General features: G+C 40.6%; 1 pseudogene across 2 annotated transcripts; it reads left to right on the top strand.

The window, feature by feature from the left end:
- The first annotated feature begins 25,611 nt into the window (after window positions 1-25,611).
- Window positions 25,612-30,784, top strand: LOC148010820 (lysine decarboxylase 2 pseudogene; annotated as a pseudogene). Of its 2 annotated transcripts, XR_015689438.1 has the most exons (4): window positions 25,612-25,744; window positions 25,840-25,935; window positions 27,639-27,781; window positions 27,900-30,784. The product of XR_015689438.1 is annotated as a lysine decarboxylase 2 pseudogene, transcript variant X1 (transcript). The 2 variants fall into 2 exon arrangements; XR_015689439.1 differs by lacking the exons at window positions 25,612-25,744; window positions 25,840-25,935 and adding an exon at window positions 25,976-26,760.
- The last annotated feature ends 257,574 nt before the right edge of the window (window positions 30,785-288,358 follow it).

The following is a 288,358-nucleotide window of genomic DNA, read 5'->3' as shown; positions in this document are numbered from 1 at the left end:
TATGAAGCAACTTAATGTTCTTGTACTCATAATGGAAACCAACATGAATTAATGTTGCCAACCTAGAGCTATTCTTGTATTTACCTTGTGTGAAAACAAAGAATGGTTATTGCCAAAAGTTGATACTAGTCTCAATCCTTGAACTTTGTTTGCCCTTTATACTTGGTTGATGTTTCAGTAATGTTGACTAGCATTTCCCATGCGTGTTGCATGCACGAAGGAATGTTATTGCCAAAAGTTGATGCCAATCTCAATCTTTGAACTTTGTTTGCCCTTTATACTTGGTTGGTGTTTCAGCAATGTTGACTAGCATTTCCCACGCACTTTGCATGTGTGAAGGAATGCTAGGCCACTTCGCGGTAGCTTTACTTCCACAAAGTGGCAAGCAAAGTTACTACACAACTACTTCGCTTGACAATGCCTTTCTCCTCTTTTCCCCTTTGTTTCTAATTTTATTTTTTTCTTCTCTCTCCCTCTTTCCTCCCAATTCCTATATCTAAGTTTTTTTCTCTCTTTCTCTATTTGCCTTCTATTTTAGTTTAGTTTCTCTCATATCCTTGCTCTCTCTCTCTCTCTCTCTCTCTCTCTCTCTCTCTCTCTCTCTCTCTCTCTCTCTCTCTCTCTCTCTCTCTCTCTCTCTCTCTCTCTTTAATTTTTTTCCTTTCTCTCTCTTTTTCACTTTTAAATTTTATATTTTCTCTCTATAATGCTCTCTCTTTATGTTCACATTCTCTCTCTTCTTCTTCTCTCTCTCCTTTTCTTCTCTCTTATCTTTCTTCTCTCACTCTCTCTCCCTTTTTCTTCTCCCCCCCTCTCCTCTTCTTTTTTTTCTTTTTTCTCTCTCTTTTAAATTTTATATTCTCTCTCTCTCTCTCTAAATTCTTTATTTTCTCTCTATAATCTTCTCTCTCTCTCTCCCTTTTTTCTCCTCCCCTCTCCTCTCTTTTCCTTCTTTCTCTCTCTCCTAATTTTTTATTTGTTATTCTCTCTCTTTTAAATTTATATTTTCTCTCTCTTTCTTTGTCTCCCCTTTTTCTCTCTCGCTCTTCATTCTTTCTCCTCTTTTTTTCTTTACTCTCTTTGCTTTTCTTCGCTTGGCCCTGCTTTTCTTCTCTCTCCTCCCTTTTCTTCTCTCCTTTCTTCTCTCCTTTCTTCTCTCTTTTCCTTCTCTCTCTCTCTCTCTCTCTCTCTCTCTCTCTCTCCCTCTTTTTTTCTTTTTTATTTTCTTTCTCTCTTTTAAATTTTATCTTTTCTCTCTCTCTGTTTCTCTCCTCTCTCTCTTTCTTTCTCCTTTTTCTTCTCTCTATCCTCCCTCCCTCTCTCTCAAAGTATGGCTTTTAAAAGGGAAATAAAATGTTAAAAAAGCTTTTTAAAATATTTAAGTAAAAGAGGAGAAAAAAGAATTTAAATTTTATCTTTTCTCTCCCTATAATTCTCTCTCTTTCTCTCTCTCTCTCTCTCTCTCTCTCTCTCTCTCTCTCTCTCTCTCTCTCTCTCTCTCTCTCTCTTCTCTTCCTCTCCCTTCACTCTTTCTCCCCTTTTTTCTTTTCTCTCTCTCTCTCTCTTTCTCTGAAACTTTATCTTTCCTCTCTCTCTCTCCCCTTTTCTTCTCTCCCCACTTTTCTTTTCTCTTTGTCTCTCTCTCTCCCTGTTTCTTCTCCCCCTCTCTCCTCTCCTCTCCTCTCCTTTCTCTCACTCTCCGTTTTTCCCTTTTTATTCTCTATCTCTCTTTTAACTTTTATATATCTCCCTCTATTCCCCCTCTCTTTTAAATTTTATTCTCTTTCTCTCTGTTTCTCCCCTCTCTCTCCCTCTCTCTAATCCCCTCCCCCCTCTCTCTTTCAAAATATGGCTCCCTTTTCTCCCTCTCACAAAAAAAGTTTAAATTTAAAAAAAGACTTTTCTTTCCCTCGTCTCACCCTCTTTTTCACTTCCTCCTCCTCCTCCTCCTCCTCCTCCTCTCTCTCTCTCTCTCTCTCTCTCTCTCTCTCTCTCTCTCTCTCTCTCTCTCCTTCTTCTCTCTCTCTCTCTCTTCATTCTCTCTTTAAATTTTTATTTTCTCTCTATTAAATTTTATATTTCTTCTCTCTATAATTTTTTTCTCTCTGTGTATATATTCTCTCTTTTCTCTTCTCTCTCTCCTTTTCTTCTCTCCCTCTCTCTCTTCCCTTTTCTTCCCTCTCTCTCTCTCTCTCTCTCTCTCTCTCTCTCTCTCTCTCTCTCTCTCTGTGTCTCCCCCCTTTTTCTTGCCAAGTGGCACCTAAACGAGGGGATGAGCGCCTTCAATGGTTCTCCTTTGTGTGCATGTTGATGGGATGAGTGCCATGAATGGTTCTCCATTAGCACAAGGCATGTTCCTAAGAGCGAAGTACTTTTCATCTTAGACGGAAGGTTGATGGAGATCCCTATCCTTTCCGGGCATGAGACTTGTAGGTGTGAATATAGGTGAAGCCGTACGTGAGTGATGCCACAATATTCATATCTCAAGTGCTAACATATACATGATTTGATTGTTTAATGAAATTCCAATGATTATTTGATTTATTATGGCTAGATGCATTTGTTTAGTTAATTATTTTTCTAATGTGATTTTCTAAAATTTTTTGCTTATGTGTAAAGTAAGATCAACTAGATATATGTGGCAACAAGCATAATTTATTCCATAGACTTCTTCATTGAATTATTTAAATAGACACACCACCATTTATTCTAGAACGTGTGCACATCCTCCTTGTAAATATTTGTTAATAATTGAGATTTTAGGAGATATATTGAAGATATTTTAGAAATATTTTATGGCTCTCAACAATTGTGATTTGTGCAACTAATTGCAACCATTTATTTAGTGAACTCAAACTCTTTTATAAAAAGAGTGATTGTAAAGGGCCTATCTTTGGACAAAGCAAGATTCATTTTAATATTATAAATACGGCATGGAGGAGATGCCCACTCCATGTACGGGGGGAGATTGCACCCAATAGTGTGTCGCTTAATTTTGCTTTACTCTTCTTTAAGTCTATTTTGAGTTATATGAGTCGTACTTTCATTTTTATGAGTAAAAGAGAGTGAGAGAGGGCTTATTATGCTCACTACACGTAAGTCTCCCATTTGATATATGCAACAGTGCTATCACAGCTCAGCCTACATCTGGGGCTTCTAATTGCCTATCCTCTTGTGTAAAGGCGAGCTCTCTAGAGCAATCAAGCTCCACATTCCATCTCAGCTCAAACCAACTTCACAGCTAGACTCCTAAGGCTTCAAAACTCCAAACCCCCCTATCTCTACCCAAAAATTTCGCAAGTCTATCCAATATTGAAAAATCACACCCCTTACCATGGCACCATCATTTTGAAAGTTTTGTGGCCAAAAGAATGATTGGAAGAGCTTAATTAAGCTTTCTAGTTAAGCTTTAAGAAGCATAAAGCTTCATAATCAATTTCATGGAAGAGAAACCATTTTTTACTATCGTGAGCGGGTCGACAGCATCCTCTTGTCCCACAAAGTCAAGTTTTTTTTTAATTAAAGTATTTAAGCCTTGATTAATCATCTCATACTTTATAAGCTCCATCCTCTCTTACACCAAGTCACCTGCAAACTTCACTATTTTGCCTAAATCACCATTGACTTTTAGTCTTCAAGAAGGTATTCCTGCACGATCACTCCAGGATTACAAAACTGCATCAAAATACCATAAAAATTTTCGGTTCCATCTCCTAATTTTGTCAAGAAGCCTCTCTTTATTTTGGTGCCTACATTCCAAAATTTTCTTGCCACACTAGAAGCGTCTTTTTAGTTACAAGATATCTTTATTATTTGAATATCTTCATCAAGCCGTAAGCAATCGCCATGTCTCATGAAGGATCGTCTAGCACTACAAGTTTTGATTCCACGTTACTACTTTGTGAACCAACCATGGAGCAACACATGGATTTATTAGCCATGCAACTAGAAGAAGAGCGCCAACATCGAGTCCAACTGGAGCAAGAGCTACAACCTTTCAAGTGTCCTGCATCCCAAATTTTGTTTGCCGACAACGCTGTGGTCTGTAGCACCATCAATGCCACCCTTGAACCACGATCAACCATAGAAAGACAATCATATTTGATAATGAAAGTTATGTTGAAAATGATAAAATCAAGTGTACTTCATATTATTTTATTGACAAAGCTTCTTTATGGTGGGATGTCACACGCAAGAGCATGTCCTCTTACATAGGAAGCATTCCATAAGAAGGTTCTCACTAATTTCCTTCCTGTCCAATTTGAGCTTCGCATGCAACAACAATGGAATATCTTTATGCAACGAGAGTAAGAGACCATTCCTTAGTTACCAAGAGATTCTGAAGCACTTTACTGCAACTTCAAATGGTTAAGCTTATAGCCAAATCAACTTTTAAAAGGAAGTATATGTCTAGCCTCTTTCATTTTTCCAAGTTGAACACATTGGATGAGGCTATCTCTTTGGTGCATGATGTAGAAAAGAAACAAACTAAAGATCAGTGATAACTTCCAGCTTCCCCATGGGAAATAATATGGGTAACAACAACTCTTGTTTTAATTCTTTTCATACCTCCAAACTTTTAATTTGCAAAGAACCATCCTAATCGCCAACCTTGGATGAGATATTTTTATAATAATGTAGGCCAACCTACTTCAAATTTTAATCTCAAGATTTCTCATCTGCCTTCTAATCTGCCTAAATCGTCTGAACCTAAAAATGTTAATATGAGTGTCTCAAATACCAATTCCAAGAATGTAATTTGTTATAAATGCAATTGCTCTTGTCATATTGCGAGTTGTTGTCCTATGGACACCACTTGTGATTGGAAAAAGCTTACTGCACATTCAAATTATCTTGGAGCTAATGAAGCAATTGAAGACCTTGAAGCGGTGCCTAAATTTGATGAAGCCATGCTCATGAGAGAAAACTTTAATGATACTAACGAACTTGCTAGTAAAATTTCTATCCACACTTTATTGAAAATGAGATGTAAATTTCATAATAATGAAATGACCATCTCTTGTATAATGATAGCAGCACACGTGACTTTGTTTCAAAAACTATAGTTTAAAAATCACAACTTAAAATTGTTTCGTAACAACAAGTTGAAGAGCTATTAAATAGAAAATTAATCTAACATAACAATTAACCTTTTAGAGCTTTCGTTCATTTAGTAAAGAAAAAGAATCAAACCTATCATATGTGCATAGACTACAGAACTCTAAATAAAATTACTGTTAAAAATTGATATCCAATTTCTCGTGTGGATAATCCGTTAGACTAATTGCAAGGTACTACTGTATTTAGCAAGATTGACCTTAAGTTTGGCTATCATCAAGTTCGCATAGCTACACACTTGACATTTATAAAACTAGCTTTAGGACCCAATTTGGCCATTACGAATTTTTAGTGATACCCTTCAATCTTACTAATGCACCTACCACTTTCAATAGAATGATGAATCTAATATTTCTAAATTTTCAACATTTTATTATTTTCTTTTTCAATGATATCATTGTTTTTAGTAAAATTGAAAGAGAACATGAAAACCATTTATCTTTAGTCTTTAGTTTACTAAAACAAAATCATATTTTTGTTAACCCCAAAAAGAGTTTTTTTTTTCAAATAGAAATTGAATACTTAGGTCATGTTATGTCTACTAAAGGAATACAAGTTGACCCTTACAAATTTGAGGCTATTAATACATGGCCTATACCCAAAAATGTGTATGAAGTCCACTCATTTTTAGGCCTAGCTAGTTTTTATCATAAATTTGTTAGAAAATTTTCATTACTTGCTTTGCCATTAACTTTGTTATTAAAGAAAGGTTTTTTATTTTGTTGGGATGACAGCCAACAGTGATCCTTTGATTTTTTCAAGCATGCATTAACTCATGCACCTATTTTACAACTTCCTAATTTTAGTAGAGCATTCTTTCCAGTTATTACTAACACTAGTGGTTCTGGCATTGATGCCATATTGATACAAGATGACCATCTAATTGCATACTTTAGCTGTAAATTGAAACCCTTTGAACTTATATATAGTACATATGACAATGAACTTTTAGCTATAATACATACATTATGAATATGGAAACATTATTTAATGGACTCAAAATTTATGATTAAGATAGACCAACAAAGTATCAAACACCTTCTCTCTCAACCACAAATTTCTGATGGGCATATTCAATGGGCATCTTTCATTCAGTCTTTCCATACTTTAATCCAATATTAGCCCGATTAAAAAAATATTATAGCTGATGCATTAAGCCATAGACCGCCTATAAATAACATTTCTATGCTTTCTACATCTTCATTAGATGCTATGAAAAATTCTTGTTTCCATGACTCTGATTTTCAAGATGCTTGGTTGAATTTGTCTCAAAACCAATGGATTCTTGTTAATAATTTTTTATGTCCTTTGATGGATTCCTCTTTTATGAGAAACATTTGTGTGTTATTCACCCCTTTCATCATTTTGTTCTCCAAGAAGTTTACAGTTCACCCTATATGGGTCATCATGGCATCACTTCTACTCTTCGTAATTTACCAGAAGATTTTTATATGACCTCACATGAATCAAGATGTTTCTGCCTTTGTTTCTGAATGTCTTGTTTGCCAAGGAATTAAAAGACATCATGGTAATTTGTATAGTTTGTTAATGCCTATACCTATTCTTAACTCACCTTGGGAACAAATCTCAATGGATTTTATTATTGGTTTGCTAATGACTTCTTCGCAAAATAATATGCTTTAGACTATTATCAATAAATTTAGTAAGCAAGCATATTTTATTCCATACAAGAAAACTCTAATTGCTTCACATGCTACTAATATTTTTCTTAAGCATATCTTTGTGCATCATGGTCTACCAAACATTATTGTATCTAATTGTGATCCCAGTTTTTACAATAAATTTTGGATAACTCTATTCTCTAACCTTGGTACTAAAAGTGATTTTAGTTTAGCATTTCACCCTGAAACTAATGGTGAAAAACTAAAGCTACTAATAGCACCATTCTTGATTTAATTTGTGCCTGTACTATCTCTTCACCCGGCACATAGGATCAATCTTTACATCTTTTACAATTTGCCTACAATAATACACCTCAATCTGCCACAAACAAAGCACCTTTTGAAATTATCTATGGTCACAAAATACCAACACCAATATTTTATTTAAGTCAAAAAGTGCCTTCTGTTGATGATTGGATACATACTCATTTCACTATTTTTGAACAAATTAAACAATTCATTGCTAAGGCCCAGCAATCTTATGTTAACAAGCTAATAAGAAATGCCAAGCTATGCTTTTTTAAGAAGGTGACTATGTTTAGTTGCGCATTGAGAAATGTAGATTGCATAGTGTTGAGAATAATTCTAATGTTAAACTTGCACCTAGATTTTATAGACCATTCACAATTCTGCATTGTATCAATGCTAATGCTTTTAGATTAGAATTGCCTACACATTAGAAAATTCATAATACCTTTCATATTAGTCTTCTCTATCCATTTAAAGGCTTATTACTTGCCCATCCTGTATATGATTCTCCACTGTTGCTTGAAGATGATCATGAGCTTTTAATTCCTAAATCTATTATTGATATTGATTATATGACCACCCGCACTGGCAATACTTATTGTAACGTGTCCACTAGAGTCATCTAGGACACGTCTTAGCAGTCCATCGAGAAGAATGTTTAGAAAACTCCGCCCGGCACTCCCATGGAATGTTACGGGTTTTGCAATCTAGGTCTTTCCGCGTCTGCCACGTAGCGGAAGTATCCTGGTCGTTTCCCACTTAGGATCGACCGAAATTAGTGTTTTCATGTTTGGTCATTAGCTAACAGCAACTAGCGTCAGACCTGAGCGAACTACTTTACGCAGAAGCGACAGGTCCGAAGCGGATTCACGCTACACTTGGTTCAAGGAGAATGGGAAACGAGAGGGATGCAAGACTCAACCTCTCTGCCATAAGGCATAGTCCCATTCCGTTCCCCTAAAACAGCGTAAATCGGGTAAGATGTACCTCTAGGTCATCGTTCTCGTTATTTGTTTTGATGATGATCATCATCCTGTTGTTTTTCAAGATTTTTGAGAAAAGTTCCCGGCTAACCGGGACCACCCATCCATAGGACGGACCCATGGTCCATCCTCCGCACTTTCCTCGGCTTGTTTTAGTTATGTAATTACCTAACACATTAATTTGACATATAACAAACAGCTCCCTTGATTAATCCCATTAAGCACTGGTTCCTTCACGTAATCTTATCACGTGACATAGAAAAACAATATCAAACAACTTCTTTATTATCATATCATCATTTATCTTTGAAATACAAGGAGTTCCGCCCGTAGGCTTGTCTATAATCCGCCCGAAGGCTTATCCAGTAATCCGCTAGGGATCACTATTCCAAGCTTCTGCCCGTAGACTAGTATGCGGGCCTCGAGATCCAATCCCGAGTCACGTTAGTCTCTTGTGCAGGGCCCGGAAGGCGAGGGATTTATGGCCAAAGCCCCCCCTGGCACCCAAGCATCCTCCTGCTCCAAGTAAAGCTCAACGGAAAGACCTCTCGCGGCGGGTTCGGTCCACGTTCCCGGCGCGGTCAACAACCCCCTTGGTTAGGGTCAGGCAGGTAGTCGGGGGTAACTGAAGCTGCCCTCCCTTCAGGCCTTCAACCTGAAGCATTTATATATCCTTTCATCCTTTAGTTCCTTGTACAAACAATGCAAACAGTGCTTTCTAAACTGTTACAAGCACAATCAATTCCAGTGGTCGTTTATTTGGCAAACTGTTAAGGAGTGACTCCTTCTCTCCGAATGCATCCAGCATTCGATCCGGAATTAATTGCAACTTGGCAAGATTCCTATTGTCCTTGGGTTAGGGTCATACCCTGTTAACCCAACTTAACCAATACCTTAGGTTTTATTAATAGTAAATCCCGGCGGCCATGTCGCTTTAATTTATTGATTAATCATTTGCGTCCAAGCTAATACCTAACTTCCCTTAACTTGGCAAATTTCCCCTAATGAGGGCGATGTAACAGGATGACTACCCATTCCCTTGCAAGTTAAACTTGCGCAAGAACCTGCCAACCTCATTCCAAGGAATGGCAAAACTTTCTTGTGATCAAACCACAAGGCTATGCGACGTTGCACTTGTTGTACAAGTGTCGCTTCCATTTCAAGAGATCATTTCACCCATTGAGTGGTGTTTTCTGGTCAAAGAATTATGATTAGACTCGAAGTAGGGTTTAGGGTGTCTTCTTACTCACCCCAATCCTAATTGCACTAGACCGTCAACGTTCGGTCCTAGGGATTCCAACTCAATCCAAGTTCTAGCACTAGGTCGAATGATCCTTAGGGTAGAAACCCTAGATCATTATTTGCGTGCGCGTCCCATTGGCTCAACTTTTTCGGTAAGGTGGGTAGGACCTTTGGGTTTGAGGACTTCGACTTGGTGTCCACTTACGTTACTTGGCCACATCTCTAACGTGCCAAGCCCTAACTAGTACTTGAGGTTTTATCCGAATCGGCTAGTTATGCTTATACGAAACCCTAGCAGTCGTGATACCACAAATGACTTGGGTAAATTGACCTACTTGTCTTATGACAAGGATAATTCTTTCCTAGAGATGATATACTTGATCTAAGTAGAAAAATAGTTGCAAAATGTTACAATACATGTAAACATGTAATTCATTACTTCCACGCACCATAAGATCCGCAATAGCCCTATTCCTTTTTTTTTGTTAAAGTCAAAAGGCAAGATAATTTGAAGGATACTTAAAAAGGGTTTACTAGGGTTTACATTGATGAAATAACACCTACAACCTTGTGTCTAAGTATTTGCATTTCATGCTTTTATAAGCCATGCAATCATTCCTAAATGTTACATGATGAAATGAAGTTTGCGAAAGTAAAAGTGCGACAACATCGTGAATGAAATTTATGCAATACTAAGGCAAGTGTCGATTTAATCTAATTGCAAGCATCTTTTTCCATGCAACTTATAAGATCGGGGTTCTTTATCATGCCGTGCAAAAGAATCTAACAATTTCCTAATTAAACCTAGGCAATATGTGGCTTTCCTTTGAAAATGCACGACGAGGCAATTAAGGTCGTAAGATGGATGGACAATTTGCGTTTATATTGAAACTACCAATTTCTCCCTATTGTATTTAACTAGGTTAGGTGAATTTAAACATGCACGGGTACTTCCTAATCCTTGGAGTTGTCATGCTTAATGCATTACTTTAGTATGAATTCACAATAGTAAAAACCTGAGTCTGTGGGCTCGGGGAGATGTCCACGTGAATGCTAGGAGAAGAACCTCCCGCAGGCGCGCCTTGCAACTTCTTGGGAGCCATCGATAGCGTGCTTACGGATTTCCGGTTTTGCCTTTACCCTTACGCGATCGACGAGTCTTCTCCAACCGTTGCGAGTCCCTTCAAGATCTTTTCCCTTTTTCCCTCGTACGCCGGAGATTCCTTCCAAAGCGCGGATCCTTGAGAGTACCGGCTTGCGGTTTTCAAGGCTTATTGGCGGCCTTGTGGGGTTGGAGCTTTGATTGTGGAGATGGCCCTTTTACGAGAGAGCTATGGGAATGGAGGCTTTCTAAGCTTCTTCTCCTTTTAAAATTCCCGTGGTGGCCACCCGAAAATAGGTCTTAAGGAAGCTGGGACTTCTTCCCCTCGTGCGCAAGAATTTCTCCAAAAAAATGGGTTCCCCTGAAAACCCGTGGTGGCTAGTGGGAAGGGACTTATAGATGGCTTGTGTGAATGGGCTTATGAATGCCCCCTTAGAGCTTCTTAAAAAAAAACTCCTGGCTATGACCAGAATCCACGTGGAAGAGGGAGGGGGTGGTAACGTGGCGAAAAATGACGTCGCTTAGGGAGGGGGTTGATTGTCCTTTTGTGGTGACGTGGAGCCACAGCGCCGCCAGCACGCTGCAATGGCAGCAACAGCAGCGCTGCAAGCGGTGGCGTTCTCAGCCCGGCAGCGTCCCTTCCCCTCGATCCTCCAACTCGGGCCCCTCCTTCCCCTCTTGTCTCCTCTGGCCGTTAGCACGGTGACTATTGGCTTGAGCAGGCGGCGACCTCAGGCCCCTTTTCGCAATCCTTCTCCTCCTCCTCAATACGGCGACGAATCTCAGAGCCTTCTCCCCTCAGCACGGCGACGAGTATCAGAGCCTTCTTTTTCCTTAGCACGTAGCGGGTGTTTATATAGGCATGGGGGGGAGAGAAGGGCTCCACCACGTGGCCCCTTGCATGGGTTCCCCCCTCCCCATGCAGCCCACGACTCCATCACGTCCCATCCCCCCACACTCCCTCTTCTCCAGCCGTGCATCGGCTGGAGAAAAAGGGATAAAAATAAAAAAATTTGCCTTGATAATATTCACTTTGCCCCTCCCAAGGGGGTGTTTACGTGTGATGTGCGGGTTTGAACTCTCGGGTTTTCCTTGCCAATGCGGAGGTCCCGATTTCTTGCGTGTAGGTCACAGATCACACTGCCGGTAATTCCAACAAGAAGGATAACCTTTGCACGAGGTTTACGCGGTGTGTGGGAAGTCAATATTCACGGGTGGGAATATTACACTTATTCTCACTATCTTGTAAAATTTCAAAACCATCCTACTAAGGAAGCTTAATGGATGACTGCATGTGCTTTGCATGACTCTCCACATTTATTGACTCTACATCCATCCAATAGTAATTGAGGACAATTGCTATCCTATCCCGGGGGTATGTTGCCATGTAATACCTATACGAGGGGATAACCACCTTTAATGGTTCTCCTTTGTGTGCATGTTGATGGGATGAGTGCCTTGAATGGTTCTATGCTAGCATAGGGCATATTCCTACGAGTGAATTACTTTTCATCTTGGGTGAAAGGTTGATGGGGACACCTATTCTTTTTGGATGTGAGCGGGTGAAGCTATACGTGGATGATGTCACAATATTCATACCTCAAGTGCTAATGTCTACATGATTTGATCAATTAATGGAATTCCAATGATTATTTGATTTATTATGACTAGCTATATTTATTCAGTTAATTATTTTTCTGATATGATTTTCTAATTTTTTTGCAATGAATGTGTGAAGCAAGATAAATTTGATACGTGGCAAGCATAATTTATTAAATAGACTTCTACATTGAATTATTTAAATAGACATACAATCATTTATTTTAAGATATGCACACATCCTCTTTGTAAATATTTATTAATACTTGAGATCTTAAACGATATATTGAAGATATTTTAGAAATAATTTATAGCTCTCAGCAGTTGTGAGTTGTGCAATTACAACCATTTATTCAATGAACTCACACTCTTTTATAAAAAGAGTGATTGTAAATGATCTTTGAACAAAGCAAAATTCATTTTAATATTATAAATACGGCATGGAGGAGATGCCCACTCCATGTACGGGGGGAGATTGCACCCAATAGTGTATCGTTCAATTTTGCTTTACTCCTCTTTAAATATATTCTAAGTTTTATGAGTCGTGCTTTCATTTTATGAGTAAAAGAGAGTGAGGGAGAGCTTCTTATGCTTGTTACATGCAACTCTTGCATTCAATCTATACAACTTTTCTTCTTTTACTTCTCTCTCTCCCTTCCCCCGAAAAAGGTTTAAATTTAAAAAAGACATTTCTCTTTCCTCTTTTTCCTCCTCTCTCTCCCTCCTTTTCCTATTTGAGGGAGAGCTTCTTATGCTTGTTACATGCAACTCTTGCATTCAATCTATACAACTTTTCTTCTTTTACTTCTCTCTCTCCCTTCCCCCGAAAAAGGTTTAAATTTAAAAAAGACATTTCTCTTTCCTCTTTTTCCTCCTCTCTCTCCCTCCTTTTCCTGTTTCTTCTTCTTCTTCTTCTTCTCTCTCTCTCACTCATACTCTCTCTCCTTTTCTTTTCTCCCCACTTTTGTTCTTTCTTTCTCTCTCCCCCTCTCTCCTATCTTTTTCTTCTCTCTACCTCTCCTTTTTTTTTTCTTTTTTTTTCTTTCTCTCTCTCTCTCTCTCTCTCTCTTCATTCTCTCTTTAAACTTGTTCTTTTCTCTCTCTGTGTATTCATATTCTCTCTTCTTCTTCTTTTCTCTCTCTCCTTTTCTTCTCTCCCCATTTTTCTTCTCTCTCTCTCCCTCTTTCCTCTCTTTTTCTTCTCTCTCTCTATAACTCTCTCTTTTCTTCTTTCTTTTCTTCTCTCTCTTCATCTTTCTCTTAGTTTTTTGTTCTCTCTCTCTCTCTCTCTCTCTCTCTCTCTCTCTCTCTCTCTCCTCTTCTTTTCTTTTTCTCTCTTTCTTTCAAGTTTTTTTTATCTCGCTCTCTTTTCTCTCTCGGTATTTTTTCTTTTATCTCTATTTTTTCCTTTTTCTCTTCCCTCTTCCCTCCTCTCTCCTCTATTTTCTCTCTCTCAAATTATATATTTTCTCTCTTTCTCTAAGTCAAAAACTATATCAAAAAAAGTTTAATTTAAAAAAGACCATTCTCTTTTCTCTTTTTTTCCCATCCATTCTTTGTGTTCATATTCTCTCTCCTCTTCTCTCTCTCCCCTATCTCTTCTCTCTTTTCCTTCTCTTTCTCTCTTCTCTTTTTTCGTTTTTTCCTTCTCTCTCTCTTTTCTCTTTTTTCCCATCCATTCTTTGTGTTCATATTCTCTCTCCTCTTCTCTCTCTCCCCTATCTCTTCTCTCTTTTTCTTCTCTTTCTCTCTTCTCTTTTTTCGTTTTTTCCTTCTCTATCTCTCTCTCTCTCTCTCTCTCTCTCTCTCTCTCTCTCTCTCTCTCTCTCTCTCTAATTTAATCTTTCCTCTATAATTCTCTCTTTGTTCCCCTTCTCTCTCCCTCTCCCTCTCTTCTTTTTTTTATTCTCTCTATATCTTTCTTTCAAATTTCTCTCTCTCTCTCTCTCTCTCCCCTTATTTTTTTCCTCTTTTTCTTTTTTTCAAGTTTTTTTCTCTCACTATGTTTCCCTCTATATTCTCTCTCTCTTTATTTTTCTATTTCCTCTCTTCTTATAAATTTTATATTTCCTCTCTTTATAAGTCTCTATCTTTATGTTTATATTCTCTCTCTTCTCTCTCTCCTTTTATTCTCACTCTCTCTCCCCCCTTTTTCTTCTCCTCCCTCCCCTCTTTTTTCCTTCTCCCTCTCTTATATATATATATATTTATTTATTTATTTATTTATTTATTTTTTATTTTTATTTTTTCTTCTTCTTCTTCTTCTCTCTATCTCGCTCCCCTCTGTGAGAGAGTAGGCCTTACACATGAGAGAGGGGAGAGGGGATTTAATTAAAAAGGGGAGAGGGAAGAGAAAGGGAGAGATTACACATGAAAGGGAGGAGGTTTTAATTTAGAAAAGGGAGGTTTGGAAACGGGGTAGTTTCAAGAATCCCTTAAAATGTTCAGGGCTCCCTGAACTTACAACCATAATGCAGTAGTAAGATATTATTGTTTTGCCACTCTATGATATGTTGGTGGTGAAAGAACACAACCCATGCATGGCGATACCTACATATTCTAGTGATGCCATTTTTATCCATTATCACAAACAATACCTAAGGATGCCTATATCTTTGCCTTGATCTTCATGGGAGCTAAAGCCCCATTTGTGGCATGGCTAAGATAGAGTGGATAAATTATTGTCATATGTTTGCACATTTTAGATCATGTCTTTTTTAAGTCCAAGTTCCATGCCAATCATGCCCACTTGAAATCCTTAGTGAGTCATTTTGCTATGATGTTGTTTCCTTCTACCTATTTTCTTCTCAAGCATATCCAAAAGACACATGAAATAATAATCTAAAACAAAAGGGAAATATCATTAGGACTAGCCAATGTACTTGCTATCCATGCATAGTCTAATAATGTGAAGTTTTGTGCTTTCACTTTTGATTGGGACTAATTCTGTACACGTTGAGATTGTATTGAGGTAAGCTTATCCACAAGAGCTAATGCAATTGAAGTGCTTTTGATAAGGCTCTATGCAAGACATAAAAAACATTGTAAGTTAGGTTTGCAAGAATTTGGACCCATCTCATTAGGTTGCATATTGTGATTAAGTTGATGTAGGCATTTCCACTAAGTTAAAACAAATTTGAGGTTTAGGGTGATTGCACATAAAAAAAGTGGTTATGTCCCATCTCTAAACTAAGGCATGACATTACCACATTCAATCATCCTAACATTGTTTGGATAGGGACACATTGTTGCCCAACTCCAAAAGAACCACCCAACTCTACAAATTGGTTTGCTTATTATGTGATAAGTTGCCAACAAGGAGCCTTAAACCTCAACCTTGATTGTGCAAGGGACTTACGCCAACCCAGAGACAATTGTGTGATCACTAGTGTTCTTCAAATGCCCATATGTACAAACCCTAGGATAGCATATCACTACATTTCATTTGAAGTGAATTGTTAGGTTTTGAATACAATGACAAATCATCAATCACCAAACTAAAGGCATTTGGATGCTTGCTAACCAACATATGTCACAAGGTTTCTACCATTTCCCATTATGAAGAAAAAATATTATGGAGATGTTGACTTTCAAAAAGACTGCAAAAGAAGGATTGAGATAAGAAAACTTCATTTGTACTAGTCTTCTAAAATCTATAGAAGAGTAAAGGAACCATACTAGTGCCGTCAAATAGTGGCATGTCTCTTGCATGTGTACAAGAAGAAAATAAAGATTTAAACACATAGGCAGGTCATGATGTTAAGCAATGCTGCCATTCAAAACTTAGACCTAGTGAGGGCGAGATGTGGAATATTAATTGTTTTAAATAGTTAGTGAAAATATAATTGATTTCAATATCAACCATCTCAGCCACATTTATCTATTTACATTAGTGCCTTGATAGGTTCTTAAACCATGCCTATCGATTGCATTTGCATGCATCACATCTAATAAAGCCGTGATCTTTTTTAAGGGGCACTCTAGTTCAATTCCAGAGCAAGATTTTAGGCCACATACTTGGAGAGCATGACTTGGAGATGTTGGTATGTGACCTATAATTAGAAGAAAGGGTTAATCTAACATGGCCATGAGCCACATTTGAAAGTGTGGTGCTTTTGACAATTTAACATGGTTTCTCTTACGCATAGCATGGCCTCAACCATGGCCGATTGTGGATTTCGATTTCAAAACTAGAAAGGCCATGGAAACTTGACAACTCCAACACCACTTCCCACTCGAGCTATGATTGAGGCCCTGATGGGAACAAGGTCTGCAAAGTTTCTAAAAGATGTAGTCCTTGGAGCATTTGTGGTTTTCACGTTTCTATCCTTTGGGCAGGAAATATCAAGAAGAATGACATAAGGCACAGCATGAGAAATCCAGCCTTTGGAACCACTACTAAGTTGGACTCACGAGGGGGGGGGTTTGTAGTGAGAGGTGGTCTAAGCTAAAGCGTTAGACATATCAAAAATTAATAATATATGCACATTTGTTCAACCTTAGGAAATCACCTTAGAAAATCTAGGCTTTGGAGGACGAGAGTCGAGACATGACGTGGATGGATGAAAAGGCGACCAGTCACCGCACTTTTTGCGAAGCCCACGGTCTGACGTGGCAAGACAAGAGGCCGTGGAACGCTCTGCCATGCCGCGTGGAGGTCAGGGCGAGGGAATCTTGTCCGGCGGATTCCTCCGTCCACGTCACTGTCCACGGGGTGGGCATGGCCTGCATTATTGAGAGATCTCGGATGCCACGTCACCATTTTTTTTCTTTTATTTTTCTTTTTTTCTTTTCTCAGCTGGCATCCATGCATGATTATTCCATGATGGCTACCCCCTGCTGAAAATCATGCATGTACTGCAGCTTTCTCTCGATTTTCTTTTCCAGATCTAATTCCCTTCTTTTTTGAAATTTATTCTTTCACCACTTTAATTTCGATTTTTCGTAACTTTCCTTCTTCCTTTTCATTTTTGTAACTTTCCCACTTTAGTTTGGAATTTTTGTGGCTTTCCTCCTCCTTTTTCATTTTTTGTGACTTCCCTTCTTCTTTTTGTTTCTTTATTATACACATTGACCTGCAGGCTGCATTGCTTGGTCTAGAAGATTCGTTAGTACAAATCTCTCTCTCTCTCTCTCTCTCTCTCTCTCTCTCAATGTGTGTATGAAGCCACCACAATAGTCAAGGCAAGAAGAAGAAGAAGAAGAAAATTGGATGTGGATCTATTGTACCTTGCACTATCTATTTGCCCTTACTATGGTAACCATCAAGTGTTTTCTAGGGTAAGCACCAATAGCCTCACAAGGTTAGGTAACAACATCCTTTTGTCACTAGGTTACGACCAAGTGTTTTCTAGGGTAAGAGCACAAATAGCCTCACAAGGTTGGGTAACATGACATTCATTTGTCATTAGCCAAGGTTGGTTGAGTGGCACTAAAGCTTGGCTCGTGCAATAAACGTAAGTGATGTAGAACACTCTCATTCTTTCTCAAGCCCACTATGTAAGTCCTGTAGAATCGTAAAATACAATGAGGAACAATTCACCACCCCCAATGGCCTCCCTTGTACATCATATTTCTCTTATCTATGGATTTAAGAATGAGTTTGATTAGTCTTGTGTTGATCTCCACCAAGAACTTCTCAACTAGCCTCACCTTATTGAGCATTTGCAAAGGTCAAGTGAGGACTTTCTCCAAAGACATTGAATGGCCTCATCTAGGATCTCCTCTAGCCTAGGAGAATTTTCCCCTTCATTTTCCCTATTGCAAACTAGATCTGCTCCCATAGAGAAAGGCTTATCGAGAATAAATTATCTTCCCTCTCCAGGGTGGGTGTTTTTGTATCTCTAAGAAGGAAGCTAACTTCTCCTTATTACCTTTTAGTTCTTCTAGCTTTGTGGCCACTATGGTAGCAAGATACCCAACAAGGTTGTCATTGTGTCTTTTTCATATCTCAATGCATTCCCTTCATTATCTTCAATCATAATTATCTTCTCTCCTTATGTTTGACTTTTTGAAGCCTCTGCAACATGGTTTTCTGCATGGAAGGTGAATCCACAATGTTGTGCTAAATCTTGAATTCTCCATGGATCATGCCCCCACTTTGGGAGGTGTTCTTGTCCTTATCAAGATGGGTTATGATTAGGCATATGACATAATCAATTGGAGATTCATAATGGAGGTGTTAGTTGCCCTAGACTTTGGCCATGGATTTATTGGAATGGCTCAAACATTGTTCTCAAATGTGTCAACTATAGTATATGTTAATGGAGCCACCATTGCTCGCTTTTCTTTGGAAAGATTAGTGTGTCAAGGCTACCCATTAGCACCTTTATCATTTGATACAATCACTGACCCTTTGCATAAGAATTGGGATAGGAAAGTCCAACATGGGGTGATCAAGGGACTTCCTCTATTGCATGATCATAAATTGGTTTCCCAATTCTTCACAAATGACAACTCAAACATTATGGTAGAATAGTGGATGTGTTGCTTGTCCTAGGCTTTGGCCATCAATTTATTTGGATGATTCAAACATTGTTCTCAAACATGTGAGCTATGGTATATCTTAATGGAGCAACCTTTGCTCCCTTGTCTTTGGAAACGTCACACCAAGGCTAGCCATTAGCACCTCTACCGTTTGCTGTAATCATTGACCCCTTTTCAAGAATTTGCCTTGGAAAAAGTGCAATAATTTGTCTTTGGAAAGGTCGCACCAAAGCTAGCCATTAGCACCTCTACCATTTGCTATAATCATTGACCCCTGTTCAAGATTTTGCCTTGGAAAAAGTGAAATAAAGTCATCAAGGGACTTCCTCTACTACATGATCATAAATGTGTTGCCCATTTCTTCACAGATGACAACTCAAATGTTGTGGCAATGTAGTGGAGGTCAAGTAAAGACTTAATTAAGGTGTATCCATGATTTTTTGAGCTATTAGTCTCGCTTATTAGCCAACATAAATCTAAATCACTGATATTGCAATGCAATGAGCTAGAACATTGGCTTCTATGATTGATTCTTGCATACTTAAGTTACTTGTTGGGCATGGGATCATGATGAAGCAAAGGGTGGAATGTATGGAAGCAAAGATCTTGGAGACAATGAAGAAATGGAGTAGCCATTGTAAATGCTAATTAAGGAATGGTTGGCCAAAGTGACATTGAAGGTTGGGGGGCTTCACATATTAGAGTGGTACATTGTTCTAATGTCAAAAACAAATTGAAAATTTTTAAATCTAGCATGGACCAAGCTTTGGTAAACTCTTGGAAGACTCCATTGTAGACTTGGCCTAGATAGAAGGGGAGATATGCCTCTTCTTCAATCTATATAGACTTTTCAGTAGGCACATGACCCCCACATTTCTCCATTTGAAGAGAATCCTAGACAAGCTAGGAAGATTAGTGCCAAAAGATTGCAAAAACCATTAGAGATATGGATCATCGAGAGCAAGATATGTGGCTAAAGGAAAGAGTTAAGTCCCACTTCATGCTCATCCAAAGAGAATCTTGGTGGCTCAAAGGAGGACTGGCACAAAGGAGAGATGAGTGGCCAATATTCAGAAGAATGTTCAAAAGACAACATCACCAAGTTTCTCATGTCTAAGATAAGCAAGGTGATTTGGAAATGTAAGAGGATGAGGTATTTCTCAAGGAGACAACTAATCATTAATGCATGTGCAAAGAGCATGGGCCTTATAGAGGGGTGGTTCCCGCACTTGAAGTTCAAAATGCTGTGGAGAAGAATCACACGAGTTTGGAAGGCAATGCCATCATTGCAACTAAAAATGGTATTGTGGAAGACAATGATGAATATGTTTCAACCAAGGATAGGGTAGGGAAAAAAATGGTATTCGCACCCTCTATCCCTTGTGCAAAAGGGATGGAGAGAATGATCCACACTTGATCTAAAGGTACACTAAAACAAGGTATACTCTAAGTCTTTGGAGAGAATGGATAAAAAGGGTTGGGTTTGCCAAAGGGGTGACTATGAAGACAACATTGTTTGGAGATCAAGGATCCTTGAGTGAAGAATCATTGAGGGTGCGAGACTTAGAACACGCTATGGCAATTGAGAAATGGGAAGCTTTTTGGAAGAGTATTACCATCTAGGACTTTGAAATAGCTTTGGCATCAATTAAAGGGTGATGTATCCATTGCTTTGAGAGGAACTAGTAGGCAAAAGTGGATACATAAGGTTAAAAGGTCATGCAAGTGTTAAAGAATTTATCTTCCTTTTGGAAGTGCAAAGAAAGGTTCTTTTGTGGATATCTTTGTAATGTACCTTTTATTAGAGATGTTGTAAATGTTTTTCCATATTTTAATTTATTTATGCATGATAAAACATTTCACCATCCCCAAAACTAAAACAATACATTGTATTATACAATATCAATAGAGCTCCACTGCCTATTTTCTTGCATTATCCAAGCAATCAGCACCCTCCCATTCACTCAAATAAAAAAGTTGTCTGCATTATGGAGATGATGCATGACAACCAAATAGCATTAATTTTCAAGTTTAATGTAAAAACTTGTAAGGTGGGATATGCCCCTTTAATACATTTAGATTGTTCCAATCATGTCAAACTATCACAACCACCACCACCACCATCATCATTGTTGCTGACAAATGCAGTTGCCATCATAGTTGTCATTGTCATCATCATCATCATCATCATCTCCTCCTCCTCCTCCTCCTCCTCCTCACACACACACACACACACACACACACACACACTCTCTCTCTCTCTCTCTCTCTCTCTCTCTCTCTCTCTCTCTCTCTCTCTCTCTCTCTCTCTCTCTCTCTCTCCCTCTCCCTCTCCCTCTCCCTCTCCCTCTCCCTCTCCCTCTCCCTCTCCCTCTCCCTCTCCCTCTCCCTCTCCCTCTCCCTCTCCCTCTCCCTCTCCCTCTCCCTCTCCCTCTCCCTCTCCCTCTCTCTCTCTCCCTCTCTCCCTCTCTCCCTCTCTCCCTCTCTCTCTCTCTCTCTCTCTCTCTCTCTCTCTCTCTCTCTCTCTCTCTCTCTCTCTCTCTCTCTCTCTCTCTCTCTCTCTCTCTCTCCCTTGTTTGGATTCAACCTTATTGCTCATTCCATAAGTTTCCCACCTCTTAAAGCATGCTATATTACATACAAAACAACCATCCATGTCTTCATATATCCATACTAATTTTACTCGTTATTATTATTGTTGCTTCAATCTATCACTCTATATGTTGTACTCTCTAGATATTGGGACCTATGGTGAGGGTGCGAGTCTAGCATTCCCTACTTGTACAGTGTGATCTTTATGTACATTAACTTTCTCAACTTGTTCTAAGCATAGATAAAAATCTTCAAACAAAATGCATTCATGAGATCTAAATATTATGATGAGCTTGCCATGTCTTTTATGGATTACGTATTTCTTAGAATGACCTACAATAATTAACAAATGTTATGTGAATATGTACATTCCTACACATCGTTATCATTTGCATTTCTCTATTTTAGGGTAGGATTGTGCAATTCTTTCAAACAATTCACTATGATATTATGAGAAATAACTACTCATGCCCAAGTTAAGCGCTTTAAATTTGGCAACATGAGTGTATGGGAGCCTTTATTCATGTTGAAATAAGGCTCTAGATGAGTTTCATTCAATGCCTTAACGTGCAAATGTAACATGAGATTCTTGTCATGCATGAGTAGAGTGCTCTCCACCTCCTCAAAACGGGGACTTTGAAGCAATGGGAAGGTTTGTTAGCTTCCATTATCCCTCATTACTACACATTGTATGGTAAAGAGTAGGATTGGAAAAGAAGATGGATTAAAGTTTGAAATAAAATATGCTTCATGTTGGAGTTTGGAAGAAGAAAATAAGTGTGAAGGAGAGTACAAAACAATCTACATAGTATATGATACCATTATGAGAGAGAGAGAGAGAGAGAGAGAGAGAGAGAGAGAGAGAGAGAGAGAGAGAGAGAGAGAGAGAGAGAGAGAGAGAGAGAGAGAGAGAGAGAGAGAGAGAGAGAGAGAGAGAGATGATGCTCAAGCAAAGTATTTAAGTTTTTTCATGTGATCACACATGATGAGAGAGGCCAGGCTCAAATAGAGCTTTCAAGATTTTAGATGTGATGAGAGATCAATTGAGGAGAGAGAAAAGCTTCTAGGTTTTGGCTTCATCATATTGGGATTTATATATGAATATATTGCTTCTAGAGCTTATTGTAGCTTATGCAGGATTCCTGTGAATGTGGGTGTGTTATGATTTAAATTGAATTGAAGAATCTTGTCAAATAAGAGTTTTTAAGGCAATTGCACCATTTTTTTGTGAGGTCCAAGTTACATATTGTCTAGCATATGAAACATTTCAAACAATTTGAGTGACCCTTCCAAAAAGATGTTGCATCCATCTCTTTTAGTTTTGAAGGTTAAGGTAGGTCACCAACAAAATCATGTGTGCACCATTGTTTACCAAGATTTTGGCATGTACCTTGCATGTTATAATTTTGGAAAACTATTTTTGTTGAGAATGGATAGCTAATGTACCCAAGCACAGAATTAGACCTATGACTGGCCATAAACCAATCAAGATAACTCTCAAAGGGCACTCTCATTTTCACAAATCACACAGAGAACCAATATTTATACATTTGATTGTTGAGTGGTTGTAAATAATGAAGATGATGAAAACAATGCCAGGGTCACACTTGCATAGTGGCAACTTTTAAAACACGAGAAACTTGGGAGAACTTTGGTGTGGTGGCAAAGCCTCAAATGAGGAGCAAAATCACCACCTCTTCTTCCTTGAACCTTTGGAGATAACTATGTGAAGTGAAAATAGACATTTGCAAGATTTGATTTGTAGATTAATCATCCACATGAAAGGGTTCATATATGCAAAAAGTATCTCTCTTATGAGCTCTTATAACAAAACTATGCTTGGATTGTGTGACTAAAATAATAAGAAACCATTCATAAAAGCAATTACGGTGGTGATGTATAGTGTTGTGAACCCACCTTAGCCTAATGGAACGCTTTTGGACTATTATAATATGACAATCATATGCAATGTAATTCCAAATAAATTCTTACCTTTTAAGGCAATGTGGTTTGATGATGATTTTGGTTGAGGTGGACATATTTGACAAAATTTCTAGTATCAAACAACTTTAGGAACAAGTCAATGTGTGACAAGTTAATTACATACCCATGTTAGATGATAGAGTAGGGACCCCCACATACAATCGATATTGAGATTGATTGAAGTCTAAATTTGGAGGAGAAGAGAATCTCTTTTGGATCTTGATTGCCATAGATTTGCCATTCTCTCACAATAGGACAACGGGAATCGCGATATTGATGAGTAAAGGGATTAATGCATATGCCATCTTAAATACATGAAAAAACCATAAATGTGTATTTGCATTAACAAATAGGAGAGAAACACATAAGTACAATCCGTATCGTCAGGCCAAAGAGTATTCTAGTGCTACTCAAAGAGTATCCTACAATGTTTATTTTTGCAAGTCCCCTAGGTTTTTTTCCATTGAAGGGGTCATGAACAAGTGCCTTTCTTGTGGAAGGGCTTTTTCAAAATTTTGACGTTCGATAGACATGTATTCTAAAATTTGCATTTCTAGCTAATAGAATAGTATTTGAGAAAAAAAAAAACTATGACATTTATATAAGCCATCTTGTTGGTTTTTCATGTCCATTAATTTAGAAAAATCTAATACCGACATGATATGATGATAGAATGTTTAAAACTTAGTGCAACATATGAGTAATTATTTAAGCATTTAAAAAATTATAATGCTATCACCAAAAATAAAATTGCAATGCCAGGTTGAGGCAACAACTCAATCAATTAAGATAGTCTAGAAAGGCAACAAGATAGCTCTACAATCATCCATAATCTCAAATGAAATAGCAATACAATCACAGCATAACATTACTTATACTTTCTTATATCAACTCTATTGCTACCACATTAACATTGTGATGAGCTTTTAATCCATCCCATGTTGCATAGATGGCATCCCAATCAACATCTGTAGGGTCCTTAGCACCATTTTATGAAAGGAACATGAGTTGATTCAAGCTCTTGAGTGACAATCTATTGCGATCATTGGACTTGATATGATTCGTTTTGGAGAAACCTCTCTCACAATCAACTGTGCTTGCAACAATGACCAAGCATGCATGCCATAACTACCCTTCTATAACAAGGTTTGTAAAATCATGCCCTTCTCTAGGAAGGGCAAATTTTTTTACTTGCCCTTCAATAACAAGGTTTTAAAAATATTTGCCTTCTCTTGAAGGTCAAAATGCCTCTAGAAGGGCTCCACAACCCTAAAAAAAAAACCCTGGTACTATCCTAGTGTAGTTGACTTCATCAATAAGTTGATGATATTCTAAACTTATCCTTCATGAGTGTGACTTACACAAGCACACACACATGAGGTAGGGTTTATGAAATATTGTTTGTTTGAACCACACATAGATCTTTGTCATCTCTTATTGAAGAGAAATTTAGAAATTCAATTAGTTTCTTTTTTGTGCTTTCCAAAAAATGTAACTAAAACTATGTATTTTGAGACACATTTTTCCTTCTCACACAGAGATGGCTCCAGCATGAAGCAAACTCATCTTTTCTCAAATGTTGATACGAGGGTACTTGTTAACAATTGTTACCTGAACTTGATATGACCTTGACTTTTTAACACATTGCCTTTTCAAAATGGCAGAACAATTCTTAGTAAAGCTTGTTGTTGAGTATGTAACAAGTTGTGAAATTTTAAATGGCTAAAACATGAACAAGGGTGCATAAAGCATGCATAGGAGCATCACCCTTTTGTTATTTCTATTCCTTTCTAAAAATAACCCACTTAACTCAACATAACTGGAGGCAAATCTCCAAAGAAGAATCACCTTGTCACCATACCATTGTAATAACATATGCCCTTACATGCAATGCTAACAAACATAGTTTTGTATGTATAATATAACACTTTTGAGCTTTGCATTTGCATTGGTAGGGAATCTCATACACAACAATTTTTTGATATTTTCCCATGTGGGAAAAGGGCTTTTTAGTGTTTCGCATCATAAGCTTCCTCTTAGGAGGCACTACATAGTTAGCTAGAGGTGCTTGGGAAGAGGGGGTTGCCGGTTTGAGGTTCATACTTAGCTAGGTGTAGTTGTGGGTAGGGAATTGTTGGAATGGGTGCACCTAGGGTGGTAGCCCCCTTCCCCCAATCGCACCTAGTAGGTATGTGACCCCTCTCTTATAGAAGGTCATGATATTGTTGACCTTGGGCCAGTAGCCCCTTGGCCCAGTCACACCTAGTAGGTACGCAATCTGTCCCTCATAGAAGCTCATGATGTTGTCGACCTTGGACTAACAACCCCCTGTCCCTAATAGCAGTGCGTTAGGCATGTGGTCCTTCTCTCTCTCTCGACACGATAATACACAATGTGGGAAATATTGCTAGAATTAGTTCGAAACTCCTTGTGGAGATGTATTGTCAATAATCATTCATCACAATGCTGGTGCAGGAGCTCCTCATGTCTAGTACACGAACGGCATGTGACCGGAGGTCTGGAAGGCACAAGCGTGGGACACAGCCCTTGGACAAGATGGGCCTACCGGATCTTCTTTCTTCTTGCTTTTCTCAAGTTCTTTACATTTGCATTTCCTCACCTACACAGTAGTACACACACACACACGCACGTATATAACTGAGGGCAGCCATTACCCCTTCTCTCTCTCACACTCTCAGTGCGAACAGGTATGCTTCTTGCCTTAGACGCCATAGGTTCTGCAATACTCTGTTTTCCACCGTCCTAACCCTAAAGTTGCCTGTTTTGCGCTCTGTCTCTGCAGGTGTAACCGTTTCACGGCTCTTCATTCCTACTATCAAGCGCGTGCGCGTCCGTCTGCGTCTGCTTCTGCTTCTGCTTCTTCCAGTCGTTACACCAGGTGAGAGATAAGCCTCACGACAGCAGACATTTGATCTTTCCTTCTGGCCTAATTTCTTAACTTCTTCCGGCCGGAATCTTTGGCATCCAAAGGCCGCTAGTGATCCTTGTCCTTTTTCGCTTGTCTCCTGGCTGTTTTGAATACATCCCCCTCGTTTTCTAGTGGCTTGTTTTCCTGTTTTTCCAGATTTCGTTCTTTAAGGATGCCACTTGAGACCCTCCTTTGCTTCTCCTGTTCTTCGTCCGCGTGATCAATGCAATATTTTTTGTCTTCGCACTATAACCAGTTTTCTGATATCCTATTCATTATCAATGCCCTTGCATATCAGAGATTATCTCTAAGTTAACAAAAATCTAGATGAAGTCAAGGATTTGAGAGAACTAGATTTAAAGGAATGCCTGACACTTTGCATAAACGCATTTTTTTAGGTTTTGTCTTCGCACTATCACCAGTTTTCCGATCCGCTTGTTTCCTATTGGAGTTGTGTTATTCCTTGGTGTTCGGTACCTGCCCATGCTAATTGTAATTGCACAGCATTCTTTCTTTTTACCTGGCATGCTCATGTCTTAAACGTTGCTTCTTGTCCTTGTAACTCTCATTCATGTGTTCAAGGATTTCTATGGAAGGAAAATGGCTCGCTGAGTACTTTCAGATAATACATTGTTCTTGAAGCCTTTGCTGGTCTGGCACATGCCTATCAATCCATGGGAAAGCATTTGCACTTTCTGAAAATGTCTTTGGCCTATTTTATTATTATGCCGACAGGCAATTTGCGGTTCATCATGCAGAAAATAATCTATTTTAATCTTCAGCAATGCATCACATGTGAGTATCCTTGCAAGGCAAACCCAGGAACTTGCTATCGTTTCAGTTTGCCCAGGCAATTTGGTTGTCTAATGCTTGGAGGTGACGGGAAATGGAGATAAAACTGTATATTATACAGTAGAAGTTTACTTGGACAGCCTTAATTTTTCCCAAATCAGTGGACTGCGGAGGAATCAGTTCAACCCTACCTATGTTGCTTTTGGTCAATTTTGGGGCTTATGTTTTGCAAATGTGTCACTCTTCTTAGCTCGTGCCTTTCAGTCTGTGTTTGGACTCCTAGTTGAGATTGATTTACTGTAGCTAACAAAACTGTAACTGAGTTGTGAGTGGCTGAGTCCAAAGGGAGTTTGTAACTTCAAGGTCGGGGTGCTTAAATTTCTGCTAACTTTTGCCCCTTCATTATGTGATGTGTTTATGCTTACCTGATAAGGATTGTTTCTTTGAATTTTGGGTTTCTAGTTGTTCTTTTCAAGAAAACCTTACTTAGCCGGTTTGTGGCAGAACTTAGTAAGGTTGTGCCTGTCAGCCTACATAGCGTTCAGCACAGCTAAGTTTGCTATGTTTCTCTGGACAATTGCTTGAAAATCCCCGTTTGATGATTTATGGCCAGAGATCTCTTGGGAAGGTGTTCTCTGTTTTTATCTGAACCTGTTATATTTGGTTCCAGTAAAGCAATCTGTACTTTTGTCTTCTTATTTGGTGGGTCAACCTGCTTCCTAAAGTTTGATCTGACTGTTGAGATCTCAGTTTTTGATCAATCTATTTGCATTTTCTCCCTTCCTAACTAGTAGTTCGATCCTGGCTTCTGAAGTTTGATGGGCTAATTTCTGCCAGAGTTTGGTTAATTCTCCATTCTTCTCTTTGTTGTTTTCTTGCAGTATAACGACTGAATGCTATAATGGAGAGTAAAGGTGGTAAAAAATCTAGTAATCTACAATACGAGGCTCCTCTTGGTTACAAAATCGAAGATGTCCGACCACATGGAGGGGTTGAGAAATTCCACATTGCTGCCTACTTCAATGTATGTTTCTTAAGCACATTTTGTCTCTGGTTGTTTCTGCAGCATAATTGTTGCATGTTGAGCATCTATAATAGTCTTCATAACATATTTTTGTGCTTGCCAAATTGTTTCTGTGCAGTGCACAAGGAAACCATCCTGATGCTTCACTTGAGCTGCAGTTGAAGTAGGCTTGGAAGTTTAGCTTGCGCTATCACCAATTAAATATCAGAAAGATTTGAGGGGTGCATGCCAGGAAGTTTGCAATCATAAGCAGCCTTTGATTAAGCTCTTTTCCTACTACTTGTTTCTCCTCTCAAATTAGTGATCAGAATTTCTGGACTGGCAGTATGGGTATTCTCTTTCAGACAGAAGAGCGAGTGGTCCCTGTCGACTGCAACAGCTCTGGAGGTTTTGAAGGATTTGAGAAGAGGTTGGAAATAGAGTTCTTTCCTGATAATGGTAGTGATGCAAATGGCTTAAGGGCTTTGTCACGGACTGAACTGAATGAAGTGCTTGGGGCTGCCAAGTGCACCATTGTTGCAGAGCTAAGCAACAGTCAGCTTGATTCTTATGTGCTCTCAGAGTCTAGCTTGTTTATGTATCCATACAAGGTGGTCATGAAAACTTGTGGTACTACAAAGCTGTTGAAAAGCATTCCCATCCTGCTCACTTATGCATCTCGTTTGTGCTTGAAAGTGAAAGGCTGCAAGTACAATCGGGGCTCTTTCTTTTTCCCTGAAGCTCAGCCATATCCGCATGGCAGCTTTTCTGATGAAATAGAATATCTGGAGGGCTTGTTTCATCATGCTGGATATGAGTGCAAGGCTTCTGTGATGGGTGATCCCTCTGAGGAGTTGAACTGGCACATTTTCTCAACATCAGTGGTGCCAAATGTAGTGGCATTAAATCCTGGAATGCCAGTCTACACCTTGGAGATTTGCATGCCCAAGTTGGACAATATGAGAGCCTCCAACTTCTTCAAAAAGACTTGGAGCTTAGCTGCTGAAATGACACTGAATTCTGGTATTGCAGACTTGCTTCCCAATTCTCAAATTTGTGATTATGCATTTGAACCTTGTGGGTATTCTATGAATTCAGTGGAGGGAAATGCCATCTCCACAATTCATGTGACTCCTGAAGATGGGTACAGCTATGCCAGTTTTGAAGCAATGGGTTACAACCCTGAAGAAATGAACTTTCCAACCCTGGTGGAAAAGGTTGTATGCTGCTTTAGGCCTGCTTTGTTTTCTGTAGCTTTGCATGTGACTGGCTTTGTAGCCAATTGTGATGAGCTATGGGAATCTCCTTTTTCACCTGTTGGCTATCTTTGTACCCAAGCTAGCATGGAAAGGCTTGCAGGAGATGGTGTCGTGGTCTTCTATTCTTTCAAAGAAACCAAGCTTGATTTTGCACCGGCTTTACCAAGCAGCCAACTTCAGGTCGGCCTAATGGAACCAATGAATAGATACCGGAAAACAAAGGTGCCTGATAATGCAATCCAAAAAGGAATGCAGCGTGTTTTGCAACAACATCTCAAGCTTGGGCAAATGAATTGTGAAGTTAAGGAGTTGGTATTGGCCATTGGTCCAGTGGTTATTGGCTCTACAAACAAAGATGTAGACCATTTGATTAAGGAAAGGATCTTAAATGTCCGACCAGAAGATGCTTTTTACGTTATGGATATTGGAGCAGTGCTCAGATTGTGGAAGACATGGAAACTGCATTTGCCACGTGTTCATCCATTCTATGCAGTTAAGTGCAACTCTGATGTCGTGTTGTTGGCCCTTCTAGCTGCTCTTGGTGCTGGTTTTGATGTAGCAAGTAAGGCGGAGTTGGACATGGTTAGATGCTTAGGTGTTGGTAATGACAGGATAGTGTTTGCCAATCCATGCAAGCTGCCATCACACATTGCATATGCTGCCAGCCACAATGTTCACCTCACTACTTTTGATTCAGAGGTGGAACTTTACAAGCTGAAAAAAGTGAATCCACAGGCTGAAGTTGTTCTACGAATTCGGGTTTGTGATCCAGGGGCCAGGTGTCCCCTTGGTGTCAAATATGGTGCTGAAATGGAGGAATGCCATGGTTTGCTTGTTGTTGCCAAAAGTCTTGGTCTTCGTGTTGTTGGAGTTGCTTTCCATGTGGGGAGTGGAGCATCTGATCCTTCTTCCTTTGCAAAAGGAATTGCCCAAGCACGGGAAGTATTTGACATTGCTATGAAAATGGAAATGACTTCTCTCAGGCTTTTAGACATTGGCGGGGGGTTTGTTTCTGATGGTGGTCATGGTGTCAGCTTCTCCTCTGCAGCTTCTGCTATAAATGATGCCCTAGAGAAGTATTTTCCTTGTGATATGGGAATTACTGTGATAGCAGAGCCTGGACGATTTTTTGCAGAGGAATCATTTACCCTGGCTACACAGGTGTTTGGGAGTCGGCTACGTGTGAGAGATGGGCAGAAACTGGCGGAGTACTGGGTCAATGATGGAGTTTATGGTTCTATGAACTGCTTGCTGTATGACCATGCTGTTATATCTGTTCGAGCATTGCATGTTTCGAGTAACAACACTGTTGATGTTAAGGTTGGGGATGAAGGCCTTCTGTCAACAGTTTTTGGACCCACTTGTGATGGCCTGGATACTATCATGCAGAATGTGTGGCTACCGCAGATGCAATGTGGTGATTGGCTCATATTCCCAAGAATGGGTGCATATACAAAGGCAGCAGCCTCTAGTTTCAATGGTTTTGACATAAGTGACATAAGCACAGTGTGTGCCTGCTCAGCAGTTATATGATTCTGCAGCAGTGAGAACTCTGTCACGACAGAGTGGTTGCATGCAGGTGCAGTCTGACATTTCAGCTTACTGGCTCTTTGTCTATGTTCTTTACTTCCTCTATATCTAAATAACTTTATCATCAAATGAAGCAAGATTGAAGTACCACAGAGGTGGTGATGCTTGCTGTTTGTCATTTATCTTAGCACAGTATGGTTTTAATAGGAACAAATCTTCAAGATTTCGCATTATACATACTGAAGGTGCTTGTTTTGTTCACTTGCTCTTTAATATATCACAGCAGTGCTGGAAATGAATACCACATCTCTATGCGACTTTTAGAAGATGGGGTTGTCAGGTTAGCATGGAGCGCTTATGAAAGATTTCACATTTTGGACTTTTGCTTATGAAAGATCTGTAAGCTAATCACAGTACCTGATTGAGCTTCATCAGTAGTAAATCTTTATGTGGGATCAAGATTGCCTTTGCTGGTGTGAGGTCTGGAACTGCTCCCCTATTCACCTCCCAGGGAGTGTAAGATAGATGGTACCAGTAGATCCAATTTGCACATTTCATTGTGTCAGGATTTTCCGCAATTTTGGTCCACCGAAACGCTTCACCTTTCTTATCCCTTCCAAGACTTGGAACTCTACAAACCCAAGACTCAGTATCGTTTTATTCTGGTCTTGTCGCTTGAGATTGAAATTAATTATCAATCGATATCGTCTCTAGACTATCGCTCCTGCATTCGCTACCATGGGAGTGTACGGTAGGTAGTAGAAATTTAAAAAATAACGCAAAGAAAATTGAAGATAAAATATTCAGATTCCATGCTCACACAAGTCACATGGTAACTTTTTGTCACCTCTTTTCTTCGAATTTGTTGCCTTCTACATACATACATACTTTTTTGTTCTCATGAAGTATGCAATGTACCTTCCTCACACAGTCTTTACAGCTATAAATACCCAAACACACACACATACTTTCATTTACCCTTTCGAATCCATAAACTTAAGAAATCAATCTAGTTCTTGCTCTTAGAATGTGAGACACACAATTGGATACAAGCTTTTGAGAGAGACTATTTGAGTCTAGTTGGGGTTTTTACCAAGGTAGAGATTACAATTCTTATATTCACAACATACCAAAATATAGCGAGTAATGAACCAATTGGATCTCATAACCAACATGTTGAGTGAGTAATGAATCAATCAAAATAGAGTGAGTAACAAACCCATTGGATCTCATAACCAACATTTTGAGTGAGTAATGAATCAATCGGATATCATATTCAACATTTTGATGATGCATTTATGCATGATAATAGATTGATTTGCATGATCTTGATATGTCTATGAGCACACAAAGATATACAACAATGGTCTTTCTAGCCTCTACATAATCCATACAAAGATGAAAGGGGCTACATAGATTTTTATGTAATTATGAAGACATGACCCGCACATGCACACATAAAAACACACATCATACCAACTCAATATCCATGTATTCATGCTCTTGTATAACACAACAAATACATCTCTTGGGATTATGTTTTTCATTGCTAGATATACACATGAGCATATAAATCAAGAGCGAGTTGGTCTCTTGCTAAAATGATGAAGATCGGAACATAGGGAGTAAATCCCCCCTCTCACACACACACACACACACACACACACACACACACACACACACAGAGAGCAATAAGCTAGAACTTGGCCCCAAATCTTGTATTATTGGGTTGCTTTTATTCATCAAGGTTGCAAGGTTTTGTTATTCCTCAAAATATAACTAACTATCTATAGGGCAAAGTCAACAATGTTACAGAAGTGGAGAGATAGGTTATCCACCATGCATTTTAAGATATATTACCATAACATACTCTTTTTGTGGCACAATTATTTGTCATACATTTTACCATGTAGTTCCTAATAGTCATTCACCATACATTTGACAATGGCTTGTGGTTTAAGTATACATTGCTTTCCAATTGTAAACAAGTAGCACATTTGAAAAGAGAAAAAAAGAGATTCTTCTATAGCCATGTACAAGAATTGGACTCACTCTTGTGAAAGACTTTGCTTTGTGGTTCTCTTAATTTGATATCTAAATATCATGGGTGGTCATTGTACATGATAGCATGGAAGGACCAAGGTCCCATGATGCAAGAAACATCTTGTTACAAGTGAATCAAAGTTCTTATGCTACTTTACAACAATTTTACTTTACTCATGATGATCGATTGTGTAATCTTGGGCCCATACAAAATTATTAATTATAGAAGCATATATAAAAAAAGCCACCTATGTGACTATAGAAGCTAAGAGGCCTAACTAATCATGAAGTGGGACCAATATTGCACCATTTCTTTATATTGAAGGGATGTATGGGGGAAAGAAGGGGGCTGCTATATAATCCATGGCTTAATGTTTCTATCAAATTGAGGTAAGTACAAAGAATAATTTTTGAGTTCTAGAATGTTACTTATAAGGTATGCTAAGGAAGTTTATAGGTTGTTATTAGACTACACGAGTGTGAAATGATAAAGGAGAGGGATTTAATATGCAACAATTGAACTTATAGATAGAGCATTGGACATATCCATTGCTAAGTCTAGTCAAATCAATTTTAATATTTCATCCAAGAAGCATATTTGGCATTTAGGCATTGTTGGGCTTTACAACCTCAAATTTGGGACCATGGTAGATGTCCATTCCTTCACAACTTACCTCATTTGGCTCAATCTAGCTTTTTCCCAGATGGCTTGTACTCCGATCTCCAAATATTTAAATGCTTTCCCTACTCTCTACCAAGAATTAAAGCAATCACACAAGGCTCAAGAAGCTGTTTAGAGCGAACTTATCATTGCTCACCACTCTAGTAGTTTAGCCTCCAATGGTAGCTCCAACAACCCCACACACCTGGAGGCTCTAAGCCACTTCACCCTCTCTTCAGTTGCCACCACCCTTACTGATAAGAGAAAGGGAGAAATGAAAAGAAGGGGAATACGATAAGAGGAGAGGGGAGGTCTCTCCCAATATCTCATACACAATTTCACACACACACACACACACACACACACACACACACACACACACACACACACACACACACACACACACACACACACACACACACACACACACACACACACACACACACACACACACACACACACACACACACACACACACACACACACACACACACACACACACACACACACACACACACACACACACACACACACACACACACTCTCACTCTCTTGCTCTCAATCCCTCTCTCAAATAAGCCATGGAGATGGAGGAGGAGGAGAAAAGCTCAACCTCTCAAGTTTCCATACAAGACCAGAGATAAATTCATTTCTACACATTATATACATAGGGTTTCTTTTTGGGTGGATAGTCCCTCTCTTGCCAACTTATAATGTTTAGTCTTAAGCATAGGCCTCAACTTGCCTGCGTGATTTTAAAATGCATGCACAGCAATTTTCCCACTATGATATTCTAGTGCACACAAGGACTGTGGGACATTTAGTTTAACCTGTGAATTTATATAATTTGCAACCATGGGAAAATTATGGAACTCTTAAGTATGAATAGCTAAGGAATTATCAATAATGTTGGAGCCTTAAACATTTTCAAATTTTCTTTTCTATATTTTTGACTGTGTTTTTTTTTTCTATTTTTTGGACTCTTATCTATCTCCTTTTGTTATTTCCAAAAGCTAACCTTCATATGCTATGTTTGATAACTCTCTTTTTTAGTAGAGCTGATAGTTTTTTTAATTGCTATTTTTGGTAGCTTTGGTCTTCTTTTAGTATGTTTTAATTGTGCAACTTCCCGTTTAGCCTTTGATAGCTCATATATTGCTATTTTTCCTTAAAATTGGTTAACATTAACCTTTGCCTAGAATATGGGGGTCCTTTGACACACATTAGACGTGCAAAGGTAAGAACGCGAGAATAGTGCATGTGGGTATACCAGCACATGAGATAACAACAAATTTGGAAGAAGAAAGGAGGGTAGGAAATATATGTTGTAGCAAGTTGCCAGGTTCACGTAGATGCAAAGAGTCAATAGGTAGACGAGAGAGGTTGAACTGAACTAGGTCTTCTGCATCTTGGCATTCATTGAAAGAATTGGATTAGGAACTAAGGATCCCTTGAGGCAAATCTCACACCAACTAAACTCTTAACTAAGTGGTTGTTGGATAATTCGGCCAATGAGTGGAGTAGCATGGCATTAGCTCCCTCAATTCTAGTCGGATTAGGAATAGTATTCAACACTTGTAGCCAACTAGAAATCCCTATTGTTACAAAAAAAGTTGAGAAGTACAAAGCATGAGACGATCCATACAACTTCATGGAGTAGTTTGAAGAGGTCTACAGGGTCAACAACCTCTAAGACATTGGCCAACATATATAAGTTTTCGGGTTATGTCTAGGAGAGAAATGACAAACTTGATTTATTAGCCTCGGCAATGGTGAACACAATGAGTTTGACACACTTAAGGACCTTTTTATCAATAGATTTTTCGAAGTGGGATATGTGAATAAATTGATCATCAAACTGATAAACGTGTGTTCTTTCAAAAGAACAAGGAAAATATATGAGATTATATCACCCAAATGTGAAGTCTCTATAAGAGGATTGCAAACAATTGAATAATCCACCCAAAAAGCAGTCTCCACAATGTTCATTAATTGGATCAAGAATGGGGAACTTTACTCTTGCAACTAGTTTGAGTTTGCAAAGAGACACAATAGCCAAAATTTTCAAACAGATGAATCATGTTGATGACTTACTAAAGGAGAGGAATGTAAAAGCTATTTAGCATGCATGCATCATTATTATCCATAGTAAGAGATCCATGATTTGTATTGATCGTCCTATCTTAGATGCAAAAGAAAAGGGGAAGGGTGTGAAATTCACACAAGAAATGGTAGGACTTAATCTCAAGCTCATTAAAATTTAAGACACATTATGATGACCCACAACACCACATGTTCAATGTGTCCATTGCGGTAGCAATCATCTTCAATTATAATGCCCTAATCCACGACCTCACACATGTAAAAACTATGAAAGATAAATTGGGCATAAGGCTATTCATTGTCGACTATTGAGGAGGTTGTTATATTCTCGGCCCCACCCTCAACCATCCTATTTGATGAATAGATAGCTCAATTACCAAAGAGAAGCTCTGCTAATACTATCGATAACCAATGAACAAAGACTTGTAGCTCCTACAATGGTTATCAATTCAACAAGAATATCCAAACCACCTGGACCCATTGTCATTCATCCATCCAGTGATGCCCCCATGCATTTTGTGAAAGAGCCATTGGAATAAGAACCATACGTGAGTCTTTACATCACTATGACGAAGAGGGATATCCGATCTTGATGGATTTTAGGCTAGTCATAGTAATGGCTTTTGGTAGGGGACGAGGTCGAGGTATGGGAGGAAACCAACCATAGTAACCTCTCACTTGTTTGCCTTGTGTGGCCACCTAGGAAACATTTCATTGAGATGACTAGAGAAGTAACAAGCAAACAAAGACAAAGCCGACCTAAGATATCAAGTGTGGTGTCGCGTACCTATATGTAGATTGCCATCCTAGATGGAAACCCTCCACTAGCTTGGTAATTATGCCATTAGTATCACTTAAACTCTTTAGTGTTGAAACACACAAGGATGATGCTACCCCAATTCCCTCGAATGTTATGACTAGAGCCTAAAAGAAACAAGCTGGCTATTTTAGTGCATGGATCTAGTAACTTGGACACATTATCCATTGGTAAAAAGAACCTAATGAAGAGAAAGAAAATACTTGAAGAAAATCTTGTGCTCAAAATTGATAGCACCAAAATGATGATAAAAGGGAAGCAAGTTCTTGACATGGAGACATAAAGATATGCTCCAAAAATAAAGAAGAAAGGAAGTACAAAGATTGGTGAATACCTTGATCCAAAGTAGCACCTAAACATTGTAGATAAGGTTACAAGTTGGGTGAGAGAGGCATAAGTGCATATTCACAATACTAAACCAATAATCAAGAACAAGTTACATCTCGAGGGTAAGATTACCAAGAAACACTGTTACTGAACCCCAACCAAGTCCACCACTAGAGGCAGGGTATCAAAGGATATGAGAAGGAAAGACCAAACACGAGCCTTCTTGCCACATGGACCTCAACCCTAGTTTCCCTACCACTAGGACAACTACTGGAGCAAAGCTCTATGCTATGGAAAGTGCCTGATAAGTGGATAGAGGAACCAATACAATCAGAAATAACAATCTTGCAAGAGCACGATGTTGATGTGCATATAACTCTAAACCTTATAATAGGATTTCTACAAATAAACATGTTTTGAGAAGGGATGGTGATGCATGTAGTCCTTCCCATTGTTGCAGTAAGGGACTCAACCCAAAAAGGGATTGCTGACATAGGGGTAGGAGTAGCATTCTCAACCATGCAATTTTGGAAACTTGGGGTAATCCATTGGTGGAAATATCACACTTTAATGTTATGCTAGCCAATGGATTGGCCTATTAAAATAATGGGAATCTAGCTCTCAGTGAGCTTCATTTTTTGACTTAGACTAAGGTTCACAAGTAGGAGATGACCATACATGACACACATGATTGCTAACACTTTGTTCCTCTATTGTGATCTAGTGGAGCAAGAGATAGACACAAGAGTGTGATCACAAAACTTAATAGCTTAAATCTAAATTTGTGACATACACAATAGACTATTTTCTACTAGATTTTCACATGATAGACCATTTTCTACTAGATTTTCCATTGATGAGTGCCATCACTCAAAGTTAGCTAGGTCAATATACAGGGATGCAAGAGATTGAGAATTAGGTAAAGGAAAATAGCTATATAGTGGTACATTTGGCAACAAAGACTTAGAATTTACCTTCATTATTTGTTGAAACTACATATGTTGCATATGAACTTAAAAACTTATACCATTGTGTAGTAGATTTAGATGAGATACAAGCTTCAAGAGCACACAAAAAATGAGAGCACTAGATCATTCAAATATTGGAGTTTGAATCATCTAGGTGAGAATATGTCTTTTTGACCAAACACTAAAGTGCTTTGTAATAAACATAGTAATGGATGGATCCAATGCCGTATTCATAAGTTCAATTGGTACATGCTCAATCTCTCTCTCTTTTCAACATTTCACATTCATCTATTTTACTAACACGCTTTAAACTTCCTTGACACACCTCATAAGTGATAGTGTAGGATCAGATCATTCTTATTTGTATTCACCTCCATGACAGAAATGTTATGCCAAGAATCATGTATAATATTCCCTTTCTTTCTCCCATACATCCCTTTAATATAAAGAAATTGTTTAGTATTGTCATCCACTTTGTGATTAGTTAGGTCTCTTGGCCTCAATACTCCCACAAGTGTTGGTAAGAGCATACTAGCCTTGAAGATAAAGGTGTACTCTCTTCTACTTACACAAATCTCATTAAAATACCTATTGGATAGCACTTTTCATCAACTTTGGATCACTTTTCATGGGTCCTTCTCATACTCTCTTTCTATTAGCATGTTTGTAGCCATGGGACTTGAAAGCAAACCTTCAATTTGATTAACTAGAAGGATGTTAAGTAGCATATTCTTGTTGTTAGGCTTTAGAATAATTTTGCAATAGGGATTGTTTTTCAATTGGATTGTACTCTAATTCCTTTACGAACTAATAAATCCTAATGCCTTGCTTGTTGGATTATGCACTTGCACCCTCCACTACCAAGCTTTGTGTGTGAGCATACAACATGCCATCTCCATAAGATTCCCATGACACATTTTTGTTGAGGTGCATAATGCATTGCACACTTATGGATAATACCTCTTCTAGCCCCATAAATATGTTTATTCATGTGACATGGATCCCCCCCAATCAGTTCAAGACTAACCAACTTGCAACCACTATAAATTTCAATCATGTCTAAGAAACCTTTAAAGTGAACAAACATTTCTTATTGTGCCTTAATACATACAACAAAAAATGACCAATCATGTTGTTAATGAAGGTCACAAAATACAAGTATCCATTGATCGATTTGATTCGCATGGGTCCAAAACATCACTATGCACAAGCCATATTTTTTTATTAGCACACATGGATCCTTTTTTGCAAATGAATCATGATGTGCTTTGTCAAGAACAAAACTCTCACATACATTTTGAGTAGATACTTTTCAAGGAGGAAGATCAATCACTATATTTTTGCTTCTCAAATAAAAGAAACTACCATAATCAAGATGAGCAAACCGAGCATGCCATAATTCAATGTCAAGAAGACCAAGCACTATAATTTTCCTTCTCAAGCAAAGAAAATTGCCATAGTTAAGATGACCAAATTGAGCATGTGACAACTCCATGTCATCCATAATATTGGTATCAATATGTAATGGATCCTTTGATGCTCTTTTATCATGTATATCAGGTTGATATAGGTTATTGTACAATGTACCCATTAGAAGAAAGGGCATCCTTATCACCAGGATCATGGACATTACATTGACCCATGTGGAATTGAACCACAAAAATAGCCCATGCAATGGTAGAAATTGAAAGCAACTTATTCTTTATGCTAGGTACATATACACTTTTTCAAGCATAATAATTTCCCATCTATCACAATAATGGAAATCTATCCAATGCCTTGGATTGCATATGAAGCATTATTAGCACATATAATTGATTGCCCCCTTTTGTACATTATCATAAGATACAAACAAGACTTGAAAGCATGTTGTGTGCTTCGAGCCACCATTGTCCCAATACCATGCATTCCTATTTTCATCCCCCACTGCTTCATAAAGTCTAACCATTTCAACATAGTTCATTCACAAAATCTCAATTTATTGTGTCTTACATTAAAAAATAACATAAATACACACACAATATGATATTCTTATAGCTAGTAACTATTTTTAAATCTCTTTTCTCTCGTTAAACATGATTTTTAAATTTCTCTCTCTCGTCTTCTCTCTCATAAAAAATTATATTTTCATACTCTCTTTTCTCTCTTTCTCTCTTGACTCTATTGAGTCCTAATGGACACACACACACACACACACACACACACACACACACACACACACACACACACACACACACACACACACACACACACACACACACACACACACACACACACACACACACACACACACACACACACACACACACACACACACACACACACACACACACACACACACACACACACACACACACACACACACACACACAGAGTTGCCAGAGAGAAATAGTGAGAAATGAAGATAAGGGCCATACACAAATATGCACACATGCACATACACATACAGAGAGAGGCACATACGCACATGCACTACTTAATGTATTTTTAGTTAATAGCTTAATTACTAATAATTTTGTGTGTGTGTGTGTGTACGTGTGCATATGTGTGTAGAGAGAGAGAGAGAGAGAGAGAGAGAGAGAGAGAGAGAGAGAGAGAGAGAGAGAGAGAGAGAGAGAGAGAGAGAGAGAGAGTTACTTTGATTTTAAAAAAAAATTGAGAAGGGGGTTATCAGGAACCCTTTCTTGGTTTAAAAAATTTCACAAGTCCTTTTCATCTTTTCTTTGAGGAGATATGAAATTTTATAACACTAGATAGGGGGTTACCGGCAACTCCTTCTCGACAAATTTTTTTTTCATAGGTCCACTCAGAAAGATGGAGGAGACTTGTGAAATTTTTTTGGTTATGAAGGGGTTGCCAATAACCCCTTGTCCAACAAAAATAGAAGGGTTTTCTCGCAATCCCTTTCTTGGCGAAAAACACACACACACACACATTTTTAAATAGGAAACTAATGCAACATTCAAGAGACTATGTGCTAACCCTAGTGCAAAGAAAGCGTAAAGAAAATTAAAAAGACAGAGAGGAGAGAGTGAAAACGGCAGCCCAATGGAAAAAGATAGAAGAAAAAGAGCCAAAAGCACAATAAGAAAACTTAGAAGTCTAAGGCAAGTGCAAAAAGGGAAAGGCACATTTTAAATATAAAAGCCCACCCTAAATCCTTGTAAAAGAGCACCTAGCTCCCTCTATGCAATTTGTAAGTGTAGATGGGCATGGGTGAAGGAACCATGTAGATAGGAAGGGAATACCGAAAGAGAACCTAGGGTAAAATGGTCGATCATGTAAAAAAGGGATGGGCACCCAATGTTGCTGTCCTAAATTTGGAATTATACATACAGGGTTGAAGTATATGTGGTGCTTATTTGCTACTGTTGACAAATGCTTGGATCGTATCACTTGAGTGGTAGATGCTTTTTGGGATACTGTGAGCACTGAAAGCCCAAAGTCTGGACTGATTTCTTGTTGGTTATACTTGGGTATTGACTTATTGTTTTCAGGAAGGATACCTATCATCTTCAATTGACATACATACAATATATTTTGACAAGTTGGACACGTATCAACTCTTGCTGTGGGAGCTTTCGCTCAACTGCCAAGACCCATGGACCGCTTATTGTTTCAAGCGTTCCAAGCCGAGCACTAATGGCTACCTCTTACATAGCCAACATGCCATCCATATCTACGAGTGTAGTGAGCTTACCTCCATGCTGATCAAGTTACCTCCTCTCCCGCGCACTCCGATAGCTCCAGGATCCAAGTGCAAGCTTCAAGCAAGCTCCATCCTCAAGCTCCACGCTCCAAGCTCCATAGCCACGAGCAAGACAAGAGAAGAGAAGAGAAGAAGAGAGGAGAAGATGGAGAGCTTCTCCTCCTCGGTCCCTCACCCTCACTGATGGGACTTAAAATGGGCCGGCATTGGCTATGGCACCAGCCGGGTCTCATAAATATGACAGACAACCCTACCACATGGCCTCGCAGGCCAGGAGCGTCTAAAACTCACTTTGCACTAAATACTTATGACAATTTTGCATTTGTATCTAATATGTAGTCCAACATTCAACTTCCCTTCTCCTCAGAGGGAGATCCCATAGCATATAGGCATAATGTCTCGTAATACACACATAGGGAAGCACATCTGGACTGATTGCCATGGCTCCACTGCGACTCTCCTACACCTCAGGGATTAGCCCCAAGATGCGTCGCTAACATCTATGACATTTGTACAAACTCCACTCTTTCATAATTCAGCGTTCCAGGAGATTTTGATTTGCCTCACAAGACTTTCCCCACCGGAAGCACCCGTCTAAACCTACAGCTTGGGTTTCCTGTCCTCTCAGCGTTGGTCAAAGTTTTTCAAATAAGTGCAATGCATTCCAGGAGAGATACCACGTAGGATGCTTGATGCAAGGTGTATGACAATTGTACACATCCATTTTATGATTAAAAACAGCATGTGAGGTGCGGAAAACAACCCTTTCATGAATCTCAACTAAGCGTTACGCGCTGCGCTACTTTAGGGACTAGCATCGGAACTTCCGTGCTACTAGTCACCTATATTAATTATGGAATGATCTCTAAATGCTATGCACAAAGAGAGAGATCAGAATTTTTATATTTTCAGCAATTAGATCGCCACACAACCTTCACTATCCCCTCACCGTTTAGGTGTTGCTGCGATGCATAGGTATAAATGGTTGTTTTGTATCATTTTTGTATGTAAAAAGTGATAAACACAAACTATAACATAAAATACAAGGCCAAACTGAGGCTTGACCTCATGCTTTAACCTTGCCACACATTCACACACATGAATCTTATTTTTCTATAATTTTTGAGCGCAAAAAACCCAATTTTCTCTATTTTTTACTATTTTTCTCTATTTATTATTCATGAAAAATAGGTATATTCTGATTTATTTGTATTGACTCATTGTTTTGATTGAGATTTAACATTTTCTCTGGTTTTATTCCATTTTCATCTCTTTTCTCCAACTCAAAACCCAAAAAGACCACTAATTTCCACTAAAAATGCCATTTTACAGGTTTTAAAGCATTAATAACGACTCTAAATCATTACGGGTTCTGTGTTTTTGTAATTCCAGCCCTCAATGTAAAATTGAAACATACCGTGTGTCTTGCATGTTGCGGGTTTTTTAATCATTATTCTGAGCAGCCCACAGACTGACCAGCAACCATTCTTCAGTGCTGAATGTCTTTCCTCAGCCTTCTCTTCACCTTGAAGCAATCCGATCACAGCCACAAGCATTCTTCAGCCCCTCTTCTTCTTAACTTCTTGCACACGAATTGCCTCTATGCAGGAGAGAGAGGGAGGAGAGAGAAAGTATGGTTTTTTCTCTCTTCACTCAGTGCGTCATTTCCTGATCGGTTTGTGGCGATGGAGGGCGAAGGATAGATGCATTCCAAGGCCAGGAGGGTTCCTCCTGATTCACCCGGTCAGAAATCCATCATCATGGGAGAAAAGAGGGAGCGCAAAAAACTGACCCCTCCCCCCCCCCCCCCCCCCAATCGTTTCTTCGTGGCCTTTTGGGCCTTAAGCTCTTTTAATTAGAGCTTCTAAACTCTAATGAACTTAGCAGTTCATGACTTTGCATTCACACTCTTGGCCAAGTGGTTTTTCAGATTTGAGGGGGCAAACGACATCGGATTCGAGATCTGTCTAAATGGATGGCTCCGTGATATTGAAATCTACAAAGCTGGGCTCCGTCATGCTCTTTCTGGTTTTTGGATCCAGTAGCTGCTTCACAACCCCAAACCTTGCAGGGATTAAATGGGGGATCAAACGATCTCGGAATCGAGATCCGACACTTGCATTGGATTCCTGGCGTCATTTTACATCTAGGAAAACTCTAGGTCGACCATTCGCCACCGTTTGATTTCCATGAAAATAAGCACTAGCACTTTCGGGACTTGCCACTTAAAATCGTCCTGATTGCCACCGCCGCCTTCGAGGAAGTCTACTTTTTCCCTGATATTTGTAATTTTTGGCTATTTTTAAGCACTTCTCGGCATAAAAAATCATCTATCACTCACACACTCACTCCCTCACACTCTCACACTCCCTCTCTCAAGCACAAGCTCAAGCAAGCAAGAAGAAGAAGAAGAAGAAGAAGAAGAGGAGACCCACTTTTGGCCACACACAAGAATGAGCTTCTCATTCACTTTTTAACTTTATATACAAAACCCTAAATCCCTTTTGGGTGGTTATTCCCTTATCCTCTTTTTTACATGGCCGGCCGGGCCCTTTTTCCCATTGTCCTTCTATCTTCCTAGCTTCCTTTCTATTGCCCGTCTACATTTACAAATTGCACAGGTGAGAGCCTGACGCTCCTTAAATTAAATCATGATGCGCTTGTGCTCTTTTACAAAAGTATTGACTTGCGCTTTTCTTTGTGCGCATTTTTCCCTTATTTAGGATTTTTTGTGCTTCTTGTGTTTCTAGATTTTTCTTAGTGCGCCTTCGTCTTCCGTTTCACTTTGCCTTGGCCTTTGTCTTCTGCTTGAGCTTTTCCAGATTTTCCACCTTGTTCGTCTGACGGTTAACACTTGCATAGAGTGGCAAAACTGAATGAGATGTTTTGGGGCTATTTTGAGATTTGAATACTCTTGTTTTAACAGAGAAAATGTTGCTGGTTATAGCAGTGGATTGGCTATATTTGGTACTGCTACTTATATATAGTACAAACATTGATTCTTGTTTGGTCACATATCGAATCCCCAATGTACTGGGATATGTTTATGGTGGTTTGAGGATATTTTTGAGCTAAGAATAACGTGATTATTACAGAGTTTATATGCTGCTAGTCATAATAGGCTGCTTGCTTGTTATAGACTGTGGAAAAGTCTAGTGAATATCAGTATCAATTCTATGCATCTATTGATGCTTGTATGGACATAGTTTGTTATCGGGATGTTTTGCCACTATCATAGAATATTTTGAAGTGATTTGAGCTTAGTTTATGCTCAGTTGACTCTATTTTTTTCATCGTTGTAATACATTTTACAACAAGCAAGTTGTCTCAGGAAACTCTACCTGAAGAACTACAGGAAACTAGTCCTGAACTGCAGGAAACTGTTCCTGAATTGTAGAAAGACTGCTCCTGAAGTGTAGGAAGTCTATTCCTGAACTACAGGAAAACTGTTCATGGATTGTAGAAAGTCTGTCCCTGAACTGTAGGAAAACTATTCTTGTACTGCAAAAAGCCTTTTCCTAAACTGCATGAAAACTGTTGTTGAACTACTACAAGAAAACTGTTCTTGAACTGTAGGAAAACTGTTCTTGAACTGCAAAAAGTATTTTTCTAAACTGCAGGGAGTCAAGCGCTTACAGATTGCATATAGCATTGAATACCTTAGTTGCAAATATGGCAAATGCTCAAGGCAGTGACAATATCACTCAAATTGTGGGAGAGAAGCTTGATAACAAAAACTTTTCTCTATGGAAGTTTAGGATGCAAATTTTTTGATTGGTAGAGGTTATTGGGAGTTATGTGTACGGGGGTTGAATCTGAACCCAAATTGCTTGAATGGAATCCTACACAAGGACATCAGAAAGCTCATCGACAGTGGTCAGAAAGAGCTAGTAAAGTACTGCATTGGTTTTCTTTATGCATTTCTGATGCGATGGCTATGCAGATTACCAGTTGCCATTCCTTGAAGGATGCTTGGGATGCACTCATGAAGAATTATGGTAATGCCACACATGTAAGGAAGATACAACTAGAGCAATAGTTCAACAACATGTTTAGGAATAGAAGAGTATTCAAGCATACACGGCGGACATAAAGACCATAGCTGACCAGCTTGCTACTATTGGATCTCGTGTTTCTGAGGATGATATGATTGTATTGTTAAATATGCGAGATCTAGAGCATGGCAAATGCTGAAGCTATGGAGGATGAAAGAGAAAGAAGAAACTCATGTAGACATTGACCTCAACAAAGACAAATTGTCACACAAGTGAATTAGGTTCCAAGATTGAGACTTGGACTCATAAACACAATCTTGTGTATTGACAGTGACAAGACACTTTATTGGAAATAAAAGAGTACTATCATTGCATCAGAAAAAGAGTGCAAGTACAATGCTTTATAGGAAATGAGTGGTGGTACTTTCTTCTATTGTGCATATGGGATTTTGGTCCTGAGCTCTCACTGCTCCTCACAAAGGGACTGAAGTAGGTGTGAATGTAAATATCTCAACACCCCTCCTCAATCACAACCAGAAGTACAAAGCATATATAGGCTTTAGTGAAAGCAACACATGCAAAGTGTGGGCACACCATAAACATGGCAAAACACCAGAGGCTGTCATAGAAAAGGCTAAGTGTGGGTACCACAAACATGATGGACATCCAGAGGCTGTATCAAGGGCCTCACAAAGTGTATAGAGGATGTAGTACAAGGCTAACTGAGGAGTTTACAATTTTATGTTTGAGGCATTAGGGCTAGGAAATACAAAACTAAAAAAGTCTATCTGAATAGAAGGACTGATGAGGTTTATCCTTCTCCTGGTGGTCTTCTTCTTCTTCTTCTTCTTCCTTTACTCCATTTTCTTATTCTTCTTTGACTGCAACTAGATAGGCTTTTTGAGACCTCTTTTTGATGTGGCAGAACTTCTCGGTGTGTCCAATCCTTTTGCAGAAGTCACAGAAGAGCTGATCCTTATTGCCTTTGTACCTGTTGCCAACATATAATGCATATTCATCTCTAGAAGTACTTGGTTCTTCCTTAGTTTTTAGCTTATTTTCCTCCTCTAACAGTGATGCATGGATATCAACAAGTTCAGGGTTTGGCATATTAATTAGAGTTGTTGATACATTGTTATATTCAGGAGGCAAACTCTTAAGTAGCACACCGATGCAAAGATCTTCTTCCATTTCAATGTTGATTCCTGCAAGTTGGGTTAGAAGTCCTTCCATGTAATTTAGATGCATGGCAAGTGATGTGTTGGACTTCATTTCAAGCTTGAAAAACTCTATCAGGAGACCATACTTTGATGATTTAGATTGTGCACCGAACAAAGTGTCAAGTCTCTTCCATGTATCCTGTGAGGTCTCACATTTATCCACATGGTGGATATAGCTGTCGTCTAGCTCCAGTTTGATAATGGCTTGAGCCTTATCATCATTATTTTGCCAAGTGGCAGCAAGATCCACATCATGAGGCTTCTTTACTTTTCCAGTGGTAATGGCCCAGAGTCCCTTCTTCATCAGAATGAGTTTGATGCGGGTCTGCCAGGTATGAAACCCGACTCCTTTGAAACGAGCAGTTGGAGAGTCTTTGCCCATGTTAGACTTGTGGGAACAACAACAAATCAACTTCAAAATTATCAGAGTTAAGCAGCACAAGAGATAATCTTGAGTGTGCTATCAAGCAAAAAGTGCCAAAAAACACTAAGTGATCAGTATCGAGAGATACTTGTGGAGCCAAATGCTTGGTAAATGCTCAATAGGTCTTCATCGGTCTTCGAGCCAAATACTTGGTAAATGCTCAATAGGTCTTCATCAGTCTTCTATTCCCCTCCTTGATTTTCTTGTTGAACTACTTGTTGGGAACTCAAAGTGACAGAACTTTGAGTAGGATAAGAAGGATGGGAAGAATAAGATGTTTGCTTTCTTCAAGACCTCAAAGGATCTTCAAGCACTTAACAAATTTCTTCAAGACCTCAAAGGATCTTCAAGCACTTCCCCTCCTAAATGATTTGATGGCCCAAAGTTTTTTTGAGACCTCTATTTTGAAAGAGATCAGAATGACAAGATGTTAGTTTTGTGAAGGAAGAAGTGGAGAATGAGCTTATGATAGAGTGGCTATGACAGACTATTTCTAGGGTTTCAGACCCCTCTGTATTTTTGATTGCAGCAAGTCGCAGAGATGAAGGAATTTGACACAACACTTGGTTGCCAAGAAGCTTAAGCAATGGGCTACAATTGCCCTATGGTCAGTCGGGTGATTGCGCCCTGTAGTTCCACCGCTAGCTGTACGACTAGACATGGTGCATATTTGGGCTACAGTGGAGAATGTCACCAATGCCGAACCAAAACGGCACCAACGTCATGATGTAGGGTAATAGGATGCTGTGCCTTGAGCAGAAGAACACATTCACAGAAGAAATCGTGATGTATTACGACCTGTAGAGTGAGAACAAGAGGCTCCAAGCACGATAGGTTCCGTAGGCTATGGTTGCCATGGAAGGTCACTTGGAGATAGGGATAGAGATGAAGTTAGATACGCACCCTGAGCTTGGACTGAGCTAGAGAGCGACTGAGAGAATAGATAAGAAGCTTTGCAATGTAATGCTGAAGCTATGGAGGTTGAAAGAGAAAGAAGAAACTCATGTAGACATTGACCTCAACAAAGACAAATTGTCACACAAGTGAATTAGGTTCCAAGATTGAGACTTGAACTCATAAACACAATCTTGTGTATTGACAGTGACAAGACACTTTACTAGAAAGAAAAGAGTACTATCATTGCATCAGAAAAGAGTGCAAGTACAATGCTTTATAGGAAATGAGTGGTGGTACTTTTTTCTACTGTGCATATGGGATTTTGGTCCTGAGCCCTCAGTGCTTCTCACAAAGGGACTGAAGTAGGTGTGATTGCAAATATCTCAACATGTAGTGACATTGAATGGGTTAGGCAAGGAGTATAAGGCATTTGATACATCCATTTTTGTGAGAATAGAACCCCTTGATTGGGATGAGCTCCTTGCATTGCTACTATATGAATAAGTAAAGCTTGGCTTGAATATAGGTTCAAGCACATCTCAACGCAGAGACACTGTCTTTAACTCTAGTTAATGAGCTAAAGGTGGTAGAGCTTGTGGAGCCTTGCGAGGTCAAGGAAACACTTGAAACATACATGGACAACATCAACATGCTTGGCACAACCCAAATACACAAGGACAATGAGGATCTAAAGCCTTTAGAAGCAAGGGGAGACCACCTAGAGGAAGAGGTGGCTCTTGGCAATAGCATGAGCAGTCTAATAGGGATAAAGACTGCCATTATTGCGAAAGATATGGGCATATCACGAAGGATTTCCATAAAAAGCAAGTTGATATGAAGGCAAAAGGCAGGCAACATGGACATTATGCATCTTCTAGTGGTACTCAGGATGATTAGGGAGATAGACTGTTTGCTATGCAACATGTGCCAAAAAGTATGCCTATTGTACATAGACTCAGGATCATCCAATCATATGACTCCTCATGGCAAATGGTTTGATGAGTTAGTAGCAGGATCTCATGGATTTGTGTGTATTGGTGATGATATAGAACATGATATTCAGCATACAGGTGTGGTTCCGTTGCTCATGCCTGATGGTAGAAAGAAGAGCCTACATGATGTAGTACATGTACCTTCTATTACCAAAAATTTACAGTCAATTGGACAGATGGCAGAGCAGAATCTACAAGTCATATTCAACAGGGATGGTTGTTTTATTGAAGAATATGGCAATGGCTGTAAATTGATTGCTAAAGGCAAGATAGATGGTAGAATGTTTACCTTGGATGCATCTATCCCGGAATTGAAGTAGCCATGTTTGCCCATGAGAATGGAGTAATTCGGGCTGTAGAAATTTGGCACAAATGCATCGGTCATGTTAATGTATAGAAGCTGAAAAATATGCAGTAGAAAGAGGCTGTACTTGGCTTGCCGAAGTTCAAGTACACTGAACTTGGACATGTATATGCTGCTTATCAGTTTGGGAACAAGCGAGATTCTCGTTCATGATACATGTCAGAAATAGTTCTCAGCCTTTGCAGTTGACACATTCAGATGTATGGGGTACCGCACTTTCCTCAAGGTTGCTTTAGTTGTCTAATTACCTACCACATTTAGTTTGACACTCAAAAACAGCTTTCTTAATTAGCTAGTTAATCATCGGTTCCTTCACATAATCTTAGCACTTGACATAGAAAAACAATGTCAAACAAGTTCCTTTTAAACAAGTTATCTTATTTATTAGTCTTTGAAATACATCATATAATCCAGCCCGTAGGCTAATCCATAATTCTCCCGAAGGATAATCCATAATCCGAAGGCAATCCAGCAATCCATAGGGATTACTAATCCAAGTTTTGGTGGTTCCAAGTGTTTCATTGATGATTTTAGCTGATACACATGGCTATACATTCTGAAGCACAAGGATGAGGTGCTAGATGTCTTTAAAGACTTTAAGAAGCATGCTGAAAATGAACTTGGATGTTATATCTCATGTTTGAGATCTAATGTAGGTGGAGAATATGTATCCAGAGAGTTTGACAGGTATGGTATAAAAATGCATCTCACATGCAGTTACACACCTCATCAAAATGGTGTGGAAAAGAGAAAAAATCAGGTGCTTATGGAAGTTGCCATGGCAAAGCTTATTGAAAAGAATTTGCCAAATGCTTATTGGTTTGAAGCAGTGGTTACTGCAGTTTATTTGTTGAACCGAACATCTACAACTGGGATTCATGATTTGACTCCGTATGAGAAACTATATGGGCACAAGCCTGACATTAGTCACCTAAAAGTATTTTGTTGCATTGCCTACATATATGTGCCTGATGAAAAGAGGAAGAAGTTAGACTCGAAGGCCATCAAAAGTGTTTTTCTTGGCTATGCATAGGAGAGAAAGGCTTACGAATGCTATGATCCATCCACTCGGGAAACCATGATCAGTAGGGATGTAGTTTATGATGAGCTGGCCTCATGGTATGGTAATCCGAATGCAGTGGTATTTGATGGACCAACCAACACTACTTATGCTAAAAATTATCAACTAGTATGTCTATGAATGGCCCAACAGGTGATGGTTCATCTACTATTAGCCCTTGGATAGGATGAGTCCGTAGTCGTACTACTGTATCCACTGACATGCATATGCCAGCGAGGGGGAGATTGGATATCGGTAAAGAAAAGATGTTTGATGATGTGATTGGCCCACTTACATATGGATATGAGTCACCTGGCAGTGATAGTCTTGATAGTGAATGGGGCATACCATTAGTTATGACGCCTGGTGCAAGGGAAAGCAGGTATGTGCCGCCTCATGAGAGGCAAGCCTAGAGTGCACCACAGTTGAGGAGGTTTGAAAGGGTCAAAAAACCAATTGATAGGCTGACATACAGTGGGTATTCAGCTAGACATTATGCATATATGACTAAATTGTCAAGCTATAGAGAACCTACGAAGTTCAGTGAGGCAGTTACAGATGAGAATTTGTGTGCTGCCACCATGGATGAGGAATATACAACATTGCTAAAAATGGGACATGGGAATTGGTCTGTTTTCTTGAAGGCAAAGTACCCATTGGCTACAAATGGATTTATAAAGTGAAATGCAAGTCAGATGGTTTGTTGGAAAGGTATAAAGCCCGACTGGTTGCAAAGGGATATGCACAACAATACAGCCTAGATTATGAGGAGACTTTCAGCTCGGTTGCCAAGATGCAATGGTGAGAACATTTATTGCATTAGCGGCTTCTAAGGGCTGGAAATTATGGCAAATGGATGTCAAAAATGTATTCTTGAATTGTGACTTGCTTGAAGAGGTGTATATGGAGCAGCCCTGAAGGTTATGTACACCTTGATTATCTGACATATGCGTGTAAGTTGAAAAAGGCCTTGTATGGGCTGAAACAAGCACCAAGAGCATGGAATGCTTGCATAAGCACTTATTTGCAGCAACTTGGTTTTCAGATAGGTCATGTAGATCATAGCTTGTTTACAAAGAAGATAGAGCATGGTTATGTTTTTTTGGTGGTTTATGTTGATGATTTGATCATGGACATAAACTAGAGATGATGATCATGGGATTACTGAAATTAAAGCAATATTATAGGCTGAATTTAAAGTCAAGGATCTTGTTGAGCTGAAGTACTTTCTTGGGATTGAGGTTGTGTCTACACCTTAAGGTATATGGCTATTGCAAAAATAGTATGCTCATGATATGTTGCTGAAATATGGCATGATGGAGTGTAAAGCTGTGGAAACACCCTTGGATCAGAATGTCAAACTTGTAGTTGATGTTGGGATTGAGATCAACGAGAATGTCACTATGTATAGAGAGATGGTGGGTAGCTTGATTTACCTTACTTACCCATCCTGACTTGAGTTATGCAGTGGGGCTGATTAGTTAGTTTATGCAAAAACCTTGTGAGCTACACTTAGTTGCAGTCAGGAGGATTATGTAGTACGTGAAGGGTACTACTGATTATGGACTATTTTATGAGCATGGAAAATCATTCGACTTGATAGGTTATATGGATGCTCATTGGGCTGGTTGTGTCTATGATGACAGGAGGTCAACTAGTGGTTATGCTTTCAGTTTTGGCAGCAGTATGATCAGTTGGAGTAGTAAGCAGCCAACCATTGCTTTATCTAGTACAGAGGTAGAATACATGGGTGTAGCCTTAGCAACATGAGAAGAAGTTTGGCTTGTGAAACTGCTACATGACTTGGGGTATACAATTGGATAGCAAAGTCATATTGCATTGTGACAATATCAGTAGTGTGATGCTGGCAGCAACCCCGTCTATCATACTAGATCCAAACACATAGAAGTTCATTACCATTTTATTAGGGAGATGGTACTTACTGGAAAGATTGATCTACTCCATGTGAAGACAAAAGACCAGGTACCAAATATCTTTACCAAATCACTTGGTAAAGAGAAGTTTGTGCATTTTAGGGAGCTATTTGGAGTACAACAATTAGCTTGAGCTTGAGGGGGAGTGTTGAGAATCAAGCTAGTGAGATGACTGACATGACTGACCTTACCTAGACAACTGTCCTTTTAGCTGTCACTCTACATGTGTGTTGTAATAAGTGAGTCAGCCAGACTCAACTACAGTTAGTGGTATGGTAAGTTTAGTGACCTAGTGTGTTTATTAGTTATGTGTGATTAGACTTTAGTAAGCATTATGGAAGAATGAGAAGAAGAGAACAAAGAGAGTTGACTACTCTCTGTTATAGCTCCATGTCTTTGGCTGAATGCTTGACAGAGATCACCTGTCGCGACCCATAGAGAATCTAATTTCAATTGTTAGGAGTAGTCAAAACCCCTCCAAAAGTAGCAAGAATAGGGAACTAATTGATGTAGTTGACTCCATCAAAAGGCACACTTGGTAGTGTAGGCATTTAAGCATGTGTGAAAGCTGGAAAGCTTGATTTTGCACACCGCACATTGAGTGGCATTGCTGGTATATAAGTGTTGTACATTTGTAAATTGTTGGATTAATAAGGAATACGCTAAGGGGGATTACGCTAAAAATAAACCCACTAGTAGGAGTACAACCCCTAGGATTAGATAAGTGACTAAGAACACTAGAAACTAAGACATAGAGGGGACAAAACCATCACACTGTCGAGAGAAGGAAAGGCCTGCCAAGATTAGGGATACATCTTTGGCTAGCTTAGTTGACCTCATAGATGCACTAGTGGGTTTGGAGAGGCAACTACTATGGTAGGCACCAACTTGAATGAGAATAGTCTAGACCTCGATATTGACCTTAACATGGTTGAGCACCCAAACGACATCTTGCGACTTGTCACACAATATGACCAATAGACGAGGATAGTGCACCAAGGGAGACTAGTAGCCGATGTCATAACCGAGAGGAGACTGGAAAGGATAGCATGGTAGTGCATTGTGAGTTATAGCTAGGAGCAAAGGGCTCAAAGGTTGTGTCAGGAGAGAGAGCTCAATGAGATTCATAGGATCCTAGCCATATTAGGTACGAACAATGTTGAGACTTCAAGCTTAGCTTATGTACACTGACAAGACAACTAGTGTCCAATTGTCTCTAGCATGTGAGTCGTAGTAAATATAAGTCAGGTACATGTAACTTTGGTAGAGTTAGTTAGTTTGAGTAGACCCCTAGTCATTTTATGTATGTGTGTGTATTACATGAAATAAGTAGAATGAGGGAGTTGGCTGCTCCCTATTGCCTCATCTCTCTCTCCCTATCTTTTTCACATGGTATTAGAGCTATTGTGCTCCAGGAAGCTCTGTGACTTCAATCCAATGCAATTGCTGAACAAGGCCTATTGAGGTAGCATATGAAGGGGTTAATGGCTCGCAATGGAGCTGTGTAACCAAGGTATTTTGAAGAGCAGTAAACACGTCGGGATAGAATAGTCAGGACGACCAGGCCTTTCACAAGATTGTTTGTGGCATCATGGAGATGACACATGCTTACAATGTTGACTCACTTATCAATTGAAGTATGTAGAATTGGTAGCTTTGAACAAAAGCAGCAAACACATGATTCTTTTGCCCAGCGTGGACAGCTCCAAGACTACCACATCAGTATGGGAGTGACCAATCACATCAAGATGAGATATCTTGCTTCAAAGAGTAGCATTGATCCAAGTGGTTTACTAAGGATGTATGAACCACAAATGCTTGTGATGTACTACTACAAAACTAGCGTGGATTGCAACAGAAAATGGCATGGATTCTGAATGATTGTGGCATAGATTCTGAATGATTACATGGCTATCTTGGTGAATGCCATTAATAGCTACTACTAGGAAGTAGCATATTTGCCACACCATGAGCATGTATGGCTGAATACTTTGGAAATCAAGTGGAGCAAAAATCAATGTGGACAGCAATGGAAGAATGCACCAACTTCCTATAGTTGAAAGATAGTTTGACAGGTCATGTGAGCTTGGACAACAAGTCCTAAGCATTGATTTGAAAAGTACAATTGGTATGGCATAATCAAACACCATCTAAAGATTGTATTGACCTCGTGCTTGCAGCAGAGATACATGCAATCAAGCAGCTCTGAAAATCACTTAGTCTAGCATGGAATGTACTTACTACCTTCTTTGTATTGGCAGTGATTAAGGCAGCCCATTGTTGATGAATGTTATATCTACAGAGGGTACCATGATTGATCAGTGAATATGCCATTAGCTTTGGTTAGTTAAGCATTTGTGGAAGCTATTGAGCTTCATATACATAGTATAGACATACTGATGTCATAATCTTGGAACAACCTGAGTTTTGGAGTTCCGCAGCTCATAGGAGCATGTGTTGATGCTTAACCATGCTTGGAGGAGGTCACATGGTTGTTGGATGGCTTATGAGAGGTTATGAGCATTAAGTACTCAAATTTAAAGATACAAATTTAGGCAGAGTGCTATCTTGAAATTTGACAGCCCATACTTGACATTTGAAACTTCTTGAAGCTTATTTGATACCCATGAATGCTTGGGTCATTGCTATATGTATTGGGGTTGTCTTATGGTATGTATGAGTTGTAAATGCTCAAAGTCTGGACAGATTTACTATTGGTTACAACAAGGTGTTGGTTGGTTACTATCAATGGGAAGGTTACTGTCATCTCTACTTGATGTATATGCAATCTATGATGCATTGGATAGGTATCAACTATCAAATGGAGTGACAACTATTTGAGATGTTTTGTGACTATTTTGAGGTCTAAATACTCTTGTTTTAGCAGAGGAAACAATGCTAGTCATACATAGATTGCTGTCACAGACTGTTGTTTATCATTGAGTGCCATGAACACCTACATGTCTACTATGATAGATTATTGAACTAAAATTTTCATAAAAATTTAAGGGGTGTGCATGGAATCATGCATTCAATGTAGCACTTAATTGCAGCTATGGCAAATGCTAAATGGTGAGAAGATTGACAATAAAAACTTTGCTCTATGGAAGTTCAGGATGCATAACTTTTTGATTTTGGTAGAGGTTATTGGGATTTGTGTACGGGGGACTGAAGTTGAACCCGAATTGCTTGAACAGAATCCGACACAAGAACAATAGAGAGCTTAACGACAATGGTTGGAAAGAGCTAGCAAAGTACTGCATTGGTTTTCTTTGTGCATTTATTATGCGATGGCTATACAGATTACCAGTTGCCATTCCCTAAAAGATGCTTGGGATGCACTCATGAAGAATTATGGTAATGTCACGCATGCAAGGAAGATACAACTAGAGGAGCACTTAAACAACATGTCTAGGAATGGCAGGAGCATTCAAGAATACATGACGGAAATAAAGACCATAGCTGACTAGCTAGCTACTATTGGATCTCATGTTTCAGAGGATGATATGATTGTACTGACATTGAATGGGTTAGGCAAGGAGTATAAGGCATTTGATACGTCCATTTCTGTGAGAACAGAACCCCTTGATTGGGATGAGCTCCTTGCACTGCTGCTACATGAATAAGTAAAGCTTGGCTTGAATATAGGTTCAAGCACATCTCAGGGTAGAGACACTATCTTTAACTCTAGTCAGTGAGCTAGAGGTGGTAGAGCTCTTGGAGGTTTTCGGAGTAAAGGAGACACTCGAAACACACATGGACAACTACAACATGCTTGGCACATCCCAAATACGCAAGGACAACAAGGATTTGAAGCCTTTAGAGGCATAGGAGATCATCTACTAGAGGAAAAGGTGGCTCCTAGCAGTTGCATGAATAGAGTCTAACAGGGATAAAGGCTGTCATTATTGCAGAAGAAAAGGTGGCTCCTGGCAGTTGCATGAGTAGAGTCTAACAGGGATAAAGACTATCATTATTGTAGAAGATATGGGCATATTGCAAAGGATTGCCATACAAAGCAAGCTGATATGAAGGGAGTTCAATGACGTGTTTGCGTGGGAGTTGAAGGGAATAGATCCAAGTATTGTGACTGAAAACATTCCCATGACCCCCCAAGAAATAGGAGTCAAGAAACGACCATATGCAATGAATCCTAAGCATACACATGCCATAAAGGTGGAGATGGATAAGCTATTGAAGGCAAGATTCATTTACAAGACAGGGTATACAAACTGGGTGTCACCCATAGTTATACTTATGAAAAAAAATGGGAAGATTCGAGTGTGCATAAACTTAGAGAAGGTCAATGCAACCACCAAGAGAAACAATTACCCACTACCATACACAGAGCATATGCTAGAGAGAGTGGTAGGAAAGGAAGCCTATAGCTTTTTGGATGGCTTCTCAAGATATAACCAAGTGCAAGTCTATCTAAATGATATGCACAAGATGGCATTTGCTACCAAATGGGGGTGTTTGCTTACATTGTCCTACCATTTGGACTGACTAATGTTCCTGCTACCTTCCAGCACCTCAGTAGTGCCATTTTCAATGACATGCTATGGTTGGAAGTCATTGTCAATGACCTATGCATCCACACCAGTTGGGAAGAGCACTTAGAAAAGCCAAGAATAGTCTTTGAACGATGCTGGCAATACGACCTCTCACTAAACCAAGAATAGTCTTTGAACGATGCTGGCAATACGATCTCTCACTAAACCCCTTGAGGTGCTAGTTCTAGGTAAAACACGTGTATCCTAGGGCATGTGGTGTCTAAGAATGGCATAGCCACTGACTTCTCCAAAGTCAGGGTCATTGTCGAATTACCACCACCCACAAACCATAAGGGAGTTTAGTGCTTCTTGGGAGACATGGTACTATCGGCAATCCGTTTTAAACTATGCATTGATTGCTAGACCACTTTACAAATTGATGATCATATTTGAGTGGATCGAGGAATGCCAATGCAGTTACAAGGAACTAAAGAAGGATCTTACAATTGCACCAATCCTATGAGCCCTAGATTGGAACATAACATTCCATGTGCACATTGATGCATCAAAGTTTGTTGTGGGAGCTGTTTTGTGCTAACGTAGTGATGAGTATAATCTCAACTAGTGAGCTTCGCTAGTAGCAAATAGCTCATTGAGATAGAAATGAAATAGTCCACAATGAAGAGGGAAGGGTTAGCCATGGTATTTGTTGTAAAGAAGTTTAGACACTATCTTCTAGCGATACCCTTCACCTTATTCGTGGATCATCAAGCATTGCTTTATCTTATGAATAGACGTTGTGATATGGGATGCATTGCTCAATGGTTACTTTTGCTTTTGGGATTTGACTTCTTATGATCGTATGCAAGGGAAAACATCATTATATGGCAGATCATATGTCCCGCATATCCACAGGAGAAGCCGTTGGTGGACACGGAATTATTGAGGACCTATCAAATGCACACCTTTTTAAAATTTCCACTGATAAACGAGAATTTCTTAGAGTAGACCTCATACCATATTGGATGGATAACATAGTCTACATACTCAAGAATGGACTATTGAAGCGACCCATAGAGAAAGCTAGATTAAAAAGACTAATCTTGAAGATCCAATCCTATCAGTTGATTGTAGGTCAACTGTATCGAGTGGGACAGGATGGACTCTTAAGGAGATGTGTCTGTGAGCACAAAATGTATGATGTGCTCAAGGAAGCATGTTGTGAAATAGCTAGAGGACATTTCAGTGGTGGAGACCCTACAGCATGCAAGATGCTCTAGCCCCAATTGTGGTGGCTAGTGCTATTTTGTGATACTGCTAAGTTTGTGAAGAATTGTGATGAGTGCCAATGAACCAAAGTCCCTACTTGTAAGGACAAAATGGAGTTGACCCTGGTGATCGTACACTAATAATTTGAGAAGTGAGAAATCGACTTTATTAGTCCAATCAACCTTGCAGCCCAATACTCCCAAGCCAAGTACATCATTGTTGCCACAGACTACCTCATCAAGTGGATGGAATCTTGAGCAACTCGCAAAAATGACACCATCGCAGAACTTGAGGAGGTGGATGAGGAAGTGGTAGCACCAACCTACCTACAAATCATCATAACCTCCCAAAAACCATATAGCCATGATGCACTAATTGATGAGGGAGCTTACACAAATATGTTAATGCAGGAACACTAGACTGCCATGGGACAACCCCACTTGCAATCGACCAATGTGAAACTTAGCATGTTTGGGGAGAAATCCTATCCACTCTTGGGGAAATGTAAACACATGGTTTCTATCAAGACTGAGAGCCTAACCATTGTCTTCTACACGCTACCTAACAAGAAAAGTGTTGGTAAGGAGTGCTACCCACTCTTGGACAAATGTAAAATCATGGTTTCTATCAATAATGAGAGCCTACCCATTGTCTTTAATGTGCTACCTAATAAGCAAAGTGTTGGTAAGGAGTCACTATGTTGGTGTGTGTGTTCAAAAAACAAGTTCATTATAATGTTGACTATGACTCGCAGTGCATCCACCTTGCCATTGGTCATGTTAGAATAGTAACGACTTTCAGCAAGGGCACCAAAGTTGTCCCAAAACTTGTAGTGCCACTGGTAGTTAAGCCTAGTGTCAGCCCCAAGGAGGGGGCTAGTACATCACAATGTACCTGCACAACTACATCTAGGTACCACACCCAGCAATATGGTCCAAATACTCAAGTGGGTTGCTAAGCATAGACTATAGTTTCACAAATATCAATAATTGGGAATGCATAGTTTCCATGCCTCAAAATCTAGGCCTAAGTGGCAGAGTTGGCACTCCTATAGTTCACATGTGACTGAGTAGCACTGGGTTCCAAAGCCCTTGCTATGAGCCCAAGGATACTATGAGTAGCACCCTGCTATGGTTGCCTAAACTCTCAAGTGCTATGTATGATCCTCAATCTCATGCCCCAAAAACCAAACTTCAGAAATGTCAACCAAAACAAGGGAGGGGAAGAACTAAAAGGAAGGGTGCTCAATCCTTGAGTGCTCAAATGGCCTATCAAACCAAAAGTTCATGAGCAACTGCTCATGAGTGAGCTCCAACCTGATGACTCTAAGATGATCACCATCGCAAAACTCGAAGACAAAGCATCAATCAAACTTCAAATCTTGTAAACCGAGCCTGCCACACCCATTGAGAATCTTCAAGTGGAAGTACCACACACATCAACTGATGCCAGGAGGCATATTTCACGGTGGATTCCATGCCACGGTGGATTCCGTGAGGTTTTACGGTGGGTTTCGTAAACTTTGTTGACCGGGGCTCATACGCAAAGTGGATTCTTTGTGCGAGAAGTTGATGGGAACGCCTATCCTTTTCGGGCATTTCATTAATTTAGTGTGTACATGGGTGATTCCATAGCGGGTGATTCCACAAAATACATATTAAATTAATAAACGTTTATGAGTTTAGAGTGCGCACTCGTGATAAATTAAGGTTAGGATTGATTTCTAACCAGTTGATTTATTTATGTAGTTGAAGACTGCTAGGTATTCACTTTTGTCGGTTTAATTGTATTATTTTACTAACGATTGTGAATGCTTCAGTTGATGTGTAGATATAGCGGCAGTGGCGGGGGAAAGCATTGGAGGATAACGTGTATTTGAGTTCACTTATATTTTGATGGGCGCATACCTTAGGCATGGCGCCTATATTTTATCGCGCCTATTTATTAAGGCATTGGATATTTATTTATTATTTTGTATGCGCATGGACGCACGATTATGATATTTGTATTTGGACATTGTATTGGGTATGCCTGACTCTTTGGGCGCCCGCCCATTAGCTTTATTTCTATTTTGTGCTAAAGAAAACTCAAAAGCCAAAAGCGTGCTATTTTGTAATTTGGGCTATTATTTGAGCTTGAAGATGATTAATACATAAAATACATGCTTTATGGAGCGCTCACACAAGGCATGGGGGGAGATTGCACCCAATTGGTCTCTTGTTCATGTCGTGCATGCTTTCTATCTTGATTTTTGTACAAAAAGTAGAGTTCTTTTGTTCTTGGGGACCTTTTGGCGTTCACTACGCAAGCATACAACATCCGATCTGTGCACCAGTGGTATCAGAGCGAAGCTGAGATCGAGAGCTTCCAATCGCTACCCATCTTGTGCGAAGGCGGAGCTCCTGGAATGATCGAGCTCTATGGTCAGTCTCATCGTGAACGGTCGATACGGGTGGATTTCCTGGCGGTCAAGAACCTCTGTTTACAACCTCTGATCATGAAGGACTGGCCTGTAACAGCAGAGGACCACGTCAACATCTCCTTCTTCAAGTTGTTTTGTAACAGTGAACAGTAAGCTCTTCATCCATAACTACAAGTTCAAAAGCTTAAGTCAAAGCTTAGAAAGCTTTATTAGTAAGCTTTAAAAGCTTACTTAAATTGAATTTCAACAAATCGGCAGCAGCATCTCGAATTTTACGGCGTCAGAAAACAACCCCTCCCCTAAAATTCGTCGTTTCAGCCATACTAAGATTAAAGCTTAGTCAAGCAAGTTCAAAGTCACACAAAGCTCCAAAGTTTCTCAAGTTTCATAAGTTTTGGTACTCTGCAAGTCCAGCAAGTCACCAGAAGTCAGAACTGACTTGTGCCCAAAACTCCCATAAGGATTGTTCCTGCGCAGAAGCACCGAACTGCAAACTTGCTCCCTGGAAGACTATGTTCGCATATGCAGACTTGCTGAACCAGTTTCAGCACATGCAGAAGGTCATACACAGAATTTACAAAGATTTCAAATCCCCCAATCGCAAAAGTCGAAGACCGTGAAAGCCAAATAAAAATCTATAAGCCTTGTACACCCGACTTTGAGCTACGCTCATCCCGCTAATTGGATTTTGAGAGTGTGAGGTCTTTTTAATTTTTACAGGATGACGGAACAAAATATGGATAATTTAATGGCTGAAGGCGATCTTCCTGAACCTACGATGGAACAAAAGTTGGATTTAATTATGATGCAGTTGGACGAAGAACGAAGAGCCCGGCAAGCATTGTAAGTTCAATTGGCCAATTTACAAAGATCGACTACTGACAAAGAGGAACCACAACCTGAAGATCTTATCCGACGAACCATTGATGCGACTCTTGAAGCTCAATCCATCCGCAAAGAAACAAAGATAAGTAAAAGAAATTTCAAATTCCATACTTTCAATGGTACTCGAGATGGAAAAAATGTTCTTGCATTCATCAGTCAGTTTGACGATTACTTTCGTGAGGAAACATACGCTGAAAAAGGTAAAATCAAGTGTGTCACTAATCATTTAGTGGATAGAGCATCTCTTTGGTGGACCGTGGTTCGTAAGAGCATAGATTGTCCCACTACTTGGGAGAGTTTCAAGAAGAAGTTTATGCAGAATTACCTTCCTCCACAATTCCATGAAAAAGCCATAAAGCAATGGGACCTTCTGTCAGAGAGAGAACTAGGGAGAGAATAAGAGGAGAGAGAAAGACTGCAGAGGAGAGAGAAAGACTGCAGGAAGAGAGAGAAATAGAGTGACGAGGAGAGAGAAAGACTAGAATTAGAGAGAGAAAGACAGAAAAGATGAAGAAGCCATGGAAGCTTGGAGCAAGAAGGGAGAGAAAGATTGTAATTGTATTGATATGTCAAAAAGATGTGAAAGATTACAACTTCTCTCCTTATATACCAGTGTCAATGTGACATGGCATATTATTAGTATTCTAAGTATTCCCAGCTTCTTACAATCCATCCCTTCTCAAAAGTTTTTGTCCCCAAAAACAAAACTAGAAAGAGCTAAAGAAAAGATGGATAGAACAGAGTACTACTCTGTTTTACAGCTTTACAAATAGGGAATGAGTGAAGAATTTATCATTACAAGGGCTGAATTTGAAGTACGGAAAGTGGACCCTGCTATATGCATGGTTTGAAGAACTTTAGAAGCCATTGGAGCCTTGAAATCTTCAACAAATAGTTCCAGAAGAAAGTAGACAGCTTGCTGAAATAACAGTCCCTGCTGGACCAAATCAGCCATAACTTTTGATAGAAGTGTCCAAATGAAGTGTACCACATATCAAAACGAAGCTCTTGAAGAGTACTTTAAGCTCATGTAGATAGCTCAATTCTGAAAATGAAGTACGACAAAAACTGTTCTAAAACAGCGTGCTGTCCTGAACCAGTCTGCACCAATACTAGCTCCACAAACAGTAGACTTCAGCCACCAATGTATTCTTCAAGTATGGATACTCATCCAATATTGAATCAGGTCTCCAAGAAGCCTCTTCAGAGGGTAAACCTCTCCATTTAATCAAATATTCCACAATAGAACGTGATCGAAGCTTCTTTTCACGCTGACCTATAACAGCCTCTGGGATGTACTGAACAATACCATCTTCATCAATAGGTGGCAGCTCATCAACTAAATCCACTGGATCACCATAATAGGGCTTGAGCTGACTAACATGGAAGACATTATGAATCTTTGTAGAAGAGGGAAGCTCTAGTCTGTATGCCAAATCACCAATCCGCTTAAGGATCCTGTAAGGGCCATAGAATCTGTGGGCAAGCTTATTACTGGATCCATCTTTCAATGTAGAATACTTGGATTTGGGCACCTTCAACAAAACTAGCTCTCCTTCCTGGAACTCTAAAGGCCTCCTCTTCTCATCAGCATACATTTTCATCTGATCTTGAGCCTTCCTTAGATTCACCTTGCATTGTTGAAGAAGGGTCTGCATTCTATCCAACTCTTCCTTCCCATGAGGGTTGATCTTTTCATTAAAAATGACTGTGGGTAGGGGCACCTTGTAACCATACAAAGCCTCAAAGGGTGAAACTCCTATGCTCGCATGAGTGGAATTATTATAGGCAAACTCAGCCAGGTGTAACCAAGAATCCCATGAGGTTTGGACATCATAGCAAAAATGGCGAAGATAAGTCTCCAACCATTTATTAACTCTCTCTGTCTGTCCATCAGTTTGGGGATGATAAGCCGTAGATGGAGCCAACTTGGTACCCATAGATGTAAATACCGCTTGCCAAAAGTTACTCATAAACTTTGAGTCCCTATCATGGACAATCACCTGCGGTAATCCATGCAATCTGAAAATATGCTCCATAAACTGGTTGGCCACCTGAGAAGCAGTAAACTGAATTTTCGTTTGGATAAAATGAGCTGCTTTGGTGAGTCTGTCAACCACCACATAAATACTATTCTACCCCTTCTTGGTAGTAGGTAAGCCAGTGATAAAGTCCATAGTAATATGAGTCCATTTACCCGTAGGAATAGGCAATGGCTGCAATAAACCTCCTGGCTTATGGGTGCTATCCTTATTTTGCTGACAAGGCATACACTTCATAACGAAGTCCTTGACATCTTTCCACAGTCCTTTCCAATAAAAGCTCTTGCTGATCCTGTCATAAGTCTTGAAAACTCCCAAGTGTCCAGCTAAAGGCGAAGAATGCATCTCCTCCATAATTTTTCGCTTGAAGGAAGAAGTAGAGGGAATAACAATCTTGCCCTTCCACCAAATAAGACCATTTTTAAGCTGGTAGTGCGAGTTTTCTTCCATGAGACCTTGCTGTAATTTCTGAAAGATTTGGCTGAATTCCTCATCTAAGAGATATGCCTCTTGTAGCTCTTCAATCCAATCACTATGTAATTCCGTCATGGCTGATATTTTGCAGGCCCACATACGAGAGAGAGAATCAGCCACTATGTTATCTTTGCCCCTTGTATGAGTGATGTCAAAGTCATAATTTTGTAATGTTGCTACCCATCGTCGTTGCTTTGGAGTAAGATTTGACTGAGTAAGGAAATACTTGAGTACGCGATGATCACTATGCACTCTGAATCGGCTGCCATATAAGTAATGGTGCCATTTCTTGATTGCATGCAGAATAGCCAACATTTCCTGATCATAAACATTCATGGCCATCTCCTTATCAGTAAGCTTACGGCTTTCAAATGCAATTACTCCATGCTCCTGAAGCAAAACAGCCCCAATGCCACGGCCACTAGCATCACATTGTATAGTAAACTCTTTAGAGAAATCCGGGCATACAAGAATAGGAGCGGAGGTAAGTAATTCCTTTAACTGGTTGAAGCTGCTATCTGCAAGAGAATCCCAAAAGAAAGCTTCTTTCTTCAACCTGTCAGTTAAAGGGGCTGCAATTGCCGCATAATGCTTTATAAATCTGCGATAGAATGAAGATAGACCAAGAAATCCTCTAAGAGAGGTAGTAGTAATAGGCGTTGGCCAATCTTTTATGCATTGCACCTTCTTGGGATCAGCCTGTATTCCTTTTTCACTGACTATATGTCCCAAGTATTCCACTTCAGTCTGCATGAAAGAACACTTCTTCTCCTTAGCAAAAAGCCTATGATGTCTCAACACATCAAAAACCTTCCTCATATGCGACAAATGATCCTGAAAAGTCTTGCTGTAGATCAAAATGTCGTCGAAGAACACCAAAACAAACTGAAAGAGGAAAGGTTGTAGAATCTTATTCATCAGGCTTTGAAAGGTAGCTGGAGCGTTTGTAAGGCCGAATGGCATCACCAAGAAATGGTAGAGCCCACGATCAGTCCTAAAAGCAGTCTTGACCTCATTACCCTCTCTCATGCGAATCTGATGATACCCTGATCTCAAATCAATCTTCGTGAAGAATCGAGCCCCCTTAAGCTCATCAAGCAAATCGTCTATCCTGGGTATAGGATACCTGTTCTTCACTGTTATCTTGTTAAGATCCCTGTAGTCAATGCACATTCTGAAAGATCCATCTTTCTTTTTGACTAACAGGACTGGGGATGCATACGGTGAAGAACTTGGTTCAATGAATCCCATTTCAAGAAGCTCTTTGATTTGCTTGGCTACTTCCTCTCGTTCACATTTTGATAGTCTGTAAGGTGGCTTATTGATCGTCTTTGAGTTGGGTTCCAAATCAATGGGGTGATCCACCGCTCTCTTAGGAGGCAATGAAGTAGGTACTTCAAATAGATCTCTGTACTCCTCAAGAAGAGCTGTCAAGGCTGGATGGTTTGCTGAATTTTTGGGCTGATCATGTGTTTCTTTGTTCAAATGCAATACAAATATCTGTGAGCGCTTCTTGTACTCTTTCTTGAGTTGTTGAATGGTGATAAGCTGAAAATCAGATTTACTAGGGATCCCCTGTAAACGGATGAGCTGTCCATTGGAGAAAAACTCCATATATAACTGTGAGAAATCCATAGTAATCCTGCCTAAGGTCATCAACCAGTCACAACCAAGTACAATATCTATGGGCCCCATTTCCAAAGTGATCAGGTTTACTTTGACTTCAAAATTTTCAGCCATCTGCAAAGAAACCTGTGGACAAATCTGTGTGCTGATTTCCTCTTCACCATTAGCCACTTGTACTCTAATGGGCTGCTGTAAGTCGGTGGGAACACAATTCAACTTGTACAAAATGGATTTATTGACAAAACTGTGAGTACTGCCACTATCTATCAGGATGAACACTGGCTTTCCACATATGCTTCCCTTCATACGAAGTGTATTAGGGTTCTTAGATCCCGTCCAAGCATCCATAGAGATAGAACAATTAGTGGCAGCAGGCAACTCATTACAAAATCCACCAGGATCAAATGGGATATCACCGCCTGGATCAAAAGGAAAAGAGTCAGATGGATCATAGAAGTACTCCTGTCCACCATCATCCTCGAAATCTTCATTTTCAGCATTGATTGGGACTGCATTAACTTCATCTATGTCATTTTCAAGGTCCTCAAGAACTAGCATACTCTGAATTTTTGGTTTGGCATTTTTGTATACACACTTTGAAGCATGATCAGGAGTATACTTTTCTCCACACTTGAAGCATAAGCCTTTGTCCTTTCTTTCCTTGTAAAGATCCATGGGAATATTTCTGGAATTTGTATTGGCTGAAGTAGACTTAGGCTTATTGTCACCTTGCTTAAATTCAACCTTTGGACTGTTTGCTGTCCTGAAATTGCCTTGAAGCCTAGAAGCATTAAATGGGGGATAAGTTGGTATCCGTAAGCTCCCACTAGGCATATGGTTGCTGCCATAATTGTTACCAACTTGCCCTTGCTTTAAAACAGTCCTTGGCTGTCCATAACTTGGCTGAAATGAAGACTCTTTCCTATACTTCCTTCCAAAGCGCTCTGCAAGCTCAATAGCTCTAAAAAGTGAGGTAGGATTCTGTGCCATAACATCAGCTGACAAGGATGGTTCTAAACCATACATGAACTTGTGTAACTTGGCCTCATCACTGATGTTTTCCACATACATGGTCAAGTTGAGGAATTGGTTTGTATATTCCCTTACACTTAGGCTCCTTTGTTCCAAGTTATACCATCTTCGTTCTAACTTCTCTTTCTCAAGAGGTGAAACAAAGACTTCAGCCATAAGTGCCTTGAAAGCTTCCCAATTCTCAATAAGTACATTCTCTTTCTTGATATACCTCCACCAAGTGTGAGCAAATCCTTCTAAGTGGAGGGAGGCAAAATGTATCTTCATGTCATCAGTTTTAGGAAATATGTCGAAATAAGACTCCATCTTAGAAGTCCATTCCTCTAATTCTGATGGTGAAGATGACTGGCCATTGAATTTGGATAAAACAATTTTATCCTTGAATTCTCTATCATGGAAAGGTTGCTGTCCCAAAACTGGCTGATCGGAATTTCTAAGTACAGAACCCCCAAAATGAGATTGAAATCTTCCAACAGGTGGCTGAGAATTACCCTGTAATCTTCCTGTTGGTAAAGCACCCCTAGAATGCTAAGTATGCAGTCCAAAAGCTTGAGTATTGGCGCCGTTCAAACTGCCCAAATAGTCATCATGCCTTTGTGAAGCTTCTCCTACTTCATACTGACTATTGGGAATACCTCTTCTTCCAATGATTCCATCTCCATAACCATTTTGGTTGGATGGCTGAAGTGGGACTGAAGGGTCATTGTTTGAACAAGCCTTCTCATTAGCTTCTTTTGATCCTGTTTGCGATGGCATCAATTGAGAAAATTTTGCCATAAGCTGAGCATTGGATTCTACTAATTTATCAATGGAAGCCTTGGTTTGGGTAGTTGATTCCATCAACTTATCAAGCGTAGACTTCGTTTGTCCATGAGATAAAACCATTTGTTCCATTGTAGACTTTGTTTGACCAAATGATAAAATCATATGCTCCATTACTGACAAAATAGCTTCATGACGTTCCTTATGTCTTAGTTCATGGGCACACAAAGCATCATTGAGAATACTAATTTCTCCTTGTTGAGGCTCTTCAGGGTTCTCTTGAAGTGTGCTTTCCATCATAGAATCCCTGATTTGCTGTGCATAGTCCTCCTGGACCTTATTTTTGCCTTTATGCCCTGCCATACTAGTGCAGTCCTGCAGTACCCCCTGTCAGTAAAACGGCTATAACTTTGGCTAGAAAACTCCGATTGCAAAACTTTTTTGTGCGAATCGAAGCTTACAATGCCCTCTTCGAGATGAGCTATAGCACGCTATAACAGGTTTAGGACAGAAAAATCTGTAACTGACTTTCAGAGTCTGAACTGTCCAGTCCTGCACCCTGTTTAGACCTGTAAGTGCCCTGTTTTGACCCTGTAATGCAAGAAAGTAACCTCCAAAGGCTACCAAACCCTGCAAAGGGGTATATAGGACCTGTGGGTACCCTGTAGTACCTGCACCTGTACTTCAGTATCAAAGGGTGTACCTGTATCCTCCTGTAAATACCCTGTGGGTAACCTGAAAATGCCCTGTTTTACCCTGTTTTACTCCAATAGGTACTTGAGTCGTTGGAAAGTCTTCAATCTTCAATTCTCCACTCGCTGTACCTGTGTGAGGGATAAAACGACATGACGGGCTCCCTACACGGGCTCCGAATCACCGGGAGGTGGGCAAAGTTCCCCCCGGGTCGGTTGGTTGCACCCCTTCGGGATCTTCGATAGTGAGGGAGGGTCACCTCTCTTTTGTCCCACTATCTCCCCCGGCATCCACCTTTTTCCTCGGTGGGAATATCAACATGGCAGAGGCTAGTGTACTAAGCAATCAGCATGATATGCATTTGGAAAATATTCATTCAGCCTTTCATGAGATGCAATTGATTGAGATAAAAGAACTTGAGATGGGAGAAGGGTTTACCTATGCAATTCAGTGACTCACTGATTGCTAGTACTTACCCTTTTACAATATTTCAGCTTGGATAAGAGAGAATTTCAACAAAACAGATCAAGGTTATGCATCAAGCTGATCAAATGTTACCTAAGATAAGTAATGGTTTTGAATCAAAAGGAATTCAATGAAATAGGCTGAAATTGAAGAAAATTAATACTATTCTCTGATCTATTGATCAATTCAGTGAATTAATTGATCAATAACCTCTCATCAACAAGTGGAAAAGCCATTAGCAATAGGATTATTGAGAGATTTCAGAGATTAGCAAAAGAAAATACCTCCATTAAGCTTGAAAATGATGATGGATATCAACTTTAACCCGATTGATGCAAGAGTTCTTCATAATCCACCATGAATCCAACATAAAGCTTGAAATCTCCATGAAATCAGTCCATACATGCTTCAATATGATGAAATCCTTGAAAGATCAATACTCCAGCCTTGCTTGAACACTTGAACTTCAAAGATTCAAGCTCCCTGATGAAAAGCCCCAAAATATTCCTTCCATTTGAGCTTCATTGACATGCACGGGCTGAAATCTCTTCAATGTCTTCAATCTTGAAGTCTATCCAGCTTGTATTCAGCTTTAGAGAAGCCTTGAAGGTCGGGAAAGTCCAAAATCATGAGAAATTTGAGCTTCCATGTCTGTGGCTATGGCTGCCCTGCTGTGTATTAGGGTTTTGAACAGAGAAATGGCTGATGAGAGTTCCCCTGGGGCTGAAAGTTGATGTAATCCATTGTTTGATGAAGCCTTAAGAGTCTTTGATCAGTGAGCTGAGCATTTGGAGCAACAGAGCAGTGAGAAGAGGGCAGGAAGATCAGCGCAATTTGCGGCGCATTTTTCGGGCAGTTCTGGGCTGGTCTTCAGCAGCAGGCATCAATAATGGTGCTCCTCCTGTAGCTTAGGCAACAAAGATTCTTTACCCTATGGTTTGGCAGTGAGATATTCAGCACAGAGAGAGAGATTTGTGAAGATTCTTGACATCCACCATGGAAGCTTCAGCCAAAAGCTTGAAGGAGAGAGAGAGAAGCTCTCTTTTGAAAAGTAACTGGAGTTTAGTCTGTAACTAAGCCCGGTTAACCATTCTTTACCCTAGTTACCTCCATTTTTGCATAAAATTTGATGACGTCCAGCCATTTAAGCCTTTACCCGCCATATCTGACCTTGGATAACTCCAGATGTAGTCATTGCTAACTGTAATTGTCCTGCAGCACTCCACTAGTCACTGTCTTGTACCATTTTTTTGTCTGAAATTGATTTTGAAATAGGAAAATAGGAGTGAAAATGGAAGAAAATAATGGATCAAAGACTGAAGCTCTGATACCACTTGTCAGAGAGAGAACTAGGGAGAGAATAAGAGGAGAGAGAAAGACTGCAGAGGAGAGAGAAAGACTGCGGGAAGAGAGAGAAATAGAGTGACGAGGAGAGAGAAAGACTAGAATTAGAGAGAGAAAGACAGAAAAGATGAAGAAGCCATGGAAGCTTGGAGCAAGAAGGGAGAGAAAGATTGTAATTGTATTGATATGTCAAAAAGATGTGAAAGATTACAACTTCTCTCCTTATATACCAGTGTCAATGTGACATGGCATATTATTAGTATTCTAAGTATTCCCAGCTTCTTACACCTTCTTCAGCAAAGAGATTGTGAGCCTATTTCTCAGTACACTGAACGCTTTTGGAATGCCTTACTTCAATTACGCATCCTTGAAGACGTACCTAAAGCGACTCATAAGCGTAAGTATATGTCTGGATTACTTGGGCATTACTACGCTAAAGTCAATATGTTCAAGCCTGCAACTCTTGAAGATGCAATTTCTTTAGCTCATGACACTGAAGACAAGATCCGAGGAAGAGACAAGCGTCCACAACAATTTCAAACAAATGCTAATTATGGTTCTAAGCAATTCAATTCAAATTTTAGAAGATTCAATCAAAGTCGATTTCCGTCATCATCTTTCCGTAAGTCTTAGACAAAACCACCTGCTACCAATCAAAACCCTAAGCCATCTTCACAGCCAAATCCTAATATTCCTAGACTTCCTACCATTGTAAACAATGTATCTAAAGCCAAACCTATAGTGTGTTACAAATGCCATCAACCTGGATATCTAGCAGCTAATTGCCAATCGAAGAAGCCACCTGTCCATATCAACTATCTTGGAGCAATGGAAGATGAAGAACATGAGGAAATGCCTGACTTTACGGAAGATGAGGATGACATTGCTACTCCTTCGGATACTTTACAAGGTGTGCCAACTCCACATTCTTTGTTGACAATGAAATGTTTAGTGCATGGAAAAGAAAAGATTATTTTGCATGATGATGGTAGTACACATGATTTTATTTCTGCAAAGTTAGTGAAAGAATTGAAATTACAAACTGTTCCTACGCATTATCGCATTAAAGCAGCATTCTTAGGCACAAGGTATAATGGAACACAAGAGGTGCATGATTTAGAAATTCAAATTGGTGAATATATTGAAAGAAGGAATTTTCTAGTCGTACCATTACAGTCCAATGATATTATCTTAGGTATGCCTTGGCATCATCAGCATAATCCTCACATAGATTATTCCACACATTCAATTAAAATTCATTTTCAAGGAAAACACATTACATTGTATGGTATGCACGCATCTAATAATTTCCCACTACTTACTCATACTCAAGCTAAACGTGCATTCCGCAAAAGTAATAAATCTTATCTAATTTGGGTGAATGAACTGCAAGCTAAAGAAAAATATATGCACCCTAGGCATAAACAATTCCTTGCATAATTTAAAGATTGTTTTGCTGAAGATCTACCACCTGGACTACCTCCTTCACGTCCTGAAGACCACAAAATAGATTTAATTCCTGGTACACAACCACATTGTAAAGCACCATATAGGCATAACTAGATAGAGTAAAAAGAAATTTAAAATCAAGTTGAGGAATTATTAAATAGAGGATTACTTAGACCTAGTAGTTCTCCCTTTGGCGTACCTGTTTTATTAGTAAAGAAGAAGAATAATACTTATCGTATGTGCATTGATTATCGTGTCCTAAATACGATTACTATAAAGAATAGATATCCAATTCCTAGGGTAGATGATCTTATGGATAAACTACAAGGTTCTGCCATATTTAGTAAAATAGATCTTAAATCTGGTTATCATCAGGTGAGATTAGATAAATCTGACATATTCAAGACTACATTTAGAACACAATTTGGTCATTATGAATTTCTAATGATGCCTTTTGGATTGACTAACGCATCTGCTACATTTAGTAGAATGATGAATCGCATATTTTTGAAATATCAGCATTGTGTTATAGTATTCTTTGATGATATCTTGGTATTTAGTAAAAATGAGAAAGAGCATTATGAACATTTGTCTTTGGTTTTCAAATTGTTAAAAGATAATCAATTGTATGCTAATTCGAAAAAGAGTGAGTTCTTTCAAACAGAAATTGAATATCTAGGTCATATTGTGTCATCAGAAGGTATTAAGGTTGACCCTAAGAAGATAGAAGCAATATTAAACTGGCCTATACCTAAAAATGTGCATGCATTACGTTCTTTTCTAGGTCTTGCTAGTTTTTACAGGAAATTTGTGCGAAATTTTTCATTACTTGCTTTGCCTTTGACTAAACTTTTAAAGAAAGGCATTGTTTATCTTTGGTCTGATAATCAACAGAAATCTTTTGATTTATTGAAACATGCATTAACCCATGCTCCTGTATTACAACTACCTGATTTTAATAGACCATTCTTTTTAGTAGTTACTGATGCTAGCGGATCTGGAATAGGAGCCATACTTATGCAAGATAATCATCCCATAGCCTATTCTAGTTGTAAACTGAAACCTTCCGAACTAAAATATTCCACATATGATAAAGAATTGTTAGCTGTTGTACAAGCTTTAAGACAATAGAAACATTATTTAATGGGTTCTGAGTTTATGATTAAGACTGATCAACAAAGTATTAGACATTTACTTAGTCAATCTCAAATATCTGACCGACATATCAAATGGGCAGCTTTTATTCAGAGTTTTCATCCTCTTATCCAATATCAACCAGGTAAAGAAAATGTAGGGCCGATGCATTAAGTAGAAGACTGACCATTCATAATATCTCTGTTATATCATTTGATTCTCTAACTCCTATGAAAGATACTTATCATCAGGACATTACTTTTCATGCTGATTGGAATAAATTAGTTGAAAATAACTGGATTCCTATTGATTCACTGTCTTATAATGATGGATTCATGTTTTATGAAAAGAGATTATGTGTTATAGTTCCATTTAGATCTTTTATTTTAAATGAGATTCATTGTTCTCCATATCAAGGTCATAGAGGTATTATATCGACTTTACGTACATTGACTGAAGATTTTTATTGGCCACATATGGACACTGATGTATCTAACTTTGTTTCTGAATGTTTGGTTTGTCAAAGAGTTAAGAGACATCATGGTAAACAGTATGGTTTACTTATGCCTTTATCTATTCCATCAAGACCATGGGAACAGATTTCTATGGATTTTATTACTGGTTTACCTAATACTAAAACTAACCATGATATGATTTGGACTGTAGTAGACAGGTTTAGTAAACAAGCATATTTCATTTCATGTAAGAAAACTTTAACAGCATCTCAGGCAACACAATTGTTTTTGAAAACTGTTTTTACTAATCATGGATTACCAAAAGTTATTATTTCTGACAATGATTCTAGATTTTGTCACAACTTTTGGATTACTTTGTTTGCTAACCTAGGAACAAAGATTGATTTCTCATCTGCATTTCATCCTGAAACTAATGGACAAATAGAAGCCACTAACACTACTATTTTAGATCTTTTACATGCTTACACTATTTCTAAACCATAGACATGGGACACACATTTACATTTACTGCAGTTTGCATATAACAATACACCACACACATCTACAAAGAAAGCATCGTTTGAAGTAATTTATGGTTATAGATTGTTTATACCTGTTGCATCTTTATCAAATAGAATTCAGAGTGCTGATGATATTGCTAACATGCATACTAATATTTTTGATGAGGTTAAAGACATGATTGCCAAAGCCCAGCAATCGTATACAAAACAAGCCAATAAGAAAAGACAGGCCATGAATTTCAAAGTTGATGACTATGTTTGGTTGAGAATAGAAAAACGTAGATTACAAAGTGTAGATAAACACCCAGTTGTGAAATTAGCACCTAGATTCTATGGACCATTTAAGATCGTTCACAAAATCAATGACAATGCATTCAAATTAAAACTACCACCTCACTGGAAAATTCACAACACTTTTCATATTAATTTATTACGACCCTTTAGAGGCCAATTACCTGTACACCCTGTTTATGAAAATCAACCTTTGTTAGATGAAGAGACTGAAATACTTGAACTTGAAGCTATCATAGATACTGACTTTATGACCACTAGAACTAGCCGTAGATATTCTAGATATTTGGTCAAGTTTAAAAACCATCCTGTTGAAGAAGCCCAATGGATACACGCTAGAGACTTAAATGCTTTCCCCACTCTATTAGCTCCACATTGAGCTAATAGCAATTGAGGACAATTGCTATCCCACCCCAGGGGTATGATGCCAGGAGGCATATTTCACGGTGGATTTCGTGCCACGGTGGATTTCATGCCACGGTGGATTCCGTGAGGTTTTACGGTGGATTCCGTAAACTTTGTTGACCGGGGCTCATACGCAAAGTGGATTCTTTGTGCGAGAAGTTGATGGGGACACCTATCCTTTTCGGGCGTTTCATTAATTTAGTGTGTACATGGGTGATTCCATAGCGGGCAATTCCGCAAAATACATATTAAATTAATAAACATTTATAAGTTTAGAGTGCGCACTCGTGATAAATTAAGGTTAGGATTGATTTCTAACCGGTTGATTTATTTATGTAGCTGAAGACTGCTAGGTATTCACTTTTTTCGGTTTAATTTCATTATTCTACTAACAATTGTGAATGCCTCAGTTGATGTGTAGAGATAGCAGCAGTGGCAGAGGAAAGCATTGGAGGATAGCATGTATTCGAGTTATCACTTATATTTTGATGGGCGCATACCTTAGGCATGGCGCCTATATTTTGTCGCGCCTATTTATTAAGGCACTAGATATTTATTTATTATTTTGTATGCGCATGGGCATACGATTGTGATATTTGTATTTGGACATTGTATTGGGTATGCCTAACTCTTTGGGTGCCCGCCCATTAGCTTTATTTTTATTTTGTGCTAAAGCAAACTCAAAAGCCAAAAGCATGCTATTTTGTAATTTGGGCTATTATTTGAGCTTGAAGATTATTAATACATAAAATACATGCTTTGTGGAGTGCTCACACAAGGCATGGGGGGAGATTGCACCCAATTGGTCTCTTGTTCATGTCGTGCATGCTTTCTACCTTGAGTTTTGTGCAAAAAGTAGAGTTCTTTTGTTCTTGGGGACCTTCCGGCGTTCACTACGCAAGCATACAGCATCCGATCTGTGCACCATCAACTTGTCCTATTCAACTAAACCCAAACCACTAGCAGAACTTAGGACACTGTAGCCACGATGATCCATTCTTGAAGTGACTTTCTATATGGCCATGGAAACAGGGATGACTTGGCAACATGAATTCGACAATTGGATTCAAATTTCACATTGTTTGCTAGAAGTTATGAACGTTTGGAACTAGCCTACTTGACAAACCCACAGCAAACGAGATATGTTCCTTACCATGTTCTTGTGAAGAATACGAATTCATTTTTAATAAGGCTCCACTGTTGCAGAGGATAGGATTGGTAATGAAATTTCAAGAGAAAAGGCCATAAGTGATAGGCCAAAAACGCTTCAAAAAAGGAACCTGTAAGAAAATGATTAAGTTGCTAATTAGTTGAGATTTTGGAAGAATGAAAACGCCAAATTTGGTTGCTCAGATGTTATTAATGAGAGAATATTAAATTCATCAAAGAGCTGAGCCATTAATTGTCCCTCAAATTTAATTTATGTCAGTGCCACCTTTTCGCCTGTTTTTTGTCTTGGAACTTGGGAGAATTTGTATTTTCGAGAAATGTCCACTTATATCACGATTTGTCTACTCCCGCGTCTTCTTTTCACACGCTCTTTCTCCATTCTCTTTCGCCATTCTCTTCTTTGTGCTCACTTTCTTATCACTGCGATCGTTGATCTACTAAAATGTTTAGCAACACCTCTGCAAGTGATACAAATGCGAGCACATGCAAATACAAACTTACCATCCAACTAGATCCAAACTATTCATCTTGGAGAAGTATACATCGTCGAGTACTAATAGATGAGATGGAGGCCAACAGATTGCGAACTCAAGGAAAGAAACATATAGATTTGTGGGTAGATGGAAATATTTATCCAAAGGATCCTTCAACAAGTAAACCTCCTAATTTTTAAAATATTCATGACTACATGAGATATGTTGGGGAAGGTTATAATGGGATGCTTGGGTATTGTAAAAGCTTATACTCTGCATCTTACACATACATGGCTCAGATGAATGAAATGAAAAAAACATTATTTATTACACAGACAAGCATTTTTGAGCTTAGAAATAAGATTGATGTTTTGAAAAATGCTAATAAGTCATTACAAGACAAGTTAGCACATTTAAAGAAAACTCCAATAGGATTGAGAGAGAAAGAGACCATTAAAAAATATAACTAGCTTGTGTGAGAGAGCAAAGAAAATAAGTTTGAATATTGCAAAAAAATATGTCTCCAACATGTCGGGTATAAATATTCAAGAGAGTGAGGAGAGAATCAGTTTTTTAAAAGAGACCATGAATAAGAATGATATTTTGAGGATTCTTAGGTCACCTCAAAATATGGATTTGAGAGGCCCAACTCTCAAAGAATTAGTGAAGGACTTAAAGGACACAATAAAACTAAACGAAATTGTAGAGACATGTGATACTGTGGGCATTAGTTGAAAAGGTTATCGAGCTATCTCAAGATTATGATTTAAAAATCTAAAATGTAATAGAATAACTACATTTGGGTTACCTCGAGCCCTAGGAGTATCGGTTGCAAGGACTGCCATGAATCATAAGATTCCACAAGTTTTCGGGGAATACATTCATATTGAAGCATCTATGACATATGAAAAGACAAAAAGAAAATCTAGTTTTGAATACAATGTATTTAACAATATATGGGTTGATCTAAGAAGAGTGCAGATTGCAATGGTTCACATGTATAGACTCACGTTAGAGGAATGTCACGGTGTTTTAAAGTTTGCCTTGAAGTTAGATGAAGCACAGATTCAAAAAGGACAAAAGATGGAAAGAGTTAGCATTTGCATCATGAACAGGGCATTGGAATACAACAATGGTGGGGGTCAAACACCAGTGCATAAGTTCCAGTCTGAGATGGAGATTTGGTGGGTTGGTGTAGCTCAGGTACCAATTGAGAATCATGAAATACTGAAATGGTTGTTTACTCATACATGTATTCCAAACATTATTAAGTCTCAAAGTGAAGGAGAAATGTTGGTTGTTGATGGGGTTGGTAATTTTAATGTGGAATGGCACATGAGCGCTGACTTGAAAACTATCAAATGCGGCCTGTAAGAAGAGCCCCAACTAGAGACTAGATCTAAGTAAAAAAAAAAAACAAGGAAGATATATGGGATCCAATTCTTTTAATTTCTCTTACTAATGTTCATATATGTACTTTGCATGCAGAGATTAGAATTATTGATAAACTTCTCAGGTTGCATCTTGACTATGCATACTCAATTAAGCCTTTGTCTTTATCGAATGAGTGTATTGACAAATGTGAGGCATTACTCTCCAAAATGGGTTTTCATGGAGGTCAAGTTCATTTAAGAAAAGATCCAACACTTTTAGGGAAAACAAGAGATGTCTTGGCTGATGTCTCAATGGGAGGCTCAAAAGCTAGACGTTTTTTAGGTAACCATACAGGAAAACAGGTGAGCATTACTTGGGAGCATTGGAGAGAGCTGTGTGGGATAACGACAAATGTTGCAACCACACCACGACTTGCATTTCTAAGGATGGAGGTTTGGAGACACGTTGATGTCTTCCTAAAGCTCCTCAAGAAACAATAAAAAACGTACACGAATCCAGAAGAGTTCAAATGTTCGATTACAAATCTTGTTCAGGCAATGAAGGAGGCATGGGAAGAAAAAGATATCACTTTTTATTTGGTAAGAGAGAATATTTAATCCAAGCTTTCTTTGATAAAATTTCCATTGGCAGAAATTGTTTGTTACTATTATGAATTTGTAGCATATCCTTCATATCCATGGGCCTTACTTTGTGGAGGAGCAAGGCCCCCTCACAACTTATAGCGGCCAAGGCATGGAAAAATCTCACTATCAAGCATGTACAAGTTTTTTTTGAAGGGCAAGACATGGAGGTGGAGTTACAAAAAGCAATGCTCTTGAGGAGCTATTCAATTGGTTTTTTCGATGAGGGACAGCTTCAAAGAATGAATACTTCAACTTAAGAATTCATAGTATTTTTCGACGACAACTTCAAAGAACGAATACTTCAACTTGAGAATTCAAGAAAGGAAAGCACAAAGCTAGCTCTCAGGAGCCTTTACATCATCCTCCCTTTTCGGGATATTTCCTCTATAACTCAGAAATTTTCTTCTTTTGTAGCTAACTATTGATTTTATATCAGTTCGATTTGCTGCCAAAGCATAAGATGAGAGGGCTAGAAAGTATCCTGCTCTAGAAGCAAAGAAACTAGGACCATAACCAAAAATCCTAATTGCCGCAGTCTTCTCCAAAAGCATCACCTTGTGTGCATTGTATTGTAACCCAGAGAAACCAAGTAGCCTTGTAAGTGCCTTAATACATAGTATAGGCCATGTTGCTTTGTGAGGTGCCTGCCCATCGGCTTTCCAGGCACTCTTTTAGCGGTCTATCGAGAAATGAATCTAAGCATCGTTGCTCGGCACTCCCAGGGAATGTTCCAAGTTTTGCCGCCTAGGGTTTCCCGAATCCGCCTCACAATGGAACGTTCACGACCGAACCCACTAGGATCAACTTGAAATTCGGGTTCCTAGTTGTCAAGGTCTCCTGATAGCATTCTAGTGTCGGGTTTTGGACATCCTACTTTACGTAGAGATATCCAATCCGAAGCAGACTCATGCCGCACTTGGTTCAAAGAGAATGGAAAACGAGAGGGATGCGCTGCTCAACCTCTCTGCCCATAGGGCATAGTCCCATTTTGGTCACCTAAAATGGCATGAATCAAGGCTCTATCCTAACAATTTCTAAAGTCAAAGATGGTAAACCTTGTGAGAAGCCTCCCAGCTTTTTGGGACCACCCTGCCGTAGGATGGACCCGTCGGGGGTTCCGCCCACCCGCTTCCCTTAATAGCTTTAGTTTTCTAATTAGGTCCTACCACATTTATGTGTGACACTTAAAGTCAGCTTCATTAATTAAGCCTTTTAGGGAACAAATTTCGTTCACATAACTTATAGCACAGATACAAAAACATAGCAAAGCAATCTATTGACAAACAAGTTCAAACAAGTTCCTTAACTTATCTTCAAGTTAATCTTTGTCTCCCGCCCGTACAGGAGAAATTATGTATCGCTTCTATCCAACAGAAGTATCCCTTCTGCCTTTCAGAAGTAACTGGTCCAATTCACATGGCACCACAAACTCAATCCTTTATCTAGAATAGGATCTCCCAACATGCCCAGATGTTGGGGGCCACGGAGGTCTTCAACTCCATTCTAGACCTAGCAAGGGGTGTCCAGAGCTCCAACTGACCCGCAAGCTATCTAGGAGCGAAACATCATTCCCGTGGTTGGCCTTTTCACCACTCGACCTTCGGCCTATGAATCGAGCAGTGCCCTCTCGAGTTAATCCACAGTGCGATCATGGAGGTGATCCACCCGTGCAATATATCCTTCCTTAATTAAATCCTTTAAGAATCAAGCACAAACAAGGCATTCAGCCCTAATATCATTTTCCAAGAAAACATTCCTTTATTCCCATGGCGACTTGTCATCATAGATCCTTGCCATATGCATTTACCATAAATCACAATCACTTGGAATAATCATCCAAACAACAACTAACAACCAGTTGAATGTAGAAGCAATTAGGATGTTGTTTGATCAATCAACAAAACCAATTTCATTCTTTCCAACCAATGCAAGAATAGACGATATAACATTTCCATCGTATATTTGCTCTCCCCCTTGGGATCTAAGAGCAATACTATGCAAAAATGTTCTTAACACTTCTTTCCTTCGGCTAGGTCATATGTTAAGGGTTCAAACACTATTCATGATGTAAGTTCTAAAGGTCACTTACCTTGATTGATAACCCAACCGTGAATTTGGATTGGCAAATGTCATCGTTATCCGACGGAACTCAAGACATCTTAATTTTTAACCCTTACGATTAATTTCTTGTACTAGCTCTTAGTCAAGTCATGAGGCAACTAGAAAATTATCCTCATATATCAAACATGTTATAGGCATAACGTGTGAATACTTAATAAGATAAGTGCGAGATGATCTCAAGTAATTAGACTCCAATAGGCCTTGCATTGAGCTAGAATCTAGTTTTTCTTAATATTTGGGCTCTTAGGCTAAGTACTTTTGAAGTATTTAAACTTTAAACTAGTACTTTCTATTCATGATTCTCAATGTCATATTCTTTTAGTGATTCCTGTAATTGCTCTACTAGAAATAAGTCATATGTAACTAGATGCAATTATCTTCCCTTGATATATGCACTTCACAAGCTCCATCTTTTGAGTAGGTGAGATGAAATTTATCATTTCCCATGACCTATACTCATGCATCGTAGTATGGGGCCTAACGTATCTCATACGAGAATCAAAGCAAGCATCTATCAATTTGAAAATACATTACTTACGACCGGAACCACAATTGGATTGACAGTGATGCCTTTGCCCGAAGCCTTGTTGCTGGTTGCAGGGTTGTCATCCGCACGCGACATTCTTTTCTTGGAGGCCATCGTCCGTAGGTAGACTCAAGAGATTAAGAAGGTGGAATAGATTCAAGATGGGAGAGCGTAAGAGAAGATGGTTAAGTCGAGGATCGAGGTAGAGGGAATTGAGCTAATTCTCTTTCTTGCAACCTCTCGAGGTGACTCTTCTCTCTCTCAATCTTTCCATCATGAGATCCCACCTAAGATCCCACCTACCCTTGGTTGCCCTCAGATCCCACCTACCCCTGGTTGCCCTCAGTCTCCTGCCATGGAATCTAAACAATCTAGTGCAGAGATAGTGTCTTCTCCTGCCCAGAGTAAGCTTCATCATGTACAGTCCTACCCTATAACAATTGCTAAGTTTCCAACCTCCCTTAGAGCCCCTATTCAACAGACAGAGCAACCTGGACCCTCTTATGCCCATGGAGAAGAAGACCCTTCCAAGCCAAAGAGAAAGAGAAAGTCTAGATTTTTTTAAATGTTGAGAAATATTTAGTGAGATAAGGAAGGCACAAAGAGCTACACAGCATGTGATTCCAAAGACAACATTTATTAGGGTTTTCAAAGATATTTCTTTTAGATTATCAAGGGTGTCCACTGAAGTTGGCATGCAAAAAAAATGGCAGCTTGCAGCCATTCTTTGCCTTTAGGAGGATACTGAAGACTTCGTTATTGATTTTATGAATGATGCTTACATTGCTGCTGCCCACGCTCATAGAATGACTTTAATGAACAAATACTTTAGTATGGTTAGCAGAATCAGGTATAGGTTCAATAAGGTATTGAGGCCCTTGCCCACTACTGATAAAAAAACATTTGAGATCCTTAACGTTCCTCCAAAATTGTCTAGGAGAGCGAAACGTCCAGTGATTGAGGACGTGACACATTTACACCTTGCAAAGATCACTTTCAAACAAGGAATGTTTGTTAAGAAAGATATTCAGTTGTCAGATTCAGTAGTCTTTTGTTGCATAAGGTAAGGATTTTTGGCTCAATTTTTTTAAATGGAATGATAGTGTTGTTTTGTTCATTGCAATTGACATTCACTTGGTTTTGCTTTTGGTTTTAGGGCACTGATTTCTTCTCTTAGCCAATAAATCTCTAAAACTATATTTATCATTGATCCACTGTTATCAGTGGAATTGTTTTCAAAATCTCGTTCAAACATAGAAGTATTTTTCAAATCGTTTGATCCAATTACAAACTACCATATTTTTTTTCCTTACGTTGAAAGGTATGTAGTTTTGCAAAGGGTTTAATGTATACTTCTTTATAGTATGCATTTCTTACTAACATTTTACTTTGCAGAGGACATTGGAGCTTAATATATATATTTTACTTTGCAGAGGACATTGGAGCTTAATATATATTGATATTCTCACTCGAGAAATTATCCTTATGAGCTCTCTTAGGAATATCCACGGTCAAGCAAAAATGTGCGTTGAATACAAAGCCTCACTTTTTGGTTTATTGTTTATTTTATTTATTGTCCTTTTTTAATAATATGTTTCCATTTACAGTGCTGGGAGGTTGGTGGTAGCCTTTTTGGACACTACATATGAGGATATTGCTGATCCTCAAAAACCATATAGTTTTCTCTTACAAGAAGTGCCCTTACAAAATGATGCGTATTCTTGTGGATGGAGAGTAATTTCAAATGTTTGTAGGACAATAGATTCAAAGATTCTCAAGATAGATGGGGTTAATGTAAGTATCTTTCACATTCTGTTTTGAGCAACATTATTAGATTTTGAGCAACAACATTATCATCAAATTTTATAATCATTCCATTTCTTTGTTTTTACTCCCTACAAGTAAGAACTATCACTCACCTTACAACTTATTACAATTTTCCTTGCAATGCAAAGATTACCTCGATTCATACACATGGTGGATAAGAGAGAGATGTATTGAGTTAATTTTGGATAGGCTAATCACGCCAGTCGATCCCGACTCTCCTCCACATAAATCCTTAACTAAGAGTAAGGCAAAAGGCAAGTCATTTGGAAAGACAAGTAAGGTAAGCTCCACAAAGACAGAAATGCCAACACTTTCTCATCCATCTTCTCATCTACCCCCTCAAGAGAAGAGGGCCCCTGTCCAAGTTAAATTCTTCAACCAACCAAACAAAAAAGCCACTGCAACTGCAAGATCTATCTTTTGAAAAAGTGGCAATGAGTAAAAGTGACGAAGAAGTTACAATGAAGAAAGAAGACAAATAGATATAAATGGCCAGATCTTTGTATATCTACACTTCAATTTTGTAACTCTTCATTCAATGAAAAGCTTTTTGTCCAATGTAATGTTTTCAATTTTATGGCTCAAAGCTTACAATTGAAGGAGGCAAGCAACTCATACAAGAGAAAAAGCGTTCAGCTACTTTCCCTACTACTTTACCATTTACTTTGAACTTATATTTTGGGGATGTATAGTCTAGCATCTCCAAGGTATCCCTTACATCTTTAAGATTCCAATTGGAAGTGATATTTACCTCCTTTTCTATAACTTGCACCTTAAGATTGAAGGGCATGCAATCTGTATCTGAATCCAAGGGAATCCACATGCCTAGTTTAAGTTTGCATCTCCTATAATCATAACACAGAGACAAGGATTGGGGGCATACAATACACCTCATGGTGTCGCCCTTATGTTCAACATCTCTAGATTTCCAAAGCTTCCCTATAATGTTATCTAGTTCTGCGCTTGCAAAATTTCTACTTAGCCAAGATACTTTTGTTCTCTGTAAGTTTGCTATTTTGAAGCAACCCACAAAGATATGTAAGGGGATAAACCATGACAGGCATATTCTTCTTGAGATCCTTCCAACTGTCATGGACTTTTGAATATATTGACATATTTTGAATTCAAAACTATGCATGGTTGCCTTATCAAGAACCTCCCAAATAAGAGAGAAGAGACTTGACAATGGCAAATCCTTGATATGTCCATATGTACCCTTTTTAGATGGAACCACATATTGTGCATAATATATAAAAATTCTTCTCTCACTAAAAGAACCGACAGTCTCATCAGCATATATAATGTCTGCAAATACCTTATGAATCACATTCAAAGTTCCACTCAAACTCTCCACAGGTTGCCATTCAATACTTGTTGATGGAAATATATCTACAATGAAGAATTCAATATTAATACTTGCTTAAATTTAAAAAAAAAATCAAATATGTTATCAACTTAAGACTTACAATGTGTTTGCTAGCAAACACGTTCATTAGGAGATAAGTGCATATCCTTGGCCATGTAAACATGTTGCACTTTAATTAACCACCCTTTGTGCATAATTTTGAAAGCAATGATACACCCTTTCCAGTGATGTTTATAATCCTCTCTTTTTCTTCTTTTGACCTTGTGAGAGCCTTTGCAAGAGGGCAACATGGTCACCCAATTGTTTATGCAAAAGGTTTTGGGCTCCCATTTTTCGTCTACTCCTTGGCCATAGACAGTGCATGAGTTTACTAAATGAGATGGGCACCTTTTGGATGCCATACTTAGATTGAAATCGCAGAGAAAAGTGCTCACTGAGAAAGGCGAATGAGCAAAGAAACAAGCTCATTGAGAAAGACGAATTTACAAAGAAGAAGTAGTGAAAAGACTAATGAAAATATAGTCGGGGCGCCAAAAGCTCCCGACTTTCAAAAAAAGTTAGTATTAACTTCACAACATCATTATCATAACTGGTTTTGTCAAATTTAATAATTAAAGGACTTTGGGACCATCAAAACATGTCAGAGTTTGGAGATTTTGGCTAAAAGAGGGAAGAGAACCATAGAGTCGACTCTACTATCTCCAAAAAGGAGGAGACAAGAATACCATATTCTTGCACACGTGGCAAACTCTCTTTACCCCTTTCATTAATCCATGATTAACAAAAGTGCATTTTTAAAAGCGTTTTTGGCCCTAATGACCTCCTACAAGAAAATTAAAATTCCCATGCCACCACAAGAACTTTTGGAACTCCAACGATTAATTGAGTCTAAGTCCAATTTCTTATGCAAGTGGTATAATTTGTGCCTTACATAGGATCAAGAGGGTTACCAAATCATGACCATGACATGCTATTGAGACTTCTAAATACAACTAGACCTATGTAGCCCCACCAACCTCATTTAGAATGTTGGCCATAACTAGGAAATGTAGCCCCACCAACCTCATTTAGAATGTTGGCCATAACTAGGAATCGGCCATTAGAAGACACTATCATGCTTCACCTATACTTGGATAAGATTCTAATAGAGGAGGAACTCCACATTGCAAGTCAACTCAACTACGATGACCTCTTGATTGATGTATTTACTTATATCATGCTAGTAGGCGTTTGCCCATAGGATATGGACCATTATGTGACTCTAGAGTATAATCCCAAGCTTTATGACTAGCTCTTGAGAATATGAGGCACACCATGGATGCATTGAATGCCCGTACACCTTGATTTTCACAATCCTAGGAAGGATTGTCATCTTCTCCAACAAGGGGACATAGGTAAAAGTGGAAAAATGGATGAAATATCCAAATAGAAATTGAATTTTAAAAGGGAAGAATGAATGTGTAAAAATGTATGGGTTGATTGGCATGAGAATTCTCATTTTGTGGGTTATATTTCTCACATTGTTGGACACTAATCTTTCTAGTCATTTTACTTTCCATGCAAGAGACACCCTTCAAAGAAAACCAATTGTGATATTGTGTGGCGATACGACCTTAAATGGTAGGTCAACATGATAAAGCCAACATGCTCCCCTTCTTAGAGGAGTAGCATAGAAGTTATGGATTAGCCATGGAGATCCGAGCATTCAATCAATTAAAATACCGTAGCATCCATAATCTTGAAGGAGTGGTGATATTCGAAGAGGTAGTAGCATAGATGATAGAACAATGTAAAGGCTTGCCAAGCACCTGGAAAGGTGGGACAAGACATTGACCACAACAAATATACATAGTTCTTAAGGACTTTCGATGTCCAAAGGAACAATGGCACACTGACCATCATGCAAGAGGTGAAACCTCTAGAAGGGTGGAAGTTGCCCTTAATCTAGATATGGTGGAGAAGGCACTGGGATTAGCATAGAAGCTAGAAAAGAGGTCAAAGAGGGATGTGTACAAGATATTGGGGATGGAAAAAAAGAAGGTCTACACAAATGATGGAATTAGACTAGCTGACATTCCTAACCCCATTATCCAATTGTAGGAAAAAATGGTCCACACCCTTTTCTCAAGCTAGAGATACATCGTTCTCACGAATAGATTAGGCATACCATTGCTGGAGAGCCTTGCAACAAATGCCATGGGTGAGGAGAATTAGAATGCCTATATCTGGAAGATAATACATGCATTGGAAAAGGTACTAGACATAACACCAAGAGTGACAGGAGGGGAGTCTCCGACTCTACCACAATGGAGTTCGAGAGGATAAAACCTACATCCAAGGCTTTGAACATAAGCTTTGAAGAAACATTAACTGCCATAATTCAACAAGCGGTGGGGGAGGCAGAAAGAGAAGTAGTGGAGGAGACCCCAAAGCCATCACCTATTCAAGAGGAGCATCACTCCCCCACCCTAGCAAACTTGACCATCTCACTTTCAGTAGAGGAGAACAGGGGGAATATGAATTCTGTAAAGGAATAGTAGGACAATACAGAAAGGGTTGCTAATGAAAAGAATGACCAACCCTCTCAATAGTAAGAAACCTCGAGTGAGAGGATAGTTAGAGAAACAAGGCTCAAAGTTATTGATCCAAGGGGGGAGGAAAAAGATATCTCTTAAAATCCCCATAAGAAGAACTTGGTCCACCTCTGAGGAAAATAGAGACCTACAACAGGTGGAGGAGGAATCAAAAAGACTAGAAGAAGAGTGTAGGAAGAGGCAAGAAGAGGAGGAAGAATGAGTGAGTTAACAAGAGAAGGAGGAGATCACCCTGGCCATTCAGAGATCAGTGGAGCAAACCTCCTGATCCCAAGAATTGGCAATGAAATGAGCCTGTTATGAGAGGACGTGCCAAGCATGAGTGCAGTAGCTGAAGAGGTGGGACCAAGACTGGTGGTGGCAGAAGGCAAGGGTAAAGTCCCTCTACACCCAATCCCACTAGTGATGGCCACACTAACAATCACCCCAACACAAGGAACTATGGAAGGGGTGATCAACAAAAGCAACATCATAGCCACCCATGTAATACTTAGCAAAGTATAGGAAATTGTACTTCCACCCAGTGAAGGAGTCCTCATTGCAAGAACAAAGAGGCCAATAGTAACCAACATAGAATCACACCAAGGGCCAAGGGCACCTTGCTTAGAAGTGTCAACCACTTCAGTGTTTGTGGCCATGCACAACAATAAAGATCAGGATGAACTGGTAAAGGAGCTTCAAAGCCAACTCAACAAGGCAACAGAGGAGAAAAAGGTCGTGCTTGTGTAGAGCTCGAAGAAGAGAAGATTGCCTTCACAACCCACAAGGTGGAGCAAGCAAGAGTGATGACCATCATAAATAGGAAGGTAGTTGCACTAAAAGAGGACTTAAAGGCAAGGGAGGGAGAAGAGAGCTACAGGTGGTAATGAACCAAAGAGATGAGGAGACCACGAAGAAGCTAATGGAGCTACACAACTAGCTTCAATTAGGTCTCCACCATGAGCAAGCCATATTGAGGGAATAGGTAAAATATAAAAACTAGGAGCAATAATAAATGCACACATTGTGGCAAGAATAGGAGTAGGCAATCGCTACCCTAGCCTAGTACCAAAATCAAGGGCTTAACATCATAGGAACTCACCTTGCTAGGGCTTGGGGAGCCAAAATAACAAGTGTAGCTACCTCAACAAAAGCCACTAGAGATGGTCCAGGAAGAAGAAGGGCCGCCTGCCAACAAGAGGAAGAATGAGTGCAGGAACCAAGCCCCTCTCTACAACCACTTTTATAGCCATAAGAGAAAGAGGAGGAAGTTCGGCCACTTGAACGAATAATGGAGATGAGGCACAAACACCACTGAGAGCAAGTGAAACACACCCGCAGGAAGTTTTAAGCCAGGATATTGCAAGTTACATAAGTAGCCATCCCTCATAGTGAGAAGTGAAATCCTGTTAACTAGGGCCAAGAACTTTCAGTGTGGGAGCAATGGAAGAATTGTGGCCATCCCTTCGAGTTCTCCTTCACCTTTCCTCATACATTGAATAGAGTACTATCTCCTAGGGTGGTGGAGGACATAATTAAGCTTTTAGCAAGGCTAGAAAGGAGATGGCTAGAGGAATGGATGAGGCACCCGACAAGGTGGCAGTAGGAACTTGTTGCAAACTATTGGGAAGATAAGGCGATGGAGGTGCCCAAGAGGGTGGAGGGATATGAGGCACAACCTAGGTGGTGCAGGAACATTTGGGACTCTAGCATAGCGACATGGATCGCTTTTTGCAGCACCCTACTACATGAATGAGATGATCCTATCTACATGCCCTACCCAAGAAATATTGGAGTTGATTTCAACCAGGAGATGCATGGTAGATATGACTTCCCTATGATCTACAATATAAATGCCTTAACTCCTGAAGAAAGCTTGATCTTCACTAAAAGGGACCTCCGCCCATCTATAATAGGTTTCCTCAAAGACTTCTTCTCATGCCCCAATCCCAGCTTCATCACCACATGTAACTACCTTTGCCTATTGCAAATATTACTAAAACAAAAACCTACTACAAAGGAAGAGTGGTTGCTGCCCCTATATTTTAATATCAATGCAAGGATCGATAGAACTGTGTGATTGTGCGCCACATGATGAGAGCCACTCTCTTGTCAACATTTTGGATGAACCTTTTAGAAGATATGAGTGATAGTAAATTCGCTGGGTGTAACCACCCATTTTTGTCATCTATTCCACTCAATGTAAGAGCTAACTTGAAGGAGTATATGCAGAGCAGGGCATTCCTAAGCAAAGTCCTCAAGCCGCCATGCAACCTAGCCCTTGCTCACAATCAACAGGATGCTTCTTAATGTGCTCCCCTTATAATTCCAACAAAAAGGAAAAATAAGAAAAGAAAAAAATAGAAAAAAGGAAAGAAAAAGAAAAAGGACAAGAAGGAAAGAAGGGGAAAGAAAAGAAATACCGCAATGAAATCATCCATCTGTACTCTACAAGCATCACAAACACTACACCTAGGGACCACCCTATCCCCTTCCCCCACTTCACATACTTAGGGCACATCAAGGGCAAGACACACCTAGGGAGCTCCCACTCACATATGGTTAGATTTGTCTCCCTAAGTCACATCCACAACACCTCCCCTAGTACATGAATTGGGTCCTTAAGTGTGGGACAACATCCCAGGCTTTTGTCTGAGGTTCATGACCCAAATCCCAGTTCCACTAGCACGGACACTATGCACTACACGGTGAGGTAGACACAACCCCAGGTAGTACACTTTCTTTTCCTTTTTAGGTACATTTGATAGCCCACGATCATCTACTAACAGAGGCCTCCATTATCTACTCAATCTATACTCGGCCTTTGTAACCTCTTATCCATTAAAGAAAATGCAAAGAAAGAAAAGAAATTGGAAAAAATGCAAAGAGGAGAGTAGAAAAAGGTGGCCCAATGGAAAAAAAAAGGAGGAAAAGAGCCAAAAGCGCAAGAAGAAAACTCAAAAGTCCAGGGTGAGTGCAAAAAAGGAAAGATATACTTTAAATATAAAAGTACACTTTAAATCCTTGTAAAAGAGTGCATGTTCCCTCCTGTGCAATTTGTAAGTGTAGATGGGCATGGGTAAAGGAACTATGTAGATAGGAAGGGAATAGGGAGAGAGGCTAGGCTAAAATGGCCAGACATGTAAAAAAGAGATGGGCATCCGAAGAGGAGTAGGGCATGTATAAAAAAGCAAACAGTGAATGAAGAAGCTCATTCTTGTGTGTAGCCAAAACTAGCTTTCTTCTTCTTCTTCTTCTTCTTCTTGCTTGTGCTTGTGCTTGAGAGAGGGAGTGAGGGAATGAGTGCATGAGGGTGAGGGACCATGGTGGAGAAGCTCTCCATCTTCTCCTCTCTTCTTATTCTCTTCTTTTCTCTTCTCTTGTCTCATGCATGGTAATGGAGCTTAGAGCTTGGAGCTTGAGGATCGAGCTTGCTTTATGAGAGTGCACATGGCTATTGCACTTAACTTGAAATGCTTGAAATAGTAATCGGTCCATGGGTCTTGGCAGTTGAATGGAGAAGCTCCCACACTATGGTTGGTCATAGAAAAGTGATACCACTAGTGTAGTTGTTGGAAAAGGGAAACAAAAAAGCAAGTAAAATCCTACTATTGAACAAAAAAATCTTAATGGAGATTGATCCTCATTGCCAATTAATCCGGTTTCTCTAATCCCTAGATGTTTGCCATATTACAGTTGGTAACTTGACACTTCTCATGTATTATAGAAATATGTTGTCGAATATAACTTATGACTACAATTTTGTAGCCCTACAATCAAGACAATTGAAGAGAAAATCATGATTCCACTAGTGCAAGAAATGGTGCAAGAGAGTTACAAATGTATAGAGAGTTTCAAATTGAAAAAGTTTCATCCATTGCATTTTCATCTAAATTTATAAATGTTCTTCTCGATATTCCATCTTAATGCTTGTTTTAAATTGTGTATTATTGCAATGGAAACAACAACCAATGTAGTTTGTATGATTGGTATGGATAGAACAACGAAGGAAATTCTCAGATCTTGCATTGGAGACGCTATTAAGGGGGAGGAGGAGAGGGAGATGCATATGAGAGAGAGAGAGAGAGAGAGAGAGAGAGAGAGAGAGAGAGAGAGAGAGAGAGAGAGAGAGAGAGAGAGAGAGAGAGAGAGAGAGAGAGAGAGAGGAGGATTGGTTGTAGTTCTAATGAGAAGGGGGAGAGTAAGATGTGGTGATAGTGCTAGTAGTGGTAGTGGAGGTTGTGGTGGTGATGGTGGGGGTGGTGGTGGCAGTGGAGTAGTAGTAGTGATGCTTGTTGATATATGTCGACAACCCAAGTGGACTATGTGGAATAAAATTGGAGGTTGCCAAAAAAAGCTCGCTCAAGAGCTCACTCCAAAAGCTCACTTCTCACACAAACTCTCTTTTGGAATGCTACAACCATAAAAAACTTTAATGAGCTAAAATCTTTACTTATTATAACACCTAATTTTGTGTGTTTAGATTTTTCTAAGGAATTTACCATTTTTGTGAATGCTAATGGATGTCACATTGGGACTATTTGGTACCAAGGTCATGGTGTAATTTCCTATGAGAGTAGAAAGCTTGAAGATAAGGAAAGAGAACTTTATTATTATAACTTTGAGCTCTTACATAGTTGGAAAATACAATATAGTGATTGCTGCACTTTTATACATGTGGACATGTTCTATATCTATCTTTCACAAAGATAGATACATGACATCCAAGAGGAGTACTTGATAGATGAACATACGTCCATGTTAATGGAGAAATTGTAGCAAGGTAACAATGAAGAATTTTCCAACTTCAAGTGGCATAATAGTCTCCTTTCATTCAAGGACAGAGTTTATTTGATAGCTCAAACCACTTTCAAGCAGAAAATTCTTCAAGAAATGCATTCTTCATCTTTGATGGGACAAATTAGACTATTCAAATCCTCTAACAAGATTTATATGAGCTTTTATTAGAAAGGGATTTGGAAGGATTCATCTCTTTTTCCTAGTGGTTTACTACAAGCTTTGCCAATTCTTGATGGTAAATGAATCTATACGAGTATGGAGTTTATTACGAGGATTCTTATGACCAAGGATGGATGGAATAGCATCTTTATTATTATTGATAAGTTGAGTAAATTAGCTCATTTTGTCTCCACCAAAGGCCAATATTTAGTGCCAACAAGTAAGTGGCCAAACAACTCATGGAAGGAGTGTTCAACCTTCATGGCATATATCTATAAAGATTGTGTCCAATAGGATACCAAGTTTATGGGTAACTTATGGTGGAAGAGTTTATTCACTTCCATGGATGCTACTTTGATCCAAGCACCACCTATCATCCTCAAATGAGTGGACAAATTGAAAGGGTTAACAAATGGTTGAAAGTGCATTTGAGGCATTTTTGCCATGATAATCAACCTTCTTGGGACCAATGACTTCATCAAAGAGTTTTATCATGAGTATTGAAATGTCACCTTTTGAGGCACTTTACAAATATTACAATGTGAATCCTCAAGCTAAAGAAGAGTTAGAGAGAGTGGAAGCACTAATGATGCAATGCAAGGATAATATTCACAAAGAAAAAGAGATTATGAAATCATATGTTGATGAGCAAAGAAGGCACTTAGACTTTGATTAGAAAGATTGGGTCTGCTTGAAGGTTCCCAAATCGTGATATGCTTCTCTCAAAGGTTGACACGACAAACTGAGAGTTTGTGATGTTGCCTACTATTGAGACTGAAGTTGTCTCCTTCCACACACATTTATGATGTATTTCATGTCTCTTGACTCAAGAAATATATGGGTCTTACCATCCAAGTCCTTGAATAATTATCTCCCATTGATGAAGATGGCTTGATTGTATATGAGCCTACGAAAATCATTTTGGTAAGTACAAAAAGGTCCTAAGGACCCATTTATGATGGAATACCTCATCAAATGGTTGGGTTCACATATGGAGGAGTCTACTTGCTAGGTAGCTTCTTAATCAAATTTGGAATTTTATGTGTTGGATATATATGCATGGTTTCTATTATATTTCTCTATCTCATTTACTTCAACTAGAGATTTCTATAAAAAGTTATGGGTTTTTAACTATAACATCCTTGTTTATGATTGTGTATAAAATACTCATATTTTTGAGTTTAAGATGATTCTTATTTCCATTGGAGGATTCTTCCCTATTTTTTGGATTATATTAAAAAATGGTCCTTCATGCTATGAGCTCTTATAACACTAGCCACTATTGTATTCTTGTAATGTTAAGTTTTTGAGGACAAAACTTCTTTGGGTATGGATGGTCTGTAATAAAGCAAATTCACCACAAGCCTTTGTATTGCACTTAGAAATTTCAATTTTATATAAAATGCAAGAATATGCCATTGTACACATATTTTTTGACATTCATTGTGACATCTCCATTGTGTAGTTCTTGTGGATTCTAATCCCACCATTCATGAGGGTGCATACTCATGGCCACCATGCATGAGGTATATTTCATGCAATCTTCTTTTGTATAGAGATTTTTAAATTTAAGCTATGGTTGTCTTGTGCTATGAGTAGCATGTTAATATGGGATATGGCTATGGCTATCTTAGGTAATTTCTTGTATTATGAGTAGCATGTTTGTTGAGATTCAGACAATCACACCTACTAACAGCCTCTTTGTATGGAGCTTCAGGGCTAAGGACATGCATGCTTACATATCCCATATGCACAGTGGAGCCTATTGCAGTTTACTACTTTCCTATAAAGCATTGTACTTGCTTCCTTTTCTTAATGCAATGAGAGTACTCTTTTCTTTTCAGTAAAGTGTCAGTGTCATTATCCACACACACGAGTGTTTATGAGTTCAAATCTCAATCTTGAAACCTAATTCACTTGTGTGATAGTCAGTGTCTAAGTCTATGTCTACATGAGTCTTCTTCCCGTCTTTGAACCACCATAGCCATGCTCTAGATCCATGTAGTTTCACATGGTATCAGAGCCCAGTTGGGCATGGCTCAGCTTGGCTTAGTTCTTCTCTGTTCTCTCTCAGCTCGTCTTAACCTCAGGTCAACTCAAGACTAGCTTATGGTTCCATTTCTCACCTTCATCTCTACTTGACCTTCCTTGGTAGCCATAGCCATTTTTCATCAAAGCTCAAAAATCTCATCATTTTCTCTCTCCTGCCACCTGGAGCAACCCACTATCACTCTGATCTACTGCCCCAGCATCAAATCAAGGAGGGGAAGGACCCGAAAAAGATCGACAAAGGATCAAAGGCCCGAACAGGAAGATTCAAGCTTAATATCAAGTCGGACATAGTGTGTTTTCACACTACCATTACTTGTGTCTCTTGACACATTGTAATCTACTCTTTCACTTATAAAATCTGAGAATCTTGGAATTGATTTGCTGCTACTCTAGCTCTCCAGCATGGAAGAAGACTCACCGATGGCTCGGTTCAAGGGAGTTGGGTTTCACACCTGGCAAACATCTTGATGAAGAAGGGTCTCTGGGCCATCACAAATGGCAAAGAGAAGAAACCTTGGGATGTGGACCTTACAACTACTTGGCAAAAGAATGATGACAGAGCCCAGGCCATTATCAAACTGGAGCTAGACGACAGCTATATCCACCATGTGGATAACTGTGAGACCTCACAGGATACATGGAAGAGACTTGACACTTTGTTCGGTGCACATTCTAAATCATCAAAGTATGGTCTCCTGATTGAGTTTTTCAGGCTTGAAATGAAGTCCAGCACATAACTTGCCACACATCTAAATTACATGGAAGGACTTCTAACCCAACTTGCAGGAATCAACATTAAAATGAAAGATGTTTGCATCGGTGTTCTACTTAAGAGGTTGCCTCCTGAATTTAATAATGTATCAACAACTCTAATCAACATGCCAAATCCTGAACTTGTTGATATCCAGGTATCACTGTTAGAAGAGGAAAAGAAGCTAAAAACTAAGGAAGAACCAAGTACCTCAAGAGATGAGCATGCATTATATGTTGGCAACAGGTACAAAGGCAAGAAGGATCAGCTCTTTTGTGACTTCTGCAAAAGGACCGGACACACCGAGAAGTTCTACCATGCAAGAAAGAGGTCCCAAAAGGCATATCTAGTTTCAATCAAAGAAGAAGAAGAAAATGGAGCAAAGGAAGAAGAAGAAGAAGAAGACCACCATGAGAAGGACAAACCTCATCAGTCCTTCTATTCAGATAGACTTTTTTAGTTTTGTATTTCCTAGCCCTAATGCCTCAAACATAAACTTGTAAACTTCTCAGTTATCCTTGTACTACAGTCTCTGTACACTTTGTGAGGCCCCTGTTACAACCTCTGGATGTCCACCATGTGTTGGTGCCCACACTTAGCTTTTTTCTACGACAGCCTCTGGTGTCTACCATATTTGTGGTGTGCCCACACTTTGCAGGTGGTTCTCATTACAGCCTCTACACACTCTGTGCCTTTCTGGTTGTGATTGAGGAGGGGTGTTGAGATTCAGACAATCACACCTACTAACAGCCTCTTTGTATGGAGCTTCAGGGCTAATGACATGCATGCTTACCTATCCCATATGCACAGTGGAGCTTATTGCAGTTTACTACTTTCCTATAAAGCATTGTACTTGCTTCCTTTTCTTAATGCAATGAGAGTACTCTTTTCTTTTCAGTAAAGTGTCAGTGTCATTGTCCACACACACAAGATTGTGTTTATGAGTTCAAGTCTCAATCTTGAAACCTAATTCACTTGTGTGACAGTCAGTGTCTAAGTCTATGTCTACATGAGTCTTCTTCCCGTCTTTGAACCACCATAGCCATGCTCTAGATCCATGTAGTTTCACAATGTTAATATGGGGATATGGCTATGCGTGTATTTGGTTCTCTTGGTATATTATCATAAACATGAAGTTTCTATTCAGTTAGAGGTTTGCTCCATTTCAACAATAATCATGCCCATTTTATTTTTCTTTTCACTAGCAATCCTCTTTTTACCCTCTCAATGACATGGCCCTTTTTCCTAGAATAATTACATCTATTTTCTTGGCACCTTTATCCTTGATACCTAAAGAGTCCATAGAAAAGGTTGATTTTTCCTAAATTTTGGGTCACTTCAAGGGAGAAATTGAAAAATTTCTATGCAAATGTTATTGTATTTTACGTAAATGGGGGCTTATCTACGGAAGTAATCCGATTTAATGTTGAGAGATAACAATGATATAACTAAATATTGAATTTTTTATGTTGAGATTTAAAGAAATGGATGACTCATCAATTGTGTGATGTAGCACAACTAATGGGACATGTGGCCTATTTGTTGGGTCACAAATTGGTCAATGCAAGTAGGTTGATGCTAGGCATGAAGCATGGAGTAGATTTCATCAACACATAGGTTGTTGGCTATTGTTGCAAACATGGTGCAAGCAAGTTGAGACTATTGAGAATTGACAAGGACTATCGAGAAAATGGCATAAGGAAGTTGTTGTGACTATCGAGAACTAGCAAACAATTAATGATAAGAATAATAATCTTGCATGAAAGTTTATGATGAAAATTTTCTTGAAGAGAAAAGGTGTTTGGAATTGCATTGAAGAAGTTATGGCAGTAGCACCTAAAGTTCTTGCATGAAATGCTATTGTAGAACAATTAAAGGCTAAGAATATTGGGAGAAAACACAAAGTAAAGTCATGTATCAGCTATCTGTTTTTAGTGTCACAAAGAGCATGATGAGCAATTTGTAGGAATTTGAAATTCCTACTATTGCATACAAGAATTTGGCAAAACTGTTTGAAGTAAATACAAAGGTTAGAAAGCTGAAACTCAAGTAAGAGCCAAACCAAGTGAAAGGAGGAAACTTGTCTATTAATGATTATGCCTTGAAGATCAAGAGTATTGTGGAAACTCTTGGATCTATCAATGTGGAAGTTGATGATGATGATTTTCTGCTGTAACGTGCCCAACTCTAACAGCTGTCCAAGCATGTTTTTAGCGGTCCATCGAGAAACAAATCTAAGTGTCACTGCCCGGCACTCCCATGGAATGTTCTAGGGTTTGTCGCCCAGGGTTTCCTGAGTCCACCTCGCAACAGAAGGTTCGCAGTCCAACCCACTAGGATCACAACCTAAAATTTGGGTTCCTAGTGGTCAAGGTCTCCTAACAGCAATCTAGCGCCGGATCTTAGGCATCCTATTTCACACAGAGATACCCAAGCCAAAGCAGATCCATTCGGCACTTGGTTCAAAGAGAATGGGAAATCAGAGGGATGCATCACTCAACGTCTCTGCCCATAGGGCATAGTCCCATTCTGGTCCCCTAAAACAACATGCATTGGGTTCTAACTTACTATTACCTAAAGATCGTACGACTGTAAAACCTTGTGAGAAGCCTCCCAGTCTTTTGGGACCACCCTTTCATAGGATGGACCCATCGGGGGTTCCACCCACCCACTTCCCTCAATAGGCATTCTTTAGTTATCTAATTAGGTCCTATCACATTTATGTGTGACATTTAAAATTAGCTTCCTTAATCTATGGCACTAACATGAAAACAACTCAAATAGGTTCCTTGGAAGCAAACTTTATATTAGCATTTTAACTAAGATACAAATCTTGTCCAAAAAGGACGTTTCTCGCAATCCATGAGGATGCTTCTTATTTCTTCCAAGTTTCTGCCCTTGCACTAGTAACAAGGCCTCGAGAATCCATCTCGAGTCACGTAGATCGTTTGAGTAGGACTCGGAGGTAGGGAATTACAGCTAGAGCCCCCCATGGTATCCAAGCATCCTACGTTCAAAATAACCCATAGAGACCCCTCTCGTGGCGGCTTCAGTCCACATTCCCATCATGGTAATTTGGAACCCCCTTGGCTAGGGTTGACAGCCAGCTGGGGGTAGCTTGGCGCACCCTCCATGAATTCAACCTGATTCATTAAATTTCTTTTGTGAGCTTGGGTCATACATTCCTTTCACAGACAGTGATTCTAGATTTACAAGCACAAACAACAATGAAGGCGAGTGCTCAAGGACATCTACTAAGGTGGAGTTCCATCTTTGAATGCTTAACGTTTCCCTTCTTGGGTCTTTCTTGCCTAGGTGTCAATTTCCATTATCTTCTGAGGGATAGAGAATACCCTCTTCCCAACCTCACTCCTATGTAATAGGGTGGAGTTCCATCTTTGAATGCTTAGCGTTGCCCTTCTTGGGTCTTTCTTGCCTGGGCGTCAATTTCCATTATCTTCTGAGGGATAGAGAATACCCTCTTCCAAGCCTCACTCCTATGTAATAGGAGTGAGCAATTACACTATTGGATTTATATTCGATAATTTTCGGTGGTAGCTTCCCTAATTTGCCAACCTTTGGTTCTTATCTTAAGGTCCTAGCCTTAGATGATTCAAACTAGGATTTCAATTTGTCAGTTGGTAACCATTTTCCCACTTAGAATTTTATCAGGGTTCTAAGTTTACCCTAGGGTTTCCTTCCCTCAAGATAGTAGGAACTCTTGTTCATTCCTCTCGCAAGTCAAGTGTAAACTAAACCCATTTACAATGCTTGAATAGTTTTGAGCATCAAATGTAACGTGGCAAATGGTCGTTCTTATTGTGGATACGACATTTGTTATTGTGTTAGCTTCAAGATGTATCATATTTTGAAAATGATATACCCAAGAGTATTTTGGACTCATCGCGATTGGTTATTGGGATAGAGACCGAAGAGCATGTTGACTCTAAGTCAAAATATGGTCATAATGACAATTTGACCTATTTACAAATCCTAGCTGAGTCAAATTAAATCCTAGCCTCACTTATCGTGTAGGATTTCATTTACCAAATTGGCCCTTGCAATTAAGCTTAGCAATTCACATGTGCATCTTAAATCCACCTTTTAAGATGCACCCCTATTATGTGGTGCAACTAAAGCTGTCCACGATGCCATGCAAATCTAGATGCAAGTCTTTCCTAAGTTGATGATACGATGAAGGATTCCCATTCATGAAATTCCTTCTAGTGCATTTATGCAATTCATGAGGAGTGACCTAAGTATTTAAGTGCGAGTGTACATGAGTTTATCATAAATGCGAGTTAGTTCACTCCAATAATCTACAAGATGCAATTGACCTATACGGAGTATTTATGTACACTGGAAATCTATGATGCATTTGCAAAAGTTCGAACCTAATACGTGGCTTAATTACTGCAATAACCCATAGATGCTTAATCTATTCGTGGCAATTCATGGTTATTAAGACTACCTTTTGAGTTATACAAGTTACACAATGCAAAGTATGACTTCTTCCTAATAATGTCCATGCTTAAATGTTCGATTCAAGATACTAGACACAGTAGTGGTACCTGGTTTTGGAGTGTCGAATTAGCATTTACATCCAATAACCCATTCGTGTTGATGGTGGCATCTTTGCCTGATCCTCCTTCCGTAGTCGCGGCTTTTCTAGTTACTTGGGAGAGTTTACGCTTTGGGGCCATTTGAGAGCTTGGAATGTGATCTTCACTCTTCTCAAAGGACTCCTTGGTGCTGGAATTTCCTACATCTTGTCTTGACTTTTTTGATCTCCTTTTCAACTAGAGGTAGTCTCGATGGAGAGATCTCGGGAAGTGTTGATGGGGAGTGAGGGTGCTCAAGGCTTTGTGTAGGAAAGGAATTGTCCTTGGGTGTGTCCTTGGGCCTCTTCTCTCTCTCTCTCTCTCTCTCTCTCTCTCACCTTCTTATGAGCAGAGATTGTGCAGAGGCATGGAGGCAGATCAGAGAACCACTCTCACCCACACCGATACATGACCCTGCAGTATGGCATGGATACGCACAGAGTTTATATCATTTACCCGCACAGGCGCTGATACCCACACCATGTACACCGAGACCGGGTATTTCATCCTTTTTCACCACTAGTATGGTGAAACATGCTATCTCACGGTTATAGCATGGCCGCGCTCGAGACCAGTTTGATCTTCAGGCAGAGCATATTATATATGGCAGAGACACATTGGCTCCAATCATTGCTCACCTCTTCAACCATGCATTGTCTGAGGGGTTCCCTGACTCGTGGTGGACAGAGCACACCATTGTACCTATCCACAAGTCAGGGGATCCTATGGATCCTAACACATATAGGACCATCATGATTGGGCCAGTTTTGGCCAAACTTTATGGCACGGTGATGGAGGAGGAGCTCAGCACGCTGGCAGAGAGAGAGTGCATGCGCACACCCAGACAGGCAGGGTTCAGACGGGCATTTTCTACCATAGACCACATCTTCACTCTCCGTTGTCTGATCGACCAGACACGAGTGAAGAAACAGAGATTGTACTGTTGCTTTGTGGATTTCTGCAAAGCCTTTGCCATGGTTCCGAGAGAGAGGCTTTTCAGATGCCTACTTGATCTGGGGGTGGACGATGACATGATGTGGGGTATTTATGCACTATATGAGCGGGTTATTGGTAGAGTCAGATGTCCGGGAGGTATATCAGATCCCCTTGTGAGCACCATTGGTGTGAAACAAGGATGCCCACTCTCACCGACTCTTATTTGGGCTATACATTGATGAGATAGCAGAGTTTATTCAACAGCGAGCCGGTGGAGGTATAGATCTCAGTGGAGCCACAGTTCATATCTTACTATATGCAGATGACATTGTGTTGGTCTCAGACTCAGCTCAGGGATTACAGCAGCATTTATTAGCATTGGATGATTTTTGCATACAGAGAGGCATGACAGTGAACCTTGGTAAAACCAAGGTTCTTATATTCCATACATCAGCTCAGATACGCAGATAGAGTATTTTCATGGCAGCAGGAGGGAGTATTGAGGTCACTGGATCATATGTATATTTGGGAGTCACCTTTACAGCAGCTTTAGGGACTTTCTCGATGACACATGCAGCTTGTGACCGCCTCACTAGAGGATACTCAACATTGGCTCTTATGGAGCGACAGTGTCATCAGGCACATTTCTAGGAGCCCCGCACCAAGGGGTGGCTCTTTGATACTCTAGTCACTCCAGCACTGATGTATGGAGCAGCTATATGGGGGCCAGGCCTTGCCGATTATGTATGGACATTGATGGAGAGACCTCAGGTGATCATGATATCTAGATTGATTCGCAGCAAGGCCTCAGTCCCACATGACATTGTGCGAGCAGAGCTTGCCACAGCGCCCATGCTAGTCGAGGCATTATTTCAGACAGTCTGCTTCCTACACAGATTTCAGGATATGGACAGAGATCGCATTGCATACAGAGCATATATGGCATCTCAGGAGATGGATCGAGCAGGGGATACCACATCATGGTATGCACAGACTAGAGCTTGGTTTGACAGACATGGGCTGGACATTGATAGACTCCCACCTCTTCTATATGATACTCAGGCTCCCACTTACACCCTCTCTCTCTCTGAGAGGAATAGAGTCATCAGACAGGAGATGTGGCATATTTATATACAGAGGACATGGGTCAGCCTTGCACAGCCACTGCCATCGAAGATGGCACATTATTATACACAGTTCTTGAGCATATCAGAGCAGGGATTCATAGAGATTCTAAGATATATGCAGATCTATATGCCACATCGATTGAGAGTTCTTATTGGAAAGCTTAGGGTATCATCACATCAGCTTATGATTGAGAGTGGCAGAGCCAGTGGCATCCCACGGGAGGAGAGGATATGCCCCCTTTGCAGATCAGAGGTGGAGAGTGAGGAGCATTTTGTTCTCAGATGCCCGGCATACTCAGAGTTGAGATCTAGATACACATTGAGCAGCTCACTTCAGGGATGTATGACTGATATGGATCAGAGATCATTTGGCCGTTTTCTGGGAGAGGCATGGCACATCAGAGAGTAGAGCACACAGTGGGTCCCAGCCAGAGAGGGGCCCACCCAGACGACTATTACACAATTCTTTCAGACAGACAGAGTGAGAGCTACTGTACCAACCCCCAGCCAGATCTCCGGGCTCACACTACAGCAGGCTGAGGACCAGCGTACCCGACGCCGCACGAGGATCCGTGGGTTTCGGACCCCACAGCCACACCGATAGGAGATCTGGAGGATTCTTGATCTACATCGACAGCAGACTGAGATCCGACGACACTTGACACATTGGATCTCAAATCTCCAGTTTGCTCTTTCTCCACCGCCGATGTACCACATCCTGCATCCAGCAGGGATCACCTGCTATTAGCGACTTCGACGACTGCTACTACATCCCAGGATAGTATATCTCCCTATATTTGTTACATATACACATCGCACCACTTTATCACACCCGACAGTTGTTCCCCTATCACAGTCGACATTTGTTCCCCCTTTGTAGCCATTATCTGGAGTACCAGAGCTACATACGTACATACACATACACGACACTTATCACACTCACAGCACCGTATTTTCAGTTTTCAGTTTTTAGCTTTTCATTCAGCACTTTTATTTTGGATAGCTGGACCTCATCAGTTGTATCACAGTTTGTCTCATAGGCTTGTTTTGGTCTTTAGAAGACGTTAATATAACTTTCTTTCTCTCTCTCTCTTCCTCTCTTACTCTAGGTTTCCCTTCCCTCTCCTCTCTCTCTCTCTCTCTCTCTCCTTCACAAGTTGGTAGCAAGGGGGGGGGGTTTTATAGGGGTGAGGTGGGTAATAATTGGGGGGAATGCTATGATAGGGGGTCCTTAACTACACATGATCGATAGATTTCCTACCGCCATGTGGCCTGTTAAGAGAAAGAAAGGAATGGGGGATTGGAGGTGGCACATGTGTGCCCCTCCCCCATCAAAATCACCGTCGCCCTCGTGATCTTCGGCCTCCTCTGCCACCATGTCAACTCCTTTTCCCTCACCCATGTCGATTGTGAGTTCAATTCCCCCCTCCCTTTGCCAACAACTGACGGCGTCGATAGGGGGGTGCGTAAATTTTTTTTGAATGATTTAATCATTAAAAAGGGGGGGGGGGGGAGATCCATACGGTGGAATATTACATGTGCATGCATGTTTAGATAGACTTGGAGATGAATACAAGAGCTTTAGGTCATCTATGAATACAAGGGATGATATCCTTGATTTTGCACACTTGATTTCTATGCTGATGCTTGAGGAGAAGAACCTTGGCTTGGATTTCTCTTATTATCAAAGAAAAAACAAGTCTAAATAGGTGTTTTACTCTACTAACAAAGATAGAGGTCATGGAAAAGGCTAAGGTAGTGGTCATGGTCAAGGTTATGATGCATAGCAAAATAGAGGAGAATAGTCTCAAGGAAGGAGGTGTCAAAGAGGGCAAGTTGTAAACTTTAATAGGTAGCATAATTTTGTTGATAGTAGAGAGTGCTTGCATTGTGGTTAGAAATGTCTCATTTTTAAAAAATTACTTCAAAATGAAGGTTGATGTTAGAAATGGAAAAAAGTAACAAGGTAATTATGCATCTAGTAGAAATAATGAAGAAAAAGTGAGAAGTTTTTTATTATGCAACACTTTATGAATATTGTGGTTGATAATGGTTTGTTAAAGAATGATGTATGGTATGAGGACTTAGGAGCTTCTAACCACATGAATTCTCATGGAGAGTGGTTTAGAGAGATACGTAGTCTAGAGTCTCTAGCCTATGTGAAGACATGAGATGATATGGCTCACCCCATTACCCATGTTGTAAATGTTTCTTTGAGTACAAAGGATGGAAAACCTAAGTACGTGTTTTGAATCTTACAAAAAGCTTTATTTTTGTTAATCTCAAATGGTAGAACAAGGATTGCATATTTGATTCACATCTAATAGTTGTTATGTAGAAGATCTAAAAAATTGCAAGTTGATTGCAAAAGGAAAACTTGCTGCTAGATTATCTACTCTTGATGTAAGTCTACTTGAAATGGATGCTACCATGTTTGCATAAGATTCGGGCGTTGTGGCTGATATTGAAATTTGGCATAAGAGAATTGGTCATATGAATGTGCAGTGGTTGAAAGACATGCAATCAAAACATATTTTAGATGGCTTGTCCAAGTTTAGGATTGATGGAATACATAAAGTATGTGAAGCATGTTAATTTGAAAAGCAAGCCAGGCATGTGTTTCCACATGAAAAGCATGTATGCAAGAAGCCACTTGAATTGATAGATTTTGATATGTGGGGTCTTACAAACCTGCAACTTTAAATGGTTGCAAGTATTATATTTCCTTCATTGATAATCATAATCACAAAAGTATGGGTTTACTTCATGTGTGAGAAAAGTGAGGTGTTCACTCACTTTAAAAGCTTTAAAGCTTTGGTTGGGAAGGAGATAATGTTACATATTAAATGCCTAAGATCGGATGGAGGGGGAAAAGATCTCTCCAATGAGTTTTCTGATTTTTATAGAAAAATGGTTTATAGAGGCAGTATACATGTAGATATACTCTGTAACAAAATGGAGTTGATGAGTGAAAAAATAGACATATTACAAAGATGGCTTCTCCATCGATGCTAGAGAGAAACTTGCCTCATTCATATTGGGTTGAAGCAGTTGCTACTGTTGTATACATTATGAATAGGACACCTACTATTGCTATACATGTCAGGAAAAAAAACTGAATTCGTCCCATCTGAAACTGTTTGGATGTACTGCTTATGTATATATTCCTAATGAGTTGCATAGTAATTTGGATCCCAAAGCAAAAAAATATGTATTTATTGGATATTCTCTTGAGCAGAAGGGAAATAGATGTTATAACCTATTACACATGAGATGAGAGTTACTAGGGATGTTGTTTTTTATGAAATGAGTAGCTGGTACAGTAATGTACAGAATGTAGTTGGGGTTTATAAGCATGAGAGTGTGGCTATGCATAAGTGTAACGTGCCTGCCTGAGCTAGTGATTTGAATACTTTGATGGTATGATGCATTGTAGGCAAAAATTGACTAAGGGTAGGTATTGGATCCACCGTTTGGGTTCCCTATTACAATAAGCTCTTAGTATGTCTTCAATAAATTGGTTGATCTGCTCTATTTGAGCATTAGTTTGGGGATGGTAAACAGTACTAAAGCAGTGATGGGTACCTAGAGCTTCGAAAAGACTCTTCCAAAAATTTGAGGGGAAGAGAAAATCATGGTCGTTGATGATTTTTGGGGTAATCTAGGTAATCCAAAAATTTCCTGGCAACTTGACACGTTCAATCTTAATTTGTTTTGGCAATTTAGGCATTCGATGACATACTTGAGTACATCACCCTTGACTCTTTCCCAATAGAAGCTCCTTCAGACTGTATTAAGAGTATTAGCATAACTAGGATGACTCAAAAATGGAGAATCGTGAGCTTCCCAAAGTATTTTCCCTTTGAGTTCCTAACTTGCAGGAATACATTGTCTTGTCCTGTAATAGGCAAGTTCCTCGTTTATGGAAAAATCCTAATACTTAGACTCGAGTTTTGGATTTGAATCCTTGATGGAAATTTCTCTTACCAAGTTCTGTTAGCTTGGATCCTTCATTGCCTCTTTAGCCATTTCTATGAGAGGGTTACTGGGCATTGAAATCATTGTAGCAAGAGTTCTAGCCATAGAGGCTTCCTTTAGGATTAGAGCATTAAGAAATGATTTACGGCTTAGGGCTCCTGCAATGACATTCTCCTTGCTTGGTCTATACTTGATTTCAAATTCAAACTCTTGCAAGGTCTCAATCCATCAGTGTTGTCTCATATTGAGATCTGGTTGAGTAAAAATCCACTTTAGGATTTTATGATTAGTGACTAGAGAAAACATATTACCAAGCAGGTAATGTCTCTATAATTTAAAGGCATGCATTACATCTAGTAATTCTAGATCATGTGTGGCATAATTTCGTTTGTGGATCTTTAATTTTCTTGAAACATAGGCTACTAGATGTCCTTATTGCTTAAGCACGCAACACAAAGCAAGAGAGCTTGCATCAATTATGACTTCAAATTATCTTCTTAAGTCGGGTAGTCTTAAGATAGGGGCGGTTACCAACTCTGTTTAAGCCTCTCAAAGCTAGATTGTTCGACCGACGCCCATGTAATGGAGACCTACTTTTTGAGAAGGTCGATGAGAGGTGCGGTGATTAAGGCATAGTTTTTAATGTGAAGACTATATACCAACCTGTTAGCCCTAGAAAGCTTTGCATTTCCTTGACTGTTGTCGGGGGTGGCCATTCTTGTACATTTTAGACCTTGGCAGGATCCACTGAAATGCCATCTGCCGATACTATGAATCCTAGATATTCAATCTACTTCTTGAAAAAGGCACATTTCTTTTTTTTAGCATACAATTTGTGGGCCCTCATTGTTTCAAGAACTATTTGTAGTTATGGCCAATGGTCTTCTTCATTCTTGGAATATGTAAAGATATCATCAAAGAAGACGAGGACAAAGTTGTCAAGGTAAGGTCAGAAAATGTATTGCATCAACCTATTGAAGGTGGCAAGAGCATTTGTTAACCTAAATGACATCACAATAAACTAATAATGACCGTACCTTCTTATGTTAAAAGAAGTTTTAGGGATATCTTCCTCCCTAATTCTTATTTGATAATATCCTGATCTGAGATCGATCTTTGAAAAGACCTTTGCTCCCTAGAGTTGATCAAGCAACTCATCAATCCTGGGAATTGGATATTTGGTTTTCATTGTCACCTGGGTTAATCCGCTATAATCAATACAAAGGCGGAGTGTTCCATCTTTCTTTTTTTGAAATAAAACCGGGGCTCGCCATGGTGAATTACTTGGCCGGATGTGCGCCTGGTCTAATAGCTTCTTGAGTTGTTTTTTTAGCTCAATGGCTTCAAGAATTGACATTCAATAGGGCTGTTTGGCAACAGGGGGCAGCGCTAGGAATGAGTTGAATTTTGTGATCTACTTCCCTTGCAAGTGGGAGCTTTGTCAAGTCTTCTGGAAAAACATATGTACATTCTTTTAGCCAATATGGTTAATCATTGGCTTCACTATCTTGCTCGGCCTTGTTGAGTTTGAATAAATAGACGGGTAATCCTTTCTTTAGCCCTTTTATTGTTCAGGAGGCTCTAGCCAGTTGAACCTTAGGGTTCCCTAATTCTCCCTAAGTGGTTACTTTTTCTCCCTTTGAGTTTTGGAATGTGATTTGGCCCTTTGTGCAATGGATATGGGTATTATTTGGAATTAACCAATCCATTCCTAGCAAACATTCATAAGCCTCGAGGTTCATAATTTAGAAGTTCATTTTGGAAGAATTGCCACCCAAGCTAAATTCTACCTTGCTAGTTTGTTGTGTTGATAGAACTTCTTTGTCGTTTGCTAACTCCACAAGTAAGTGCAAGAGTAGTGTTTATGCCTAGCCTTTTCACATATTTTGGTGATATGAAAGAGTGGATACTTCCACAGTTGATTAAAATTTGAAAGGGTTTACCTTGATAATTTGTTGGTATTTGAATTACTAAAAATTGGTGATTTAGACCCTTCTTATTGAGAGTGGTGTATACTTTGGATCTTTCCATATCAGATTCCATTGTGGGATCTTTATCATTACTAACCTTGTTTAGGTTTATTCCAGCAACCTTTCCCTTGTTGGCATCTTGGCCTTGCCCGCGAAACTGACCTTGGCCAAGCTTCCAGCACTGTCTCTTGAAATGTCCTAGTTCCTTGCAATAGAAGCACCTTAGAGTCTCGTTGTTCCTTCTTCTGGGTTTAAAGCTTCCCAGTGCATTTGATTTGGCCTTCTTCGTCTTGTTTGGTTGGTACTGCCCTTGGGATCTTTTTGCATAACCTTGGAAGTTGCCCTTATTTTGATAGTTTATGTTTCAAATTTTTGCATTCCTTGGCCTTTGTTCTCGATCTCTTGAACTATTGGAGATGCTCGAATCAATGCATCTTGTAAATTTGATGGTCTCATTAATTCAAGACAGTATTCAGGGGCAGATTTAGACCATTGCAAAATTTAGATACTTGCTATTGTGAAACATCCATCGTAGGTGCATATTTTAGAAGTGTTATGAATTTGGAGTAGTAGGCTTCTAGGCTTAGGCTTAACTACTTTAGATTGAAGAACTCGTTCATCTTCTGGGCTTGATATGTGGGCGGAAGATATCTCCCACACACATCGTCCTTAATCTTGTCCCAAGTGATAGCACTTTCAGACATTCCCTGGTTCTTGCACCATTGTTTTCACCAAAGATAGGCATCTCCTATGAGTTTTAGATTAGTGATCATGGCTTGATTTGACGGTGTAGTCTCTACAATAGTGAAATAGTCTTCCATAGATTCTATCCATGTTTCTACTTCAGTTGGAATGTCCCTCCCTTTACCATCAAACTCCGGTGGCTTGTATTGCTAGATAAGAAATTTCTTCTCTTGAGCTTCCATGGTATTGAGATTCGGGGTGACATTCTGGGGAATTATGCAATTTTGTGATCAATTTTCTTTCCAACCATATTAAAAAAAAAAGATGTTTACTTGCTTACTCTACCTCATTAATTTAGGAAGGAAATTAGGTACTACTTGTCCTTTCGATAATGATCAAGGTTTATAATTCAAAAGATAAGTTTAAATTTTAATTAAAAAATCTATCTACTATTTTTTATTTATCAAGGAGACAAACAAACAAACAAAAATAAATCTTTACGTCAATAGGAAGGGAATACATTATTTGAGTGGTTCGGGCACTCATATTATTCTTGGGAAAGGTCCTTCTACCACAATCTAGGTATGGCATTGTGATACATCCATCGCATAGTAATTAGGATTCTAAGAGTAGATATCCAAAAATCTATATTTCAAGGGAAGATCAGGTAATCCGTCTTTCTTGTAGTTGCGGCAACTGGAGTGTCCTACTACCATGACTTGATCAGGTGGTATAATCTTTGTAACCTCCTCATAGATGTACTGGTTTAATTTGACATGTTGCCCTCTAGTGAACATGTTTGACTTTACCTTTGCCTCATAGATGAGATAAATCTTGGCAACCTTAAGGCCTTCCATCCACCTTAGCCTCTTTAAATTATTCGAGAGGTAAGCAAGACGGTTTATGTCAATGTAACAATACCCTCCTCTTAATATCCATCATCTTTCACAATATAAAGGCGAATGATTGTATATCTAATCTAATATTTGCACCATCTTGTTTCTCCAATTGAAAGTAGAGGAGTACCTTGCTGACATAAACATAACTTGGAAAATCAAGAATCGTTTCCAAGGTTTGTCTTTCTTCCAGAAATCAAGAACATATATTAACAAGAGAAGATTTTCACTATTTAAGGAAAGGATATTTTATGCTTGTAAATATAACTAGCTTTATTTACTTGCGTTGTGTCTACATCAATGTGCGCTCTAATACCAACTGTAACGTGACCACTCGAGCTTTCCTTGGCAGTGCATTCTTAGTAGCCCATCAAGAGATATCCTAGGAAGTGACGTCTAGGATTTTGTGAAAACCCTTGGAGTTTGCTAACTAGGCTCGCTTGAGTCTACGCCCCCACAGTGGAAGTTCCGGCGGTTGCCATGAGGATTGAGTCTTTCTAGTTAGTGGCTTGAGATTCCATTCCCTATAGGAATTGCTGATTGTTGAAACACACTTATGTTGTGCTGGGTTCAAAGTGAATGGGAGAAGTATGACACTTTAATCTCTTATGCCTGAGGTTCTAAAGTGATTTGAGTCACGCTTTCTGGTTTCTAATGGTCCATCAAAAGTGTGATTTTTATTCCTTCTTAAGAAAGCTCTTCGCTTACCAAGACCATTGAGGCATAGGTCTGGATCCGGATCCATCCATCCACTTCCTTGAGAGAGTAGTTTTAGTTACCTAATTACCTACCACTTTAGGTTCAACATATAAAAAAATCTTCTTTGAATTATCTCATGATACAAATTTGTTACATGCCTTTAATTCACGACACAAAAACAAAGTAAAGCAATTCATTCTTAATAGTTTCTTTCAGAAAAATGACTTTTTACCATGTTTTCTAGTTCAAAGGTATTATTCTCTCTAAGGTTCCGTTCGCCATCTAGCATTGGAACTTCCAGGACACAGTTTGGAAATCAAAGGGTAGTTGGCAGTTCGTAAGAGCCTAAGGAGTTTATGACCAGAGCCCCCTGGTATCCTCACCTCCTCCTGCCGAGACGACTAGAAATCCCTACGACAAGACCTTTTGTGTCATGATTGGTCTAACCTTACTAATGCGAAACAAAAGAAGAACGAAAAACCCCTTGGATTAGGTTTTATTCATGCTAGCCTTGGGGGGGGGGGGGGGGGTCTAGCATCATCACTGCCTTAGTCGCCATTCTGTGCTCATTGGAATACTGTCTTAGTCAGTGATCTATACTCAGACATCCATCATTTAGCTTGATCATTTTAAGAAAGATCAGTACCTAACTTACAATCACACAAATCTTATTTTGAATGCATTACTTTTAACAATTTTATTTCCAAGATAAATCTTTTCCTTCCAAAAATAATAACATCAAGACAAAACTTAGCATAAGTGGTAATGTTAGCGTAAATGGAAAAATTAGCGTAAGTGGCGATATTAGCGTAAGTGAAAATATTAGCATAAGTGGCAATATTAGCATAAGTGGTAATACCTTCCAATATTCTTCCCGGATTTTCCCTTCCTCGGGATCTAGTTGGACTGAATCTAACAAGAGTTTTATTTTTGAAAAAAACTCACTTGGAGTCTCATGAGTTCTTTCTTGCATAAAATAAATCTTGGTTAGTTTTATTATGAAAAGTAAATTTTTGATAATTCCATCACAAGGTCTTTTATGTACAAAAAATTAGCGTCTATATGATTACCCATCAGAGGTTTCGCTTGATCAACAATATTAAATCTTTTTTAGGGACACAATACCTTCTTGTACTTGCTTAGGTTTATCTTGTACAGACCCAAGTTATCCCTTGGAATTTGTAGTTAAGAATTCTTTTAAAAAGATTATATTACCCTAAAAGAGATTAATAGGGAGAAGGACCCTATTATGGAAGAAGATATTGAAAGAGTAATTGCTTATGTTGCATTCCATAGGAAAGGTCCAAATAGTCAATATTCGATAATACATACACCAGCTAGTCACCAAGGTAAATCATTTAAAGTTTTGATTGATTGTGGAAGTACATACTAATTTATTTCACCCAAGTGTGCCAAGAAGTTAGGAATAGATACAATAAATGCATCAAAATTGCTTGTGGAATTAGGAAATGGAAAGGAAGTACTTTCTCCACAGCAAACTGCCAAGGTAGAGTTTAACCTAGGAGAAAACCTTTCAAGTATTCCCAATGATGTTCATATTCATTGTGGAAAAGGTTAAGTCACATTTCAAGATTTGAACGGTGAAATAGCAACTACACAAGGTGAAATAGGGAAACCTAAAGTTTAATTAGAAAAAGCTTCTCGAATTGTGAAAGGCTTGAAGAAGGGATTACCTATTTACTTGATCAAGCTTAACAAGGTAAAATCAAGATGGTCAGATAGAAGAAGAACCATCCTGGTTAAAAGAATACGCTGACATATTTCCTGAAGGGCTACCTAAGTTACCTTCGAAAAGAGAAGTCGATCATGAGATCAAACTTATTCCAGGAGCTGCTCTAGCTGCAAAACGACCTTACAAAATCTCTATTCCTGAACCCATCAAACTAAAAGAGCAACTTAAAAAACTTCTAGAACAAGGGTATATTCAACCAAGTAGTTCACCATGGGGAGCCCCGATATTATTCCAAAAGAAGAAAGTTGGAACTCTCTGTCTTTGTATCGACTACCAAGTAATAGTAAAGAACAAGTACCCAATCCCAAGGATAGACGAGATTCTTGATCATCTACAAGGAGCAAGGATCTTTTCTAAGATCGATCTTAGGTCAATATATTATCAAATTAGAGTCAAGGATAAATATATTACTAAAACCACCTTCAACACAAGATACGGTCATTTCGAATTCATTGTGATGTCATTTGGGCTGACAAATGCTCCAGCTATCTTCAATAGGTTAATGTAGGACATTTTCACGCCTCATCTCGATGATTTTATTATTGTATTCTTTGATGACGTCCTAACTTATTCTAAGGAGGAAGAAGATCATGAAACACATCTTCACATTGTCCTGGAGACAATGAGAACACACAAATTGTATGCCGAGAAGAAGAAGTGTGCCTTCTTCAAAAGGAAGATTGAGTACTTGAGATTCATAGTGTTTGCTGAAGGTATATCAGTAGATCTTGCCAAGGTCAAAGATGTTCAAGATTGGCCACCCCCAACCACTATCAAGGAAGTGAGAAGTTTCTTAGGTCTAACAGGATGGTATAGGATATTCATAAGAAATTATGCCCAAATTGCAGCACCTCTTACAGACCTACTCAAAAAGCAAGTTGCTATTATCTAGATGCCGATTGAACAATCTAGCTTTGAGCAACTAAAACATAGTTTGGTAGAGCTGCTCCTATTTTAAGGCTACCTAATTTAAGCAAGGAATTTGAAGTTGTCATAGATGCCAGCTCTCTTGCATTGGGATACGTACCAATAGCTTACTCTTTAAGAAAATTAAAAGCCCATGAAAATAGATATGTTACTCAGCCTAGAGTTGTTAGTTGTGATTCACGCTCTCAAATTATAGAGACATTACTTGCTTGGAAATAAGTTTTCCTTAGTCACAGATCATAAAAGTCTTAAGTGAATTTTTACTCTGCCTGATCTTAATATGAGGCAATGATGGTGGATCAAAATTCTCCAAGAGTATGACTTTGTAATATCTCCCCCCTGCCTCCCCCATGAGAACCCCCCCTTCTTAAAATTTTAAAATTGGTTTAATTTTTTTTTGAAAAAACCTCTCTCTCTCTCTCTCTCTCTCTCTCTCTCTCTCTCTCTCCGCTTGCCGCGGGGAGAGAGAGAGAGAGAGGGAGTATGAGTGGGAGAGGGGGCATGCACCCCTAGGTGTAAGGGTGGTGGCTGTTAAACGGCCGTCTCCCCCTCATAAACCACCTCCTCCCCATTATTTAAGGGGAGAGATTCCCCCCTCCCCCCCGTGGTCTTCAGTAGTGCCGCCCCCCTGCTCTGCCCACACGTCATGCCCCCCCCTCCGCCTGACATGCAGCGCCACCCCCCAGGCTGCCAAGACCGCCGCCACCCTCATCATCATCGTTTTTGTTTCCATCACGATGCTGTTAGGGCCCCCTGTCAGAAAACAAGAAATTAGAAAAGCTTTCAAGAAGCTTCCACAAAAAATCTTCCTAGGGGGTGTTTCACCCATAGACAGTGGAAGGACACAACTCGTTTGTGAAGGGAGTTTCCTTGCGAGAAGGAAGGACTTCCAGTTTGCAGAGAATTTCAGCACACCCTCCACCTGGCCGACTTATTCCCAAGTCCCGATTGCGATGGCCCCAAAGCGCCACACAAGAGGAGCACATGCGGGAGTAAGAGGAGCACATGTAGGAGTCCCCACCCGAAGCGCAATAATCGGTAATACCCCTCTTGCAAATGTTCAGGTTCCATCAAATTCGTTTTCGCATGAAATGGGTGCATTAAGTATAAATTCGCATAGGGAAAACTTAATTAGAATGCTTTGTTTTAAAAAAAGATCATAGAAATAAATGTTTGGAAAAGTTTTAAATCGCATGATAAGGTACTTATATTTCTTGCACCATCATGATGAAAGGTTGTTGCATTTTTGAATATATGGTTCATGTGTTAAAAGATGCACTTATGCAATAATGTCCTAGTTGCATCTCTCACATAGATTAAATATAAATTGTGATGTTCTTGTGCATTGGAAGGTTTGCATTAGGTAATTTATGTTGGAAAGAATGAATTATGTTGTATACAATGCATTTGTGCAATAAAAAAAAATCCCTTGTGAGACGACCGTAAATAGGTTAAATTCATAGAAGGATGTTTAATTAATGAATAGATGGTTGCTATGGGAAGGAATAAAAGAGTTATATTTTATTTAGAATTCGCATAAGCAATTGCATTCTTATTCGCGTGACCTGCATGGGAAAAGAAAAGATTATGTTTTTAGAACATTATAAATTTACGTAGCATAACTTGCATGCCTAAGTAACTTGCATGCATAAGTAGATGTATGAAAAGAAAAAGGGGTTATATTTCATTTGATGAAAATCATATAATACGCATGAAATGACAGTTACATTCAATATGAAAGATAGGTTAAGTTAAGTTAAAATGCTGCTTAGTATTGCGCTTGCAGAGTTAATCTAGTATTCTCATACTTAGATTGTTCTATGTTGCGAGTAAGAGAGGGTACTAGGCCTTAGGACACGAATACTAGTAATATCGACAAAGGGATGTAATTCCTCAAGATAGGCACTGCTACCTATCTCGTGCAACTAGTCTGCAAGGTCAGATGCTATTGCAACTAAATCATAAGATGCTACTACTACATCTTAGGCCAAGGGAGGCAAGATCTAATTACAAGCTAGATTCGTTAAGAAGTCGAGTAGTTGCCCTACTACAACTCTCTCTCTTGGGGACCGATTTGTCAAACTTAGGGAAATTGTGAATTTCCAAGAAGCAAATTGACCAACCGAGGACAACGGGGTTGTCCAAGATCTATTTTACAAGGAGACCTAAGGTAAGGATAATTGGGGTCGGTAGGGTACAAACCCTAACCCAAAGAAAAAGGAGAAACAAGTAACCTAGCTTGCCAAGCCCTTGGAATCTCGCCAAGTCACGAACGATCTAGGATTGAATGCTGGGAGTATTCAGGAAAAAGGAATCACACCTTAGCAGTTGGTCGTACGAACGACCACAGAAATTATCGTGATTGTACACTTAGGTACAAGGAACTAATTCAAGGCCAAACACTTAATGCTTCAGGTTAATAGCCTGGAGGGAGAGGTAGGTTTAGTTATCTTCGACCGCCTGCCTGGCCCTATCCAAGGGGATTGTTAGCTGTGCCGGGTGCATGGACCAAACTCACCGTGAGAGGTCTCTCCGTGGGTGCTGCTTGGAGCGGGAGGATGCTTGGGTGCCAGGGGAGGCTTTGGCTGTAAATTCTTTGCCTCCGGATCCCGCCGAGATGGGATCTCGAGACTCCTGTACTAGTCTACATGCAAAACTTGGAGCAACAATCCTGTTGATTGCTGAGATAGCCTTAGGGCATGATATTTGATGTATTCCAAGACTATGATAAATAAAGGTCAAATATTTGGAAAAGGAACTTGCTTGACATTGTTTTTTTAATGTTAGTGCCTAAGTTACGTGAAGGAACCTATGTTAAATTGATTAATTAAGGAAGCAAATATAATGTGGTAGGTAATTAGATAACTAAGCAACTCGAGGAAAGTGCGGTGGATGTGACTTGGGTCCGTCCTATAGAAGGGTGGTCCCGGTTAGCTGGAAACTTTTCTCAAAGACGTGATAACGAGACTGTGAAGACCTAGAGTTAGTAGAGTTAGAATCCCGATTTATGTTGTTTTAGGGGAGCGGAATGGGACTATGCCTTATGGGCAGAAAGGTTGAGCTTCGCATCCCTCTCATTTCCCATTCTCCATGAACCAAGTGAAGCTTAAATCTGCTTCGACTCCGTTGTTCCTACGCAAAGTGGTTCATTTGGAGCTCGACGCTAGCTACTTCCTAGAGACTTGGCTGATAGGAAAGAAACCCTGACTTTAGGTCGGTCCTAAGTGAGAATGGCCGGATACTTTCGCTTTTTTGGGGTAGACTCGGGAAGACCTAGATAGCAAACCTTGTGACATTCCTTGCGAGTGCCAGGTGGTGCTTTCTAGACTCCCCTCCCGATGGGCTGCTAAGACGTGTCCCACAAGTGGACAAGCTGACACATTACAGTTGGTATCCGAGCAAACCAACGAGATCTAAAGATTATAAGGGAACTTAATGGAGGGAAATAAAGGGAATAAGGGGGTAAACAGGGGAGGGTGAGTAAAACAGAGCAGTGTTTTCTATTGAAAACATTTCTTTACTCACTTATGGATGCTGGGTTGCAGAGTCACAAGGCATGGAGCAAGTTCTTGGTGTTCCAGGTCATGTTTATGAGACTGCAATGCATGCTTCAAATTATCGTCAGAGGCTTGGCATGATGAATATTCTGGACCGCATCTATAATCCTTCACCCCTGTATGTGGAGTAGAGATGGACGAGAGACTCAAGAATATACTACATAGCAGCCCATCGACTCGCGTACCTTCAGACCAACTTGAAGAGAATCAAGTGGATGGAGGATTTAAAGATTGTGAAACTGTTCATCTTTGTCGAAGCTCGCGTAAAGGCAACTTTGCATATTAGTGGTTGGCAAGTCAAGCAGAACAAGTATGTCTATGAAGAAGTAACCCGGGTGATCTCTGTTGACAGAATCAAAGTGTTAGGGCGCTATGAGAAGAGCGGGTATCAAAGGAAGGGATACCCCAAGCTTCCTATGACTTACCATTTCCTGAAAATCCATGACCCCACTCCATATTATTATTCCGTCCGTGTAGCAGATTGTAACACAATCCTATTTTCCCCAAATTGATGTATCAATGAGCCTGTCCTACTTATCCAAAATAAATATACTCAAAAGGATATGCCTTCATGAATAAATAAGACTTTTTACAATTGTCTATCTTGATCATAAATGTTAACTAAAGTGTTAAGTGATTAAATCACTTAGCTAAAAAGTTGTGCTAGTCATATTAGCACAATATGAGAACGTATGATAAGATGTTAACATAAAGAATCTTATTGTTCAGACGCAACCCCAAGCGCAGGTTCCAAATTCGACTCCTGCACTAAGTCCAGCTGCGGCCGAAGAGAAGAAATTCCTTCTCAAATAAATTAAGCCACCCGAGTTTGATGGCAAGGGAAGGACTGTTCGAGCCGATGCCGAGATCTGGATTGAGTCCATGGAGGACTATTTTGAGGCAGGAGGAACTGCACCTACTAACCAAGCCATGCTCACCAAACTTAAGCTAACAGGCAAAGTGAGACTTTGGTGGAAACAGTGGTGCAGAGACCAAGCAATCTCGGAGGGGATAGTCACTTGGGATAAGCTTAAGGAAACTGTGCAAGGGAGGTATCTACCACCTGTCAAGATTGTGGGAGAGAATGAAGGAGTCTCTCTTGTAGCTTTCTTGCTTGCACAATGGGGGAATATACACAAGGGTGGAGGCTGAAAACAATTTTCCTCTTCTTAGTTGTGTAAGCCAAAAGAACTCTAGTACAAAGAAATAGAAGAACCCTATATATGGGTCTCAAACCAAACTCAACTAACTAAGGTAGCATACTAACTGAGCCACGAACTAGAGTAGATAAGGATAGCTATCATGTAGCTATTATTCATGGGCGGTGTACCAACCGCGTCTGCAACTGACAAGTCGGTGACATAAATACACAACGGTCACCCTGGCATATCACGAGTGGAGCTCGATATCTCAACACTCCCCCTCGAGCTCAATCCCAATTCCTGCACACCAAGCAGGTCTCTAAACTTGCGCAGCTTCTCTGCGCCCAATGCCTTCGTGAATATGTCAGCTACCTGATCCTCTGTGCTGACATAAACTAGATCAATAAGACCTAGTAAAACCCTCTCTCGCACATAGTGATAATGCACCTCAATGTGCTTTGTTCTAGCATGATAGATTGGGTTATTTGCCAAGTGTATACTACTCATGTTGTCACAATAAATGACAACTGGCCCATCTGTAGACTGATGCATATCATAAAGTAGCTTATGCAACCAAGCTACCTCATATGCAGCCATTGCTGCACCCCTATACTCAGCCTCTGTGCTCGACAAGGCAACTGTAGGCTGTTTCTTGCTGCTCCAAGTGACTATAGCACTCCCAAAAGAGAACACATATCCACTGGTAGATCGTCTATCAGAAATACTACCAGCCCAATCAGCATCAGTGTATCCATGCAACTGTATCTGAACCCTAGTCTCATAAAATAGTCCATACTGCAATGTGGAATTCGCATACCTAAGTATGCGTTTCTGCAACCTTGAATTTAGGCAATCCTGCAACAATATTTTGGGCCTGCATTGATTTAAGTCGCTGTACATTAACATGACCAATGCGTTTATGCCAGATATCAATATCTGCAACTACACTGGTCCCATGTGCAAACATTGCTGCACTCAATTCAGACATGTCTGCATCCAATGTAAACATTCTGCCCTTTTTCTTTCCTTTTGCTATCAAGCGACCTTTATTTTTCATATCCTCAACAAAGCATCCATGAGGATTAAATCTGACCTGCAAGCCCTGCTCAACCATTTGAGCAACAGAAACCAGATTCTTGGTGATATTCGGGACATGAAATACATCGGATAGGTATTTCTTTTTCCCATCCTACATAGACAAATGAATTTTTCCAATCTGCATAATAGGATGTGCAGTATCATCACCAGTCTCCACAAATCCTGGTTTTTCCATTTTCCTTGCATCCTCCATCCATTCTGCATGACCTGTCATGTGGTTTGATGCACCTGAGTCAACATACCATACATCGTTGCTTTCTTCTGCACTTATCACAGAATTGTTCATGTGCTGCACCATAAACAAATGCTCATTTCTGTCATCACCCTGTCTACTAGAAGATGCATAATTTCCTTGTTGCAGTTTTCCATTCATGATGTCATTCTGCTTTTTATAGCAGTCTTTAGCCATATGACCCATTTTACCACAGTAGTAGCATTCAACATTACTGTTTGCATTTTGGCCTCTTTGCCATCCACCACGACCTCTTTGGCTCCCCCTGCCTCTAGAGTTACCATGTCCTCCTCCATAGGATTGGTTTTCTTGAGTTTGCTGCATATTCTGATTTCTGCCACGGCCTCCAAATCGGCTTCCTCTACCTCTACCTCTACCTCTTCTAGCATTTGAGTAGAAGACAGTTTCTTTTGAAGTTCCTCCTGAAGAAGATGCACCACCATTTCTTTGCTCCTCAGAAATTAGAAGAGCAATCAACTCCTCAAAATCAGGAAATCTTTCACGAACTGAAATGGATGTCCGAAACTGTGCATAATCCTTTCCTAGACCATTCAAGGTCACAGAAACTAAATCATCATCTTCCACTGGCGATCCAATGGAAGCAAGTGCATCTGCAATCTTCTTCACCTTCATGTGGTAGTCATTGATGCTCATATTTTCTCTTTGCACATTATGCAACTCTTGCTTGAGCTGCATTTTCCTGGCTTGCGTATTTGTGCTATACATTTTTGACAAAGTATCCCATGCCTCCTTTGGCGTACTTGCATCCTGAATATGCACAATCATAGAGTTTGAAATACTGATAGACAGCCAGTACATAACTTTCCTGGCTCTCTCATGCCATGCTTTGAATGCCTGCATTTGCTGTTGATTGGGAACATCAGGAAGAACTGGTTCTTCTTCATTTCCTGCAACAAATTCCCAATATCCTTTTCCCATAAGGAAATTCATCATTCTAAACTTCCATGCTTGGAAGTTGTTCTTGTCAAGCTTTTCAGTTACAATCTGTGAAAGAGAATCAGACGCCATTACAGAATACTGTAAAAAAAATTATGTCACTGCAAAAAACACAGCTTCACCCTCACAAGGGCAAGTCTGCAAAACTGGCGAAAGTGGTATTTGACCACACAGTCACTTCCTAGTGACGATTTTGCATAAACAGGAACCAAGGATGATTCTGCAACTCCCAATGTCTTTGCACACAAGCATACGATGCAATTTCTACAGTAACTTTTCACCGACCTGTAGAACAGTGGCTGCACAGCATAAAACTGGGCTTTTTCCTGAGTGCGTGCAGAAAACTTTCGCCTCCAAAACAGGCCCCGAAATGGCCTCAAATAAAAAAAACAAGGTCGCCGAGGGCTGAAGCCCATGCCGGCAGCATATACTACTCTCTTGCTTCACCGCGAAGGGCGTCTCAACCTGAGACAATGCACTCCTGCACTTTCCGGCTGTGCTACCTGCAGAGATCTGCTCCCAAAACAGAAAATGAAAGCAACACTGCTCCTCTTACCAGAACACTGCGAGCCTGGCTTGCTTTCTTGAGCTCCTTACCACGAACAAGGCTCTGATACCATGTCAAGATTGTGGGAGAGAATGAAGGAGTCTCTCTTGTAGCTTTCTTGCTTGCACAATGGGGGAATACACACAAGGGTAGAGGCTGAAAACAGTTTTCCTCTTCTTAGTTGTGTAAGCCAAAAGAACTCTAGTACAAAGAAATAGAAGAACCCTATATATGGGTCTCAAACCAAACTCAACTAACTAAGGTGGCATACTAACTGAGCCACGAACTAGAGTAGATAAGGATAGCTATCATGTAGCTATTATTCATGGGCGGTGTACCAACCGCGTCTGCAACTGACAAGTCGGTGACATAAATACACAATGGTCACCCTGGCGTATCACGAGTGGAGCTCGATATCTCAACACCACCTGCCTATCGCACACAAAAGATGAATGAATTCTATGACTTGAAGCAGCTAGGATTATCCCTTGAAGCATATTATTTGAAGTTTGTCTCACTCCTAAAGTATGCACCTCCAATGGATATGACACAGCAGGTGTCAAAATTCTGTATTGATTTTAATCCACCCATAAACACTCGATTGGAATCAATGCGCCCAACGGACTTACAAGATGCACTCATTCGAGCTGCTCCAATAATACAGGAGGTGTAGACCAAATCGAGGAACAACAGGATTTGGCCTTACAAAGATCAGAATAAGGGCATGTCTAAGGCTCAGACTAAGAGAGCACATGGTCAGAATCAGGGCCAAAGAAAGAAAGCTAGGGTCAATGCTATCAACAACTTTGTTTCAACACAAAGCAATGATCGCAACCCATGTTGCTTCCATTGCAACGAGCCCGGATACTTCAAGAGGGAGTGTCCTAAGCTTGGCGGAGGGCATCGCCAGGGGCAATTCCAAGGTCAAAATAGAGCTGCTCATGGCCAAGAAACTAGCATTATGGCCAGAGGGAGAACCTCCAATGTTTCCACCAAGGAGCTGGACAATGAAGAAGATCCATCCATGGATGCTGACATTGAGAGGGTAACGGTTCACGCCACTCTTCACAAGAAGGGACCAAATCGCCAATTCTCGGTGATTCAAACTCCATCAGAATATCAAGGTGAGAGCTTTAAAACCTTGATTGACTGTGGCAGTACGCATTCCTTAATTTCACCAATTTGTGCAAAAAGATTAGGAATAGCCACAATAGATGCACCTACTTTACTTGTGGAATTAGCAAATGGTCGTGAGGTCACTTGTACTAGGCAAACTGCTAAGGTGAAATTCCTACTGGGTGGGAAGCCAACTTCTGTAAGATTCAGGGTAATGAACCTAGGTGTCCTCGAATGTTTACTCGGAATGGATTGGCTAATACCCAATGATGCCCACATCCACTGTGGGAAGGGCCAAGTCTCTTTGCGCAATTCTGAAGGGGAACTAGTCACGACTCAAGGTGAAGCTGGTAAGCCAAAAATACAATTGGCAAAAGCAACATGGATAATAAAAGGTGTTCAAAAGGGTCTACCTTTCTATTTGATTAAACTGAATAAGCTAGATCAGAATCAGGAATCTGGAGAAGAACCTTCATGGTTAAAGGAATACACAGACGTATTCCCTGACGATCTGAAGGAACTTTCTCCCCAAAGGGAAGTCGACCACCAAATCAAACTTGTGCCAGGAGCTACACCGATCGCAAAGAGGCCATATAAGATGTCCATCCCAGAAGCTATCGAACTAAAAGAGCAACTCAAGCAACTGTTAGATCAAGGCTACATCCGTCCTAGTAGTTTACCATGGGGAGCTCCAGTGTTGTTCCAAAAGAAGAAAGATGGAACACTTCGCCTATGCATTGACTACAGAGGGTTGAACCAAGCAACCATAAAAAATAAATATCCCATTCCAAGAATAGATGAATTACTTGTCCGTATTCAAGGGGCAAAGATATTCTCAAAGATAGACCTCAGATCTGGATATTATTAGATAAGGATCAAAGAAGGAGATATCCAGAAGACTGCATTCAGTACAAGGTATGGACACTTCGAATTCCTAGTGATGTCATTTGGGCTGACGAATGCTCCTGCTACCTTCAACAGGTTAATGCAAGATATCTTTAGGCCCTATCTTGATGACTTCGTACTCGTCTTTCTTGACGATACCCTAGTCTAGTCAAAACAGGGAAAGGATCATGAACCCCAGCTTCGCATTGTTCTTGAAACAATGAGAGCACACAAGCTTTATGCCAAGAAGAAGAAGTGCACATTTTTCAAGCGACAGATTTAATATCTGGGATTCATTGTATTAGCAGAAGGAATTTCAGTAGATCCAGGTAAGGTCAGAGATGTTCTAGAATGGCCAATACCAACTTTTGTCAAAGAAATACATAGTTTTCTTGGGTTGACAGGGTGGTACAAAATTTTCATCAAAGATTATGCCTTGGTTGTAGCACCTCTGAGTTATCTACTAAAGAAGCAAGTAGCAATTGTATGGTCACCTGCTGAATAGACCAGCTTTGACAAACTAAAGCAAAGTTTAGTATCATCACCCATCTTGAAACTTCCTGATCTTAGTAAGGAGTTTGAAGTGGTAACTGATGCTAGCGCACTTACTTTAGGATGTGTACTTATGCAAGAAGGTCATCTCGTAGCATATTCTTCAAGAAAATTGAAGAGCCATGAAAGAAATTATGCTACCCATGACCTGGAGCTGTTGGCTATCATCCATGCTCTCAAACTTTGGAGACATTACTTGTTAGGTAACAAATTTTCCTTAGTAACGGACCACAAGAGTCTTAAATGGATTTTCACCCAGAATGAGCTCAATATGAGGCAATGTCGATGGATCGAAGTGCTGGAAGAATATAATTTTGAATATGGAAAAGAGAATGTAGTTGTCGATGCACTCAGTCGCAAGGCATTTCTAAATTCTCTCATTTTGCAAGATCCATCAACAGCAAGGTCTCTAGCCACAAAGGTATCAATGCCAAACATCCCGATTCTTGAGCTAGCAAAAGAAGGGGGATATCATGACCCAGTCTATCAGAAAATGCTAAGGGAGATCCCCATCAAAGATCAAGACCCGAAGCTAAAGAGGAAGTATCAAGAATTCTCCATTAGTAGTGGACTTGTCTACTTTAGGACAAGATTATGTATCCCTGCAAGCCAAACTCTCAAGCAGAAGATACTTTGGGAAGCCCATGACTCCCCTTTCTCAGGACATATTGGTTATGCCAAGACCCTTAACACCGTCACAAAGAGCTATTTTTGGGAAAGGCTCAAGGGAGACATACTCAAATATGTCACGGAATGTTTGTCTTGTCAATGCATTAAGGCAGAATGAGTTAAAATGCCTGGGAAATTGCAACCACTTGACATTCCACAAATGAAATGGGAGTTCATTAGTATGGACTTCATTGTTGGATTACCCCAAGTTCAGGGAGGATATAACTCTATTTTAGTTGTAGTAGATATGCTCACCAAGGTCACACATCTCATCCCTGTCAAGACGAACTATAAAGCTTCAAACATCGCAAGATTATTCATCAAGGAAATATTTAAACTTCATGGTTACCCAGAAGAATCGTTAGTGATCGTGACTCTCTTTTCACATCACACTTCTGGAGGGCTATCTTTGAGGCTATTGGAACTCAACTCTGTTTCAGCATAGCTTACCATCCCCAAACTGATGGTCAAACAGAACGAGTCAATCAAGTCATTGAAGATATGCTTAGGGCATACTACTGTCGTGAACCCAAAAAGTGGATTTAATACTTACCTCTGGTTGAGTTTTCTTACAATACTTCTTACTAATAGAGTATTCAGATGACCCCTTTTCAAGCATTTTATGGGCATGATTGTCGTACCCCTTTGAACTTCTCAGATCCAACTTTGAGGATAGAAGCTTCAAGACAGATGCTAGAAGACATGGATGATCAAATCAAATCAACAAGACAAGACATTCAAGTTGCCAAGGATAGACAAAAGGCTTACATTGACTTGAAATGGCAAGACAAATCCTTCGTCGAAGGTGATATGGTCTTCATCCGTGTATGCCCTAAAAAGAGTTCACTGTCCTTGGGAGAGTACAAGAAGCTAAGTCCAAGGTATTGTGGACCTTATAAGATCATCAAGTGCCTAGGGCCTAATGCTTACAGACTACAATTGCATGCAACTCTAAAGATTCATAATGTATTCCACGTTAGCCTATTGAAAAAGTATCTACCTAATTTGAATCATGTACTTGATGATCAACAAATTGGAATGCCTAGCCAAGGAGTCCTCGAGCTACGGCTTGATAGAATCCTAGATGTTAGGGAGAGGCATTTGAGATCAAGGACATTGAGAGAATACCTCATCCAGTGGAAAGATTATCCCAAAGAGGATGCCACCTGGATGGATGAAAATACTCTCAATCAACAATACCCCCAGGTCTTCTCGAGACGAGGACATCTCGATTCCTCTAAGGGGGAGAGGATGTAATATCTCCCCCGTGCCTCCCCCATGAGAACCCTCCTTTTTAAAATTTTAAAATTGGTTTATTATTTATTTATTTATTTACCTCTCTCTCTCTCCCCTGCTGACAGCATGGCGGGGAGAGAGAGAGAAAGAGAGAGAGGGAGTATGAGTGGGAGAGGGGGCATGCACCCCCAGGTGTAAGGGTGGCGGTCATTAAACGGCCGTCTCCCCCTCATAAACCACCCCCTCCCCATTATTTAAGGGGAGAGAACCCCCCCTCGTGGTCTTCAGTAGCGCTGCCCCCTTGCTCCGCCTTGTTGGGGGTAAAGGCGCCTCCGCCGTGCCGCCCCGTGTATTACTACACTGACAGTATCCGCCACTGCACACTGCAGGTGGCGGGCGCCCGTCACGTCACTTTATTCTTTATTCTTTTAGTGACAGTTTGAATAAAGGAAGGCCCGGTCACACATTGTGACTGTTGGAGTTCCCATTTCTTGTCTCTCTCTTTCTTGCTCTTGCTCTCCCGCCATAGCTCGCGTGCAAGCTTCAATCCTTCTCACCTTTCAACTGGTATCAGAGCTTGGCATTCTCTTGCTCGAGCTCGACTCGGTGCTTCCCGACCTTCGCATCGACTCGCTTCACGCATTGGGTCTCCATCCCAGTAGCCATAGCCGACCTCTTGAGCTCCCGACTCTCCCCGGCTTCCCGAGCTCCATCCTGGCCTTCTTGAGCTTCATCAGGGCCTTGCCCTTGAGGTATTGCTTCAGCATTTGCAGGCATTTGAGTGTATTCTCAGATTGAAACAGGGCAGGAACAAAGGGCAGCCACTCTTCTTGAGCTCCATAGCTCATATCTTCCCTCCCCTTTGCATTGGGCCTTCATGGCTTGGTATGTGCCTACCTTGGGCCATCATTGAGCCCCCCATTACCCCCTTTTCAGCCCATGTGGAGCAGCAGCAAGTTCAGCACCAACAGGGCAGATTGCATCATTTTTTCCAGGCTGTGAGCACTCATCTACTTCAGCTCCACACTTGGCCATTGCTTCTTGCTCTCTACCTTGATCAAGAGGGCTATAGACTTCATGTTTGATGTCATTAAAGCTTTGGGCATTGGTCTTGATCTTTTGGGGCTGATTTCTTCAGATTTGGGACTATCATAAACTGTCATAACAGGCTGAAAACAGGGCAGCACCATTGGCATTAGCATTTGTTGCTTATACTCCATTCCGGTTGTGCTATTTGATGCCCGTATGAGGTCTACATGATGCCTAATGCCTTGGGAATGTATGCACATGATTATGCCATGATTTTGGCTTGAAATATTGGCTGATTTGGGACTGTTATTTACTGTTATATAGTGCTGGAAACAGGGCAGCCACACTTGGCATTGGCATTTAATGCTTATACTCTACTCCGGTTACCTTGTTTGATGCCCGTATGCGGTCTACTTCCTACCCGGATGTATTGGGGATGTATGCATTTGGTTTGACCATGATTTTGGCTTGAATTTGGGGCTGAAATCTACTGTTTAGAACAGTAAATACATGCTGGAATAACAGTGGGCTGAAGGTACTTTACATGCTTTGGCACTTACCTACCGATACCGGATGTATGCTTTGAGCTTTGGCATGATATCTTTGACATTTGGGGACGACTTGGAGCATATGTATGAGATTATGGGATGCTTTTGAGCTTCGCATTAGCTCCGTCTTCACTGGCATTTGGACCGACTCGGCATGCTCGTGGACCGCCTATGCCTCATGTCTCTGCTTGACAGTTAGGCTTTTGCATTACATGCTTTGGTTCGTGACATATGCTATTTGGTTCGTGTATGCCATACCGACATTTGGAGCTTGGATTTGGATGTATTTGAGCATTCCCGGCTTACTTGATCACTGATCTTGGTTGCAATTTGGATGTCATTGAGTTGACCGAGAGCTTATTTGGGCTTATGTATTGCTTCATGGTTAATACGACCGGTGCTTCATGTATGTCATGCTCTCTCGGATGCGCTTGATGCATTGACATGGTCACTTATCACTGGTGCTTTCTCTTGGGTTGTTTGAGCTTCTGAGCTCGCTTTGTATGCCTTTTGTGCCAGTGGGAGCATTTTACATGCTTTCTTGACCTTTGATAGTTGCATGCTATTGGAGCACTTACATGTATTTGGAGCAGTTTATGTCTTGAGCAGCTACATACACATTGAGACTTTGGGATCATACTCCGATCTTTATGGATATGCATTGATGTACTCTTGGTTCATAGGATGCTTATGAGCTGAGTCTCATATTTGGATCTTTCTCTTTGAGCACATACCTATTTGTGTCAGGTTTTGGCAGTTACAGGAACACTTTGCCTAGAGTGTCTGGTGGTGTGCCTTTCACTAGCAGATGTTATTTTGACATGCTTGGTGTTGAGCTCATGTTCTTTTCACTGTCATTGGCCTTGCTTATGTCCATTTCATGCCAGCTTTGGACCTAGCATTGTTTGCTTGACATTGGATCCTATTTTGGGACAGTTTGCTCTCTAGACTGCATACCTGCAATTTATTACAGCAAGCAGTTATTGGTGGACTGAGGTGTACTTTTCATGCTGAAATATCCTGATTTGGTGTACCGCACCTAGTACTAAGTGGGCAGCCACTTTTGGCACACTTTGCTCGCCCTTTGGACCCCGTTTTGGTCATTTTTGGGCAGTTTCTGCAGTAAAACAGCAAGCAGTTTTGGACTGTTTGGGCATTTCCAGCCTGCATAATGGCGTCATCTTCGCATGATAGTGCCATCTTTAACATTACAAAGTTGGATGGTACCAACTACTCTTACTGGAAGAGTCAAATATGGCAGGTTTTGGTGCAGAAATCTCAGATTAAGCCACTTTAGTTGAGTGGGGAGCAGCCTGAAACTATGGACAATGACGACTGGCTTGAACTTGATGAGCTATGCAAGTCCACGATTGTATTGTCTCTCACTGAACAGGTACATTATAATGTATTTGAGGAAGCACAGAGTGCATGGGATCTATGGAATAAGATCAAGAATCGTTATGATAAGAAAAGTCCGGCGAGTCAGATGTACTGGTTGAAGCAGCTTATGGATCTGCGCATGAAGGATAATGCGACTATGTCTGCTCACTTGAGCCAGTTCCATGCTATACTGAAGAACCTGACTTCGCAGGATATCACCTTTGGAGAGGAAGTAACTCCTCTTTTCTTGCTTGGAACTCTGAATGAGTCATGGGATGTATTCCGCACTGCCCTTTGTGCCTCTAGTGCTACTCTAAAATTGGCAGATGTTGAGAGTGCTCTTCTTCAGGAAGAGGTGAATCGCAAAAACTTGGATGCCTCTCGTGGTAGTCATGCTTTGACAGTTAGAGGCAGGAATGACAGGTATGACCGTGGTAATGGCCGAGGCCGTGACTCGCAGAAGGGTCGGTCTAAATCTCGTGGTGGCAAGTCGCGTAGTAAGTCGCGTGGACGCAATGCAAATGTCACTTGTCATCATTGTGGGAAAAAGGGCCATATTAGACCACAGTGTCATGAGTTGCGCAAGGATAAGGGGAAAGATAAAGTGCAGGAGAAGTCCTCTGATCGCAGCATAGTACCTGCGAAGTCCAACGTCAAGATTGAGGAAATTAATGTCACGCAGACTGAAGAGTCCGATGGTGGTGATGAGTTTATACTTGCAGCTAGTTCTTCTGATGCTTCACACTTGACTGAGACACCTAGTATGTATGCACAGTGCTGGTTATTGGATTCAGGTGCGTCCTTCCATGTGACGCCTTACCGTGAGTGGTTTCACTCTTACCGTACTGTGTCTGGATCAGTCAGACTTGGAGATGACAGGTCTCTTGATATTGTGGGCTGTGGAGATATTCAGTTGCAGTTTTCCACTGGCAGTTCCTTTTTGCTCAGGGATGTACGTCATGTACCTGCGCTTACACGTAGTCTTATGTCTGCAGGACAGTTGGATGATGCAGGATTTCATGTCTGTTTTGGGGATTCTGCCTGGAAGATTACCAAAGGCAGACTTGTGCTTGCTAGAGGCGCCAAGGCTGGCAGCCTCTATCCTCTTGTTGTATCTGGGTCTTTTGTAGACCATGTTTTGGCAGTGGGCTCTATCCCACATGTATCACTTTGGCATGCCCGTTTGGGGCATATGTCTTTGAAAGGAATGAAAATGTTATCTGGTTTGCAGTATCTTCTGCCTTTGGATTATGCATGTTTTGACTCGTGTGATCATTGTCTTTATGGTAAGCAGAATAGGTCTACGCATAAGAAATCGGGTAGGCCACGCATGAGTGAGCCCTTGGCATTGGTGCATTCCGATGTTTGTGGGCCTATGCCTTGCATGTCTATGGGTGGCGTGAAGTACTTCGTTACCTTCATTGATGATTTTTCTAGGAAAGTGTGGGCTTATCCCATAAAGCAGAAGTCCGATGTCCTGGCAATTTTTCAGAGATGGCTTGCTCTTGTTGAGAACCAGACTGGGTATAGGCTGAAATGCCTTAGGACAGATAATGGGGGAGAATATGTCTCGCATGCTTTTGAGCAGTTTTGTGATGACAGGGGTATTAAGCGTCAGTTGACCGCCCCTTACACCCCACCCCAGAATGGTTTGGCTGAGCGCATGAATAGGACTATTCAGGAGCGTGTGCGCTCTATGCTTAGCCATGCAGGCCTACCCCCGAGTTTTTGGGCTGAGGCAGTTAGTACGTCAGTGCATGTCATAAACCGATCGCCTTCCAGTGGATTGGATTTCCAGGTTGCAGAGGAAGTTTGGGTTGGTAAGCCACCCTCTTATGCGCATCTCCGTGTCTTTGGATGTGAGGCATTCTGCCATGTGCCCAAGGACAAGAGGAGTAAATTGGATCCAAAGAGCATTAAATGCATATTCCTTGGCTATGGTGAGTCAGGAGAGATGGGCTATCGCCTATGGGATCCGCAGGCGTGGAAAATAGTACGCAGCCATGATGTCGTCTTCCATGAAGACAAGATGCACAGGCAGCCTGAGAAGGTGGTTGAGATCCGCAGAGTGATCTTTCAGGAGGAGCCTAAAGCTCCAGCACAGCCAGTAGTACAGCCTGCAGCAGTTCCTCCACAGGGCCAGGATGTTGGACAGGTAGTTAGACAAGCAGCAGAGCCTGCAGTGAGACGGTCTGCTAGAGATAGACGTCCACCTGACAGATTTCAGCCCTCTATGCATTATGTTTTGGTTACAGATGCAGGAGAGCCTTTCACTTATGATGAGGCTATGCGCAGGGGTGACAGTCACTCCTGGGAGAGGGCTATGCAGTCTGAGATAGACTCCCTGCATAAGAATGAGACTTGGGATTTGGTTGCCTTGCCTAAGGGCAAGAAGGCTTTGCCATGCAAGTGGGTGTACAAGCTGAAAAGTACCCCTGGACACCCCAAGCCGGCATACAAGGCTAGATTGGTAGCAAAGGGTTTTAAGCAGGAACATGGTGTGGACTTTGATGAGGTCTTCTCTCCTGTGGTTAAGATGACCACCCTGCGCTTAGTCTTGGCTTTGGTTGCACAGCTTGACTTAGATCTATATCAGATGGATGTCAAGACGGCTTTTCTACATGGGGACTTGCATGATGAGATCTATATGGATCAGCCTAAGGGCTTTGCAGAACCTGGCAGGGAGCACCTAGTGTGCAAGTTGAAGAAGAGCTTGTATGGCTTGAAGCAGGCACCTAGGGAATGGTATCATAAGTTTGATGCCTTTATGCAGTCACAGGGCTACAGCAGGAGTGCTATGGATCCGTGTCTTTACACGAAGAAAGCCCGTGATGGCAGTTTGCTTATCTTGGTACTCTATGTTGATGATATGCTGATAGTAGGGAAAGCTCATGATGAGCTAGATGCTCTTAAATCTCAGCTAAAGAAGAGCTTTGAGATGAAGGATTTGGGACAGGCCTCACATATACTTGGGATGCGCATTAAGCGCGATAGGCATCAGGGACTTTTGTATCTCTCACAGCGGGAGTACATTCATAAAGTCCTTGAGCGCTTCCGCATGCAGGACGTAAAGCCTATTGGCTGTCCATTACCTTCTTATGTGAAGGTATCACAGGCCGATTGTCCGCAGACAGATGAGCAGAGGGCCGAGATGGCCAAGATCCCTTATGCATAAGCCGTGGGCAGTTTGATGTATGCCATGATAGCCACTCGTCCAGATATTGCACATGCAATTGGTGTTGTGGCACGCTATATGGCTACACCTGGCAGCAGACATTGGGATGCCGTGAAGGGTATCATGAGGTACCTGAAGGGCACAGCAGATATGTGTATTTGCTATGGCAGCCAGGATACAGGGGTCGTGGGGTACACTGACTCCGATTATGCAGGACATGCAGATAGTAGGAAGTCCACTTCTGGCTATGTATTCACCTATGCTGGAGGGGCTATCTCTTGGATGTCCAGGGTTCAGAAGTGTACGGCTTTGTCTACCACTGAGGCCGAGTATGTTGCAGCCACTGAGGCTTGCAAGGAGGCCATATGGTTAGGCCGTCTAGTTGCTGACCTTGGGATTGATGCTACACCTACACTGCATTCGGATTCTATGAGTGCCATTCAGTTGGCTAAGAATCCGGTCTTCCATGCGAAGACGAAACACATTGAGGTGAGGTATCACTTCATACGTGGTGTCGTGGAGGACAAGTCTGTTGACCTTGTCAAGATCTCCACTGACGAGAATCCTGCAGATTTGCTCACGAAGAGCCTCACTACTGAGCGCTTTGCCTTCCTCAGGAGGTTGATGGGCGTTGGATGAGATGTCACCTTTCCTCACCTATGTACATTTGTACTGTCTTTTCTTTTTCTTCTCTCTCAATAGGGCAGATTCGCCTTTAAGTGGGAGGTTGTTGGGGGTAAAGGCGCCTCCGCCGTGCCGCCCCGTGTATTACTACACTGACAGTACCCGCCACTGCACACTGCAGGTGGCGGGCTCCCGTCACGTCACTTTATTCTTTATTCTTTTAGTGACAGTTTGAATAAAGGAAGGCCCGGTCACACATTGTGACTGTTGGAGTTCCCATTTCTTGTCTCTCTCTTTCTTGCTCTTGCTCTCCCGCCATAGCTCGCGTGCAAGCTTCGATCCTTCTCACCTTTCACGCCTACACGTCACGCCCCCCTCCTCCTGACATGCAGCACCACCCCCAGGCTGCCATGACCGCCGCCACCCTCATCATCATCGTTTTCGTCTCCATCATGATGCTGTCAGGGCCCCCTGTCAGAAAACACCCTCCTCCTGACACGCAGCGCCACCCCCAGGCTGCCAGGACCGTTGCCACCCTCATCATCATCGTTTTTGTCTCCATCACGATGCTGTCAAGGCCCCATGTCAAAAAACACCCTCCTCCTGACACGCAGCACCACCCTAGGCTGCTAGGACCGCTGCCACCCTCATTGTGGGAGCTTTTGCTCAACCGCCAAGACCCACGGACCGCTTATTGTTTCAAGCGTTCCAAGTGAGCTCTCATGGCTATCTCTCACCTAGCCGATGCGCCGTCGATCCTACGAATGCAGTGAACTTACCTTGATGCTTGATCGAGTACCCTCCTCTCTCTCACACTTCGGTAGCTCTACGATTCTTGATGCTAGCTCAAGCATCCTCAAGCCTTCTCCATCTCCAAGCCTCATCCTCCATAGCCGCACGCGCAAGAGAAGAGAAGAAAAGAGAAGAGGAGAAGGGGAGAGGAGATGGTGAAGAGCTTCACCCTCTTGATTCCTCACTCTCTCACACACTCACTCCCTCACACTCTCACACTCCCTCTCTCGAGAGCATACACAAGCAAGAAGGAGAGAAGAAGAGAGGAAGAAGAAGACTAGTTTTGCCACACCAAAGAATGAGCTCTTCATTCACTTTTGAACTTTATATACAAAACCCTACTTCCCTTTTGGGCGGTCATTCCCTTTTTCCCTTTTTTACATGGCCGTGGTCATAGCCCAGGCCCTGTTTTCCATTGTCCTTTTATCTTCCTTGCTTCCTTTTCACTACCCTTCTATATTTACAAATCACACGGGTGAGAGCCCGGCACTCTTTTACAAGATTTTAGGGTGCGCTTTTTATGCGCCTTTCCCTTTTTGTGGTTGCCTTGGCCTTTAACGGTTGTCCTTGCGCTTTTGGCCTTTTCTCCTTCTTTTCTTTCCGTCGGGTTACCTTTTTCCCACCTTTGCTCTGCGTCTTTTCCACTTTCTTCTGCTCTCTTTGTGTTGGGGTTAACATTACCCCCCTCCTAGATGAGTGCCAGTCCCATGGCACTTACTGGAGTGGGGAGCAAGTGGTAGTATGCACTGAAGACTTCGGGGGAACAGGGGCTTGGGGTCTGCACTGGTGACTGGTGACGTGGGGGTTGGTTGGGGATGCCGTGTAGGATGATTTTTTCGGCTTGTCGGATGCTGGGTGGGAAATTAGCATTGGAGGTTGATGTAGAACGAAGGGCACTTGGGCTGTGGTTGTCAACGCCTGCAATTGAAAACCTGTCAGGTGGTCTCTCCCTAGGGGTAGTGCTAGTCTCTGTATTGTGCACAAGACTTAGTTTGGGAGACAGGTCAAACTCTAAGCAAGCTGAGAGTGTTGTCCTGCACTTGAGGACCCAAACTGTGAATTAGTTCTGTGTAGGTATTATATGAGTGCCGTGCGTGTGCATACTTAAATATTACGTAGCTAGAAGACGGGGCGGTGGGGGCCGTGTGGAGTAGAATTGTGGTAATGGGGAGATGAAGTACACCTTTGACTCTTGTTTGGAGGCGTCGTTAGGGGTGTGCCATTGTTGTCGGAGCTTGCTTGCTTTTCTTTTCCTTTTTTTTTCTCTTTTTTTTTTTTGGGTGCCATGGTTACATGGAGGCAGCAGTACAAGGGATAATGGGAGTTCTACGCCTCATCATCCGAATGGTGGGGAAGGGTGGGCGGAGGGCGGGGGGCCTTGTTAAGGAATTTTCGGCTTAGCAAGTAGCCTTTAGTGTGGAGGCGGGTTTTGAGGGTGGTGGTGGAGAGAAAGGGGTGGTTGCACTGTGTGAATTTGCTGTCATTCATGTCTTCCAGCAGTGCACCACAGAAGGATGGCAACAGAGCAGCAGGCATCATGAGACGAGTCATGGTGGTGCTGTCTATGGCATTGGGGTCAAAATAGAGGGGTGGAAGGTGGCGCTCTTGGGGTATAGGTTCCTGGTGTACTAGGATTCTAATTAACCTAAGGTAGTTATAGGTGGTGATGAATGCTGGGTCAGGGTAGGAAGTGAATTCATTAAGGAATTTATTTATAGAGCTGTACAAGTCAGGCAGGGTGAAGAGAAGAGCGTTCCTATGGGAAGTGGTATTGGCATTATAAATGACAGGAAAGTCAAACCTGCCGTGGATGGACGTGTTAAAATCCACTCCTACCCTTCGAGGAAATGGCATAAAGGTGGGGTCGTTCCTTTCCAAAGGGAGGGTGTTGCAAAACGCCATCCACGCCTCCAGGTTGACGTCAAAAATGCGCTGCCCCCAGGTGGGTTGGGAACTATAGCCTTCCACTGTGCGAGGTACTTGGAGGACTTTGTCTTGCCAAAATTCGCGGTCCTTGGCCCCCCAAGCAGTTGGGTGGGCCTCACGCTCTTCTAACCATTTAGCCTTGAGCCGGGCCCCCATGGCGATGACATCCTCCACCAACTGAATGGGCAGCACCCTATTCAAGGCGGTGGGAAACTCGAAGCATAGGTCGAAGGGGTCTTGGCTATACTCTTGCTACTCCCAGATAATCATTTCAGCGCGGTACTCAGCGGGGGAGTCTTGGGTGCGCAGCGGAAAAGGGGCAGGCTGTTTCAGGGCAGGTCTGGCCTTCAGTTTTCTTCTTGCCTTCTCCACCATTTCCTTCCTTCGGGTGGTGTGGGCCGCTCTTTGTTCGGCGGATGCATCATGGGGTGGCACTTCGGTTTGTTGGGGTTGAGGGGGTGGCGGGGCATATTCCTCGTCTTGAGGCCCTAGGTCAAGCTCGGGCTCACCCCCTTCCGCTTGCTCCTCCTCCTGTGTTTTCTCCTCAGTGAACCCCAGGTCATCCATCTCCTATGTTGTCAGTCCTGCTTGTGCCAGATATTTCATTTGTTCCTCTAGGCTCTGTGGAGGGCCTCCTAGCTGCAATGGTACGTGCAGGCCTGCCGTGAGGGCCCTACGCGCAATGGTTAGCTTTCTCTGCAACAGATCATTGGCCTCATCTGTTTCTGAGTGGGTGGTGTGGAGCAGCGTGTTGATAAAGGTGCACTGCTGAGCCATCATAGCAAGCTGGGCTGCCTCTGCCTGGTTTTCAGCCATCACTTTGTCTCCCTCAGCCTTGGCCAGCCGGCGTGCTAAGTCCCGCACTCTCTGTTCGTTATGATTTGACCATTCCTTTGCCCGCCTCTCCATGTCTTCCAGGCTTTCCCCCTGTCGGAGGGTCATCGCCATAAATTGTTGTTGCTGGGCTTCGAGCTCCTAGTGCAAGCGGGACTGCTCTCGGTGCTCCTCTGCGATTTGCTCGTTGAGTTGGTCCCGCGTCGCCTGCAACCTGCGCACCTGTTCTGCTCTCAATTGATCCAGCTCTGCAACATCTTGCCTAAAATTTTCAAGCTGACTTTGCGCCTCCAAGTTGGTTGCAGATAGCTGGTCATTTCTGCGCTGAAGGTGGGCATTTGTCTCCCTCTCTCGGGTGAGACGCTCCATTAGGATTTTCCTTCGTCCCTCCCAAGTAGCGTCGCGCTCCTTCAGGGTTTTCAGCTCCTCCGCCTCCTTGGTGCTGGCCTCCTCCCTAAGCACGGCGATTTTCTTTTGATATTCTGTTATTTGCCTTACTCTGTCCAGTTGGAGGGCTGCTTGCGATTCGCTCTCCGCTGCCAGCTCTTCCACGGCCGCCCTTCCTTCTTGCCTGGCTGTTTGCAACTGCGCGAGCAGCTCCTTTACATAGTCATCATAGTGGCCTGTTGGAGGTGGGGAGTGGGGGATGATCGTAGTGGTGGCAATCTCTTCCACTTTTTGTCTTTTCTCCTCTGGCCCTGGCTCCAGCTCGGCCGTCGCTACCCTTTTGGCCCCTGAGACTGGGGTGGCCCCGGCTGATTCCCTTGCCAACTCTCTTTCCACCAAGAATTGTAGCCAGGTGACTACATTGCTTTCATCGACCTTTGGGGTGTGCATCAGGGCGGTTGTGGCAGGGGGCGTCACCTTGAGGGGAGTGGCTTGCATGGTTGGTGCGAGGAGAGGGAAGACGGGTCTGACTGGGTCTTTTCCTTTCCCTTCTGTAGGAGGCGGCAGCACAGGTTCCGGCGTACCAGTGCTGGGGCTGGGTGCTTCAGATTGGTATGATCTGCCCGCTCCTTCCATGTCTTTTCTCCGCTGTTCCTCGATGGAGCAATGAGCCGCCAGCTCCAATTCTTCTTCTTCTCTCCTCCTCAACTCTTCCTTAGCCCTCTTTCTTCTCTCCTCCTCTTCTCTTACCGGCCCATTCGAGCTCCTCCCTCTCTTTTCTCCTTCGCTCCTCCTCTTTCTTTCCGTGCAGGGCTTTGGTCCGTTGCTCCGCTTTCCTTTTTGGTGTAGCCTGGCGTTCTCCCTCCTCGTCGGTGTTCGTCTCTGTTTGATCCGACTGTTCTTCCGCCTTGGGCTGGGACTGTGACGGCGATTCGCCACCTTTTCCGCCATCTCCCTGTTTGTCCTCTCTCGCACGTCCTTGCCCTATTGCCTCGTGGAGGATCGCAGTGAGGGCACCTCCAAAACCTACGGTGGAGGCCTTGGAGGATGAGGCCTTGCGGGTTGATCAAGGTGAGGGGGATTCTCCTGCTACGGCCCTTCCTCCTGTTGCCAGGGCCTTTGCTAAGGCCTCAATCGTCCTTCTCACGAACCCGTTGAGGTTCACCTCATCCAGTGCTTGAGCCGCGATGCTTTCGAGTAAAGGCACATTTATCCTGGACATGATGCTATTGTACCATTGACTCGAAAATAGGGTGTGCATCATTTTTGCCTGCAGCTGAATCTTTGGATCAGGGATGTCTGCCAAGTTGACTCCGTCGTTGGTGTGGACTTTCACTTTGTCCATTCCCAACATGGCGTAGACGTCCCTTTTCGGCTTCTTCTCCACCTTGTTCGGAAGCCCCAGTGCTCTTTCTATCAGTTCAGGGGTCAGTTCTCAACCTGCACCTGTTTGGTGGTTTGGTGGCTTCCGCGTCGTGCACTGTGATGGTGCCCCTGTTTTTGTTGAAGGTGCATAGGAACTCGGCGCATAGGGTATAGTCTATCCTCTAGCCCACTGCTTCCAGATATCGTTGTAAGTGGCATTGCTCCATGATTCATCGTACCGCTGGTTCCTCAATAACCACATCCTCCAAGTTGAATATGTGGCGGAACTTCAGCTGATTGAATGCTCTGGTTTCCACCGTGAGGCCGTACCGCACCTGTTCCTCCTCCGAGAAAGGAAGTTTGTCAGCTTTGTCTTGAGCTGCCATGGTCGCCACCTGTACATTCAGTCAATTCACTTCTTAGCATTTTTGGCAACCAATTCGTAGGACGACCATAGCAGATTTTATCATTTATAACCATGATTCTTTCCTTTCAAACTTCTATTGTCTATTTCTGGATGGCATTTTAATTTGGAGCCTTTTCATGCTTGGATCACTTTTTAGTTTTAACTTTCATGCTTGGTTTGCTTTCTAGATTTACTGCCCCATACTGCCCCATCCCCCTTGTGGAAAAGAAAAATCCATCCCAGGATTGGGGGGTGTGGGTCCAAGGTGTTCAGGTTGTTTTGTGGAGGAGCCAATCATAGAAGTTGGGGTTATATTCAAGGTGTGCAGAGTAGTCCAGGTCACAGGGTTGGATGCCTACGTGGGTGATGTATGTGAGGACATCGGTGAGGAAATCTCCAGAGTTGACCCGACTTGCGATGTGGAGCTCTTCTTCTGTCAGGATGCGATCGAGATAGGGGTGTCCTAAGATATGATCTCATCCATGGTCCGACCTCGAAGAGTGGTTAACACTCGATACGAGGTGGGCACGACGTATGTGGGATCATACTCAGCTGTCTTGATAGCTCAGCGTTGTTCGGCATTGGTCATTATGCGGCATCCTTCCACTGCCCATTTTAATCGAAGAGTGTACCACTGCTTCAAGAAGGGAGATTCGGTGTCCGCGAGGTGGGACAACCTTGTTGTTTCTTGGCTAGTGAGGCCGGATGTCGTGCGCGGGTCAAACGATGGGATGACGCGTTGCTTAATGGCTTGCTCTTTGGAGACCTCGCGAGCGAGTAGCTCAGTGGCAGAGCGTGAAGCTTGTGCGAAGGCGAATTCAAAAGTCTCCCAAGAGCAAGGCATGGTGCGCACGTCCGTTGCAAGGGGTTCCGCTAACAGTCCCAAGTCTAGGCGGTCATATAGCTGAGGGCCAGTGCCACAAAGGTGGCGTCGAGCTGTTTGATGCAGTCCACAACATCATCCCCCGTGTCCTCGGTGAGGTCAGCGAGCGGCCAGCGCTAGGAATGACTTTCGTTCATAGGAAGGCTTAAGGCCTGCGGGTGGTTGAGGTTTGCTGGGGCTGGAGGCTCTGTCAGTACAGAGCTGCAGCTGGGAGCCTGTTTGAGTCAGCAACTCGGGCGTTGGTCGGATGGATGGGTCGGGTTTGATCTTAGGGGCCATGCTAGTGCGGTCGGTAGGGTTGCTGGGTTGCGGGCCGGGTCGGTTGGGTGATACCTCTGGTGGTGGTGGCCGGTGCTTGGGCCGTTGGGCGTGTGGGACGCCGGTGGGGTGACTCTTAAAGAAGTCGGATGACTGGGGTGGGCTCTGCGATTCGTGGACTTGAAGTGTTAGAGGACAAGGCCTTGCGATTGACGTAGGAGCAGGGCTCGTGTCAGTGGGACTTTGGGGACCCACAGCAAGGCATTCCCCTCATAGTAGCCTTGTGCACGTAGCAGGATTTTAGGGACCCATATTTGTTTAACCACACGGCGCTTGTGATGATGGCGTTTTGGTCTTCTAGGTTTAGGTTTGTAGGTGTTCCGCGAACCTGCGCGTCTAGTTTTAGGCTGATCTCGAGACTTCTTCGGCACCCATTGCAAGCAAGTCTGTTGGGGTTTTGCCTTAGGTTTGGCGGGTCGCGGTGCATGGGGATCTAGGTGTAGTAAATATTCATGGCCATCCTTCGTAGTCATAGGTGCAGCTATTTCTATTGGTGGCCCGTTGAGCGATGCTGGGGGTTACGAGGCACTGGCTGAAAGTCGTGACAATAGCCACATTCCCGATTGTTAGGTGGATGCGTTGTGACTCATAATTAACATTACAACGGGTCTTCTTTTTAAATGTTTTCCCAAGCAATGTCTCTGTGCCTGCCTTCCTGGCATCGGGTAGGACATAGAACAGCATGGGAATAGTTTCAGTCTCGATAGAAACGGCAACCCTGCATGTGCCGAGGATCGGGTAGGATTGGGCCCCATATGGGTTCAATCTGGCTGTTGTGGGATGAAGTGTTGGTGCACCAAGTTGGGTCCAATGATCATGTCAAAATGTTAAAATCCGCCCCCTCGTCAATCAGGGTGTTGAAGGAGCACATTTGCTTGGCCGTGACCGTGATGCGGAGGTAGGCGGGTTTTACAGGCTCCTCCTCATTCTCGCCGATGTCCGTAAGTGTGGCTAGTATTTTATCGTGCGTTTCCACCATTGGTTGTTCATGCAGTGGGTGAGTGGGCAGATAGTACTTTTTGATTTGACTGCCGTTAAAGAAGGCCATTCCCTCTCCATCCAGTGTTTCCAGCTCGACATTACCAGTTCGTCGGCTGATTGTGCGGACCTTAAAGGTTCCGAGACCTCTGAATTTCATCTTCTGTTTGTGTCCTTTAACTGAATAGAGAAGAACTAGATCTCCCAGCTCAAACTCTCGTTGCTTGACGTGTTTGTCAAACCAGCTTTTGCGTCTAGCTTTCTCACAGATAAGCGCATGGGTGGCTAGGAGACGCACCTCTGATAGGCGTTCTAGCTCGACTAAGCATTGCGTCCATGCCTCCCTCCCCTCCCATCGTTCTTGGAGTGCTATCCGCAGGCTAGGGATGAAGAATTCTAATGGAAGAATAGCTTCGGTCCCATAGGTTAGCCTAAAAGGCATTTGTCCGATGGCCGTCTTATAAGCTGTTCGGTAGGCCCACAGGGCTGCCATCAACTTGTTATCCCAGTCACTTCGTGAGGCCGAGACTACTTTGGTCAGGACAGTGATGAGAATTTTGTTGGTTGACTCAGCCTGGCCGTTAGCCTGAGGGTAGTATGGTGAGGATTTGCAATGGATGATGAGGAAGGTGGATAGGAGATGGGCTATCACTTCGTTGATGAAGTGCGTTCCCTGGTCGCTAACCAATTCGATGGGGCAACCAAAACACGAGATTACTTGTTCCCATAAAAACTTGGCAGTCGTCCTAGCGTCGTTTTTCCGTGTGGCCCTCGCCTCCGCCCATTTGGTGAGGTAGTCCGTGGCCACCACGATGTATCTAGCCTGTGAATATTGTGCCGTGGGACTGATGGGTCCTATGAAGTCAATTCCCCACTTTTCGAAAGGTTGGCGCGCGATGACCGGGGTTAACTCCATCTGATCTTTACGGACCGGGACCCTTGTCCGTTGGCACTCGTCGCAATGTTTGACAAATTGTGAGGCATCACGGAAGAGCGTGGGCCACCATAGCTGGGATTGCAACACCTTCCGTGCTGTAGTATCCCCGCTAAAGTGTCCTCCTGCAATACTGTTGTGCACCTCTGAGAGCACATCGTGCATCTCATGCTCACATACGCATCCACGTAGCAAACCGTCTTGCCCCAACCTATAGAGCTGGCCTGCAATCAACTGATAGGGCTGGATCTTTAGGATTAATCGCCTAAGCCGTGCCCGTTCTATTGGTCGTTCGGGCAGCCCATGCTCGAGTACTTGGACTATGTCGTCTGCCCAGTATGGTGTCAGGTCGGCCCTGAATAGGTCTTTTTCACCGGATATGCGGAATAAGTGGCTGTCTGGTGATTCGTCCACTATGCCTTGTCCAACAGCTTCTCCTGTGGGTACTCGGGACAGATGGTTAGCCATGTAGTGTTGTTTTCCCTTCCGTACTACCACTGAGAAGTCGAATTCCAGGAGCAGGAGAAGCCATCGGGCTATACGTCCTGTAGCACAAGGTTTGTTGACTAGATAGAGCAGGGCTTGATGGTCTACAAAGAAGGTGAAGGGGGTGGCTAGCAGGTAATGCCGGAACTTCTTCACGGCGAATACCATGGCTAATCCCTCCCTTTCCGTTGTCGAATAATTCATCTCCGTTTCAGTGAGCTGCCTACTCGCAAAACTCACTGGGTAATCTAAGTTATGCTCACCAGGTTGGCACAGCACTGCCCCTACGGCGAACTTAGAGGCGTTGATGTGTACGTGGAACGACATGGTCCAATCTGGGGGTCATAGGATCGGTGCCGTTGTTAGGGCTTTTTTCAGTTCCTCGTAGGCTCGTTGGCAGGCTTCAGTCCACTCGAAGGCAATTAGCACCTTGTACAATGGCCTAGCGATCAGCGCGTAGTTTAGTACAAATCGCCGGTAGTATCCTGTGTGACCTAAGAAGCATTGAACTCCCCTATAATTACTTGGGGGTGGGAGGTCCGCGATAACCTTGACCTTTGAGAAGTCCATGGCAATGCCGTTCTTGGATACCACGTGTCCCAAAATGCAGTCGTGCTTTACCCAAAACTGACATTTCAGGGGGTTGAGAGAGAGACGGTATAAACGACACCGTTCGAAGACCGCGCGGAGTTTTTCGAGATGTTGGTTCCAGGCCGAATGGACACACATGTCATTGACGAAGACCTCTAACTCCTTGCGAAGCATGTCCTTGAATATGGTGCACATGAGGCGTTGGAAGGTGGCGGGGGCATTGGTTAGCCCGAATGGCATGACCACATAGGCAAAGACGCCCCACTCAGTGGCAAAGGCGGTCTTGTGCCTATCCGCAGGGTGCAGTTGCACTTGATTGTATCCTGAGAAGCCATCCAGGAAACTGTAGGCTTCCTTACCTGCCACCCTCTCAAGCATGTGCTCGGTGTACGGTAAGGGGTAGTTGTCTCTCTTTGTCACTGCGTTTACTTTCTTGTAATTGACGCACACTCAAATCTTGCCATTTTTCTTCATCACAATGACTATGGGTGATACCCAGTCCGTGTGCTCAATTTCGTAAATGAATCCGGCTCGCATCAACTTGTCAATTTCCTCCTTGACAGCATGGGCTTGCTTTGGATTCATGGGGTATGGTCGCTGCTTGACCGGCGTTGCATCCGTTGTCATGGGTATGCTGTGAGTCACAACACTCGGATCTACCCCTCGTAGCTCATCTAAAGACCAAGCAAACACATCCCGGTACTCCCGCAAAAGAGTGATGAGGCTGGATTCTTCCTCCGTGGTCAGGTCCTCGGCAATGAACACTGGTCGGGGTGTTTGTCGCTCCAGGGCTAGGTTTATCTCCTTGACCTTGGCTGGCCCTTCGATGGGTTCGCGGGTTTGCCCTTGGTGCTTGGTACTTAGCAGAACCACCACCCTGTCTCCTCTTTTGAATTTCGAAAAGCGCTTAGGGAGGTCTTGTGGCTTCCTTTGCTCTTTCGATCGCACATCGTTGGGACGCTCTGCTTCATTCTGCCGTAACCGTCGGCGCCTCAGGTGGATGGGTAAGTCTCCCCGAGTGCGTCTGGTCATGGGTGGCCTAGGGATTTCTGGGTCATCCTCTAAAGTAACTTCAAATTCAGAGTCGAATTCCTCATTTTCACTAGGGGAGGTGGTCTCCCCTGGCGGCCGTAGTTCGGATGGCGACTCGGTTCTAAGCATGGCTGCCGTTTTTGGTTGGGTTAGGCCGGCCTGCTTAAAATCCACAGCTCCCATCTGTTCCAACCAAGCACGATCGCATTTTGCACACATGACTCCTTGGTCCAGTCTAAGGGCCGGCCTCGGCTGCGGTTTTGCATTTGCTCGGATTTGCTCAATCTCTCGCCCTTCAGTGTCATATTCTACGGTGTCCATTTCACCCTCACTTCATCGAAGGGTTGGCAATCTTCGTATTCGTCGCCGGAATCCGCCTCGCTGGACTGCTCATCATCCCCCAAGGCCTACTCTGCCTCATTTTGTTGGTCGGGGACCAATGCCTAGTTGTATCTGAGATTTAGTTCGTGCACTTTGGTCCACTTCCATTCGGGTTCTTCCAAGAGGTCTTGGAGCGGCTTGAGATTGGCGGCTGTGTTGCGTGCCAGTCGGTCTGTTAGGTGCCCCAGTATTCCCTGGAGTTCTTTCCTATTGGTTGGCACTTGGGAGGCGACAGGCTTAGGCCGTCATAGAGGCTTGCTGCCATCATGTAGACAGGTGCAGGCTGTGTTTCTCTTGGCTTGCCAACTATTTTGACAGCCTGCTCATACACTTCATGATCTGAGAACGGCAGATCAAGTGTAGCAAGAACGTGCATCCAATCCCGCTCATCCTCTGGGCAGGGGATATACTTCGTCAAGGACCCATAGGGTTCCTTGCTCTGGGTGGTTCCCTTGAGTAGAGTAGAGATGGCATCCAAGTCGACTGGTGAGGTCTTCCAAGTGTCCATATCTATTCTCACAGCGTCAGTTCGGTTGCCCAGGAAGATCAGGCTGTTACCCCAGTCTTCGATAACTCTGGCATTGCGCATCCAGGGTCGACCCAATAAGATATCATAGTCCACTCCCTTCATGACGATAAAGTCGACAGAGAACTGGACTCCTGCAATCTTCACTGGCCAATTATTCAAGACCCCGAATGGTCTCACTCGCATGCCATTTGCTAGCGTGACGTTAAACCGAGCAGCTTCGACAGGTGGGTTTCCCCACTTCTGTAGCACCGCATGGTTAAGCACACTGACCCGAGCTCCCATGTCTACGATCCCCTTTCTTGTTGCGTCCCCTAGGGCTAGGACTGGCAGGACTGCGTGCATTTCCGAGCCCTCCCAGAAGGCGTTGACGTGCAAGGATTTAGGGTCTGAGTGTAGTGTCAAACTTGGTAAGTGCGTTTCCGTATCCTGGTCTTGAGCATTTGCCGGAGCTTGCTCGTGTGGTCTTTCGACCCACTGTTTGAGGTCCTGCCATAGGGTAGAGTGCTGCCGGAGCAGCTCTCCCAGTCCAACCGTTACAGGTGTGGTCACTAGTGTGGTTAGGAGATTGCTAAACACTCGTCCTTCCCTTTGTTCAGACTGTCCGGGCCAATGGCCACAGCTGTCTTGTGGTTCTGTTACGTCTAGGCTTGGCCTTGTCGGCACTGCTTGTGGCGTAACAGCCTCGGCAGACTTAGGTTGGGGTAGCGATAACGGCGCACTCATGCTGGAGAGGTCCTCAATCTCATCCTCCGTGATGGGCTCGACATCCTTGAGGTGCTGTTGAGCCTCCCTCACCCATTCCTTCACCTTTTCTATGGCTTCCAATTGCCGCCTGGGGTGTGGGTATTCCCCCTACCTTAGCGCTTTCCTGTTGGGCAGTTCTAGGGGCTGAAGTCTCTGCCTCTGTGTCTAAGACTTTCTTTCCGTGGGGTAAGGTCATAATGCTATCGGTCTTTAGTGCGACCTTAGCCTCTGACCTCTTCTTTTTCCGCCTACGGCTTTTCTTTCCTACTGAGGTAGCATCGAGATTGCTAGGTCCTGGTAGAGAGACGCCGGCCTGCTTCGTTTGTGCTCGGGTCATCACTTGCAGGGGGATAGGTGTGGCCTCCCCATCGGGGTTTTCAACACTAAACAGTCCCAGTGGGACAGACTGTAAATTAGTTGTACCAGAAGGCAGCTTCCGTTTTGGGCAATCTATGAAAAGATGAGTGATTCCACACTCTGCACACCTTTGGTTAGCTTTGTCCCTACTTTGCTGCTCTCTTTCTGGGCAACGTGATGAGACATGACCGGGATGTCCACATGTCCAACAAGTGACTAGATCCTGTGGCTGCCCTCCCAGGCCTCTACCCCGTCCTCATCCTAGTGCCATCACCGGTACTAGTCGGTAATTCATGAGGATTGCATTGCCCTCGTCGTCATGCGAGACGTAAGGGTATATGTAGGTTTCTTCGTCATTGGGCTCCTCTACGCAGTGCACAGGAGCATCGCTCGGTGGGTGGGTCACATAGGGACCAGGTGGTCTAGGTATACCGGTAGGATTTATGTCCAGCCTAGGAACCACTGGTTTCATGTCATTAGGTGCTGGTAGGGCAAGAGGAGCTCCCCTTCCGTAGAATGGCTGTGGCCTGTTGGTCGGGTAGAGCTGGCCGTAGGGCTGCATGTACGGTAGTCTTCGTGGTAGTCTACAGTGTGCGGCATCATGGCCGAACCTTCCGCAGTTAGCGCAGGGTCTTGACCTAGGGTCTTGACATTCTGCTGGCAGGTGGTTTCCTCCGTAGTACAGGCACTGGACGTGCGGACGCGTAGGTCGCCTTAACATGTCTTGTATTTTGGCCAGTTCTGTCTTGACCTTGGCCAAGTCCGTCTCGGCGGCCTTCTCCTTATCGTGGGACGATGCATTGGATCGCTCGCTAGAGGTTGGGGTTCGTTCTAAACTCCGTGGGTTGATTTCTTCTGGGTTCGAGCTCCTGGAGCTCCGCTCCCTCAGTTGGTCATCGACCCTAATGGCTTCCTCAAAAACCCTAGCCACTACGTCCCTTTGCAAGCTTGAGTTGCCTGCTAGTGCTTTGTACAATTCTTCATCCCGAATCCCGCTGATGAACACGGTTGACACTGCCCTGTCAGTCAATCTTTCGCCCAAGGGGATTCTCTTAAGGAGGCTTCTTACGTGGGTCACATAGTCGCAGATGCCCTCCTTCTCCTTTTGCTTGACGTTCATTAGACGCACTAGCAAGTTGTCAGAGTATCCGGGTTCAGCAAACCTCTTGACAAAAAGGTCCTTGAGGTTATTGAAGTTGGCTCGTTCTATAGCATCTAGGCTCGTATACCACGTCCTACCCTTATCGCTTAAGAAAAGTCCGAATGCTTGCGAATGTTGGGCCTGGTCGTTGAGGCCATTGGCTTCGCAGACCTGCTCGAACTGCTCGACAAAGCTGTACGGGTCGTCCGATGGCTGGTACTTGTCGAGTTGCTTAGCGACGATAGGTATTTTGGCTTGGCTCTTTGAACCCTGGGTTGCCCCTAGCCCTGCAAGTAGCGAGGTTGCTAGCACAGCGGCACTTTGTTCCACCGCGGTGTTATCGAGCAGCCGTTTCATGAGGAGCTCGCCCAGCGTCAGGTCTTCCTCGAGTGCTCTTTCCTAGTCCGTTCGGTTTTGGCCAGCCAAGTTCAACACTCGCTGCACCTCATGCAGCTCCATGCTTTGCCTTAGGCTCCTGGCTTGTTGGTCCCTATTATAGTCTGCTATGCCCTGCAATGCCTTGCGGGCTAGCCTCCTCTCCTCCTCTAGGTCCGCAATGATTGCCTCCGCCATCCTGCCATGGTGTTCGCACCTGGCATGCGCATCGTAACTGCTCACCATTTGCTGTATGGCTTCTGGAAATGCGCTAACATCTAGCTCCCCTGCAAATCGATGATCTGAGCCTCCCTCTGTCAAATTGAGAAGAGTCTTGATTCCATAGAGAAATAGGATAGAAGGGATAGAGAATTTGATTCCAAGAGTTCGTAGAATATCCTTTTTGTCTTCAAACAAGGGTTCTCATCCTCGTGTTTCTCTTGCCCCACTTCCATTTTCTCTATACTACTGAGAAGGGCCTCTCCTCTCAGATTGCAACCAACGGCTCACCATGCCTTGTATTTATAGCTAAATTGAAGAAGAAGGGCTGTGCGCCAAGAAGAAGAGCTCTTTATGGAGGGTGTCTTGAAAAATTAACAATCTAAAAGCTTTCATGTTGAATGCTGAAATGACTAGATTTTTTGGTTGATTTTTGTTGTTTTTTAGGCATGAATGGTTGACTTTTCATAGATTTTGAGTGATGATTAGTTGTTTTGAAAGTGTTTAAAAGTGTTTTGGATGATATTGATTATTTTTTGGAAGCTCATGATGATTCTTAGTAGAAATATGAGGCTTTGTGATGTTCTGATAGGTTCTGTTGAGGTTATGATACCTTCTATTTAGCTTCTGTTTTGTTCTGATTTTCTTCTGTATGAACCATGGATTGATGATTGATGAAGGTTGAAATATTTTGAAATATTATTGAATAGCTTTTGATAGTTTGGAATGGTTTTAGTATGAGTTATAAGGATTTGATGTTCTCTAATGACCTTCTATAACCTTCTATAACCTTCTATAGAGCCTTTATTTTATTTCTGTTCTATTTTGTAGATATTCTATAAGTGTTCTGTGGAATGTATATGTGACTTTGGAAAAATTTTCTAACTTTTGGAAATGATATTCTAAGTTCAAAAGAGCTAAAACAAATGGAAGAAGCAGCTGCTGAAGATTCAAAAGAAGACTGGAGTGAAGTGACAGTAGTGAGCTACGAAGAGACACTGTAGTGGCTCTGGTGCCCTTTCATACCTCCCATGCCTCTTGGGAGGTGCATCTACGAGCTAAGAAGGATCATTGAGAGCCATTATTGAGTATTGTAGTAAGGAGATGATGTACTATTGATTGAGAGAGAAAGAGAGAGTCAGAGATAGCCAATTCTATCAAAATAATGTATCTATCTATGAGAGATTGTGAGAGAGAACTATGAAGTCAATGAAGATGAATACTATGTGATTATTTCCATTCAAAAGTGATGTATTTATTTTGTGTATTGATGGATTCTATGAATGGCGCGTCGGCTATGTGAGAGGTAGCCATTAGTGCTCGGCTTGGAAGCTTGAAACAATAAGCGGTCCGTGGGTCTTGGTAGTTGAGCGAAGGCTCCCACATTGGCAATGGGACTACATTTGCTGGTCTATCATCAATATTTCCGGGGCGAATTTGGCTAGTAAGGGGACCTTGAGTTGTCATGGGGACTTCTATAAAGAGTGCTTTTAAGGCCTCAAAGGAGGCTTCTGCTGCAAGCTCGTTCTCAGTCTTGATTCTTGTATTCTCTCTTCTCACGTACCTCTGGACTCGTTCTAGCACTTGCCTCTTGATTGCATCATTCATCAGGGGTTTGGCTCCAACCAGTTGGTCTGTACTCAATAGAATAGAATTAGAGGGGCTTCAGTCTCTAGAGGATTCTCTGGCCAACATTTCTTCTACTTCCTTCTTTTCGACATCTCTAAATTCAACTTTCAAACCACTACAGAGGGGGAGATATTCCATTTTGAAAGTATCAAAACTCATTCTTCTTAGGATTGTTGTTGTGCCATCACCATAATAATGCCAGCTTCTGATGGTTTCAACAGTGTATGTTGTAAAGAACACTCTGTTTACCAACTTCTAGTGGGTTGCTAATTGGACAAACAGAAGATTGTCAGAACACCAAGTATCCCACGTATCTTGTTGTTGAGCATCCACACGAACAAATTCCAACTCTTTTTTTTCTTATTTTCGTGAACCTCCATTGACCACGACTCCTGAAGCTTCTTAACTATCTCTCACTTGATGATGTTTGGAAACTTCTCAATGAATGCCAAATCTTCCATGGATGGTCATTCTCTCTCTTTTTGCACTTCAATTTGTTCCCAAACAATTTGCCACCAAGATGCATGTCTCTGTTGCTTCAACAAGAAGAGGAAATAGTCCACCACATAGAGCTTGCATCATGATGGTAATATTTTTTCACCATTGTGGGATGAACCTATTGTATAAAGTGGCTTTGGCAATAAGAATCTCCAACTCTTCAGTAAGGAACTTTGCAACATCCATTGAATTCTCTTCTTGGCAATGCCATTTCTTTCGTTTTCAGCCTCTTCTAATGCTTGTTGATGGCAAACTTCCCTGGCTGCGCACCAAAAACATGGAGTCCCAAGAGGAGCACCAAGGAAAAGGGGTTTCTACTGCAAGAAAATCTTTACGTAACATCATAGTAGATATCTCCCACGAATTTGATAAAATCAACCATAATCTTCAAAGCTACTTTTGGCCACACACAAGAATGAGCTTCTCATTCACTTTTCAACTTTATATACAAAACCCTAAATCCCTTTTGGGCGGTCATCCCCTTTCCCCTTTTTTACATGGCCGGCCATAGCCTAGGCCCTTTTTCCCATTGTCCTTCTATCTTCCTAGCTTCCTTTCCACCGCCCGTCTACATTTACAAATTGCACGGGTGAGAGCCCGCGGTGCTCTCTTACAAGATTTCAGGGTGCGCCTTTTTATTTTAAAATGCACCTTTCCCCTTTTGCATTTGCCTTGGACTTTTAAGGTTGCCCTTGCGCTTTTGGCCTTTTATCCTCTTCTTTCTTCAGTCGAGCTACCTTTTTTCCACCTTTGCCCTGTGTCTTTTTTATTTCCTTTTGCTTTCTTCGTGTTGGGGTTAACAACCAATTTTTAAAGGAGAGTACAATGAAGACCCTGATCTTCATGTAGTAGATTTTATGGTAGCATGTGTGGCTAACAATGCTAGAACCCTCAAGCATTGGTTAGCAATCTTCCCCCGCCACCTTCAAGGGCAATGCGTTTCAATGGTATGAGAGACAAGCAGTAGGAACTTTTGGCACATGGGATGACCTGAAGTTGGCTTTTCTCACTAAATTCAGGTGTGAAGGTTTTGAAGAGTGGATGCGAGAGGAGTTCATGAACCTAAGTCACTCCTCTAGAGAAAGAATAGAAGCTTATGTCTCGCGAATGGAATCCATCCTAAAGAGATGGACCAACCATCATTTGGATGAAGGCATCCAAAAAGGAATGTTCCTCAGAGCTCTATAATCGGAAGTTTGCAAGTTTGTGGAATTGAGAAGACCAGTCAATCTGCAAACTGCAGGAAGATGCAAGACTGTATGATGAAGTTGAAGCAAGGTTGTCAATAACATCAGGAAGAGGAGTCTTACCTCCTCCCATGCCAAGTATGGTATATCCACCAAATGCAATTCCAGGGATAGTTCCCTACCCCTACCCCCAGATGCAAATAATGCTGCTGTACAGTGCACCTAATCCACAGTGGCCGTAGATAACAATAACTCAACCGATGGTTCAACCATAATAGTAGTGGCCTCAAACAGTTCCTCCAATGGTGACTCAACAATAGTGGAATCCTACCCACTGGAATTAATAGCCCCAAGTCTCAACAGGAGACCTGAATCAGAACCAGAACAGAGGACCTCCTGGATCAACCCAACTAATGTATGCAGTAATTACAAAAGCTTCCCAAACCCCTACTACAAGTACTCCAGGAGGTGAAAATCTGAAGGACTACTTGGTAAGTATCAAGAAAGAGCTTATGGATGTGATTACAGAGCAGTTATAGACGTTGAAGGTAAATACCGCTAATATATCCACTCTTACGGGAGGTGGGAGATATGTGATGAGTTCTAATACATGGTGTGGAAAGTGCCATCAAGCGGGACATTTAGCCACTGAATGAACCCGAAAACCAACCATTCATGGAGCCTTCTATTTATACTGTTTAAGGAAGAACCATACAGAGGATATTTGCTCTCTGAAAGAGATGCACGAACGAAGAAACAAAGATGAAGACGCAAGATTCGATTTGTTGGAATCCAAAATGACAACGTAGGATATTGGACCAAAGCCTAGGGAGTATGGTCCTAATTTTGGTCCAAGGAGGTTTCCCTCTCAAAGTTACAGAGGACGACAGTCTGCTCGCGGTAGTCAGAGATCAAAGGTGGAGTGTTACAGATGTGGAGAAAAGGGTCATATCCCACCAAATTGTCCAAACCCTAGCAGACTTGTGGATTACAAGCCCTTATGCATTTGATGCAAAAGAGAAGGCCATATTGTAAAAGATTGTCCAAGTCCAGCCCCGGTGAAATCTACTTCTGATACCCAATAGAAGACCCAAGAACCTACTTCCAATTTGGTGGAATTGGAAGTGGCCGCAATAACGGGAGCAAATATAGGGGAACTTGTAGTTCCAAAAGATAATGTTCCTTTTGCCAAGAATGTGAAGTTCAACCTCCCTCGGGAAAAACAGAACAATGCAATCCAAAATAAAGAAGTACAGAGCACTACAGAGCCACAGAGAGCTACAATGACAATTGGAGAGACATGACCAATGGTCCAGGAAATAGAGGATGCGGAAGTATCTCCTCATGAAGAAGAAGCACAGATGCTACCACTTCTAGAAGAAAAAGGGAAGATAAAAGTGGGTGTGGCTCCATTTCCCAATCGATTGGAAAAGCCTGTAGATCCTATCAAAGAGTATGATTTGGTCAAAGATCTAGACACCTTTAAACCAAACCTAACATTTCGACAGTTACTGGATGTCTCCTAGTTGCCGAAAGAGATTTAAAAGTCTCTTAACAAGAAGATGCAACCTGAGGATTCCTCCCACAATAACAACAAAGTCCAACAAAGCCTTAGACCCTGTGAAGGAAGTGGATGTGGCTAGTGCCTTCCTAGATCCTAGAACCCCTGAGATTAGTGTATGGATAGAAGGATGCTCCATTTCAGATGCATTAATTGATGGAGGCTCATCAGTAACATAATGACAGATGTGACAATGAAGGATCTAGGTTTGCAAGGAATTCAACCTACATAGTGGCTTGTCAGATTGGCATACCAAAGTAGAATCAAACCGTTTGGCATCCTCCCATACGTAAAAACAACCCTTGCAGGAAGAGTCTATTGGCCGATATATTTGGTGGTTAAACCAAATTCCTACAAGACCTCATACCTTCTGCTGTTGGGAAGACCTTGGCTTTTTGAAGTAAGAGCAAGGACAGACTAGTTCAAAGGAACCCTAACCCTAGGCAGAGGACCCAATAAAGTGGTGTTGAAATTGTATGGATTGCAAAAAGGCAATGGATCTACATCCATCAAAGTCATAACAGACTCCTCCAATGAAGTAATAGATGGTACATCAGGAGACAAAGAGGCTATCAAACAGATCTTTCCCAAGAAAATAGAGGCATAGTGCCTAACAGTGGGCACTATAAGCCAACTGCCAAAGGAAGCCAAGTCTTTGTCCATGGGAGAATACCTCTTGCCTCAACCCAAATTGACTTCTGAAATCACCTTTGACAACAAAATAGAAGCATGGATGTATTGTTCTCCCTGTTACGTGGTAGTCGTCGCAGAGTTAGAGACAGAGTTAGAAGCAGAGACAAATCTAGAGATAGAGCTAGAGATAGAGGTAGAAGCAGAAGCATACATAGAGACAGAGGACATGTTCTTCTTCTACAGAGCCTCTACAGAAACAATGGCAGAGCCTCCAGAGGAAGAGGATGAAAATGATGAGGAAGAAAAAGAAGCAGGTTATGAAAGTGCAATTGAAGAAGTTCCTCTGATAGTGGACAATCTTATTGATGTCCCTACAGAGACCTCAGAGGCCAAGGATCTCGGGGTGTTGGATGGAATGACCATGGTTCCATTTGGGTTGACCAATGGATCACAAAGCATGATGAATCTGCATAAGCAATGGATCAAAGGTATAAAAATTAAGTTCACCAGTGGCTCATATCGCCCTGACCATTCATTTTGGAGAAAATATGATGATGATGCCCCTTGTCAACAGAAGCCAGAGCCATCAGAGCCACGACTTATAGAAGGTCCGTGCTATGTGATATTCATGGATGCATCCTCTGAAGATGAATCCCTACGTCCAAAAGAAATCACCACTCACACAGAAGCAAAGAAAGCTCTGATACCCTTCCAGTAATATCAACAGACAAATGAGTCATCTGTTCAGAAGGAGGACACTGGTTCTAGTGGAACATCAGACGATGACACTACTCCCTTGAAGGAGTTAGATCTCTATCTAGAAGCAATCTGTGGGACATCTATCCGCGAAGTGGAAGGTGAAAGGCAATTAACATTCTTGGATGTTGATGGTACTGAACGTCACTTGAAAGTGGGTCTAAATCTTCCAGAAGAAGAACTAGTGGTCTTGCGAGACCTACTAAAGGAGAACTTAGACGTGTTTGCATGGTCGTATAAAGATTTGAAGGGGATTGACCCTACAGTCTCTCAACATCACATTGACCTTGAACTAGATGCCAAACCTGTGAGGAAAAGACAACGGTGTATGAATCCCAAATATTCTTCTCTAGTGAAGGTTGAATTATTGAAGCTTCTTGAACATGAGTTCATTTATCCAGTTGCAAACAGTGAATGAGTATCACCTATTGTGGTCGTGCTCAAGAAGAATGGGAAGCTTCGCATCTATGTGGACTTTCGGAAGCTGAACTCCAAGATGAAGAATGATCATTTTCCTATCCCATTCATAGACCAACTATTAGACACAATGGCAGGCCATGAGCTCTATTCCCTCTTGGATGGATTCAATGGATACAACCAAGTCCAAATTGCAAAAGACGAGCAATCTAAAACAACCTTCACCATAGAATGGGGAACCTATGCTTACAGAGAAACATTTTCATAGCTTCCCTTTCTTGCTGATTTGAGTGGTGAATCTTGTTGGGTTTTGAATGCGATAATAGACCACATCGACAATAAGTTTCTTGGACTAAGGAGAATAAAGAGATGATGACAATTATGAGCTTTTGGTGCTTGTGGCTATGGAGGACTAGGGTTTCTGATAAAGAGGCGACTGATTTTTCGTTTACAGCAGCTCGTATAGGCAACAATGGCACGAATGCTTTGGTGAGGAGGAAGCTTATAACCCTAGCTTCCAAAGCCCTATGGTTGCATGGCATTCCATAGTGCAGATAGGAGGATTCAATTGTGCGACAGTCTGCTATCATCTTTCTGGCAGGCGAGGTGCAATCTTTGCAATGCCGGGTGCTATGGCGCACAATGCTGAGATTTGTCATGACAGGATGAAGCAGCTTGAAGTCAAGGACAATTCCTTAGAAGGAAGCATGTGGAAATAATGGCTCTATTGCGAGATCTAAGAGCTCAATCAGAGCTATAAGATTTTTGGCTATGGCTGCCACAAGCTTGACTGAAGGTGAAGTTGAGAAAATGAATCATACACTGATCCTAAGCTATCCAGGGATGAAGAGGAACTGAAGGAGTAGAGAGGAGACCTGAGACATGCTAAGCCATGCTCAGCACTGAGCTCTGATACCATGTGAAATACGAGGGATCTAGAGCATGGCAGATGTGGAAGCTATGGAGGTTGAAAGAGGAAAAAGGAACTCATGTAGACATTGACTTTGACTAGGACAAATTGTTACACAAGTGAATTAGGTTCCAAGATTGAGACTTGGACTCATAAACACAATCTTGTGTATTCACAGTGACATGACACTTTACTAGGAAGAAAAGAGTACTATATTGCATTAGAAAAAGAGTGCAAGTACAATGCTTTATAGGAATTGAGTAGTGGTACTTTCTCCTATTGTGCATATGGGATTTTGGTCATGAGCCCTCACTGCTTCTCACAAAGGGACTAAAGTAGGTGTGATTGCAAATATCTCAATAAGAGTTGACAGAGCTGTACAAGATCCGCCATCGCAAGTTCACCCCCTATTACCCCAAAGCCAACGACAAAGTTGAAGTCACCAATTGCATCCTTTGCTCGATCCTGACTAGGAAGATTGCCGCACATTGTCATGGTTGGGATGATTGACTTACAGAGGCCCTTTGGGCATAGAAAACCTCTTACAAGGCTGCTATAGAAAAAACTCCTTTCCAATTGGTGTATGGCATAGAAACCGTCTTCCTTGTTGAGCTGGAGTTTCCCTCTTTGCAAGTGGTAGTCAAAGAACACCTTGAAGATGATGAGTCTCTCCAGCACCGCTTGCTACATTTGGAATGTTTGGATGAGATTCGGCAGATGGCCCTACAGTGCATGGAAACCACTCAAGCGCGACATAAGGCCTATCATGACAGCTTCATCAAGCACAAGGAGTTCAAAGAAGGTGATATTGTCTTGGTTTATGATTCCCGATTCGGCAAGTTTCCTGGAAAGCTTCAACAATGGTGGATGGGTCCCTATAAGGTACTTACTATCAATCCTAATGGTTCTGTCCAAGTGCAAGCCGTCGATGCTTCTGAGGATCCCTTTTTGATCAATGGCTATCGCTTGAAGAAGTACTTCCCTCCTTGGGGATCTTGACAATCACAGTCGACTTACCCTTTCCCTTTTGGGCATCACACTGTCCTTCTCTTTGTGCTTTTGATAGCCGTTATGATCTTCCTCATGAGGCAGTCTCGTTTTGCTAGCCCCTCCCAGATACCTCCCATCCTTACTATGGTCTCCTCTCGTTTGATCCAACAGTGGTGATGAGGATGGTCCTGCCACATGGTATTTCTACCGTTCTCTTTATTAAAAGAAAAAAAGATTAAAAAAACAAACAAACAGTTATGGGAGAAAATGAAGCAATTCCCTGTCATAGCAGGTCTCGTTTCAAGAAAAGGTGGTAAACACCCTCGGATGGGAAGCTGGCTGTGGAAAAGGTGATAACACCCCACAGTCAGGATTGTTGACTCACTAGCAGAACTTCTTTAGATACACTTTCAAGCCACCTCCCTTGGTGCGCTGTCTCTGCAACTTCATTAGTTCGTATGACCTTCTTTAACCGACAGTCTTTCGAAGTATCAGACGTGTTGGCTGCCTCCCTGGATACGCCTTATCTTCAACACCTTGATGACAATCATAGACAAAGCGATCTTCATTGAAAACCCCTTGAGCGATGAGAGCTTTCATCCTAACTAGATGGGGGTGTGAGTATGGTCTACCCTCTGTATCTATTAGTGAGCATGAGAGATCGGGTGGGGTGAGTGACCAGTCCTTTCCCTTCAATTCAAATGAGAGGTGTGATGTGTGAATGGAGTGTTGTACACACCAATTGGGCCTCTCAATGTACAAAGCACAATCTATTTTCCTATGCACTACACTATAAGGCTCCTTGGCCTTCCTTCTTGCACTGTATGCCGACACAAGATGGGATGCAGAGTTGCACCATCAAATGCACACAAGGCATACAATCTCTGCACAAGTGACAATGAGGCTTACCTCAATGGGTGTAAGGAACAGGCTGCCCTCCTGTATTCTCCAACAGAGTGTCAGTTAGAGGGGGGAAGAGTGTGACTGGTGTGTCCTCAAAAACCATCATTAAAGAGGTGTGGATTGAGGGACGTTATGACATTGGAGTTAGGTACTCTTTTTGTTTCCCTATGCACCCCCGAGATGGGTCTCTGCCACCATCACAAGCCACACCACCCTGTTCTGTACACTGCACACGATAAGGCTCCTTGGCCTTCCTGCTTGCACCTAAGCCGAGATGGGTGGAACACATGAATGCATCATCAATTGTGCACATTGGCATACTCCCTCCCAATCATTTTCTCCTTATTCCATTCTATATTGAGCGTGAGTTATGGGATTTCATGCTTATTCATTGAGCGATGTGCGTCATGGGATGAGCGACTGTTCTATCATCCTCCAGTGTGCCAGTGTGCTGTGAATTCTATTCTTGGTCATCAACACTTGAATCGATGGACTCTACAGATAAAGCTATCTCCATGGGTGCTATTGCATGGTCCCTGCCATGCTGGACGTGCTCTGTGGTGCACCCACGTCCCTCCTACCGCCCGACGAGACAGCTCCGATCTTCCTGCATCAACAAAGACGGTTCCCTTCAACCATCTACAAAATGGGCCAAGTGTTCATAACCCTACCTTTCTATTTACAAGTGCATATTATGTCTTAAGTGTGGGGATGTCAGTGCCCAGTCGGTTGACAAGTCCTCGGCCGTGTCGATCAATCTATCCTAACCGGTAAGGTCTTAAGTGTGGGGACGTGTCCCTGTGCGTCTGATGTGTATATCCCCTACATATATCATTACCCAATCCTGCATGTCTACCCTGTACTAGTTCTATGCTGCCCTGATGGGGTCCCTATCCTATCCCCCACCCTCCTACCTTGCAGTTGCTTTTATTGCGTAATTTTTTTCATTTTCTCTGCGAATGCACCCTATGTTCACCAAACTCCCAATCCAACCTTATAATCCTATTCATCCCTTTGAATAACACACTTTTCCTTTTTACATCCCCCTGTTCCGGCTTACTATTTTTGCATTATTAATTTTTGAAGCAATTCTTGCCAATTGGACATTTTTCCATGTGAACGCTTCTTTATTATTTCAAACTACTGATCTGATATGACAACCCTATCCTACGCCTCCCCCTGGACATTTTTCCTTTTACCCGCCTGTCATTTCGACGTACGGTTTGTCTGTTATTCATTTTTGCGTGATTTCGTACCTTTTTCGCATATGTTTTTGACCTTTTTCCATGTGAACCTGCCCTATGATCTTTGGAATTCCATTTTGACTAGATCCCCTTGTCTGACCACCCTTCTTGCACAATTTTCCTTTTTTCTCTGCCCTATTTTGCCCTTTGGATTTTTTGTTATTAAATTTTATTGGTGTTTTTGAGCTCTATTTTATTATTTTTTCTATGAGCACGCCTCCTAACCCCATCCCAACTCAATTCTCATGTGATAGACCTGAAGATCATATGTGTCTTGACATTTTTTCTTTTTACTACCCTCCCTTTTGGTGCATAGATCATTCACTATTAATTTCTGAATCCCTTTTTGGGTACGCTTTTTGGGTTTTTCCATGTGAACATGGCTTATCTTGATCGGCCCTGTGTTATGATGTGATAGGATCGTCGTGCATGTTCTTCTGCACATTTTTCCTTCTTCCCTCCCTTCGTTCCATTAATTCTCGTATGCGTTTTTGGGCTTGTTTTTCACATTTTTCATGTGTGAATGCCCTCATTTTGCATGGAAACCCTATTGCATTTTTCCTTCATCTTCCCCTCATTGCCCCACACATTTTTCCTTTTTATGGAATTTCATTCTGATGCACGGTTTGCATGCTATTAAATTTTCTTTGTTTTGTCGTGTTCCTGTGTGCCTCACATGTGAACGTGCGTGTTTTTGCTTTTACGCGCCTTGCAACATCCCCGTGGCGTTTGTGACTTCCCCGTTGCCATCTCGGCCATCTATGGGTCCCACCCCTGCAAATTTTTTACCCCCGCCCGATGCTTATGCACAAGACGAGGGGGTATCTTTTTCTTATTATTTATTTAAATTTTCTTTTTAATTAATTATTTTAAAAAATCCCCCTCCCCTTCTCCTCTCTCTCTTTCTTTCCCTCTCTTTTCTTCTTCTTCTTCTTCTTCTTCTTCTTCTCTCTCCTCGACCTCTCCCTCTCTCTTTCTTTCTTCTTCTTCTTCTTCCTTCTCCTTCCATCACCCCTCTCTCTCTCTCTCTCTCTCTCTCTCTCTCTCTCTCTCTCTCTCTCTCTCTCTCTCTCTCTCTCCTTGCTCCTGCTCTTTTTCTTCTCCTTCTCCTTCTTCCATCTCCTCTCCTTCTTCTCCCTCCTCCTCCTTCTCCTCCTTCTCCCCCTCTTCTTTCTTCTCCTTCTTCTCCTACTCCCCGCCCGCTGCTTTTAAGAGGGATCATCTTCATTGATACCCCTGGATGTATCTTCTTTGCTTCTTAATGATATATCTCTCTTTTGGAGGTGCCATTCAGATGGTTGTTTTGTGTTTGTGTTGTATTAATTTTTGTGTGATGAGTTTGTGGTGGTTGAATATTGGATTTGTTTGAGAGCTCTCTTTTCGACTATTGACGTTAATGGTGATGGTGGATGGAAAACCTACAATGCAAAGCTGAAGAACCTCTTATATCCTTTACAAATTTATCATGACTTTCTATTGTTTATAAAACGTGTTACTGGATGATGGTGTTTTCCTTTAGTTGTATTCTTTCTTAGATACAGGTGACAAAGTTGGGATTGTGGTTGGGTGGTTTATTGAAGATGCTAAAAAAGATCGAATTGAGATCTTTACTGAACTTATATTCTTATTTTCCTTAGGTCGCGAGGACGCTTCCTTTCTAAGTGCAGGGGATATGTTGAATGCTAAAATGACTAGATTTTTTGGTCGATTTTTGTTGTTTTTGAGGCCTAAATGGTTGACTTTTGATAGATTTTGAGTGATGATTGGTGGTTTTGGAAGTTTTTGAATGTGTTTTGGATGATATTGATTATTTTTTGGAAGCTCATGATGATTCTTAGTAGAAATATGAGGCTTTGTGATGTTCTGATAGGTTCTATTGAGGTTCTGATTGGTTATGATACCTTCTGTTTAGCTTCTGTTTTGTTCTGATTTTCTTTTGTATGAACCATGGATTGATGATTGATGAAGGTTGAAATCTTTTGAAAGCTTATTGAATAGATTTTGATAGTTTGGAATGGTTTTAGTATGAGTTATGAGGATCTGATGTTCTCTAATGACCTTCTATAACCTTTTGTAACCTTCTCTAGAGCATCTATTCTGTTTCTGTTCAGTTCTGTAGATCTTCTGTAAGTGTTCTATGGATTTGTGGAATGTACGTGTGACTTTGGGAAAATTTTCTGACTTTTGGAAGGGATGATTCTAATTTCAAAAGAGCTAAACAAATGGGAGAAGCAATTGCTGAAGACTTAAGAGAAGATTGGATTGAAGTGACAGTAGTGAGATTTGAAGAGACACTGTCCCATGCCTCTTGGGAGGTGCATCCACGACCTAAGAAGGATTATTGAGAGACATTATTGAGTATTATAGTAAGGAGATGATGTACTATTGATTGAGAGAGAAAGAGAGAGTCAGAGATAGCCAATTCTATCAAAATAATATATCTATCTATGAGAGATTGTGAGAGAGAACTATGAAGACAATGAAGATGAATACTATGTGATTATTTCCATTCAAAAGTGGTGTCTTTCTTTCGTGTATTGATGGATTTTATGAAGATGTTGAAGATTATGGTTGATTTTATCAAATCCGTGGGAGATATCTACTATGATGTTGCGTAAATATTTGTTCTTTTCCTTGTTGTAGTTCTCAAAAGAACAAAATAAAAGCTTGTTGATGTTACAAGATAGATTTTCTTGCAGTAGAAACCCCTTTTCCTTGGTGCTCCTCTTGGGGCTCCATTTCAAGATGCAATTTGATGTTGGCAATTTGATCTTTGAGGTATAGAGAGGCTGATTCATCAGGCTCTTGGATGATCTTGCTTCAATCCAAGCCTCTCGTCGAACTAAGAAGAGGGGGAGATTGTTGGAGCTTTCTTGTTGAGATTGAGAAGGGAGATTTCATGATTTTTTTCTTGTTTTGATTTGCCAAATTTGGGGATAATGAGGGTGCCATTTTTTCAATAAAAAAAGGAGGAGGGGAGGCAACAACCTGTTTGCAATGTCTTCCTCTCCTTCTTCTATTTTTGCAAGCTTTAAATCTTAAAGCTTTGTGATTTATTTTACTTGCTAAGTTTTAAATGTGTTTGGTCAAATTCGACTTATGGCTCACAACTCTTGTTCGTGCGGTAACTTTTGACGGATAGCTATAGTCCATGTCAATCCAAGAAAATGTGGGTTACAATCATCGGGTCATTTTGCTCAAGATCTTCTCTATTTAATGATTTAGAGTTCTTCAAGTCCATTTTGTGAGAAGTTAGGAAGATTTGAAATTAAAGTCGGGATATCACAATAAAATAGGTCAGTAGTCACACACATTGAGTGGACCACAAGAGTCTCCTCGTCGTAGTTGTGTTGATAGACCTTGGAGTGGTAGATCGAGGCCACAGGTTACTCCACCAATTATATTACAGATGTCAAGAAAAGGTAAAGAGAAAGTTGGGGACTCACCTACTATTGATAGATGTATCATCAAGTTTCTCTCATATTGATGCGGATTCAGATGGCTTTGAGTAGAGCTTGGATGAGGAGTTTGGGATTCCATCTATTGAAATACCTGGTTAGTAGAAGGCATAAGAGGATGCTAAAGCACATGGTAGTGATCCAAGTCCATGCAGGTCAAGTAGAGTAAGAAAGCTAGTAGAGTGATTGATATATGATAGCTATGTAACTCATCACTATACATACAAGGTCAAGCATAAGTCATATGGATCTATTGAGCACTATATGACATGGTTGGTTGCCAAAGGGTATGCATAGACTCATGGCATTGATTATGAGGAGACTTTTGTTCCACTGGCTAAAATGGCCACTATAAGGGCTATCATAGCAGTGGCTGCATCAAAAGGCTGGATGATTAGGCATCAAATGGATGTTAAGAATGCCTTCTTGTAGGGGGAATTACAAGAGGAATTTGATGTGGAGTAACCACTTGGTTATGAATGAGAATCATCTAGATTATGTATGTAAGCTTTGTAAGGCCTTGTATGGGTTGAACCAAGCACCTAGGGCATGTAAGCTTTGTAAGGCCTTGTATGGGTTGAGCCAAGCACCTAGGGCATGGCATGATAGTACTACAAAATACATTGTCAACATTGGATTTCACAGTGTACAGGTTGATCACTCACCCTAAATGATGCAAGTATTGTGGTATATGCAGATGATTTGATCATTATGGGTGATACTGAGATAGACATTGAAAATGTGAAGAGTCTTTTTAAGGACTGAATTTGAGATGAAGGATTTGGGCACTATTTTCTCGGCATAGAGATCATCAAGAATCGAGAGGGTATATGGTTATCACAAAGATAATATGCATTGGATATGTTAAAAAAGTATGGTATGGTTGACTGTACACCTATTTCTATACCTTTGGATGTTAATGCTAAGATTAGTGCACATGAGGGTGAATTGATTGAGGATGTCATTATGTATCAAAAAATTGTGGGTAGCCTTATCTATTTGGTGAAGTTATATAGTTGGTTTGGAGAAATAGATTATGCAGCTTCTATGAAAGCCACGTTTGAATGTAGTGCGGCACACATAGTTCTATATCAAGTCCACATTGGACTACGTCTTATTCTATGATACATGTATACCATTGGACTTGTATGGTTACACAGATGCAGATTGGAATGGCAGTATTTAACATAGGAGATCTACTAGTGGTTTTATGTTTTCCTTTGGCAGTGGTGCTATTACTTGGAGTAATAAGAAACAACTGAGAGTTGCCTTGTCTAGTATAGAGGTAGAGTACAGAGGTGCTGCAATTGTAGCATGTGAGGTAGCTTGGCTACACAAGATACTTGGTGATTTGGGGATGCACGTGGATACGAAGGCTATCATCTACTATGATAGCCTTAGTAGCATTCAATTGGATAAGAACCCAATGTATCATGTGCGGACCAAAATTTACATAAAATCCATTATTATTTCATTCAAGAGCGGGTTCTAGCAATAGATAATATTTCCTTAGTTTATATCAACATAGAGGGTCAAGCTATTGATATTTTTACCAAGGCCTCGGAAGCTGAGAAGCTTCAATGCTTCAAGTCTATGCTTGGAGTTTATGAGCTCATGCTGAGCTCAAGGGGGAGCATTGAGATGTTGAGCTCTACATGAGCTGGAATCCACTACGTGTCTTGGTGATGTGTTAGGATATTATTCACTAGTGTGTTAGGTGACCGACATGAGGATACGCCATTGATTCTACAGTTGGACCACACCCACATAGTCCATCCTTGGTTATGGCACATTCATTGTGCCACCTCTTTCTTTCTTAGCGGGTTCACACTTAGTGACTGTGTATACATATGTTGTGATACTTTTCATATTAGTCTTTTATCATATTGTAGACTTAGTTCTTTTGTGTGAAAGAAGAAGGAAGAATTAGAAAGAAGAAGAAGAAGAAGAGGATTTCAACCCTATCTTTCTACATGCTCAAGTCTCCATTGCTTTTATGTGTGTGCTCTTGGTCTCTAAATCTCTCTTTCCTCGTTTATTTTCAAATATCTACAACTTGCTCCTTTATGTTTGATGCTAGGAGGCATATTTCACGGTGGATTCCGTGAGGTTTTACGGTGGATTCCGTAAACTTTGTTGACCGGGGCTCATACACAAAGTGGATTCTTTGTGCGAGAAGTTGATAGGGACGCCTATCCTTTTCGGGCGTTTCATTAGTTTAGTGTGTACATGGGTGATTCCGCAAAATACATATTAAATTAATAAATGTTTATGAGTTTAGAGTACGCACTCGTGATAAAATAAGGTTAGGATTGATTTCTAACCAGTTGATTTATTTATGTAGCTGAAGACTGCTAGGTATTCACTTTTGTCGGTTTAATTGTATTATTTTACTAACAATTGTGAATGCTTCAGTTGATGTGTAGAGATAGCAGCAGTGACGGAGGAAAGCATTGGAGAATAGCGTGTATTCGAGTTATCACTTATATTTTGATGGGCGTATACCTTAGGCATGGCACCTATATTTTGTCGCGCCTATTTATTAAGGCGTTGGATATTAATTTATTATTTTGTATGTGCATGGGCGCATGATTATGATATTTGTATTTGGACGTTGTATTGGGTATGCCTGACTCTTTGGGTGCCCGCCCATTAGCTTTATTTCTATTTGGCACTAAAGCAGGCTCAAAAGCCAAAAGCGTGCTATTTTGTAATTTGGGCTATTATTTGAGCTTGAAGATGATTAATACATAAAATACATGCTTTGTGGAGCACTCACATAAGGCATGGGGGGAGATTGCACCCAATTGGTCTCTTGTTCATGTCGAGCATGCTTTCTACCTTGAGTTTTGTGCAAAAAGTAGAGTTCTTTTGTTCTTGAGGACCTTCCGGTGCTCACTACGCAACCATACATCATCCGATGTGTGCACCAGTGGTATCAGAGCGAAGCTGAGATTGAGAGCTTCCAATCGCTACCCATCTTATGCGAAGGCGGAGCTCTTGGAATGATCGAGCTCTATAGTCAGTTTCATCGTGAACGGTCGATACAAGTGGATTCCTGGCGGTCAAGAACCTCTATCTATAGCCTCTGATCGCGAAGGACTGGCCTTGGGAAGCGGAGGACCACGTCAATATCTCCCTATTCAAGTTGTTTTTATCTCAGACAAAATAGATAAGCCCCCATAATCATCAAAGTTTAAGCTTAAGTTAAAAGCTTAAGTAAGCTTAAAAGGCTTACTTAAGCCCACAAATTTGACATTTTCGTAAATCGGCATGTATTGATCTGATTTGCGGCTGAAAAATCGCCCCCCCTAAAATCCATCGCCAGTTTCATTCTATTAAAAAGCTTAAGTCATATAAGCTTTACAAGCTTCAATCACTTAAATCCTCCAAGTTATATTACTCTGCAAGTCACGAAGGTCCATCAAGTCAGCAGAAGTCAAAACTGACTTATGCCAAAAACTCCCATAAGGACTGTTCCTGCGCAGAAGCACTGAATTGCAAAGTTGTTCCCTGGAAGACTCTGTTCGCATACGCAGACTTGCTGAACCAGTTTCAGCACATGCAGAAGGTCATACGCAGATTTTATGAAGACTTTAAATCTCGCAACCGCAAAAGTCGAAGACCGTGAAAGCCAAACAAAAATTTATAAGCCTTGTACACTCGACTTTGAGCTACGCTCATCCCGCTAATTGGATTTTGAGAGTGTGAGGTCTTTTGAATTTTTACAGGATGACGGAACAAAATATGGATGATTTAATGGCTGAAGGCGATCTTCCTAAACCTATGATGGAACAAAAATTGGATTTAATTATGATGCAGTTGGAGGAAGAACGAAGAGCCCGGCAAGCCTTGCAAGTTCAATTGGCCAATTTACAACGATTGACTACCGACAAAGATGGACCACAACCTGAAGATCTTATCCGACGAACCATTGATGCGACTCTTGAAGCTCAATCCATCCGCAAAGAAACAAAGATGAGTAAAAAAAAAAAATCAAATTTCGTACTTTCAATGGAACTCGAGATGGAAAGACTGTTCTTGCATTCATCGGTCAGTTTGATGATTACTTTCATGAAGAGACATACACTGAAAAAGATAAAATTAAGTGTGTCACTAATCATTTAGTGGATCGAGCATCTCTTTGGTGGACCGTGGTTCATAAGAGCATAGATTGTCCCACTACTTGGGAGAGTTTCAAAAAGAAGTTTATGCAGAATTTCCTTCCTCCACAATTCCATGAAAAAGCCATAAAGCAATGGGACCTTCTTCAGCAAAGAGATCGTGAGCCTATTTCCCAGTACACCGAACACTTTTGGAATGCCTTACTCCAACTATGCATGCTTGAAGACGTACCTGAAGCGACTCACAAGCGTAAGTTTATGTCTGGATTACTTGGGCATTACTACGCTGAAGTCAATATGTTCAAGCTTGCAACTCTTGAAGATGCAATTTCTTTAGCTCGTGACACTGAAGACAAGCTTCGAGGAAGAGACAAGCGTTCGCAATAATTTCAAGCAGATGGTAACTATGGTTCTAAGCAATTTGATTCCAATTTTAGAAGATTCAATCAAAGTCGATTCCTTCATCATCTTTCCGTAAGTCTTGGACAAAACCACCTTCTTTGCCATCAAATACCAATCAAAACCCTAAGCCATCTTCATAGCCAAATCCTAATATTCCTAGACTTCTTGCCATTGCAAACAATGTATCTAAAGCCAAACCTACAGTGTGTTACAAATATCATCAACCTGGACATCTAGCAACCAATTGCTAATCGAAGAAGCCACCTGTCCATATCAACTATCTTGGAGTAATGAAAGATGAAGAACATGAGGAAATGCCTGACTTTACGGAAGATGAGGACGACATTACTACTCCTTCAGATACTTTACCAGGTATGCCAACTTCACATTCTTTGTTGACAATGAAATGTTTAGTGCATGGAAAAGAAAAGATTATTTTGCATGATGATGGTAGTACACATGATTTTATTTCTGCAAAGTTAGTAAAAGAATCGAAATTACAAATTGTTTCTACGCATTATCGCATTAAAGCAGCATTCTTAGGCACGAGGTATAATGGAACACAAGAGGTGCATGATTTAGAAATTCAAATTGGTGAATACACTGAAAGAAGGAATTTTCTAGTTGTACCATTACAGTCCAGTGATATTATCCTAGGTATGCCTTGGCGTCATCAGCATAATCCTGACATAGATTATTCCACGCATTCAAATAAAATTCATTTTCAAGAAAAACACATTACATTGTATGGTATGCACGCATCCAATAATTTTCCACTGCTTACTCATACTCAAGCTAAACGTGCATTATACAAAAGTAGTAAATCTTATCTAATTTGGGTGAATGAACTTCAAGCTAAAGAAAAACATATGCACCCTAGCCATAAAGACTTCCTTGCACAATTTAAAGATTGTTTTGCTGAAGATTTACCACCTAGACTACCTCCTTCATGCCCTGAAGACCACAAAATAGATTTAATTCCTGGTACACAACCACCCTGTAAAGCACCATATAGGCATAACCAGATTGAACAGAAAGAAATTCAAAATCAAGTTGAGGAATTATTAAACAGAGGATTAATTAGACCTAGTAGTTCTCCATTTGGAGCACCTATTTTGTTGGTAAAGAAGAAGAATAATACTTATCTCATGTGCATAGATTATCGTGCCCTAAATAAGATTACTGTAAAGAATAGATATCCAATTCCTAGGGTAGATGATCTTATGGATAAACTACAAGGTTCTGCTATATTTAGTAAAATAGATCTTAAATCTGGTTATCATCAGGTGAGATTAGATAAATCTGATATATTTAAAACTTCATTTAGAACACAATTTGGTCATTATGAATTTCTAGTGATGCCTTTTGGATTGACTAATGCACCTACTACATTTAGTAGAATGATGAATCACATATTTTTGAGATATCAGCATTGTGTTATAGTATTCTTTGATGATATCTTGGTATTCAATAAAAATGAGAAAGAACATTATGAACATCTGTCTTTGGTTTTCAAGTTGTTGAAAGATAATCAATTGTATGCTAATCCAGAAAAGAGAGAGTTCTTTCAAACGGAAATTGAATATCTAGGTCATATTGTGTCATCATAAGGTATTAAGGTTGACCCTAAGAAGATAGAAGCAATATTAAACTGACCTATACCTAAAAATGTGCATGAGTTACATTCTTTTCTAGGTCTTGCTAGTTTTTACAGGAAGTTTGTGCGAAATTTTTCATTACTTGCTTTGCCTTTGACTAAACTTTTAAAGAAAGGAATTGTTTATCATTGGTCTGATAATCAACAAAAATCTTTTGATTTATTGAAACATGCATTAACCCATGGTCCTATACTGCAACTACCTGATTTTAATAGACCATTCTTTTTAATAGTTACTGATGCTAGCGGATCTGGAATAGGAGCCGTACTTATGCAAGATAATCATCCCATAGCCTATTCTAGCTGTAAACTGAAACATCCAAACTTAAATATTCCACATATGATAAAGAATTGTTAGCTGTTGTACAAGCTTTAAGACAATGGAAACATTACTTAATGGGTTCTGAGTTTATGATTAAGACTGACCAACAAAGCATTAGACATCTCCTTAGTCAACCCCAAATATCTGACTGACATATCAAATGGGCAGCTTTTATTCAGAGTTTTCATCCCCTTATTCAATATCAACAAGGTAAAGAAAATGTAATAGCCGATGCTTTAAGTAGAAGACCAACTATTCATAATATCTCTGTCATATCATTTGATTCTCTAACTCCTATGAAAGATACTTATCATCAGGACATTACTTTTCATGTTGATTGGAATAAATTAGTTGGAAATAATTGGATTCCTATTGATTCATTGTCTTATAATGATGGATTCATGTTTTAAGAAAAGAGATTATGTGTTACAGTCCCATTTAGATCTTTTGTTTTGAATGAAATTCATTGTCCTCCATATCAAGGTCATAGAGGTATTATATCTACTTTGCATACATTGACTGAAGATTTTTATTGGCCACATATGGACACTGATGTATCTGACTTTGTTTCTGAATGTTTGGTTTGTCAAAGAGTTAAGAGACATCATGGTAAACAATATGGTTTACTTATGCCTTTATCTATGGTTTGTTAAAGAGTTAAGAGACATCATGGTAAACAGTATAGTTTACTTATGCCTTTATCTATTCCATCAAGACCATGGGAACAGATTTCTATGGACTTTATTACTGGTTTACCTAATACTAAAGCTAACCATGATATGATTTGGACTGTTGTAGACATGTTTAGTAAACAAGCATATTTCATTCCATGTAAGAAAACTTTAATAGCATCTCAGGCAGCACAATTGTTTTTGAAAACTGTTTTCACTAATCATGGATTACCAAAAGTTATTATTTCTAACCGTGATTCTAGATTTTATAATAACTTTTGGATTACTTTGTTTGCTAACCTAGGAACAAAGATTGATTTTTCATCTGCATTTCATCCTGAAACTAATGGTCAAACAGAAGCCAATACTAGTACTGTTTTAGATCTTTTATGTGCTTGTACTATTTCTAAACCACAGACATGGGATACACATTTGCATTTATTGCAGTTTGCATATAACAATACACCACACACAGCTACAAAGAAAGCACCATTTGAAGTGATTTATGGTTATAGATTGTCTACACCTGTTGCATCTTTATCAAATAGAATTCAGAGTGCTGATGATATTGCTAATATACACGCTACTATTTTTGATGAGGTTAAAGACATGATTGCTAAAGCCCAGCAATCATATACAAAGCAAGCAAATAAGAAAAGACAGGCCATGAATTTCAAAGTTGATGACTATGTTTGGTTAAGAATAGAGAAACGTAGATTACAAAGTGTAGATAAACACCCAGTTGTGAAATTAGCACCTAGATTCTATGGACCATTTAAAATCATTCACAATATCAATGATAATGCATTTAAGTTAGAACTACCACCACATTAGAAAATTCACAACACCTTTCACATTAGTTTATTACGACACCCTTTAGAGGCCAATTACCTGTACACCCTGTTTACGAAAACCCACCTTTGTTAGATGTAGAGACTGAAATCCTTGAGCCTGAAGCTATCATAGATACTGACTTTATGACCACTAGAACTGGCCGTATATATTCTAGATATTTGGTCAAGTTTAAAAACCATCCTGTTGAAGATGCCCAATGGATGCATGCTAGAGACTTAAATGCTTTCCCCACTCTATTAGCTCCACATTGAGCTAATAGCAATTGAGGACAATTGCTATCCCACCTCGGGGGTATGATGGCAGGAGGCATATTTCACGGTGGATTCCGTGCCACGGTGGATTCCGTGAGGTTTTACGTTGGATTCCATAAACTTTGTTGACCGGGGCTCATACACAAAGTGGATTCTTTGTGCGAGAAGTTGATGGGGATGCCTATCCTTTTCGAGCGTTTCATTAATTGAGTGTGTACATGGGTGATTCCATAGCGGGTGATTCCACAAAATACATATTAAATTAATAAATATTTATGAGTTTAGAGTGCGCTCTCGTGATAAATTAAGGTTAGGATTGATTTCTAACCAGTTGATTTATTTATGTAGCTGAAGACTGCTAGATATTCACTTTTTTTGGTTTAATTGTATTATTTTACTAACGATTGTGAATGCTTCAGTTGATGTGTAGAGATAGCAGCAGTGGCGAAGGAAAGCATTGGAGGATAGCGTGTATTCGAGTTATCACTTATATTTTGATGGGTGTATACCTTAGGCATGGCGCCTATATTTTGTCGCGCCTATTCATTAAGGCGTTGGATATTTATTTATTATTTTGTATGCGCATGGGCGCATGATTATGATATTTGTATTTGGACATTATATTGGGTATGCCTGACTCTTTGGGTACCCGCCCATTAGCTTTATTTCTATTTGGCACTAAAGCAAACTCAAAAGCCAAAAGTGTACTATTTTGTAATTTGGGCTATTATTTGAGCTTGAAGATGATTAATACATAAAATACATGCTTTGTGGAGCACTCACACAAGGCATGGGGGGAGATTGCACCCAATTGGTCTCTTGTTCATGTCATGCATGCTTTCTACCTTGAGTTTTGCTCAAAAAGTAGAGTTCTTTTGTTCTTGAGGACCTTCCGGCGCTCACTACGCAAGGATACAACATCCGATCTGTGCACCAATGCTCACACATATGGGATCAATGTCACCTATCAAGTCCCACCCTATGATGAAATGGTAATGAACCTCAATATATTCCATGTGTGTATGAAACACTAGGTTCCTCAGAAACTATATGCTACCCATGTTGGCACAATAAATGAAAATTCTCATTTCTATCTATATTCTTAAATCATCAATACTTTATGTATCCAAGCTACATTACATGTTTCCCTAGAAAAACCCTCTACTCTGCCTACAAACTTGATAATGTAATAGTGGATTGTTTCTTATTGCTCCAATTCATAGCTCCACTCCCAAAGGAAAATACAAAACCATTGGTGGACTTGCTGTTAGATACATTGCTTGCCTAATCTGCATTAGTATAACCAAATAATTGCACCATTGAATTAGCCTCATAAAAGATACCATAATCTAGTGTGGCCTTAAGGTATGGGAAGGTACATCTCACACTATCCAAATAAGGCTTGCAAGACACTACATAAACCGACTTTCCAAGCCAATTGTGTAGTATACAATCTAGCTTAGTGATAGTGGTAAAGAATAAACTTGTTGATGTTGCCACATTTGTGTATGATGTGGTGGAAAATATATCACATGGCACAATAAGGGCTTAGATACATCATAGAGGGGAGCTCATCTTGATAGTTTCTATCTATCTAATGAAGTGAGGCCTTGCCTGAGGTGGGATATCAAATCTTTGTTGAGTATTTGGATTCTGATCATTGTCTTGTGATGATTACCCTTAGCTTGATATGAGCTAGGAACAACATATACACATGATCACAAAATTTTGCAAAGCATATGGAATGCACCAAGATAAGCTCTAGGGAAATGGCAACTCAATATAGTTGAGCAATGAAAAGGTAATATTTGTATTGCTCTATTGTGATCTATTCTACTTTATCTCATGCAAGAACCTTAAAAGTTTTACTAGGGGTCGAGAGCTTCATAGAGTTGTAGGCCTCAAGATACAATTGAGATCTATTGTGATTTTGATGTAGGAAACCCCTATCTAGGGATACTTGGATGCACTCAAAAGGAAACAAATGAGAGAAACTTTGGCGATGATTGAAGATGAAGATGGTAAGAGGTATTATGGAAATATTGGTATTTTTGAAGTGTTTAAAAATCATTTTTCTACAACTGTTGGCTTGCCCTTTTAGACATCTAATGATTAAAAGCAAAGAATGGATAAAATTTTAAGTATATGGATTAAGCTGTTGGGCATGATACAACTCTATCTCATTATCTCACTCCTTTTCAATTGATGAGCTATTGCTTATCATGAAATCCATGAGAAAAGGTTAGGTTCCTAGCCTTAATGGTCTCAAATGGTTTTTTTTCTAGAAATGTAGGATGTTTGTATAGAAGACACATGCAATATGATCAATCAATCAAGGCATCAAGTTATGATGAATATTGTCAATGAAGGCATCATTAAACTCATTCCTAAGTCTACCAATGATAAAGGCCATGGCATTGGCACCTAGTTACTATTCTTAATGTTCCATAAAAAATTATGGCCAAAGCATTAGCATTTAGGATCAAGTATATTTTGGGTCAACATTTGCATAAAAGGAAATATGGCTTTATCAAGGAAGACATATGCAGGATGCAATCCTCAATGTGGTTTTTGGCATACAATATGCATTATCCTTAAAAGAGGACTATCTATTATACTAAACATGGATTTGAAGAAAGTGTATGATAGGGTTTATTGGGATTTTGTGATGGCTTTCCTCGGCAAGGTTGAATTTGTGGATCAATTTTGTAGTATGATTCATGCTTTATTCTCAAATGATTTTGCTACAATATCTATAAATGTTTATGTGACTAGTAATTTCCACCTCCACTGCAATATATGGCAAAGATGCCCTATCATGCCCTTACTATTTTCCTTGGCTACTCATCCTCTCCTTTTTTCTATTGATCATGCAACCCTTGGTGCTTCATGATGGGCAATATTTATGTTTACAAATGTTCATAGATAATAAACTCTAACATAGTTCTTCACAATCCTTTTTCTCCTGGTCCCTTGCTTTAGATTTATGGGGAATTATCTTTTTGTTCTAGTTCAAAGACTGGTAATTAAAAAAATGAACTTCTCTTTCTATCTTTGGAGCATAGCCCACATTGCACTCAAGGATAGGGTCAAGCTTCTACCAAAAAAACTAGTCGTAAATTGTGCTCTTTAAACCATGCAAAATAGCAATGATTAGCTTAGCTTGGCATCAAGGAGGTTTCTAAGGATAAGATCATAGAGTATCTTGACATTCTGATTGGAATTGGGATGACTCTTAAGAGATGCTTTGAGTGTTTCTATGATAAAATTCACTCAATGATAAGCTGCTGTAACGTGTCCCCATGTCCACTTGCAAGACACGTCTTAGCAGCCCATCGGGAAGAGAGTGAAGAAAGCGCCGCCCGGCACTCCCAAGGAATGTCACGGGGTTTGCGATCTAGGTCTTCCCGAGTTTGCCACGAAGCGGAAGCATTCCGGCCATTCCCGCTTAGGACCGATCTGAATCAGGGTTTCCCTAATGGTCAAGTTCCTAGAAGGTAGCTAGCATCGAGCCCCAGACGAACTACTTTACGCAGAAACTTCAGGGTCGAAGCGGATTTATACTGCACTTGGTTCAAGGAGAATGGGAAATGAGAGGGTTGCAAAGCTCGACGTCTCTACCTATAAGGCATAGTCCCATTCCGTTCCCCTAAAACAATATAAATCGGGACTCTAGCTTTCTAGATTCTAGGTCATCGTTACCTTGCTGTCAATTCCTTTGAGAAAAGTTCCTGGCCAACTGGGACCACTCTTCCATAGGACAGACCCAAAGTCACATCCACCGCACTTTCCTCAGGTTGCTTTAGTTATCTAATTACCTACCACATTTAGTGTGACACACAAAATTAGCTTCCTTAATTAACTATTTAGTCACTGGTTCCTTCACATAACTTAGGCACTGACATAGAAAAACAATGTCAAGCAAGTTCCTTTTCAACATTTGATCTTTATTTATCAGTCTTTGGAATACATCATATAATCCAGCCCGAAGGCTATTCCATAATCTGCCCAAAGGATAATCCATAATCCGCCCGAAGGCTATTCCAGCAATCCTCAGGGATCGCTATTCCAAGTTTCTGCCCGTTGACTAGTATACAGGCCTCGAGATCCAATCTCGAGTCATGTCGGCCTCTTGTGCATGACCCGGAGGCAAGGGATTTACGGCCAAATCCCCCTAGCACCCAAGCGTCCTCCTGCTCCAAGTAGCACCCACGGAGAGATCTCTCACGGTGGGTTCGGTTCACGTACCCGGTGCGGCTAACAACCCCCTTGGATAGGGTCAGGCAGACAGTTAGGGGTAACTGATGCTGCCTCTCCCTCCAGGCTTTCAACCTGAAGCATTTAGTTATTTTCCAGCATTATTTCCTTGAGCAAAGAAGAGTAAACAATGCTCCTAAATGTACAAACACAAGCACTCCAGTGGTCGTTTATACGGCCAACTGCTAAGGTAATAATTCATTCTCTCCGAATACATCCAGCATTCGATCTGGGATCAATTGCGAATTGGCAAGATTCCAAGGGTCTCGTAAGCTAAGTTGCTTGTTTACCCTTTATCCTTGGGTTAGGGTTTATACCTTGTTAACCCAAATTATCAATACCTTAGGTTTCCTTATATTAAGGTCAATACATATTGGACAATCCCGTTGTCCTCACTTGATTTGGTCAATTGCTTGCTAGGAAATTCTTATTTTCCCTAACTTGGTAAATCAACCCCAAGGGAAGGTGATGTAGCAGGATGACTACTCATCCTCTAGATAATTTGACTTGTACTTAGGACTCGCCAACCTTGTTCTAAGGAGTGGCAATACCATTATGTGATTTGGTCATAAAACCATGCGATGTTGCAACTAGTTGCATGAGATAAGTGTCGCACCTAGCTTGTGGGATTACTTTTCCCATCACACGGAATTCCTTCGTCAAGAATACCTTTGGTCAAGATGTAGGGTTTGGGAGTCCTCTTGACCCAATCCAACCCTAACCTTACTAGGCCGATAACGCTCTGGCCCTAGGGATCCTAAATTCATACGGAGGTTTAGTATTTGATCAATTGATCCTTAGGGTGAGAACCCTAGATCGTTCTTGCATGTGCGTTTAAATAACCCTAATGTTTTCAAGAATGTGGGTAGGATCTTTGGGATCGAAGTCTTAAATTGGCATCCCAAGTGCGATACTAGGCAGAATTTTAACGTAACCTAACCCTTCCTAGCACTTTGAGGTGATCATCATATGCAATCTAATAGTACCTTTATAATTTTCATGTGAGCAACTCAACTATACGCGAATTACTTAGTTGATTTAACTAATCCCATGATTAGAGACGATCATCCCTTTCAAAAATGCAAATACTTTATTCTAAATTCGCAAGTATTTTTCCCTAAAAGATGCAAGGAACTGCAAGATGTATGCGATGTATCATTTCATGAAAATTTGCGATTTCAAGACTATAAACCTTTTCCTTCTATGCAACTATAAGAGTTACAATGAGCATTTCTTTTCCTTGCCCTAAACTATAATGATACAATGAAAATCAAGACTTTAATATTTTTAATGAAGATGCGTTCAAACTTTGTTAAAAGGACTCCATGCATGAGTGAATACGTACTCGGGTTGGCAGCTCATGCATGTGCGCCTCGCGACTTTTTCTTAGGAGCCATCGATGACGTAGTGGACTTGGACTCTGCGAATTCTCCTTACCCTTTTTCCTGATCTCCGAAACTACCTATTAGGTCGATAATTTCTTTCCTCGCATAGAAATTGGGGCTTACAAGACCAGTTTTAGAAATCGAGGAAGGCACGTGTAAAGAAGGCTTATGGAAGCCTTTAATGGAAGCTTCCAAAAGAAGCTTCTAAGCTTTTGTTCCACCGAAAGTGACATGGAGAGAGAAGATGATGGAGGAGAGGATGACGAGGATGATGATGAAGGAGAGGAAGAGGATGATGATTATGATGATGATGGTGATGATGGCAGGGGGCATGGCAGCAGCGTGGCGACGGCAGTAGCTTGGCGGCTCTTCACGGCAAAACAGGGCAGGCAGCATGATTCCCTCTCCTCCCCCCCTCTCAAGCTTGAGAGGAGTTCTTATAGGCTTGAAGGGGGGGCGGGGGGGGGGGGGGGGGGGGGTAGCCACACACGTGGGTGGTGGCATATTCCCCTCCCCATGCTCCTCTCTACTCCACTTAGCTCATGCTCCTCTCACACTCCCTCTCCCCCGCCATGCAACGGCTGAAGGGGAGGGGGTTATTATAAAAAAAAAATTCCAAAAAATTTATCCACTATCCATTTGCTTTTTCCATGAAGGGTGTTCCCGTGTGGAAGTACGGCTTTTAAGCCACGGCCTCTTATACACAACGGGGGCTGGAGTTTGCAAGTGCATGCGGAGGGAGCACTTAGCCCATCAACTTTTATCGTTGCGGGAGATTACTTTAAGTTGCTCTTGTGCGGGATGTGAGGGGCCCAAGATAATTAATATTTTTTGCGGAAATATTATAGTTGCAAGGTTTCCCTTCACATTTATGCTTATCATGTAGTGCTATTACGTATGATTTTGTCTCCCATGTCATTTTTTTCTACTTTCATATTCCATTTTTCCAAGACCAACTAGGCAAAGATTGAAGCATTGTTTAGATTACTTCTTTGGACATTTGGTGAGGTTGAAGGGTGGTCTATTATATCTTGGGAGCAAATCACCTCACTGATTGAAGGGGGTGGAGTTTGCTTAGAACCACTTCAAAAGAAAGCTAAAGAATGCCATTTTTAATACTTAAGAGAATATATGAAGGTCAATCATTGGATATTATGGTCACTAAATGGATTTATGATGCCAAGGTTTATGGCAAGTCATAGACTAAAATTAAATGGTATAATGTTCTCTTTTTTTATTCATCCAAGATAATGATTTGGTAGTCTAAAGAAGCTCAACAAATTATTAATTCTTGGAAGCTTTTCAATAGCAAATTTCATTGGCAAGGTGCTCCTAAAGAAGGGGAGGATGCCTCCCTGTCCACCATGAATATATGGCTTACTTCTCATGCTTTTGATGAATTTATACCGGCTAGTTAGAATGCCAAGACGTGTCTCAAAATTCAAAAGAAAGGTATTGCTATTGATATGATATTTGGAATCATAATAGCTCTTCCTTTGTTTTTGCAAAGCAGATTGTACGATACTTTAGCTTGAGCATCAAGAAAGAGGTTCTTTCTAAAGTTTAGGAGGAATGCTTTGGTTTCCCTCATGTGAACAATGAGAAGCTCCTCGAGTATTTTGTGAATGGTAAAGGGAAGGCTTTGATTGCCATCTAGAAGAGGTTTGACTATTATGAGCCTAATTCTACATGGTTCTTGAGGACAATGGAGACTTACCACAAAGTTGAGCCAAGAGGGACCTTTAAAACATGGAAAAAACGCCTTAAAAAGGTTTGGAAGGCCATCTCTTCCTTTAAAATCAAAACTTTGCTACAAAAAATAGTTGCTAGTAGGCTAGCTACTAGCGAGGATTTTTACGTTTATGCAAAAATCACTCATGTTTTCTATAGAAAGAAGGAAGAATCTATCAAGCACATCTTCTAGGACTATTAAGAAACTCAAGCTCCATGGCAAAAAATCAAGAAATCAATGGAGAACATCAACTTGTGTCACTCTATAGCTTGGAAACAAATATTGGTAGGTGATCATGGAAACTTTAATGAAGTATTAGAGAAGATCTAGGGTGTTATCTAGCTGAAAAGATTCAAGAAGAAAAACACTTTTGACAACTTTTGGGTCTAACTTCTTCCTCTTTTCATCAAGCACATGTACATAGGCAATGCAGCCAAATACTTTTAGGTGACTAATAACGAGCTTGTGCCCATACAGTTTCTCATATGGAGTCAAATCATGAACCCAAGCTGTGGGTGTTCAATTCAGCACATAAACTGCAGTAACCACAGGTTCAACCCAATAAGCATTTGGCAAATTATTTTCATCAAGCATTGCCTTGGTAGCTTCCATAAGCACATGATTTTTTTTTTTGCCACCACACCATTCTATTGAGGTGTGTAATTGCATGTGAGCTGCCTTTTTATGCCATATTTAGCAAGGTACTTGTCAAACTCTGTGGATACATATTCTCCACCTCCACCAAATCTCAAACATGAGATATAATAGCCAAGTTCATTTTCAGCATGCTTCTTAAAGTCCTTAAAGACATCGAGCACCTCATCCTTGTGCTTTAGAATGTAGAGCCATGTGTATTGGCTGAAATCATCAACGAAGGATACGTAATACCTCATCCTTGTACTTTAGAATGTATAGCCATGTGTATCGGTTGAAATAATCAATGAATGATACATAATACATGTGGCGCCACCAAAAGACGCATTATGGGGCAGGACTCCATACATCCGAGTGTATCAACCGCAAAGGCCGAGAACTGTTTCTAACATGTCTTATGAATGGGAATCTTACTTGTTTCCCAAACTAACAAAAGCAGAGCATACATGTCTAAGATCAGTGTACTTGAACTTTGGCAAGCCAAGTACAACCTCTTTTTGCTACATATTTTTCAATTTTTGTACATTAACATGGCCGATACATTTGTGCCGAATTTCTACACCCCGAACTACTCCATTCTCATGGGCAAACATGGTTGCCTTCAATTCCAAGATAGATGCATCCAAGGTAAACATTCTGCCATCTCTCTTGCCTTTGGCAATCAATTTACAGCCATTTCCATATTCTTCAATAAAACAACCATCCCTGTTGAATCTGACTTGCAAATTTTGCTACCATCTGTCCAATCAACTATAAATTCTTGGTAATAGAAGGTACATGTACTACATCATGTAGGCCCTTCTTTTTGCCATCAGGCATGAGAAATGGAACCACACCTGTACGCTGAATATCATGTTCTATATCATCACCAATACACACAAATCCATGAGACCCTGCTACTAACTCATCAAACCATTTGCCATGAGGAGTCATATGATTGGATGATCTTGAGTCTATGTACCGTTTCTTATATTTACCTTGCTTAGGCATATTCTTTGATACATGTTGTATAACAAACAGTCTGTCTCCCTAGTCATCCTAAGTACAACTAGAATGGCATTGGTAGAGTATGCTTTGAAAGGATTTTTAACCTTTGACCGGAAACTTGTAAATGATGGGTTAAAAGGTCAATTGGAGTCAACTACAATTATTTTTACACTAAAATTATATGAAGTCATAGAATTTCAGTTGCATGAGGTCCAACTGAGGGGACATGGGATAAGTGTCAAACTCATTGTGAGTACATGGTGTAATCAGTGTTTAACACACTTCCTCTTTTCTAGGAGATTCACTTAGTGTCAAGTTGGAAAAAGTGGAAAAGAGAGAAACATAGCAAGGAAACCATGATGTTTAGCACATATTTTTGAAGCACCTCCTTAGTGCAGCGCCATCATTTGAGTCCATGAATTCATCCTCCTACTTGTTCTGGTGAAAATGAGGCAAAAGAAGGCATCTTTGATGGGTTTACTTGCTTGCCCTTTCTGTTTGGCTCCTACTAACACCACTATTTGATCACCCTTTTTGTACTTTGTGAAGTGCTTGGGAAGGTCCTAGGGTTTCTTTTGCCATTTAGCTTATGAAAACTTAGATTGTTTCCTTTTCTCCTCCCTTAACCTCATGTGCCTTAGGTGGACTAGGAGGTCCCCCTTGGTGTGTTGGGTCCCAAGTGGTTGAGGTATCTTGGGGTTACTATCATAGCTCACCTGTAACTTAGAATTGTACTCGTCATCCTGACTAGAAGAGGATGTCTCCCCTAGTGCTCACAACTCCAAAGCTGAATCTACTCCAAATAGTGGTGTGGTGCAAGGACAAGCTAGTCCCGCTTGCTCATAATCTACCACCTTGAGGAAATCTAGCCAAGCTCAATTGCAATCTATCTTGTCATCTCCTTTGCTCACTCAAAACATGTTGACCTCTCGGGGTTTAGTGTCTACTTTGATTTGCTCAATTACTCTTCCCTCCATATCATATTTTATGGTCTCTAATTCCTCTCTGCTCCTCACTGATGGAAAAACAGTCTCCAACCTGATCAATCATTAGAATCCTCATACTAGAATTGTATGTCACTTGTAGAGTTTCTACTTTTGAGATCTGCCACAATTGTCATGAGAGCCCATTTATATGATAAATTTAGGTCATGCACCTTAGTCCATTTCCACTCTTTGCTTTCCATAAGATCCTTGAGAGGTTGTAACTTGGTAGCTCACCTACCTGCAAGCTAACTTGACAGGTACTTAAGGATTTTGTGAAGTTCTAAGTTGTTTGTTGTGACACAATAGGTGATTGGTATTGGTTGACCCATGGAACTCCTAGCCACCATGCACAAGGGTACTATGGTCGAGTCAAAAGTAATGGCAATCTTAGTGGATTCTACATCTTGCCTAGATCCACCCTCATCCTCTGAGAATAGGAGATCAATGGTTGCCAATACGTGCATCCAATCTTGCTCATCCTCAGGGCAAGGAATGTACCTTATTAGAGGTCCATAATCACTTCTAGGCCTTGAGTCCCCCTTTTGCAAGGTAGAGATGGCATCTAAGTCCACTAGTGAGGTTTTCCATATGTCCATCTCTAGTTGGACTACTTCCGATATGTTACCCAAGAATATCATGCCATTATCCCAATCCTCTATTACTCAATTATTCCTCATCCACAGTCTACCGACCAGGACATCATAATACAATCCCTTCATAACTATGAAGTTCACTAGGAATTGGATTTGTGCTATCTTTAGTGGCCAGTCCTTTAGAACTCCAAAGAGTCTAACCTTCATCCCATTCGCTAGGGTGACATTGAACCTTGTGGTTTCCACTGATGGGTTTTCCCAAGCTTGCAAGACTGCATGACTAAGTACATTAACCCTTGGTCCTGTGTTCATTATCCCCTTTGATGTAGTATCTCTTGTTGAGATATTGGCAATCACACATGGCTTAGACTCTTTTTATGGTGAACTGTGGGCTCAAGATACAGAATCCCATATGCACAGTGGTGGAAAGTGCAGCCTAGTCTATTCCTATAAAGCATTGTACTTGCTCTCATTTTGAATGCAATGTCATAGTACTTTTGTACTTCCAGCAAAGTGCCTGTGTCATTGTTAGTCCACTACTGACATATGTTTTTTGACATCGAGAAGTTCTTAAAAATAGCCAAAAATTCTGAATTTCAAGGAAAAAATAGACTTCGTCGAAGGCGGCAGTTGCAATCAGTACGATTTTAAGCGGCAAAGCCCCAAAAGTGCTTTAAAGACCCACTGAGCGGCGTTGGGAAATTTTCATAATTTTTCAATGTGTCAGACAGGACTTCTGGAGATGCCCGGCTATGCAGGACTTCGAGACGAATGCCCAAAATTTTTTAGTGGCCAAATCCGAGGCCAGACGTGGGAGATAGGCCGGACAAGAGGCCAAGGGTCAAGTGTAAAAGGGACTTAAGCCTAAAAGGTGTAACCTCTGGGGGGGCCCCTAACTAAATTGATTTTGTGGGGGGGGGGGGGGGGGGGGCATTTTTTTTCAGTGGCTACTGCAGACAACGACGCCATGGCGACGATTTTTCTTGGAGGGGGTAGGAGAGCTTCAATACACCCATACCAATTGATTATATCAAGCTGATGCTTGCTGCCTACGCTTCCTATCACCGGTCTCTGCCCATCGAATGGCTGCCCGGTTTGACAGATCCAAATTCAATATTTCTCTCTCCTTCCTCTCTCTCTTCCAAGAGGCAATTCATGTGGGAAGAACCAAGAAGAGAACCGGTTGAAGGATGCTTGTCCGGCATGGTACCGGATCATTCCTAGATTGATGGAGAGCTAGAGTTGCCTATCCGGAGGTGGGTTGAGCCTTGAATGAGGGCTGATTTGTAGTTCTGCATCAAATTTTAAAACCCACAAAGAAGGAAAAAATCGGTAATTCTATTTTACAAAGGAAAATTGCTTGTTTTTGACATTTGATTGAGCCAATGTTGTTCTTATGGAGTGAAAATTGGTAGACATGCTATTTACTATTTTTTCTATGCTTGCATGATGAAAAAATCAGAAAACATAAAGTCAAAATGCTGGAAATTATTTTGAGAAACTTGTAAAACACGATTTTTTTGAGAAAAATGGGGTTTGGGTGTTTTCGGGTGGGATAAACCAATACACATGGGATAAAATGCCAATAAAATCTATATTTCTGCTATTCTAAGAATCAAGAGCCACAACTCTGAAAATATATCAATATTTTAATTGGAAAAATAGAGAAAAATTGGGAAAAATAAGAGAAAAAATAGGAATATGCCTTAGAAAAATACGAAAAAATATAATAAGTGGTTGTGGATGTATGGCGGTGGAAAAGCATGAGGTTGGGCCTCAATTTTCCCTATTTTTTTGTTACAGTGTGTGATTTATTGTTTTTTAAACACTAAATCATGACAAAACAATATCTATACACCTATGCAATGAAGCAAGGGGGAGTAGGATTTTGTGCAATAGTTTGAGGGCTGAAATAATACAAATTCCGATTGTTTTTCTATGCATAGCATTTAGGAAATGGCCTACTTGGAAATAAGGGATCTAGTAGCACAAGGTTCGCCTTGGTGCTAGATTCTTGCAATGAAGTATATATGTATTAGTTGGAATTTATGAAAAGACTGGTTGCGTACTAGCACATAGGCTAATTTCAAAACATAACTGTTTGTGCACAAGGAGACATCCACTATTGCATTGATCATACATGTGGTATCAACTCTTGGAAATGCATAGCAATGGTTTGAATTATAGTTGACCCATGCTTGAGAGGGTGAGATTCCCCTTGCTGTAGGTTAGCCGTTCGTTTCTTGGGGGAAATTAGTGGTGAGGGAACATGGTATCTCCTGGATCTCGCTGAAAAGAGAGGAGTCTTGTGCAAATGTATTTATATGTAAAAGCAATGCATTGAGTGGCCAATCCCCGAGATGTAGGAGAGCTACAGTGGGGCCACGACAATCAGCCGATGGGATGCCTCCTATGTCTGTGATACATGGCACTTATTGTCGATATGTGTGGGATACCCCCTTTGAGGGGTTTTGGGGAAGGTGCCATTGGACTCTTATCCAGCTACAAATGCAACATTAGATGTATCTAGTGTGTAACCTTGTACTTACTTGGCAAAAGAATGATGATGGGACCTGAAATGGGCCGGCACTGGCTATGGCACTAGCTGGACCTCATGCTCATGACAGATAAACACACCCTCATGGCCTCGCGGACCAGGAGCGTCAATCTACTGCTAAAGGACAAAATGCCCTAAAGCCTAATCTATGTGTTTATAGTTCATAGTCCAACGTTTCCCTTTTTATAAACTTCTCAAAGGGAGAACCCATACACATTGGCAATGCCACGATCACATACATGGAGGCAACCTCTTGATAGAAACACCACGGCCCCACTGCAGCTCTCCTACATCGCAGGGATTGGCCCCTTGATGTGCTGCTCAACATATAACACAAATGAATACAAACTCCTCTCTTTTATATTTCTCATATTTCCAAGAGATATACCATGTTTCCTTACTTAACAGTCCCTTAGGAAACCGACCCTCTATCCTACGGCAAGGGATAACCTTACACTCTCAATTGTGGGTCAAATTCCTAAGAAAACAATTGCTATGCAGTCCAATAACTTTTCCGTTGATACCATGAACTATGCATAGTCATGCGAAACCAATCTTTTCATGATTTCCATGTTAATGTTTATGTACTGCAAAGAGAAAAGACACCGAGCCTTACGCTCATGCTGCATTTCCCTTTATTTTAAAACAACGTCCTATAGGCATGATGCAATACATAAACTAGATTTTAGTTTACATTTTGATGCTCAACCTCCCCTCTCACCCTACCGTTTAATTTTTTACATTCGTTGATAGGTGAAAAGGTCGTTTTATGTGTATTTCCTTACAAAGAAAGCGATAAACATGGACGAAAACATAGAAACAAGGGTAAACCGAGGTCAACCTCATGCTTTACCTTCATTATATGCTGCACAAACACACATGTAATTTTTTGGAATGTTCCTTAAACCGTTTCCTAAATTTCTCCCATTTAAAACCCATTTTTCACTATTTTTTGGTATTTTTCCTCTATTTTCTTCAATAAAAATGACTAGAAATTAAGATTGATTGTGGGTTGTGGCCCTTAGGTTCCTTGACAGTAAAATTTCAGGTTTTGTTGATGTTATAACTCATATTTCCCCTTTATTTTGCAAAAAAAAACCCATTTTACCCCTTAAACGCGTGTTTTACGGGTTTTATACAATTAATTTCAGCCATATCACTTATGATTTTCTAGTTTTCTGATTATAAACTGATAAAACTCATAGAAAACAACATCATAATGAATATTCAGCCCATGGGAACAATGTTTCATCAATCAAATAGCATAAAAACTCATTTTTCCTTCATAAAAATTGAATTACCGCTTAGGCTCCATGTTTCGAAATCTCGATTTTGTTGCGGGACTGCGGGTCAGCCCACATTCAATGTCCATCATCTTCACAATCAGCAATCTTCATGTCTACATCAATTCGGAAGCAATCCGGTCCCAAATGTACAAGCTTTCCTTCACCATTCTTCATTTTCCTTTTGCACACAATAACAACCCCTTAGGGGAGAGAGAGGGAGGAGAGAGAAAGACTAGATTTCCATCTCTTCATTCCCACATCCATTTCACAGGCAAAGACAGGTGATAAGACCGGCAAAGAGGGAGAAGATTGGGGCCATGATCGGTTGCATAAGGTGTTTGTAACCTACCAATCCACCATGGAGGCGCATTTTTCGGCAGTTGTTGATCACGTCATGCTCCCACATTCTCTCTCCACGTTTTCTACTTCATTCTTGGTTAAAATTTTTAGGGGGGGATCCAAGGCTCCAAAGGGCACCCCTTTTGGTCCTCTCAAATGTCCACCTCTTCATATCTTGCCCATTTTGTGGCCATTTTCTAGCCATTTTCCCGTTGGGCATCCAATTCAAGCTCTGAAAAATCCTGGGCATCTGGCTTGATATCTCGTATTGACTAGAAACTCTTGACATCCCGCACGGCAGTTGAAAAAATTATAAAAAATCCACAAGTGTCGCTTGGGTGCCTTTAAAAAGCCGTCTTTCACTTGGTGCTTAAAATCGTCCTAGCTGGAGCCGCCGCCTTCGATGTTAAATATTTTTCCCCTAAATTCTAGATTTTTTGGAAAATTTTAGGCACAACCGGAGCTCAAAACTCTGCTCTCATTGGCAACCATGGGATAGGGCGACTCAGCCCTTCGGATCCCACAATAGATCTGCACAAAACAACCAAAGGAAGCATCAAGCTGATACAAAATAGATACATACTTAAAAGATAGCACAAAGCTTACCCTACCCCTTGACAAAACCAAGGCATAATGACGATAAAACACAGATAACAAAGCTCACCCTACCCCCTGACAAAACCAAGCACCTCTACAAATGAAAAAATGTTATATCTAGGTACCAGGTATAAGGGCAAGAAAGATCAACTGGTATGTGATTTCTGCAAAAGGATCGAGCACATGGAGAAATTCTATAATGCCAGGAAGAGGTCCCAAAAGGCCTATCTACTTGCTGTTAAAAGAAGAACAAGACCATGGAGCAAAAGAAGAAGAAGAAGAAGACCACCAAAACCTCATCAGTCCTTCTATTCTGATAGACTTTTTTAGCCTTGTATTGCCTAGCCCTAATGCTTTCGACATAAGCTTGTAAAATCCTCATGTAACCTTGTACTATAGCCTCTGTACACTTTGTGAGGCCCCTATTATAGCCTCTAGATGTCCACCATGTCTTTGGTACCCACACTTAGCCTTTTTTGTGGCAGGCTTTGGTGTTTACCATGTTTGTGGTGTGCCCACACTTTGTAGGTGGTTGCTCATTAAAGCCTCTACACACTTTGTACTTCTCTGGTTGTGATTGAAGAGGGGTGTTGAAATATTGGCAATCACACTTGGCTCAGCCTCTTTGTATGGAGTAGTGTGGGCTCAAGATACATAATCCCATATGCACAGTGGTGGAAAGTACAGGCTAGTCTATTCCTATAAAGCATTGTACTTGCTTTCATTTTGAACGTAATGTCATAGTACTTTTGTACTTCAAGTAAAGTGTCTGTGTCATTGTTAGTCCACTACACAAGATTTTGTTTATTATGAGTCCAAGCTTCCATCTTGGAACCTAATTCACTTGTGTGACATTTGGTCTTGATGTCTATTACCTCATGAGCTCACTCTTCCTCTTTCAACCTCCATAGCCATGCTCTAGATCTGAAATTTACTATATCTCCTAAGGCAACGATAAGTAAGACTACATGCATCTTAGTGCCCTCCCAAAAGACATTCACTTGTGGGGACTTAGACATTTGATTCAGCATTAGGCTTGGTATGTGTGTCACTGCATCATGGTCTAGAAAGTCTTGTGGTTCATGTTTATTAATGCGTTCTATCCATTATTTCAATTCTTGCCAAAGTTTGGAGTTTTGTCTAAGAAATTCTCCCAAAAATTTCACAGGAGTTTTTATTAGTGTGGGTAGCAAATTTCTATCTACCTTTCCCTCCTTAGCTTCATGGGCTCCCTACCAATGCTCATCAGCCGATTGCACAATCACGGCCTCCTCATCTTGTCCATGCTGCTGTTCACATAGTGGTGTTGCCTCTCTTACTCTCAAATATGTGGAAGAGACTAGTGGGCTCAAGGTTGAGAGTTCATTAATCTCATCCTCAAAGATAGGTTCAACATCTTGAAGGTGAGCATATGCTTCTTTTATCCACTCCTTGACCTTGTCCTCCACATCCTTCAACTGTTGTTAGTTGGGGTCAAGGTACTCTCCAACCTTAACACTTCCCTTATCTCTCGTCTTAGGAGCATATATTTATGCTTTTGCATTAGTAACCTGTTTTCCCTTGGTTGATGTGGTCTCACTCTTGATCTTGAGCGTTATTTTTTCCTCAGTTCTCTTTTTCCTTTGTCCTTAAATCCTCTTCCCTATTGAGGATGCATCCAAGTTGCTAGTTCTAGGTAATGAGATACTAGTCTACCTCATTTGAGCTCATGCCATGACATTTAGTGGGATATGTGTGGCATCATTGTCTAGTGACTCGACACAAAAGAGTCTGAGTGGCACAGACTGTACGATTGTCGAGGTAGTGGAGGGTTTTCACCTAGGGCAATCAATGTCAAATAGATGTGTAACTCAGTAGTTAGAGCATCTCAACTCAGCCTTCTCTCTATCTACCTGCTCCTTTCAGGGTAGCAAGATGAGATATGCTGTGGATGGCCACATGTTCACATGTCCAACATGCTATGGGTTCCTTGCTCTAAGCTCCTCCTAGATCCCTACCTCTTCCTCTACCTAAGGCCATGACTGGCACAAGTCTATAGTCCATCAATATGGGACTGCCCTCTTCATTGTAAGAGACATAAGGGTTCAAGTAAGAATCTATCTCTAGTGGCTCCTCCACAAAGCGCACTGGAGCATCGCTTAGTGGATGGGTCATGATAGGTCCTAGAGGCTTATGGATACCCATCAGGTTGATGTCTATCCTCGGGGTGGTTGGCATTGAATTGTTAGGTGCAGGGAGAGCCAAAGGGGTTTCCCTTCCAAAATATGGTTGTCTAACTCCTTGGTAGTATGACTGAGTGTAAGGTTGTTGGCAAGGTAACCATCTTGCCAACTTGCAGTGTATGGTGTCATGCCCAAATCTTTCACAATTGGCCCAAGGCCTTGATCTAGGATTCGGACATTCAAAAGGCAAGCGTTTTGCTCCACAATGCACACACTGTACATGAGGTCGTATTGGTCTTCATATTGACTCTTGTAGTCCAGCTAGCCAACTATAGCTTGGGTTTGGTCAACACTCTTCCCTTTTTCTTATTCACTAGGAGTTGCTCATTCCACTAGTTGTTGTAGTTCTCTCGATGTTCCTAAATGCATTGCTACCTTGCTACGCAACCCGAGAGCTTCTCTCCCAAAGCAAAAAATCTACTTGTATGGCCTCCTCAAAGACTCTTGCAAGAACATCCATTTGCATGTTTGAGTTGCTTGCAAGGGTGTTATAGAGTTCTTCGTTTTGCCAATCCCATTAATAAATATAGTAGAGACCGCTCTCCCATTGGGTTGCTCTATTGATGCAACAAGTATCCTCTTATAGAGACTCTTCACATATGTGATGTAGTCTCCTATGTCCTCTTTGTCTTTTTGGTAGACATTCATCATCTTACAATAAGGTTATCAGAGTATCCTACCTCCGAGAATCTCTTGATGAAGAGATCCTTCAATCAGGTGAAGTCATTATGTTTAGTGTTGTCTAGACTAATGAACTAAGTTTGTCCCTTGTCTTCCAAGAAAAGACCAAATGCTTGTGCTCGTTGAGTGGGGTGAGGTTATTAGCCTCAGACACCTTCTCAAAATACTTGATGAGGCTGTAGAGGTTATTGCATGCCTAGTATTTATCAATTTGATTTGCAACTTGGGTATTTTCATTTGGCTCCAGGCATTTGGGGTGACTCCTAGCCCGTGGCTAGAAATGATGTAGCCAAGGGTGCCCCACTTTGCTCAGCGCTCGTATTGTCTAGCAATCTTTTTATGAGTACCTCACTTACTATAAGGTCGGCTTCTAGGGCTCTCTCGCTATCAATATTGCCTTAGGTTTTGTTTGTAAAAAAGATAGGGAGAGAGAGATGATGCAACAGGGAGCAGTCAAATCCCTATTCTACTTATTTCATGTAACACACACATACATAAAATGACTAGAGAAGATCTAGGTCTACTCAAGCTGACTAACTTTACTAGAGTTAGGTGTACCCAACTTATTTACTATGACTCACATGCTAGAGACAACTAGACACTAGCTCTCTTATTGGTGTATGTAAGTTGAACTTGAAGTCTCAACACTCCCCCTCGAGCTCAAACTAGATGCTATACTCCAAGTAGCTCCCTAAAATGAATGAATTTTTCTTTACCAAGTGATTTGGTAAATATATTTTCTACTTGGTCTTCTGTCTTCACATGAAGTGGATCAATCTATCCTGTAAGTACCATCTCCTTGATAAAATGGTAATGAACTTCTATGTGTTTGGATCTAGCATGATAGACGTAGTTGCTAGCCAATATCACACTATTGAGATTGTCACAATGCAATGTGACTTTGCTGTCCAACTATATACCCAAGTCATGTAGCAGTTTCACAAGCCAAACTGCTTCGCATGCCGCTAAGGCTGCACCCTTCATGTACCACATAATCCTCCTGAATGCATCTAAGTGTGGCTTACAATGTTTCTGCGTAAACTAGCTAATCAGCCCCATTGCATAACTCAAGTCAAACATGTAATAGTAAGGTAAATCAAGTTGCCCACCATCTATCTATACATAGTGACATTCTCAATCTCAGTCCCAACATCAAGTGCAAGTTTGACATTTTGATCCAATGGTGTTTCCATGGCTTTACACTCCATAATTCCATATTTTAGCAACATATCATGAGCATATTATTTTTGCAACAGCCATATAACTTGAGGTGTAGACACGATATCAATCCTGAGAACATACTTCAGCTCACCAAGATCCTTGACTTTGAATTCAGCATGTAACATTGCTTTAATTTTAACAATCCCATGATCATAATCTCCAATGATGATCAAATCATCGACATAAACCACTAGAAAAACATAACCATGCTTTGTCTTCTTTGTAAATAGGTCGTGATCTCGATAACCTATCTGCTGCTGCAAATAAGTGCTTTTGCAAGCATTCCATGCTCTCGATGCCTGTTTCAGCCCATACAAGGCCTTTTTTAGCTTACACACATATGTCAGATAGTTAGGGTGTACATAACCCTCAGGCCACTCCATATACACCTCTTCAAGTAAGTCACCATTCAAGAATGTATTTTTGACATCCATATGCCATAATTTCTAGCCCTTAGAAGCTGCTAATGCAATGATTGTCCTCATCGTTTCCACCTTGGCAATCGGATTGAAAGTTTCCTCATAATCTAGGTCATACTACTGTGCATATTCCTTTGTAACCAACCGGACTTTATACCTTTCCAATGAACCATTAAACTTGCATTTCACTTTATAAACCTATTTACAACCAATATCGGGGAAGTTACTATATGTATATCCTCTACATCACGTGCGTTCAAGGCCTATTTATAAAGATCCTTATCTGTGAATTTTTCTTGAATAAAACATAACCCTTTTCTATTCAATCTGTAAATTACACCTTTATATTACACCATTATATATATAAACAATATATAAAAATTGTATTTTAAAAATACCTTATTTTGAACTCATATGATGCACACATATATTCATGAGTAATTTACCCGAGCAACCAATGGGTACTTTGCCTTCAGGTAGACACAGACCAATTCCCATGTTTCATTTTCACCAATGTTGTGTAATCCTCATCCATGGCAGCACACCAATTCTCAACTGTAACTACCTCATTAAACTTTATAGACTCTCTGTAACATGACACTTTAGTCCAATACCCACTGTATATCAGCCTATCAACTAGTTTTTTGATCATTTCATACCTCAACAACTACGGGACATACCTACTTTACCTTCTTGTAGGCATAATAACTGATGGTATGCCCAATTCACTGTCAAGTCTGCCACTGCCAGGTGGCTCATATCTAGATGCAGAATTTCATATATTTTCAGCAACTAATCAGCATCAAAACCCCTCTTTCCCCCTACCGTTTAGGTTTTGCATCATTGATAGGTTTAAAGAGCCTTTTTTTGTGTGTTTCCTCATAAAAAGTAATAAAAACAGACTTTAACATGAAGACAAAATTGAACTAAGGCTTATCCCTCATGCTATAGCCATGCCATACATTCATGGACATAAACCTTATTTTTTTCTAATTTTCTAGTGTAAAAAACTAAAATTTTCTATTTTTCTGCTATTTACACACTAGGATTGAGATAAAAATCTTTGTCCTAACATGGTGGTAGGATAATGCGAAGAGATGCTAGGATCTCTTTTATTTCTTAGAATTGTTGTTCACTCTCTTCATCCCAAGCAAGTATTTCTACATTAGTGAGTTAATGCAAGGGCAAGACCAACTATGCCAATAGATGAATAAATTGACTTAGGTACCCGACCTTATGGATAAAAGAAATTAGCTCCTTAATTGAGGTAGGAACCGGTAGTATCAAGAGAGCACGAACCTTATTTGAGTTCACTTCAATTCCATTTTTTCTAACATCACATGGCCTAGCAAGACCACCTTTCGTTCCCCAATGTGACATTTATCTATGTTGAATTTTCCACCCATTTGTGCTAGTATACTTAACCCTTCATCCACTCTAGCCAAGTGGAGGTCACGAGAACTGTAGATACAAAAGTCATCAATAAACACCTTGGTTGACTTACCAAAGAAAGGCTAGAAGACAAAGTTCATAAAATGCTAAAATGTAACAGCGTATTGGCTAGGCCAAAGGGCATGACCCTATATGCAAAACATCCCCAAGGAGTAATGAATGTCGTTTTTCTTTGACCTTCTTCAAAAATTCAGACTTGAAAGTAGCATGAGTATCCACCATCACAAACAGTGTATCTTTCACTCGGGGGTGCACCTATAAAAAAATCATCTATATAATGTGCATTCAAATGATATTAATAAATACCCTTTCTTTACATGCTATAAGGCCATAAAATGACCCCTTTTGCTTTACTAAACTTACAAGTTTTTTTCAAATTATAATTTAAAAATCCCATTTATACCAACTTCCTTGTTGAGAATCTCATCTTGAAATGGAAGAGGAAAAGGATCTCTCTTTGTCATTGCATTAAGTGGTTTTTAGTCCACACAAGCCCTCCACTTTCTCATTTTCTTAAGTGTTACCACAACTAGTGAAACCCATTCAGAATCGTTCACAAGATAGATAAATTTTTTCTTTAGGAGCCTTTTTATTTCCATTAGGACAACATTTTGTTGTATGATCACTAGCCACCACAACTTTTATATTAACGGTCTATTTTTTGGCTTTAAATTGATGTGGTGTTCCACAAGGTCACTCTTGCAATGCGATCATAATAAGATATAAATAAAGTGGCATGCTTCCTCAACATTACCATGTAATCCTCCTTCTCCTTTGTATTAAGATCCTTGGTCAACATCTTCTCTAGCTTCTCTTCATTTGGTCCCACCCAAGTGCTTGACTCATCTCCATTAGTTGGTTCCTTCATGACAACCCTCATAACTTCTAATGAGCTATTATCATCTTTTTCTGAAATCTCTTTATTAGATGAGGAGCATTTCTCTGAGCTCTACTCATCTTTTGAAGTCTCTTATCTTGTCTCCCTTCCCTGCAATTGTACACAATGGCTTATCCTCCTCTTCTAGCCCTTCCTTGTAGTCACAACATGGGTGTACCAAACTCTCAATCTTGCTTTTCTTTCATAAAAATGAGCCAAGGTCTTTTCATAGAATAATTGGATAGCCCTCCTCTTTGGATAGCAACAGAAACATATCCACTTCCACTTTAATATTCACTTGCTTTTCTTGGTATCTCTGTATAGTTACCTCTATATTTTCTTCTCTTCTTGTGGCGGGAGTTCAAGGGGAGTAGGATGCTCAATTAACTTCTTTGATTGAGCCCTTAAGGTTTATATAATTACTATATACAAATCTCCTTCTACTTTATGTCTTTCTCTTCTTTCATTAGCACTCTTTTGACTCCCCTATGTCAAATTCTGGTCACACTAGGATGCAAATAGGGGGCATCATGACTATGAGTGGCACTGGAGTGACGGAAGAGGTTGATAAGGGTATTTGAAGTTGTACGAGACCTATTGTATTCAATTCAAGCTCCTCATATCCCTTTGTTTTTTAGGTGGCAAAGTAGCTCTTCCTTGGTCAATTTCTCATTTGTTAGATTGATCTCCTTGATCTACTCCATGCTTTCCAAGATACTGAAGATTAAACCTAGGTGAGCCTTGAGTCCTTCAAGATCATCTATATGTGGGATGCAAGCCAACAATACCACTTCTCTAAATATCTCATGTTTCTTGGCCATTAGAGGCTTATAAGATTCTAACCACACCTTATGTTGGCTCTCATGCTTTAGTTTTACATCTAGGTTATTGGGTAGCTTCATCAAGGCTATTTCATATAATCTTTGTGTTTCACTTTTCACTTGGCCAAAAACCCTTATCAAGGTAGCAGTGATTGTTCCTTATAATCTTGTATATGCAATTTTTCACTGGCCCTATGCTAGCAATATTCTTTTATCTAATTTTCATGTAAATTTGTCTTAGCTTTTTCTTGAGCTAACGTGAGGATGGCCTTTGTCAATTTTAGGTTCATATCAAGCAGCTTCCTACATAGCTTTTCTATGTCTTTCTCCCTAATCATGAGTGCTAAATTATTTTATTGAAGCTTGATGTCTCTTTCCTAAAGCTCTAAGCCATGTTCGTTAATGTAAGTTTCAAGCTTTTGTACTTCATCTTTAGACTCAACCAAAAACTTTCTATACACTTCTTTAGTTTCATCTGGTTTCTCCTAAAGATTCTAACTTGTTGCTATGGTTTCAACTTTGTGTCTCTTAAGCTCTTCACACAACTAATTACTCTAGAGCTTTCACTCTATTTGTTACACTTTGGCCTCCTACAGGTGGCTCATAGGTGCTCTTGGACAATTCTTCCAGATGTGGTATGTTTTCTTGCTTCACTAGTATACCTTCTTTCTCCTTTGTGAGCTCAATGATTTGTGCCTCATTCTTCCTATCAAGGAGAGGATTGGAGAGAGAGAAAGAGGAGAGAGAAGACTATAGAAGAGAGTGAAGAAGAGATGTAGAAGAGAAAGAAAGAGAGTGACAAGGAGAGTACTAGAAAAGAAGAGAGAAAGACAAAAAGAGAGAGAAGGTAGCTATGAAAGTTGAGAGAGAGAGAAGATGAAGAAGACTTGTATTATGATAATGATGATCAAAAAATCAAGTCCCTCACACCTTTTATACCAACCAATGTAGTTGGTATTTTATCCCCATTATTTTTTCCCCCTCTCTTACATTCTATCCCCACCCAAGGGTTTTTGCCCTAAAAAACAAGTTGGGTACTTATTACAAAAAGACAGGGTAGGAGCAAACCAGAGTACTACTCTACTGCAGTCATTACAAGGGTTATCGGATGGAATGAGGGGTCATTATTGATGTGTAAAGGGTCATTGATCAAGTATGATATATGGGTATGATCTCGGAATGGTAAAATTTAAATATTGATCCATATTCTCTAAGAAAATGAAGGCTGCATGCAATGAACAACATGTTGTCTACTACAAGGCCATGTTATAGTAAATTTGATATAACTTTCTCTAGGGAAATCCAATTAAGGTGTTTGGTACATAGAAAAAAAGTTCTTATTGAGTAATTTCAACCCATGTATGGCACTTAATGATGTCCATAATTCAAAATAAATATAATTCAAAACAAAAGGTGTCTTACAAGTTGTCTGGAGTGAAACATGCCATAATTAGCTAAAATTTAGCCAATTTAACTTCCAAAAGATGGGAAAACTCTTCCACAATTGAAGTTAGCCTCCAAGAAGCTTTCTCAAGTAGTAAACCCTACCAATTTATCAAATATTCCATGATGGATTGAGAACAAAGCTTCTTTTCCCTTTGGCCAAACCGCCTCTGGAATGTATTGAATGATGCCTTCTTCATCCATGGGAGGAACCTCCTCTATGTAATCCACCCACTGATGATCCAATAAAGGGCTTGAGTTGACTCACATGAAAGACATTGTGAATCCTAGTAGAAGGAGGCAGTTCCAATCAGTATGCTAAGTCAAATTCAATTTCTTGATATTTCTTCAAATTCAATTTGCATTGTTGAAGTAAGGCCTGCATTCAATCCAATTCTTCTTTACTTTGAGGATTGATCTTGTCATTGAAAATGAATATTGGAAGAGGGACCTTGTATCCATATAAAAACTCAAAAGGGAAAACTCCAATGATGGAATGGGTGGAGTTATTGTAGACAAACTCAACCAAGTGTAGCCGTGAGTCCCATGCATGCTGAACATCATGGCAGAAATGCCTCAACCAACCACTTATTAAACCTGTCTATTTAGTTGGACTTCTTGATCTTGTCCAAGCATCCAGTGAGATGATAGAACAAACAATGGTAGTATGTAAATCACTCTTTCCAACCATATCCAAAGACATATGACAACCTGCATGTAACGTGCCCACCCAAGCTTTTCTTGGCATTACGTTCTTAGTAACCCATCAAGAGATGTCCTAGGAAGGGCCATCTAGGATTTTGATAAAACCCTCGGAGTTTGCTAACTAGGCTTGCTTGAGTCTACCCCACAGTGGAAGTTTCAGCCGCTTCCACGAGGATCGACCTGAGTTTTTCTGGTCAAATCTATTACTAGCAGCTAGTATTGGCCGATTCTAAAGTGATACGAATCATGCTTTCTAATTTTTAATGGCCCATCAAGTGCGATTTTTAAATTCCTTCTTAGGAAAGCTCTCGGCTTACCAGACCACTCAGCCCATAGGTGTAGATCCATTGGGGGTCCATCCTTCCACTTCCCTCGAGAGAGTAGTTTTAGTTATCTAATTACCTACAACTTTAGGTTCAACATATAGAAATAACTTCTTTGAATTATCTCTTGATACAAATTTGTTGCATGCCTTTAATTCACCACACAAAAATAGAGTAAAACAATTCCTTCTTAATAGTTCCTTTCAGAAAAAAAAAGACATTTACAATGTTTTCTGTTCAAAGTATTATTCTCTCCAAGTTCCATTTCCCAACTAGTATTGGAAGTCCCAGGATATAGTCTAGAAATGGAACAGTAGTTAGTAGTTCGTAAGAGCTTAAGGACTTTGTGACCAGAGCCCCTTGGTACCCTCACCTTCTCCTACAGAGACTACAGTTCCCTATGACAAGACCTTTCGTGTCATGATTGGTCTAATCTCACTAATGCAAAACAAAAGAGAAAAATACCTTAGGGTAGGTTTTATTCATGCTGGCCTTGGGGAGGTCTAGTGCCATTGGAAACATTGCCTCAATCAGCATTTTGTGCTCACCAGAATACTGCCTCAATCGAGACAATTTGTACTCAGTCATCCATCTTTTAGCCTTATGTTTTTAGAAAAGATCAGTACCTAGCTTGCAATCGCAAACATCTTTATTTCGAATGCATTATACTTAAACTTCTAACAAGTTTGTTTCCAAGACAAATATTTTCTTTCCAAAATTTAATAATATCACAATTAGCATAAGTGGAAAAATTAGCGTAAGTAGCAATACTTAATAACATCAAGCCAACTTAGCATAAGTGGCAAAAAGACTTTGAGTCATCAGCATAAGTGGAAAAATAACTTTGAGACAAATCAATATAAGTGGCAAATAACTTCGAGACAATTCAACATAAGTGGCAAAATAGCTTTGAGACAAATCTACATAAGTTGAAAATTAACTTTGAGACAAATCAGCATAAGTGGCAAAATAACTTCGAGACAAATCAACATAAGTGGCAAATTAACTTCGAGACAAATTAGCATAAGTGGCAAAATAACTTCGAGACAATTCAACATAAGTGGCAAAATAACATCAAGACAATTCAGTATAAGTGGCAAAATAACTTTGAGACAAATCAACGTAAGTGGCAATACCTTCCAATATTCTTCATGGACTTCCTCTTCCTTATTAAATATTTTAGGGACACATTACCTTCCTCATACTTGCTTAGGTTCATCTTGTATAGACCCAAGTTACCCCTGGGAATTCATGGTTAAGAATTCCTCAAAGAAATTATATGTAGGAATCGAATAAAATCTTAATTTACATATGCAGCTTCTATTGCTTGTTCATGGGATAAAGGCATGCTAGCTATTTTTATTTAAGAAAAATAGTACATGAGGATCCATGAAGGGTGCTTGGTTGATGGTATTCGTGACTTTGTTTATAATCCTTGTACTCTCCGTTCCATTTGTAGTAATTGTGTTCACAGCCTTATTGGCAACTCCTACCTCCACGACCTTCATAGTTTTCTTCTTCGGGGCTATGGTATTTAATCACGAGATCACAAAAAAGGGTATTTGGCAAAGGAGCTTGGGGATAATTGGATTGAAGAAATTTTGATTGACATGGGGGAAAGGTGATCACCAAGAATTTGGAGAAATCGAGAAGAGTCTTGATTCCACAAGGGGGGAATAGGATAGAAGGGATGGAGGAATTGAATTCGAGAGCTCGCGGAGTGTTGAGATGGCAAGCTCAACACATGCGGACATTGATGGTGGACAACCTCGCTACATGAGTCTGCACGTCTATACTTAGCACGTTGTTGGTCATTATGATACTCACAAAGCCACTGACTTATCACTTATTATATATAGTTTGTTACATCTACCTACAGCTGGCAAAATATAGTGCCAGTCGATTGGTGTAGTCTGTTATGCAATGTTTGACTTAGTAGGCCACTTTCCTTTATGTTGTATCTTATCTATACTTTATGTACATTGTATAGTGTATGGAAGAAGAAGAAGAAATCAGCAAGAAAACGTATTGGCTTCCATCTCTCTTCTTGTGTTCTTGAGTGAGCTTCCTCTTGTGTATATAGTATGTGTTTAGTGCAACAACTCAAGCAAGTCCCCCCACCACATGATTCTTGACATGGTATCAGAGCCGCGCCACTAAGAGAGGGTAATTTTGAAGGCTGAAGTGAAGGAGAAGAAGCAAGGTTCGAGCAAGCAAGCAACGTGTAAGAAGCTCTCCCATTCTTCCATTCTCTCTCTTGGATAGTGCCTGTGGAGGCACTAGAAGTAGGTAGAGTGAAAATCTCAGATTGCTGTGAGATTTGGTGTGTGAGTAGAGCACTATATATTCTACAAATAATCCGTTTAGTGTATTCCCACAATTCTTTTTGGCATCTGAGGCCATTTCAGGCCCCATTTTGGAGCCGCAAGTTTGTGGACAACAATTTCAGGATACATTGTGATTTCGGCTATATTGACTGAAAGTGGGTGCACACATTACAGATTTGAATCTGTAATTTTTGAGGTGTTTGTTAGGAAGAAAACACAAGGTTTATTTGCAAATAGGTTGCCGATTACATGTACTATCGAGCAATCAGTGAAAAAGGTTGCTTGGTGTATTGCTGTGCACTTGTTGTAAAAGGCCATAGAAGACTAGCTTGCTATGTTGTATTCTTTTTTATGATAATGGAAGAGAATAGTGGAAATCCCATTATTGAGAAGCTCAACAAGAACAACTACCCTCCATGGAAGTTCCACGTGACAAACTTTCTCATTAGAAAGGGCCTTTATGAGTTTGTTTTTAGGTGAGGAAAAGGAGCCAGAGCTGGGTATCCCTCCCCAACTGCAGATGAATTAAAAGCATGGAAAGAATGTAATGAAAAAGACAAAAATGTGATGTACTGGCTATCTGCAGCCATTGATAATAGAATGTTGGGACATATTAGGAATACAAAAACTTCACATGCAACTTGGACAATTTTTGAGAACATGTTTTTAGTCAATACAAAGGCACGGAAGATTCAACTCAAGCAACAGTTGAATACCTTGAAGAAAGGGAAAATGTCTATCAATGAGTATATTTTGAAGGTGAGAAGCATTGCAGATGCTTTAGCAGCAATTGATGCAATGCCTGATGATGATGATTTGGTTTCATCCACTTTGAGTGGCCTTAATAATGAGAAGGCATGGAAATCATTTGTTACTTCAGTATATGCACAAAAGCCATTTTCAGATTTTGATGAGTTGATCTCTCTCATGATTACTGAAGAGATCAATATATAGGGTGACTCGTTTGAAGAAAATAGTGAACATATCCAAGCATTTTACTCAAGTTCAGGAAGGGGACATGGTAGATCCTCTTCGAGAGGCTATGGTATGGGACGTGCTGGCGATAACCAGCAAAACAGGTTCAATTAGCAATTCGGTGAAATGTAGGTTTCAGGAGGCCGAGGAAACTTTAGAGTCAAGGGGAGCTCTAGAGGAAGAGGTGGATGGCAGAATAGAGGTTCTGGAAATTTTGCTATTGTTTGCCATTATTGTGGCAAGACAGGTCATATTATAGCCCATTGTTATGCTAAGAAGGATAATATTCGCAATGGTAAATTGCAACAAGGAAACTATGCATCGTTTTCACGACAGAATGAAGACAAAAATGAGTGTCTGTTTGTTATGCAGCATATGATGAATGCAGTTATAGGAAAGGGGACACATGATGATGTATGGTATGTCAATTCAAGTGCATCTAATCATATGACCAGTCATGTTGAATGGTTTGGAGAGATGCAGGACTTACAAAATCTAGGTTATGTGCAGACAGATGATGATTCATGCCACCCAATTTCACACATTGGAAAGGTTCCCTTATCCTTGTATGATGGAAAGACAAAGAGTCTGAAAGATGTATTACATGTGCTATCAATCACAAAGAATCTAGTGTTTGTTGGCCAAATGGTAGAGCAAGGATTGCAGGTTCGATTCAATGCAAAAGGTTGTTTTGTGGAAGATTTTAATGATAAGTGCAAGTTGGTTGCAAAAGGAAGTAGAGTTGACCGCATGTTCACTTTAGATACTAGAATTCCTGCAATGGATGCTGCTATGTATGCTAAAAAAAAAGGAGTGGTTGCAGACATTGAAATATGGCATAAACATATTGGACATGCAAATGTGCAAAGGCTGAAATTAATGCAGTTCAGAGGATTGGTTACAGGGTTGCCTTCTTTTAGAGTTGTAGAATTTCATAAAGTCTATGAAGCATGCTAGTTTGGTAAGCAAGCGAGACAACCCTTCTCGGATGACAGAGAAGTGAGTAGAAATATACTTGATGTAGTGCATACAGATGTTTAGGGGCCTACACAGAATGTATCTCTTGGTGGCAGCAAATACTTTGTCATATTTATTGATGACCATTCAAGGAAGTTATGGTTATATTTTATGAAGGAAAAGAGTGATGTATTTGAGCACTTCAAATCTTTCAAGGTAGCTATTGAAATAGAAACAGGCTTGAAAGTGAAGCGCTTGAGATCAGATGGAGGGGGAGAGTATGTACGTCTCTAATGAGTTTAGTGGCTTCTTGAGGACTCATGGGATAAAGAGGCAATTTACTTATAGGTATACCCCATAGCAAAATGGGATTGCAAAAAGAAAAAATAGGCATATTGCAGAAGGTGCACGAGTATTAATGGCTGAAAAGAATATGCCAAACATTTTTGATCTGAAGCTGTCTATACTACTGTCTATATTATGAAAAAAACCCCCACAGATGCAATTCATGGGATGAATTCTGAAAAATGCTTTACTGTGGCACGAAGCTCGATGTATCACACTTGAAGATATTTGATTGCTTTGCATATGTTCATGTGCCAGATGAGCTATGAAAGAAGCTTGATCCAAAGACTGAAACATGTATTTTTATTGGATGCTCTTTAGAGTAGAAAGGGTAGTGTTGTTATAATCCTATCACAGATGAGTTCAAAGTGAGGAGGGATGTTATTTTTTATGAGATGAGCAGTTGGTATGCATGTGCTAGTGATGTATTAGATGATGATAATGATCATGATAGCTATATGTAGAAAGAAAATCAAGAATGATGGAGTCTTAGTGGACCAAAAAAATCATATGGTACTACACCTACAATGGGCCTTGGTCTGGGAGACTAAGGAGTAGCCCCACATCTTTAGGTGTATCTATAAGTGTTGCAGGCAACGATAAAGGAAAGAAGAAAGTGTTGGATGGTAATGATGCATCTACTAGTAATTTGGGATTTGATGGAGATTTTAGTGGTTCAGAGAGTTTGGATGATGAACTTGGTATTCCTTCAGTCAGGATACCAGGTGTACAGAGAGCTCATTGTAATGTAAAGGCTCCATTGAGTGATCCAGTACACAAGTCTAGTAGGGTCAGATACCCTGTTAAAAGATTTGTCCTTTGAAGGTTATGCAGCTCACCATTATGCTTATATCATGAAACTAGTTGAGGATGTTGAGCCCGCTTGTTTTGAGGATGCTATTGGTCATGCTCATTGGGATGCAACAATGGATGAGGAGATGGCTGTATTAGAAGCCAATAAGACTTGGGATTCGGTACCTTTGCCTAAGGGTAAGAAAGCTATTGGTTGTAAGTGGATTTACAAAGTCAAGAATAATGCAGATGGTTTAGTTAGCAGGTATAAGGTTAGGCTAGTTGCAAAAGGCTATGCTCAAACATATGGCATAGATTATGAAGAGACATTTAGTCCAGTTGCTAGGATGGCAACTGTTAGATGTGTGATTGCCTTGGCAATAGCCAATGGTTGGAGTTTGCAACAAATGGATGTTAAGAATGCCTTCTTGCATGGTGAATTGCAAGAAGAAGTGTATATGGAGTAGTTCGCAGGTTATGAGGATTTAGAGCATCCCACATATGTGTGCAGGTTAAAGAAGGTGCTCTATGGGTTGAAGCAAGCACCTAGAGCATGGTCTGAAAAGATTGGAGAGTATCTTGTCAATATTGGATTTTGTATTTTTGATGCTGTGATCACTCACTTTATGTGAGAAGGGGAGATGCAGGTTTGGTCATCATAGTCATTTATGTGGATGACTTGATTATTACAGGTAATAGCGACAATGGGATTGTTGAAGTTGACTTCTTGAAGAAGAAGTTTGAGATGAAGGATTTGGGTGAGTTGAGATACTTTCTTGGTATTGAGGTGATAAGATGTGATGATGGTATATGGTTATCCCAAAGGTAGTATGGCTTGGATATGATATCCAAGTATGGTATGACAACATGTAAGCCTCTTTCAGTACCATTGGAGCAAAATGTGAAGTTGAGTGCCGATGTTGGGGATAAGATAGAAGACCCTACTATGTTCAGGAGGATAGTAGGGAGTTTGATTTACATGACTATCACAAGGTCTACCCAACCGGTTTACAAAATTTAAAAAGGGTGACAGAGTGGTGATTCTGCTAGGTGCGAAAAGACAAGGCCAAACTAGTGAACCGATCGAGGGACCCGCCAAAGTCAAGGAAGTTAACTTGGCTGGGGAGGGTGAAAAGCCAAGGCATGTATTCATTGCAGATGACTTGATGGAGGATGAGGAGACCAAACTTGTTGCACTCTTGCAAGAGTACATTGACGTATTTGCCTGGACATTGGACGAGAACTTAAGGGAGTCGACCCTAGGGTTGTAACTCATAATATCCCAATGGTCCTTGATGCAGTGCCAACGAAACAACGACCTTACCCCATGAATCCCAAACACGCCCATGCAATAAAAGTGGAGATTGATAAACTCATGAGGGCAGGATTCATATATGAGATCGAGCACACAGACTGGGTATCACCTATCGTGATTGTCATGAAGAAAAATGGTTAAATCCGAGTGTGCATGAACTACAAGAAAGTGAATGCCGCTACAAAGAGGGATAACTATCCTTTACCTTACACCGAGCACATGCTTGAGAGGGTAGCAGGTAAAAAAGCCTACAGTTTTCTGGATGGTTTCTCGGGCTATAATTAAGTGCAAGTGCACCCCGATGACAGGGACAAGATTGCCTTTGCTACGGAATGGGGTGTATTTGCCTACATTGTCATGCCTTTTGGGCTGATGAACGCACCTGTGACTTTTCAACGCCTAATGTGCACTATCTTTAAGGACATGCTTAGGCGCGAACTGGAAGTGTTTGTAGACAACTTATGCATACACTCTAGTTAGGCCGAACAGTTAGAGAAATTGGAAGCTGTCTTTGAAAGGTGTAGGTTGTACCGCCTCTCGTTGAACCCCTTAAAGTGCCAGTTCTGGGTGAAACATGGATGCATCTTAGGGCATGTAGTGTCAAGGAACGGCATTGCCATTGATTTTTCTAAAGTTAGAGTCATTGTTGACTTACAGCCACCCGATAACTACAAGGGAGTTCAGTGCTTCTTAGGACACACTGGATATTATCGACACTTTGTACTAAATTGTGCACTAATTGCTAGACCATTGTACAAGATGTTGATAGTGTTCGAGTGGATTGAGGAATGCCAACGCGCATATGAGGAGTTGAAAAAGGCTCTCACTACTGCACCAATCTTACGAGCCCCAGACTGGAACATAACATTTCATGTACACATAGATGCCTCTAAGTTCGCTATTGGAGCTGTGCTATGCCAGCCTGGTGAACATAACTTAGATTACCCGATGAGTTTTGCTAGCAGGCAGCTCACAGAGACCAAGATGAACTATTCCAAGACAGAAAGGGAGGGGTTGGCCATGGTGTTTGCGGTAAAGAAATTTAGGCATTACCTGTTGGCCACTCCCTTTGTCTTCTTTGTTGACCATCAAGCCTTGCTATATCTTGTGAACAAGCCTTGCGCTACGGGACGCATAGCTAGATGGTTACTCCTTCTACTAGAGTTTGACTTCTCTGTGGTTGTACGCAAAGGAAAGCAGCATTACATGGTTGACCACATGTCCCGCATACCCACAGGAGAAGCCACTGGACAAGGCATACCTGACGATTTACCGGATGCTCATCTCTTTAACTTGTCTAGCAAGAGAGAACTGTTTAAAGCTGATCTGATGCCGTACTAGGCCGAGGACATAGTGCAAGTGCTAGAGAGTGGACTACCTGAGAGACCCATTGAGAAGGCCAGGCTGAGAAGACTTATCCTGAAAATTCAGCCATACCAACTGATAGCCAGCCAACTCTACAGGTTGGGACAAGGCGGTTTATTGCGCAGATGCGTATGTGAGCACGAGATACACGATGCATTGAAAGAAGCACATGGTGGAATCACTGGAGGACACTTTAGTGGGGACACAACAGCTCGAAAGGTGCTACAATCCCAACTATGGTGGCCCACCCTTTTCCACGATGCAGTTAAATTCGTAAAGCACTGCGATGAGTGCCAAAGGACCAAAGTGCCTATGTAGAAAGACAAGATGGAGTTGATCCCTATCATAGCCCGACAACCCTTTGAAAAATGGGGCATCGATTTTATTGGACCTATCAGTCCTGCGGCACAATATTCCCAAGCTCACTACATCATAGTGGCAACTGATTATCTAACAAAGTGTGCGGAGGCACGAGCCACGAGGAAGAATGATGCTAGAACCACTGCAAAGTTCTTGTGGGAGCAAGTCATTTCACGGTTTGGCTGACCAAGGCATGCACTTCATTAATGAGGTGATTTCCCACCTGCTCTCTACCTTCCTAATAATTCATCGGAAGTCCTCTCCTTATTACCCTCAGGCTAATGGCCAAGCCGAATCCATGAATAAAATCTTAGTCAACGTGCTTACAAAGGTAGTGTCTACTTCAAGAAGTGACTGGGACAACAAGCTAATGGTGGCCTTGTGGGCCTATCGCATAGCTTATAAAACGGCTGTAGGAACGCCCTTTAGGCTGACGTACGGAACTAAAGCCATTTTACCCTTAGAATTCTTCATCCCTAGCTTAAGGATAGTAGTCCAGGAGCGTTGGGAGGGAAGAGAGGCTTGGACCAATCGCTTAGCGGAGTTAGAGCACCTAACGGAGACCCGACTCCTCGCCACTCACTCTTTAATTTGTGAGAAGGCTCGACGCAAGATGTGGTTTGACAAGCATGTCAAACAGCGAGACTTTGAACAAGGGGACCTTGTTCTGCTATACTCTGTAAAAGGATATAAATAGAAGATGAAGTTTCTGGGGCTAGGGCCTTTCAGAGTACGCATGATTGGTAGAATAGGGAATGTTGAGTTAGAGACACTTGAAGGCGAAGGAATAGGCTTTTTTAATGGCCGCTGCATAAAGAAGTACTATCCTCCTTCCCATCCATTACATGAGCCACCCATGCTAGAACCCCCAGTGAACGTCTGCACGGCTACTATAACCGACCTTACAGATCAGGACGAAGAAGCAGTGGCACTGGCGTATCTACGAATCACAGTCACAGCAGGAGTGACGTATTCTTTCGATGCCTTGATTGATGAAGGTGTCGACTACAACTTCTTGACACATGACCATTGGACACGCATTGGTCAATCGAAACTACAGCCCACTAATGCCAAACTCATCCCGTTTGGGGGTAATGCTTATTCACTCTTAGGGAAGTGCAAGGTAGTCGTCTCTATCGAGTCTGAAAGTTTACCAGCTTTCTTCCATGTGTTGCCCGACACTAAAGGAGCCGGTAATATGTCACTATTAGGTCGTACTTTCAAGAAGCAAACGAACTGTAATGTGGATTACAACCTAAACCGCATTCATCTTGCTATAGGCAATGTGCGCATAGTGACGACTTTCAACAAGGGCTATCCTGACTCCTCCACCATTACAAAGCCACCGGTAGAAACCCCTACGACCACGTTTCAGCCCAAGTCTAGACAGAAGAAAATTAAGGCCTCATGCCAGGCTCTCGACCCTAGGCTCAAACCCACCAAGAGTGCTTACAAGGCCAAGGAGTCCAAGCTTATATGGGTGCCAAAATGGCAAAGACCACATCCAAGTGGACCGCCCAAACATGATTCTAAACGCCAAAATAATCAGCCATCACAACCTAAGAGGTAGTCTAGACGCTATCAACGTAGATACACAACCACGCCGCGATGGATCCCCAAAGATCTCTTGTGAGCACAAGGATACTACGAGGGCAACCCCTGGATTTTGGTGCCTAAAAATGGCAAGTTTAAAAGCTCATCTACAAGCAATCTCACCCCAGTGAGGGAGACTTGCACACATGGTGCCCAGGGCATAGTCAGCAAACCATTGCCTGCTATGGCTAGTAAGCCCCACCTCATCTATCGACCAAAGCAAACGCCACAAGCCTTAGACTTACCTAATCCAGAGAACTTAAATACCCCCATGACTGCTAACTCAGAACCCAGCATAACTCCCATGCCCCCAGAGCTTCCTACAGCACCTCAAAGTGCTTCAGAGTGCAAAGCCACACTTGTGACACCAATGATGGAGTCACCACTATCCAGTCCATTTGCACCATTCCCACCAGCAGGACTTAAACCTTCCTATGCGGTACAACCTTTCCTTTCCTTGGCTAAAGACCTCGCCGTGACTTCTGGGGATGACTTAGTAACCTGCATCAAGATGTTGGACAAAACTTTCACTACATTCGCTAGAAGTTATGAGAGGCTAGACCTAGGTCTTCTTGACAAAACACTTGCTTCGGATGTTCGTGCATTACCATGCACTTGGGAAAAATACGAACTTATGACCACTGAATTTTCCAAAATTACTGCTGAACTGATAGCAAATGACGAAATCTCAAAGGAGCAAGCTGCCCTCAGAAGACTAATCACTTCATATCGTAAGCCTCCTCGTTCTGTTCCTGAGCATGAGTTGCAAGAGCTCACGCAGAGGGAAAGCTCGCCTTCCATGTTCTTGCAACAGTGGTTTGCTCTGAGAATCCAATGGGAGAAAAAAGGTTGCTAGATAATGACCAATGCTGAGCAACACAGGGCGATTAAAACTGTCGAATATGACCCTACTTATGTGGCACCTATCTCATTTAGGTTTTGGCCATCACCCGCAACCAGCATTTAGACGACCATGTACTCGCTCACCCTTACATTGACCAATTCCTTACGGAGGAGGAATTACATGTTGCAAGCCGCCTTAATACTGGAGATCTCTTTTACGATGTCTTGACCTACATCTCCCAAGTCTCCATCTAACCATCTGCTCTTGATTGTCATGCCCAACTCGAATACAATCCAAGCTTCTATGATTCATTATTGGCTAAGTAAGTCAATCCACGAAAAATAGCATTTGCCTCGTACTTCCTATGCTAATCCTAGGAAGGATTCCTTGAAAGATCCAAGACGGGGGGAGCAATGGGAGCAAGAGCAGAGCAAAATGAGAGTCATGCTATCTAGCAGAATGTTATGATTAATTGAGTCTCAATGGAAGATAATGCAAAGGGAAAACAATAGCAATTGCTGCTATGAGCCTGTCTCTAAAATTCAAGCTCTAAGCAATTATACCAATTTTTGACACATACATTTTTTTCTCAAAATTGAGTTTTGTTAGAAATAAGCCAATTTTTAAGCATTAATGTTGGCATGGTGTGTTGACAGGTAACCACCATGGCAGGACAAGACAAAGGGGGCAAACTCCCATTTTCTGAAGAAGAGATGACCAAGTTCAGCATTAGTATTGAGACATGAGGATTCAGTCAATTCACCTTCAAGCACACGCTGAACCTGGATGAGGCCATCTTGGAGGAACCTGTAGTCAAAGAATTGGTGGACAGATGCCACCTCCACAAGTATGTGGAAAAGGTGGGGCAGGCCGTGGATTACGGCATGTGTGCTGAATTCCTGAGGAACTTTGACAAGGGCAAGAACTGTGGCACTATCACAATGAGGACAGGGGAGCAGGGTAGAAGAATTGAAGTGCCCCTCAATGCAGCAATCGTAGAGAAGGCCTTGGGGCTCGTACCCAAGAAAGAGAGGCAGCTGAGAAGGGATGTTTACACCATGCTGGGGGTAAAGAAAGAGGAGATGCACACCGTGGATGGAATTAGCTTGGCTGACATCCCGGATCTAGCAGTGAAATTGCAAGCGAAGATGATCCACACACTCTTCTCGGGCCAAAGGTACAATGCATTGATGAATAGGATCGGGGTCCCGTTGTTAGAAAGCATCGCAGCAGGAGTCCCTGAGGAGGTAGTCTGGAATGGGTTCGTGCAAAAAACCATTCAAAGCTCAGCTGCCCTTCTCACTCCATCGGAAGCACCAGCAGGAGGAGAATCCCCTGCCTCAACCGCACGCTCCACAAGGAAGAAACCTGCCTCAAAGGCAGCCACAATTAGATATGGTGGTGTTTTGACAGCCATCATAGATGAAGTAGTGAGGGCTGCTGGAGTCATGGAAGAGCGAGCTGCACATCAAAGGCCACCTCACCACGAAGGAGAAGAATCAAGTGAAAGAACAATAAGTGACAAGGGAGAACAGGAGGTGCCACCTACACAAGCAAGCAAACCAGAAGGGCAAAAGAAAGGGGACAAGAGACAGAAGGAAAGGAAAGAGAAATTAAGCAAAGAAGAATGAGCTGAAATCAAGAGGGCTCAAAGAGAGTCTAGGAGGGCTGAGGAAGAAAGAAGGAGGAAAGAGGAGGAAGATCTTGCAAAGATAAGAGAAGAGTCAAAGAAGGCAGAAGAGGATAGGAAAAGAAGGGCGGAAGAAGAAGCTGAAGAGCAAAGACTGAAGGAGCTGACCGAGTTAGCAGAGGCTACACGAACATGTGTGAAAGAGACCCCCACGGGGATGGAGAGCTCGAACCCGTGAACCCCCGTCATAAAGCCGAAGCTAGTGCAAGTGTGGAAGTAGCTCCAGTGGCTATAGGCAAGGGCAAGTCCCTAATATATCCACTTCCTTCCTCTTTTGTGCCTGCAACGACTGAAACCACGACTGCAACCACCACACAACCCACACCTCCCCTCGACAAGACACATCTAATGAACATGGTGCAAATGCTAGTGAGCAAAGTGGCCAAGATCATGGCAGAAACCATATTGAAAAGGCCCGCTGCCATAGATGCAGAGTCACGGCAAGACCCTAAAAGACAAAGGCTGGAGGCATCAACCACCAAACCCCATACTCCCATGCCTGCCGACACTGACTATGACACATATGTGGCTGAGCTACTGGCACAACTGGACAAGGTGAAAGAAGAGAAGAAAGTGGCCTTGATGGAGCTAGAAAAAGAAAAAGAAACGTCAGCTGCCCTTAGGCTAGAAGTCTCAAGGCAGGGAGCCGACCGACAAAGAGAAATAAAGGCCCTGTAGGACCAGCTAGTAGCAAAAACAAAGGAAGCCCAGGACAACGAAAGCCGCCTTAGACAAAGGCTGGAAGACAAAGAGCAGAACTTGGTGGCAGAGCAAAGGAGTCTAAAGCTACTAGTACAGCAATACAATGATCTACAGCAAAAGGTCGCTCAAGTGGAAATGCTAAAACAGTAGGTTTAGGAAGGCAAAGCCAGTATACCACAAGAACACACCACGGAGCTCCGGTTGTGGCAGAAGCTAGAAGAACAAAATAGATTAATAAGTGAAATCGAGTTTCTGAAGGGTGAAGGGCCAGGAGTCTTAGCAGCAGGAGCAAAATGGCTACAAGATGAAGTGCAAAGATTACAAGATGCGCTGGAGACCTCCCAGGAAGATGTAGAGGCCCTCATGGCCATGGATTTTTAATCAAAAAAGGCTATTCCTTTACTAAGATCCAAAGCCAAGAGCAGCTTGTGCAGGAAAAATCAGAAGTACTGGCCGAGGTGCACCGAAGGCTCAGCATTATAGATCAAGCCAAAGGGATTGCTGAAGTGCAACTGGCTCAGAAGTTAAGAGAAAGGAACCAGTTGTGGTTTTTAACAAATGAGCAGCAACAAGTAGTAACCACCCTGGCGAGCCAACTGGAGGAAGAGAGAAAAAGGTTGGAGGAAAGGGCTATGGAGTGGGAAAGGAATAATTTTGACAAGGTGAGGGACTTGACCGAACGCCTGGAAATGGCAAAATGTGAAAGAATGCTTGTAGAAGCCAGGGTTGAAGCTACCGAAATAACTACTAAAACACAGCGGTAGGCCTTCATCAACACGGTACTCCATGTCACACAAGTTGAGGGCGATGATACAGTGGAAAAGGTGAAAAGAAAGTTGGAGCTAACCACTCGAGCTCTAAGATATGGTCTTCAAGAGCGGGAGCTCCCAACGAGTACAGGGATCACTAAGGAGCAACAATTCTGCTACTTACACTGTACGGGCCTTTCCACTGCTGAGCTCAAGGAGCTAGGTTTTGAGGAGCATGAACAGCCACCACCACCACCGCCCGTCATCCCATCTGTGGTTGAGCGACATGTCGAAGAGGGTCCGGATTTCGAGCAAGGTGATGAAGAAGAGCAACAAAGAATGCTGAGTCTGCCTCAACCCGATCTCCCACAGGAAGAACCTGCACATGCCCATCTGCCTGAGCACATAGTTGCAGCAAGGAGAAGAAGACAAGAATTAGCTGAGGAGTCCCAACGCCGAGCACGCACAATTCCTAGACAACTTCGTGAAGAGTCCATGCCACTGAGAAATGATACACATCCTGTAGAGACTGGCCCCAGGAGTTGGTCATTTGGCGTCATCGAGAGTTCCATAAAAGGCCATTTGAGCTTTCATTTGCTTTCCCACGCTCTCTGGACCGGGCCCTGCCTCTAGGAGTCTTAGCCAAGATCAAGGATCTGGCTAATGAACTTGCAAACAGGTGGATAGAAGAGAGGAGCATGATAATGACTAGGTGGCGACAAGAGCCGCAGGATTACTGGGAAGATAAGGTCAATCTGGTTCCCAAAACCATCCAAGGCTACGAGGCACAGCCAAAATGGTGGAGGAGGATTTGGGACACCAATTTTGATGCATGGACCACCTTTTGTAGTTCACTCCCTGAAGAGCGCAATGATCCTATGTACATGCCCTACCCCCGTAGAGGCATGGAGTGGACTATGATAGAGACTTGCATGGGGATTACGACTTCCCAAAAATATATAATGTAAATGCTAGGAGCCCTGAGGAATGCTTAGTGTTTAGGAAAGCCGAGGCTCCCCATGGTGAATTACTTGGCTAGATGTATCTCTGGTCTAATTGCTGCTTGAGTTGTTATTTTAGCTCAATGGCTTCAGGAATTGACATTCGGTAAGGCTGTTTGGCGACGTGGGAAATGCTTGGAATAAGTTGAATTTCATGAATCTACTTCCCTTGCTGATGGGAGCTCTGTAAGATCTTTTGGAAAAACATCCACACATTCTTTTAGCCAAGATGGTTGATCCTTGGCTTCACTATCTTGCTCAGCCTTGTTGAGTTTAAATAGATAGACAAGTAATCATTTCTTTGGTCCCTTTACTATTCGGGAGGCTTTAGCTAGCTGAACCTTAGGGTTTCTTGCTTCTCCTTGAGTGGTTACTCATTCTCCCTTTGAGTTCTAGTTGGATCTCAATCGGGAAGTCTCTCATGTCTAGCTCATCATTTCTAAACTTCGCATTTGTTCCTACCATGTTGACAATTTCTTGGTCCACTAGGTTGCCTATGAGTTGAGCACGTCGGGGACACTTGCGGTTCCCCTACTGATGGGTTTGTTTTGTTATTATCTCTAAGATTGTTCCTTTTTATTGCAACCAATCCTCAACTTATATTCACTCACTACGTGTGTGGTATCTTTTTTGTGCACGGTGCAAAACAGGCTTTCAGCTTTCTCCAGTGCACTTCAAGTGTTCATATCAGAGTGGTGTGCGAATGCAAAGAAACAATTTTATCATGTTCACTCTGCTCTCTTCATCCTGGCCTAGTTTGGCTCTAATCAAGATTATTGGCCACTCTTGGGTCTGTTAGGATTTTTGTCGCATCGTCCTACTCGATTGGGCTACCCTCTATGTGTTGATTGGCAGGGTCAGTTAGTTGTGGTTTCCTTTTTTGGATACAGCCTCGGCCAATTCTCAGTCATCCAATTCTCAAAATTGAATGGGCCGATTATCAGCTTTGGTCTTGTCCAATTCTGGGCTTTGTCCGTGCCCATTCTTAGAATCAGACCAACCAAATTGGACGGGCCAATTCTCTTGGGCTGATGGTCGATTTTTGGTGGGCTGATTTTGCCAATCAAATTGTCTGATTTCCTTGTTTCAATCGTCCAAATCAGATGGGCCGATTTTCCCCCAAGGCAATTGCCTGGGCCGATTGTCCTATTCTGGGAATCGGACAGGCCAATTCCACATGATGAGTTCACCAACAAGGCATAAATTTGCTCAATTTGATCCAAGGTGGAAAGCACCTACTATTAAACTTCAAAAGAACCTTAAACAATAGCAAGAGGTCAAGTATAGCTCACCTAGGATGATGGAAACGCCCGTACACGAGGATCAAGGAGTTGACTCCCACTGTGCCCTATCACAAAACCCGACTCTCTCTCTCTCTCTCTCTCACAATGTTGTATTGAAAATGAGTCTTCCTCCTCCTTCCTTGGGTTTTATACCCTGGGTCAACAACCGAGGTTGCCCCGTGCTTGCTCTTGCTTTTTGAGTAGATTTTTGCCCCTTTTTAACCCACTTTTTGCCCCTATTTTGGGCTTATTTACAGCAACAACCCTACAATGGTATGCTTTGATTTCCAAATCCTAGGCTACTCTAAATGCAACAAAAATCACAACCAAAGTATTGAAAAGATTCCTCCTATTTTCCAAATCATTTAAAACACAAAATACTTACTTGCTTTGAAGATTAACCTCCCAAATCTCCTACCTACCCACGGGCAAATTATTGTTTCAAGTGTTTCAAGCGAGCACAAATGGCTACCTCTCACCTAGCCAATGTGCCTTCGATCCTACAAGTGTAGTGAGCTTACCTTGATGCTCGATGGAGTAGCCTCCTCCCTCAAGCCCTCCAATAGCTCCACGATTCAAGTTGCAAGCTCAAGCATCGTCAATCCTCCACCTTGCTCCATCCTCCATAGCCGCACGCACAAACGAGAGAAGAGAAGAAGGCAAGAAGAGAGGAGAAGATGGAGAGATTCTCCACCATGGTCACTCACCCTCACTCACTCACTCCCTCATCCTCTCACACTCCCTCTCTCAAGCACAAGCACAAGCAAGCAAGAAGAAGAGAAGACGAGAGGAGAAGAAGAGACCACTTTAGTCACACGCCAAAGAATGAGCTTCTCCTTCAATTTTTAGGTTTATATACAAGCCCTAAAACTTTTGGGCACCCATCCCCTTTTTACATGACCGAGCATCTTGCCAAGGTCCTCTTTTCCTCTTTCGTTCTATGCCACCCTATCCCTTCACCTAGACCCCTTTAGATTTTACAATTTACATAGGAGGGAACCTTGCACTCTTTTACAAAAATTTCAGGGGCGCCTTGCATTTAAACATGCCCCTTCTGCCTTTTGCACTTGCCTTGGATTTCCAAGGGCTATCCTTACATTTCTTCACCATTTCTTCTGTTGTATCCACATTTTTAGATTTTTATTGTATTTTATTATGCCTTCTTTTTCTTTTCCTTGCACTAGGGTTAACAAGTAGTCTTTAAATGCCTCATGAAGTTGTATGCTTCATGAAGTGCATTTTGTAGGCAGTTGTAAAATGTGACTTGAAGAGATATTGTGGCTTTCTCATGTATCATTCTTGATCATGAATAGTTGTATGCTAGATTTTCTTACTTAGCAATACAATATGACAGTGGGTGCCATAATTTATATCTCTATTTCTGTCTTGTTTCTAGCATATACTCTGATTTTCCATTTTGAGTATTGTAGAGTGTAATTCTATGCCTCTATGTCATTATTTCTGAGTTTCTTACTAGTTGCTTGATGAGGTATTAGTGTTTTCTGCCTTGCTTGATGTAGTTTACTCTATTCCTATATGAAGCCATTTAGTCCTATTATGCATTTGAAATAGATTTGGGGCTTTGGCAATCCTTCCATGCTTTCTTGAACCTTTGCTGTGGAGTTTTAATAGAAAACGCCTCCAATTGATGCCTAAAATTTGAAGCTCTCATGTTTTTGGGGAAGAAAACCTAATTTCCTGTATGCAATATGAAAGATTTTCCCTGTGTAGAATTTGTGCAAAGACTTGAAGCAATAACTAAGATTTATGAAAAATTACTTTGTTTTATGGATAGAGAACTAATTTATTATAAGGAGTTCAAAGGGTTTTCTATGTATATACCTAGTTATTGTTTCTCTATATCTCTAGTTTAAAACACCAACAAAAAGGACTTTGTTTGATGGTAGAAATTCAATTTTTCTATATGAAGCAATGAAACATTTCATACAAGATGATGCAATTCCATCACTCTTACCCGACATCACTTGTTTAAAACCCTACTTAGAAAACTTTCTACTTTATACTAGAAATTTGTGATTATTTTGTCACAACCTAAAGTAGTGGCAATTGCCTGAAGAAATGATATGTTACTTGAAGCAGAATGATACATTTCATAGGGTTAATAATTCCTTTCTTCTTGTACGATTGACCATTACTCTATTATTTTGTCTAGCAGCAAGTCTCAGGAATTGAAGAAACCATTCGTAAAGCAATAGCAACAAGAGCTTCAGACAATAACAAGGGGAAAAGCATGGAGATTTTCAATCCTAGATGAAAATAGAGACATGTTGTTCATAGATAACATTCAAAATCCAAGCACTATTGCAAGAATACCCTCTGTAACAAACTCTAGCCAAATCTAGTGAGAAAGAGGAAGCACTATCTTTTGCCTACTACAGAAAGCCTACAAAGGATTCACGAGAGAGCATTCAGGTTTCATTTTCAATTTTGAGGTTTAGAATTTCAATTTTATTAATTGCAATGGGTAAATCGAAGGAAAAGAAAAAGAGGTGCAAAGTTTGCTTTGAGTCTGGACATACTTCAAAGCATTGTTATTATGTTCATGGGTCTTGTGAAGAAGGAAAATCTTGCAAATATTTCTACATGTTTGATTTTTATGCAATAAGTTTGATGGTATCCGCAAAGAATTTTTCATCAGCACAACAAAGAAGGGTTCATGTTTAAAGATGGATAAATCATGGGAGAAGTTCGATTCTTTTGAGGATATTGTTCATGATGCTTATGAATGGAATGACGATCATTAAGGCAAGAAATTCAAGTCTTGTTCAAGTGTTAAGCATATTGGGAGATTGCTTGCACAACAATTGAAAATTGTACAACTTGAGAAGAAATTTCTTCTCTTGAGCTTCTATAGTATTGAGATTCGGGGTGACGTTCTGGCGAATTATGAAATTTTATGATCAATTTTCTCTCTAACCATATTCAAAAAATATGTTTACTTGCTTAATCTACCTTATTAATTTAGGAAGGAAATTATGTACTACTTGTCCTTCCAATGATGATTAGGGTTTACACTTCAAAAGAGAGTTTTAATTTTAATTTTTAAAAATCTCATCAAACAAATAATATCTATCCATTATTTCTTATTATCAAGGAGACAAACGGATGGACAAAAATAATTATTTACTTCAATAGGAAGGGAATACATTATTCGAGTGATTCGTGCGCTCTTCTTATTCTTGGGAAAGGTTCTTCTACCACAATCTAGGCATGGCATTGCGATACATCCATCGCATAGTAATTAGGATTGTGAGAATAGATATCTAGAAATCTATATTTCAGGGGAAGATCAAGTAACCCATCTTTCTTGTAGTTGCGGCAACTAGAGCATCCTACAACCATGACTCGATCAATCGGTATAACTCTTTTAACCTCCTCATAGATGTACTGGTTTAATTTGACATGCCACCCTCTAGTGAACATGTTTGAGTTTACTCTGGCCTCATAGAAGAGATAAATCTTGGCAACCTTAAGGGCTTTCATCCACCTTAACCTCTTTAGATTATTCTGGAGGTAAGCAAGACAGTTTGTGTCAATGTAACAATACCCTCGGCTTAACATCCATCGCCTTTCATAATACAAGGATGAAGGATTATATATCTTATCTAATATTCACATCATCTAGTTTCTCCAGCTGAAACTAGAGGAGTGCATTGCTGACATAACTATAACTTGGAAAATCAAGAATCATTCCCAAGGTTTGTCTTTCTATTAGAAATCAAGAATATATATTAACAAGAGAATATTTTCACTATTTAAGGAAAATGTATTTTATGTTGTAAATATAACTAGTTTTATTTACTTACGTTGTGTCCTATATCAACATGTGCTCTGATACCAATTGTAACATGCTCGCCTGAGCTGGCACGTTCTCTTATTAGCCCATTAAGAGATATCCTAGGAAGCTTTGTCTGGGATTTTGATGAAAACCATCGGAGTTTAATAACTAGGATCGCTTGAGTCTACCCCATAGTGGAAGTTTCAGTTGTTCCCACGAGGATCAACCTGAGTCTTTCTAGTTAAATCAATGACTAGCGATTGATTAGTATTAGCACTTTGAGATTCCATCCCTTGTAGGAATTACTAACTGAAACGGGCTTACGTTGCGCTGGGTTCTAAGAGAATGGGAGAAGCATGACACTTTAATCCCTTCTACCCAGGGTTCTAAATGATGCGAGTCAGGCTTTCTGGTCTCTATGGTCCATCAAAAGTGCGATTTTTATTCCTTCTTAGGAAAGCTCTCAGCTTACTGAGACCAGCCAACCATAGGTCGGGATCCATCAAGGTCCATCCTCCCGCTTCCCTCAAGAGAGTGTTTTTAATTTCCTAATTACCTACCACTTTAGGTTCAACACATAAAAACAGCTTCTTTGAATTATCTCCTAATACAAATTCATTACACGCCTTTAATTCATGACACAAAAATAGAGTAAAGAAATTCCTTCTTAACAGTTCCTTTCAGAAGAAATGACTTTTTACAATGTTTTTTGTTCGAAGGTATTATTCTCTCTAAGTTACATTCCCCAACTAGTATTGGAACTTCCATGACACAGTCTAGAAATCGAAGGGTAGTTGGCAGTTTTTAAGAGCCTAAGGAGTTTATGACTAGAGCCCCATTGTAACCTCACCTCCTCCTGCCGATTAGAGTTCCCTACGATAAGACCTTTCGCGTCATGAATGGTCTATACTCACTAACACGAAACAAAATGAAAAACCCCTTGGGGTAGGTTTATTCATGTTGGCCTTGGGGAGGTCTAGTGCCATCAAGAGCACTACCTTAGTCGACGTTCTGTGCTTGCCAGAATAGTACCTTAGTCGGTGATCTGTACTCAGTCACCAATCTTTTAGCCTAGTGATTTTAGAAAAGATAAATACCCAACGTACAATCACAAACACCTTATTTTGAATGCATTACTTTTAACAAATTTATTTCCAAGACAAATATTTTCTTTCCAAAAATAATAACATCAAGGAAAAATGTGTAAGCAGAAAAATTAGCATAAGTAGCAATACCTTCCAATAGTCTTCCCGGATTTTTCCTTCCTCGAGATCTAGTTGGACTAAATCTAAACAAGAATTTTATTCTTGAGAATAACCCCTTTGTAGTTTTGTGGGTCCTTGCCTACAATAAAAGAAAATCTTTGTTAGTTTAATTACAAACAATATTCTTTGGAAATTTCATCTCAAGGTCTCTTATATACCAAGGATTAGTGTCTGTGATTACCCATTAGAGGTTTCGTTTAATCAACAAAAATAAAAAATATTAAATCCTTTAGGGACACAATACCTTCATTGTAATTGCTTAGGTCCATCTTGTACAAACCCAAGTTACCCCTTGGAATTTGCAGTTAAGAATTCTATTTTAAAAAGACTATATGCAAGAATTGAATAAAATCTTATTTTACGAATGCAACTTTTGTTGCCCGTTCATGGGATGGTAGCTTGCTAGCTGCCTTAATGATAAAATATAGTATCTAGGGATCCATGACATGCTTGATGGTATTTGTAGCTTTGTTTGTAACCCAGTACTCATCATTCCATTTGTAGTGATTGTGTCTGCAGTGTTATTGGCAGCTCCTGCCTCTGCAACCTTCGTAACTTTCTTCTTTGGGGTCATGGTCTTTAATTGCAAGATTAAAAAGGGGATTTTTTGCGAAGGAGCTTGGGGGTAATTAGATTGATAGAATTTTGATTGATAGGGGAAGGTGATCACCAATAATTTAGAAAAATCAAGAAGAGTCTTGATTCCACAGAGAAATAGGATAGAAGGGATGAAGCATTTGATTCCAAGAGTTTGCTAAATATCCTTAATGTCTTTGTGAGACAAGGGTTCTCGTCCTCGGGCTTCTCTTGCCCCATTTCCTCTTACTCTATACTCCTGAGAAGGGCCTCTCCTCTCTTGCTTGGACTACCCTCAATGACTCCCCATGCCTAGTATTTATAGTTAAATTGAAGAAGAAGGTTTGTGAACAAGAAAAATAGTTATTTATGGAGGGTATCTTGGCAAATCAACAATCTAGAAGCTTTCAAGATATAATCTGATGCTGTCAATTTGATCTTGGAGACCCAGAGAGACTGCCAGAGATGCCATGACTGATTTATTTGGCTCTCGAATGATCTTGCTTCAGTCCAAGCCTCTCGTCAAACTGAGACGAGAGAGAGATTGCTAGAGTTAAGTGATGAATTACAAAAGGAGAATTCAAGCTTTTTCATCTAGAATCAAGAATCCCAAAATTGGGGGGGGGGGGGGGGGGGGTTTATGGGGTCTTTTTTTTCAATTAAAAAAAGGGGGAGTGGCTTGTTCTTTGACATCTTCTTCTCCTTCTTCTTTACTTTCAATGCTTTTAAGCTTTAAAGCTTAAAGCTTTGTGATTTATCTTACTTGCCAAGTTTTAAATGGGTTTGGTCAAATTTGACTTATGGTTCATAACTCTATGTTCACACGGTGACTTCCATGATGACAGATGGCTATAGTCCTTATCAATCCGAGAAAATGTTGGGTTACGAACCTTGGATCATTTTTCTCGAGATCTTCCCTATTTAATGATTTAGAGTTCTTCAGGTCCATTTTGTGAGAAGTCGAGAAAATTTGAAATTAAAGTCATGATATCACATTATCCTTCTTCACAATTCAAACACTTTCACTTATTATAAAATTCATAATTATTGCCTTCTTGCTTCCCAATTTTAACCCCTAAATTCCCAAATATGCACTCCATTTTGGGGCTTTGAAAGCTCCAAAATTGTATGTGCAAGCAAGACCATTTCAAAGCTTTGAGAGCCCCAAAATGGAGTGCATTTTTGAGGAATTTAGAAAATGGAACATTGGCTCGAGCTTGTGGTCCACATGGTTTGGCTTGTAGGCTATCACTTAAGGATGATGCTAGCTTGTGGAGGTACAAAGAGCACTAACATATTTCATTGAGATGGGGCCACCTATGAACATTAACAAAGGATTTCAAGTTGAGGAATTGGAAGTTAACACTATGTGTAAGGTGCCCGCCCATTGGCTGTCTTTCTAGGCACGCATTTAGCAGTCTATCGAGAAACAAATCTAAGTGTCGTTGCCCATCACTCCAATGGAATATTCTGGGTTTTGTTGCCTAGGGTTTCCCGAATCCGCCTCGCGACGAAATGTTTACGGCCGAACCCACTAGGGTCGACCTAAAATTGGGCTCCTAGTGGCCAAGGTCTCCTAACAGCATTCTAACGTCGAATCTTGGATATCCTACTTTACACAGAGATACCCAAGCCGAAGAAGACTCATGCCGCACTTGGTTCAAAGAGAATGGGAAACGAGAGAGATGCGCCGCTCAACCTCTCTGCCCGTAGGGCATAGTCCCATTTGGGTCCCCTAAAACGGCATGAATCGGGTTCTAACCTAACAATACCTAAAGGTCGAATGACGATAAAATCTTGTGAGAAGCCTCCCAATTCTCTGGGACCACCTTGTCGTAGGACGGACCTGTCGGGGTTTCCGCCCACCCGCTTCCCTTAATAGCTTTAGTTTTCTAATTAGGTCCTACCACATTTATGTGTGACACTTAAAGTCAGTTTCATTAATTAAGCCTTTTAGGGAACAGGGTTCGTTCGCATAACTTATAGAACAGATAGAAAACAAAGCAAAGCAATCTATTGACAAACAAGTTCAAACAAGATCCTTAACTTATCTTCAATTTAATCTTTGTCTCCCGCCCGTACAGGAGAAATTATGTATCACTTCTGTCCAATGGAAGTATCCCTTCTGCTCTGCAGAAGTAACTGGTCCAAATCACATGGCACCACAAACTCAATCCTTTATCTAGAATAGGATCTCCCAACATGCCGAGACATTGGGGGCCACGGAGGTCTTCAACTCCATTCTAGACCTAGCAAGGGGTGTCCAGAGCTCCAACTGACCTACAAGCTGTCTAGGAGCGAAACATCATTCCCGTGGTTGGCCTTTTCACCACTCGACCTTCGGCCCATGAATCGAGCAACAGTGCCCTCTTTGGGTTAATCCGCAGTGCGATCATGGAGGTGATCCACCCGTGAAAAATATCCTTCCTTAATCAAATCCTTTAAGAATCAAGCACAAACAAGGCATTCAGCCCTAATATCATTTTCCAAGAAAACATTCATTTATTCCCATGGTGACTTGTCATCACAGACCCTTGCCATGAATTTACCATAAATCACAAGCACTTGGAATAATCATCCAAACAACAAATAACAACCAGTTGAATGTAAAAGCATTTAGGATGTTGTTCGATCAACCAACAAAACCAATTGCATTCTTCCCAAACAATGCAAGAATAGTCACGATAACATTTCCATTGCATATCTGCTCTCCCCCTTGGGATCAATGAGCGATTCTATATAAAATTTACTTAATGCTTGTATGCACAATCTTGAATTTCATGATTATGCCATTCATAACCCTTGATCAATACTTCCTTGTAACTGCTCTATCAACGAATAAGTCACATGCAACTAGGTGCAATTAACTTTCCTTGATATATGCACTTCGCAAGCTCCATCTTACAAATATGTGAGATGAAATGGTCTATACTTGTGCATCATAGAATGGGGCCTAACGTATCTCATACGAGAATCAAAATAAGCATCTATTAATTTGGAAATACATTACTTATGACCGGTACCGCAATTGGATTGACGGTGATGCCTTTGCCTGAAGCTTCATTGTTGGTTATGGGATTGCCATCCACATGTGACATTCTTCGCTTGGGGGCCATCGTCCGCAAGTAAGGCGGAATAGATTCGAGATGGGAGAGTGTAAGAGAAGATGGGTGAGTCGAGGATCCAAATAGAGGGAATTGAGCTAACTCTCTTCCTTGTTGCCTCTCGGATCTCCTTCTCTCTCTCTCTCTCTCTCTCTCTCTCTCTCTCTCTCTCTCTCTCTCAATCTCTTGGAGGGGTATCCTTCTCTCTACCTCTCTCTCGCAGCCTCTTGGGTTCTCCTTATCCTTTATTGTGGCTCCCCATGCCTCATATTTATAGTGAATTAGAGAAGAGGGCTTGTGGCTGAGAAGTGCTTTGGAGGGGGAACTTGGAAAGCTCTGCTCAGATCATAAATCTGATGGTTTCATTAGCTCCAAAAGGGGGGTAAAACGCCAAGATACTTGGTTAGAAAGCTCTTAGTTCACTCCTTCTTCTTTTCTCTGTTCGAAGTGTTGTTTTCTGTCTGTGGACTGTGATTACAGCATGCCCGATTTCGCAAATCACTTTTTTTATTTTTCTTTTTATAAATTCTCCAAAACTAACTAAAACATCACTTGTCTTTTCTTTTAGATGATATCCACTTCTAGAGATCTCCATTTTTATTATTATATCTCAAAATTAATATAACTCATAAGTCTTACACATTGTAATTTACATGAAGGGTGGCTACAGTCCTTGTCAATCCGACAAAAATATCAGATTTACGACTCTCGATTTTTCTAAATAAAATATTTTTAATTAAATAAAAATTATTAGTTATTAATATTAGTTAGTTCTTACCTTAGTTAGTCTTTAGTTAGTAATCTTACTAACTTATTATTTGACTAACTAACTTTCGAACTAACCAACTAACTTTTATTGTGTGGAAATATTACATCCTCCTCCCCTTAGAGAAATCAAGATGTCCTCATCTCGAGAAGAATAGGGGGTATCATTTTGGAACATGTGGGTTATGGGCCCACCATGCTTTTGCTGTGCTACTCTAATCACTCACAACATGTGATATTTTGAAAAAAACAACCTATTGTATTTGATATATTCGAGTCTTGATTACAAGAGAATATTTATTATAGTTACATCTCATAGATATCTTCTAGGTTTTTCCTAAGCACCTGGTATATTCTGGATCACTGGAGCTTGTACAACTACATTTCTTGTAAGCTCAAGTTCTCTTTGAGTTTTGTTCGGACAATTGATGTAGCTATGTCCAATGTTCTGGCACTCGGAGCATCGGTGTTTAGGGTGCTTTGAACATTCCCTTTTGAAATGACTTAGCTCCCTGCAATAGAAACATCGTGGAACTTTATCACTTGTGGTCACAAGATTATTGGTTGTTCTTAGTAGGATTTTTTTCTTTAGACCAAATTGTCCTAGGATCCTTTTAGCATATTGGAGTGGTCCTTTATCTCGGAAACTATGTTCCCAAATTGTCCTCTTCTTAGTTCGGGACCGAACTCCATGGACAATTGGCTATGCTTGTAATATTAAAGAATACTTCCAAGCTAGGACATTCTGGTAAGACCCAGTCCATATAAGTTGAGAAGAAATGACTTAAGAGAAATTCATTGCACGTTATAATTGTCATTCCTTGCTAGAGTATCTCTAATCATTTGCAAGTTCTAGGATCAAAATAGATGCAACTCATATTACTCAAGTTAACTGTAGTTACACGAGTAAAGTTTATTCCAATACAAGTTTTATTTCATGTCGACAAATTTCTAGGATTTCTAGTCATCCTGAAGAGGTGTTGTAGGTTCTAGGTGTTCATCTTCCTCTGTTTCCTTTGTATATCCGAAGACTGCACTTGTGTACCTTCGCTTTCTTGGAGGCTCAATGTCTTCTGGACTTAGATCAAGGCAGTCTACTTGGATATGTCCTAGCTCATTACAATGGAAGCATTGACGGTAGGGACATCTTCTATGGATGTGCCCTATCTCTCCGTACGCACGTGGCATCTCTTACCCAGATCTTGGGAGTCATCTTTGCTACAATTTTCCAATTTAAGTCCTTGGATGATTGGATTCTCTCGGAGTAATGCATCTTACAATTCCATTGGACGCATTGCTTCAAGACGATGGTTCATAGGAGTGTTTAGGCCATGGCAAAAATTGGATACTTTGCTGCGCAATATCCGTAGGTGGTGCGTATTTTAGTAGGGTTACAAACTTTGAGTAATAAGTTTCCAAGGTTAATTCCAGCTGCTTAAGCTTGAAGAATTCATTCATCTTCAAAGTCTGGTAGGTTGGTGGAAGGTATCGTCCGCGTACAACATCTTTCAGCTAAGCCCACGTGACAATGGCTTCAGAAATACCTTGATCTTTGCACCATTGCTTCCACCATAACCAAGCTTGGCCAACTAGCTTAAGTCTGGCTATCATTTCTTGATTGGTAGAAGCAGTTTGCGAAGCAGCAAAATAATCGTCCATCAACTCAATCCTTATCTTTGCCTCTCTGCTACAACGTCTATTCCTTCTCCATCAAACTCGGGTGCCTTAATTTGCTTGAGAAGAAATTTCTTCTCTTGCATGTCAACATTTATGGGTGCAAGAGGTGCCTAACAATCAAGCCATACCACTTAGATTATTTTATTTAGGATATGCCTATGAACCATACATTAATCAATCATGTGCCATTACAAAGTTTGGCTCTGATACCAGCTCTGATACCAACTGTAAGGTGCCCACCCATCGGCTTCTATCTAGGCACACATTTAGCAGTCTATCGAGAAATGAATCTAAGCGTCACTGCCCGGCACTCCCATGGAATATTCTAGGTTTTGTTGCCTATGGTTTCCCGAATCCACCTCGCAACGGAACGTTTATGGCCAAACCCACTAGGATCGACCTAAAATTTGGGCTCCTAGTGGCCAAGGTCTCCTAATAGCATTCTAATGTCGGATCTTGGACATCCTACTTTACACAGAGATACCCAAGCCGAAGGAGACTCATGCTACACTTGGTTCAAAGAGAATGGGAAATGAGAGGGATGCGCCGCTCAACCTCTCTATCCATAGGGCATAGTCCCATTCCGGTCCCCTAAAACGGCATGAATCGGGTTCTAACCTAACAATACCTAAAGGTCGAATGACCATAAAATCTTGTGAGAAGCCTCCTAGTTCTCTGGGACCACCCTATCGTAGGACGGACCCGTCGGGGTTTCCATCCACCCACTTCCCTTAATAGCTTTAAGTCCTACCACATTTATGTGTGACACTTAAAGTCACCTTCATTAATTACGCCTTTTAGGGAACAGGGTTCGTTCGCATAACTTATAGAACAGACACGAAAAGAGAGCAAAGCAATCTATTGACAAACAAGTTCAAACAAGTTCCTTAACTTATAATCTCATATTTTTCTCGGATTCACAAGAATCGTAGCCACCCTTCACGTAAGTTACAATGCAAACGAGACTTATGAGCCACATTAATCACTAGTATTAATGTGTATAGTTTGCAATGGTCCAAAAATATTAGATTTTGGGCAAAACTAGTTTATTTTAGATATTTTAGATATTATCCTAAAAAAATATGGGATTTCTAGAACTGGATGCTATTTAAAAGAAAAGGCAAGTGATGTTTTAGTTAGTTTGGAGATTTTATAAAAAGAAAAAAATAAAGAGAGGATTTGCAAAATCGCGCGCACCACAATTGCAGTCCACAAACAAAAAACAACACTTTGAACATAGAAAAGAAGGAGTGAACTGAGAGCTTTCTAAACAAGTGTCTTGGAGTTTTACCCCCCTTTCGGAGCCAATGGAACCATCAGATTTATGATTTGAGCATCAGATCACTGATATTTGCAAGATCCCCCTCCACAAAGAGCTCCACTTCTCAGCCCCACAAGCCCTCTTCTCTAATTCACTATAAATATGAGGCATGGAGAGGCACAAGAAAGCATAAGGAGACCCCGAGAGGCTGCGAGAGAGAGGTAGAGAGAAGGATACCCTCCAAGAGATTGTGAGAGAGCTCTTGAGAGAGAGTGAGAGAGAGAGAGAGAGAGAGAGAGAGAGAGAGAAGAGTCATCTCGAGCGGCTGCACGATTCCCTCTATCTCGATCCTCGACTTAACCATCTTCTCTTATGCTCTCCCATCTTGAATCTATTCCACCTTCTTAATCTCTTGAGTCTACTTTGCAGACGATGGTCCCCAAGTGAAAAATGTCACATGCGGATGGCAATCCCATAACCAACAACGAAGCTTCGGGCGAAGGCATCACTGTCAATCCAACTACGGTACCAATCCTAAGTAATGTATTTCCAAATTGATAGATGCCTGTTTTGATTCTCATATGAGATACGTTAGACCCCATACTATGATGCACTAGTATAGGACATCGGAAAGGATAAATTTCATCTCACCTACTCTAAAGATAGAGTTTGTGAAGTGCATATATCAAGGGAAGTTAATTGTACCTAGTTGCATATGCCTTATTTACTAGTATAGCAATTACAAGGAAGAATTAGTCAAGGGTTATGAATGGTATAGTCGTCAAAAGAACGACATTAAAAGATTGTGCATACAAGTGCTAGGTTAGTCAAGGGTTATAAATAGCATAATTGCTAAAGGAATATGATATTAAGAATCATGAATAGAGAGTACTAGTTTAAAGTTTAGATACTTCAAAAGTACTTAGCTTAAGAGCCCAAATATTAAGAAGAACTAGATTCTAGCTCGAGGCAAGGCCTATTGGAGTCTAATTACTTGAGATAATCTCACACTTATCTTATCAAGTATTTACTCATTATGCCTATAACATATTTTGATATATGAGGATAATTTCCTATTTTCCTCATGACTTGACTAAGAGCTAGTACAAGAAACTAATCATAAGGGTTAAAACTAAGATATCTTGAGATCCATCGAATAGCGATGACTTTTTCCAATCCAAATTCAGGGTTGGGTTATCAATCAAGGTAAGTGATCTATAGAAGTTACATCATGAATAGTGTTTGAACCCTTAACATATGCCCTAGCTGAAGGAAGGAAGTGTTAAGAATCATTTTTGCATAGTATTGCTCTTACATCCCAAGGGAGAGAGCAAATATACAATGGAAATGTTAGACCATCTACTCTTGCATTGTTTTGGAAAGAATGCAATTGGTTTTGTTGGTTGATCGAACAACATCCTAAATGCTTTAACATTCAACTGGTTGTTAGTTGTTGTTTGGATGATTATTCCAAGTGCTTGTGATTTATGGTAAATGCATGGCAAGGGTCTATGATGACAAGTAGCCATGGGAACAAAGGAATGTTTTCTTGGAAAATGATATTAGGACTGAATTGTCAAGAATCGCATGGTGGAGAGACTTGCTTGAGCTGCTTTACCAAACACACACTGTATACACAAGAGGAAGCTCACTCAAGAACACAAGAAGAGAGATGGAGGCCAAAACGTTTTCTTGCTGGTTTTTTCTTCTTCTTTCATGCACTATACAATGTACACAAAGTATAGATAAGATACAACATAATGGAAAGTGGCCTACTAAGTCAAACAGTGCATAACCGACTACACTAATCGACTGGCACTATGTCTTTGCCAACTGTAGGTAGGTGTAACAAAATAAATATAATAAGTGATAAGTCAGTGGCCATGTGAGTATCATAATGACCACCAACGTGCTAAGTGTAGACATGCAGACCCATCTAGCCAGGCGGTCCATCATCAATGTCCGCATGTGTTGAGCTTGCCATCTCAACACTCCTCCTCAAGCTCAACTCTATCTCTGCAACTCCAAGTAAGCTTCGGAACTTTCGAAGCTTCTCTGCACCTAATGCCTTTGTGAAAATGTCAACTATCTGATCCTGTGTGCTGACATATACCAAGTCAATCTCTCCTGCAAGTACCTTCTCTCTCACAAAGTGGTAGTGCAACTCAATGTGTTTTGTCCTAGCATGGAACACTGGATTCTTAACTAGTTGTATGCTACTCATGTTGTCACAATGAATGACAACTGGACCATCTCCCTGCATATCCAAATCACCTAATTACTTTTGCAGCCATACCACCTCACATGCTGCCATAGCAGCACCTCTATACTCAGCCTCTGTACTCGATAAAGCAACTATAGGTTGCTTTTTGCTCCTCCATGTAACTGTTGTACTACCAAGGGAAAACATGAATACACTTGTAGATCTTCTATCTGACATACTACCAGCCCAATCTGCATATGTGTATCCAAAGACCTATCCTAACCTGCCTCATAAAAAAGTCCATAATGTAAAGTGGACTTCACGTATCTCAATATACGTCTAACTGCATAATCCAAATGAGGCTTTCTAGGCATCTGCATAAACTGACTGACAAGGCCAACATCATAGCTCAAGTCAATCCTTGTGATAGTCATGTAAATCAAACTCCCTACTATCCTCTTGAATATAGTAGGGTCTTCTATCTCATCCCCAACATCAGCACTCAACTTCACATTTTGCTCCAATGGTACTGAAAGAGGTTTACATGCTGTCATACCATACTTGGATAACATATCCAAGCCATACTGCCTTTGGGACAGCCATATACCATCATCACATCTGATCACCTCAATACTAAGAAAGTATCTCAGCTCACCCAAATCTTTCATCTCAAACTTATTCTTCAAGAAGTCCTTAACTTCAGCAATCCCATTGTCACTATCACCTGTAATAATCAAGTCATCCACATAGATGACTATGATGACCAAATCTACATCTCCCTTTCTCACATAAAGTGAGTGATCAGCATCAAAAATACAAAATCATTGACAAGATACTCTCCAATCTTGTCAGACCATGCTCTAGGTGCTTGCTTCAGCCCACAAAGCACCTTCTTTAACCTGCAAACATATGTGGGATGCTCTAAATCCTCATAACCTGCTGGCTGCTCCATATACACTTCTTCTTGCAATTCATGATGCAAGAAGGCATTCTTAGCATCCATTTGCTACAAAATCCAACCTTTGGCTGCTACCAAGGCAATCACACATCTAACAGTTTCCATCCTAGCAACTGGACTGAATGTCTCTTCATAATCTATGCCATATGTTTGAGCATAGCCTTTTGCAACCAACCTAGCTTTATACCTACTAACTGAACCATCTACATTATGCTTGACTTTGTAAACCCACTTACAGCCAAAAGCTTTCTTACCATTAGGTAAGGGTACCAAATCCCAAGTCTTATTGGCTTCTAATGTAGCCATCTCCTCATCCATTGCTGCATCCCAATGAGCATGACCAACAGCATCCTCAAAACAAGTGGGCTCAACATCCTCAACTAGTTTCACCATATAAGCATAATGGTGAGCTACATAACCTTCAAAACCAAATCTTTTAACAGGGTATCTAACCCTACTAGATTTGCGTACCACCGAATCACTCAATGGAGCCTTTACATTACTATGAGCTCTCTGTATACCTAGTGTCTCGGATTGAAGGAATACTAAGCTCATCATCCAACCTCTCTAAACCACTAGAATCTCCATCCAATCCCAAATGACTGGTCCACCTGAAGATGTGGGGCTACTCCTTAGTCTCCTAGTCCAAGGGCTCACTGTAGGTGTAGTACCAGATGATGTTTCTGGTCCACTAAGACTCCGTGATTCTTGTTTATCTTTCTGCACATAGCTATCCTGTTTATTATCATCATCCTCGAAAACATCACCAGAAGGTGTATACCAACTTCCCATCTCATCAAAGATAACATCCATGCTCACTCTGAACTCACCTGTGATAGGGTTATAACAGCGATACCCTTTCTGCTCTAAAGAGTATCCAATAAAACACATTTTTCTGCCTTTGGATCAAGATTCTTCCGTAGCTCATCTGGCACATGAACATATGCAACACAGCCAAATACTTTCAAGTGCAATACATTAGGCTTCTTGCTAGTAAAGCATTATTTAGGAGTCATTCCATGAACTGGCTGTGGGAGTTCTATTTATAATGTAAACAGCAGTATGGACAGTCTCAGACCAAAAATGTTTGGGCATATTCTTTTCAACCATTAATGCCCGTGCAACTTCTGCAATATACCTGCAAGTAAATTGCATCTTTATCCCATGAGTCATCAAAAAGCCAACTGAACTCATTAGAGAGGTACTCTCCCTCTCCATCTGATCTCAAGCACTTCACTTTCAAGCCTCTTTCTATTTCAATAGCTACCTTGAAAGATTTGAAGTGCTCAAACACATCACTTTTTTCCTTCATGAAGTATACCCATAACTTCCTTGAACACTCATCAATAAATGTGACAAAGTATTTGCTGCCACCAAGAGATACATTCTATGTAGACCCCCAAACATTTGTATCAAGTATTTTTCTACTCACTTCTCTATCATGCAAGAAGGGTTGTCTTGCATGCTTACCAAACTGGCATGCTTCACAGACTTTATGCAATTCTTCAACTCTAAAAGAAGGCAACCCTGTAACCAATCCTCTGGACTGAATTAATTTTAGCATTTGCACATTTGCATATCCAATATGTTTATGCCATATTTCAATATTTGCAACTACTCCTTTTCCTTTAGCATACATAGCAACATCCATTGTAGGAATTCTATAATCTAAAGTGAACATTCGGCCAACTCTACTTCCTTTTGCGACCAACCTGCACTTATCATTAAAGTCTTCTACAAAACAACATTTTGCATTGAATTGGATCTGCAATCCCTGCTCTACCATTTGGCCAACAGATACTAGATTCTTTGTAATTGATGGCACATGTAATACATCTATCAGGCTCTTTGTATGGCCATCATACAAGGACAAGGGAACCTTTCCAATGTGTGAAATGGGGTGGCATGAATCATCACCCATCTGCACATAACATGGATTTTGTAAGTCCTGCATCTCTCCAAACCGTTCAACATGACTGGTCATATGATTAGATGCACTTAAATCGACATGCCATACATCATCATGTGTCCCCTTTCCTATAACTGCATTCATCATATTCTGCATATCAAACAGACACTCATTTTTGTCTTCATTCTGTCGTGAAGACAATGCATAGTTTTCTTGCTACAATTTACCACTGCGAATATCATCCTTCTTTGCATGGAAATGGGCTGCAATATGGCCTGTTTTGCCACAATAATGGCAAACAATAGCAGAATTTCCAGAACCTCTATTCTGCCATCTACCTCTTCCTCTAGAGCTCCCCCTGCCTCTAAAGTTTCCTCTGCCTCCAAAAACCTGCATTTCACCAAACTGTTGATTGAACCTGTTTTGCTGGGTTATCGCCACCACATCCCATACCACGGCCTCTCAAAGAGGATCTACCACTTCCCCTTCCTGAACTCGAGTAAAATGCTTGGACCTGTTCACCATTTCTTTCATATGAATCACCCTGCATATTGATCTCTTCAGTAATCATGAGATAGATCAGCTCATCAAAATCTGGAAATGGCTTTCGTACATATACTGAAGTAATAAATGATTTCCATGCCTTCTCATTGTTAAGACCACTCAGAGTGGATGAAACCAAATCATCATCATTTGGCATCGCATCAATCACTCACTGCTAAAGCATCTACAATGCTCCTCACCTTCAACACATACTCATTGACATACATTTTTCCTTTCTTCAAGGCATTCAACTCTTGCTTGAGTTGAATCTTTTGTGCCTTTGTATTTATTGAAAACATGCTCTCAAAAATTGTCCAAGCTACATGTGAAGTTTGTGCATTCCTAATATGTACCAGCATAGTATTATCAATGACTGCAGATAGCCAGTATATCACCTTTTTATCTTTCGCATTCCACTCTTTCCATGCTTTTAATTCATCCGCAGTCGGAGGGATACCGGGATGCATTCAAGACACTTATGGTGGCTGAAGTATTTGTTTCTCCCCTTGAAAAAGAAAAATTGGCATGGAGATGGTATGGATTAGAGAAAAGAGACCTAAGTGTACTCGATTATACAAACCAATTCCTCAACCCTACCATACCATGTATGTAGAGAGCATTAGTGATGAAGCTAAACTCCACAAGTATATGTATGGTTTAGAACCTTCTTTATCAATAGTTGATGTTATGGCACAAAACCTTACTAATCTTTTCAAAGCTATTGAGCTTGCAGAATATTATGGTAGAAAGTATAGAAGGGAGTCTTTATTTCAGCCTAGTTATGGACATGCAAGGATTTCTTTAAAACAGGGGCAAGTTGGTAATGATTATGGTGGCAATCATGCATCAAGTGGGAGCTTAAGAGTGCCAACTTATCCGTCATTCAATGCTTTAAGATCTCAACGCAATTTTAGGATAGCAAACAGTCCAAGAGTGGATCTTAAATAAGGGGACAACAAGTTTAGATCTACTTCAGGCAATGTGAATCCAATGTCTATTCTTATGGACCTCTACAAAGAAAGGAAAGAAAAAGGCTTATGCTTTAAATGTAGAGAAAAGTATACAATTGATCATGTAACAAAGTGTGTACAAAAATGCAAAAGTCAAGATTCATAGTATGTTAGTCTTTGAAGATTCAAACGATGACATTGATGAGGTCAATGCATTTGTAACTACCATTAAAAATGAGGATGTTGAGGAGGAAGTTGAGCAAGAACACTTTTATGATCCTGCCGACACTTTTCCTTTTGTTCCAAGAGGTGGTAGTGTTCCTTTTGACCCGATAGGAACTCGTGATGAGCCGTTTGTTGCTACTAATTGTTCCATTTCCATGGATGCTTCGATAGGTTCTAAAAGCCCTAATACACGTTGTATGAAGGGTTATATTCATGGGAAGGATGTGTTTATCTTGATAGATAGTGGCAATACACACAATTTTGTGAATAATGGATAAATTGAATTGTCTTCCCACTGATTTATAACAACCCATAAGAGTTTAAATAGCCAATGATGAAGAAGAAATCAGCACTCAAATATTCCCACAAGTTTCTTTACACAACTTGCTGAAAATTATGAAGCAAAAGTAAACCTGATTACTTTGGAAATGGGGCCCATAGATGTTGTACTCAGGTGTGATTGTGGTTTATCACATTGGGCAAATTTACTATGGATTTCTCACGGCTGTATATAGAGTTTATCTTTGATGGAAAGTTCATCCATTTACACAGAATCTCTAGTAAATCAGATTTTCAACTTATCACCATTCAACAACTCAAGGAGTATAAGAGGCGCTCACAGATTTTTATTTTACACTTGAATAAAGAGGTTGAAGATCAATCCAAAAATTCAGCAAATCATCTAGCTTTGAAAGCTCTTCTTGAGGAGTACAAGGATTTGTTTGAAGTACCTACTTCATTTTCTCCTAAGAGAGCAATAGATCACCCTATTCATTTGGAGCCCAACTCAAAGACAATTAATAATCTGCTCTACAGATTGTCTAACTGTGAGCTTAAAGAAGTAGCCAAGCAAATCAAGCAGTCTCTTGAAATGGAATTCATTGAACCTAGTTCTTCACCTTATGTATCTCCAATCTTGTTAGTGAAGAAGAAAGATGGATCCTTCAAGATGTGTATTGACTACACAGATCTAGACAAGATCACAATGAAGAACAGGTACCCAATACAAAACCATATTGGGGAATATGGGAATTTCCCATAAGTTTGGGACACGTGGTCAAATCTTTGGATTTGTCATCATTTGAACACTATAACTCCAAATTGAGCGCTCTATAGCTCAATAGATTCCATTTTTCAAGCGCTTTCCAATGACAGGTCACATCATATGGTTTTGTGAAACTTATGGGCATGTTATCCAAGTGCCACCTTTTTAGTATTCAAAAAATGGGAATTGAGAAATTCCCAAGCTCACTAATATTGTGTTATACCCAAAATTGAGGATTTGCTTGATAAGATCAAGGGGTTTAGATTCTTTACAAAGATTGACTTGAGGTCAGGGTATCATCAAATATGTATGTGAGAGGATGATGCAATTAAGATTTCCTTTAGGATTGATTAAGGGATCTACCATTTTCTAATTATGCCATTTGGGCTACCTTCTAGAGTTTGATAAACAAGATCTTGTAGCCTTTTCTCTTTCAATTTGTCTTGGTTTTCTTTGATGACATTTTGATTTATAACAAGACTCTTTGGGACCACTTATCACGTACGAGGAAGGTTTTTGATGTATTGAGGCATCACAAACTCTTTGCTAAGGAGAAAAAAAGTGATTTCATGCAAACTGAGGTGGAATACTTAGGCCATATTGTCAATGTAAAAGGGATCTAGGCCCCCAATAAGGTGAATTGTGTTAAAGATTGGCCAACACCTACTACCACTACTTCACTCAAAGGGTTTCTTGGTCTATCCTCATTTTATCACTGATTCATTAAGCATTATGCATCTATTGCAGCTTCTTTGAGACTGACACGTTGAAGAAGGTAGCTTTCTTTTAGGATGCACTTGCAAATAGTAGCTTCAACCAATTAAAGTAACTATTTACTTCTGCTCCTATTTTAGTATGCCTAGATATTTCGAAGAAGTTTACCATACAATGTGATGCCAAATGGCCAAGGCATAGGAGCTATTTTATTATAGGAGCATGGAGTGATTTCCTTTGAAATTCGTAAGCTTATAGATAAGAAAATGGCTATGAATGTCTATGACCAAGAGATGTTGGATATCTTACATGCGATAAAGAAATGGCAATATTATTTGTATGGCAGTCGGTTTAGAGTTCAAAGTGATCACAGGGTCCTAAAGTACTTCCTCACTCAGTCCAATCTTACTCCTAAGTAGCGTAGGTGGGTAGCTACTTTACAAAATTATGATTTTGACATCACTCATATTGAGGAGCAAAGACAATGTAGTGGTGGCTGATTATGTTTCTCGTATGTGAGCATGTAAAGTTTCAGCTCTATGATTGAGCTACATAGTAATTGGATTGAAGAATTATAGGAAACTTATCTATTGGATGAAGAGCTTAGCCATGTTTTTCAAAAATTACAGCAAGGTATTATGGAGGAAAACTCACATTATTAGCTTTAAAACAATTTCTAATCTGGTTAAATGGAAAGATTATTATTCCACCTACTTCTTCTTTTACATGAAAAATTATGGAGGTGTTGTATTCTTCACCTTTAGCTGGACACCTTGGAGTTTTCAAAACCTATGATAAGATCAACAAAAGCTTTTATTGGAAAGTATTGTGGAAAGATGTTAAATATTTTATCATAAAATGCATGTCTTATCAGAAAAAAAGGATAACACTAATAAGCTAGGTGGTTTGTTGCAACCATTACCTATTCCTACATGCAAATGGATGCACATTACCATGGACTTCATTACTGCCTTGCCTACTACCAAAAAGGGATGGAATAGTATATATGCGGTGGTGGATAGACTCACCAAGGTAGGCCATTTCATTCCAACCAAGACCTAGTTTACTGCCTCATAGGTGGCTAGTCAGTTTATGGAGCAGATTTTTAGATTACATGGATTACTGCAGGTGACTGTTCTACAATCTATCATCCACAAACTGATGGATAGATAGAAAGGGTAAACAAGTGGTTGGAGACTTACCTTCGCCATTTCTGTCATGGTGTGCAGCATTCATGGGATTCTTGTTGCAGTTGATGGAGTTTGCTCACAAAAACTTCACTCATGCTAGTATTGGAGTTTTACCCTTTGAGGTTATGTATGGTTATAAGGTGCCCTTATCCACAAACATTTTCAATTAGAAAATCAATCCTCACAGGAAAGAAGAATTGGGAAGAATGTTGACCCTTCTTCATAAGTGTAAGATGAATATTAGGAAGGCCCAAGATCAGATGAAGATGTATGTAGATGAGAAGAGGTGGCCTTTAGAGTTCCAAGTAGAAGAATTAGTTTTGCTTAAAGTGCCCAAGTCTCATTATTTTATCTTGAGGATGGATCTAGTAACAAGCTTGCTCATAGGTTTTATGGACCCTACAAGATCATGAAGTGCATTGGAGACTTGCATATAGATTGGAACTGCCCTCTTCTACTAAGATTCATAATGTATTCCATGTTAGTTAGCTCAAGCCCTTCTATGGTGCTCCTATTGATACAATCAATGAGCTACCATATATAGATGAAGAAGGTCTTATTCAGTACATTCCTAAGGCTATCATAGGTCAGTGTGAGAAGAAGCTTTGCTCTCACTCTATCATTGAGTATTTGATTAGATGAGAGGTTTGTGGAGAATTAGATTTTGCAGCAAGAAGAATGTGCACAAGAGGGAGATGAGAGCTCAAAGTACAAAAACAAAATCTTGTTTACTAAGTTGCTCAAAGTACAACTTGGGTACACTCTATCTCACCCTTGATAGTGACCCATAGGCTATTTATATAGACTCTGCCAAGCTAGGGTTAGGGTTTCCCTTGCCCCTTAAGGCCATTCACATCCATTTTGCTTAGGGTGAATTCCCATGCCTATATTGTAACACCCCCCCCCTCAACGCCAGGGTGGCATTGCATCACAATACGTGTTAAACTTCCCACCCTCAATCAAATGGGATGCCTTTATAAATCAAGCTACAAGGATATTCATAGGTAGAGGATGGTTCAAGACTAACAGAGTGTCGTCTATGGATTGGGAGGCAAAGTTGGCCTCTAATTCCTTAGATACTGGTGGAACATTCAAACACTTACCAGTGATATGCCCGGTCTTTTTGCATTTGTTGCACTTCATTTTGTCAAGGTATTTCTTCCAGAAATTGCTTACAATATGCCCTTTTTTGTGACAGAAGGAGCACTTAGTAGAAGTGGTATGGACTAACACTTGCTCATGGGAAGTGACTATTGAAGTTCCTTTAGTATGGTTTCTCTTCTCTTCATCCAAGCAAGACTGGATGGTGCTTGCCAAGGTTGGGTTTGGGATATTAGTTAGGGTAGTCACAAGAGTTGGAAAAACCTTCCACAGACTTTAGTAGGATGGCAATGGCATCTTCATCATGGATGGGTGCTTGAAGGGCGGCAAGCTATGCCATAAGCCCCTTCATATGAGGTCATGTTCTTTGAACAACCCTTGATTTATTTTTATCACAATATTCATTTTTATAATCTTTGGATTAAGGTTAATTTAGGTAGATGTAGTTTCACAGTGTACAAAACAAGATACACGTATTTTGGATGTTGTTTTTCTTGAGATAATCTTACAAGTCTTGGTTTCTTGGTGTACATTTGTCTTAGTTTTGGGCTATTGATGCTATTTTAGTCATTGTTTGACTTTGTAAAGCACTCAAAATATAGTATGTTGGTCTCCTTTAGACTTGTGATTGGACATGTCTTGGTATTTTGGTGTGCAGGACACATTGCAGCTATTATGGCTTCTTCATCCTCTTCTAGAAATGCATTGATTCAAATTAAAAAATTGGATGGCATCAATTTTTCTTACTGAAAAGAGAAAATCTATAATGCATTGGTTTAGGAGAAGCAAGTGAAGCGGGGGGGGGGGAGTGAAGCCAATCAAATAGGATGGTGTTAAGCCTAAGGACATACATGCAAATATATAAGAAGGAATGGATGAGTTGGCATGTTCCACTACCACATTGATACTCTCAAAGTTCATATATTTTAATGTAAAACATAGCAAGTGGTGCATTTGGTATATTGAGAGAGCTATGTGATTTGTATGAGAAACTGTGTTTCTTTGTAGGTATACTAGTTGAAATCTCATTAATCTCTCTAAAGAGGAGGGGATATCTATGCCCAACCATCTCAATGAGTTTATTTCTGTTTTCAGTTTATTGACATCATAGAATATCATTTTTCATAATTTGATTAATATTCTTGTCAGTCACCTTGCCTAAGAGTTGGGACACTTTCAAGACAGTCATTAGTAACTTCACACATGTAGGTAATCTTACAAATACTAATGTTGAGAGTGGTTTATTCATCGAGAAGGTGAATAGAAAAAATAATGCAAAGTCAAAGAACTCTAGCACACTCACTATGAGAGGAAGGTCAAACACTAGGGGGAACTCTCGTGAAAGAAGCAAGTCAAGGAGTAAGTCTTATAACAAGAAAGATATGGAACCCATGTGAAATCCTTATTTTGCAATAAAATGGGACATATAAAGAGGGATTGACAAGTGAAAGAACAAGAAAAATGACAAAAATCCTAATGAGGATGATGACAATAAGGATGAAAAGGCTAGAGCAAAGATAGAAGAGATTAATACCTGTAGTAATAATAATGAAAATATCTTGTATGTCTCCTCTTTTGGTGACGCATTCTCAGTTGCCGTGGATAATGGCATATCATAGGATTGGCTTTTGGCCTTTGTAGCATCATTCCATGTCACTTCATATAGAGAGTAGTTCAGTAATTATGATGCCCTGAACCATCTTGGTAATAACTATGCATGAAGCACTGTTGGTATAGGGAGGTACATTTGTTATTACTACCAAATGGATCTTATTTTATCTTGTGGAATGTATGGCATGTTCTACACTTGATTTGAGACTTTAATTAGTAATATATGACAACTAGATGACTAGATTGAGATTTTAATTAGTAATGTATGACAACTTGATGTGACTATGGTTACATTGTGATCTTTGCTTAGGGGTGCACCTATAAGGAGTCGTCTATATAATGTGTGTTCAAAGGATATTTATAAATACCCTTGGTTTACATGCTATTAAGCCATAAAATGATCCTTTTTACTTTACTAAACTTATGTATTTTAAAAAAAAATTATAATTAAAAAACCTCTTTTGTAAATATAAGACTAAAATTTTTACTAAATAAAATATCCTTTCTTTTGAAAGTCACATGGTATCTTACATGTTTTGTAAGGTGCCCCCTGGGGGATCTTTGAAGATCATGTATGGAATTTTTATAAAGGATCTCTTATTGTTAACAAAGGGCCTAAGTCTCGTACTTCTATCATTTGCTTGTTTTTGGGATTAAAGATCATGTTATATCTATCATCAAACAATCATTAGTTTCTTTATGGCATCTCCATTTGTCTACTATGGAATGAAACCTTTGTACCATTTGAATAATCTTCTATGTTTGAGATTTTTTTATCTTGGTTTTTATCATACTTTTCTTATTGGAAAATAAACTAAATTTACTAAAAGATATAGGTCTCATACCGATGTTAAAATTGACACAAATGTTCATTCAAAAAATTACCCTCATCGTCACTAAATGCATCGGTATCAATATCTCTACAAAACCTTCACTATATGCATTGCTATTTGCATCACTTTTTTTGTCGATTTTGTGATGCAAATAGTGACACATATAGTAATGACTTGTAATGCATATTGTGATATCAATAACGATGTGTGCAGTAAATTTACGACCCTAATAGCGATGGCTATAGAGAAAAGAAAATTTTGGTAGGGCAACAAGCTGTCTTGCCACATATAGCGCCATGTGCTATGAAATATTCTACAAATGAATTACATGTTAGGTACATAATGGTCATTAAGATGAGTGCAAAATGTACTTGAACCCACAATACTGATACATAGAATAAGCACAAGATCGTTGATGAAAACTCGTGGAATTAGGGCAAGATGCAAATAAGTACATAGTACATGGAAGATATATGTACAAATCACAGGACCAAAAAAGACGAGGGTGTGTGCTCCACAAATCCAAGCACGAGTTATAGATCCTCGCCATCCAAAAAGGAGCATTGAATGGACTCTGCAATATAAACAACTACATATCAGTCCACCATACATAATGCATATTTTAAAAAAAGTAACTACATACAAGAAAGATGATTGAATTATTGGGTCGCTACATGTATATAGTCTATCGATCAGTGTAGTGAGACCGTGTCTCTCTGCATATTGAGTCTCCAGGCCGATGGGATAGCGGTTTGTAATGGAGTGTTGCAAAGAAAACATAATACAACTATTAGAAACATGATTGTTAATACAAGTGATATTGCAAATAAGAAAGTGAGAAGAATAAAAGAAAAACTTACAAAGTCCTCCAGATAAGTCCTGTGGCCACCACTCCCTAGACGGTGCACGACCCCTGCCTCTAATTGTGCCCTCGCTACTTCACACTGTTGTCACCAACGTCTTAGAGAATTTGTAGCCCCCTTCTTGATTCTCTGCCAATCATCTACATCTAGCCACTCGGGCTTTGAGGGGCCACTCTTGAGTGCCTCTTGCGTGCGTTCGATCGTCTATGTGACATGTATGCATGCATACACTCCGTCATCCACCCAGTGGAAAACCTCTCTGTTGTGGTAGGTGCCAAAAACTCCTTGTGCAAGGATGCAACTTTATAGTCCTTGCTCCCCTTGGGTATATTCTTCCAATGGTCCAAGACATTGCACCGAAAAACTTGTTGGCACAACTCTCTCATGTGAGACATCACCATCCTCCCCTCATCATTCATGATCATAGCTCCTGTCATGTCATCTATGAGGTATCCATACCCCTCTAGGGTATCTCTAAGGTGTGTCTCTCTCACCTACAACCGTAATCCTCAACATAAATAGGAGACCCATGTACATTTTGTGTGCCCACATGGATAGTATCTCTCAAATGTGTAGCTGTCCCCACAGGTGTAACAAATCCTATATGTGGCATGCCTCCACTAGAATGATGAGACAGAGACACTGCATTGGTGCCTCCACAACACCCACCTGAGCCACCCTCTCTGGAACCTGTACGAGAGAGAGAAGTAGCACCCCTATCTGAAGTCAAGCGTGGGCTCACAGCATCCACATCTCCGTAGCATCCCCCAGAACCACTCTCTCCATCCGGGCCCAATATGAAGCATCGACCTTGTCTACTAGAAATTGAAGCATTAGACGTGCCGAAGTAGATCTAACGGAACGTCCCAATGGTATCCGAGACAGCTTCTAGTCCACCATATCTCTGAATCGGCCCATCTGATCTAGAGACATATGTGTGAATATCTCTTGCAACTCCTCGTCGCCCATCCCTCGACTCATCATGCTCTCCAAATATAGTCAAAGAGTACGTGCACAAACAAAAAATGATGTTAGCATAATCAATATAAAGATTCAAGTAAAGAACGGTAAGATAACTCTGAAAAAAATGATGTTACTCAAAATGCATATTCTAGAGTACCCTTAAAAGCAATTCATCAACGAATTGAGTAGGCAGATGGAGCAAGTATGACAACATAGCCTATGATCCCATGTCAATCTCCTATCACAACTCTGCGTACACTAGAAGGTCTATAGATAGATCACCACAAAAGGAGGAGTCCACTTTGCTCTTAAAGAATTCATGGCCTCCTATCTTTTCATCATCGTTACCTGAATCTGCCTCCTCTACACGCTACAAGCCCTCTTCAACCTCCACCCCTTGCAATATCGACCCCTCCATCTGCATATCCTCCTCATCTACATTGGTAACATTGCTTTCATCATACACTCTCGCACTCCGAGGAGTTGAAGGCACAACATACCACCATCGAGGTTGTTGGGGGTTTGGATAGAAAATTACATGTTCAAAATTACATATAAGAGTGATTCAACATTTGTAATTGTTCTATGTCATGAAAAAATTTAAAAAAATAGTTCATGCACCTATTCACAATGGGCCAGCAATACAAACGTATCGTGTAGATCTGTCCATCTTTTCTCGAAATCTATTTTGAGAAATCCAGATGGACCTCGCCGAATGGTTGCCCCGGTGCATTCCAATACCAATTGGAACCACTGTACATCGAATATGATCATGAAGAAGCTATGATAATCCACTGAGAAAACACTTTTCAAGTTCCCAAAATACTCCATCTCATATATAATGGTGTTTGGATCCATGGCTCGCCATCGGATCTCTTGCTCGAACTTTGTCATGTTACCAATCCATTGTGAAGTGCATTTTGTTGATGCGCTTGACGCAGAAGTGAATTTTGTTGATGCGCTTGATGCAGAAATGTTGCCTATGTGACCACATTGCATTGTATATTTTGTACTGTACATTGAAACAATTAGATTAGTTGTCACATATAAAATCTAGATATGATAGCTTATAAAATATGACGTCATCTTCGTACTACATTCCCTCAAGAATTCCCACTCCTTAATAGAGACCCCCACCCCTTCGCAAGAAGTTGTGTGATCAAAGCTCCATGTAACCATCGCATAGACATAAACTGCAACATCTTCTCCATGCCCTCAAGTTATCAAATTGGTTGATCAAAATTCCAATTGTGATTCTTCTTGATCTTTCCTGGCCTGCTTGTACCTAGCGAGTCATGTCTCCATGGATGCATGATGCAACATACACAAGGAGGTGGATCTGTCGTGAGCGTACTAGTGGGTAGATACTTCTCAAACAGACAAACCATCTCCATCGCTCCCCGCCTTACAAATTCAATAGAGGATATCTTGGTCTCCTTCTGTGAGATCCATTGCACTAAATTTGACAACTTGTAAATCACCCTGCATATTTTTGGAGTGAGGCATCCCACAATTGCAATCAGTAGTACAAACGGCCACAAATGAAGAAGCATTACAAACACCAACTAGACACTAAATAGAAAAATACGCAAGTCACTTACAATCGAGACATGTACAAACCTGACATATCTTATGCTAATCATGGGATTTTAGCCCTGATAGCTGATCATCTTTAGAGAAATTGGATCTGAGGGAACACATCATACTCGTCGAGGTGCGAATAGACCCAATAATTTGCTTCAAAATGTTCTCTTCTTTAGTGGACAAAATCCAAGGAGTGCAAGGTAGTTGCAAGCAACCATTAGTGCTACTCGACAGTGGCCAAAGTACCTCCATCTTACCTACCTCTTCAAATCCATTCATGCCCCTGCAATGTCTCTCTTTCATGTGATGTGATTCCATAACAAGCTACCCACATTCTTAAAAATATGCATTGAATCCAACAAGTGGTTGATCTATAAGTGGGTCCAATATGGCAACTCATAGAAAACTGAGAACGGTCGCATTCCATTTGGATGTGACTTCATGTGGACCATTTTCAACTCGTACTAGCTTTGGGTGTTCATTCATGCTAGAGGTCATCCAAGAAAACCTTCCCTCAACTCATGACCCTCCAGTAAGAAAGCAATGTGTCCTTGGTATACCATCTTCTTCATGATTCGTGACCTTCAAAAGTCTAACTAACTATGGCCCACACAAAGGACATGCATGATAACCTGAGGTAACCAGACGTGTCCCAACACCCTTATTTAGTAACACAAACTTGAACAAGCTATGTTAGATATCACCAATGAGAATGGAAATCTACTTACTTGAGCACTCCCCGAATTCCAAAAATCCATGCATGGTCCACATGAGAATGGCTCATATATTGGTGGACCGTTGACCATCGCGCTTTCTCATATCTTCCACGGTGACACCCTCCTCCCACAAAATCTTAAGCTCATCAACTAATGGACAGATATAGACATCCATATTCTTGACTTTGTAGCACCCATGAATGAGCAAGCTAAGGATCAAGTGTCCTTTCTTCATAGAAAGCCATGGCCGAATGTTGTAGTTAACAAGGACTTCAAGCCATACACTGTAAGAGTTGAGCAGAGACTAAATGAATTCATGCCATCCATAGCAAGACCGAGCTGAAGATTCCTCAGCTCTCGTAAAAAGTGTGGAAAGGTAGAGTCAATGCGGTTCCATGCACTTGAATACGGTAATATTCATTGGATTCCATCTATGGATCTATTCTGTGCATGCTACGTTGTCAAGCTCGCCATGCCTAATGTACGAAAAAAGTGACATACATGTGATATAAGTGGAAAGTGTCTAAGAAATTTTTGAGGGATGGTTTTTCCTTGCAAGTCATATCGATACCTGTGAGCACCACACTTTGGACATGTCTTCATAGTCCCGTAGTGATGCTAGGAGGCATATTCCACGGTGGATGCTGTGAGGTTTTGTGGTGGATTCCATAAAACTATATTTATTTGTCGAGGCTTATACACAAGGTGGATTCCCTATGCGAGAAGTTAACGAGGACGCCTGTCCTTTTTGGGAGTCATGTTAATTTAATGTGAAAGTGGGTGATTCCATAGCAGGTGATTCCGCAAAATACATATTTAAATTAATGAACATTTATGAGATTAGAGTATGTACTCATATTAAATTAAGGTTAGGAAAGAGTTCCAACCTATTTATTTATTTTGTAGCTGAAGACTGCTAGGAATTCACTTTTGTCGGTTTAATTTTATTATTTTCTAACAATTGTGAATGCTTTAGTTGATGTGTAGAGCAGGTGGCGGTGGCGGTGGGAAGCACGGGGCAATAGCGTGTATTCAAGTTACCTAGAAGAATTTATCATTTTTTATGAACGTGCGTCTTATCATTAAAGGGGTGGCGCTAATATTTATTTAAGTGTGCTTATTTATTGAAGCACTTGATAAATATTTATTATTTTGTACGCGCATGGGTGCATGATTTAAATATTCATTATTGGACATTGTATTTGGGCACATCCTGACTCGTGGGCTGCCCAACTGCTTTATTCTTTATTTGGACAAAAGCAAGTACAAAAGCGAAAGCATGCTAATTATAAAATTGGGCTATTTTTTAGCTTTGAGATGAATAAATTTATAAATACATGGCTTGTGGAGCGCTCATGCAAGGCATGGGGGAAGATTGTACCCAATTGGTCTTTTTGCCTCATGTTGTGCAAGTCTATTCTCTTGATTTTTGAGCTTTAAGTAGAGTTCTTTGTTCTTGGAGACCTTCTGGTGCTTGCTACGTACGCATCCAGCATCATCCGATTTGTGCATTAGTGGTATTAGAGCGAAGCTGAGATCAAGGGCTTCCAATCGCTTACCATCTCGCGCGAAGGCAAAGCTCCTGGAATGAACGGGCTCTACAATCAATCTTGCAACAATCTGTCAATACCAACATGTTCCTTGCGGTGAAGAACCCCCTGTTGTGCTGTTGGATTACGAAGGACCAGTCTCTGCTGTGATGGAGGACCACCCAGGAAGCTTCTTCATCAACATGTTTTTTATTCTTAGAGCAGAGAAGAAATATAAGTGAATTTAAGCTTTAAAGCTTAAGAAGATTTATAATAAAGCTTAATTCCTCAAAAAATTTAGCATCTATGACGGCAGTATCTTCTCAACGACGTTAAATCCGTCAATGATGTCCTGTCGTCCCGATTCCATTCATTAAAATTTTCAAGCTTTGTAATAAAGCTTAAGACTCTAAGCTTTCTAAAGCTTCAAAGTCAATCTTAAAATTTCCCTCTAGCGGGTATTCACATGGAGTTCTTCTACAAATCAAGTCGAACCGGTTTTATAACTCCCTGCAAGCCTCTGTTCACACTCGTGCTGTGACAGAGATAATTTCTAGCAAACAGATTGCTATACGTAGACTACACATGCAAAGTATTCATTGAAGATGGATTTCATCAACTTCCACATTTGCAAAGAAGAAAGATCGCAAAAATCCTTTTTTTTTTTAACAAGCCTTGTAAACCCGACTTTGAGCTATGCTCATCCTACTAACAAGATTTCAAGTGTGTGAGGTTATTTGAAATTTTGCAGAATGACCGATCAAAATATGGAAGATTTTATAGCCGAAGGTGATTTATCGAAACCCAGAATGGAGCAAAATTTGGACCTAATTATGATGCAGCTTCAAGAGGAATGAAGAGCATGAAAAACTTTGCCAGGTCAACTGTCCATTCTTTAACGATTTACTACTGATCAAGATGGACCGCAACCTGAAGATGTTATAAGACGTATAACCAACGTGACACTTGAAGCACAATCTATCCGGAAAGAAGCCAAGATAAGTAAAAGAAATTTTAAATTCCATACTTTTAATGGGTTACGCGATGGAAAGACTATTCTCACTTTTATCAGTCAATTTCATGATTATTTCCATGAAGAACAGTATGCCGAAAAAGACAAACTCAAGTGTGTCACTAACCATTGAGTGGACAGAGCATCACTGTGGGTGGACTGTTGTCCGCAAAAGCATTGATTGTCCTACTACTTGGGAGTCTTTTCAAAAGAAATTTTTGCAGAATTTTCTTCCACCTCAATTCCACGAAAAAGCAATCAAACAGTGGGATCTTCTACAACAAAGAGATAGTGAGCCTATTTCACAATATACCGAGTGTTTCTGGAATGCCTTATTGCAACTTCGAATGCTCGAAGATGTACCTGAGGCAACCCATAAGCGCAAGTTTATGTTTGGTTTGCTTGGTCACTTCTATGCAGATGTGAACATGTTCAAGCCAACGACTCTTGAAGATGTGATTTCCTTGGCCCATGATGCTGAAGACAAAATTCGAGGACGAGAGAAGCGACCACAATAATTCCAAACTAACGATAACTTTGGTACAAAGCAATTCAATTCTAACTTTTGAATATTCAATCAAAACCGTTTTGTTCCATCTTCATTCCGTAAATCTTGGACACGACCCCCTGCTTTACCATCGAACACAAATCCAAATCCTAAGCCATCTTTCCAGCCAAATCTCAGCATTCCTAAACTCCCCGTTATTACCAATAATGTTTCCAAAGACAAATCCATATTCTACTACAAGTGGCATCAACCGGGACATCAAGTGGTGAATTGTCAATCCAAAAAGCCAACTATTCACATCAACTACTTGGGAGCGACTGAAGATGAAGACCATGAAGAAATGCCAGATTTCACAGAAGACAATGACGATATTGGAACTACTTCAGACACTTTATCAAGTATGCCAAATCTTCATTCTTTATTAACAATGAAATGGCTTGTGCATGGTAGAGAAAAGATTATTTTATATGATGACGGGAGCACACGCGATTTTATTTTTGCAAAATTGGTCAAAGAATTGAATTTACATACTGTTTCGACTCATTATCGCATCAAGGCTGCATTCTTAGGCACTAGATACAATGGGACACAAGAAGTGCATGACTTAGAAATTAAAATTGGTGATTATGCTGAATGCAGAAATTTCTTAGTCGTGCCTTTGCAATCTATTGACATTATCTTAGGAATGCCTTCCTGATATAGATTATTCCACGCATTCAATGAAGATTCATTCTAATGGGAAACAAATCACATTGCATGGTACACACGCCCTTGATAATTTTCCATTGCTTAGTCATACATAGGCTAAACGTCCATTAAGAAAAGATAGCAAATCTTGCTTAATATGGGTGAATGAAATTGAAGCAAAGGAAAATCAGATGCATCCTAGGCACACACAATTTCTTTCACAATTTAAAGATTGGTTTTGATGTTGACTTACCACCTGGCTTACCACCTACACGTCCGGAAGATCATAAAATAGACTTAATACCAGGTTCTCAACCACCATGTAAAGCACCTTATCGACATAACCAAATTGAACAGAAAGAAATTCAAACCCAAGTTGAAGAATTGTTAACCCAAGAACTCATTAGGCGCAATAGTTCTCCTTTCGATGCACCTGTCCTATTAGTTAAAAAGAAAAATAACATCTATAGAATGTGCATTGATTATTATGCCCTAAATAAGATCACTATCAAGAATAGATATCCGATCCCTAGGGTAGATGACCTTATGGATAAACTACAAGGGACTACAATATCTAGCAAGATAGATCTTAAATCTGGATATCATCAAGTACGATTGGACAAACCTGATATTTTCAAAACTGCATTTAGGACTCAATTTGGACTTTATGAATTCTTTATTATGCCATTTGATTTAACTAATGCACTAGCCACATTTAGTCATATGATGAATCGCATATTTTTTAAGCATCAGCATTGTATCATTGTTTTCTTTGATGACATGTTGGTTTTTAGTAAAAATGAGAATAAGCATTATGAACATTTATCCTTGGTTTTCAAATTATTGAAAGAGAATCAATCATATGCTAATCCTGACAAGAGTGAATTTTTCTAAACCCACATTGAATATTTAGGACATATTGATTCATCTAAAGGTATTAAAGTTGATCCTAAAAAGATAAAAGCAATTTTGAATTGGCCAATACCTAAAAACGTGCATAAATTATGTTCTTTCTTAGGTCTTGCTAGCTTTTACAAAAAATTTGTGAGAAATTTTTCATTACTTGCATTAACTTTGACAAAATTATTAAAGAAAGGTATTGTGTATCATTGGTCTAAAAATTAGCAAAAGTCTTTTGATTTATTGAAGCATGCCTTAACACATGCTTCTGTATTGCAATTACCTGACTTTAATAGACCAATCTTCCTAGTATTCACTGACGCTAGTGGATCTGGAATAGGAGCTGTCCTTATGCAAGATTCACATCCTATAGCCTACTCTAGTTGCAAACTTAAACCCTCTGAACTCAAGTATTCTACCTATGATAAGGAATTGCTAGCAGTAGTATAAGCTTTACGACAATGGAAACACTATTTAATGGGATCTGAATTCATGATCAAAACTGACCAACAAAGTATCAAACTTTTCCTTAGTCAGCCACAAATCTCTGACCATCATATTAAATGTGCTACTTTTATTCAAAGTTTCCACCCACTTATCCAATATCAACCCAGAAAAGAAAATGTTGTTGTCGATGCCTTGAGTAGAAGACCGACTATTCATAATATCTCTGTGATATCTTTGAATTCCCTTATCCCTATAAAAGATGCTTATGACCAAGTCCCCAGTTTTCAAGCTGATTAGAATAAATTAATTGCAAATAACTAGATTCCAATAAATTCATTGTCTTATTCTGACGGATTTATGTTTTATGAGAAAAGGTTGTGCGTAATTGTTCCATTTCGATCGTTTGTGTTACACGACATTCATTGTCCTCCATATCAAGGCCATAGAGGCATTATTTCTACTTTACGTACATTGGTTGAAGATTTTTACTGGCCACAGATGGAATCTTATGTTTCTAACTTTGTATCTGAATGTTTAATTTGTCAAAGAGTTAAGCGACACCATGGTAAGCAATATGGTTTGTTAATACCTTTACCAATTCCAAAAGGACCATGGGAATATATTTCAATGGATTTTATTACTGGTTTGCCTAACACCCAAGCTAATCATGATATGATTTGGACTATTGTAGATCGGTTTAGCAAACAAGCATATTTCATTCCATGCAAGAAAACATTAACTCCATCTCAAGCTGCTCAATTGTTTTTAAAAACTATTTTCACTAACCATAGTTTACCAAAAGTTATTATTTTTTACCGTGATTCTAGAATTTGCAATAATTTTTGGACTACTTTGTTTGCTAATTTAGGTATAAATATTGATTTTTCATCTATATTTCATCTTGAAACAAATGGGCAAACAAAAGCTATAAACATTACAATTTTGGATCTTTTATGTGCATACACAATTTCAAAACCACAAACATGGGATATACACTTGCATTTACTTCAATTTGCATACAATAACACACCACATACAGCTACACAAAAAGCACCATTTGAAATCATTTATGGATATAGATTGCCTACACCTGTTACCTCATTGTCAAATAAAGTTCAAGTTGGTGATGATATTGTCAATATGCATGCTACTATTTTTACTCAAGTTAAAGACATGATTGCCAAAGCCCACCAATCATACACAAAACACGCTAACAAGAAAAGAAAAGCTATGAGTTTCAAAGTTGATAATTATGTTTGGTTATGCATTGAAAAGATAAGATTACAAAGTGTTGAGAAATACCCTGTTGTAAAGCTAGCTCCTAGATTTTATGGACCCTTCAAAATCATTCACAAAATCAATGACAATGCATTCACAAAATCAATGCATTTAAATTAGAATTATCCCAACACTGGAAAATCCACAATACTTTTCATATCAATTTGTTATGACCTTTTAAAGGCCAACTACATGTACACCCTGTATATGAAAACCATCCTTTGTCAGAATAAGAAACTAAAATCCTTGAACCCGAAACTATTCTAAACACTGATTTCATGGCCAGTAGAACTGATTTTATGGACCCTTCAAAATCATTCACAAAATCAATGCATTTAAGTTAGAATTACCCCAACATTGGAAAATCCACAATACTTTTCATATCAATTTGTTATGACCTTTTAAAGGACAACTACCTGTACACCCTGTATATGAAAACCCTCCTTTGTCAGAATAAGAAACTAAAATCCTTGAACCCGAAACTATTCTAAACACTGATTTCATGGCCAGTAGAACTGGCCATAGATATTCTAGATATTTGGTAAAGTTTAAAAATCATTCTGTTGAAGAGGCCCAATGGATGCACGCTCGTTACCTAAGTGCTTACCCCTCACTAGTCACTCCACATTGAGCTAATAGCAATTGAGGACAATTGCTATCCTACCCTGGGGGTATGATGCCATGAGGCATATTCCATGGTGGATTCCATGAGGTTTTGCGGTGGATTCCTTGTGCGAGAAGTTGATGGGGACGCCTGTCCTTTTCGAGTGTCATGTTAATTTAATGTGCAAGTAGGTGATTCCATAGTGGGTGATTCTACAAAATACACATTTAAATTAATAGACGTTTATGAGATTAGAGTGCACACTCATATTAAATTAAGGTCAGGACATATTTCCAACCTATTTATTTATTTTGTAGTTGAAGACTGCTAGGTATTCACTTTTGTTGGTTTAATTTTATTATTTTCTAACAATTGTGAATGCTTCAGTTGATGTGTAGAGCAGGCGACGGTGGCGTTGGGAAGCACTAGGCAATAGCGTGTATTCAAGTTACCTAGAAGAAATTATCATTTTTTATGAGCGTGCATCTTATCACTAAAGGCATGGCACTAATATTTATTTAGGCGCACTTATTTATTAAATCACTTGATAAATATTTATTATTTTATATATGCATGGGTGCATGGTTTAAATATTCATTATATTGGACATTGTATCCGACTCTTGGGCTATCCAACCACTTTATTCTTTATTTGGACAAAATCAAACACAAAATCTAAAGTATGCTAATTGTAAAATTGGGCTATTTTTGAGCTTTGAGATTAATAAATTTACAAATGCATGCCTTATGGAGCGCTCACACAAGGCATGGGGGGAGATTGTACCCAATTCGTCTTTTTGCCTCATGTCGTGCAAGTCTATTCTCTTGATTTTTGAGCTTTAAGTAGAGTTCTTTGTTCTTGGGGACCTTCCAACGCTCACTACGTATGTATCTAGCATCCGATTTGCGCACCATGTAGTCTCCTCAAAACAACACGCAATTGTTGACACATGCATGGATGTTGTTGTAGTCCATGCAAGTTTTTGTAAAACATGTCACGCATCATCACGAGATTCAAGTATGGTATTTCCAAGTGGTAATATATGATACTTTAGCAGCCTGAAAAAAAATCATTAAATACCTTGAAAAAACACATGTGTTTTTTATAATGGAGTCAAAAAGATCAATGGAGTGAACGTAGAATATACCTAAACAACTCGGTCACACTCACATTGCTCCACCCGTATTTTGCCTGCACACTTAGGAGTGCAAGCAGTGTCTTCACACAAGATACTCAACACCCATTATATAATGGTATGGACCCTTCCTCTCTTAGCGGATCAGATGACTCAGCATCCATAGGCATCAATGCATCGATCATTGCCTCCATCTCAGGCTCCAAGATTGGAGGAAGGTCCAAAAGGCTGATTGTCTCCTTTGGTATCGAGGATGTATACTAAGTCGTGCCTTCCAAGTGGTGGATTGGCTCAGGCACTCCATCCATCGCATGCACACAAACTCTTCTAACTAGCCACAATAGGTGCATTCCTCTTTGGGATGAAGCGTCACCTCCCTATATAAATTTTACGGGTAGGTCTAATGTTTTTATATATGATATTCAATTAGTTTGCAAATGTAAGGCATGATTGATACACACTTTTCTTACTGTTTGCTCAAAGTCTGAGAACGCCTGATCAATGATCTTTGATTATTGAAACTCACCAAAGCATCTTGCGTGTTCTATAGACAAGCGACGTTTTCGTTTGATTGCCAACTTGCATTAAGAGCAAGGACACGGGACATGCTGATTAAGATACATCTCGCAATCTTGGACATCATGACCATCATTGTTTTCCATTTGGTCTATGTTATGACAAACAACAAGTTTTTTGTTCTCTTTCTCTTTTTCTTTTTTTATTTGCCTCCCTTCATCCTTCTTTGCTTCTCTCTCCCCCTCTATTTCTATAAATGTTTCTTTATCCCCCCCATCTTCCCTCCCCACTCTCACTTATTCTCTCTTTTTCTTTCCCTAGGCTTCTTTTATCTATGTCTTTCTCTCATTTCCTCTTCATTTGCACTCGACCCATCTTGCTAAAATCAAAATCAAAGATAAGAAATAAAAAACTCATAAAACAAGACTTTGAAAGACTCTCTCTCCCCACCCCTCTTCATGCCTCTCTTCCTCCTCTACCAATCTCTTTCTATCATTTTGTTCTCTCTAATTCTCTCGTTGTTTCCGTTTTTCTCTAACTTTCTCTTGCTCTCTATTTGTTGTTTTCTCTACCTCTCTTTTTCTCCCTCTTTTTGTCTCTTTTTCTCCCCTTCTCTTTCTAGCTCTCTCTCTTTTTCCACTCTCCTTCTTCTCTTTACTTCACCCTTTTATCCACCTCTCCCTTCATTCTCCATTTTTCATGTTCTCTCCCACCTCTCTTTCTTTCTCTCTTTCTCTTTCTTTGTTGCCTCTCTCTTTGTTTCTCTCTGCCCCCTTGTTGTTTTCTCTCATTTCCCTCTCTCCCTCCCTTTCTCTCTCTCTTTCTCTCTTTCTTTGTTATCTTTTATCCTCTCTCTCTCTCTCTCTCTCTCTCTCTCTCTCTCTCTCTCTCTCTCTCTCTCTCTCTCTCTCTCTCTCTCTCTCTCCCTTTTCCTTCTCTCTTCTCCCTCTCTCCTTTCCTCTCTTTCTCCCTCAATGCATCTCATTCTCAAGAAAAACCAAAAAAAAAAAAAGAAGAAAGCATAAAAACAAACCAAGAGGAAGCAATGTACCTATTGCAAAGACCCGAGGATGGATTCTTCATCTCCTCTTCCTCACGACGTCCCCTCTTTCTCCCTAGTGCACTTCTCCCTCTTCTTCTCGTACAGTGGCAGCGGCGGAGGTGAGAAGATCTCATTCTATCTCTTTCTCTCTTCCTCTCCCTCTCCCTCCCAAAGCCACAATCTCTTTTTCTCTCTCTCAAACTACTTGCAGAAAAATGCTACACTCGGGTTTTTAACACTTTTTTTCTTAGAGTGGTCTCGCTATTTGCATTGCAAATTGCTATAGTGACACTACTATTTTGCATTGGAAACCACCGTGGCTAAACCCCCATTCCCTTATAGTAATTTTCATATAAGAGAGATGATGGTATTAGAAGATCAAAGAGATCGGATTTGGTTCTTGGATATGGTTCATCTAGTGATTTTTGTGGACCTATGCCCACGGTCTTGTTGGGTGGATGTTTGTATTTTGACACTCTCATAGAATAATGATAGTAGAAAGGTTTTGGGCTTGCCCTCTTCATTAAAAGAGTGATGTGCTAGATGCATTTCAAAGTTCTTAGCATAGAATCAGTGTCAAGAAAAGTACTTTAGCGCTTAAGAATTGAAAATGGTAGTGAATACACTTCTCAGGCCTTTACAAGCATTTATGAAAGTCGTGGTATCTAAAGAAAATCCATACAAGACATTCATGCTAAAGCAGAGTGTTGGATATGAAGGTCACACTTCGTGGCAAAGCAAACACCAAATTGCCATTATACGACTTCACTTAGTTGTTGCTGTTGAGCTAAGCAAATCCATGAAATAAAAACCTTTCTATACATTGTAGATAAGGATATTATAATTCTCTTCCTCATGGAATTTGATGTGTAGTCCAAAATGGATTTGATTTAGTGAGTTATCTTTTCTTAGATGAAAATGTCAATCCCATGTGCAAAAAAAATTTCTCATTGCATGTTAAGATGGATCATGTGATTCTCATTAATCAAAGTGTAGAATCTACATGTTATCATATAACTGCAAGCCAATAAAGATAAAACTCTCTCTATACATTGTTTAGGGCTTAAAGTTTAGCAATTTCTTGTGCTTCGATGGGCGGTCCTTCGCAAGTGTTCAGAGTTTAGGATTTAGGGCTTGGTTTAGGACTTAGGTTTGAAGGTTCAAGTTTTAGTATTTAGGGTTTAATGTTTAGGGTTTAGGGTTTAGGGTCCTCCTCTGCTTTGATAGGGAAAGTACATTGCAAAGTGGATAAAAAGCTCTTAATATAGCAGTACAAAAGAACAAAATTCTTTATACACAATTACCAAGAGTTGTCAATTGGAGGATTCTAAATTATTTGAATGATGCATTAAAAACATTATTTTTTGTGTTAATGTGACAGGATCTAGGTTTTACTAAGAATTCAAGTTGACCCATATATAAAAAATGATTCAAAACATGTATATAGAGGTGGATATCATCTAGCTTAATAATGCTAGGATAGTAGATGGGGTGTTGATAGGGATTTAGTGAGCTATAGAGTTTAGGATTTAAGGTTTAGGGTCTAGAATTGGAGTAAAGTTTTAGCATTTAGGATCTAAGGTTTTTGGTTAGGTATTATGGGGTAAAGAGCTAAGCATTGAGGATTGAGGATTGAGAATTGAGGATTGAGGATTGAGGATTTAGGATTTAGGATTTAGGATATCAACCATTAGAAAACATGGCAAGCAATCATCACACACTTCTATACACATGACAATCTATGTGTCAAAATGGTTTTTTCAAATAAAATGAACATGTATGTGTCTTTGATCATTTTTCAAAAACCTTTCTTGTATTTTTATTTTTAATCATTAAAGGATAAATAAACAAAGGAAAGTACACACGCACGCACGCACGCACGCACACGCACATGCACACGCACACTCACACGCACGCGCACGCACGCACGCACGCACGCACGCACGCACGCACGCACGCACGCACACACACACACACACACACACACACACACACACACACACACACACACACACACACACACACACACACACACACACATACACACATAGAGCAATGTTCAAAGACCTACAAGTTTTTTATTTGTGGAGCACTTAGAGAACAAGAAGTGACCATTTGCTTCCATCTCAAAGGTATGGAGTCATTTTCCTTTGATACTATTAATATTTGTTCCTCTATTAATGCTCCAAGAAACAATTTTATTGCCATTGTAGTTTTTGTAGAAATCGATGTTTTCTCCACACTGAATGTAGCATTTCACATAGTTTTGAATGGTTTAGGGGTCCTTCTTAACACAATTTCTAACGTGAGTTTGGACATGGGGGCTATAAACATGTACGCAACATTGTTGTTAACACATAAACTCTATTGTGTGGATTGTACAGTGTAGCCCTATAGTGACAAAGAGGAGAGGAGAAAAAAGAGGCAAAGTTAGGAAAATATTACAAGTATGAGTCCTTATATTTCTTTTGATGTTTAGTTAGATTTCTAGTATTTATTAATGCTAACCTTTATTGCATTGATTGAGAGGATAAAGGTGATTATTTGAGCCCCTAGTTAACATCATTAGGATTTTTTGGGACTGATGTGAGGATGTGTTGAGTGTAGCATTGCTTATGTGTATGCACATAGTGTTTGCATTGCCTATGTGTGTAAGATATGCATATAGGGGGTATATGCATATACACAATACATAGCATATGAGTATGTGTATGTGTATGCAATGTGTCTCTAGCCTACATAGCCTAGCCTATGTATGGCCTATGCATAGTTTATCTGTGGCTTATGCATACCCTATACATAGCCTATGCATGGCTCATGTGCATAGCCTAGATAGCCTTGCCTATGCATAGCCCATGCATAGCCTTAGGCTATGCGTGGGCCATGCATTGGCTAGTACTACAAGGGATTAAGCCTGTAGGCACTCATATTGACACATTTTTTAGACCGCGAAAAAACTTAGAGGCGTGTCTACAGCTATTAAAAAAGTGTGTTAGGAGACCCACATCCTAAATCATATTTAAATGTCAAAATATATGTGTACTTTTTTTCAAAGTGTTACACATGAGTAAGCTTTCAATGTTAACATTTAATTAAATGATTGATTATATGCACTATGACCTATAATTTTCATGCTTTGTAACACATGAATATAAATATGTTATATGCAAAAAAAGGGAACTTATTGGCTACAGACCTATGGCTTACAGCCATAGTTCTACAACCATCACATCCCTCTTTCTTTTTCTACCTTTCTTGCACACTTATTTGGATGATGTCAGCTCTACAAGTTACACGCATATCTTAAGAAAATATTACACACATTAATGTAGATTGAGATAGTTAAATGTACACAACAAAAATGACCAAGAGTAGTTGATATTACTTGAAATATACAAAAGATGTATATATGATTTTGTATTAACCTTGTATGGCTTCTAGTAATGAAGAAACTACTATGTATCGATAAAACTTAAAACAACCATAAACTTTGATATGGAATGACTTCTACGAGTATATCACTTCACCTTACACCTTTGTGAAATTGATGAAAATTCAATCTCCATGTTTCTCCATCAGGAATTCCTAACAATATCTCAAAAGAATCAATAAAGGCAAGACCTTCAACATGTAACATCCTTAATTACTTTAATTTCTAAATTACATAATGTTGTACTAAACTTACTATCAATCTTACTAGAAAATGTGGGATGTATGGCCATGGTCTAAAGTCTAGTGTTTGGGGCCATTTTCATGCTAGGAAAACAGTCATAGAAAAATGGCCCCAAATAGTAAACTTCACACTAGGGCCATTTAGATCACATTTTTTAAAAAGATTTCATATGTGCCATCCTTTGGACCCGATGCACCTCTTGGTCAAGTTTAATTGCATTTATGATAACTCTAGGTCAATTAGGAATCATTTTTTTGTTGGATAATTTAATCTAGGATATACTTTGCATTGATGATTTTTCATTGCATCAAGGAGGATCAATGCATGTAGATTGAAGCAAGGACTCAACCTTGAAGGAGAGTAGATCAGCCACTTAGTTGCAGGCGGTGGCAAAATACCCAAACAAGCCACCTATAAGAAAAGAAAAGCTAAGTACCAATGTGCCACTAAGAATAATTACTTTTGTCCAACACTTAAGGCTAGAAACCCTAGCACTGTAAAAAAGCATTTTCTATATAGTGGTCTCACTCTACATACCCTTATTTTCAAGTTCTTAATCTTAAAACATCTCCTTTATAACTTGTCGAGCACTCTAGATGCTTCACCCTAGGACATGACCAATCTAACAACAACAAAAGAAGTTAAATATAACATGTGACTCCTTACTCGAAAAGTCAGCCTACAAGAGCTCCTGATGTAGTAATAGATTATTTGATATAAACCATTAAGGCCACTAGATATGAATTTTTCTCAACTCTCTAATCTAATTGTAACCCTCTTTGCTTTTAGATTAGGAAAAACTTAATATTTAGTATGTTTCTTTCTTTCTGGATCTCCTTAGATTAGTTCTCTCTCTCTCTCTCTCTCTCTCTCTCTCTCTCTCTCTCTCTCTCTCTCTCTCTCTCTCTCTCTCTCTCTCTCTCTCTCTCTCTCTCTCTCTCTCTCTCTCTCTCTCTCTCTCTCTCTCTCTCTCTCTCTCTCTCTCTCTCTCTCTCTCTCTCTCTCTCTCTCTTAAAATCACATACATGTGTGGGTTTTCTCATGTACATAGTTCTTTTTCCTCCATAGTGTAAGACAAATTCTTATAATAAATGCTTAATACTAATATGCTCTATACTAAATGCTCCAAATTGCATGCCATCTTCTGAAGTGCTTTAAGGGTACAAAGTGCAAATTTTCTTTTCTTTTCTCCTTGATCATGTAAACCCACAAGCTTGGGGGGTTCACTATATATGTATCCTCTATGTAACGTGCGTTCATGGCCTATTTATAAATATCCTAATCTGTGAATTTTTCTTGAATAAAACACAACCCTTTTCTATTCAATCTGTAAGTAACCCATTTATATGACACCCTTCTATATGTAAATGTATAAAAATGGTGTTTTAAAAACCCCTTATTTTGAGCTCACATTATATATACATATATTTATGAGTGACCCCCCCAAGCCCACAAGCTAATGTGAGGTGCCTCCTCCAATACGCCCGAAGGAGTCCTCTTAGTAGTCGACCGAAATTCATATCTATGCACATCACCATCCAGTCTCCCCATGGGAAACCTAGGACTTAGTCGAACATGGGAATCTCGGTTCTACTTCACAGGGGAAGCATGGGCAAGTCAGCCCTAACAACAATCTAACGACCAACTAAGAAAGACCACTCTGTAATCAATCAAAGGCACGAGTGAGGTTAACACTGCACTTGGTTCAAAGAGAGACTGAGAGACGGGGAAGAGTGTAGCTCGATCCCCCTACCATAAGGTAAAATCTCAGCTCTGCCAGCCCCCTAAAATAGTGTTAAGCCTAGTAACTAATCCTACTGATATTGGGAGGGTCACGATTTAATCAACTCTATTTAGTGTTGGTGGAAAGTTACCTGACTTATCAGATCCACCCAACGATAGGCATTTGTTCATCCAGGATCGAAGCCTCCCACTTTTCTCGACTGGGTTTGCTTAGTTTTCTAATTACCAAAGCATACTACCAGGTTGTTTGGGTATATAAAATCAGCTACCTTTTATTACTCCATTAAACTGGGTTCGTTAAAATCAATCTTTAGCACATAACAAACAATTCAGAAATCAGATACTTTATTTCATAGTAACATCCAGAACTATCACTCTACAGAGTGGTACAAAATCCATCTTTCTACAAAAAGACACTGTCCAATCTAGGATAGGACCTTCTAATCCCTCGAGATTGGGTTGTATGTGATCACACTCACCGTCCGTAGTCAACAGGGAATTTACTAGCTCAAAGCCCCTCTAAGATTCCCTGAGCCTCAGGAGCCATTCTACATAACAGGGGCACTTATCACTCGGCCCTTTGCCCTCTCAGGTGATCGAGTGATCAAAAACCAAAAACACCTACCTCCCTCGTGGGAGCATAGGAACCCCACGCACAAGTGAGTTTTTCCACACTTTGTAGAGTGTTGGGAAGCATTGGGTTGGGGACTGCAATGTCCTGAACCACCACAATCCAACAACTCGACTGGTTGTGCAAGCCCGAAATCATAAGAGACATAATTCATCATTCACAAATCCAAAATCAGTCATAACCATAAAATATTTTTAACACACTTGTCAATGTATGCATTGCATAGAATCTATCCCCCTCATCAATTCTCGTGTACTTTTCTAAAAAGCAATTGATAATACTAATATTTTTTGTAAGTTTAAGTAAGTTCTAACTGATCGTAATCCTTTTCTTATGTACTAACCAGATTATCTCCATTCAGCCATCTATCGTGATTACAGGTTATGACCCCGCAACCTCAATTTGTTGTGGAATTATTGATCCTTCGGGTTGAATGGATTCCGCTTGCGCTTCAACTTCGTGTTGAGTTCCCACATTAGCGGCCACTTACTCACATTGGGGAGCTCTCCAAGCATGACCTCACTCAGTGTTAACCCCAACACAAAGAAAGAAAAAGGAAATAAAAAAGATGCAGGGCAAAGGTGGAAAAAAAGGTAGCTCGACTGAAGAAAGAAGAGGAGAAAAGCCCAAAAGCGCAAGGGCAACCTTAAAAGTCCAAGGCACCTGCAAAAAGGGAAAATGTGCATTTTAAAATGCAAAGGCGCACCCTGAAATCTTGTAAAAAAGTGCCAGGCAATGGAAAATCCAGAAAGCTAAAATAAAGGACAAAGACAAAGGCCAAGGCAAGAGAAATGGAAGGCAAAGGCACACCAGGAAAAGCGCAAGACAAAACTTGTGTAAAAGAGTGCAAGCACACCGCGGTTTAACTCAAGGAGCACCAGTCTCTCACCCGTGCAATTTGTAAATATAGATGGGCGATGGAAAGGAAGCTAGGAAGATAGAAGGACAATGGGAAAAAGGGCCTAGGCTACGGCCGGCCATGTAAAAAAAGGAAAAAGGGGATGACCGCCCAAAAGGGATTTAGGGTTTTGTATATAAAGTTGAAAAGTGAATGAGAAGCTCATTCTTGTGTGTGGCAAAAAGTGGCTCTCCTCTTCTCCTTCTTCTTCTTGTTCTTGCTTGCTTGAGCTTGTGCTTGAGAGAGGGAGTGTGAGGGAGTGAGTGTGTGAGGGTGAGGGACCGAGGAGAAGAAGATCTCCATCTTCTCCTCTCTTCTTCTCTTCTCCTCTCTTCTTCTCTTCTCTTCTCTTCTCTTCTCTTCTCTTCTCTTCTCTTCTCTTCTCTTGCTCGCGGTGATGGAGCTTGGAGCGTGGAGCTTGAGGATGGAGCTTACTTGAAGCTTGCACTTGGATCGTGGAGCTACCGAAGTGCATAGGAGAGGAGGTAACTCGAACGGCATGGAGGTAAGCTCACTACACCCGTAGATATGGATGGTGCGTCGGTGGGTATAAGGGCCAAAAGTGGCAAGAAAGGCCACATTGTGCATTGCAGGATTTCAGGAGAGCAGGAGAGAAGAGGAAAGCTTGGTGAGGGGATCCGCTTCAATCTTGGCAACAAAGAGACATTTGACCAGCCTGAGTAATTCTACACCTTCCCCTACAGTAGTAGAACGGATCTGGAGTTGCTCGACAAGGGGGAAGGCCTCTAGCACCCGGCACGATGAATTTCATGAGAGTTGACGAAAAGACGTGCACCGCCCGGCATGTCCGAGTAACAACGACTCTGGTCCGAGGCCCAGACTTGGCCCTCAGACCGCTCGACTCGACCTACTCGGACACTACTACTCGAACGCCCACACTCCGACCGTCCGAATCGAGCACTCGGACTACCTTAGAGTCATGCCTTGGCCCACTCGGCCCTCGGACACCCAGGTTCAGAATGGCCGAATTGTACATTCGGACGGTGGTTACGTATAGCCCTTCCCACTCGGCCCTCGGACGTGCCGAATTGGGCACTTGAACCCTACAATTCGGACCAGTTGGTCCAAGTGTGTAGTTTCACCAACTTTTCAGAAAACTTTACCTGACCCAGCCAACACTCAAGCAACACGAACTGTTAGAAGCCCTTAGAACACTCAGACCTTGATTCTGGCACACGAAATAGGCAAAATCGTAGGGTGTAGCCACTTAGTAGCTAGAGGTAGGCAATTGCGAGACCAGGGACTTAGACACAAATTGCTGAGTGAAAAAGCCTGATTAGACCCAAAAAAGAACGAGGCAATGAATTAGAAAAACTCTGAACCCCGAAATTGACCCCACATGCTACATAGAGCGAAAGCCGCATCGTAGATCCACCACTGGGCTGAAACTTTGAGTAAGTGGTTCACGATTTGGCTAAACAATCCTCCATGCTATGCATGGTTTTTACAGTAATGGCCCCGCAGGCCGGGGAGGGGACTACCCCTCGGACCCCCATAGAGGGGGCTCTGCCCCCTCCGCACCTCCCCCGGTAGGCTGGAGAGAAAACGCGCGCTGCAACAGGTCCTCCAGATTAGGCCCTAGAGTAGTAATGGCTCTACACAAGCATAGATCTTCACTTGCAAAGCAGCAAACAGAAGCCCATACCCAAACAAAGACAAACAAAGACCCTAGAACCTCAACAGGCCAATCTAGCCATCAAGGGAAAAAGGGCCACACCACAAGAACACATGTACATTGTGTTCAAACTGCGTCTAGTCGAAGCAAAATGCAACATCATCAAGCTATCAATGCGAGGATGACTAGACATGACACTCCTGATGATAGATGTACCTTGAGCAGCACTGCATAGACGACCCAAGACCTCAGTAGAGAATCCATGTCTGACTGTGCAATTAGGGACTCAAAGGCATGTATCAGAAGGCTTGAAGCTGTAAACCAAGACCCGGAAGATGAAAGACATAGTGCCACCTGCTTATCTTAGGGTCAAACTCACCGCAAAAAGAGAGCATAGTGTTGATGCTCTCATTGATGAAGGAGTAGATTTCAATGTCTTGACTTACAAAGCATGGACTCTACTAGGTCAACCAAAGCTCAAACCGACTGATGCAACTCTTAATCCTTACGGGGAACACCCACAAGCACTTCTAGGGAAGTGTAGAATCCTTGTAACTATTGAAACAGAAAGCTTTCTAGTCCTATTCTATGTTCCTCCAAATAGCAAGAATTGTGGAAAGGAAATCCTCCTAGGAAGGCCCTTCAAAAAGGCAACGAAGTGTGAAGCCGACTATATAGCATAGAGGATACACCTAACACTACCAGGTGTGAGGATAATCACGACTTTTAGCAAGGATGACCTCACCAAACCTCGAGGGAAGGGCAAGGAGCATTCTGACATACCAAGCAAGCCTAGTGATGAGAGCAAGGAGTTGTTGAAAGAGTTGATACAAGCGTAGGTTAAATGGAGAGAACCAGTGAGTGAGGCCATACTTGAAACAAAAAGGTTAGGAGACAAGGCCAAGGATAGGGTTTGGACTTACAAATATCCTAGAAGACCACGAAAGAAGCCCAAGCCTTATAGACGAAGGCATCGATGGAGAGCTAGCACAATGCCACGATGGATATCCAAGGCGTTGCTTCATGCTCAAGGGTATTATGCAGGCAACCGATGGATTTGGGTACCAAAACCCCCTACTAAACCACCTCGGTCAGGAGCCCAAATTAGGTCAAAAGAAACGAGGCATGCGAGGATCTCTAAACGAGAATCCGAGTCTCGGACCAAAAATATTGGAGTGATTGCACCCCTCACAATCGAAATCAAGAAACCAAACATGACCCATTAAATACTAGATCCTCAGCCTAGCATGCCTAGCAAGCAAATATCAGAGGGATCCGTCGAATGTGCACGAGGTCCACTAGTGGCCAAGGAGCCTTTGACTTCCCAAGGGAACAAGGAGCACCACAGGCACAACGTCACTCATGATAGGGCTGATTGCTCAACAAAGCTAATGATGGAATCCTCCAACAATCACAAGCAAATCATTCAATTGGTGCTAGGTCTACCTAAGAGTCCTAGGTCCCCTACGTCCTCTCTTTCTAAACGGAACCAGGAGGCACAACGACAGCTGTCAATGGCAGGGGCTCACTCCCAACCTCTATCTCCATTAAAGCTTCCAAATGCCCAGGAGGGGAAACATGACACTGGCCGTAGCTCTCGGCCCAAGGATACTCCCGTGCGACCCAATGTGATGGGATCAACTCAGGATCAATCCACACAGGTGAGTGTTCAGAGGACAACAAAAGACACGACCACATCCGATTGCCCCAGGGACTCCACACTGCGATCCACCAAGAGTAACCAACCCACTGGACTAAACTCCCCTGCTCCCAACCAGGGATCGCAGCAGTCTCACAGCCCTCGGCTGTGACCACACCCCTTGCAGAATGTGTCCCTAACACTTCATCTGAGGAGGAGGTGCCACAACCAGTATCCTTGACAACTCCAATCCGTCCCAAGCACCTAAAGCCTAGGCTCGAGGAGGAACCCCTCAAAGATGTGGCCAAGGAGATGACGCACCAAACCACTCAACCTAGAAAGGCTATTCAGCGGGCCGCGGCTATGTCCCATGAGGACACACTAGAGAAAGGAAATGCTAAGGCCCAACCAGGCACAACAATGGTTGACCTAGTCCAAGGTCCTGAACCATTGAGAGATATGCCCTCACTAACCAAGAGAAAGAGGACATTTCATAGCAAACAACAGCAGCTACACGTGGTCATGGACCCCAAGAGCATTGAAACCAAGAGCACTGGAGAGCTGGGGAATAAAGCATCATGTCCATCCACCAATGAACCCATTAATGTCTCTCCTAATAGTGGTGAAACCTCAAACACATCCGTGTGCTCTGAAAAGTTAACGCAGCCGTTGCCATCAACAATTGCTTCCAACACTCAATCCACCGACAATAGAACTCACATTGACCAATCAAGAGTGGAGATAACGCTGCCACAACAGGGCGACAAATTCATACCAGTCATGTCCAAAGAGAACCATGACACAATGACGAAGCCTCAAGAGAAACATGGAAACCCCAAGCGCATGAGCACTCCTAGCATTGATCAATCTTGCTCTTCTAGGCCTGAGCCCCCAGCTATGCTAAAGCCCAGGCAAACTCCTAAAACCTTGCGTGAAATGGCAACCAAGTAAGCCCTCGTTGAACATAGAGGTGTCGTAGAATGCCTAGCTGAGTTGGATGCCAAGCTCAAGGTGTTTGCACGTGTCTATGTCTTGGCAGACATGCGCACATTCCCTAAAGAGCAGCTTGGAGACTACTTGAGCAGGAACACCTTGACGAGCACTATAGCAGGCTCTTGCACGAACGCTTGCTACTCATCTCAGGCGAGGAAGCCGACGAACTGCACTTAACTGTCACATTCAATGAGGCGCTCTTCCAACCAAATCTCTTAGACATGGAGCAACTAAAGTGACTGTCAGCAGGCCAAGTCGATTTGAGCAGCGTTGGTGTGAAAGCCGCGTTGCAATGGCCAAACTAGGGGCTCAGATCATGACAGTCTCTGAGGAGCGATTGGCCAAATGGCGATCCCAAAGAGACCCAACCTATGTGGCACCAACTTCCCTTCGAGTGCTAACTGCCATTCGGGGCAAGGACTTGGCTGAACCAAGCCAAGAAAACCCTCTGCTTGATAAGGTTCTCACTGAGGAGGAGTTACATGTCGCCAATAGACTCGGACAAGGTTCCATGCTACTCGATGTGGCGAAATATCTATCAGTATTGAGTAAGCTGCCACGTGTACTAGATGTGTGTGCCACGCTTCGATACAATCCCGAGTTCTACAATTGGTTTCTATCCTCGTGAAGTGACAGGGATTCAAAAAAATGTATATATATAAACAATGATTTTTGTGTCACCCTGTATAGACATTATCAACACACACAAGCAATAAAAAGCCAGGAACGGACAGAAGAATTGAGGCCAACAGGCTATGCTAGGCCAGCCCCCCCTTTCACCAGATCATGTACGCCTCCAGGCAAAGGGCATGCACCCTACATTACCACCATGGAAAGCCCTAACCAACACCCCTAATTATGTAAGCAGGGCGCAGTCCCTCTCTACAAACTTTTCCCTTCCTGGCCTATCCTTCCAAGGATAAGCCCTCCAAACGCAAGACCAACAACCGATGTAACTAGGTGTGAGTCAAGATCTCCTAGTAGTTAGAGGCTAGAGGGACACCATTACGGGGGCCATCCCTCTACAACGAGTACAACATGTGCCACACCTTCTCTTCTAGTCATATGTGTTTGACAACCCACACTGAAATCCCTCCTATGTGAACAAACTTATCCTATATCACGGCCTAACCCTTGGATTGCATCTTGCAGGCCCCCAGAAGGAAAACATGGAGAACCACGGACAGCTGGTGTGGAGAGACGCCCTTCGCAGACGACAGGAGCACGCGGCACACGCCCCTCCACCAGTGCGCTATGTACCCACTCTCAAGAGATATGCAAAGAAATGCGGACCTAAATGGCACCATCCCAGACGAAGGCCTAAAAATCATCGGACCAGGAAAGTCAAGCATGCAAGCCGTGGCAACACCAGTTGCACAAATCCAACACGAGCGCTCAAGCACCAGATGCCCAAGAGCAAGAAAGGCGGCCAGGAGACAGCAGGGAAGAGTTTGACGAATTAGTTAAAGGCATTTTGGAACTGGCGGCGGCCCAGGACTATACCATCCATGTCCCAGCTGACATGTGCCCTACCCGACCTCACGACAATCCCGCACCAGCACCAACCTAGTCCCCCAACCAATCGGACTCGTCCTGCCTAGTAGAAATCAATTAAGCCCTAGGATGTACGAGCAGCTTAACAAGTTATCAGGACCTAACTTTTTGTCTTTTGATGGGTGAAAGGGAAACTCCCCACTTGTGCAACTTCTTCTGTCTATAGCTAATGTATGCCGCAGCGATCGCATGGGCAGTGCAATTAACATCATAGCATTTCGGAAAGTCATGTTTTAACATAACTACATCCGTTGAATTACTTAAAGAAATCAAGCATGTGCTCTCACGACGTGACAAGTGGATGCAGGATAACATAGGTCTTCGTGCAAACATGTTCAACACCTGGGTCACTGCAAAACCACGACCGTGCACTAATTGCAAAAAAGTCACGCTACTGAATGCGAACAATCACCCTCGCGAGTGCCCACATCGCACGAACCCACGCGTAGTCATGGGCTACACTCTCTTCTTGGGTCACGCTCTACACTCACGATGGGGGGCACTGCAATCGTACCGATATCACAACAACGGCTCCCCTAACAACGAGGCTAGGGCAAATTCATCACGGTCACATCCATTTCCCGAGCCTCCGAGGCTTGACATGTCCCGACCCATTGAAAGGCTCATAGCCTCCACATATTGCAATGGTTGTATTGTGGCAAAAAAAAAGGGAGAAAAAAAAAGTACCCACGCGCACATCACCACACCTAGGGGTCCTCAAAATTAGGTGTGTCCAGTGACCTTGGTCTGCTAGCTCCGTCTCTAGTCCCCTAGCCCCTGGCATCACCCACAATACTTCAGGGCACATCAAGAGCAGGACAGCCCTAGGAAGCTTGTCTCACCTATGGTTAAACCTGTCACCCTGAACCATTCCCACAATTCCCTCTGACACTCTGCCTTAAAACCATGGCAACCAATTGGGGCACGCACCGCACGAATGGCAATGAACAATACACCGTTCTCATCCACAGGCCCAATGTCGCCCACCTATGGCTCGTACACCATTCCTGTGCCCTATCCTGCTATGTCTACAATCACAATGCACACGATGGCGCACCCACCTTCACATGTACTTCTTTCCACCATGGACCACTCTGCTTCATCCACACGATGTTATGAGCCACCATGTCACAGTCTTCTACCTACATAATATCTAAGTATGCACAGACACTCACATAATATCTGCACGAAAGTCTATACACAGTTTGGGTCCTCAAGTGCAGGACAATACTCCAGGCTTGCTTAGACCTGTCTCCCAAACTAATCAAAATATGTCTTGTGCACGATAAGAAGACTAGCACTACCCTTAGGGAGAGACCACATGAGAGGTTTTTCAATTGCAGGTATTGAGGACTCCAACGAAGGTGTCGTTCGCTCTTCATCAACACTCAACTCTGAATTCCTATCCTTATTACCGTGTAAGCCTGCCAAGAATCATCATACACTGAATCCCCAGCAAACTGCCACTTGTACTCCATCCGTGCAACCCCCCCAAATTACAGCCCTACCACCAACTCCCATTGCCCTACCACCTACAACTTAACCCACCAATGTTCCCCCAACGATCTTCCTCCCCACCACTACCAACACTCCGCCATGGCAACCTCCGACGTCCTTGCCACCCACGTCTTCGGTGCATGCTAACGTCTACTACCTATGATGGTGAGTGCCATGGGACTGGCACTCGTCTAGGAGGGGGGTAATGTTAACCCCAACACGAAGAAAGCAAAATGAAATAAAGAATATGTAGGGAAAAGGTGGAAAAAAGGTAGCTTGACTAAAGAAAGAAGAGGAGAAAAGGCCAAAATCGCAAGGGCAACCTTAAAAGTCCAAGGCAACTGCTGCAAAAAGGGGAAAGGTGCATTTTAAAATGCAAAGCGTACCCTAAAATCTTGTAAAAGAGTGCCAGGCAGTGGAAAATCCAGAAAGCTAAAATAAAGGACAAAGACAAAGTCCAAGGCAAGAGAAATGGAAGGCAAAGGCACACCAGGAAAAGTGCAAGACAAAACTTGTGTAAAAGAGTGCAAGCGCACCACGGTTTAACTCAAGGAGTGCCGGGCTCTCACCCGTGCAATTTGTAAATATAGATGGGTGGTGGAAAGGAAGCTAGGAAGATAGAAGGACAATGGGAAAAAGGGCCTAGGCTATGGCCGGCCATGTAAAAAAAGGGAAAAGGGGATGACCGCCCAAAAGGGATTTAGGGTTTTGTATATAAAGTTGAAAAATGTATGAGAAGCTCATTCTTGTGTGTGGCAAAAAGTGGCTCTCCTCTTCTCCTTCTTCTTCTTGTTCTTGCTTGCTTGAGCTTGTGCTTGAGAGAGGGAGTGTGAGAGTGTGAGGGAGTGAGTGTGTGAGGGTGAGGGACCAAGGAGGAGAAGCTCTCCATCTTCTCCTCTCTTCTTCTCTTCTCTTCTTTTCTTTTCTCTTCTCTTCTCTTCTCTTCTCTTCTCTTCTCTTCTCTTCTCTTCTCTTGCTTGCAGTGATGGAGCTTGGAGCGTGGAGCTTGAGGATGGAGCTTGCTTAAAGCTTGCACTTGGATCGTGGAGCTACTGGAGTGTGCAGGAGAGGAGGTAACTCGAACGGCATGGAGGTAAGCCCACTACACCCGTAGATATGGATGGCACGTCGGCTATGTGAGAGGTAGCCATTAGTGCTCGGCTTGGAACGCTTGAAACAATAGGTGGTCCGTGGGTCTTGGTGGTTGAGCGAAAGCTCCCACACTCAGTGTCTTGACATCTCTTAGGAGCCATGGAAGAAGCTTGATGGATTTGAGTAGTGCTTCCACATAGGTGTGGAGAGAAAGAGAGAGGCTGATTGCAATAGAGCTTCGTCACATCAACATCAAAGAGACTTTTCCACGGGTTGTTGTTGTGTTCCTGACGTGATGCTCTACCCTTATTTATATAGTAATGGGGGGTGAGGAGAGAACGCTTGCTTTTTAGTTTTTTCGATTACATCATCGATGATAAAGAGAGAATGCCTTCTTTTATCGTCTTCGATGATATCATCGATGAAATTAGAGAGGGGGCCCCATTTTTGTAGTGCAAAGATAAAAATTTACGAATATATGGGCGAGCACCGCGTGTCGCATCATCGGGCGGGTGTCACTCCAAGGCTCATGACCAAGGCACAAAGACCTTAGCATCTTGACCTTGGCATACTTGGCAACGGGCTACGACGGCTTAGTTGGTGCCATTGGCTGCATGTGAGAAGCTCCCACTAGCTTGCGGGAAAATTTTCCCGAGAGGTCATCCATCCCGGCAATGTCATCACCCAAGTTCACTTAACTGCCAAGTGACTATCCACCAAGTTAGTTCTTTTTGTTGTTCTATACTAGAAACATAGTTTTAGTAAGCTTGTCTTGGGAGGGTTTCCCAAGTCTTTCTTCCATGAACTGGCATATAATACCTCATTAATAATAATTATTATCTTCATAGTTAGAGCTAGTTTTTAAAAATGTGCACTTTTGTTTTCAACATAAATCAATTTTTGGATTGTATGCACAAATTCTTTATTAAAATAAACTAAGTAATGGGGACATTACAGCTAAGGCTGAACTTGAGAAGATGGAAGCTTTGATGAGTCAATGCACTGTAGATATTTGCAAAGCCTTGGATAAAGGCTTATGTTGATGAGATAAAATGCCATTGGAATTTGATGAGGGTGATTGGGTTTTTCTCAATGTTCCCAACTCTAAGTATGCCTCGTTGAAGGAAGGTAACAATAAGCTGGTTATCAATTTTATGGTCCTTACCAAATCCTCAAGTGAGTGGGTGAGCTTAATTATAAGCTTGAATTGCCTTCTTCTATGCACATTCATGATGTCTTTCATGTCTCTCAATCAAAGAATGTATGTGGGTCCAACCATTAGAGTTTTGGAAGAGTTTTATCTAATTAATAAAGATGATCTTATCAACTATGAGCTGGAAAAAGTCTTAGGTAAAAGTGAAAAATTGGTGAGGAACCAAACATTGCTGGAATATCTTATTAAATGGCAAGGTTTGTCTCTTGAAGAGTCTAATTGGCAACCATCCTCTAATTGGCAACCATACCTTGATTCTTTTCCATGGCTTTTACATAAAGATTAGTGATTTTTTGAACATGACAACTTGTATTAAAATTTTGTACTAAAATTAATTTGTCTAACTTGATTAAAATGGCACTTTAAAGGCTATAGCAGCTTTTAGTTGGTGTTTATTTCTAATGACACGTCATTTTATTTTGACAAGTCTACACTAAGTTATAGCATTTTTTCTACCAACCTCCTTGTTTGGATAGTTACAATGATTGTACTTACTTCACTTCCTTTAGCATTATACTTCATAAGGGATCTTCTTCAGATTATGGCCTTCTCTATTCGCATGGATCATGATTTGTTTTGTATATTCACTGTAAATATTCTCTTCATTCTAAGCTTTGAGGATAAAACTTCTTTAGGCTGGGTAGGCTTGTAATAAAGCATTGTACTTAGTGGTAGAGAAGGGGGGGTATATAAAGCTAAGAGAAACCTCATGTCCATTATCTTTTGCTATTAATCAAATATCCTTCTTGAGGACTCATTTTCTTGGACCTCCCACCATTGTAAAGGGTGAGTAACTTGCAACAAATTTTCTCTATTTTAGCCCATGATATAAGGAGCTATGGTTTACTTATAAATAAGGCCGATTAGCCAAACATAAGCAATATATCATCTTATTATTATCTAATTCTTGGAATAACACTTCCCAAGGACCTTCATGGTTCCTTCCACCTTGGCATGGGTGTGTACATGTCCCACTATAGCTAAGGGGTGAGTACCTTGCTCCACCATTGCAAGGCATGAGTTCCTTGTTGCCTCTATCAGTTTCATGGTGTAATAATTCAGATCAATATTCAATTCATAGGCAATGCTAATCTTGATCATGGCTTTTCTATTTTTCTCAAGTCCATTATCATGTATTTCTTGGATATGGAGTCTACCTCTTCTACAACCAAATACTTCTATCACACTATCCCTACTACCACTTTCCATCATCCCTAGTTGAATGAGTTGCTTGTGGACTCATGCTAGAAATCCCTATCCCACTAATTGCTAGAACTCAAGCGAGTTGAAATCCCTGTCACACTCATGATGAGAAGACACGATATTTAACATTATTTCCTCTTATTTCTCTGTTGGTCTGATATTCAACATCCCTAACAACTCTTGCATGAATGACAAGAGGAAGACATGATATTTAAGATTCAATGTTATTTATCTACTGATATGATATTTGAAATTCCTGAAGCAAAACACCCTCGTTGATGCCACACAATGTATACATACACTCACTCACTCTCTTTAAAGTGTGATATTTTGTGAGTGCTTACCTACTCTAAGGGTGCAAGAGGATCAAGAGCTAGCAATCACTGTTGCTGTAATAGAAGAAACATAATAGTTCTTTGTTATAATAGAAGAAACATAGTAGATGGTGAGGAGAAGCTGAGAGAGAGAGAGAGAGAGAGAGAGAGAGAGAGAGAGAGAGAGAGAGAGAGAGAGAGAGAGAGAGAGAGAGAGAGAGAGAGAGAGCATGGGGAGTGGGTACTTGAGGTCCGAAGAGAGGAAGAGAAAGAGAGAGTAGATTTAAATGTGATGGTATAATTTAAATTGAATTCTTTGAAAGTGGGAGAGAGAGAGAGCATGTGTATTATTATGGGATGAGAGAGAGAGAGAGAGAGTAGATTTAAATGTGATGGTATAATTTAAATTGAATTCTTTGAAAGTGGGAGAGAGAGCATGTGTATTATTATGGGAGGAGAGAGAGAGAGAGAGAGAGAGAGAGAGAGAGCTATAATGAAGAGTTAAACATAAACCCATTGTAATGAAGAGTCCTCTTAATTGTACCTAGTTCTCTCCACTATAGTGTCTATATAGTATGCTAAGAGCTTGAACACAAAGGGCTAGTGGGGGGGAGTTGAATACCACTCCCACCACTAGCCCTCGATCACATGATGTCTCAAGGAGGGAGGGAGGGTCCACCTTATAGAACATGTAAGATACCACATGAGTTCAAGAGAAAAGGTATTATATTTAGTAAAATTTACATGATTATATTTACAAAATGGATTTTTTATTACAATTTAAAATTTCTATAAGTTTAGTAAAGTAAAAGGGGTCATTTTAAGGCCTTATAGCATGTAAAGAAATGATATTTCTTAATATCCTTTGAACGCACATTATATAGATGATTTCTTATAGGTGGACCCCTTAGGCATGATGTGGGCTTGTTGGGGAGTGGGGCTATACAAATCTTTTTCTTCCCCCTACTATTTTTTTTTTTTAAACACTATGCCAACACAAGCTTAGCAGTGCTTAACGAGTTACATTTTCAATATGAAGGCAATGTGTAGGTGATTGACCAATTGCCTACTTATTCCTACCATAAATGTTGAAAAGCTTTTGGACTTGGCCAATTGTATTCTTATGGACTTCATTGATTCTCAATAAGCTTGTTGGAAAGAAGATTGGTGCAACCACACTACTGTGTTTATTGCCAAAAAATTTGCTTTTCCTTCGACTCCTCTTTCGGCACCTAGCCCTAGGATTATAAATTTTTGTTCCCTACATTCGTTTTAAAGGAATGTCTAAATTAGATGACAATGGAATGTGGGGCCATCTTTCTAGAAAATTAAGATAATACTAAGTAGTTGTGGCCACCATATCATTGTTCAAAGAATCCTTAAATAAGCTTAAGAAACTATCACAAACTTACAAGCTGCTTTTATAAGTCACTTCCTAGACTTGAAAGAAGTTTAGGAAGCCTCTCACCACACTATTTTTACTCCAATCATGCACTGCTTTCCCCCCACCAATCCCCTCCCCTCCCCTAACCCACACCCCATTCCGTAGCCCCTTGGTCCCCCCCTCCTCCCTCCCACTCCCAAAAGTGTACTTTTGAATATGTTTCAAATATACAAGACCCTAATGTGAATTTTGTATAGTGTACATTTAGAACCCATTTTTGGAAAATTGTAAGTCAACATAATTAAAATACCCTTTCTTTTGAACTCGTGTGGTACATTGCATGTTTTATGAGGTGAATCCCCCCCTTGAGTCTACATTGGTCAACCAATTGCCTAATTCAACATTGTTAAAGAATAAATTGACAATAGTGAGGCAAGGTATCTATTTTGTTAATGAATCAAGATCACAATCATCAAGCAATGTGAATTTCTTTGGGATAGGTTTGTGATTGTGCGATATATTTTGTGTGACACACAAGATCAAGGAAGTAGTAAATGTCCAAAGAGAGATGTAAAAGCCACAAACTTAAATAAAATGGATAAGTCTCATGGCAATATGTGGTACCTTGGCTGAGTCCCAAAGATGAGGAAGAAAATATAAGGTAGATATGTGGATTATAAACGAGTCTTTGATTTGAGAAATCAACCTTAAGGGATACAAGTTCAGCTTGGTTGGTACCAAAGGGTCGAAGGATTGGAAAATGACTTGACTGACATGAGCATGATTGCCATAGATTCAATCATTGCATTGGAAAATTTAATGTACAATACATCAAATGAAAGATACCCACCACTGGATGAGAATGATTATAAGATATTTAATGATTTTCTCAAATGTGCTTGAGTAATAATTTCCATGCTCAAAGTTAGTGATTTTGATTGATAAAAAGCTTTGTATTTTCTTTCTAAGTAAGTTCATTACATTTATTATAGTGCTTTTTTTGTAGGTAATGGATCTTCAAGCTAGAACTTAGCAAGGCTAGGGCATACCTTTGTAGCTAAAGTATTGCAACTAAAGAGTTCTTTTGATATTTTTGAACTAGTCTTATAGTAAGGTGCTACATTGATGGAAGCATATTTTTGTGGCTAAAGTATTAAGGTGATGCATCACGGTTCCATTATGGTTGAAATTTTTATGTACATACCCTAAATATAATATCTAGTCTTTCTCTTTTCAATTTTAGTTATGCTATGTCCTTTGCACGAATTAATGATAAGTACTTGACAGAAGGGAATTTTTTTTTCCCTTTCAAATAAATTATGTTCCCTTTTTCTCTTTGAGGATTCTTAAGAAGTATAATGCATGGAGATGGCTAGGAATGGAATCACTGGAATCAACATACTTATGTACTATTATTTTCTATAGTATATGTATATAGCCTTTATCATGTAAAAAATATGCTTTCGACATGTGGATCTTGGAGAATTCTACAAATAGCTCTACGTGATAGTGCTATTATGGATCATAGAGAAAATCCCATGTACAAATTATTACAACATTATGTTTTCATTTGAAATTTTACAAAAGGGGTCATGAAGATGCACCTTCTCTTTGTCTTCAAAAATCACAAAAGGGGTATATAAAATGCTACAAATGTATTCAAAATGGGTTTTTAAAGCATCCTTTGAATACAAATTATATAGAGGGCTTCTATAAGGTGACTCCTTGAGGTTCTTTATTACCTTACATATCTAGACACAAATAGAGATAGCAATTCACACAAAAATAGTGACAAAGAGAGAGACACAGAGAGAGAGAGAGAGAGAGAGAGAGAGAGAGAGAGAGAGAGAGAGAGAGAGAGAGAGAGAGAGAGAGAGAGAGAGAGAGAGAGAGAGAGAGAGAGAGAGAGAGAGGGAGAGAGAGAGAGAGAGAGAGAGAGAGAGTCATCATTCATGAGGAAATGAGCAATTTTCTGATACATTTGTAGATAATTCAAAATCAAAACTTCAAAAGGGCATGCACTATTTGTACATGGATTGAAAATAGTATAGTATCTAGTCTAGTATGCAATCCACATGCATGCATGATTTCCATAATTTGAATCTATACAATGGATCTTTATTCAATAGTAAAGGTGCATGTTCTTAAGCTTGTTAAAAAAAAGCTGCATTGAGTCATAATGAGTTTTCTCGATAATATATGTATTATAGCATGCTTTCATCCTTTGAGCCTACATCTTGGACCTTGGCTCATAACTATTATTTCTTCTCTTCTTTGTTGAAAATCTAGAATTGTTTCTCCCTATCTTGAACTCTTCTTGCATGATTGTCTGTGACTTTGGCCATACAAGGAAAACCACCTAACAATGTGTAATCATGGGTAGATGTGAATAGGATTCTTTAATTAAGGCAATTAGGCTAAGAGTGCAATAAGCATGCTCATAAACCCCCTAAGTTGCAAGTGGTAGAAATTAGTTATGCATTGATGTACTTATATTTATATTTTTGTGTGTGCATGGGCACATTAACGAGCAAGTGTATGGAAGCCATGTCAACATATATGAGTCATGCACCCAATGACCAAAAGGACTCGATATCGTAGATACAAGTGGCGATTACGGCTAGTGCCATGCCTAGTTGTTGTTGCTGATGGTGGTGGCAGTATGGAAGGAGATATCGAGGTCAACAAGGTCAAGAAGGTGAAGGCCAAGGGGAGAAGTTGGACAGGTGGAGAAGGTGGTTCCACACTGGAGTTGGAGAAGTGGCATGGTGGAAGTGAAGAAGATGAGGGGCGGTAGTGGAGTTGAAGGCAGATTTGGAGCAAGGCAGTTTGACAATAGTGGTGCCGACAGCAGCACAAGGCATTGAGACTTCAAACTCTTGTGTGTGACCAATAGTGTCTTAGCTGTGTACAGTTCTATCAGCAAGTGTGGGACATTTAATAAGTTACTTAAACCTAGTGTATAACTTACTCTTTAGTAAGTGAAGAAGAAAAATGGAATAATGAATGGAAGATAGAGAGCATGAATGAGCTCTCCATTCCTCTCCTCTATCTGTGTCTCATTTCTAAACATGGTATCAAAGCCATCTTGCATGGGCTCTGTGCAGCTTATCAAAGTGAAGAAGACATGAAGATTAAAGAGATAGGATCTTTGTGAAGAGGAGTAGGTTGCTGAGTAAGTTTCAGGTCATTTATGTTTGTCTTTTCCATTGGAGTGTGTCTGGATCTTGTTTGGAGCATTTGGAGGCTTCATTGACCACATTAGAAAGAGCATTGGTCATCATTGGGATGGAGATTTGCTAGAATACATCCCAAACTGCATCATGTAATTGCGCCTACTATCAAAATGTTTGTTTATGGCTGCTAATTAGGACAATAATCACTACTTGTGTGATTTACAGCTTGCATACAGCTTTGGAAGGTACTTTGATGATCTTACATGCAAATGCTTGACTTGGAGATGAGATATGAACTGATCGATAGGTACACAGATTTGGAACAGAGAATGAACTACTGTAAACAGTGAATATACAACATACATTGGTTGAAGCATTGAAGCTATCTGACATGCATTCTTGGCTCCATTGAAGTGTAGATACATCCTAGAAGACATATGTATTGTGTCTTATGCATTTGAGCTGCAATTTCTTGAAGAAAGTACTCAAATCTGGAAGCATATGACAAGCTAAAAACTATCATAAAATTGTGGATAGCAAGCACTCATTGATCCTAAAGCATTACATAACATTGGTTAGCTTCTATCAAATGTATGGCATGGCATATGTCTGCTAAATGTCTGGAGAACTGAGATGAGCATTGAATGCTCATGAAAGCTAAAGTTTGAAGCTCGAAACAAATGCATTGATATTATCTTGGCTGGTTACAAATAGGGAATGCATTCTATGACATTGTCTGTTGAAGACAGAGTGTCTATGGTTGTTTGTATGGTCATGTATTGGCCCCTACATTTGATAGCACATGAATGAATAACTTTGAGGATCTTTTGAGCTGGAATAAACCTTGGTTGAGTTGTGCCATATACAATGATTCATGGAATGCCATCGATGAAAACTTTCCGTTCATATCTCTCCAATGAGTAAGTGAAAATTCATTGGCGAGTTGCAATCCGTTAAGGTTGCAAAAAAAGGACTCGCACCATTAGAGTTAAGATTAAAGAAAATCATATGGGCATCTAACAAGAACATATGGGATCAAAAACCATGAAAGCTTTATGCTAAACATGAACCAAAACAAAGGCTTGTTTTCTTCTATAACATGATTTTTACATCTAATAAACCTTGTTTTTGTTATTTAAGATTAGACATTGCAGCATTGAGTGGTTAGGTTTTTTGAATATATATGTAAAGAAAATTCCATTGATTTTGACATTGAAAGACGAAAGCTAGGGGAGCGAATGGGATTAGATACCCCAGTAGTCCTAGCCGTAAACAATGGATACTAAGTGTGCCCCATTGCTGCCGGAAAGACTCGGCTTCAAAACCGTACATGCAGCTTATGCCTCATACGACTTCTCTTAGACTCCCACCGCGAAGATCTTTGTAGGGGAGCTTCAAGCTCTACCCCGAGACCTACGGACCACTTATTGCTCAAGTGTTTCGAACCGAGCAGCCATGGCTACCTCTCACATAGCCGACATGCAATGCCTACCTTACGAGTGTAGTGAGCTTACCTTGATGCTCAATAGAGTACCCTCCTCTTTCTTGCACACCGGTAGCTCCACGATCCTTGAGGCAAGCTCAAGCAACCTCAATCCCTCTCCCATGAGCTTCATCCTCCATAGCCACGCGCGAGACAAAAGAAGAGAAGAGAGGAGGAGAAGATGAAGAGAAAAGATGGAGAGCTTCTTCTCCAAGATCCCTCACTCTCACACAATCACTCGCTCACTCCCTCACACTCTCTCAATCCCTCTCTCAAGCACAAGCAAGAAGGCAAGAAACAAGAGAAGAAGAAGAAGAAGAAGCTTTTGCCACACACAAGGATGAGCTTCCCATTCACTTTTCAACTTTATATACAAAACCCTAAATCCCTTTTGGGCGGTCATCCCCTTTTCCCGTTTTTTACATGGTCGGTCGTAGCCTAGGCCCTTTTTCCCATTGTCCTTCTATCTTCCTAGATTCCTTTCCACCGCCCGTCTACATTTACAAATTGCACGGGTGAGAGCCCGGTGCTCTTTTACAAGATTTCAGGGTGCGCCTTTTTATTTTAAAATGTGCCTTTCCCCTTTTATATTTGCCTTGGATTTTTAAGGTTGCCCTTGTGCTTTTGGCCTTTTCTCCTATTCTTTCTTCAGTTGGACTACCTTTTTTTCGCCTTTTCCCTGCGTCTTTTTTATTTCCTTTTGCTTTCTTCATGTTGGGGTTAACAATCTTCAAATGTCTTTTCTCTTTTGGAATGGGTTGCATTAACACCATAGCTAATGGCATATAGCTTTGAGCCCAATGGGCCCAACCTTGTCATCTCTGAAATAGGAAATTTCTATTAAATGTTTGTCTCTCTTTCCTAATTTCATTGGAGCTTCTCTTATTCCTTTTATTGAGAATAATGAGTGTGTAACCATAAGCGAAAGGGAAGAATATCTATGCTCACAGATATGGAATTTTGTCACTATTGCCTACCAAAAATTAATGAATATGAACGACTCATTACGAATAACCCAATCTTTCTTAGACGGGTCGCTACTGTACTCCGAAAACAAAGGGAAAGCCCCACACGTCAAGAGCTGCACTACTATGAATCAAAGACTATCTGCTCGCCAAACTGTTTGCTCACCGTTTCTAGCCAATATTGCAGGTTCAATGGCTTTATATGAATTAGTTGTTGAACTCTCCTTGAAAACGAGGTGATCCAGCCGCACCTTCCAGTATGGCTACCTTGTTAAATTTCTTATAGAAGGTAAAGTTAAATAGTTTAGGCCCGATTTGCCCATAAGATACCATTATTTCCTCTATTTTGGGCTCTATTAACTTCATAACTACTATATTGAACATGCGTGGACCTGGAATGACCATACATAGATTGTTGAGATATCGAGCTCCACTCGTGATACGCCAGGGTGACCGTTGTGCATTTATGTCACCGACGTGTTAGTTGCAGATGCGGTTGGTACACCGCCCATGAATAATAGCTACATGATAGCTATCCTTATCTACTCTAGTTCGTGGCTCAGTTAGTATGCCACCTTAGTTAGTTGAGTTTGGTTTGAGACCCATATAGAGGGTTCTTCTATTTCTTTGTACTTGAGTTCTTTTGGCTTACACAACTAAGAAGAGGAAAACTGTTTTCAGCCTCCACCCTTGTGTGTCTTCCTCCATTGTGCAAGCAAGAAAGCTTCAAGCGAGACTCCTTCCTTCTCTCCCACAATCTTGACATGGTATCAGAGCCTTGTTCGTGGTAAGGAGCTCAAGAAAGCAAGCCAAGCTCGCGGTGGTCTGGTAAGAGGAGCAGTGTTGCTTTCATTTTCTATTTTGGGAGCAGATCTCTGCAGGTAGCACAGCCGGAAATTGCAGGAGTGCATTGTCTCAGGTTGAGACGCCCTTCGCGGTGAAGCAAGAGGGCAGTATATGCTGCGGGAGAGGGGTTTAGCCCTTGGCGACCTTGTTTTTTTTATTTGAGGCCATTTCGGGGCCTGTTTTGCAGACGGAAGTTTTCTGCACGCACTCAGGAAAAGGCTCAGTTTTATGCTGTGCAGCCACTGTTCTACAGGTCGGTGAAAAGTTACTGTAGAAATTGCATCGTATGCTTGTGCGCAGAGACATTGGGAGTTTCAGAATCATCCTTGGTTCCTGTTTATGCAAAATCGTCACTAGGAAGTGACTGTGTGGTCAAATACCACTTTCGCCAGTTTTGCAGATTTTCCCTTGTGAGGGTGAAGCTGTGTTTTTTGCAGTAACAGAATTTCTTGCAGTATTCTGTAATGGCGTCCGATTCTCTTTCACAGATTGTCACTGAAAAGCTTGACAAGAACAACTTCCAGGCATGGAAGTTTAGAATGACGAATTTCCTTATGGGAAAAGGATATTGGGAATTTGTTGCAGGAAATGAAGAAGAACCAGTTCTTCCTGATGTTCCCAATCAACAGCAAATGCAGGCATTCAAAGCATGGCATGAGAGAGCCAGGAAAGTTATGTACTGGCTGTCTATCAGCATTTCAGACTCTATGATTGTGCATATTCAGGATGCAAGTACGCCAAAGGAGGCATGGGATACTCTGTCAAAAATGTATAGCACAAATACACAAGCCAGGAAAATGCAGCTCAAGCAAGAGTTGCATAATGTGCAAAGAGAAAATATGAGCATCAATGACTACCACATGAAGGTGAAGAAGATTGCAGATGCACTTGCTTCCATTGGGTCGCCAGTGGAAGATGATGATTTAGTTTCCGTGACCTTGAATGGTCTAGGAAAGGACTATGCACAGTTTCGAACATCCATTTCCGTTCGTGAAAGATTTCCTGACTTTGAGGAGTTGATTGCTCTTCTAATTTCTGAGGAGCAGAGAAATGGTGGTGCATCTTCTTCAGGAGGAACTTCAAAAGAAGCTGTCTTCTACTCAAATGCTGGAAGAGGTAGAGGCAGAGGTAGAGGAGGCCGATTTGGAGGCCGTGGTAGAAATCAGAATATGCAGCAAACTCAAGAAAATCAGTCCTATGGAGGAGGACGTGGTAACTCTAGAGGCAGGGGGAGCCAAAGAGGTCGTGGTGGATGGCAAAGAGGCCAAAATGCAAACAGTAATGTTGAATGCTACTATTGTGGTAAAATGGGTCATATGGCTAAAGACTGCTACAAAAAGCAGAATGACATCATGAATGGAAAACTGCAACAAGGAAATTATGCATCTTCTAGTAGACAGGGTGATGACAGAAATGAGCATCTGTTTATGGTGCAGCACATGAACAATTCTGTGACAAGTGCAGAAGAAAGCAACGATGTATGGTATGTTGACTCAGGTGCGTCAAACCACATGACAGGTCATGCAGAATGGATGGAGGATGCAAGGAAAATGGAAAAACCAGGATTTGTGGAGACTGGTGATGATACTGCACATCCTATTGTGCAGATTGGAAAAATACCTTTGTCTATGCAGGATGGGAAAAAGAAATACCTCTCCGATGTATTTCATGTTCCGAATATCACCAAGAATCTGGTTTCTGTTGGTCAAATGGTTGAGCAGGGCTTGCAGGTCAGATTTAATCCTCATGGATGCTTTGTTGAGGATATGAAAAATAAAGGTCGCTTGATAGCAAAAGGAAAGAAGAAGGGCAGAATGTTTACATTGGATGCAGACATGTCTGAATTGAGTGCAGCAATGTTTGCACATGGGACCGGTGTAGTTGCAGATATTGATATCTGGCATAAACGCATTGGTCATGTTAATGTACAGCGACTTAAATCAATGCAGGCCCAAAATATTGTTGCAGGATTGCCCAAATTCAAGGTTGCAGAAATGCATAAGGTATGTGAAGCCTGTCAGTTTGGAAAACATGCAAGGAAACCATTTCCTAGACATGTTCAAGAGAGTGAGAAGCCATTGGAATTAATCCACTCTGATGTGTGGACTACTAAAGCTGCATCTCTTGGAGGCTGTCATTATTTTGTCACTTTTATTGATGACTATAGCAGAAAAGTTTGGGTGTATTTTATGAAAAAGAAAAGTGAAGTTTTTGGGCATTTCAAAACTCTTAAAGCTATGGTTGAAAAAGAAACAGGTCTGCAAATAAAATGCCTGAGGTCAGATGGAGGGGGAGAGTACCTCTCAAATGAGTTTGCAAAGTTCTTGCGGGAGCATGGCATAAAGCAGCAATATTCATGCAGTTATACCCCACAACAAAATGGAATTGCAGAAAGGAAAAACAGGCATATTGGAGAGGTATCTCGTGCCATGCTCAATGAAAAAGACTTGCCAGATTTTTATTGGGCTGAAGCAGTTGCTACAGCAGTCTACATAATGAACAGGACTCCCACTGCAGCAATACATGGAATGACTCCAAAGGAGAGGTATACTGGTAGGAAACCAGATATTTCTCATTTGAAAATTTTTGGTTGCATTGCCTATGTACATGTGCCAGATGAGCTGAGATCCAAGTTGGATCCAAAAGCTGAGAAGTGCATCTTTATTGGTTACTCTCTGCAGCAAAAAGGGTATAGATGCTATAACCCTTCTACTCGTAAGTTTACAGTGAGCAGAGATGTTGTTTTTGATGAGATGAGTAGCTGGTATAAACCAGTAAATGTGATTGATGATGTAGATGCACAAAATGGTAATGCTGCACAAAATTCACAGCAGCAGTCACAAAATATTAGTGGACCTGGAGCGTCCTCTAGCAGTGGTTCACATTCTTCGCCATGGACAGGCAGATTGAGATCAGGAGATTCTTCTCAAAGCAATGCAGATAGTGGTATGCAGGTATCACGAAAAGGAAAAGAGAAAGTTGATCAGCCCATGTTTGATGTGAATGCAGGTCACTCTTATGTGGATGGTGAATCCAGTGGCTCAGAGCAGAGCATTGATGATGAGTTGGGTATTCCTTCTATTGTTACACCTGGAGTAAGGAAGACCAGGGATGTGTTGAGAGCACCTGGGAGTGAACCTACTTTGCGCAGGTCTACGAGAGCTAGGTATCCTGTGGATAGGCTGAAATATGATGGATTTACAGCCATTCACTATGCATATATGGTCAAGGTGATACAGGAACCAGAACCCACCTCTTTTGAGCAAGCCATGGGAAAAGAAAAATGGGAGAAAGCCATGGATGAAGAAATGGATGCCTTGGAAGCAAATGCTACATGGGAGTTAGTACCTTTGCCTAAAGGTAAGAATGCAATTGGCTGTAAGTGGGTTTATAAGGTGAAGCACAATGCTGATGGTTCTATGAACAGATACAAGGCAAGATTAGTAGTCAAGGGGTATGCACAAACATATGGCATTGACTATGAAGAAACATTTAGTCCGGTTGCAAGGATGGCAACCGTAAGAGCAGTCATTGCTATGGCTGCATCAAAGGGATGGTCTTTACATCAGATGGATGTAAAGAATGCCTTCTTGCATGGTGATTTGCAAGAAGAGGTCTATATGGAGCAGCCACCAGGTTATGTGCATGCTGTTCATCCTGAGTTTGTTTGCAGGTTGAAGAAAGCCTTGTATGGCTTGAAGCAAGCACCTAGAGCATGGTCTGACAAGATAGGACAGTATCTTGTCACTATTGGCTTTCAGATTTCCAAGGCAGATTTCTCACTTTATGTGAGAAAAACAGAGAAAGGTATTATGCTGCTTGTCATTTATGTTGATGATTTGATTATGACAGGTGACAGTGATGAAGATATCCTTCATGTGAAAATGCTATTGAAGCAGAAGTTTGAGATGAAGGATTTGGGAGAGCTGCGTTATTTCTTGGGCATTGAGGTGATTAGATCACCAAGTGGGATACAGCTATTGCAGAGGCAGTATGGATTGGACATGCTGTCCAAATATGGGATGACAGGCTGTAAGCCTATTTCAGTTCCTTTGGAGCAAAATGTGAAGCTGAGCACAGATGCAGGTGAGCTTCTAGAAGACCCTACTATGTACAGACGCATAGTAGGAAGTTTGATTTATATGACTATTACCAGGCCAGATTTGAGCTATGCTGTTGGATTGGTAAGTCAGTTTATGCAGGCTCCAAGGAAACCACATTTGGATGCGGCTAGACGCATACTTAGGTATGTGAAGTCCACATTGCAGTGTGGACTATTTTATGAGACTGGGGTTCAGATACAATTGCATGGATACACTGATGCTGATTGGGCTGGTAGTATTTCTGATAGACGATCTACCAGTGGATATGTATTCTCTTTTGGGAGTGCTGCAGTCACTTGGAGCAGCAAGAAACAGCCTACAGTTGCCTTGTCGAGCACAAAGGCTGAGTACAGGGGTGCAGCAATGGCTGCATGTGAGGTAGCTTGGTTGCATAAGCTACTTTATGATATGCATCAGTCTACAGATGGGCCAGTTGTCATTTATTGTGACAACATGAGTAGTATACACTTGGCAAATAACCCAGTCTATCATGCTAGAACAAAGCACATTGAGGTGCATTATCACTATGTGCGAGAGAGGGTTTTACTAGGTCTTATTGATCTAGTTTATGTCAGCACAGAGGATCAGGTAGCTGACATATTCACGAAGGCATTGGGCGCAGAGAAGTTGCGCAAGTTCAGAGACCTGCTTGGTGTGCAGGAATTGGGATTGAGCTCGAGGGGGAGTGTTGAGATATCGAGCTCCACTCGTGATACGCCAGGGTGACCGTTGTGCATTTATGTCACCGACGTGTTAGTTGCAGATGCGGTTGGTACACCGCCCATGAATAATAGCTACATGATAGCTATCCTTATCTACTCTAGTTCGTGGCTCAGTTAGTATGCCACCTTAGTTAGTTGAGTTTGGTTTGAGACCCATATAGAGGGTTCTTCTATTTCTTTGTACTTGAGTTCTTTTGGCTTACACAACTAAGAAGAGGAAAACTGTTTTCAGCCTCCACCCTTGTGTGTCTTCCTCCATTGTGCAAGCAAGAAAGCTTCAAGCGAGACTCCTTCCTTCTCTCCCACAATCTTGACATAGATTACTCCCATGGGGACCTAGTACTTTGATAGCACCCCTGTCTAATGCTTTAAATGAGATTTCATATCCAAAACACAAAAATGATCCTACAATGAGACCATTCCGCCACAAATATACTGACATATTGTGTCCAATGCTCATCCTAATGAGAATAAGAAATGGTTACCATTCCTTTGACACCTTAAATTGCAAAATTCTACCATGGTATACGCAATCACGAAGGGTACTCTAAGCTAACTTAACTCATTTAGAAATAAAAATGGAAAAAAGTGTTTTCTGGCATTAATTGTCTTTAAGCAAGCAAGGAGTTGGCTTTTATAGAGCTGCTTATAATTTGCTATTGGTCATTGAGGAATACTTAGGCCACAAGGGTGATTGGCTAACTGCAATCTGCAAGCAAGATATTTGACACACGTACTTGATGTACATGAATTGAACTGCACCCCGTATGATTATGTATGGACTCCTGCATAAAATAGCAAATGCATTGGATGTTTTAAAGCATGTCTAACATGTATACATCTCAATTTTAGCCTTGAAAGAGCTGCTGGTCATTAAAAGTCTGCTGATTTTAGACTACATGTTTGGTTGACTATAGTAAGGTTGCATGATATAGTGTTTTAGCAACTACATGGTCTATGTGTTGACTGATGTATCTACAAGTTATGCCACATATTTGTGGATGGTTTTGAGATGTTGATGGGCTGAAATACCCAAATTATAGCAGACAGTTAATTGCAAAAAACTGTCATAAACAGTCAAAGACTGTAGTTGGTCAATTAGACTTGTAGGCTTGCAGGAAGTCAAGCATTGACTAGCCATTGTCTGTTACAATATGGTAAATGTAAACAAGACCGACAACATAACCCAAATAGTGGGGAAAAAGCTTGACATCAATAATTATGCCATATGGAAGTTCCACATGGAGAACTTCTTGATAGGTAAAGGATATTGGGACTTGCTAACATGTGTTGAAGCTGAACCTGAAATCCCAGAGAGGAATCCTATAGATGATCAAAGACGAGCATAACGAGCTTGGTTGGAAAGATCTCGCAAGGTGCTACACTGGTTATCTTTGTGTATCTCGGATGCTATGGTAATGCAAATCATGAACTGCAAGTCACTAGCTGATGCATGGAACATATTGATCAAGTATTATGGCATAACTACTAGTGCCATAAGAAGATACAGTTAAATAAAAAATTCAACAACATGGAGAGAAAAGGTAGATCTATACAGGATTATGTCAAAGAGATTAAGATTATTGCGGATCAGCTTGCATCCATTAGCACACAAGTTGAGGATGAAGACATGGTTCAAGTGACATTAAATGGTTTGGGATCTGAATATAAGTCATTTGATACTTCCATCTCTATGCAATCTAAAATACTGGATTTCAATGAGCTAGTTGCATTGCTTATTCATGATTGAGGAAGTTAAACTTGGCTTTGGCTATAGGCTCTAGTAGCTCCAAGAGCAAGGATATTGTCTTCTATTCGAATCAACACAACTGTGGTAGAGGTTATGGTGTTGGCAAAGGAGGCCAGCAAAATGTATCTTATGGAAATAATAATCAGCAAGATTCAAATGCAAAAGGAGGTGGAAATTTCAAAGGCAGGGGGATATCTAGCCCTAGAGGCAAAGGCTCCTGGTAGAGGCAGCGTCCATCTAACAATCCTAATAAGGATAAGGATTGTCACTACTGTGGAAAGTACGATCGTATTGCTAAGGACCTGTTAGAAGAAGTAGGGCAATCAAAAGGGCAAGCAGCATGGACATTATGCATCGTCTAGTCAAATGATGCTTCTAGAGGGATAGACTATTTGCCATGACATATGTGAAAGAAAGGACTGTTGAGAAGTCTATTGAGGATGCTGTTTGGTATATTGATTTAGGGGCATCGAATCATATGATGCCTCATGGTGACTAGTTTATTAACATGGTGCCTGAGAGGAATGGCTATGTATGCACAAGGGATGACATGCAACATAGCATTAAACATGAAGACAAAGTGCCTTTGGTAATCCATGATGCCAAGAAGAACTTACATGATGTATTGCATGTCTATGTGGCTCTTTGTGATTCTAATGTACCTATTGGCTATCAGATAAGATCCAGCTTATCAATAATGTCTATGACAACACAGATACTAAGAATAAGTGGGCAGAGAGTCTTTCTATCTGCTACTATGCTCTCAAAGAACTTTGTAGGCAGTTGCTACTGTGCAAGTAGTATGTGCTGGATTGCACTAGTTTTCTTCCATCCCGCAAAGTGTTCACTAAGCTGGAGAGTGTGGAGACAATCAAGTTCCTCATCCTAGACTTGACCAAATGCTTCCACTTCCTTGAAGTGAAGGTGGAGGCATTGATCAAAGATGTCTATCAAGATCAATCTAATTCAATCAAGCAATACAGAGCAGTACTTCTTCTTCTGTGTTTTACTAGACCAATGTGCAAGCAATATGCTTTTGGCATACAAGATCATTTGTTATGTGGCTCTTTGTGATTATAATGTACCTATTGGCTATCAAACAGGATCATTTGTGTTGAATATCATGAAGGTTCTACTTCATGGCACCAGTATGCTTCTGGCAGATATGCTAGAATGAAGTGGATTGCTATGGCCCCTGAAGTCATCATGACTAATGAGGCCAACTCCATGGCATTAGTGCAAGAGTGTCCCAAGCACTACTAGGGTTTCATTCAATCTCACATTGATGTTGATTATCACTTGTTTACATGATAGGTGAACAATGTCCAAACAGATTTTGAAAAACCACACTTTGATGAAGCATATCCAATCTATAGAACTAAGCATTGGATTAATCATATCCAATGCTACATATCCAATCTATAGAACTAATAATTGACTAATAGTACTAATATTACCACCATTACTAGTATCAATAGCTCTACTTCTGTTGTAGCTACCAATGAAATGTGGGACATTTAGGGCATTTAGTGGTTGTTGCCTCAAAACAACACATTTCTGTAGCTACCAGTACAATGTGGGGTTGTGCCTCAAGATAGCACATTGCAGGGTTAGCAGCAACAAAATTTGGGGCATTCAATGTGTCGCCTCAAGACAACACTTTGCAAGCTAAAGCAAAAGGACAACACCAGCTTGTATCCCAACATCTATCACAACACATTATTGATGATACCCACTATTGCAAAACATTGAAAATATGATCACTATAATATATCGATAATACAACCATACTATGTTATCAAATCATAGTGAAAAGAAACTTGTAATACATTGCAAAATTGTACCTGGATAGCTAAGGAGTAGTGTCCATGGTGACCAATAATGAAATCTATGATGTCTCTATATTTTTGTGCCTTATACATTGGGGGAATCATAAATGCGCACCAATGAGATAAGATTCTAGCAAAGAAGAAATATTAGTTCTTCTCATGAACTATGATTAACATATTATATAGAGGAGATGATAGACATATGTGCAGCTAATTTATATTAGATGTCAATTAGTTAGATAACCCCTTTTAAGAGAGATGCTTTCTTACCTTGGAGCTATACGGATTTCCTAGCTGCAATGAAGATGTGCTAGCTGAATAGCACGACGTAGAGAACATTAACTCCAACTAGATACTAACTCCTGAGTGTTGTTTCATTCCCTTGCGCCTAGTAGCCCATGCACATAGTACAGTTGATTGTTTTGTTCTAGAATGAACAAAAGGGAAAAGAAAAGAAGTTGTGGTTTGGGGAAGGCAGGAGTTCCAAAACGTAATAGAGGGAAAATATATTTGCTTTGGTGTTTGCAATGGAGGATGATAATTTTCTATTTGAATTTATAATTACTTATTAAAATGACAACTAATGGAGGGTTCTTATCTTAGGCTGATTCACACTTCTCAGACAGTCAAGGCAATAGTAAAAAAGTGTTTGTGAATACTACACACGTTATGTGCGCGGCAAATATTAGTAACTTGTCCAAGACGTGATTTAGGGTGGTGGGTCTCTATTGCCCAAATGTTGATTTCTTATTGAATTCCTCTTTTTTCTTTTTGAACAATTCTAGAAAAAGAGAAGTCTCTTCAATGTCTTACTAGTGATATTTGTAGCTTCCAAGTCTCAAGTGGACTTGTTTGTATATCTAATAGAGTCTACATCTTTAATATATATTTTCTCCATATATTTCAATGCACAATGAAGCATTTACAAGATCAGCACGACCATCTTTACCTAGATTTAAACAAACTTGGTGAAAATGACTGCCAAATGGTAACACTTTCCTTGCACATGCTTTTTCGATTTGCATTATATCCTTTAAGAATACATGTTATAGTTATATCATCCTTACCTTACATGTGAATATCAAAGAGAACAAGCAGTGGAAGTGTACAGCTAGTCCCACCTAGTATACTGGGAGTATCAGAGAGAACAAGTAGTCGAAGCATTCAGCATCAATCGACCCAGCCAGTGTACTAGGAGTACACTAACAATTTGATGTAGCAGTGCCATGTGTGCACATTTACTAGTCAAAAGTCTAATAAGTTGGATTACAAACAATTAAGGGTGTTAATTTGTAAGGTTTTGAGCTCTTCAAAAGTTGTAAAGTTGTAAGGTTGTAAGGTCTTCAAAATTTTACTGGTGGTATAGAAGCAAGACCCATATGCAAGTTGGGAGATGGGAGTTTTGTATAGTCTTGTGATTTTTTAAAATTTAAGATCAAAAGAAGGTCACGGCATTTGGATTTGCAATACCATCTTCTCTTCCTTGTGATATTGGACAACTAAAGTAAGGCGGCCTACAATAGATATAAACAATCGTAAAGGAGTGTTGTAACTTAGCAGCATATATAGCCCCCAACCCAAACACATGCACGCTTTCCTAAGCTCAAGTTGTTGACATTAGCACCTTTAAATCTCAACAAGTGGCCTAATGATTCATTGTTGGTATGCTCTTATAAAAGTGTAGTTAACTCATCGGTATTCAAGGACTCAAATAATATTCTTAATTATTATCCCAAACATATCTTTGCAAAATAGGCTATATCTTTGTAATAGTCTAGATCTTTGACTTACCAACATAAGATTTGTTGATGTTGATTATTCAACCTTAAGATATGAGTATGTTCGTCTCTATAATTCATGGGATACTTTATGGTTTGGCTTTTGAAATATTACTAAAAAATACAACAAAAATTGGATAGGAATACAAAAAATAACTAGATGGTGTAAAATTAGAGGTGAACTTTTATTTGACATGTAAATCCACTCACTTTTTAAGTTTTGGATCTTGTTAGAGGACATAGTTTTGTGTGCATGTGGGAGCTATACATGTGCATATATGGAATTAAAGGCATATGTTGTTACTTAATAGTATGCATGAGAGAGAGAGAGAGGCATGATTGCCTCTAAAAGGAAGTCATGCCTCTCTCTCTCTCTCTCTCTCTCTCTCTCTCTCTCTCTCTCTCTCTCTCTCTCTCTCTCTCTCTCTCTCTCTCTCTCTCTCTCTCTCTCTCTCTCTCTCTCTCTCTCTCTCTCTCTCTCTCTCTCTCTCTCTCTCTCTCTCTCTCTCTCTCTCTACACACACACACAAATATTTGTTTTGAATTGTGCAGGTAGACTCCTCGGTAAACACAAATTGTGTTTGGGGTCAACTCCCCTTGAGTTTATCATGACTTCTTCTTGTGGAGGTTTAATATGTGCAACCATAAAGGTTTAATTACAAATGAACACTTGTGACTTTTGTAAATGATATTGTTAATACTTTCCTAAGCTTAATAATATGAACTTAATAGTAAGAAGTTAAAATCTCATGATCGGTTCCTAAACTTGATCATAAGGGCTTCAAATTTTATGTGCCTCTTGAAATCGGAACTGTAACTTGGTCGAATCTACAACCTAAACTTGATATCAAATAATTAAAACTGCTTGAGCCTTTAATAGCTACGTAAGTTCAAAGAACACTAAGATCCACAGTCTAGGCTTCGAAGCCATCAAATGTTTGTGACCGAATGAGCATGTTGGACCCGTGAATGCAAGTTAAGGAAACACTAGTAGTTTTTGTGATCTGATTACGCATTGGGATGTCCTCTATGCGTAAGGAGAAAATGAAAGTTTTTTTAAAAATTTAATTGTACACCAAAAAGTAAAGATTATCTAATATTTATCATAAATTGAGACACATCCATCCAAGATAGTTGTGCTATATGGGTCACAATGGCATGTTGTGAGTTATTGGTTTACAATGTAATCTAGGCAATTATAACTAGGAAAGAGTCAAAGGCTAGCAAGTGTTGAAATCTGTCTCAAGAAGGTCACTAGGTTCCCCTCAATGGATGCTTGTAAGAAGGTTGCTTGTAGAAAGGACTTGGAGGGAGATCTTCCAACAAGGAGGATCTCCCTCATAACTTGGAATTTCATACACTTGTCTATTAGAGACTCATTAGCTATCTCCCTCCTAGAAATTGTAGCCCATGTCTTTTATGGCTATACAAATATTGCTTTTGGATCAAACAACTTGTTAGCAACATTTCAATGCTTGCCTTACTACATAGTATTATCTAAAATCATTATAGACAATGCATGCTCTCTCTCTCTCTCTCTCTCTCTCTCTCTCTCTCTCTCTCTCTCTCTCTCTCTCTCTCTCTCTCTCTCTCTCTCTCTCTCTCTCTCTCTCTCTCTCTCTCTCTCTCTCTCTCTCTCTCTCTCTCTCTCTCTCTCTCTCTCTCTCTCTCTCTCTCTCTCTCTCTCTCTCTCTCTCTCTCTCTCTCTCTCATATATGCTTCAATAGTGGAAGACATGGAAGGCATTTTGTCCTAACTAAGATCAAAAGGTCACAGTGTTTGGATTTTCAATACTATCTTCTCTTGCTTGTGACATTGGACAACTAAAGTAGGGCCTATGATAGATATGAACAATCATAAAGGAGTGTCGTAAACTTACTAGCATATATACCCCCCAACCCAAACACATGCAAGCTCTCTTGATAAGCCCATGTCTAAGCACAACTTGTTGACATTGGCACCTTTAAATCTCAACAAGTAACATAATGATTCATTGTTGATATGTTCTTGTAAAAGTGTAGTTAACTCATTCGTATTCAAGGACTCAAGTAATATTCCTAATTATTATCCCAAACATATATCTACAAAATAGGCTATATCTTTGTAATAGTCTAGATCTTTGACTCAACAAACATAAGATTTGTTGATGTTGATTATTCAACCTTAAGAGATGAGTAGGTTTGTCTCTAACATTCATGGGATGCTTTATGGTTTTGCTTTTGAGAAATTTCCCAAAAATAAAACACAAATTGGATAGGAATATAAAAAATCACTAGATGATGTAAAAGTAGAGGTTACATTTTATTTTGACATGTAAATCCACTCACTTTTTAAGTTTTAGATCTTGTTAGAGGACATAGTTTTGTGTACATGTGGGAGCTATACATGTGTATATATGGAATTAAAGGCATATGTTGTTACTTAATAGTATGCATGAGAGAGAAAGAGAGGGGCGGCATGATTGCCTCTAAAAGGCAATCATGTCTCTCTCTCTCTCTCTCTCTCTCTCTCTCTCTCTCTCTCTATATATATATATATATATATATATATATATATATATATATATATATATATACAAATATTCATTTTGAATTGTGCAAGTAAAATCCTCACTAGACACAAATTGTGTTTGGGGTTCAACTCCCCTTGTCAAGTTTATCGTGACTTCTTCTTTTGTAGGTTTAATATGTGCAACCACAAAGGTTTGATTACAAATGAACACTTGTGACTTTTGTAAATGATGTTGTTAATACTTTCCTAAGCTTAACAATATGAACTTAATATTAAGAAGTTAAAATCTTATGATCGGTTCCTAAACTTGATAATAAGGGCTTCAAATTTTATGTGCCTCTTGAAATCAGAATTGTAAGTTGGTCGGATCTACAACCTAAACTTGATATCAAATAATTAAAACTGCTTGTCAAGCCTTTAATATCTACATAAGTTCAAAGAACACTAAGATCCATAGTCTAGACTTCACATCAAACGTTTGTGATCGAATAAGCATGTTGGACCCGTGAATGCAAGTTAAGGAAACACTAGTCATTTTTGTGATTTGATTATACATTGGGATGTCCTCTACGTGTAGGGAGAAAATGAAAGTTGTTTAAAATAAAATTAATTGTACAACAAAAAGTCAAGATTATATAATATTTATCATAAATAGGGACACATCTATCCAAGATAGTCATGCTTTATGGGTCACAATGGCATGTTGTGAGTTATTGGTTTACAATGTAATCTATGCGATTATACAGAGGCCCAAATGACTGGTTCACATCGCAAAATAGAGGGGCATGGAGGTGATGTGTCAACAAACAATGGATGATGCACAACCCATATGAAGGGTGGATATGGGCGAGGGAAATCCCCCACCCAGGGAACTAGTGCACAGATAAGTCATAAGAGAATAATCACTTTTCACTTTATTATTTAAAGAAATATAGAGGATCTGACAGGCCTTGAACCCACAATGTATGAGATGCAAGTCCCATTAAGCTCTTGCCAGTCAACCAAATGCACCTTTTTGAAATTTTGATCTGTGCCCAGTGTGTAAACAAAAGCGCAGATTGTTTTGACGCCAAGTGGGGGCATTTGCCTGGTGTGTAACTAGCCTCAAAGTTTTTGGTCATGTGGATATGTATTGCACATTGTAAAACTAGTCATAATCTCACATGGTGGTTTTGCCATAAAACGATCCAAATATTTTATTAGAATTGTGCTACACTTAGCTAGTTCTTATACATACAATTAATGTAATTCC

Source organism: Lygodium microphyllum, chromosome 29 (assembly GCF_053477565.2).
Source record: "Lygodium microphyllum isolate KBCC chromosome 29, Lygodium_microphyllum_v1.1.10, whole genome shotgun sequence".
NCBI lineage: Eukaryota > Viridiplantae > Streptophyta > Polypodiopsida > Schizaeales > Lygodiaceae > Lygodium > Lygodium microphyllum.
The sequence above is the reverse complement of the archived record's forward strand: the minus strand, read 5'-3'. Positions and strand labels throughout refer to the sequence as shown.